This window comes from Panthera onca, chromosome B1, assembly GCF_046562875.1.
Source record: "Panthera onca isolate mPanOnc1 chromosome B1, mPanOnc1 haplotype 2, whole genome shotgun sequence".
NCBI lineage: Eukaryota > Metazoa > Chordata > Mammalia > Carnivora > Felidae > Panthera > Panthera onca.
Window position 1 is genome coordinate 89,808,843 of NC_138342.1, and position 243,793 is coordinate 90,052,635.

The window sequence follows — 243,793 nt, forward strand, 5'->3', positions numbered from 1 at the left end:
CACCTAATAAAAGGTAGAAAGAAGAAAGGAGAAATGGGCCAGAAAAGTTTTGGACTACAATATAGTCCTAGGCAAGTTGCCCACTGGAAGAATCCCACATCTTTCCAGAATGATCCTGCCTTAGTACTTTTGCCATGCTCAGTCATTGACTGAGAACAATCTGAAAGAATCACAGTCCTGATGCCAATGTGGTAGTGAACCCAGAAGAGCAGTAGCTGGAGCCCCACAGCAGAAGATATGAGTGGTGCATCTCAATGATACAGAAGAGACACAAACTAATATCACAATATTGGAAAGAAAAGAGGAAGAGAAAGAGAAGTACAGTTGCTTTCTAAAATCTAAAATATCACTTAAAATCCTCTTGCAGCCCATTCCACCTTCCCCACCATGCTGCCCAAGGTGGGCAGAGAAGCAAGAGTCAGGGGTAGGAGGACTTGAAGTAGTAAGAGCATCAGGGCCATCACCACTTTGCTGCATCGTCTTCACTGACATCTCACCTGTGGGGGCTGCTTAGAAATCTCTTGCTTGATTGAGCAGGGGATACAGGCTGATTGCATTCTCATTCAAAGTCATCTTATTTCAAGAATTCTTTAAGGAAAAAAGAATGGAAATGAAGGGAATGAAGAAAAACTTGATTTGATTGAGGAAATCATAAGACAAAAAGGGAAATGGGGAGAAATACCAAGATGTCTTTGAATAATTATTGAGCTTATTTCAGGAAGCATGAGACTGTCTTTTATTTTACAAGACAGAAATAAACCACGTATATAGGAAGCTGAACATGACTATCAACAACATTTCAATTTGGAAGGTGCTTACATTTATTCCCTGGAATTTTTCAAAAGCATTATCAAATAAAGCTTTAGACCCAGTGCACCAGCCTGCCCTAGAAGAATACTGAACAAAGGGCCAGCAGTTTCAAAGAAGAAGAAAGATCAAAGTAGATGAATTATATGAGACCAGAGAATCTATCAGTTGATTGTGCTCTCAGGAGAGACTAAAGGACCTTCCTTTCACCGAGGCATTATTCAGAAACCAGAGAGGCTGTTTTCCGTGGACCAAGAGTGATAGTAGAATGTGATTCTATGGTACCATGGAACTTCCATGGGACTCTCTAATGTCAATGTGGAAGATATGATCTCAGAATAGCAAAGGCCATGTTTCAGCACTCAGTAATTAGAAACAACATGGATATAATTTTGTAATAGGCAGCAAGACAAGAGTGACAGTCAGGGATCCTTGACCAAGGGAATCTGTGGCAATGGCTAATAGACCATCCTGTTCCTGGAAGCAAGATAGATGGGCAGCCAATGATAATGGTGCTCAATCTATATAAACATAAGAGATCAAAAGCTGGTGAGCAAAGGCCAATGGCAACTACCTTATTGGAAAATCATGATTCCTTACACAGCTCTGTTTCTGAACCAATTTTCAGAAACAGAGCCTGTCAACTGAAAGGAGGTCAGGTCCCCTTGAAAAAGGACCCTACAATGCCAAAAAAAGAATGTATACTGGTATTACATTATGCCTTAAAGGGATCAACAGCCATTTTCCAGAGTAACTGCATTGGAGAAAAGGGAATACCCAAATCTTCTGAAAATTATTGGATATAGAATCAGAGCTGACACTGATAGTAGAGGACACAAAATGCCATAATGATGCTTCTATTAGACTATGATTATTTCAAAGAATATATGGTCCACTCCTGGTATTTCCCCAGTCCCTGAGTATATGTTCAGAATAGATATATTTTGCATCTGTCAGAACCCTCACGTTATTTCTCTGACTTGTGGAGTAACCACCATGAGAGTGGGAAGGGTCAAGTGAAGACTCTGATACTGTCCCCAATAGCCAATATAGTAAATCAAAAGCTATACCACATCCTGTTTGGAATTTCAGGTATTACTGCTATCCTCGGAGTCAAAAGATGCAGGGATGTTGCTCCCACAATTGTCTCGATTAAGAAAACCAGTATAGCCCTTACTAAAGACATGGAAAAAATAGATCCTTGTAGACATATAGAGGATTAAAGACAAGGATGTCTGAGGGAGAGGCATGTACACAGACCTATGGAAGTGGGGAAACACTGTGCAGCTCTTTGCCTCATCTTCATGGCCACCAGAGAGCATCTATAGCAAGGAGACACTGAAGACCCTGAGGAACAAGCTAATTTATCCGGTGGAGACAAATCACTTAGCCACCCTAAAATCTTGCACAATGGGTTCATAAACAGAGTGGCCATGGTGCCTGGGATGGAGACAACACATGGGTCCGTAACCTTGAGACTAGCTTCAGCAGTGGGGACAGCAGCTTATTCCACTAACATTCCCATTGAAAGGGTTTTGGTGGGGATCTTTTTCTTTTAAGTTTTTATTTTAATCTACTTACTTAACATACAGTGTTATGTTAGTTTCAAGTGTGCAGTATAGTAATTTAACATTCCCATAAATCACCCTGTGCTCATCACAAGTGTACTCCTTAATCCCCATCCCTATTTGAAACCATCCCCTACCCATCTTCCCTCTGGTATTTTTGGTGGAGATTTTTTATCTTTATTTGCTTTATTTTGTTTTTAAGGAATGATGGCCACTCACCATACTAAAACATTCATTAATAACAGAGTTGAAAATAACATGGGGCATGGATGTATCCAGGTAATGTGATGGGTACTCTAAAGGAGACACTGTTGATTCTCCAGTCCCTTTCCCCCCACCCCCCACCCCCAGCAGCAGCAATGGAAAAGAGAGTTTCCAGTATGATGATAGCTTGCCTTCCCAAGGGCCTAGTTCTTTTTTTCTTCTCTGCCTATGGGCTTTCTCTAGCATCTTGGAAGCTCACTTACCTACAACCAGGGGCAACCTGGAAGTATGGGAGAGTCAACATTCCAGGGGCAGTTCTCAGTTAGTGAAGGATGACTACTGGTGGCTAAATAGCCCAGGATCCCCATCACTAATAGAATGATTGCCAGATTTGTTCCACATGGTTTCTTTGTAGAACAGTGCTGAGACGTAGTTGCCTACCATAGTAACACATTCATTAATTTTTCTCCTTTGGTTTCTTACTTCTTATCATCCTTCCTGGGATCACCTCCCATATAGACAATCTGCTACCAAATTCTTATCTTAGGTCTACTTTTAAAAGAATACAAGCTAAGGCAATACTGATGGTTTAAAATAATAATGCCTTGTGTAGATTAAAATATGGACAGAAATAAAATACATAGAAACAATAGCATAAACTTCAGTGGATTAACAAAGGAAATATTCTATGATTTTTTACTTTGTCTAAGACAAGGGTAAAATGGCCAACTAACATTAGACTTTGATAAGTCAAGGATGTATATTATGCTTTCTAAAATGATCACTAAAATTTTAATAAAAGAATGTATATCTTCCAAACTAAAATATTATAAAATATAATCCAATAAGAAAACAAAAGAAACATAAAATGACCAACAATAATAGCAAAAGAATGTGTGAATTGTTAGATTTAAATCTAAATAGGGGCGCCTGGGTGGCGCAGTCGGTTAAGCGTCCAACTTCAGCCAGGTCACGATCTCACGGTCCGTGAGTTCGAGCCCCGCGTCAGGCTCTGGGCTGATGGCTCGGAGCCTGGAGCCTGTTTCCGATTCTGTGTCTCCCTCTCTCTCTGCCCCTCCCCCGTTCATGCTCTGTCTCTCTCTGTCCCAAAAATAAAATAAAAAACGTTGGAAAAAAAAAAAAAAAAAAAAAAGTAAATCTAAATATATCAGTAATTACTTTAAGTGTAAAAGGACTAAACATCAATTAAAAGACAAAGACAATTGGGGCACCTGGGTGGCTCAGCCAGTTAAGCATGCGACTTCAGCTCAGGTCATGATCTCATAGCTCATGAGTTCTAGCCCCACATCGGGCTCTGTGCTGACAGCTAGGAGACTGGAGCCTGCTTCAGATTCTGTGTCTCCCTCACTCTCTGCCCCTCCCCCACTCATACTCTATATCTCTGTCTCTGTCTCTCTCTCTCTCTCAAAAATAAACATTAAAAAAAATTTTTTTAAAGACAGAGACAATCATACTAGAAAGAAAAATACACTGTATTCTCAGCACCAAACACATTGTCTTTGCCTGATTTACCCAGAAGATAGAGCTAAGTCAAAAACTTACGCACAATTCCAGTGCACTAGAATAAAAGACAAGAGGAGTGATTCAAAGGAAGGAAAATAATAAAGCACTTAGAATATAGGAATATAACTTCATGATCTCAAGGAAGGAAAAGGTTGGTAATGAAAAAAAGACCTAACTTAACAAATTCTGTGGATTTAATGTGCAGCATGATGATTATAGTTAATAATATTATATTATATAGTTGAATGTTGCTAAAAGAGTAAAAAGAAATGGTAATCATGTGATGATATGAAGTTATTAGCTAATGCTATAGTGGTAATCATTTTGCAATATAAAATGTATCAAATCAACACAGTGTAGACTTTACCTTATACATTGTAATATATCAGCTATGTGTCAATAAAGCTAGAAAAATTAAAAAGATGAATAAATTTTTTAATTAAAGAGCACTAATTATAAAGGTAAATATTAACAAATGAGCTGATACTAACATTAAAATTAGGAAATGTTTATTAAAATACCAACCTAAGGAGTTAAAGGGCAAACCACAGGATGAGAAAAAAATATTTCTAACGTCTACAATAGTCAAAGGGTTCTTAGCGTATAAGGAACTTTTTGAAATCAGTCAGAATAAGACAAAGACAGACAACCCAATAGAAAAACAGGCAAAAGAATTGAACAGATATTTTTGGAAACAGGATATCAAATAACCTAAATAGTCAGTAAAACTCTAAACAGGTGCACATCTTCATTATAATAAGGGAAATGAAAACTCAGATTATATGAACTATCAGTGCACAATGTCCACAGGCTAAAATTTAGATGACTGACAATTCCATTCTTTGGTAAGCATGTGCACCAACAGGAATGTTTTTATGGTGCCTTCAGGAGCGTGGTTCAGCCTCCTTGGAAAATCATATTATCTACTATAAATGAAAGTATTCATTTTCCATGACCCAATTTCATCCCTACCCAACAGAAATGCATTGCATATGTGATCCAAGGGACATATACAAGAATCATAGCACTATGTCCATTAACTATAGAATAAACAAAAAATTGTGATATATTTATAAATGGATTACTGTAATAATGAAATGAACAACCTAAAACTACACTCAGCAATGTGGAGTAATCTTAAAAATATAATGTTTAGTGAAAGAAGCCAGATACAAAATAATATGTAATGTATAATTCAATTTACATAAACTTCAAAGAAGTGAAAATTAACTATTTTGTTTAGAGATGCATTATTAGATGACACTCTATAAAGAAAATCAAAGAGATGATTCCCATAAAAGTTAGGAGAGTGGTTCCCTTTGGGGCAGGGACAGGGTAGTAACTGAGTGGAGGAAGAACTTTTAAGATTCTGACAATATTCTATTCCTTGTCCAGAAGGATGGTTACACAAGTTTATACTCTGTGAAAATTAACTGAGCTATGCATTTATTTTTTGTGTACTTTTCTATACCTGTGTTACATTTCATGAAGAAAAGGTTTTTAAAGGAAAGCAGCTGTACAGAACAATCCAACAAACCATCCACGAGAGAAATAAGGGACTACTTCTCTTTAACAGATATTCTCGGGTTCACTCTCTAGTAATAAATCGTAAGTGCATGAATCATTTATACAGAATGAAAAATCTATTTCCTTGTTGTGTGATAAAATTTGACAGACAAATCATATGTAAGTCCCATTCCCCCACCTTTTAATACGTATCATCAATATATCATTAACCGCAACCCTGCTAGTAAACATTTAAATTCTCTTTATCACTAAATTTGCATCAACATCTGCCTGGAAGGGACTTCTTCTTGCAGAGTCTAATTATTGTTTTTGCAAGGCTCTGAGACATGTTTTGTGAAGCTTCTTTGCAAAATTCCCTAATAACCTAATAGCTGTTTTATTCATTCTCAGACCAGTGACACTCTCCTTATACTGCTCTCTTAAATGTCATGATATCCAGTGACTCTAAATCCAATTGCTCTTATTTTGTATTTTTCATATTCAATCTCGCTGCTTGAGGCAATACTTTTTTCATGTCCAATTTTCAAAGCACAAATCAAATTATGCCTCTATTATACTTAAACTCTAATAGCTTCCCTGCAAAACAAAGGAAAAATGTCCTAAGAATGTACTCCAGGCTGTCTAGAATACAAGTTCCAATCTTTCTCTCAAACTCATTTTCTAAGAAAACTATACTTTCTCTCATAAAACCACTACCCCTAGAAAGACAGATGTACATACAAACATTATTCCCCAATAAACACTTCACTCAGCTTCCATAGACCTGTGTTCAAGTATATTTTGTCTATAATATATGCAATAAAACCAGCAGCAAAAATGAAAATTAAGTCAAATTTCATTTATAAACTTCGACGGAAATAATAAATATAATACTAACCAATTTGAAAGAATAATACATCTTGAAAAAGTTTTAATCCAAGAAAACGGAACATTCACTGAAAAATCTATTCATGTAATTCACAATTACCACAAAAGGAAAGGACTCTCAACTTTGAAAGAATATTCATCAACAACGTATAACATTTCCATGAAGATAGAAAAAAAGGAAGGATGCTCATAATAACACTAACATTTAAGTCCATATTAAATATATTACCAATGAATAAAACCAAAACAATAAAGTTATAAATAAGTGAACTGAAAACTGCAAATTATTTATAAATAACAAATTTGCCTATCAAAGACAAGAGTCAACTGAAAATTTTGAACTAACTAGCAAGTCAGTAAGATGGCTAGTGAGATGCCAAACATACTCGAGAGACACTGCAGGAATAAAATAAAATTCAGTATTCAGAATGTAAGCCATAAAAAGAATCCAAGGATATACAAGAATTAGATATAACAAACCTCACATTTCAAGCTCAAAACTTAAACTTTAAAAAAAAATGATGCTGGGGGAGGAGCCAAGATGGTGGAACAGCATGGAAGTTTTTTTGTGTCTCACGTCCATGAAATACAGCTAAATCAACACTAAACTATCCTGCACACCTAGAAAACTGATTTGAAGATTAACACAACAATCTGCACAACCTGAACCACAGAATTCAGCAGGTACACGGAGTGGAGAGGTGAACTGGGGGAGAGAGAAGGCACAGAGGGCAGGCAACTGTTTTTGCTTGTGGAGAGAGGATGGAGATGGGGGGGGTGTGGAGAATATGGGAAAAGCACCCTCCCCGAAAGGCAGCTGCAGAGAAAGTGGAAAAGTGGAAACAGCCGCAGGGACTGAACTAAGAAGGGAGAAAGGGGAGAGTTTAAATTCCATTAAGATTCTATAAACAGGGGGAGCACAGAGTCTGAGGCTCTGCAGCTCAATACCTGGCAGTGCTCTGGTGAGAAGGCTGAATCCCCAGGAGAGAATGAAGTCCAGGGGTCTTCGGGACACACAGGGAGAGGCAGTTCCCATACTGGGAGGACATCTGGTGGAGGCTGTGTGTCTCCCCCAAAGGCAAAATCCCAGTGGACATGGGAGAACAACCACATTTGCTGGTGCTGAAACAAGGTCATTAGGAGTGAAGCCTGGTGCCAGATGCGTGTGGTGATTTGCCATAATCCCTTAGACCCTGCTGCTGCACAATCGTGTGAACTTTTTCTGGGGCGGGCTGACACCCAGCTGCAGTCTCTGGGCATGGGCAGCAGCACAGTCCCACAAACCTTCCTGAGTGTGGCGAGCACCCAACCATTCTTCAGTGGGACCCTCCCATAGAGGGGCAGAACGGGTCAGAGCCGCAGTCCCTCAGAAGTAGGGGGTCGGGAAACATAACTGCACCTGAGATAAAATTCAGGAGGAAGGTGCTGCCTGGAGCTTGGTCACAGACAGTGTAAAAGTGGGGAGCAGATGGAGCCAAAGACAAAGGATGGGTGCACGACTGCTGATTGGGAAGAACAGAGTTCTAATAGTAGAGAATGGGTAGCTGGGTGATGCCATTTTCACTGCTCCCGTGCATACGAATACATACCTACAAGCACCACAACAATCCACCCCAGGAAGCTAAGCAGCACCATGTAGTAGAGAATGGAGCCATTACACTGAGCACCAACCCAACCAACTGGGTCAACATCATTTATCAGGAACACAGGTCTCTCCATCTCCTTAGTTTACAACTATAAAGTGCTTCATAGTTTGACTTCTAGGGGAAAACGAAGTAATTTCAAACATGTTACAGTCTGTTTGCTGGTCCATCTATTTAATTTTCTTTTTTTTCTTCATTTCTTTTCTTTTCTTGAATACAGAAAAAGATTTATTTTTGTTTTCAATTTTTATTAAAAATATTTTTCTTTAATTTTTTTCTACTATATTTTTTATTTTTGTATAAATTTTTCCAAATTCTATTTTACTTCCATAATTTCATGTCATTCTATTCAAGTGCATTCATTTTTCCAAATTTTAAAATGACTTTTTTTTTCCTTTCCACTTTTTTTTTTAATTTATCAAGCCCCTTTCAACACCCAGACCAAAACACACCTAGGATCTAGCATCATTTATTTGATTTGTGTGTGTGTTGTTTTTAATTTTTTAATTTTAATTTTTTTCAATTTTAATTTTTTACCTCATTAATTCTTTTTCTTCCTTCAAAATGATGAAATGAAGGAATTCACCCCAAAAGAAAGAGCAGGAAGAAATGACAGCCAGGGACTTAACTAACACAAATACAAAGCATGAGGTCTGAACAAGAATTTAGAATCACAAAAATAAGAATATTAGCTGGAGCAGAAAATACATTAGAACCCCTTTCTGCGGAGATCATAGAGGTAGAAGCTGGTCAGGACAAAATAAAAAAATGTTATAACTGAGCTGCAATCTTGAATGGATGCCACAGCAGCAAGGATGGATGAGGCAGAGCAGAAAATCAGCGATATAAAGGACAAACTTATGGATAATAATGAAGCAGAAAAAAAGAGGGAGTCAAGGTAAAAGAGCAAAATTTAAGAATTACGGAAATTAGTGACTAATTAAAAATGAACATCAGAATCATAGAGGTCCCAGAAGATGAAGAAAGAGAATAAGGGGTAGAAGGTTTATGTGAGCATATCATAGCAGAAAACTTTCCTAACCTGGGGAAAGACACAGACACCAGAATCTAGGAAGTACAGAGGACTCCCATTAGATTCAACAAAAACCAACAATCAACAAGGCATATCATAGACAAATTCACAAAATACTCAGGCAAGGAAAGAATCATGAAAGCGGCAAGGGAAAAAAAGTCCTTAACCTACAAGGGAAGACAGATCAGTTTTGCAGCAGACCTATCCACAGAAACTTGGAAGGTAAGAAAGGAGTGGCAGGATATATTCAATGTGATGAATCAGAAAAATACACAGCCAAGAATTCTTTATCCAGCAAAGCTGTCATTCAAAATAGAAGGAGAGATTAAAAGTTTCCCAGACAAACAAAAATTAAGGGAGTTTGTGACCACTAAACCAGCCCTGCAATAACTTTTAAGGGGGACTCTCTGAGGGAACAAGAAACGAAAAGAAAAGAAAAGAAAAGAAAAGAAAAGAAAAGAAAAGAAAAGAAAAGAAAGAAGGATGGAGGAAGAAAGAAAGAAAGAAAGAAAGAAAGAAAGAAAGAAAGAAAGAAAGACAGACAGACCAAAATCAACATGGACTAGAAAGGACCAGAGAACACCACCAGAAACTCCAACTCTACAGGAAACACAATGGCAATAAATTCATATATTTCACTACTCACACTAAACATCAATGAACTAAATGCCCCAATCAAAAGACATAGGGTAACAGAATGGATAAGAAAACAAGATCCATCTATATGCTGTTTATAAGAGGCCCAGTTTAGACCTAAGGACACCTTCAGATTGAAAGTAAGGGATGGAGAACCATCTATCATGCTAATGGTCAACAAAAGAAACCTGGACTAGTCATACTTGTATCAGACAATCTAGACTTTAAAATAAAGACTGTAACAAGAGATGAAGAAGGTCATTATATCATAAGTAAGGGACATATCCACCAAGAAGACCTAACAATTGTAAACACTTATACTCCAAATGTGAGAGCACCCAAATATATAAATCAATTAATCACTAACATAAAGAAACTCATTGATAATAATACCATACTGGCAGGGGACTCAACACCCCACTTACAACAATGGAAAGACCATCTACTCGGAAAATCAACAACGAAACAATGGCTTTGAATGACACACTGGACCAGATGGACTTAACAGATATATTCAGAACATTTCATCCTAAAGCAGCAGAATATACATTCTTCTCCAGTGCACATGGAACATTCTCCAGAATAGACCACATACTGGGACACATATCAGCCCTCAACAAGTACAAAAAGATTGAGATCATACCGTGCATATTTTCAGACCACAACACTACAAAACTCAAAATCAACTGCAAGAAAAATTTGGAAAGGTAACAAATACTTGGAGACTAAAGAACATCCTACTAAAGAATGAATGGGATAACCAAGAAGTTAAAGAGGAAATTAAAAAGTACACGGAAGCCAGTGAAAATGATAACACCACAACCCAAAACCTCTGGGACGCAGCAAAGGTGATCATAAGAGGAAAGTATATAGCAATCCAGGCCTTCCTAAAGAGGGAAGAAAGGTCTCAGATACACAACCTAACATTACACCTTAAAGAGCTGGAAAAAGAACAGCAAATAAAACCCAAACAAGAAGAAGACAGAAAATAATAAAGATTAGAGCAGAAATCAATGCTATCAAATCCAAAAAACCAGTAGAACAGATCAATGAAACCAAAAGCTGGTTCTTTGAAGGAATTAACAAAATTGATAAACCTCTAGACAGTAGGATCAAAAAAAAAAAAAAAAAAAAAAAAAGGAAAGGACCCAAATAGATAAAATCAAGAATGAAGTGGAGAGATCAAAACCAACACAGCAAAAATAAAAACAATAATGAGAATATTATGAGCAATTATATGCCAATAAAATGGGAAATCTGGAAGAAATGGACAAATCCCTAGAGACATATACACTACCAAAACTGAAACAGGAAGAAACAGAAAATTTGAACAGACCCATAACCACTAATGATATCAAATTAGTAATCAAGCATCTCACAAAACACAAGAGTCCAGGGCCACATGGCTTTCCAGGGGAAGTCTACCAAACATTTAAAGAAGAGTTAACACCTATTCTCTTGAAGCTGTTCCAAAAAATAGAAATGGATGGAAAACTTCCAAACTCATTCTAGGAAGCCAGCATTACCTTGATTCCAAAACAAGACAAAGACCCCACTACAAAAGAGAACTATAGACCAATTTCCCTGATCAACATGGATGCAAAAATCCTCAACAAGATATTAGCCAACCAGATCCAACAATACATAAAGAAAATTATTCACCACGACCAAGTGGGATTTATACCGGGGAGGCAGGTCTGGTTCAATATCCACAAAACAAACAATGTGATTCATCACATCAATAAAAGAAAGGGCAAGAACCATATGATCCTCTCAATAGATGCAGAGACAACATTTGACAAAATACAGCATCATTTCTTGTTAAAAGCCCTCAAGAAAGTAGGGATAGAAGGATCATACCTTGAGATCATAAAAGCCATATACAAAAGACCCACCATTAATACCATCCTCAATGGGGAAAACCTGAGAGCTTTCCCCCTAAGCTCAGGAATAAGACAGGGATGTCCACCCTGACCAGTGCTATTCAACATAGTCTTAGCCTCAGCAATCAGACAACACAAAGAAATAAAAGGCATCCCAATAGGTCAGGAGGAGGTCAAACTTTCAATCTTCACAGATGACATAATACTCTATATGAAAAGCCTAAAGATTCCACAAAAAAAACTGCTAGAACTGATTCTTGAATTCAGCCAAGTTGCAGGATATAAAATCATTGCACAGAAACCGGTTGCATTCGTATTCACCAACAATGAAGCAACAGAAAAAGAAATCAAGGAATCGATCCCATTTACAATTACACCAAAACCCATAATATACCTAGGAATAAATCTAACCAAAGAGGTGAAAAATTTATATACTGAAAACAATAGAAAGCTTATGAAAGAAATTGAAGAAGACACAAAAAAAATGGAAAAATATTCCATGTTCCTGGATAGGAAGAACAAATTTTGTTAAAATGTCAATACTACCCAAAGCAATCTATATATTCAATGAAATACCTGTCAAAATAACACCAGCATTCTTCACAGACCTGGAACAAACAATTCTAAAATTTGTATGGAACCAGAAAAGACCCCGAATAGCCAAAGCAATCTTGAAAAGGAAAACCAAAGCTGGAGGCATCACAATCCTGGACTACAAGCTGTATTACAAAGTTGTAATCATCAAGACAGTATGGTACTGGCACAAAAACAGACACTCAGATCAATGGAACAGAATAGAGAACCTAGAAACTGACCCACAAATGTATGGCCAACTAATCTTTCAGAAAGCAGGAAAGAATATCCAATGGAATAAAGACAGTCTCTTCAGCAAGTGGTGCTGGGAAAACTGGACAGCGACATGCAGAAAAATGAACTTGGACCACTTTCTTACACCATACACAAAAATAAACTCAAAATGGAAGAAAGACCTGCATGTAATACCGGAAGCCATCAAAATCCTTGAGAAGAAAGCAGGCAAAAACCTCTTTGACCTCAGCCACAACAACTTCTTACTCAACAGGTCTCTGGAGGCAAGGGAAACAAAAGCAAAAATGAACTATTGAGACCTCATCAAAATAAAAATCTTCTGCACAGCGAAGGAAACAATCAGCAAAACTAAAAGGCAACCAACAGAATGGGAGAAGGTATTTATGAGATAAAGGGTTAGTATCCAAAATCTATAAAGAATTTATCAAACTCAACACACAAAAAACAAATCAGTGAAGAAATGAGCAAGAGATGTGAATAGACATTTCTCCAAAGAAGACATCCGGATGGCCAACCGACACATGAAAAAATGCTCAACATCACTCATCATCAGGGAAATACAAATCAAAACCACAATGAGATACCACCTCACACCTGTCAGAATGGCTAACATTAACAACTCAGGCAACAACAGATCTTGGCGAGGATGCAAAGAAAGAGGATTTCTTTTGCACTGCTGGTGGGAATGCAAACTGGTGCAGCCACTCTGGAAAACAGTGTGAAGGTTCCTCAAAAAATTAAAAATAAAACTACCTTATGACCCAGCAATTGCACTACTAGGCATTTATCCGAGGGATACAGGAATGCTGTTTCAAAGAGGCACATGCATCCCCATATTTATAGCAGTGCTATCAACAACAGCCAAAGTATGGAAAGAGCCCAAATGTCCACCGATGGATGAATGGATAAAGAAGTGGTATATATATACAATGGATTATTATTCAGCAATCAAAAAGAATGAAATCTTGACATTTGCAACTACGTGTATGGAACTAGAGGGCATTATGCTAAGCGAAATTAGTCAGACAAAGGCAAATATCATATGACTTCACTCATATAAGGACTTTAAGACATAGAACAGATGAACATAAGGGAAGGGAAGCAAAAATAATATAAAAACAGGGAGGGGAACAAAACATAAGAGACTCTTAAATATGGAGAACTGATGGTTACTGGAGGTGTTGTGGGAGGGGGGATGGGCTAAATGGGTAAGGGGCATTCAGGAATCTACCCCTGAAATCATTGTTGCACTATATGCTAACTAACTTGGATATAAATTTTAAAAATAATAATAATAATAAATAAAGAAAAAAATTATGCTGAGGTGCACCTGGGTGGCCTAGTCAATTGGGCATCTGACTTTGGCTCAGGTCATGATTTCACAGTTCATGAGTTCAAGCCCGGCATCAGGCTCTGTGCTGACAACTCAGAGCCTGGAGTCTGCTTCTGATTCTGTCTGCCTCACTCTTTGCCCTTCTCTCACTCACGCTTGCTCTCTCTCTCTCTCTCTCTCTCTCTCTCAAAAATAAAATTAAAAAAACTTACAAAATGATGCTGAAAGAACTGAATACCTATATGGAAAAATGTAACATTATACCATGCATAAAACACTCTAGATGAAATAAAGAACTAAATATGAAGAAAAACCTATAAAATAAGTAGAAGAAAATATAGAAAACTATCTCTTTGTACTCATAGAACAAAGAGGACTTTTAAAAAAAAAAGCATAAAGGAAAAGATAGATTTGACTATCTTAAAGTTTTCCAAAAAAAAGTCACCCATAAACAGAACTGAATGGGTAGAAACTGACAGAGAAAATCATTACAAGACAGATACAAAGAATCAACTATCCATATTGTTTTTAATATTTTTATGTTTATTTATTTTTGAGAGAGAGAGAGAGAGTGAGAGAGTGCACAAGCAGGGGAGGGGCAGAGAAAGAGAGCCAGAGACAGAATCTGAAGCAGGCTCCAGGTTCTGAGCTGTCAGCACAGAACCCGATGCAGGGCTCAAACCCACAAGCCATGAGATCATGACCTGAGACAATATTGGGCACCCAACCTACTGAACCACCTAGGTGCCTTTCAACTATCCATATTTTTCAAAGCTCCCCAAATCTATAAAAAAAGACTAGCAAATTTTAAAATGGGCAAATGACCTGAACAGGCAATTAAAACTTTTAAAATAGAAGATGGATAATTAAAGCAATGAAAAACTCTTTCAAAAGCTGTCAGAGTTATAACACAGAAAGTTATTTCAAAACTTTTGAGCTATTATTGAGACCAAAGCTTTAAGAAATTTGTTATTTGGGAAAACTAAAAGCAATAAAGTTTGATACTTTGTTAGGTATATATTTAAATTTTAACCATAAAAATATAAATGTTAAAATGAGGAATGAACAGTTAATATCCATATAATCCTGTAGGTAAAATTTTTTACCTATTGAAAACCAGAAGATATATTTGTCAAGATACACGATCCTTTAAATAAAATCAACAACAAAAATGCCTGATTTAATTTTAAGTGAAAAATTGGCTGTGATTAATAAACTAACAAATATAGTAACCAAAGTTCAAGGAAAGATTCTCAAAGATGAGACACCCTTTGCACATCAATGAATAAACATTTTTAGCAGGAAAGGAGGCAGAGTCACAGACTCTCTCACTAAAATATGTTAGATCTAATCAATAAATCCAATTAATAAATCAACTGAAGTTGCAGTATACAAAATTAACATACAAAATCAGTAGTGCCTCCATATACTAACAATGAGTTTTCTGAAAAATAAAGAAACCTATCCCATTTACAATAGCATCAAAAATAGTAAAATACTTAGGAATAAAATTAGGATATAAAAGATCTCTGAAAAATAAGCTACTAATGAAAAAAATTGAAGATGACACAAAGATATTCCATGTTTGTGGACTGGAAAAATTAATATTATTAAAATGTCAATACTACCAAATGCCATCTATAGATTCAATGCAGTCCCTCTCAAGAGTCCAATGGCATTTTTCACACAAGTAGAAAAACTCTCCTAAAATTTATGTGGAACCACAAAAGACCCCAAACAACCAAAGAAATCCTGAGAAAGAAGGACAAAGCAGGAGTCATCATCACTACCCATAGCTGATTTCAAGCTATGGTCATCAAAACAGTATGGTTAGTATCCAAAATCTATAAAGAACTTACCAAACTCAACACCCAAAAAACAAATAATGCAGTGAAGAAATGGGCAAAAGACATGAATAGACACTTTTCCAAAGAAGACATCCAGATGGCCAACAGACACATGAAACAATGCTCAAAATCACTCATCATCAAGGAAATACAAATCAAAAGCACAATGAGATACCACCTCACACCTGTCTGAATGGCTAACATTAACAACTCAGGCAACAACAGATGTTGGCGAGGATGTGGAGAAATGGGAACCCTCTTGCACTGTTGGTGGGAATGCAAACTCGTTCAGCCACTCTGGAAAACAGTGTGGAGGTTCCTCAAAAAATTAAAAAGAATTACCCTACAACCCAGCAATAGCACTACTAGGAATTATCCAAAGGATACAGGAGTTTTGATGCATAGGGGCACATGTACCCTAATGTTTATAGCAGTGCTATCAACAATAGCCAAATTATGGAAAGAGCCCAAATGTCCATCAACTGATGAATACATAAAGAAGAAGTGGTTTGTGTATACAATGTAATACTATTTGGCAGTGAGAAAGAATGAAATCTTGCCATTTGCAACAACGTAGATGGAACTGGAGGGTATTATGCTAAGTGAAATAAGTCAGGCAGAGAAAAACAGATATCATATGGTTCACTCATATGTGTAATTGGAGAATCTTAACAGAAGACCATGGGGGAAGGGAAGGGGAAAAAATAGTTTCAACAGAGAGGGAGGCAAACCATAAGAGACTCTTAAATACAGAGAAAAAACTGACAGTTGATGGGGGGGGGGGTGCGGGAGGAGGGGAAAATGGGTGATGGGCACTGAGGAAGGCACTTTTTAGGACGAGCACTGGGTGTTGTATGTAAGCAATGAATCATGGGAATCTACTCCCAAAGCTAAGAGCACACTGCATACACCATATGTTAGCTAACTTGAGAATAAATAATTAAAACAAAAAAAAACAGCATGGTACTGGCATAAAAACAGACAAATAGACCAATGGAGGAGATCAAGACCCCTGAAATAAACCCAAGTATATATGAGCAACTCACGTTCGACAAGGAAACCAAGAGTACCCAATGGAGAAAAGATAGGCTCTTCAATAAAGAGTGCTGAGATCACTGGATATTCACATGTAAAAGAATGAAATGGACTCATATCTTATACCATTCATAAAAAGGATTAAAGACTTAAATGTAAGACCTGAAACCAAGAAACTCCTAGAAGAAAACATAGGAACAAAGATCCTTGACATGGTCTTGGTAATGATTTTTTAGATAGGACACCTAAAAGCACAAGCAAAAAATAAAAAATAAACAAGTGTGAGTATATCAAACTAAAGAGCTTCTGCACAGCAAAAGAAGCCATAAATGAAAGACAACCTTCGGAATGGGAAAAAAAAAATTTGCAAAGCATATAACTGATAAGGGGTTAATATCAAAAGTATAAAAAGAACTCATACAACTTAATAGCAAAAACAAAACAAAAGAATTAAAAATGGGCAAAGGATGTGAACAGACATATCTTCAAAAAAGATATGCAAAAGGCCAAAAGATGCTCAACATCACTATTCATTAGAGAAATGCAAGTTAAAAGCACAATGAGACAGCACTTCATACCTGCTACAATCACCATTATCAAAAAGACAAAAGATACCAAATGGTGGCATGCACATGGAGAAAAGGAAACCCTTGTGCACTGTTGGTGAGATCGTGAACTGGTGCAGCCACTGTGGAAAACTATATAAAGCATTCACAAAAAATTAAAAATAAAACTACCGTAAGATCCAGCAATTCCACTTCTAGAATATATACCCCCCAAAAATGAAAACACGAACTCAAAAATATATCAGCAACCCCATATTCATAGCAGCATTATTTACAATAGCCAAGATGTGGAAATAATCTAAGTGTCCATTGACGGACGAATGGATAAAGAAGTTGTGGTATATATATACACATGGAATATTAGTCATCATCAAAAAACAAGAAGATCCTACCATTTGCAACAACATGGGTGGAACTTGAGAGCATTAGACTAAGTGAATATAAATAAGAGAAAGACAAATACTATATTGGTCTCATTTATATATGGGACCTTAATTTTTTTTTAAACTCCTAGTGAAAGAGATCAAACTTGTGGTTACCAGAAGTGGGGAGTTGGGGAGGGGAAACCGGAGGAAGGTGGTCAAGAGGTACAAAGTTCCAGTTGTAAGATAAATAAATACCAGTTTGCAATGAATACCATGATGACTATGGCTAACACTGTGCCGTATGCTACATATGAAAGTTGTTAAGAGAGTAAACCCTAAGAGTTCTCATCAGAAGAACGTTTTTTCCTTTTTTATTTTTCTTTTCTCCTTTCTTTTTGTTGTATCTGTATGAGAAGATGGATGTTAGCTGAACGTACTGTGTTAATCATTTCACAATATATGTAAATCAAACCGTCATGCTGTACGCCTTAAACTTATACAGTGATGTGTGTCAATTATTTCTCAATAAAACTAGAAAACAACCAAAATGACACAAAATATACCAATTCTCACAAAATATACTTCTGGAAAATAACACGTTTTTACATTCTTATCTGATTTCCATAGAAAATCAACTTTCCGAACATAAAAATATTATAAAGATTTCAGGAAATGTTTGATCAAAAGGTCTTATCAAAACACTTAGAGTCTTTCACAGTTATAAGCAAAAATCATGTTATTTTACAATCCAAAATCCTAATGAAATAATTTAAATGATTAGAGGTGGAAAAAATTCCAAGCACTTTAACATTTCAAGTTTCATGGGAATTATAATTCTGGTCACTAATATACTATAATTTTTTAAGGGACATTTACTGAAAAGACGAAGCATGAAATGTGTGTGTACTTTGAGCCACTGTGTTTCTCAGCCAGCTACATCTTACCTTTTTACCTTATAAAATTTATAGGGTAAATTTGTCCCAAAGACAAAACGCTTTTAGGGAATCTTGTACATAAACTTCCTAGGTTTGTGCCAGCTATTTCTAGTAACTAACTTTAACAAAAGAAGTATTTAAATGGAGATCTAGGAAAGAAGTACAGTTGACCCTTGAACAACATAGGTTTGAACTGTGCAGGTCCACTTATACATGGAGTCTTTTTTGATAAATACGGTACTGTAAATGTATTTTCTCTTCCCTATGATTTTTAATAAGATTTTCTTTTCTCTAGCTTACCTTATTGTAAGAATATAGTATATAACACATAGAACATAGAAAATACATGTTAATGAGCTGTGTATGTTATTGATAAGCCTTCCAGTCAAGAGTAGGCTATTAGTAGTTAAGTTTTTGGGGAATCAAAATTTATATATGAATGTTTAACTGTGCAAGGGGTTGAAACCCCTAACCCTTGCATTGTTCAAGGGTCAACTGTACCTGAGAAGCTGGAGCAGAAAAAGAAACAATCAATTACTCTCCCTACAACCAATATTTATTGAATGTGTTCTATATGCCCAGAACTATGTGAGAGAGAAACTATGTGAGTTTCAGCTTTTCTTTTTGTTTTTGTTTTTTTTTTTCTATTGACTTGGCAGGCTCCTTGATGAATCAGTCACATCATTTTCATTAAATTTTTACTAAATACTTACTACACATCTGGTATTATTGCTAGTTACAGGAGAGACAATGGTGATAAGATCACAAAGTCCTTGTTAATATGAAACTTATATTTTATAGGGGACTCAGACCAAATAAACAAGTAAACAAAAACTAAAATAAAATAAAAGCAAGAATGTACACATCAGATAGTTCAGTAGAAAACCTATAAAACTTCTAGGGCAGATCCTAAAATAAACACTTTTAAAAATTGGCTTTTTTCTTTTTAAAGTTTTCTTCTTAATATTAAGTAGTGAACAAACCCTTTGCAGGCATATTAAAATGGTGTTATTTGAAAGTCTACAGAACTTCCTGCTGCAAGGGAAGGAAACAGTGTGCATTTGCATTTTGTAACCAGAACTCTCCTAAATGCATCCTTTAAAGGAGCTCATCTACTTTGTGCTAATATCCTCAGATACCGCCAGTATCCTCCACAATGGCATACAAGCAGATGATAGGTAAGAAATGTTTCTTCAATTGAATCAAACAATTACTTGAACTCAAGGTCCAAGTCTGAGTTAGCTGTCCTGGCATGAAAAAAAGTAATGGCAAGACTAGCTGGTTAAAGAGAAGACATTAGAACAGGCTTGTCTGCTGATGGAAATGATTCAGTGGACAGAGAAAAACTGATGATACGGCAAAATGGAAGATAACCAAAGAAGTGAACAATGCCAAAGAATATATACTTGTCCAATATTTTAATCTATCAGCCTCACCCCAATTCTTCTAGTGTAACTTTACCCATGGTCTCTGAATCCAATATCCTTATCCAGATGACCATGTCTCTTTAGAGTCACTGAGGAATCTGAACACAGTTGAATCAATCCAGCTCTTCCCCTGCAATTTTGGAATTGAGGTGCTGACAAGACTGAGCCAGCAAGCTGTGGGGAGCCGAGCTAAAAGATCAGGGAAAGTCAGAGCCAAAATTAGCACCACCACAGGCAAAAGCCCCATTCAAACTGGAATAATGGAGAGGAAGCCTCCAGGAAAAAGTGTGTCCATTCAGCAGAGGGTGGAGCAGGTGTTCAGAGAGAAGCAGACCATGAAAGATCCAATAAAGAGAGAGAGTGTGCAATGCCTGTATCCCTGACATTTTCTCATTTTGCTTGTTCTCATAAGACCTGAATATGATTCATTCTTTTACGTCCATGTTTTCTCAACAAACCCATATTTCGGTATGACAAAATGTGAGTGGTTTCTGTTCCTTACAACCCAAAAATTCTGACCAAAAAATAATTCAGTGATAAGTTGTTTTAGACTCTGGGTGCTCGAGGACAACATCATCCAGTGGAACTATAATGGAAGCCGCATATGTAATTTTCCATTTTCTAGTAGCCATATTGCAAAAAGAAGAAACAGGTGGAATTAATTTAAGAATATATATTATTTAAGCCCATAAATTCAAAATATTCATTTCAACATGAAATCAATAAAAAAATAATTGTCTTGCATTCTTTTTCTTTTTTTTTTTTTTTTTTGTACTACATCTTGAAAATCCAGTGTGTGTTTACACTTATAGCATTCCTCACTGTGGACGTGCCGTATTTTAAATACTCATTAAACACACGTGGCCAGTGGCTGCTATACTGGGCAACATGGTTCCAGGAGCTCAGGGAGGGGACAGACCAATGTGCGCATGTAGTAAAAGGGTCATGGAGAGGAAGTGGGCTTTGGGCGTCCTGCGGAGGCACTGTGAGGAGATACAAGAGAAGAGCTCGGTAGGGCATCCCAAGTGAGACAGGCCAGAAAGTGGAAAGACAGAGACTAAAATCAAGATAAACAAATGAGAAGATTGAGTTATTCTGCCAACATCATGAAAACCTTCAGTCATTATCCCAGAAAATGGGACTAGATCATCTTGAGTGTGGGCATGCTTTTTTCCCTGAAATGAATTTCAGTTTGAAAGACGGAATGAACCTTCTATTTGTCATCTTCGGTGAATCTGGAGTCTCTCCAATCTGTCATTTTGCTATTTGGTGGAGTGTGGAGGGGCTCTTGCGACCTTTCTAATTCAGAGGCCAGGGATCACTCTCGCACGGACTTAAGAACCCCCAGAAAAAGGGAATAGAATGCTTCCCAATGTCACCATCTTTCTGAAAGGAGTTTGGCTACGTCTCAAAATCAGAAGCCTCTAATTAACGGTCTTCCCCTCACCCGACTGCTACACCTAAATCCTCAGAAAATTTGTGAGCTCTGAAACTGTTTTTCAGAAACTGATGGCTTTACTGAGCCAACACCGATAAGGCCTTACTTTCTCATGAAGTATAGAATCTACTGCTGTAGTGGCAGCACATAGAAAACCCGCAGCACCTGAGGAAGAGTCACTGCTGGAACCTGGGGGGAAAATCTGTGAGCCCATCCAGATTGCATCCATTTCCAGGTTGCGAGTGCAACCTCCACATGATCGACTGGCCTCATCCGACACTATCTAGTGGGGCAGCAACACTGGCTAGAAGGCTGGGATGGGAATGTGTCTTCGCTGTCTTTTGTCTTCGTGACACCAGACTTAGTGCCTTCACTTATTAAGTGATTTAAAACAGTGAAAGAAATGAATGAATGAATGAATGAATGAATTTATAAAGCTCTGCCCCTAGAAAAAGTACAAGCTACAATTCGGTAGAAGTTTGTTATGGTCCCTTCCTGTGTGATGCTCAGTTCTTGTGGACAGTTATGGGATAAAAGCACACATCTGAAAAAAAAAAAAAAAAAAGTCACTATTCCTAACAGACCTATTAGCCCCAAGGGCACTTGAGAAAGTTCACAAAGCTGTTAGAGCTCCCTGACCTCCGTCCCAGATAAAGGTGGGTGGACAGAGAACTCTGGCACCCACTGTCTCTTCTGCCTGCCAAATTGACTCCAACACCTACGTGCCCATTCAGATTTGGGCACACTGTTGCCCTCTTTTTCTCCAGTAACCCCCAAATCACTCTTTTGGCTGTTTGTTTTTGAGATTGGTCCTCTAAGATCAGGCAGCTGAGGGATCTTTGAATCAGAGTAATTTAATGCAGCTTTGCATTCTACCCAAATCATAGGCTGTTCTGCTTAACCTTTCTACTACTAGTTCCTTGACACACCTGTTATTACATTGCTGTCGCTGCTTCTTTGCAATCCGCTCCCCACTTGTACTCTTGGAAACTGCAACTAAAGAGACCAAGGAAATCACGGATTTGAAGAGCCTTTTCTTTGGCACGAGTCATCACTCCCTAGAGGCCTGATTATGAAAGAATGACAGAGAAGCACAAAGAAGCTATACACCTCTTTATGGTGGCAGACTTTAGGCAGATGTTAGGAGAGGGGACCCAGAAAGTAAATACTATGTTTAATTGTCAACACTGTTTCTGTTCCTATGAAACAGGTTGAACCAAAGTCCCATGATCTCTGTCCAGTGTTTGCCCCCTGTGCATGAGTTCAAAATAAACAATCTGTGACCTCTGTTTAAACTTAGCATGAAACTGCAAAATATGTAAGATGTTGCTATCTGCTGTGCCTAAGAACATTGGTTTTATTTAGGGTGGATTTTTCCTTTGCTGTTTGCATTCTAAAACAGACCTATTGCATGTTTCATGGGCTCTGTTTCCAGCATTACTTGCAGTTCTTGGTGTGGTAGTGATTTGGGGCTTTCCTAGCACAGTTGTTGAAATAAAGGCTGCTGCCCGGTTTTGTTTCTCCTTTTGTACTGACTAAAGGCATGTTGACCACTACTTATTAGCTCTTTGATCTTTTTTATTTTTGAACATATGGTCAGGACCTCGCCGGTGCCCAGAATGGCAGACTGAAATTCTAGTAGCCTCAAGTCCATGTCATAAACTACTCTGTTCTGGAAAAAAGGGGGTGCCATACAAAGACTGATATGTATTAAACATCCCCTGCCAGCAGGGGAGAACTTGCTTTCCTGAGCGTCTGTTAAACACAGGACTGCTGCCTCTCTATCCACAGAGAGTCCTCCATTTAGATTCATTTTCTATTAGAGAACTGGATGTTCCAAATGTTGCCAAATACAGTAGAATTTAAAAGCTGTATTGATTTAATGGACTCTATTTCACAAGTAAAAATGGATTTAATTGAACCTGCTCTTGTTTCTTTTTTCCATTTTTTTTTTGCCTCTTGCTTTTTCTAAACAATATCCAAATGAAACTTTACTCCATTAGCAATTAAGTCCACTATGTACCCCCCCTTACATTTCAATAAGCTCAGTTTTCTCTTAATGGCATTTAATGACCATAATATGTACTTTTGAAAAAAACTCATCAAGTACTTTTGTTGAGCAAGAATATTGTTTGTTGAATTTTCAATATGACTTTATTCAAAACTTTGCAGTGCTAATTTAACAAATCTCAGTCATTCGGTCATCTAAGCATAGAATAAGGTTCATGGCACCAATGTCCAAAGCAGCTCTGAAAACAGGTCTAACCTTTGGGCAACAATAAAGAATAATGTGGTGCTTGATAGTCACCAGGACTCTGGCATACAGCAGGGTAGCCAGACAGACTGAATCTGGGTCTCATCCTGCCACTTGTTGACCTTAAATAAGTCACCTCCAGTTCTCTGAACCTCATTTCTTTGTCTGTAAAATAGAAATAATGGTAAATCTATGTCATGGGATTTTTGTGAGAATTAAAGAAGAATATGTGGGAATGCATGGTTAATTATGCAATGAAGTTCAAATAGCACATTTAATCTAATAGAAAAAAAAAACATGAGGGAGGTGGTATTTTGTACCCTTATTCCCTACTTGCTTTGCAGTAACCCTTTATCAATTGTCCCTCTTGGGTTCTATCAAGAGATTTTCAAGATTTTGAGATTTTCTCAAAAGTTAGGATATATTTTCACAAGCATGAGAATAAAGAACCTTGACTCTTATAACTTATTTCTACAACATAAGCCTCGGGTTTACTTTGCTTGCCCTGACCATGTAAACAATCCAGAGGCTATGAGCTCAGCCTTGTGAAGCAGATTTGCAGACATTGCCTCACCCTCACGCGGCTCCTCCCCCATCACAGCCATCACTGCCACCACCAGCCATCACCACGGCTGCTCCTGAAATACTTCCTGGTCGAAATGTCTTCACCACTACACTCTCCTACAACAGCCCTCTTCCTACACCCCTACCCTCCATCTCCTCTTGTGTAGAAGCAACTTAGAGAACAGAAAAATGAGCCTTCCATCTAAAGCTTTTCCCTTCTCAGACTTTCTTCATTCTCAGTCACCATGGTCCACATCATTGCTCCCCACCTTGGGTGATGTGTATTTTTTCTCCAGCAATTTACGTTTATATCACTATCCTTCTCAAAGACTGAGGGATAACCTAAATTCTCATCTTGATCGTTTATTTCACGTCTGATAGAAATGCCGTATTCAGAAGTCTGACCATTACCCAAACAGTATCTTAAGCTACAGTTATAAAGAGATTGGTAGGTAGGTTTTTTGCAGGGTGATGGGGCAGAGGGTGGGGAACAGGATGGTGTGATGCTGGAGAATTGAAAGAATGCTTACTCTTAAAATTTTGGTTGGAGCCCAAATTTCAAGCTTAAACATTTTTTGCAGTACCATGCAAAGTACATAAGCTCTATATATTTTTTAATATTTTTTAAGCTTATATATGTTTTGAGAGAGCAAGCAAGAGAGTATGTGTGAGCAAGGGAGGAGCAGAGAGAGAGAGAGAATCACAAGGGTCAAGGTTCTGTGGTGACAGTGCAGAGCCTGACATGGGGCTCAATCTCATGAACCAGTGAGATCATGACCTGAGCTGAAACCAAAAATTGGTTACCTAACCAACTGAGCCACCCAGATGCCATTACTTAACCCATGAGCCACCCAGGAACCCAGATGATTCTATTTATTTAATGATGTGTTGGTGTGAGGATTAATGTGTTGACATTTTCAAGGTCCATTGGAATCTCTGATTTAAAGATGATATTGCTTTATCAGCTTCTACATATAGGCAAATCCTAACTGTGTGGATGCCCCCTCCATTCTCCCCAGTGCTCAGGTCACTAGAGAAGGGACGTGAGCATGTAAGGAAGGTATTTTTACCATGGTAGATGAGATTCTATCTCAACCCTGTTGAATCTAAATTTGGCCTCTAGAAAAATCCCCTGAGATTCGTTTGCTATGAGATTACCAAAACAAAAACAAAAGAAGGAGGGGGGTGGAATTCACCTGAAGGACCTTGAAACATTTGGAATAGTATTCAAGGAAATTAGTATCACTTTTCAGTTCACTAAATCGCAGATTTTGTGTTGCTGCATTTTATATCAAGAATGAAAGCCAGTGGCAGTTGGCTCTTTCTCCAGCCAGAGACAGTTTTCCATATGCCAAGTTCCCACCAGCATTAAGTGCAGTCACCTCTACCTCTCATTGAGCAACTTAATGTGAAAATAACGGAGAGAGGAAGATTAAGGGCATCTTTAGCATTTCACAGAAAATATAGATGAGGTTCCCTCCCTCCCCCTCTTCCCTCTCCCCCTAGTCTCAAGTCATTTCAGTCTCTAGGACTGAACTGTATTGCAAGCCCATCTCACCTGAGTATGTGAGTGTTTCTATTGTAGTCACATCGCACCGTGAGACAGTAATAAATGCAGGTTGCTAAGAAGATTTGAAAGGAAAAGATTTCCAAAGCAGATTTTAAGGACATTCCTGGTTTCTTAAATCACCATGATGGGATAGCATATTTAGCAGATGGAAGAATCTTTTCATTGGCACTAACCTTTCACTGGTCTTCAGTTCTATTCCTTCAGTGCAGCAGCTTGATCTGTGTCCAAAGGTCCTCTTCCTTAGGGTAATTCTTCCAGGGAAATAAATCTAGTGTCCTTATCTAAATATATTTATGTCAAGTGACTACTTTCCACTTTTGTAACATAGATGTCAGAGTGAAGCAAAAGGAAGTGAAAATATCAGTTCTGAATGGAGAGAAGGTACCCTGTTCTTGTTCATCTTATTTGGATGCTTCTGATTTCAATGCAGATCTGAGGAAGATTCGAGGTTACACTATTGTTTCCTTAAAATGAATAACGTTGTGACTTTTAAGACATAAGTAACATCATGTGGAATCACCAAGATTTCCTGTTCAAGAATTTCCTATAATGAGGTGGACCTTTCATTACTTTACTGAGGTTGCTTTTGTTTGGTGGTTTAAGTCCACAAGAGAGGACACTGATGAAAGAAAAGAGACTTTGAATGCCTTTGGCCCACTGCTCAGATGTCCTCATGAAAGGCAACAAGCTCAAGTCCAAAAGGAAAAGGACATCACCTAGAGATCAGTACTTGTTAGTTCCAAAGTGCTGCTCTGAATTTTCATTTGCAATCTGACTTCCCAGGAAAAAAGTTCACCGTGTGTAACACAAACAAAGCGGGCTTGGTTCATGGGCCTGGTCAACACCTGTGTGTCTGCTTTCATGCACTGTTTTAGATCTCCAATGTGAAGACAGGTCTGTGCAGTGTTTCAGAGAGTCAAAGCAATCCTTCCATGGACTCTGGCCACTTCTGAGTCTCACTCAAATGTCCTTTCTTTTTCACCTAGAGAGATCATATCAAATTAGAAGCCAAACTATTTTTCTATGCAAGGAGCATTTGCCTTTGATGATGAACAGTTTTTAAAACCATGAATTCCCGTTAAATATTTTGATGTGATTCATAAATCAAATATACTCAAAAAGCATGAAATTTTAAATCTCTACAACCGAATCACATATTCAAAGTCAGCGTAAGTGGATCCCTTGCGTGTGCACACATACACACATACTTGCACACGTATACCCATTTGCCTTTGGAGAATAACATTAACGATTATGGTTCTTTTCCGCTTGTTTTCCAAACAGGTCTTCTGCAAGGTGGGTGATTGTGAGATCTCTCCCATATATGTTGTTAAATTCCCAAAGAAAGAAAAGAAACTACCTTCAAAACTACTTTCTTCTGTCTGATTATATAGTTCCTGACCACCTGAGAAAGGAGTGGAAGATGCGTGCTGGTGTCAGGCTGGGCCTCAATTGTTGTGACCATACAGAGCGCTCAGCCATTAGCACAACCATTCAAGAAGCAAAAATTAATGAGGTTGAGTCTGAGATCTGGATGCTAATTTTCAATTGGCTGGGGAGCAAAGCTCACCAAATGTTACTCTGATGTGAGGAACAGCTCTATGTTCAGTCAATGCTGCCTGTATGCCCCTCATGGTCACGTTATCATCACTGTTCCTCTGTCACCACATCGCTGTTTAATCCTTAATGACTCAATAAAAAAAAAGTGAGTAGAATATATTTCAAAGCTTTTCTTAATGAGATTTTCCATGCTTCCCTCACTTCCTCTATTTCTTGTATATCTGAGGGCAATTTCCTTTGTCTCCAGTCAGCTTACCTAACAAAATATCTCATTTGGCAGTAATTGCAGCAAAAGAGTAACTTTTCCCATTTGCTTCAAACAAAATCTGGTGATTTTTTTTAACCCTAACAGTGTCTTAGTCTGCACAGATTGCCATAACAAAATCCCGTAAACTGGGTGGCTTAAACAACAGAAATTTATTTTCTCATGGTTCTTGAGGCAGGATCGAATGCCAACAGGCTTTATTTCTGGTGACAGTGCTCTTCCTGTCTTGTAGACAGTTGCCCTCTTGCTGCAGCCTTCAAATAGCCTTTCCTTTAAGTACTGACATGGGGAGGTAGGCAGGAGGAAGCTCCTTGGTGTCTCTTCTTATAAGGACACTAATCTGATAAAGTAAGAGCCCTCCCATGATGACCCCATTTAACCTTAATTACTTTCTTACTCCAAATACAGCACACTGGGGGGTTAACACTTCAGCATATGAATTTGGGGGTGATACATATTTAGTCCATAACAAAGGTGCTCAGAAAAACTCTCTAATAGGAAATTTCTTTTCTTGGTATGCAGCTAGAATCTTCACTTATCGATATGATGCCTTCCTACTCTTCTAGTCTAACATAACATAGCTCTCAGGTGTACAAATAGTTGTATCAAATGAAAGGCACACAATGAGAGCCACCACCCTAGATAAATCTTCTGTAAGCTGTGACCCATGTAATATGAATAGGGGTTGCTCAGAAAAATGGTTCTTGGGTCAAGTAAACTAGAGAAATGGAACATATTAACCTATGCTATTCACAATGCACATTAAAACTTGAAAGATTCTGAGCAGGCCTACAGTAAAGAAACCTACTTCATTATATAGAACACAATATTTCCCAATTTTTTTTTCAACAAAGAACCCCCAGAACATAGTTAGGAAAATGTTGTCCTAAATCAATCCAATTAACAGAATTTGGGGTGGCGGAGAGAGAGGGAGTTTGCAAAGTTTTCTCACTAAAAATCTCTTAAAGGATTATCTCCTTAATGTTTTATAACCAACAATCTGTGGCACTGAGCTAGCTCTTCTGTAGTAAAGGAAAACAACATGGACCTAGAAATGAAGCACAAACTGAAGAATATGAAGCTCTGACTTCTATTCCTGGTTCTGCTACCTACTTGTTCCCTTTTCTCAGTTTTTTCTCTTTTCTGCAGCTTTCTATCACCAGTAGGCTTATTTTGTGCTATGGTTGTTAAACATATCAAAAATATAAAAGCCCCATACGTAGGATAAATCAAAACAGAGACGTCCATGATCAGGATCACTTAAGTCATCCTTTTTCGCTTGCAAGGATATCAAAGAAGGGGGGTGGGGAAACACCTATTCTTAGTAAGATAACCTTTGTATTCAGAAAGCAAGCATTTCTGACATTAGTGCTATTCCTGTGTCTCATATGTAATAGAATACAACTCCAAGATTCTGCAAGGACACAATCACACAGGTGCACACTGTGCACACAGGTGAGTGCACAGGTGAGTGCACACTCATATACATGTGTGCATGTAACGAAGTGAGTTAAAATGAAGAAGTTCGGTTTTGAGAGCTGTCAAATCATCCAAATTGATTACATAAGCTAATTGATCTGTGCATACAAAAAGATTACAAGAAGGCCATTACACATCTTAATAAATCGGCAAAATATTTACTTCACATTAGATACAATTGCAAACACTATGCAATGCTGGAAACTATCAAATTTTAACTTTTATTGGTTTGTTATAACACAAGATATTATTTACAACTTTCACATTCAAATCACCTGTCATTCATCACTGTTCTTGGCCTGAGACAATAGCAAAAAAGGGACTGGGTCAATGATATTTTTTGAGTCACACCCGTGAATAAAAGTAGTCAAAAGTTTTCACACTTCCGGTGAAAATAACACAAAAGCTGCTTTAAAATGATATAAAATGAATCCCACTTTTAGATCTGGATACAAATCAGATTAAAAGAAGCACAGGAGGAGCACCTGGGTGGCTCAGTCGGTTAAGCATCTGACTCTTGGTTTCCGCTCAGGTCATGATCTCAGGGTTTGTGAGTTCAAGCCCTACATGGGGCTCAGCGCTAATAGCATGGAGCTTCCTTAGAATTCTCCCTCTCTCTGTCTTTCCTGCACTCACTCTGTCTCTCTCTCAAAACAAATAAACTTAAAAAAAAAAGCAGCACAGGAAAATAAGCAGTGCTTTTGTCAGCTTCTTTATCCTGGTCTGGTTTGTGTGAACATGGAAAGCAGGAAAGTGTGGGCTCAAGCAAGGTGGGAGACATGGGGCCCAGAGACCCTGTTGGCTTCATTTCACTGGGATTATGATTACAGAATGCTTCTTTTAAAAGGGAACACTCATAAATATACAGAGACATGTTGAATTTCTGTACAGTAATAATGAGCTACCAAAAAGAGAAATTAAGAAAACAACCCATCTTACAATTGCATCAAAAACATACCTAGGAATAAATACAACCAAGAATTTTACTAATTTATTTTTAAACTTATTTAAAAATTTATTGACTAGAAATTTATTTTCTCCTGGTTATGGAACCAGGATCGCATGCAATCAGGCTTTATTTCTGGTGGCAGCTCTCTTCCTGTCTTATAGACAGTGGCCTTCTTGCTTTAGCCTTCAAATGGCCTTTCCTCTAAGCACTGACACGGAGAGGTAGGCACAAGCCCACTTCGGGTAAAAACATGAGGTGAGCCCTGCTTTGGTTGAGCCCGGCTTCTCTCTGTCACTCTCTCTCTCTTGCTCTCTTTCTGCCCCTCATGGGATTCTCTCTCTCTCCCTCTCTCTCTCTGCCCCTTACTCACTTGTGCCCTCTCTCTCTCTCCTCAAAAAAAAAAAAAAAAAAAAAAGCAATGGGCACAGGGGGGTGCCCAGATGGCTCAGTCGGTTGAGCACCCAACTCTTGATTTTGTTCAGGTCATGATCTCCCAGTTGTGAGTTCGAGCTTAGCACTGGACTCTGTACTGACAGTGTAGAGCCTGCTTAGGATTCTTTCTCTCTCTCTCTCTCTCTGCCCCTCCCCTGCTCGCTCTCTCTCTCTCTCTCTCAAAATAAGTAAATAAAAACTTTTTAAAAAGTATTTAAGATAAAATAAAATGGGCAGGGGATCTAAATAGAGATTTTTCCAACAAAGGCATATGCATGGCCAATAGGTACATAAAAAGACGTTCAACATCACTAATCATCAAGAACAAGCAAACAAACCACAATATCACCTCAAACCTGTTAAACTCAAAAAGACAAGAAATAGCAAGTGTTGGCAAGGATGTGAAGAAAAGGAAACCCTTATGCACTGTTGATGGGAATGCAAATTGGTGCGGCCACCATGAAAAATAGCATAGAGTTCCTCAAAAAATTAAAAATAGAACTACCATATGATCCAGTAATTCCACTTCTGGGTATTTATCTGAAGAAAATGAAAACACTAATTTGAAAAGATATATGCCTTCCACCATGCTTATTGCAACATTGTTTACAATAGCCAAGATATGAAATAAGATAAATGTCCATCCATAGAAGAATGGGTAAAGAAATTGTGGGGCATATAAATATATGCACGCACACGTGTGCGCCCATACACACACACACACACACACACACACACACACACACACACACAGGAATTTTATTCAGCCATAAAAAAGAATGAAATCTTGCCATTTGCAACAACATGGACAGACCTTAAGGGCATTATGCTAAGAGAAATAAGTCAGAAATAAATACATATTCCCCATGATCTCATTTATATGCAGAATCTTAAAAACAAACAAGCACTTAGATACAAAGAACAGATTGGTGGTTTCTTGGCGGGGAGGATAGGTGAAGAGTCAAGAGTCAAAAGGTATGAACCTCCAGTTTTAAAAGAAGTAAGTCATGGATATGTAATGTATAGCATGACAACTTTAGTTAAAAATACTGTACTGCATATGTGAAAGTTGCTAAGAGTAAATCTTTAAAGTTCTCACTTAAAAAAAGTTCCATAATTATCTATGGTAACTGACATTAACTAGACTTGCTGTATTGATAATTTTGAGCATACACAAACATTGAATCATTATGTTGTATACCTGAAACATAGTATTGTATATCCATTATACCTCAATAAAATAAATAAAATGTTAAAGCACTCTCAGAGCTCCTTAAATTCTTCTTTTACAACTTCTTTATTATCTGCATTGCTTCATAGACTATAAATCCTTTGAGGGGCAAAGATTGGGTCTGTTTTGATGACTGTTCCATGCCTTAGCACAGTGCCTAGAATGTAGTGTATGCTCAATAATTATTTTTAATTGAAATAAGGACAAACTGAGCTTTGGAACATTTTAGAGGAGGAACTTTCTTTTTCTGACTAAGAAAGACTAAGAAAGTTTTAAGGACAGAAAAGACAGTATGAAAAAATTCCAACACTGTTATCATATTACCACATTTACTGATAATTAATCAATGTCTTATTTTAAATGGGCAAAAATCTAAAATTGATGTTACATGCAGAGAATGAAACTGCTGCAGAAAGACAGACTCTAATAGCAGAAACAGCAGTGAGATTTACTAGGAAAGAAAACACACCTATCTTGAAGTTTATCTAGTCATACATTATTACCTTCAGCATGAGAAACTCCCAAAGAACTCCACGAATGGAATCTCTTTCTAAAAAGTAAGATTTGGCAATTTACTAGAGTTGGGGCTTTTTCTTTTCTTTTTTTTTTTTTTTTTTTTTTAAAGTAGGCACTATGCCCAACGTGGGGCTTGAACTCATGACCCTGAGATCAAGAGTTACATGCTCTACCAACCGAGCCAGCCAAGCACCTTAGCAATTTACTAGATTTGAACTAGGACAAACCGCAGTACTCAAAGAGGAAATTTCAAATGATTGTGTGTCTTAATATAGTGACTAGACAGAAGGAAAAAACAAACCCACATAAAGAAGGACCCGGGAATACAATAGATCGAATCTTCAAAACATGTAGAAGTGAAAACACTCATTGCTTCAGCCTGGTAGTACTCAGTAATCCTGCAGGGGTCTCTTTACCAGACTCCCAGGCACTCATGTTTGCTGTCCAGGTACTGCAACAAGAAATCCTGACAAAGAACTGTATGAAATGTATGCTTGCTCGTAGGTCAGAAAAGGAAAATTTTCAGAAAGAAAAATGCATGTGGGGAAAATGTAAATTCAAAATTCTGAGGTATTAATATTAAGTTACTTATTTTTTTAAAGCTATTTTGAAGTTTAAGGCTTAATGCTCAAAAATATAAACAAAGAGGAAATATATTGTAAAATACCAACAGGATTTTTTTAAATGCATACATATGCATGTTTATTTGTAAAGTATGTACATGGGTTACCATTCCCTATATGAAATAGTAGATTCGTAAAACTTAATTTCTTTCTTAATTTTTTACATAAAAACACATAAAAATTCTACTCCTTTCTTCCTATAACTCAATTAATTATTGTGTGCTCTCCTAAAGCTCTGTGCTCATAGTGGACCATTGCCCTGGGAGCTTGAAAATTTGTAAATAAATCCTCAAGGTCATACAATATACCCTAGAATAAGTGGCAGGATATTTGAGACAGAAAAGAACATTGGAGGAATAGGCTGATTTTCCCTCCATAAGGACATAATCAGAAACTCATTCTCGCACTATTAATTAAAACTGAGAAAAGGGGGGCTGCCTGGCTGGCTCAGTCAGTGGAACATGCAACTCTTGATACTGGGGTTCTGAGTTCAAGTCCCACATTGGTTGTAGAGATTACTTAAAAATAAATATTAAAAAAAACTTCAAAAAAGTCATGTCATTATTGGGATGATTATTTTTTTAGCAATCGAGGATGGATTTCTTAAACTGTATATAATGTATATTAAAATTTATATTTTTTAATATTAAATTCCAAACCTGGAAAAAGTACTTGTTGGGACAATTTGACTGTTAATATAAATGTCAAAATGGAAAAAAGTCTGGATGCCCCCATGTCTAGACAGAGGTGAGAAAAATGGGGAGAGGGGAATGATGATTATAAAAGACAAAAAGAAAAATAGGGAATCTAGATGGCATAAACAGAACCTGAAGATGTAGAGATACCATTATCTCAGTCATTTTGAAGGGACATAAATTAAACAGGAGAAACCTATTTTATTTGTATACAGATGAGAACATTCACATGGCCAGAATATACCTCCATTTCTGTATAAATCCCTATTACCTTTAATAGTATCCTTACTATTTGACTTCAGCTGCCTGAGTTTGATCATAAATTCACCAAAAGAAATATCCAGTGACAGGAAGAGATAGATTTACAATTTTCCCTTGGGATCCCAGACATAAATTCAGTTTTTTCTTAACGCCCAAAGTTGCAGGTGCTTTCCATTTTTACAAATACATTTTCATATGACTTGTCTACTACGGCATGTTATAAATAAATTTCAGTTATTTCATTTTTCATAAAAGGCTGTGCATTAAAATCCCATTTCAACGACTAAGGCTTAGAACAAAAGGAATGCTATTCCAATTACTACTGGGCTCCTCATCAGCACACTGAGTGTTTTATTCATCAAGGTCTTCCTGTGGCACTAAAGTTCTATTTCTAACCTATTCGGTGTGTTCTTTCCCTTTCAGAATATTTTTTACTCCATGATTTCTCCTTTTTCTCTAAGAGTCCTTTCACTTAAGCAATACTGGCTCATTTTTCAGCAAAATTTTTATCCTCACTCGGCAAAAAAAAAAAAAAAAAAAAAAAAATCACTGTAGTTGCCACCTGTTGGACATTTTCAATTTCCACAATTTCCTGTCAATAAAATGCTGACCAGAATTACAGTAATTCTGAAACTGTTCTCACTAGCTCTTTATTTAACGCTGGAATAACTTACCACTGATGTGCTATTTCTTTTGATAGTCATACATTCTAAGGCTGCATTTTACTACTGCCAAATCGAATGCAGATGGTTTCAATGTAGAAGCCACAATCTAGCCTCGGTCTCTTTCCTGATCAGTATTCTTCGTGGGGCTTCCACTTCAAACTGTTGATCCCAGGAGTCTCTGGCCTTGTCTTTATGACTTATCAATTTTCTACACAAACCACCTTCCCCTCTCAAAGGGTGAAACACTGAGATTATTACAAAATGGCCCCCTTTATACCATCATAACCACTATTCTTTTGCATTTGTCATCACTCAAATCACTATGTTTCAAATACCCATCCCTAATATATCATGCAGACATCATCAGGTTGAGTGTAACATTACTTCTTGAGCACTTACTTAACTTCCTCTCTCCTCCCACCGGTTTTCAACATTCACTGTACTTTTCCCATCTGTACATGAAATGCTGATTTGCTTTTCCCCATCTATCCTAAATTAGACCAAAACACAAACCAGGCCCTCCACCTTCTCAGCTACGAAGACTTCATAAACTCTGTGTACAGTGGTGTCGTGAGAAAAACTAGTCAACAGAAAGATAATCCCATGATAAATGTTGGAAATTTCCATTAAGTCATTGCAGCAGGTTAATGGTGGCCCTCTAAAAGATATGTCCACATCCCAGAAAGTGTGAATTTGATCTCATTTTGGAAAAGCAGCTTTGCAGATGTAGTCAAGTTAAGGATTTTGAGGTTAAATCATCCAAGATTTTTCAGGTGGACCCTAAATCCAGTGGCAAGTGTCTTCATAAGAGATACAAGGGGAGACACACAGAGAAGGCCATGTGAAGAGGGGAGCAGAGATTGGAGTGATACAGCCACAAGCCAAGAAACACCTGGAACCACCAGAAGCTGGAGAAGGCAAGGAAGGATTCTCACCCAGTGCCTCCAGAGGGAGCGTGTCCCTGAGAACACCTCGTTTGGGGACTTATGGCTTCCAGGCTGTGTGAGAATAAATTTCTGTTGTTTTAAGCCATCCAGTCTGTGGCAATGTGTTACAGCAGCCCCAGAAACTAATAAACCCATTGTGATTACATACAGCTTATTTAGGAAGAAACATTCAAGTTAGGACTCCTGAATGCAAAACTTGTTAGGATCAAAAAAATTTGGTCACCTAGTAGTTCATTCATCCAGTAAGTATTGAACACCTATTGTTTGCCAGGTCCTGTGCTAATTATTGGGAATACACAGGAAAGTGGGGGGCGGGTGGGGGGCGAGTGCTGTTCCTGCCTGCATAGAGCTGACATGGTTAATGTTTCCAGTCCAAAATGAAACCAAAGGCAACTCCAATTTCTAAAGGAAAATAAATCTTGGAAATGTTTTTTAACTCTAAGTCCTTAATTATGTATAAAATAATTAATAACATGTGAGTAAGTTTTCTTCCAAGTACCCAGCTTCAAAAAAGAAGTAAAAAAAAAAATTGGTCAAATATATTTGTGACTTTCCTGAGTTTAAGTCTTTGGGACAATGGTTAGGAGTGCACAACGAACTCCTAAATGACAACGGTGATAAAAATGAATATACCATCATTTGGAAGCGTTGTTTGTTTGCTTGTTTGTTTTGCTTTTGTTTTTGTTTTTCCCGGACGAGCTCAACACACTTCTTGTATGTTGCGTAAACTTTTTTTCTTCACTGTAGCCTGGACAAATTCAGGAAATCCATGAGGTGGAATGAAGCATGGAGATCACCTGCTTAACCATACCCACATCTACTGAGAACAACAACTATCATTTATGGTGACAATTATTTTCCAGGCACTTTGCCTAATGGTTTCCACACATTTGATCTAAAAACATCCCTAAGAGGGAGGTACCAATGACCCACTTTCTTTGAAATCAGCTATTTACCTGCATTCATGAAAACCTCATACCCCTTCCCAGATAAATGACCAGGGATTTTGAAGTTTCTGTAACTCCTCTCTTACTGTTCCTCTCTACCTTTGCCTAGTTTTCTTCCCTTGCAGTTAACCACTGAAATGACCATGACTGTCTTAGAAATATGACCCAAAGTGATCATGGGTCTCCAAGAGTCTCCGTTTCTCATTAGGTAGAGCTGAGGGTAGAAACAGCTCCAGGCTTGAAGGGACTTTTTTTCTTACAGCCTGGGAATGACCACCATCTGCTCTAACCTCCCATGTTACATTCAGACATAATACACACTTTCCAACATACTGTCATTGAGATTCTCCTCACCCTCCCCTCTCCTCTATTACTTCCCTTCTGCTTCATCCTTCCTGTGGTCCAAAGCAGTAGCAATGCCAAATGGAATCTATGGTGGAATTAGCACAGAATTTGCAGATTGTCTGATGCCTAATGGCCCGTGGTAAAAATCTAAAAGATGGGGCTTTAGAGCCACAGGGAATCTGTCATTACAAAACTGTATCTTAGGGGCGCCTGGGTGGCTCAGTGGGTTAAGCATTTGACTTTGGCTCAGGTCGTGATCTTGTGGTTCGCGAGTTTGAGCCCTGCGTCAGGCTCTGTGCTGACAGCGCAAAGCCTGGAGCCTGCTTCAGATTCTGTTTCCCTCTCTTGTTGCCCGTCCCCCACTAGTACTCTGGTCTCTCTCTGGTCTCTCTCTCTCTCTCTCTCTCTCTCTCTCTCTCTCTCTCAAAAATAAATAAAAACATTAAAAATTTTTTTAAGTTGTATCTTAAAAGGTACAACTGGTACCTAAAAGGTGCAAGACCACCAGTTTCAGAATCTCCTACAGTGTTAGAAAGTCAGCTTCTCAGACTTCATCTCCCCCAAGCTTACTGAATCAAGAACACAGGCTTGAGACCTGGGAATCTGCACTATTAAGATTCCAAGTTGTTTTTAATATGCCCTAAAGAGTAGAAACCATAAGACAAGGAAATTCTCCTAAGCAGTGATCACTCGGTGGATTTATGCTGGTGTAGGTATAAAGGAGCAAGGAGGCAAGGAAAGAGGACAGAATTACCTCAAAAGATGAGCACCAAACCATATGACAACTGCTGGGTCTAGTGAAAAGGATACTGGATGGGGACCCCAAAGACCTGGGTTGTATGCTCAACTCTGCTGCTCATTCATTCAAAATGTGTGTATTAACTATCTACTCTGTAGCAAACACTGAAGGAGGCTCTGGGGATACAGCAGTAGGCAAATCCCTGACTTCAAGGAGCTCATAAGAGAGACAATAACAAGTATGCAGTATATATTGTTTAGTAATATATGAGTGCTCTGAAGAAAAACAGAGTTGGGGATACAGAGTGATGGAGGTGATGCTATTTTAGAGAGGGCAATCAGATCTGGGAAGTAGAGGAAATGAGGTAGCAATCCATCCTCGTATCTAAGGAGAGAGAATTCAGCTGGAATGAAATTTGTATTAGGATGGAATAGCTAGTGGGAAGCTTTGAGGAAAGGAGTGTGTTTGTTGTATACAAGGAAGAGAAGGAAGCTAGTGTGTCTAGAGCAATGTGAGTGTCTTATGGACTAACTCTCTTCATTCCAGAAGCTTTATTTCCTCAATATGCATTTGTAGGTTAAAGTTAATTTCCTGTGTTTTGACCCATCGTGGGCATGGTCTGTGAAATTCTGATTTAATTTTCTAAGTACAAGGGTGACTTGAGAAAGGTCCAAGTTTGTGCATCAACAAATTAATCAGCCAGCCAACTACATAATCCCTGCTGCCATGGTTTTACAACCTTTCCCTGACATCTCTATCTATAAAGTCATCCTACCGAGCAAGTCAAAAAAGTTCATTGTATCTCAGTAGCTACTATTTCTAGTAACTTATTCTCTTGAATGCACAGAGAACCCTGGAGTTCAAGTTCCTAGCCATGAACATACAAGCATAGATTTGTTTGTCAGATTAGCTGAGGGTCAACGATCTGGATACCTACTCAGGCACAGAAGGGTTTGGGAGTGGAGATGGGGTGAGGAGGAGTAGCTACAATAAAACTTCATTCCTATAGGGAAAAGGACAGAAAGAAGAAAGCAGAGAGATGTCTTCCTATGACCAGGACTCATCATGGGATCCCCACCAAATCCTGGGCAGCGTAGAAGGCAGTATGAGGACAGCATGAGGACTCTAAGTGTGCACACAGCAGGCTCCAAGTGATGGAACCCCTTGAGTGGACCTTGAGATAAAAACACAGAGGAAAATGGGTTCCTGGGTGGCTCAGTCAGTTAAGCATCTGACTTTGGCTCGGGTCATGATCTCGCGGTTTGTGAGTTCAAGCCCTGCGTCAAGCTCTGTGCTGACAGTTCAGAGCCTGGAGCCTGCCTCAGATTCTGTGTCTCCCCCTCTCTGCCCTTCCTGTGCTCATGCTCTGTCTCTCTCTGTCAATAATAAATAAACGTTAAAAAATAAAGAAAGAAAAAATACAGAGGAAAAAAACTAGAGACAAAAATTCAAAAATAAATTTCAAGATTGAAAGAATCTTTTTTTTTTTTTTTGCTATACATGAAGTAAACCCCATTTCCAATTTAACTTACATTAGTGAACCTTTCTAATTCACCACTCAGCTGCCTCTCCTAGGTCTCTTCTGTCTACCTCTCTTCTTCTGTGGGACCCAGCAGTCTGCCTAATTTCTAGTCACACAGAGTCCTATTGCCCAGCATCATAGCACCTTTAAATAAAACAGCAGACCTCTATAGTTCCTTCTGGTGTATTTGTTTGTATTTAGGCCATAGTTTTTTTACTTGGGAAAAAGAAAAGGTAACCTCTCAAAGATAAATCTGGCTGGAGATGATCTTCTTGGTTTGAAAATGAAGACAGCTAGAATGGGCGATCAGGGAGAAGGAGATGAGAAACGGTCTTAAGAATAGATATTTCCATGTAAAGTACTAAATTGAACAGACACCAATAACAATAGCAGCAAAACAACAACTGCAAAAATATGATCGAATCTCTTTGGATCTGGTAGAGAATCCATCCAGGTATTCAAGATCTATCAAGTAACTATACTCTAGGCCACCGAGCTCAAAACCATACTCCATGAGATTCATCAATTCAGAATTTGAATTTATCAATAGGGACACTTTTAGAACCAATAATAATCGGCACCATAGTTGCCCTTGTGTTTGTATTACTACCAAAAATAAAAAATTCATCTCAAAATTATGTTACTGCTGGACTCCACTGAGTGAAACCAGGTGCTTTCATAGGACTGTTAGCATGTTTCTCAAGCCAGATTCTAAACATCCAATCTCCTATCCACCTGAAATATGCAGTTATAAATGCAGGATAGAAAACAACATATTTTCATGATTCTACACCCCTCTGTCCTTTTGACATTGATTTGCTTCAGAGTTCAGTCCTTTGCCTACTCTTTTTTCATTCTACATACGTGTCTCTGGGCAGTTTCATCCACTTCCATAGCCAGAACTACCATTTAAATGTTGGTTAATTGCAGATCGATCTCCAGCCCAGACTCACATGTCTGAAGTCTACCAGGCATCTACAGATATTCCATGGGGAAAAGAAACAGGAGAAAAGAATGAACTAACATTTGTTGAACATCTACAGAGCTCCAGCACCTCAGACTTGGCTCAGTATCATTTATTACCCCCAAGCTCTGCCTCCTCTTGCATATACTTCATGCCTTCATGGTTCACTTTTTACCCAACCACTGAGACCAGAAACTGAAGAGAAGTCAACTTAGACTCCTTGTTCTCACCTGACAACACATTTCACTAGTAAGAAGACTTGCTAGATTCTGCCTTAAAAATGTTTTTAATATAATCCTTTTTCTATCCCCACTGCCCCTGCCAGCTCCTATTCCTTTTCACGGGGATTTATGTAGCCACATCAGCTCTTCTTTCTCTCTCTCATCTTGACTTCAGCAAATTTATCAAGATTGTAAATATAATCATGTCCTTCTCTTGCTTAAAATCTTTCTTTTTTTATATGAAGTTTATTTATCTATTTTGAGAGAGAGAGAAAGAGAGAGAACATGAGCAGGGGAAGGCAGAGAGAAAGAGAAAGAGAGAGAATGCCAAGCAGGCTTCATGTTATCAGCATAGAGCCCAGTGGGAGACTTGAACTCATGAACCGTAAGATCATGACCTGAGCCAAAAACAAGAGTCGGATGCTTAACCTACTGAACCACCCAGGCGCTCCTTCCTTAAAATCTTTCTATGACTATCGATTATCCTCACACAAAGTCCAAACTCATCTGCTGCCGGTCCCTCTTACACAGCGCCAACACTGACCTGCACGCATTTTCCCAAGTATGCAACATTCATAGTACAGTGCTTTTGTGCATTCTTTTTTGATGCCTCCAGAAAACTCTCCCTGTCTTCTCTTTCTCCTCACCTACTCAAGTGTCCCTTCTCTGTACCAGCATGGTTATATGATAACATTTACCATGCATGCTCTTTTCCTTAGAGTGATCTTTCTGAACTTTTACATTGTGAACTCCTTGAAATCAGACACTATGTCTATCAACCATATGTCCCCAGCATGTAGTGCAGTGCCTGGAACCTAACAGGCTCTCCAAAGAATTTGAACAAACAAGTTAATATGTCCCAAGTTCCTTTACCCACCTGTGGCACATGTGAGATAGGAAGCTATGACATGTTGAATAGATCATAAGACTCACGGAGCAAAGTATCAATGGCTAAAAAAAAAAAAAAAAAAATGTATCAATGGCTAAGTGATACCATGACTATTGCACATTCCTAATTGAAGTTCCAACAGTAGCTCAGTTACACACTTTTTTTTTTTTTTAAGTTTGTTTATTTATTTTGAGGTGGGGAGGGAATCCCAAGCAGGCCCCACACTGTCAGTGTGGAGCCTAATGCAGGGCTGGAATTCACAAACCGTGTGATCATGACCTGAGCCAAAACCAAGAGTCAGGCGCTTAACCAACAGAGCCACCCAGGCGCCCCTTCAGTTACACACAGTTAAGGGATTTTTCTCTCATCTCTTATATAAGCATATTTCTAATTAAAAGACAAAACTAGTTAATCAGAATAGATGAATTTTACATAAAATAAAAGGGTGCCTTTGTGACTTAGAACAGGAAATGACAAATGGAGACTCAAAAACAATGAAAAGTTTGGAGGCAATCTTATAGAAAAGTTAGTGGCAAAGCTAGAAGGAGGAGTGTTCTATTCTCTACACCATACTGCCTCCCTGTGGGAGGTTTTCTGGACAAGGACGTGCCTAAAGAAAAGCAAATCCAATTTTACCAATTGTAAAGTGGTTGTTGCTAGATTTTATGTCCATTTATACCAAAAATCCACTCCCAAATACTAGGCTGTGAATGGTGCCAGGGGGGTGATGTGTTTTCTGAAAGACCGATGCCCACTTTTATGGATTTGGAATAGAAACATTTTGTAAATTTAAAAACAAGTAGCCCTGGGGATGATTTTTACAAATGTCAAGACCAAGAAATGAAATAACCACAGTCTAATTGTTTTGTTTTTACTACTTTGAATAATTATACTTTAAAGGTCTTAATCATTTAATTTACTTATGAGAATATATAATCCTAAAATCAATGTCCCTAAAAGTCAAAAATTGCAAAAGGAAGACCTTCCATTTGCTATGTACCAAACACAACATTTTTAACTTAGTTTTTAAATTATTTAATTACAATGATCAAAAAATCAATATAGTCATTGAATGTTTCCTCCCTGCCTGGGAGCTCTCCTGAAGTAGAGCTTGACAAACCTAAAAAACATCAGATGTACTTCTGCAAAAAATGGTACAACCAATGTGAGAAACACTACAAAAGTCAATTTTCATTAACCTGGTAGAAAAAGTAATTCATGGAATGCAACTTTTCAAAAGAAAAAAATCTTATGTTTGAGGCACAAAATACGTTTTTCCTGATTTCAGGACTTGCTTATTCAAGCATGCCCCAAGTTTCTAACAATATACAGGCATCATTCAAAGTCTTCTGCCTTCCACAGAAGTCTTTGAGCAATTTCCAGAAATGAAATAATTGCTCATGATCTACCTTAATGCAAATATCTGAAAGGCTCTGCTTTTGAATTTCCGGAATCTCGAAAGTATTTAAATTCATGACTTGTCTATTTCCTGACCAGTTCTCTTTGAAGTGGTTCTGAATCCATGCTATTATTTGAAAAGTCTGGCTGCCAGTAAATAGTTGCTATTTCCTTGATGTCTGTGAAGCTGCTTTCTTTCCTGTGACCTTTACCTGTGGTACCTCTCGCAGAGACCACGTGTGCACGTATAGGTCTGTGTGCTCTGGTCCCTACATGCGGTCCTTGTTAGCTGCTTTTACTGCTTTTATCTCAATGGGAAGGGAAGCACAGCCACAACATCGACTCAGCTGAATTCTTCTTCTATTTTCCCCATAGGTCAACTTCCTTTACTTAATGCACACATACAAATAAAAGCTGGAGTAACATTTTCTTTTTAATGATAGGCAACAAAAGTACACATGCCATGCACATGACCAGCACATGAATTCTGCGTTTCTGTACTAGTATTATTAAATACCTCAGAGATTAATAAAGACAACAGTGTGCATAATGTTTTCTTTTGAGCAATCAGAGGCATTAATTCAAGACATGGCAGGAGAAAGAGTTAGCCTGAGGGGAAGATTAAGAGAAAAGAGAGAGGAGAGCTAAGGGAATCTGCCGGGCACTCTCTCAGAAAACAAAGGCAGATACTTAAACATATTGCAAATTTAAGCCAAAGGGAAAAATGGATTGCTGGCAAGAGGAAAAATGCGGAACAAGAAGGAAAGCAAGAATATTTTCCATTTTCTCTCCTTTATACAACTGGGCTTGAAAGAGAGACTCTTCTTCTGAGTCAAACCACCTGGACTTCATCTGGAATTTGTCACTAATTAACTGTATGACCTTGGCCAAGTCAACCTCTCTGGAACAAAGTTCCTTTGTATTTGAAGTGAAATAATAATTAGATAATTATTAGATAATTAGGGCCGTTTGGGTTCTAAAAATCAAAAGCACATTCAAGGACAACTGAAGAAGGCCATTCAAGGATAATTCAAGGAGGTGGGATTGAATTACTATTCTCACTTTTTTTAATCAGATACTGAACACAATCTTCTCTTTAAGAAAACTCCACACGCCCCTAGATAAAACTTCACTGCTCCTCATTAGGAATGAAGGGAGGAGATGGGAAGGAAAGAGAAATAGAAGCAAAAGAACGAGCTCAGAATAGAAATAATCTGTGGGAGAGGGAAAAGAGGAGGGAGAGAGCACCAGCTGGACAACAGAGAGAGAAGGAGGGAGACCCAGGAAAAGGGAACACTTTGAGACATATAGATATAGATTTTCATGGCATATGCAGGGAGCAATATGCCATTTGGTACTGATAAATCTGACATGTAAGGAGCTAGAGACCAAGGCTTTCTGTGCTAAGGAACACTGATTTTATCCTGTCACGAATAGGACTTACCGCAGGGTTTTAAGCAGATTAGCAAAGTGGGTAAGAGCATGGCCTCGAAGGCCAGACTGCCCAGACCAAATCTTGTCTCTGTCACTTGATGTTTGGGTCATTTGGGGGAAATACTTTACCATTCTGTGCCTCAGTTTCCTCATCTGTAGAGTGAGGATAACAATAGCACCTGTCAGTGCCTGGCACAAAGAAATCATTCAATAGATAAGGACTATGACTAGTACAATCAGATTTTCAATTTATCAAGGTAATTCTATGGGATAATTAATAATTTTAATTAATGTGGAAGATTGAGACAGAAATATGGGACAGATGTTGGACTAAGCATAAGAATTTTCTATTAAAAAAAAAAGAATTTTCTAAAGAATGTCATATCTTTTCTCCCTGTCAATGAACAAACCAAAGTCACAATGACCTGTTGAGACTCACAGAGGAAATATGTTTGGGATTGAAAATATACAATGGATTAGAAATTATTGTACTGGTCAACATGACCTAGCCAGGGAAATGTTTTTTATTATATAATTCATCACTAATGTTATCTCCTTTAATCAAATTAATCACTGGAGATGAAAACAACTATCCCCTAATTTGTCCGTGTGGGTTCTGGGGTAAATAAACCAATGAAAATGAAGACACTGTCTTATAACTTCCAGCTGCAGAGGATGTGGTTGAGTAAGAAGCTGGTGTTGGATGCTAGGATGGAGCTAAAACTGGGGAGCCATCTCTAAGAACTGGGTCCTGTGAGCACGGGACTCCCTGTGAATACTATATTGCCAACTTGTCGGGGTGATGACGGCCCAGTAACCAAACCCACTCCTCTTGCTTTTTCCTGGCCAGTAAATATGGGAACCTGTACAATGAAGCCATGAACTGGAAGGAGATTTTAAGCCCATCCCTACCTGAAACAATTCTATTGGGAAGAATGCATATACCCTAGAAGATTCTTAACCTGGGACCACAAAAGAAAGAATGGGAGTGTAGAGTGAGATGATGATTAATATCAACTTAATGTTTTCCTATGTATGTTTTTCTGAATCCAACAAATAGGTCCCTTTTACATCTTTCAATGCCTGGAGTAAAGAGGGCTAGACTTGGTCAAGTCATGCATGTGGGTTAGGGGAATTGGAATCAGCTCTTTCTCAATTATTTGAGTCACCCAGGAATAACTCCAATAGTATAAAGGCTCACAGCTCTGATAGAAGCTCTATTGAAGGCAGGAAGAGTAATTGGCAAATTATCACAATAGCCCAGGCAGGAGGTAATGAGGGGTTGAACAATGGAAGTTACCAAGGCAGATGTAGGAGTCAGCCTGGAGAAGAGGGGCAGCTGCTGCGTGCGGGGCAGCGTGGTATAGCAGTCGAGATTGTGCACTCTGGAGCCAGACGGGACAGATTCCAAATGTCAGCTCTGTCACATACCAGCTGTGTGAGTTTGGACAAATTATTTCACTCTTCTGTTCCTTAGTTTCCTTATCTAGAAAAGAGATATAGGGAAAAGCAGGCCAGGTCTAGGAGAGAGCAAGGGAAGCCCGCACTTGCATAACCCTGAGAGGGTGGGCTTCCTTAAATTTTACTCACTGGGTGCCTCACTTGACCCACCCTAGTTCCAGCCCTGGTAAAGAATGCCTACTTCATAAGGTAATCATAGAGATTAAGTAAGTTAACATATGCAAAGTATTAAAGGGTACTCTTTATATGTTTAAGAGCACATAAGAAATGCAAGATAGTAGACACTATTATTGATTAGGTTTGAAGGGTTAATGAGAGGAAATAAAATTTTAAGTGGACTCCCATTTTTTGACTTAGGTGATGTGATGAATGTTATTGTCACATGCCAAGAGAGCAAGACAGGAAAAAGAACAAGCTGAGGCAAGGGGTGAAATTGACGGTTGGATTTGAGGTTATGCACAGGGCAAATGGGTGCAGCTAACCAGTAGCAGTTAAATAACCACCTCAAGGTACCTTACTGGCACCCAAAAGTGACGATTAGACATATACTCTCAAAGAGAATGAAAGCTGCATTGGTGGCAGCAACAATGGAAGTGGATTACGTCACCCAGGAAGCCAAAGTGGGTAGCTAGTTTTGTTTCTGGGAGACAGACCCCTTATACCTTATTACCAAAATAGCCATGAAGACACAGAAAGAGACAACACTTCTCAGTACCCTGACACAGGCCAAGTTAGCAACCTAATTCCAGACTCTAGGAAGTATATCTACTTAAAACCAAGCTGAACACACAAAATAGACCACCAGTGCTAGACCTCCCTTTGCTTGCCCAAAAGTCAGTAGGGAGCCTTTTCATCCTTTTCTACCACTGTACAAAAAAACATGGAAAGCCAGCTCTGACTGCTGCTTTTTTTTTTTTTAAATATTTCTTTATTTTTGAGAGAGAGATTGAGCGATAGAGCACAAGCGGGGGAGGGACAAAGAGAGAGGGAGACACACAACCCAAAGCAGGCTCCAGGCTCTGAGCTGTCAGCACAGAGCCAAATGCGGGGCTGGAACTCACGGACTACAAGATCATGACCTGAGCTGAAGTCGGAGGCTTAACGGACTCAGCCACCCACGTGCTCCCAACTATTGCTTTTTAAAAAACACCAGACAACTGATCTCTTGCTACCTCTGTCAATTCCTCACTCTTCTACAATCCAATGAGAAACTAACTTCCAGGAATCTACTGAGAACGAGTGAATGTGCAGCGGTTGGAGGGGGGAGTGTTAAGAAGAGAATGGGGTGAGTGGTATGATGCCTTCTGGGAGTCAAGAAAGGTCTTAGTTGCAGTGCATGCATGGAATTGTGTTTGTTTCCCCTGTCCTACTTCTTTACTAGTACTTGAGTTTAAGTGGTAAATGAATCTATTTCAGGAGAGCCAGCATGGCTCAGTCAGTTAAGCATCAATAAGCTTCTGAGTCTTGATTTCAGTTCAGGTCATGTTATCAGGGTTGGTAGGATCGAGCCCCTGTATCTCTGCCCCTCCCCCACCCGTACTCACTTTCTCTCAAAATAAATAAACTTTAAAAAAAAAAAAAGAGTCTATTTCAGCAAGACCAACTGGAGTCAACCAAAGGCTATAAAGCCATGGGAAATTAGCTGGCTGTGCATGCTATTGGCCTTAAGCACATTGGAGGAGATTCTTCTAAAGCCACTAGGTAGAGAGAATAGGGCCAAGGGCAACCCACACATCTTGTGTTGTGAAACACCAAGTATGGATAGGTTTGTCTTTTGAGAAAGCAGAAAAAATACAGAGCTCTATAAGGAAAACTCTTTATAGGAAATGAAACTTTTTAATGAAGACTCAGAGGAACCATACTGCAGGAGGCTGGAAACATTTTAGATATTTTGGTATCCTTAGCAAAATACAAGGGTACATTATTTCTAATAGACAAGAGGAGAAAATAAATAAGGAGTTGAGACTGAAAGACAACAAAATAAGATAAAATATATGTGAATAAGGAAGGATGGAAAGAAATTAAAATTCAATAATATAATTTATATTCTTATAGAAGGCAGTAATATATTATTGAAATTGTGAAAAATCCAATCAGTGTGATAAAAGAAAAATTTGAAAAGACAAACAGATAGTGATAAAAGAGAGAATAGCATACTCAGGGAAAAGAAAACGAAGATTTAAAGTAAGAATTTTAGGATCCTAAACAAAAAGATCATTATAACTGGATCCCACACAATAATTAAAACCTTAATTGAAGAAAACTTTGTTGGCTTGAAAATAAAACACCAGATTTCTCATATGATGAGATACCATGTTCTAGTAAACTCAATAAGAGGATTTAGCTAAAATCACTTGGCAAATACATGAATGGCAAAGAAAAATACAAAAGGTATACAAGGACAGGGAGGATACTTTTCCAAAAGAATAAAACTCACTTGGGGGCACCTGGGTGGCTCAGTCGGTTAAGTGTCCGACTTCGGCTCAGGTCATGATCTCAGGGTCCGTGAGCTCGAGCCCCGCGTCTGGCTCTGTGCTGACAGCTCAGAGCCTGGAGCCCGCTTCAGATTCTGTGTCCCCCTCTCTCTCTGCCCCTCCCCCGCTCATGCTCTGACTCTGTCTCAAAAATAAACATTAAAAAAAATGAAAAAAAAAGAATAAAGCTCATTTGGCCATTATATTTACCAAATAAAACACTGAATGGCAAAAGAAAAAGGAAAAAGATTGTGCAACAAAATTTTATACTCAGCTACTGTGTAGAGGCAACAAAATATATTCTCAGTGACACAAGGGCTAAGAAACACACTATTCAAAGATCTTCTTGGAAAATCTTACTTAGAAATTTCTTCCAGCAAATATAAATTAACCACTGTTTAGGAGACTTCTGTGTTCTGACTCAGAAATATAGTCGGATGACGCAAGATCAGGTGGATTCTGCAGACTGGAGAGGAAACCTTGACTCTGTTTCCCCAAGTTTCTACCTGCTGCTTCCTCTCCTTCCCCAGATCAGGAAATTGACCTCATGCCACCCTTTATCCCACACTTCTCATGGAACCTACTGCCATCTTTGATAGTTCATAAAACAATAACTGATCCTATTCTGTTACCTCCTTGCAAATAATGAAGGAACTATTTAAATGGTTAGATATTGTGCTGAAAGAATAAATAAAATCTTTTTACTTACCTTCCAAGCAAGAACTGCCTAAGGAAACATAATGATTATTTCCATTCTAAAGGAACTTGAGTGATGATTTTCTGTAACATGAAAACCCATATTGGCCAGACAAAATTGTTGAGATTTTTTCCTTTGGAAAAGATTAATAGAACTCTTGCTGCAGATGTGAACTTGCCAAGCACCTCTTAATGCAATCTCACAACAGTAAGAAAATGCACAAATGCTAATTATAGCTATCTCTGGGGGGATAAAATTAGTGGGAGTTATCAGTGTGGATGATGACTAGTTATGATGTCAAGGAAGTCAAGGGGGAAGATGTAATCAGATTATCAGATACTACAAAGGCCAAGTATACCAAGGCTTAAAGGCCTCTTGGAATTGGCAAGGCAAGAGCTGTTTCAGTAGAATGGTGGAGGCAGAAATCAAATGGAATAGTTTGAAGAGTGAAAGTAAAGAAGAGAGGTAGGGAGCGTGAAAAATATCAGAGGTTGAGTGCTGAAGGTAGCTGTCATGGGGCAAAGGCAGAGTTCTCATCCAAAACATCTAAAGCACTATACTGTTGGTTTCCTGTGCAACTACCATTCTCTTGCCTCTGAAAAATCATCCTCAGTATTCTTTGGAAATCCACGTGGTTCCAATAAATCTTACTCTATTTTTCTACAGGAGTGGCTCCCATGGCCCTTGACTAAGCCAGTTAAGGGATTCTATTCCCCTGACACAGTGACTGGTTCACGGGCAGATGTGGGGCCTACTCTGGTCCAAACACAGGGATAATTGAGATTTTTGTCAGGAATTCTGGGCACGGATGTCAGTGCTGTCCATGTCGTCCCTCTGAGAGAAGTATTATATTTCATGTGAATTGTGCCCCCTGGAGTGGCATGACATAGGGGCCCTCAGAGATGTTCTCTCGTGCTCTAGAAAAAACGTCCTGTGAGGATATAACATCTAGAAGCTAAGGCTATCTTGTGACCATGAAGAAAGTGAGGAGAAGGACAAAGCCAATATGTAAACAAGCTGAGTGACTTGAGAACAAAACTGAGTAAATCACAAAGAAACAAGCAAGAACACAGACCAAACTTCCGCTATAGTCTGTCCTATCTCTGGATGTTTTCCTTAACATGACCCCATAAATTGTATTTATTAACACAGTTAGAGCTTTTTCTATTGCGTACAACAAACGTTATTCATATGATACAATACTCTGCTTCCTTGTTTGTTCTTACTGCCAAACATTCTGCGCAAAGGCTTGAGTTCCTTTTTTTTTTTTTTTTTTTTTTTTTTTTTTTTACACAAGCAGGCACAGCCACCTACATTCTCCAGAAGAATAAAGGTAAAAATTTAGTAGGACATTTCAGGAATTTACCCATGCCTGGGCCAAGAAGGAAGACAAGGCAAGCCTTTGAAGCCCACCTTTTTTTTTTTTTTTTTAATTTTTTTTTTTTAACGTTTATTTATTTTTGAGACAGAGAGAGACAGAGCATGAATGGGGGAGGGTCAGAGAGAGGGAGACACAGAATCCAAAATAGGCTCCGGGCTCTGAGCTGTCAGCACAGGGGCCCGATGCGGGGCTCGAACTCACGGACCGCGAGATCGTGACCTGAGCCGAAGTCGGCGCTCAACCGACTGAGCCACCCAGGCGCCCCTGAAGCCCACCTTATTATAAAGTCAGATTTGAGGCATACCCGGTGTACCATCATTTTTCTTCTACTTCCCTTAATGTTCCCAGTGCCCAGGGAGACAGCCTGCTGTGAGGACCCTGAAGTTCCTGTTCTCCACATTTCCTCCAGAGTAAGCCCATGTTCATGCCTCACTCAATGCATTGCTTAGCCTACCATTAGTAAACTTCCCATTTTCTCCTGCATGTGTATTATTTCTGCATGTTATTCTATCAGTCCATGAAAGTGGAAAATCCTTTAGGTTAATTCTGAAAACAGACATCCAGCTCAGGTTTCTTTCCATTACACCACCATACACAAATGAGTGTCTTTTCCACTGGTCAAAATTTACTAAGTAGGTCTCAATTTAAAGAATTAAAAAGAAAGGAAAATGCATGTTAAACCAAAAAGAATTTAAGAAAAAAGGCAACCCTCAAACCCAAAAAATAAGACTTGCTGTGCCCCACTCTGGAGGGCATTAGCATAATCCTCTATACTCCATGTTTGCCTTTAATCATACTTTGTCTAATGGGGGGGTTTCTCTCCTCATGTGAAAGTTGTTAAGTACGTACAAGGTAAAAGCAGCCCATATCTCCTTGATCCTAATACTTCCCAATAGTCTAATTTTCAGACACACAAGGCCATGTTCAACATGAAGTACAGCATAATGATTCCCTCCCCTCTGAGAAGACAAAATTACTTCAAAGTGCTACTCAGAGAGGGGGAAAACTTCAGCTTGACTTCTTGCTATATGGTCATTTACTTACACCATACTCCCCTCCCAAACACACACACACACACACACACACACACACACACACACACACAATAATGCACATCCAAGAAATTTTCATCTGGACCCAGGAAAATAACACCTTAAAGACATAGGGGATAAATAAGTACGGAAAATAATGTGTCATCCATGTATTAATATCCAGAGGAAATTCCACTACTAAATCTGTTCTGTCATTACCAGCTGAAGAGATTATATTCTATGGCCCTCAGAAATGCAGTTACCAGCTGGACTGCTAAGTAGTCTACTGGATAGAAGGTAGGTCTCTGGAGAATGACCTAGTTCTATAAAAACACACGGTGAAGAATTTTTAAATTGCTATTGTTGAAAAGACACAAAAATGATCACTTGCTCATATTAACTTCAACATCACTTTCTAGATTACAAATAACCCTTAGAGTATTTTAACTTTTTTTTATCACACTATTTTAATCACATAATATATTTAGCGATTTGACTCCTGATGTCCATTTTGCAAAGACACTGTCCTACAGAAACCTTGGGTACTACATAAATCCGGTCCATTTCATTTAAAATGTGATACTAGACTTCTGAATTAATTACTCTGAATTCTATAAAATAAACTGATTCAAGATTAGCAATAAAATAAAGGAAAATATACTTACTGGATTTACAAATATATCTCCAGTTTAAGACCAACTATTTAAAAGGTTTTAAAGTGTTTTTTTCTATATTTGTATTAACCCAGGGACTCACTAACTTTCATAATACCAACAGCTAAGAAGAAATTATGAACAAATACTTTAGAAAAGCAAACCATTGGAGAGCCAATTAAGTTATCCAAAGAAATAAAGCCCTCATTGTTTATTAACTTTAACATCAGATGTTGCTTAATGACTATTTTTTTTTTTAAGGAGGCTCCATGCCCAGCATGGAGCCCAATGCAGGGCTTAAACTCACAACCCTAAGATCAAGACCTGAAGTGAGATCAAGAGGCATATGCTTAATGGACTGAGCCACCCAGGTGCCCCAATGACTGTTTCTTTGCAGACTTTTTCTTTACATGTAACCTATGCTCTTAAAAAAATTATATTACGGGACTCAAACATGAAATTCTGTTGGACTCTGCAAAAGACATTTTCTTTCCCTTTCTTTCTTTCCCAGGAAAACACTTTTGAAAATCTTTTTTATTTTCTATTATATTTTTTTCAAGATTTTATTTTTAAGTAATCTCCACACCCAGTGCGAGGCTTGAACTTACAACCCTGAGATCAAGAGTTGCATGCTCCACCAACTGAGCCAGACAGAGGTCCCAAAAGTCTTTTTTGATAGCTAGTAATCTCCACAATATTTAAAGGGGAAAAAAAAAAACCTTCACTGCCTCTGTATGGTACTATTGGGCATCTCCACACTCAACTATCCAAAATTAATCTTAATGGCCCATCAGTGAATACATTCCATCCTAGTTGGAATCTTAGTCAGAATTTTATGGATTATATTTTAATGCATAATTTGTTCTTAACTGAAAATCTTAAAATCACTATCTACTTATTTCAACTGGCAATTACAAATTTTACTGATGCTCTGCAGAAGAACTCGAATACATTATTAAAAAGATAAAACGCGAAGTTGACACTTTGTGAAAACCACAGCCAACAAATGATGCCGGTATTTGTTGACTTTAACTGGCCTTGCTTATAGAATAGCCTAGAAGTTTCCAGTTCCATAGAAAGAGAATTAACGTCAAAGTATGTCTTGTGCCCATGGTTTGGAGATGTTTTTATAGGAAAGCTAAACTATGCAAATCTTGCATAGTCTTCCTGTCGAATTGGAAAGATAATAAGAGAAGCAATAAAACTGATAAACACAGGCCTAATGTGTGCATGCAGGCTAAGTTTCTTAAAGCTACCTACTTTAATCTATTTGTCTGAAATAAAATTTGAATCCCAAACTAATAAGCTAAAAGATGCGTCTGATTAGAAATGGCATTTATGGCAACTTGCAAGGCCAGCACTTTGGGAAGAAAGTTTGGAAAAACATATGCTCAAGATGATTCACTGCAGCATTGTTTTTTAACAGAAAAAGACATGTATTTGTTAAGTAGTTATAGGTATTGATTTTTGTCATATGCCTTCTTATCATTCATGGGAATAATCACATGATTTGTTCCTTTTTAGTTTTATATAGTGCATTATGTTGGTAAATTTTTAAAACTGGAAAATTACTACATTATGGAAATACTGCATTTTGTAGAGATGTGTTATTTGTTGTGAAGAGGAATTTCACTGATAATTTAATGGTGTTATACTCAGGTGAGTAACAAATATTTATTTTCTTTAAATAGACTTAATTTTTACACCCTGTCCTCATCCACAGTTGCACTACCCTCCCCTAAGTAGTGTAAAGGGCTTGGAGTCTTACTGACTGAGGACCGAAGATTGGAGAAGGGCTGCCTAAGCCTCCACTATCACTCTCTACCATTACCCCAAGGCTCCCTGGTCTGCCCCACAAAGTCCCTGCAGGTCCAGCAGTGGTTCAGCTGCTCCTCTGCCACACTGAGTGAAGAGAACAATGGTAAGACCAGCAGTGCCTAGATGGCTCAGGTGGTTAACGTATCTTACTCTTGGATTTCCACTTAGGTCATGATCTCCCAGTTGGTGAGTTTGAGCCCCGCCTCCCTCCAAACTGAGAGCACAGAGCCCGCTTGGGATTCTCTCTCTCTCTCTCTCTCTGCTCCTCCCCCACATGTGCTCTCTGTCTCTCTCAAAATAAGTCAGTAAACTTTTTTAAAAAAGGAATAATGGTAAGACCAGTCTGATCACAGGTGCTCCCCAGGACCAGCAGTAAGTGCAGACCTTGGACTAGGTGGAGCCCACAGAGCTTCATTTCCCCTCCCAAGCCCTAACATTCCTTTAATGGTAGTCTGAGGGAACATCCTCCCATTTCCGAGTTCTTCTCAGAGGCCTTCCCTTTCACCTCTCCCTCCAAGACCCCTAACATACCTCCTCAATAGGCCTAGCTTTTAGAAGCCAGACCTGAGAAGAAAGTGACTCGAAGTCAATTCATTGCAGCATTATTCACAATAGCTAAGATGTGGAAGCAACCTAAATGTTCATTGGTGAATGAATAAAGAAAACGTGGTATATATAAACAATGGAATATTATTAAACCTTTAAAAAGAAGGAAATCCTGTCATATCCAATATGGACGGACTTTGAGGGCATTATGATAAATGAAATGAGCCAATCACAAAAGGAAAAATACTGCCTGATTCCATTTATATATGATACCTAAAGTAATCAACCTCATAGAAACCGAAAGTAGAATAGTGGTTGGCAGGGGGTGGGGGTTTAGGGAATAGCAATGGTTATTCAATGGGTGTAGGATATCAGCCATAAAAGATGAAAAATTCCTAGAAATATATTGTACATGTGCATATAGTCAATACTACTATACCCTACACTTAAAAACAGTTAAGATGGTAAATTCATGTTGTGTGTTTTTTGCCACATTAAAAAAAAAAAATGCTGGGGCGCCTGGGTGGCTCAGTCGGTTAAGCGTCCGACTTCAGCTCAGATCACGATCTCACGGTCCGTGAGTTCGAGCCCCGCGTCAGGCTCTGGGCTGATGGCTCAGAGCCTGGAGCCTGCTTCCGATTCTGTGTCTCCCTCTCTCTCTGCCCCTCCCCCGTTCATGCTCTGTCTCTCTCTGTCCCAAAAATAAATAAACGTTAAAAAAAAAAAATTAAAAAAAATACTATCTACTAAGATAAATACCATATGATTTCACTCATTTGTGGAATCTAAAAAACCAAACACATGAATAAACACGCAAACAAACAAAAAAGCAGAATTAGACTCATAGAGAATAAACAGATGGTTGCCAGAGGGGAAGGAGATGGGGAGCAGGTAAAATGGGTGAAGGGGAGTGGGAGACACAAGCTTCCAGTAATTGAATTAATAAATCACAGAATAAAAGGCGCAGCATAGGGAATATAGTCAGTGAAATTGCAATGGTGATGTATGGTAACAGATGGTAGCAACACTTGTGGTGAGCAGAGCATAATATACACTGAAGTTGAAGTACTACATTGTACACATGAAATTAATGTGACATTACTCTACTCAAAAAAAAAGCTATACTCAGCTATACTCAAAAAAAATTGTAATGCTATCTAGTGACCTTCTAAGGAAAGTTCACCAATTTTTTGTATTTGTTTTTGTGTCACTGTGCCTTTTTTTTTTTCCAGTTGTAAAGACGTTGATACTAACATTTCTGAATTCTCTCACCAATCGGTGCTTCTCTGTAGAATAGATTTGGAATAGAATTCTTCTAACCACAATTCAAACAATAAAAGTGAAAGGACACCTTTTCATAAAACAGCAAACTTGGGGTTCAAAGGGCCTTGAAGAGAGTGGTTTCTCAAGAAGTCTTCTCTGAAATGAGTGGAAGCATGGGTTTTGCGAGGTTATATAAATTACAGGCTTTGCCCAAGCAGTTTAATCCTTAATCTAGACCAGTAGTTCTAAACCTTGACTAAATATTAGAATCACCTGGGGAACATTAAAACTCTTGCTCCTTAAGGCAGGACTCAGACCAATTAAATTAGAATCTCTGGGGCTGAGACCCAGGCATCAGTGTTTTGTTTTTTTTTTTAATTTCCCCAACGGGCAAAGTTGAGAACACCAATACAGGCTCATCTGATGTACAAGCCATCAAAAATGAGAAAGTTTATTCAACTGAAGCACATTCATCAATTTTATATACCAACCAGAATAACTATTAAGTTCTCAGTGAGAACTTTCACTGAGTTAGGTGCCAGTCAAAAATTCTAGAATATTTCGTATGACATGAATGTGCTATAAAGAGCTCCAAGCATAAGGGATATGCAAGCAAATTTTCCATTTTCCTGTACATGATATGAAATAGCTCCTTTCCATGGCTGTATTTTAGTTGAAGATAAATATGACTGGTCACGGTAAAGTTGTAGAATTTGCAAAGGACTTCCAGTCTTTCCTGTTTCTACCTTTCTCCAAATCAAGTCAGATGCCACCTTCCCACCTCACTCTACCCCAGCCCCATTGCCTAAGATGACCCTCTGTAAGGGAATGGGCAGAATGCTGAATTTTGTTTCTTTTCCTTCTGTGCGTCATTCATACTGATGTGCTACCTACCCTGCATTTTAGGCTTCTCTTTTTAATTTTATAACTACAGGCTCTCACCCAACATGTTTACAAATGGAATCTGTGTTGGCATCAGGTCGCATGGATGGGGGGTGGGGGGGTGTGGTGAAACTCAGTTTGTGCCTCCATCAAGGTCTCCAGTCCCTGTTCTAGAAGGTTTGGAGAAATGCCTGGAGGGGCTGAAGTTGATGGTCTCGGATTTCCCAGAGTTAGAAGTTTGTTTCTTCCCAACTGTCCTATATCAACTGGGGACAAGGAGTGTGGAAGACCCTGGACCTCTCTATTAATCTCCCAAGAACACTGCCCTGTGGCAATCAGATCATTCCAAGACAAACCCAGGATAAAGACTGAGAGCTACCAAATGTAGGGAAACGTACCCAGGAAGCCTCAACTCAAGGCCATTAATGAGAGAGGCAGGGCTGCAGGGACCTTCAGGTTTGGTGGATTAGGTGGCCCCTAGGGCTGAGTACTAACCCTGGACTGACTGTTTTATCTGCTTACAAGTTTAATCCTCCCCACAGTGCCGGGTGGCAAATATTATTATTCCCATTTTGAAGATGGGGAGATTGATCCTCAAGAGGTTAAGTGGCTCACCCCAGATCACACAGTTATTAAGTACCTATGCAGCTTTGTGTACATTCAAAAATTGAGAAGTAACGCTGCATGTAAACCTCCAAATTCCATCATAAGTATCTAAATCATGGCCAAGGCCAATCTTCAAAAAGTTGGGACATAACAATTAAGTGTCATCTGACCCCTTTCACTCCGACTTTGGAAGATTAAAATGTAGTGCACTCATTTCTATTTTATAATGTAAAGCATTAAAGAAAAGCAATAGAGATTTTAAAATTCATCAGATTGCACATGGTAGGGGAAGGGTGGTTACTGGTTATTGAATTTATGGTTACATCCAAATTTAAACTTTTTTTTTTAATCTGGTATAGGCATTTGCTCTCATCTCCTAAATTAATAAAGGGATTCTTTTTTAAGCAAAGCTAATTTTTGAGATTTCCATATTACATTTTAAATATTACAACCATAAAAGCCCAGAAACACAGACTGTGGCCTGGGATATCCCAGGTGGATGGAGTCCCAAAAGTGATAATATGATTTATTCTGAACAGTAATGTATCCAGTGTGCATCAAATTTTTATCCTTATACTTTAGACACTTGTCTACCAGGCATATGTTATAAAATATACATAGATGTATTCCTGCGGAGAAAAGAAATATATAGATAGGTATGGTTTGTCCAAAATAGTGTAGAAAAAAATATGTGCATACATGTCATTTCTGACAAGGCTGTTTTGACACAGCTGTGCACTGATGCAGCTGTTTCCATGCAGGGGATTTTTAAATACTGCCCAAAAAACAAACCATTAAACCTTCAGCTGTTTCTATTAACAAGTAATGTGTGAAACAGACATATACTTCCCATTCTAAAATCTCTCCACAGCCTTGCACCTCACCCTTCTGTAGATCCCCACCCCCTGGGGTAGAACACAAGGATTAAGTGGGGATCTGGAATGAGGTGGGGTCAGAGATGGGTTGAGGATGAGGGATGGAGTGAGGTTAGGCATTGTCTGGCAGACAAATTATATGTGACCAGAAGTTATATGTTTACCACACTTACTCATCTCAGAGAAGGCCATCCATCATTCTTAGCAAAGTGCTTGTGCGTTCTCTGAGAATTCACTTATATCTTAAACAGTGTGCTAAATTTACAATGGGCATACTCCTTTACAGTCATGAATAAACAGACATCGTGTAAATATGCTACTTCATCTGTTTTACATTTGAATATTTAGAGAACATTGTGGATACCTCTGAGTTTGGAGATTTCCTAATTATGCACACTTGATTTGATTGGATGTGTACCACACAGTGAGATGGGAAAGGATCTTGGAACTACCATGATTCCCACACAAAAAAAACTTCAATCTATTTTCTAGCAGTTCTCTCAATTCTTAATGAATTTTTTTCTATTTACAAAAGTAATGCATACTTAAAGAATTTCTGGGAGTAGATAAAATAAAGAGAATGGAGAAAAGATCAAGGATAGTCAGGGGTATCCACTGCACCCATTACACAATAACAAGTGATTTAACATTCTAAAAGAGAAATGTTGGGGCGCCTGGGTGGCTCAGTCGATTAAGCGTCTGACTTCAGCTCAGGTCACGATCTCGCGGTCTGCGATTTCGAGCCCCGCGTCGGGCTCTGGGCTGATGGCTCAGAGCCTGGAGCCTGCTTCTGATTCTGTCTCCCTCTCTCTCTGCCCCTCCCCCGTCCATGCTCTGTCTCTCTCTGTCTCAAACGTTAAAAAAAAAAAAAATTTTAAGAGAAATGTTACTACTACCAAGTCAAAGGGATAAGTCCAAAGAACTATCTGAAACTAGCTATTTTAGAAAGGCTGCAGCAACATGTCTGATTTGGAGAAATGCCTACAGATGGTCACACCTAAATCCTCTTTTCTAACATATTGAAGACATGTCTTTCTCTCGTATACTCTTTTTGCATTTTTCATTCAATTGCTTTACTAAAGTCTCCATGGAGTGAAATCAATAAACGTTTTATGTCCTTGCTCCAAGCAAAGCTCTGACGATTGACTTTGGCTATCTTACTAGAAAGAAATATATACAAGTTGCCCACTATATTACAAAAGACTACCTACTAAATTAGTTAGGACTGCATTGTACGGTATTACTAATTAAACAGATAGTCCTGATTTGGTTGTCTAATTGAAAACACTATTAGTGGGTGAGTGTGTTCCTAGCTATAATTTAGAACAGCAAAATCTATCTTTGGGCTACTGTGGAAGCCAATGTGTATATCCATTGTTCAGTATGGAAACTATTTCTCCTGAAAGAAGGATTTGGCGTTTTACCTTTGGGGAGTTCTTTGTATGTCATCTGGTTTCAATTTCTTCATGGGCTTCATGCCCCAGTGAGTGTGTGTATATGTGCTTGGGTAAAACATAAGTAAGCCAAACATATCACTGTTGATTCATATATGTATGAATATACATCCACATTGTTTCAAAGTAAAACTGTTACACTAAAGTACATACATACAAGAATGGGAGGAAATTGAAACCTGAAGACACAATGTATAAAGTTGTAAAATCAGGATTGAGCTTACAAATTCCCTATATTAGGTCTACAGCACCACTGCACAACTAACAAAGTAAAAATAAGAAAATCAAGTGTGGCTAATCTGTATAAAGCTAATTATTAAAACACTGCCATTTCACATGGAGCTGCTTACCACATAAATATATTACTTTATTAAATTTCTTTGAGCCCTTCCTGAATGCTAGGCACTGGTTAGTCATTAGGGATATAGTCAGGCACAAGATGAACTAGTCCCTGATCTCAAGAAGCTTACAATCTGGCAGGGTAGACAGACAAAACAGGTAAACAAATAATTATATATAATTTCAGATCACGATAATTTCCTTAAATAGAAATAAAGCAAGGTGGGGGACTTCCGAATGACTCTAAATCAAGGGACAGAGTAATGATATTTGAGCAGAGACATGAATGAAATGAGAATTAGCCACGCAGATGTAGGAGGGAAACATGTCAGATGGAGGGGAAAGCAAGTAAAGAAGATTTAAGACAAAAAACATGGTGTGTCCAAGAATCAGCAAGGCCAGTGTGGTTGGAAGAGAGTGGGAAAAGAGAGAGAGGAAAATTAGGCAAGAACTGGAAGAGGTCCTCTCAGACAGAGGAGGAAGTAGTCGCAAAGGAGCAGGAGGGGCCAGCAAGGTAGGAGTGTGTGTGGCATCATGGAAGCCAAGAGAAAAAAAGGCTTCCGGAAGGAAGAAGTGATATACTGCATCAAATGATGCCATGAGACCTAGTAAAATGAGACCTGAGAATTAATCATAAGATATGGCAAACCACAGTTGTTTCAGTGGAGAAGAGATCCTTTCCAAGAGTTTTTCAAGCAGGGAAATGGAGTCCTGGCTTTAGTGGAACATGGGATTGAGAGGTGTTTCTTCTGAGAGACACTATGACAGAATAAATGGCCAATGTAAAGTTCAACAACAGTAACAAAGATAAATCTTGCACTATTTCTTGCATGGCATTAGTGTGCAAATATCACGCACACACACTCCCACATTGAAATTCCGAAACACTGACTTGTTTAGTAATGCTGTCAGATCTTTAACTTCCTGTCTGTAGTTCTCTTCACCCTGTACCCTAACCGACAGAGATAATTTGCTTCCCAGGGATCCTGAATGTATTAACAATATAACTTACTGTAAAAATCCTCAAAAATGCCATCTTGAGGAACACACCGAAGTAAGTCAAAAATGATCATTTCTGGCACAAAGAGCATATGATTGTTCACCTTTTGAGATCCAATCAGAATGTAATCAACGTTAGTATAACTTTTTTATTCTGAACACGATTTTGGAAGAAATGTGTGTCTCCTCCAAACACATACAAACTGATCTGAAGGACACTGGCAGAATATGTAAATCAGCACATATATAAAGACCAGTGGGTTTATGGAAAGAGTACAGGTGAGAAACCAGACAAACAAGATGGCATCCCGGCTCTGCCAGGTACTAGCATTTTACCTCAGCCTCCCTGAGCCTCAATATCCCCCTTTGTACAGAGGACATAACGATGTCCAGCTCGGAGCAATGTTATAGGAAATAAATGAGTAAAAAATGTAGGCAGACTGTCTGACACATATACAGTGTGGTCAATAATTGATTTTTATTATCAATTCAATTAGGTATGTTTTAATTTATATTACTATAATATTTTTATCCTCCTCCAATGTTCTTTCATTGCATAAAGGTGCAATGATGTACAGTAGTAAGGCATTAAATTCTTAGAATTAGTTCCCCACAGTCGGTTGAAGCTGATAGACTGTAAGAAAGCTGTTATCTCTTCAGTGATAACTACTAATTCCTTTAGAAGGAGGAGGAGGAGGAGGGGGAGGAGAAAGAGAAGGAGAAGAAGGAGAAGGAAAAGGAGAAGAAGAAGAAAAGGAAAGGTACATCGAGCTTTCTATTGGAAAGAAAATCTGTTTGGGAAATGATCGTATAGGAAATTTATCCTTGTAAGAGAAAACGTACTAGAGCAGTAGTATGTAGTTGTTGTTGTTTATTTATTATTGTTTATTTTGAGAGAGGGAGAGAGAGCACAAGCAGGGGAGGAGCAGAGAGAGAGAGAGGGAAGAGAGAGAGTATCCCAAGCAGGTTCCACACTGTCAGCACAGAACCTGATGCAGGGCTCAAACCCACAAACCATGAGACCATGACCTGAGCCAAAATCAAGAGTCAGATGCTTAACTGACTGAGCCACCCAGGCCTTAGAGCAGTTGTTTTTAAACTGGTTCCCAGACCTAGGGGTTCCTCGGAGGTGTCTTAAAGGCCACAGTGGGGGTAGGACTGGAGAGGAGATGTTCCGTAGGGGGTGGGGGTTCACTCTGCCTCGACCAGAGCACTTCCACTGACATCTGTGTAGACTTTGGACTCTACATCAGATTTCATTTGAAGAAACACTCTTAAGCTAAAAGGACATTTGAAATCCTTGCCTTAAGAGGCCACAGTGATTCACTACTCACTCAAGTCCTTTCACTGCCATTCTGAGTCAACAAATGTGATTTAAGTAATCACTAAAACCAGACATAAAATTAAATTACAAACACAGTGCCTAATTCAAGTTGGAAGTGAGGCTTAAAATTGAGTGGCATTAAAGAGAGAGTTGCTAGATATCTCAAATGGTTCATTCATGAGGTACCACGTCATTGAAGACACAAGGAAAAACTTGCTTAGCTTTACTTCTTGTACACTGTCCCATACAGTCAGTAATAGGATTTTCTCCTCTTCAACAGTCCCCAGTGTAATGGTGAGTTGGAAAATTAACTCTAAATTTCCTCTTTTCAAATGCTCATAACTCATCTAACCCTTGAGGGAGAAATTCTCACACACTTTCTCAGGGTGAGGGCCATGTGATTCCCATTGTCTTAATGGAAATCACACTTCTCAAACCCTACAAAAGACTTTAGCAATTTAGGTATCCACATTTCCATAGCCAAAGCTGTTGCTTTTAATTTCCTCTGGGTGTTCTTTCCCTCCATTAAAACTGTTGTTAGATATTTATGATGCGTATCCAGACACAAGATACTTGTAGAGCCTCTCTTTCCTCCTCCCATGGTGTCTGTCCATAATACCACAGTTTCTTTACCCCAATAATCTTCTACTTGGTACAAGAATTATGTACTAGTCAATTAATTCATAATAGGCATAGTCCCACTTATCATAGAGACTATGAACTCATATAACTATTATGCCCAAAACTTTACAAATGTGAAACCTCTTTTAACTTCAAATATCTTAATGGATTTCCTCTTAAGAGTAATTGCACTGTTGGCATCTGAACATTAGAAAACACACCATGGCAAGAACACACTATGGATTATAAACTCCTAATAATGAACCTATACTTGCTTAATTTTAAAGTAGGTTTATGTATGTTAATCACAGCATACATAGGACATATGTATGAAATAGGACATATGTGTGAAATATATCATGTATCCAATCTACAGACAAGCTTAGCACAACCATGGATTTGTAAAGCCTTCATACCAACTCTGGGTCCTCCAGAAATCCTCACACTACATGTTGCAAACTTCTTGTAGAGGAGAAAGTACATGGTCTCTGGAGCCAGAAAATCCCGGCTTAAATCATAGGTGTGCCTCTTCACAGCTACATGAATTTATCCTGATTCCCAGCTTGCTTATCTGATAATTTTAACTTCAGGATAAGGGCTGTGTACATTAAAATACATATAGCATTTAATATGCAATAGTAATAATGGCTACTATTTGTTCCATGTTTACTATGCATGACATATTGGGCTGACCCAATTTGCATATCTATACGTTTTTAAGACATACACTTATAGACAACAGTCTTATGAAGTAGATTGTCATGGTCAAGAGAACCCACATCAGAGTCTAAGCATCTGGATTCAAATCCAGGCTCCAGGTATCTAAAATCTACTAGCAACATGACTGAGGACAAGTTATTTAACTTCCCCAATATTTTCTTCCTCATTTGTAAAAGGAGATAACATAGTGCTTACTCTACAGTAATAATATTAAGCAAGTGCTTAACATAGTGCCTGGACATAGTAAGAGTAAGTATTAGATGGGATTATTATTATTATTATTATCATTTTATAGGTGAGGCAACTGAGTTTGGTGGACTAACTTGCCCAAGGTCACATAGATAATAAAAGGCAGAACTGGGACTCTAGTATGATTTCTTTAATACACATTTAATAGGTGTTAGCTTCTTTTAAACATATGCTTACTCTTCCTCCTACCAGTCCTACATAGGTTCACCTCTCCTGGCTAATTGCAAGGGAAAGTCAACTCAATCTAAACAATAAGCAGCTGCAATGGCTCCAGTCACAGGCCAATTTATGCAGACCACCAGGAGAATGAACTCTGTTTTCCCACATGACCCCTTCCAGGGAACAATTAAGACAGAACCAGTGAAGCAACAAAGACTTAAAAATCCTTGGGGCACCTGGGTGGTTCAGCCAGTTGAGCTTTGGACACTTGATTTCGGCTCAGGTCATGATCCCACAGTCATGGGATTGTGCCCTGCCTCAGGCTCTGAGCTGAGTGTGGAACCTGCTTAAGATTCTCTCTCTCTCTCTCTCTCTCTCTCTCTCTCTCTCTCTCTCACACACACACACACACACACACACAAGAAAAAAGAAAAGAAAAGAAAAGAATAGAAAAGAAAAGAAAAGAAAAGAACAAGAAGAAAGGAAAGGAAAGGAAAAGGAAAAGGAAAGAAAAGAGAAAAAGAAGTCTTGCAAATCCTTGACTCATTGTATTGGTTCAACCCAGCTGCAGGTTAGACAAGCAGCAGGCACAGTTTCCAGAAGCACTTCAAGCACACAGACCCAATAAATCCATGAACACACAACCCAGGTCTATGCTCCATGATTTCTCATCTTTCTCCTCTACATAAGCCTCTCTAAGATGCCTTTGCCAAGCTTCCCTCAACATGACATTAACCGAATCAGGTTTTCACATCTTTCCTGAATATTAATGCGTTGATTTACATAAGAATATTCTCTTCATAATATATTTACAGAAGGAAAATGCCCTCACACCAAGCCAATTCAGAGTGGTGCATGCCCAGTTAATTCTTTTCAGAAAACTGTACTCAACTTAGTGAAACCCCAAATACCCACTCACCCTACTCGTAGGGTCAAGTATCCAGATACCAGAGGCAGAAACCTTCCTCTAGATCTCATTGGCCAGATTTATCTTATTGCTAATGATATTTCCACACAAAATCCCCAGCCCTAGACACTTTATTATTATTAATTCAACATAAATTAATTAACAATTAAGAGTTCAGACACAATGTCTTTCATAAGACCTTCTACCGCATGCAAGTGTGACTTATAATCCTTAAGTTATATTTCTATTTTAATATATCTCAGTCCCACCCAGTAGCCTTGATACAATCTCTCCTCTCTATCAGTACAATGGCATCCACTTCTCATTCATACCACATGGGACTTGCTGTTTAAACTTGACATCAGAAGTATCTGAAAAATTCCAAAGGATTGGAGGCGTAATGAAGTTCTCAATACTAGCTTTGAACATCTGCGTGATGCAAAGCCTGAACTTTGATAACATGACCTCAAAGTCCTTCACCGTCTGCTTTCTCTCTGCATACCCCTGAGAACTAAATTTTTTTGAGTCCTTTCTTCTCAAAGTTATTCAAAGATTCAAATTTGGGGTTTGGTCTCAAGTTTACATACACTCCCAAAGAACCCTCATTTCTGAGCAATATTCTAAGGGACCATGCTTTGTGATCAGTAGTACAGCCTCTCTACCGTGTGCCTCCATTAGACAAAATTGTCACTGAAATACAAGCAAAGTGGATTAACATGCCCTCAGCAGAAACAGATAAACACTGTACTGAAAGCTTGGTCTCCATTACTGCTGAGATTGTTAATAGAGCCTTTTAAAAGATTATAATTAAAATTTCCATTAGAAGCATGCAAAGCCTTCTTTGCCAAATTGAAAAGGACAAAACTAGTACAAAGAGAATTTCCAAGTTTTTGAAAGGTCATTATGAACACTAGGGTTTGGTTTTTTTTTTAACTATTTAAAAAAAACTTTTGGCACCACCTCTTGAAACAAGTTGAAAGACAAAATAAGCTAAAATGTGAAGCCTGTAACGAGGGTGCTCAGTCAGCCAGTTCCTTGCCAAAATAGTCCCAGAATCATAATTCTGTCGCATTACTCTCGCCTTTCATGTCTGAAGAACTTTCCTTTGATGAACTCCCCTTGCACTGTGGCACTCCGCAGCATTCTGAAGGCGAACTGGGAACTTGGGACCACTGTGGCAGGGCGCTTCCCCACAGGGCAGGCCTTCAGGAGGAAGACAGACAGATTCGCCCAATTTAGGGCTCTCAAGAAGCCCTGAGGATCTAACAATCCAAAAATTGGGCTAAAAAGCAACAATAAGCCTCAATCTGGAAGACGCCCAGCCAAAGCTGTTTTCTTCTCCCAAAACAAACTCACAACAGTTGTATTACTTTTTTATTTTAACTCTGATAAACTCTCTGAACTTTCTGCTTTATATACATGACCAAATTTAACCACTAATTCAAACAGATGGTTGGCAATTAAGTCAATTACTATTATTGGCTGCATAATAATAATCACAGGAGTTTAGAAGTCACCTCCATCCAGCTGGAGCTCAAAGGGTCAAGAAGCCTTAGGCAGGCATCTATAAAAAAGCTGAGGGAAGAAACTTTTTTGTAATCTTGTGAGGCATCAGGTTTCCAGGGCGATGAGCTGGCCTGCAGTCTCATTAATAATCCTTCTGAGAGGGTAAGGAAATAGAGTATGAAGACTGAGAATTTATTTCAGGAGCTATACTAGGCATTGCACAGTTTAAAGGAAACAGAAACAAGTGCCATGGCCTAAAGGAATCTGGGGATTTTGAGCAAAATGGCTTCCTGGCAAATCCTGGCAAATCCCTTTCCAAGCCAAACCTGTTTCTCTTTTTAAAGTAGCAAAGGCAGGGTGGGTGATGGGTATTGAGGAGGGCACCTTTTGGGATGAGCACTGGGTGTTGTATGGAAACCAATTTGACAGTAAATTTCATATATTAAAAAATAAAAAAAAAAAAATAATAAAGTAGCGAATAATCAGCACCATTCGTACCCACCCCTCCCCCCGCCCCCCCTACACACGTTTTCTCAGGCAATCAGCTCTCCTCTATTCTTCCAAATAATCACTATCATATAATGAGCACCAAGCTAAATGCTTCCCATCTTTTATCTCATTTAAACCTCACAACACTCCAAAAGGTAAATATGTTTCCCTTCCTGCATAGATGAGGAACATGGAAACAAAATTTTAGAGAGGTTAAGCAACTCGCCCAAGTTTGCAGGTGGTAAATAGTCAAAGTGAGATTTGGACCCAGTGAGATTTGGACGCAAGTGTTTCTAGTTCCACAGCCACCTCTAACAACCACTCGGTCTAGCAGGAGGAACAAATATCTAGTAAACCCTACAACATTACACTTCACTTTTTATAATTCCTTATGTTAATATTCCATTATTTAAAAAGGTGTGAGGCAGAAAATAGCATCATTTAAAATGCTCAGAATACTCACAGTAACATGAATTAGTATCCACAAACCATGAGCTGTGGGTCCTAATTTACCACAAAATCTTGCAACTCCTAATTTCTTCCTTTCTTTCTTTCTTTCTTTTGAGAGAGAGAGAGAGAGAGCAAGGGCACCAAGTGAGCGAGGGGCAGAGAGAGAGAGAGAGAGAGAATCCCACAAGGGGCAGAGAGAGAGAGAGACAGAGACAGAGAGAGACAGAGAAACAGGGCTCACCTGAAGCAAGGCTCATGCTCACACAAGCCAGGGCTTGAGCTCACCCCATGTGGTGTTCGAACTCATGAACCGTGACATCATGATCTGAGCCGAAGTCAGATGCTTAACTGACTGAGCCACCCAGGCACCCCATATAATTCCTAATCTCTTGCCCCCCAAATTTTGAAGGGTGTTTCTGATTTTAAGGCAAGAGATACCATTTCAAGTAGCTGAGTTTCAGAGGCAGTGGAAAGATTATCTTTCCTTTTTCCAAAACAAAAACTTCCTCTTCGTGATACTTAAGATTTCTTTAATCCTTAATATAACAGCAAAACAGGTAACATATGTATAAAATTCAAACTAAGATGGGAATGACCAAATTCATGACCATTCCTGAAATCACATTTGAATGGAAGAGTGAAGCAGGGCCCTAATACAGTCGTTCTCAAACTTGGTATCAATCAGAATGACGCAGAGAGAGTACTAAACAGACTGCTGGGCTCTGTCCCCCATTATTGATTCAGTACATCCGCCATGGGACTAAATAGATTCTCATGTAGTAATTTGAAAAATACAATTTCCTCATCTCAAAACACTTCATGCTGCACTTCACCATTAGTGAATGGGAGGTAAGGGATGGCTCATTTAGTCAAGAATGAAAAAGAATTAAAATTCAGAAGCTTAGATTTCTCTGGGCATGAGTGTGTTTTGGTTTGTGCTGTGTTTACTCTTAGAAAAATGTGGCATCCCGTTTTTATTCTCAAAGGGCTTTAAATGCTTATTTTAAAATGTCCTTTGAAATCAAATAGCTCTTTAAAGGCTGTATTTTGATGATCTGATTGTAAATGAATGAAAAGCATATGGATTAAGTCACACATGGTTTTAAAGAGTTACAAAAGTGTCTAACGAGACACATTGAGAGTTTACCAAATTTAAATGTTTGGAAGAAAAAGCCACAGGATAGAAGAAAACAAGCTGACTCTACTCTATTTGAAAGGCTAAGATAGCTGTATGTAAATATCTATACATTAAGAATTTGAGCATCACCATTGGGTATCTGTATTTGTCATTTCTGCCAAGGGTCTAATATGTTCTCTTATAGTATTCCAGCTTAAGAAAACCATCCCAGTACACAAATATAAAACAGAAATTCTTTCCTGAAGTAGGAGTTTCAGATGAGATAAATACTATTTTGCTTTCTGACCATGCCTAAAATTCAGTACCTAATTGTTATAACCATGGTAATTGTTATTACCATTAGGGAATTATATACATATACAACAAATGTGTATTTAAAATGTATTTTAAATATTTAATATTTTTTCTTTTAGAGATTTACTTTTTCTCCTCCAAGACCACACTCTAGAATAATGTTACCCTGTGCTTATTGCACAGAGTGAAGGGATAAGGCACAGCAGAAAAGGGAGCAAAGCAGAAAAGATTCAAAGGGAGGATCTACTTGGATTTGTATTCCGAAGCCAATGAATTTAAGTCAACTGAGAGAAAAGAAAAAAGGTTTTGTTAGCGGGTTTGAACAGGTGGGTTTCTATGTCTGTGGGGAAAGAAGTGGAAGCTTTGTATTAGTGGGGAGAGTGGCCAGACTAAGAGGCTGGGCCCAGAAGACCCAGAGACAGAAGTGCAACACCTATTATGAAAGCAAAGTCAGCATCTGGGCTGCACTTGAGTGAATGTTAAACATGACTTCTGCTCTGTTACCACATCATCATCATTTTCTGTAGCAGTTAGAGCTCTTTGGTTGGAGATAATCTTACATTACTGATTTATTCCTTATGCTTATTTTTCATGGTCAGTCTGTCCAGAAACATGTCTATGTTATTAAAGTTATCATGCTACTAAAGTTTTCAAGGAACCACATTTCAGTTTTGATGATCATCTCTGTTGTTTTTTATTTTGTCTGCAGACTTGGTTGCTTTTTACATCATTTTTGTTATTCCTTTTCTTCTGCTGTTTTTGTGTTTCTTCTGTATTCTTTTCCTATCTTTATAAATTGAATGCTTAATAGTTTCATGTCAATTTTTTAAAGAAATACATTGCAGGCTATAACTCTCCCTCTGAGTGCTGCTATAGCTGTATCTCACTAATTTTTATATGCACTGGTTTTATTATCATTTATTATAATTATTTCAAAATTCCAATTTATATTTCCTCTCTATCCCCTAGTTTAGTTACCATTATGTTTTCTAGGTTCCAAGTGTATAAGAATTTTTAAAATATTTTATTATTAATTTATAATCAAAGGGTATTTTGGGTGGGAAATATGGTCTTTATGAAATCAATTAATTGAGCCATTTTTACACTTTCCATGATGTTCCTGGAAGAAAAATGTGTGTTCTCTAGTTTTGGAGCTTAGTGGTATCTAAATCAAGCTTTTAAACCATATCATTAAAATTTTCTATATAGTTATTAAATTTTGCCTTACTGATCTATTATTTGTGACACTCTCACACACCTGTATATAAGCAATTTTATTAATTTGTGCCTCATCTCTCCTATATTTCTTTTTGTGTACACAAGCTGTACACATGTTTTATTTTGCCTTCTCTTACACAAAAGATAACATACTATATATACTTTTCTGTGTGTTGATTTTTTTCATTTAAAAATATATCAGAAAAATCCCCTCAATAGCCAAAACAATCTTCAGAAAGAACAAGGATGAAAGTATCACATTCTCAGATTTCAAACTATACTACAATGCTTTGATAATCAAAACTGTAAGGTAGGGGTGCCTGGGTGGCTCAGTCAGTTAAGCATCTGACATCAGCTTAGGTCATGACCTCACGGTTTGTGAATTTGAGACCCACATCAGGCTCTCTGCTGTCAACACAGAGCCCACTTCAATATTTATTTATTTTTGAGATAGAGAAAGACACAGAGTGTGAGTGGGGGAGGGTCAAAGAGAGAGGGAGACACAAAATCCGAAGCAGGCTGCAGGTTCTGAGCTGTCAGCACAGAGCCCAACGCAGGGCTCAAACTCACAAACTGTGAGATCAAGACCTGAGCCGAAGTCAGCCACCCAACCAACTGAGCCACCCAGGCACCCTGCACAGAGCCCACTTCAGATCCTCTGTCCCCCTCTCTCTCTGCCCCTCCCCTTCTCACATGCTCTCTCTCCCTCTGTCTCAAAAATAGACATTTAAAAACAAATTTTTTTTAAACTAAGTTAAGGCACAAAAGCAGACACATAGAATCAATGGAACAGAATAGAGAGGCCAGAAATAAATCCACATTTATGTGATCAATTAATCTACAACAAAGGAGGCAAGAATATACAATGGGAAAAGGACAGTCTCCTCAATAAATGGTGTGGTGAAAACTGGACAGCTACATGCAAAAAAATTAAACTTGACCATCTCCATACACCATACATAAACATAAACTCAAAATGTCTTAAAGACTTAAGCATAAGACTTGAAACCATAAAACCGTTAGAAAAAACACAGGCAGTAAGCTCTTTAACATTGGTTCTCGTGATATTTTTTTTGATCTGTCTCCTCAAGCAAGGACAACAAAAGCTAAAATAAACAAATGAGACCACATCAAACTAAAAAGCTTTTGCACAGGAAAGGAAACTATCAACAAAACCAAAGGGCAACCTACAGAATGGGAGAAGATATTCACAAATGTTATATCAGCAAGGGGTTAACATCCAAAATATATAAAGAACTCATACAATTCAATAGCAAAAAAAAAAAATCTGACTTAAAAATGGGCAGAGCACCTGAAGAGACATTTTTCCAAAGAAAATCTATAGATGTTCAACAGGAAAAGATGTTCAATATCACTAATCATTAGAGAAAAGCAAATCAAAACCACAATGAGATATCACCTCACACAAGTCAGAATGGCTAACATCAAGAAGACAAGAAATAGCAAGTGTTGGCGAGGATGTAGAGAAAAGGGAACCCTCGTGCTCTGTTGGTGGGGATATAAATTGGTGTAGCCACTATTCCTCAAAAATTAAAAATATGACTACAATATGATCTAGCAATTCCACTTCTAGGCATTTATCCAAAGGAAACAAAAACACTAATTCTAAAAGACATTTGCATCCATATGTTCATTGCAGCACTGTTTACAATAGTCAAGATTTAGAAGCAACCTAATGTCCGTCAGTAGATAAATGGATAAAGAAAACATGGTGTGTGTGTGTGTGTGTGTGTGTGTGTGTGTGTGTGTGTGTGTAGGTATATTTAATGATAATGGAATATATATAGATGTAAGTATATACTGGAATATAAATATATGTATGTGTACAATGAAATATATGTGTATATATGTAATGGAAAGTTACTCAGCCACAAAAAGGAATGAAATATTGCCATTTGCAACAAAATGGATAGACCTAGAGGGTATTATTATAAATGGAATAAGACAGAGAAACAAATACCATATGATTTCATTCACATGTGGAATCAAAACAAACAAAACAAATAAACAAAACAAATAAATAAAACAAAATAGAAACAGATTCAGATACAGAGAACAAACTGATGGTTGAGGTTGAGGAGAGAGGGGTAGGGAAATGGGTGAAATAGGTAAAGGGGAGAGGCACCTGAGTGGCTCAGTCGGTTAAGCAACTGACTTCAGCTCAGTTCATGATCTCCTGGTTCGTGGGTTCAAGCCCTGTTGCAGGGTCTGTACCGACAGCTCAGAGCCTGGAGCTTGCTTCAGATTCTGTGTCTCCCTCTCTCTCTGTTCCTCCCCTGCTCATTCTCTGTTGCTCAAAAATAAATAAATGTTAAAAAAAAAAAATTTTTTAAGAAATAGGTAAAGGGGATTAAGAGATACAATCTTCCAGTTACTAAATACATAAATAAGACATGGGTATGTAATGCCCAGCATAGGGAATATAGTCAATAATACTGTAACAACTCTGTATGGTGACAGATGATAACTGGACTTATTATGGTGATCATTTTGTAATGTATACAAATATCAAATCACTATGTTATACACAAAAACCAATAAAATATTGTATGTCAGTTATTCTTCAATTAAAAAAAAGCACTCTACATGTATTAATAGGTTTGCTCCTTATCCTTTTCTATGGCTATCTAGTACTCCATTGTGTAAATGTACCATAATTTAATCATAATGTACCAGTGTATAATGTATGAGCATTTAGGTTGACTACAATATCTTGTATTTACAGATAATGCTTCAATGAATAATTTTTTTACATATATTTTTGTATTTTGGGAGGTATATCTTTATGGCAAATTCCTAAAGGGGCGTTCTTGGGTCAAAGGGGAAATGCATATGTAGTTTTATTAGATGTTGCCAAATTCCTCTCCATAGAGGATGTAACATTTTGGCAGTCCCATCTGCAGTGAATGAGAGTTCAGCCTGGCACTTCCTCACAGTCTGGCCACCAGAGTATGTTGTTAAACTTTAAAATTTTTGCCAACCTAATAGGTGAGAAATATTACCTCAGTATACAATTGATTTGCATTTCTCTTATTATGAGTAAAGTTGAACATATTTTCATGTTTGAGATCCATTTTATATCACTTTTGTGAATTGTCAGTTCATGTCTCTTGCTCATCTATCAATTGAATATTTGGCCTTTTCTCCTCAAATGTTAATTTTTTTAATATACATGAGATATAAGCACTTTATAATACATATTGCAGATCTTTTTTTCATAGCTTGTCACTTGGTGCTTTTTTTTTTCCACGAAAAAGGTTTGTTTTGTGTTTTTTTTGTTGTTGTTTTTTTGTAAAATGGATCAGTCTTTTCTTTTATTGCATCAAGACTTAGATCATCAACCCATATACATGGGTTATAGAGGAATTCACCAATGTTTTCTTCTACTTTCATTTTTTACATTTAGATCTCTCATCTGTTTGATGCTTATTCTTATGTGAGGAATAGATCTAACATTTTTTTTTCCAAATAACTATCCAGTTGTCCCAAAACCATTTATTTAAAATTCCATCTTGGGGCACCTGCGTGGTTCAGTTGGTTTAGCATCCAACTCTTGACTTCAGCTAGGTCATGATCTCAAGATTCATGAGGTCAAGCCTCACAATGGGCTCTGCACTAACAGTGCAGAGCCTTTTGGGATTCTCTCTCTGCCTTTGTCTGTCTGTCTGTCTCTCTCTCTCTCTGTCTTTCTCTCTCCCTCTCTGCCCTCAAAATAAATAAATAAAATTTTAAAAATAAAATAAAATAAAATTCCATCTTTGTCCCAACAATTTTAGACACTACCTTTGTCCTATGATAAATTTCTGTATCTACTTGAATCTATTTTGAACTTTCTATCCTATTTCATTGATCTGAATGTATATGCACCAGTACCTCACTGTTTTCGTTACTGATTACCTTAATTATTGAAAATCTTTTTTTACACAGAGCCATAGTAGTCCCTCCCCTCCACCACCAACCCAAGGTGCTTCCTTTTGAGTGTTTATTAGCTATGTTTATGTGTTTCTTTTTTCATACAAATTTTATTACCAATTTGATTTCCTCCAGGTAAAAGGCTTGATTGTATGTTTGTTGGGATCACTAATGTACAAATTAACTTCAAGAGAATGATATTAAGATGCCTTATCCAAGACCAAGGATGTTCCGTTTGTAGTATTTAGGAGTACTTTATAATTTCCACATAAGTTGAACACATTCCTTAAGTTATTCCTAAGCTTTTATCTTTGGAGGTGGGAGGGTAATAACTGTAAATGGGTTTTCCCTCCACTGTAACTCCTAAATAATTATTTGTGCATAAGAAAGCTATTTCTTTTAGCCTATTAATTTTATATCTTGCTACTCTGTTAAATTCTTTTAATGTTTAAGTTACTTTTATCATTGATTCTCTGAGGTTTTTTTCAGGTACCTATCTGCAAATAGTTGTTCCTGTTTTGCAATTATTACGTCCCTACTTGTTTTCCTTTATCTAATTATACTGGCTTATACTTCAAAAAAAAAATGTTAAGGAGTAGTGAAGATGGTAGACTTACTTGTCATGGTCCTGGCCTCTGTGAGAATGTGATTTTAGGATTTAAGTATAATTTTTATGATATTAAGGAAGTATCCATTTATTCCTATTTTCTACAGTTTTTATTAGAATGGAATTTCATCAAAGTCTTTTTCAGCAGCTATGAAAGTATTCATATGATTTTTTCTCTCCTGAGATTTATTATATAGTGAACCATATCAACAGATTTTCTAATATTGAATCATCTTTGCCTTATTGATATAAATCCCACTTGGTCATGGTTTATTGTTTCCTTGATGTGGTGATAGGGTCTATTCACTAATATTTCACTAAAGATTTTGCATCAAGGGCACCTGGGTGGCTCACTCAGTTGAGCAACTAACTGACTCTTGATTTTGGCTCAGGTCATGATCTCACAGTTCATGGGATTGAGCCCCATATTGGGCTCTGCACTGACAGCATGGAGCCTCCTTGGGATTCTCTCTCTCCCTCTTTCCCTGCCCCTACCTCTCTTTCTCTTTCTCTCTCAAAACAAATAAATAAACTTAAAAAATTTTTGCATCCATATTCACAAATGACACAGTGTTGCTATCTTTATCAGGCCTGGATATCAATGTTATACTCACTTCATTTTAAGAATTTGGATATTTTTTTCTCATTTTCCTCTTTTTTCATACTCTAAAACAATTTATATAGCATTGGGTTTATCTAACCCTTAAGTTTTAATACATTTACCTTATGAAAACTTCTGGGCTTAGTAGTTCCATGATAACTTTCTCTATTTCTCCTTGAATATTGGTCTATTTAAATAAAAATTTCTACTGGGGTCAATTTTAGTAAATTTGATTATTCTCTATTATCAATGTTTAATGTTAATATATATCCAATAGATCTGCCTCGTTGATTATGTTCATTAGCTCTTCTATATTCTTATATTTTTTTGTCTACATTGACTATCTTGTATTGTGAGTGGTATATTGAAGTGTCTATTATTTTTTTGTCTTGGCATTTGTAGTGGGTTGAACTGTGTCCCCCCCAAAAAAGATATACTCAAGTGTTATACCTGTTAATATACCCTAATTTGGAAATAAGGTCTTTGCAGATGTAATTAGCCAAAAATCTCCAGATGAAATCATCCTAGATTTAGGGTGGGCTCTAAATCCAACAACTAGTGTCTTTATAAGAGAAAGAAGAAAGACATGTGGACACAACAAACACAAACAGAAGGAAGAAGGTCAGGTGAAGACAGGCAGAGACTGAAGTGATTTAACTACAAACCAAGGAATGCAAAGAGCGTAAGAAGCTAAGAAGAGGCAGGAAGGACCCCTCTCTAGAAACTTCAAAAATAGCATGGTCTGCGAACACATTGATTTCAAACCTTCAGAACTATGAGAGAATAAAATTCTGTTATTTTAAGCCAACAAGTTGCAGTAATTTGTTAAGGTATCCATATGAAACCAATACAGCACTTAAGATATAACTCAGCAGATAGAAAATACTTGTCTTTTATATTCTTTTCTTGAGTTTCTTGAAAATGCTTCCCAACTATATAATTTGTTTTGATAAATTTAATGCTAATTTAATTTCTTATATTTATTAATAAATGTAAAGACTTTTAATTTGTCTTTACAGTCTTATAATTTTATTAGAATAACTCACAGAGTTCATTGTTTTAAGTCGATTTTCCCAGAATTACCATGAGCTTTTTCAATAGTTAGATTTAGGTTTTCTCTCATTTCCATAAAGTTTTCTTGGATTATAGTTTTGAATATTAGTTCTGTTTCATTGTTATGTTTTATTTTATCTTTTCCAGTGACTCCAATTGTACTTGGTTTGGATTTTCATCATCTTTTAATTTAATCATCTTTGCTGGCCCTTTTACTTCCCTCTTTATATTATTTTTCTCTTGACTATTTTTCTATCTTTTAAAAATGCCTTTTACTAAATTATCATTTAAGTCTATTCTCCATTGGGCACCTTGTAATTTAATCTTCATTGCTGAGATTATTTTTTCCTTCAGTATCTTTCCCAATTTCAATCAATCCTCAATACATTTCTTACACTTTTTAGTATTTCTGTTCTTAATACTTGACTTTTTTATTCTCACTTGATTTTTTAATAGCTCCAAATGCTTGCCTGATATCAAATTCAGTGTGGAGTATTGCACTGTAACTTTCTTCTACTCATTGATTGATTCCCTGGGGGAAATTTTCATCAGTTGAAATATTTTTATTTTCACTTTTATTTTCTTCTTCCAGTACCTTCCAACTGAGTCTGATTTTATCTGTTATGCGTTAGGATTTCTAGTTCAAGATCACCCTCTTCTGTCAGTAGAGTGAAGTGCAGTTTCTTTAAATGAATTACATTGTTGGCAGGGTGAAAAGGAGGAGTGGATGTGTTTTCTTTTTCTTTTAATTTCTGGATGTTTCTTAATTCTTCTTTATTACTTCCTTCTTTTCCTTCTCTGCCATTCTTCAGGGAAAATCCCTTTTCTCTATTTGCTTGGAAGTGTTAAGAGTTTTAAAAGGTTATATACGGTGCTTCAACAGTTCCTGGTACCCGGTGGGTACACATTAAATGTCAGCTATGATTATATATTTAGAATACTGAAGTCTAGATCTCATTCCCAATAGGGCCTTCAACCTAGACTTCTCCTTCTCAAAATCCCTAGAATCAGCCAGGTGGACCTTTATCTACTTTATCTATTTTCCATAACTCCATCATCCAATTTGATTTCAGCATCCACATACCACTCTCACTTTCTGAAACCTCTTTTGGATTCTGGCTTCGTTGTGTGTTCAAAGTTCCCTTATTGCATTTCATAAAAACAGTAATAAAAAAAACTAAAACATTTATAGGACTCTTCATAGCTTCCATTCGAAAACCAAGATAACTTTCCATCCACAACTGTTAAGAAAATTCCCTGCAACAACACTGAGGACGTAGGCTGAAGGCTGCCTGTTGGAATTTATATCTGTCCAAGCACTAAGAATGTGTATGATTCCTGTCTTTCCTGTCCATTTTGGATAATCTCATTGCAATAAGCTAGAACAGTCTATGTTCCAAAGAAGAAGGTAAAGCCCTTGACAGCCAGCTGCATGGGGAGAATGGGAGAACAGTCCCACACCCCTATGTGTATAGAAACAGCTCAGGTACTTTGAGTATAATTGCTTTACACTATAACCTTTGCCAACTATACAAAATCAAAAGCTTCACACCCGAATTCCCTCTAGGGAATTTATTTTATTATTTCTGAAAACTGAAAACAAAGCATCCAAGGCAAATAATTTTTTTTTTAATGGCAGGAAATAGGAGATGGGGGAGGAAAGACAGCATAGGGAAAGGAGAAGACACCAACTCCAACATATTCTAGTGTAAGGCTTAGAGAAAGTTTTATTGTATCTATCGTTGGCCAATATCATTTTCTGTAAAAACTCTTTTTTAAGCCTATAGGTCAAAGTCAGCCAGGTTTCCTGTTAAAAAAGGCACCCTGCTGTGGATAATGTAGAGGAGAAAAAAGTAGAGTCAGAGGACTGAGTACAGACTGGGTAAAGGATAAAGGACAAGATAGAGCTAGAGGCCAGGGCTCTGAAGGAAACACTTGAGCTATATCCATCAGGTTGTTGCAAAGTGAAATGCAAAATAATATGAAAACTACCAAAAACTGGCAAAAAGTATGCTTGGATTTTTTTTTTTTGTAATCTGGTAAAAGGACTGAGTTTTGCATCAAAGTTTGTATGAAGCTGGAACGGATCCCAGGCAGATGACGAAATTCCTACATCTAGGTTATGATAGGAATGGAGTCTCCTAAAAGGTTATAGTAGGAATTATGTCTCAATGCAATAAAAATTTTAATGTATACAGTGGGAGGAAATAAATATGTTTTCTGTATGGAAAGATGGAAAATGTAGAGAAATAACACTACAAAATGTTGTTGTTTAATACCAAGGTCTCTTTTCATAGCTCCCTCAGTGGCTTCGGTTAAGGACATTGGCTCTGAAATACTTATGATAAGTATTCAAGGTATGGGTCCCATCTCCCAGGACCACCATCAGTAGGAATAGAATTAATACCTGCTAATCAGCCCATCATTGTATTGCCTCAAGCAGTACAGGTGGCCACATCCAGATGAAATGCAGAAATCACACATCCCTTCTATTCCTGTGTGTTCTTGCCTAGTGATCTGTAATTCTCCTGGCTATAAACTATTCTTTCCTAGCAACAACATACCATGATTTCACTTATTCATTAATACCAGCTGCTTAGCAGTGCCTGAAGGTATCAGAAGAAATATGTGTCGATGTTTTTACCATATGGTTTTTTAAAAGCTGATGAAGCCCTTTCATGTAAAGCTGGGGTTGGCCACGCACAATGTGCACACAGCAAAGTCCAGCAAACCTAAATGGGGATCAAGGCTCCCCATAAAAGGAGAGTTCTATTGTCTTCATCACTTTTGGCTTATGACCTTCTTTGTACTTAGGTACTAAGATTATCTAAAAATATCTCAGGCAGTGTCACCACTATGAATTTATAAACTGTGTTCCAAAGAGTGTTCCTTGTTTCAAGAATTAAACCCAAAGGCAGGGGGTATGATAACTCTTTGGGTAATAATGAAATCTCTTGTCACAAAGCTGTTTCTGGCTGACAGTTATTTGCATTATAATTTCTTATTTCAGAGCCATGCTGAACAATAATACTTTATCAGAGATGTTTCTATTATGTGGAATATACTGTTTTTCAGTAACTAAATGCCTATTCTGGTCCAGGCATATTTTGTGCTGAGGACATGATGTGAGTAAGTTAGACACTGTCTCTATCTGCACAAAACTATCTATAGGAGAAAACAGATGCAGCATCAATGATGTGAGTGCACTGAGTGTGACGAGTTGGAGAAAAGGGTGTATACAACAGGTAAGCCAAATCTAGTCTGTGAAGCTAGAGAAGATGATGTCCTAAAGAAAGTGATATTTCAACTAAGACTTACTGGGGACAGAAGTGTTGGAGTTAGCTAAACAGTCGGAAGAAGGATTTTACTGGAAGAGGGCACGTGGAACAGGGGCAAAAGAGAGCATGCCTGAGTGGCAAAGTTCAAGCTACTTACAGATGTTTGATATGGCTGAGCTAAATAAGCCTGTGAGAGATGGGGAGAGGTAAGTCAGGACATGTGGACACTGTTCCAATCATGATAAGTATATTCAACTTTATGTCAAACGCAACAGAAAGTAATGAGAGCAGGGGACAGGCTTGATCAGATACACATTTGCAAACGATCACTCTGGCAGTTGCTGGGCAGGGGAGGAAGCGGATGAGTTGCTGATGGTCTGTACTAGACAGTAGTTGTGAGGATGGAAAGAAGTTGCAATCCCCTGAGGTATGGGAGTGGCAAATTGCATTTCAGTTCCCAGGCACTGGTTTCCCCATTCTGCCAAACATCTCCAACCCCAAAACCATGTACATTTTTTTGTCCATTCTCTCTGTGCTAAGAAGGCCCTGCCAGGTACCATAAGCCATGGCTGTTGATAATAAATACGACCAGAACTTTAGCTATAGCTGCCAGACAAATGGAACTAAACAGACCAATGCAGGGCCCGCAGGGATAGGGTTTTGAGACTTACTGTGGGATCAGAATGGAGGTGACAGCGAGAGAGAGAAAAGGAGTGGATGGAAAAAGGAATCACCAGTTACCCCTTCATCTGTCTTCCAAACAGTCATGAGAAAAGCACTCTTTTGATAAATGTGGGGGTGTGCACCAAGGAAGCCCGACACAGCCAGATTTCCTTCTGCAAGATAGATCTTAAAGCCTTGCTGAATTTGATTACCTAAGAAACACTCTTGGCATGAAGATTTAAGAGCAGAAAACCAAATGAAATCAATACCAGAAGATGCTTTTTGGAGGCCATTTCATACTGTGGCAGCTAGATATGCGTGAGATCCCAAGACTAATCCAAAGGCCTTCCACTTGATGGAATGGCTTACCGTCTGTTATGACTCAGAGACCTACACCCAGGCCATCACATGGTGTCGTGTGAACATTATTGATCAACACTGATTGGCAGGTCAAAATTATTCACATCTTGGCATTCAGTCAGCCTTCAAGGAGAGAGGCAATGTTCACCTGAGTGTAATTTTTTTGGACAAGACAGGTGGTAGCTGACTGACAACAGGATATCCAGGCAGATGTTTTAAAGTTGAAGAAAGTTGACACTAAACTGAAGAGATGTTATGAATGTATAATGAAATATAAATCAAATGAGCAAACATATCTGTAGAGCAACACAAGACATCCAAAGATAACACCAAGCTTATGTACCTACAGAAGCTGATGAGTTTTTTAATTAACTTTTTTAAATAAAAGATTAACTTGACACTGAATGTGATAGAAAAAAAAAACTTAATAAAAAGACCACCCAACCACTGAAGCTGCATCAAGAAAACAAAAAATTTAAGCAATCATTACATATTCATAGATTTAAAAAAAAATTTTTTTTAATGTTCATTTATTTTTGAGACAGAGAGAGACAGAGCATGAATGGGGGAGGGGCAGAGAGAGAGGGAGATACAGAATCGGAAGCAGGCTTCAGGCTCTGAGCCATCAGCCCAGAGCCTGACGCGGGGCTCGAACTCACGGACCGCGAGATCGTGACCTGAGCTGAAGTTGGACGCTTAACCGACTGCGCCACCCAGGCGCCCCTCATAGATTTTTTAAAAACAGCACTTACATGCATGCAGAGTCAAGAGAACTTTTGACCAGTATCTAGTGTTCTCAATCATTTCAGAATCATAAATATGACCTCAGCCAATGGTGTTTGCTCCTCACATGAAGCTGAATCCTGGGTTAAAATAAAAACACTAAGTTTCTTCTCAATTCAGTTTGGACATCATCAAAAGCCCCAACAAAAGCACAAAGTTCCTTGCTCTTGTCATTTCTTGGCCTCAAGATAAGCAATTGAAATTACTTTATCGGTCAGGTAAAGAAGAAAGGAAAGGCATTTGCCTTCACATTTTTATATCAGTTGAACTTAGGAGAATTTGCTACTCTAAAGAATAGCTCTGGAGAACCAAAACTGGCTACATTTTTTTTTTACCTCCTTCCCACCAAGAGGTAGAATCTAAGACACCTCCACTTAAATCCCGGACAGCCTCTGTGATTACTCTGACCAATAGATTATAGGAGAAGGAATGGTGGGGCAGTTTCCATGCCAGAATATGGTAGCTGCTACTTCCTGTCACTTCCAACACTCAGCCTGGGAGAACCAGATGCAGTGTAAAAATTCAACTATGAGACTGCCATACTGTGAGAAAACCCAGTCTTGCCACTGGGAGAGGCTTCATGGAGAGACAGGTGCCTGGCCAGTCTCGACCTGTTCCAGACAAACCAGTCTAGGTGTCCAGGCACGGAGTGAGAGGTCATCTTGGACTTTAGTCCAGTTGAGCCTTCAGATGGCTCCAGCCCCATGTGACATCTGACTGTAACCACATGAGAAACAAACAAACAAAGAAACAAACAAACAAAATTGCTGTTTAAGGTACTAAGTTTGGCGTGGTTTGTTAGAGGAATAGCCTTTTGTCAAAATCTTGGTGCAATGTTCAATAGTTAAATTCTACAGACTTGTGTCGTGAGAGTAGCTCCTAGCCATAGGTAGCTGTTTAAATTTGAATTTATCAAATTTAATATTTAAAATCCAGTTTCTTAGTCACACTAGCCATATTTCCAATGCTTAACAGCCACAAGTGGCTGATGGTCCTCTTATTGCATACAGCAGATTATAGAACATTTCCATTATCACAGAAAATCCTACCAAACAGCACTATTACAGAACAACCCAGAGCAGTACTCATGCTGCTCTGTAGAAGGATGAGGCTGAGAAGGAACATTTTGACAATGCATTCTGTGCACTTACACCCAAAACTAATTCGAAGCATCATTCTAAGACCTAGAACTAACTGAACTGAGGAAAGAAATTAAAAACTAGATTCAAATATAGACGAAGGTTGATAACACTTGTCCAGGTTTAATTTTTCATAGCACGAATCCAAAACCAAAACCAAAACCAAAAACAAAAACGAAAAACAAACCTACTTGTTAATGGCATTCTTCCAGCAGTAACTGGTCTCATTTTGTCACTGAACATGGGAGAGATTCTTAGAGGAAAAAATTATCTCAAGCTTAGCCTTGCAAAGCCGAGGCAAGCATGTTGCTGTAATTGAATAGGACATTATGCAGAATTCATAAAGGCTTTTGCTTGACAGAGAATCATTAAGATAAATCAACTGGAAAAGAACAAGGATCCGGTACCTTGGCACGGATCCATAAAAAATGTTGCTTTTCATTATGAGATTCCCTTTGTTCCTTGTGGAAAATTCTGAATCTACGTGGATGTATATGTATATGTCTACATGGGAGAGGTACAGAGAGAGAATAGACAGTTAGGCACGCAAACCAGTTATGCATATGTACATGCACGGGTATGTCTCTAGAAAGAGGATACTAAACATGTCATCATTTTAAAAGCCTTTGGGGCAATTTGATGTTCTTTTATAGGTAAAGATCAAGCTACACAATTTCAAAAGTGATGGCTTTCTAATGACATTTAAGATGGGAATAAAGTTTGGAGCACCTGGATGGCTCAGTTGGTTAAGCGTCCAACTTCGGCTCAGGTGATGATCTCACAGTCCATGAGTTCAATCCCTGTATCGGGCTCTGGGCTGACAGCCTGGAGCCTTCTTCAGATTCTGTGTCTTCCTCTCTCTCTGTCCCTCTTCTGCTAGCATTCTGTCTCACTCTCTTAAAAATAAACATTAAAAAAATTAAAAAAAAAAAAAACAAGATGAGAATAAAGTTTAAATCAAGTGTGAGGTGAAGATTCAAGACTCATGAGAATGTAAGATACGGGGTATTTCATTTTATCTTGTGTGGGTCCAGAAGAAATTCCTGCCTGTGCTCCTCCTCTTTTCTATGTCCTCAAGAACGCTTGTTTATCTTCATACACCAATAAGCCTCAACCACCACCATCTACACGGGCTGCATACTCATTATTTTTGGATGAGGTGCGAAGGTGTATTTACAGCTCCATTTGTAGACATCCTAGGACAAAAATAATGTCTGCAGAATAGCTCCAAGTTTGGCAACGGTGACTACCAAAACTAAAACTAAAGAGACATCTTTTTCAATATAAATACCTAATGATCCATACTTTCCATGAGAAGCCACTTTTGATTTCCTAAATTACATATCTGCTACGTGGAGCAGAGAATGGGGGTAAAGAATATGATAGAGGCTTGAACTCCCATCCCAAGAGCCTCTGAGACAAGGCGTTGTATGCAATCCATCACAGTTATCGGCTAACCACACATATTAAAATGCCATGGGAATCTAATCTAAGGATCTTTGTATCCACTGTTTCCATATAGAGGAATAGTTCCTGCAAGGACAAAACATACCAGATAACAGTGAGCCTGCTCCAGTTACTTCAGGAAATGAGCTGAGTGAAATGATTTTAGGTCTAGGCTATAAAGGCTTTTTTATGGTTCTAGCTGAACACACCAATACCATACCCATATACTATAACCTTTCCTTTTTCCCCCCTTCTTGCCCCCATTGAAACAAGAAGGGGTATATATGATAGCCAAAGGAATAGCCCTGCAACTTAAAAAAAATAATTTTTTTAAATACCTTTGAGCTTAAACCAGGCATGGAAAATTTCAACCCAAAAGATTAAATTTGGAGAAAGTTACTAGCAGATGAGGAATAAAGTTATAATGGAAACCACATTGCAGACACTATTATATATGAGTCATTACTAAAAATGTTGCTTTGTATATACAGTAAGCTATATATATACTGTATGCTACAAATTTATTGAGATCAGATCTAGGCATTATCTTGAAAATGTCCATTAATGTTTGCAAAGCATTATAACCTTTATAAAAGAAAGATACTATCCTTTCCTTTAAAGGATATTCAATACAAATTTGTGGCATTGAATTAAATTTGGATTGCATTATTTTCGATTTTGTGATAACCTCATCCGTGCTAGAATTAAGGTTATCTTTTGTAACTACAAAGAAAAGCTCTGATTTCCTGAAATAGTGCCAGCAAGATGCTAGAGATGAAAGTAGACAAATTTAATTGGAAACCAATTTTTAAAATTTAATAAGTTATCTGTGTGCAAATACATGTTACCAATAGCAAATAACTTTAAACTACCAAAACAGATGAACTTTCAGAGAAGTTAGCCCTAAATTTTCTGTGCTTCGAAATTTATACCCTCCTCCCCCATATTCAATAAGGGGGTGGGATACAGCCAGATGGGAAGATGGGATGGATAAGAATAAGACTGATCATCAAAAAGCTTCCTTCCGTTGGTAGTCCATCCTGAATGACTAAAAAAACCATTTGCATCTAATACAGGGACTCTGTTAATACAAATCAAACATAGGGGTGCCTGGGAGGCTCAGTCAGTTGAGTGTCCAAGTTTGGCTCAGGTCATGATCTCACGGTTCGTGGGCTCAAGCCCCTCATTGGGTTGCTCGCTGGTGTCAGTGCAAAGCCTACTTTGGATCGTTTATCTCCCTCTTTCTCTGCCCCTCCCCTGCTCACATGCACACTCTCTCTCTCTGTCAAAAATAAATAAATATTGTAAACACACACACACACACACACACACACACACACACATAAACCAAACATAGGAAGAAGTCATAATGTTCCCTAGCATATAAGCGCCATGAACACAGGGACAATCGTCAATTCACTGCTATGTCCTTATCAACTATAATAGTGACTAGCACATAATGGTTGCTTGATAAATATTTATTGAAGTCTTCCATGAACAACTAAATGACACCAGCTTTATCATTTCACAAGGAACAGGATTGAGGTTATTTTAACAGAAGGAATTTCCTTTCCTCTTGTGCTGTCTAGGGTAGAATTAATCATGACCTTAGAGATGTGTTTGGTCCTTGGTAACTAGCAAGGAAGCAGCAACAACTCCAACTGATGGGGAAACTGAGCTGGAATTGGAATCCACATTCCAGGCAGGACCTCCCTTAATATGTGCAGGATCCAGAGCAGGAGTATTGGCAAAGTCCTCCAGCCAAAGATCACCAGGGAGGCCTCTGTACTGCGATGGGAATTTGGGGGGAATGTTTATCATGGGGAATGTGGGACTTCTTATTAAGAGAGTACTGGAAGGTGGGGTGCCTGGCTAGCTCCACTGGTTAAGCGTCCAACTCTTGGTTTCAGCTCAGGTCATGATCTCACGGTTCATGAGTTCGAGCCCATATTGGGCTCTGCACTGACAGTGTGGAGCCTGCTTAGGATTCTCTCTCTCCCTCTCTCTCTGCTCCTCCCATGCTTGCACTCTCTCTCTCAAAATAAATAAATAAAAATTTTTAAAAAGTTACCAGGTTACTGGAAAGAACATTCAGGATTTGGGCTTGTGTTAGGTGACTTTGAGGAGAGTTTAAGACAGTGAGACTTTGCTCAGGATTACATGCCGGCAGGAAACGGGTATAATTTTATATTTGAGGATCTTAATATTCTTATCTACAAAATGAGAAGAGAGTGGAAAAGAAGTGCTGGTAAAGAGTAGCAGTCTCTCATAATAGCTAGAAGAAGGAGATGTTTGCTCATTTTTCAGTTTGAAAAATATTCTTTTTTTTTTTTTTTATTGAAATATAATTGACACTGGAAAATATTCTTGTACCCAGAACATGGTTCCAGAGTGGTCCCGTTTCTGTCTTGCTCCATCACCGGCACAGGGTGACCTGGTCTGATGTCAGCATCCTGTGAAACCGTCTCTGTCCCATCGACATGACAGCCTGGCTGCAACCAGGTCAGCGCCTAGCCACCCGATCTCAGATGTCCAGAGCTGTTTTTCTCCTTCCCAGCAAAGATGCAGGCCATATATCATTTATCTAAGTATTTAAGCGTTAAATCTCAACCAAACCATTGAAAGAAGTATGTTTAATCCTCCTACCTTGACAAATACATTCATAACAACAAAATTGAAAAGATTGTATGAAGCTGTGGTTTCACATGACTTAGAGCTGGCAAAATTTTTTTAAATGACAGAATTTAATCACTATATTGCATATATGAATGTTCTGTTGATGAGTCAGTGACATTTTGTGTGACTAATAAAATACCTGTGTTTTTTGTAAATTATTATGTATTTGTTTCATAAAATTTTCTTAGCTACATTTCAGAAAAATCATTAAATATGTTGTTACAGTGACCATTTTTACATAATGTGTGTTCTACCACCAATAATAATCTAATAAATTTAAAATAAAATATAATGATATTTAAAATATATAAAATTTGAAAATACAAATTTAAAAATTAATTGAAATACATAAAATTTGGCAATACCGTCATCAAAAATAAGAAATAAAATAAAAATTTTAACTTAAAATCTTCTGTATATTTTTTCAAAAACAATTCTTTTCTTCCAATATATTCAAAATTACTTCAGAAATCAAAAGGCAAAATAACAATTATTATTATGGAATATCAAAATATCAAATAAAAGTATGTAAATCAATATAAATATTAATACTTTAAAATATAAGTAAATCTTCTTAAATACATTTATAAAAGTCTAATTATTTGTGATTCTAGCATTCAATATCCCTCCAATTGCCAATGTAAAGAATTGCTATCATTCTTCACCAATATAGTACATATAATCCAACATGTATTAAAATGTAAGTGAGGAATTGTAATGTTGAAAAGTGATCTTAACAGTGAAGAAATGGGCAGAAAACATGAATAGACACTTCTCTAAAGAAGACATCCAGATGGCCAACAGGCACATGAAAAGATGCTCAACATCGCTCCTCATCAGGGAAATACAAATCAAAACCACACTCAGATATCACCTCACACCAGTCAGAGTGGCCAAAATGAACAAATCAGGAGACTATAGATGCTGGAGAGGATGTGGAGAAACGGGAACCCTCTTGCACTATTGGTGGGAATGCAAATTGGTGCAGCCACTCTGGAAAACAGTGTGGAGGTTCCTCAGAAAATTAAAAATAGACCTACCCTATGACCCAGCAATAGCACTGCTAGGAATTTTCCCAAGGGATACAGGAGTACTGATGCATAGGGGCACTTGTACCCCAATGTTTACAGCAACACTCTCGACAATAGCCAAATTATGGAAAGAGCCTAAATGTCCATCAACTGATGAATGGATAAAGAAATTGTGGTTTATATACACAATGGAGTACTATGTGGCAATGAGAAAGAAATATGGCCCTTAGTAGCAACGTGGATGGAACTGGAGAGTGTGATGCTAAGTGAAATAAGCCATACAGAGAAAGACCGATACCATATGTTTTCACTCTTATGTGGATCCTGAGAAACTTAACAGAAACCCATGGGGGAGGGGAAGGAAAAAAAATAAAAGAAGAGGTTAGAGTGGAAGAGAGCCAAAGCATAAGAGACTCTTAAAAACTGAGAACAAACTGAGGGTTGATGGGGGTGGGAGGGAGGAGAGGGTGGGTGATGGGTATTGAGGAGGGCACCTTTTGGGATGAGCACTGGGTGTTGTATGGAAACCAATTTGACAATAAACTTCACATATTGAAAAAAAAAAAGAAAAGAGAAAAATCAAAAAAAAAAAAAAAAGAAAGAAAGAAAAGTGATCTTAAGCAATCATGTACAAACTGTTGGAAGTGGCTCACTAATTTCTTATGTATCTCTGGACCCAGAAATTGGAGCATAAAGAGAAGAAAATGGGCTCTCAGCACTGATGGGAAATGATACTTCACTCTGCAAGAAGCTGTTGCATTTATTCCATCTGAAAAGCTGACTTTGAGGAAGAAGAGTTTGTGAGTTCATTAATTCGTCTTTTCTCTTACCTAGACATCTTTGCCGTTCAGATCCTTCCTGCATGCTGAAGTAGTTTCTATCTCTGATAATGACAGCAGCACAACCCATGTGGCATACAGACATGGCCACCTTTTGCTTCAAGGACAGAGGGCAAGAGATGAAGAAGGCATTTCACAGGCCCTGGACCCTGAGTCATGCTGTAACTGCACTGAGCTCCAGAACTCGGGGGGCAGAGGTGCCCAGCCACTTTTAAATAAATCTACTTTGTGTGTGTGCATTTATGATAAACAGGGTCTTCCAGAGCATGAGGTTTAGTCCAGCGTCCCCTTTTGCTCTCATCCCCTACATGTTCCTCTTCTCTTTCAACTCAGTCAAGTTTGGCCAGAGGACAGTGCTCATGAGTAAATACCAAAGCCATTGGAGTTTGCAGAACACTTGTAAAAATCAGAGAAATTTCCCAGAGCAAAGAAAACATATCGGGATTTGAGGGCTGAAACTAGAAGTCTGCAGAAAGAGGAACAGGGATGAGATAGACAGAGAGAGAGCAAGGGGGTGGAGAGGGGTGCTCAAAGGGGTTACTCTTCTACTGAATGCCTAAATCTGTAGGCCTTGGTGGCACAGGGGTGATCAATAAGTTATAGGCTTGCCTCACTCTTCTCTCCACCACTGTTTTTGAGGTACAGCTGACCTGTCAGTAAAATCACTATGCTCACATCAGTCAAATAGAGATTTGCTCCTGAAAACCTGCAAGAAATGCTGTTCAGTGCCAGTTCTTCACTTCATCCTTGGTCCTTATAGTTACATGCTCAGTTCTCCCTACATACTCACAGGTGGGTACAAGTAACAAAATCTCAGGATGCACTATTCTTATTCTGGGCTAGGCTGGAGGACCCTGGACATTAGGGAAAACAGAAATAGAAATGGAACTCACACCCTTATGAAATAGCACCTGCAGGTCTGCAAGGTAAAATGGCTATTCCTATAGACCTCTCAATGATAGTAAACATTCAAAGGTCAGAACATAACTGATTAATAACTCTGCAATTAAGGGGGCGCCTGGCTGGCTCAGTCAGTTAAGCATCCGACTTCAGCTCAGGTGATAATCTTGCAGTCCGTGAGTTTGAGCCCCGTATGGGGCTCTGTGCTAACAGCTCAGAGCCTGGAGCCTGCTTCAGATTCTGTGTCTCCCTTTCTCTCTGCCCCTCCCCCACTCACTCTCTGTCTCTCTCACTCTCAAAACTGTTTTAAAAAAAATTTTTTTAAATAGAGTCTTGTACAGTCATACGCCACAGAACATCTCCCTAGCTAATGTTTTACGGTGGAACGTCTTTTGGTTCTCAGTGCGTAACTTCATGGAACACATATATATACCTCTCAGCACAACTTATTTTGGCTGGTGTTTACATAAAAAAGATTTATATTTGTATCTCTAAAACTAATTGTATTGGGGTTCTTCATAGAAAGAGAACCAATAGGATATATATAGATACACATAAGAGGAAATTTATTCTCAGATTGGCTCATAAGATTATGGCAGGCCAGAAATCAGCTGATCTGCTGGCTGCCTGCTGGAGGCCCAGGAAAGCTGATGGTGTCCAGTCTGAGTCTGGAGCCCAAGAACCAGGGAAACCAATGGTGTAAGTCCCAGTCCAAAGACTCAAGAATCAGGATCGCTGATGTCAGAGGGAAGGAGAAGATGGATGTCTCAGCTCAAACAGCAAATTTGCCCTTCCTCTGCCTTTTTGTTTTATTCAGGCCCTCAAGGGATTGGACGACGCCCAGTTGCATTGGTGGGGTCGATCTTCTTTACTCAGTCCACCAACTCAAATGCTAATTTCTTCCAGAAATGTGCTCACAGGCACACCCAGAAATAATGTTTTGCCAGCTATCTGGGCATCCCTTAGCCCAGTCAAGTTGACACATAAAATTAACCATCACATTCATTACAACATATTAAACAAAATGATGTATAGGAAAATTCTGCAATTCCAAATACAACTAACTGTTAAAATGTCAGACTCCATACAAATGTTTTTAAAAGGTGAAGAATACTCACACAGGGGAAACTCGACATGTTGCAGCATGCAAAGCGATTATTTATCCACAACTATTTTTGTTGTTTGGTGATGAGGACACAATACGGTAAGCATTTATTACTTATACACGTAAGTAATATATATAATTACTGGTTTAGTTCCACTTAAGGAAATTGGTGGAGAGGGAGTGGTATATCATACTTATATTTCCTATTTAAAGTGATAAGAAGTGAGCTCCAAGTCAGCATTTGTTGTACAGAATATCAGAGTTTCAAAAATAATTTTCTGATTTTAACATCAGCTTTTTTAAACAAAAGTTACATTTCATTTTATTTCAGTAACTCGGGTGGCAAGGAGGATTCATTGGTCACCCTGTCTTAGGGGAACATAAAGTACCCATGTCCATTCTTTTTTTTTCTAAGTTTTAGTTATTATTTATTTTGAGAGAAAGGGAGCATGCACGAACAAGCATGAACAGGTGAGGAGCAGAGAGAGAGGAAGAGAGAGAATCCCAAGAAGCCTCCATGCTGTCAGCACAGAACCCGACACGGGACTCAAACCCACAAACTGTAAGATCATGACCTGAGCCGACATCAAGAGTCGGAGGCTTAACTCACTGAGCCACTGGGGCACCCCACCATGTCCATTCTTACACCCTGAGAAATTAGCAAGCTTTAACTGCTTCTCATTTTGGGACGTGTTCATTGGATAAACAAGGTCAGAAGATTGCTTTTCCTCTCCATGTCAGCAAATACCATGGTGGCAAGAAGGCCTTTGTAATGTTGCAAAAGCTATCAAAGGTTGTGGATGCTGTAACAAATGCTGTTTGCACAGACGCTGGCTACCAGAATTCAGTAGCCTAGAGTAACAACATCCAAATATTTCCTGAGGGCTCTCCATGTACTGAGATTATGTTAATTGTTTAAACACAGGTAACAAACAGAAAGTCCCAATTCGTCTTCCCTTGGAGTCAAAAATGAACACACGAAAGTGCTAAGGCAGTTTTTCACAAGTGGACGCGGTACCCGATGAAGAGCCTGCAAGACCTTTGTTTCACTACAAAAGGCATATCCACGACTCCGTGACTGAGTAAGTTCACTTTGGTGAACCGTGAGCTGAAAATGTGCTCAGAGTTGCTGGGACCTCGTGTTGTGACCCCTCCGATTTAGACCTTAATGCTGTCAAAGATACAAAAAATCATTCTTCATAAATAATGCGAGAATGATAACAGAGGTGCTGTTGTTTCTGAAACTCCATCGTGTCTTCAGTTGCAAACGTATGAGCCGAAGTTCTATTTTTAAACGAATCAGTATATAAAGATGGGTCTGCTCAAGGTACAAGGAGGTCATCTGCTTCAAAAATCTCTGTACTTTATAAATGTGAAAGTTCTGTGTGTCTCTGTTTTTAACTCAAATATATACAATTGGATGAATTTTATCAAGGAAAGATCATAACTTTTGGTCTAAGCTTGTAACAAAGCAAATTCCTATTAATACTACAAGTATATTGGGACGCCTGGGTGGCTCAGTCGGTTGAGCGTCCAACTTCAGCTCAGGTCATGATCTCGCGGTTCGTGGGTTCAAGCCCTGTGTCGGGCTCTGTGCTGACAGCTCAGAGCCTGGAGCCTGCTTCGGATTCTGTGTCTCCCTCTGTCTCTGCCCCTCCCCTGCTCATGCTCTGTCTGTCTCTGTCTCTCAACAATAAATAAATCCTAAAAAAAAAAAAAAAAAAAACTACAAGTATATTAAGGTATCTAAATACAGAAATATCATCACACTTTCAAAAGGGGCTGACAATCAACTTCTGAAAAAAAAGATTTTTTTCTTTCCACGCACAAAAAAGAGGTTTTCTCTTTTTTTAAGTTTATTTATATATTTCGAGAGAGAGAATGCATGCATCAAGTGGGGGAGGGGCAGAGAGAGAGAGAGAGAGAGAGAGAGAGGAGAGAGAGAGAATCCCAAGCAGTCTCCACACTGTCCATGTAGAGCCCAATGTGGGGCTCAAACTTATGAATCACGAGATTATGACTTGCACCAAAGTCGGTCGGATGCTTAACTGACTGAGCCACCCAAGTGCCCCCAAAAAAGAGGTTTTCATAGACACTCAAGTAAATGCACACACACATGCATGTATGATTTTGTGTTTTCAAACTAAGGAGCAAGTATTTGGATCCGAGATTATCTTTCACATGTTGTATATTAGTTATGTCCCTTATTGAACACTCCCCAAATAAAAACTGAAGCGCAAATACATAACATTCGCTCTCTTCTCCCACAAACATTCAGATTTATGGTGTCTAACCTAAAGTAGATACTCAAATTTTTGTTTTCTTTCCTTTCTTTATAAAGACATACAAAAATATGAAATCGCTTCAGGTATTGTAATGGGATGAGGGTAGACGACAGCTCATAATTGTGACCCAGACTGGGAGACTTTATGGCAATGAAAATAAATAACTTACCAGCTACAGGTAAAAACCAGAATGAATTTCACAAACACAAAAGCAAGCATTCGACTCCAGACAAAAGAAGGCATACCATATGACAGCATATATATAAAGTTTTTAAAAAGTAGGCAAAGCAAACTCTGATACTTAGGGATGATAAAACTACAAATAAAAGCAAGGAAGTGACCTCCCAAAAAAGAATGTGGTTTGCTTTGTGAAGGAAGGAGAAATAATGACTGGAAGGGGGCCTTCAGGGCATTTCTGGAGCAATGGCAACATAAGTTTCAGGGAGTTCATGAAATCTATGAAGCCTATCCATGTACCCCTGGTTTTAAACATGAACATGAATTCCAGAGGGTAACAGTATCTGAGTATCTGACTGGCAGGAAAACATACAGCTTAATTACACAAAAAGGAGCCAGAACAAATTTTTTTCTCCTCAAGCTTCAATAAAACTCTATAATGTAGACGGTAGAAATTGCACCATTGATCGTCCACTACGAAATTTTCAAGTATAGCAGCTCTTACTTTTTCTTTTTTTTTCTCTCTTATTCTTTCTCATATCCAGAAAAATGGCAGTCTTATGAAGAACTCCTCAAGACTAATGCATAATCCTGACTTCTCCTCTAAATTGTTAAAAGAGAAGCTAAAGGCTTTCTTTGCAATTACTTCTTCCCTGTGTATAGTCCTGACCCAGATGGATGAAAATAGAAATGTAGTAAAGCAAAGCTGATGAGACAGCTCCAGGCATGGGACCAACCTCTCTCGCTCAGATCTTCCCTGGCAAATGGATCTGAGACACTTGAACAAGAAAGAGAACAAAGAAGACCCTCAGAGCTCTGACATGCTCCATGCTGTGCTTGCCAGGAAGCCCCCACCACATCACACTGAACCAGATCATCATTCATAGATATATGGCCATATTCTCTCATCCTAGCTCCTCATCCCAAAATATACTCATCGGATTATAACTATAAGCCTATTTATGCCGCCCCCTAACCCACCATTCTTTCCCCTACTCCCACAAGACTGAAAGGCTCAGTTAAAACTTGATGATGTTTAAGGTTATAAATACAAATATCTGGAATCCCACATGTCACAAAACAAGCTGGCTACTACGTGCTGTAGCACAGAGTTGGAGGAGCAGGTTTGAGTACTTAAACTGGTGTTTGTTCCCTCTGCCTCCATGGTCTACATCCTCATTGCCCACCCAAGTGCCACATCAGAGAGGGAGGCAGGCTCTGCCTAGAAAATATGGGAAGACCAAAATAAGATACAGAATGAAAATTTATGAATCTCTTATTGTGTGCCAAGAGCTTTGAGTTGGCCACTTTCAAATATTTTAGCTTATCAACCCCAAAATTCCTGTGAGATTTTCATGTTATAGGTGAGAAAACTGAGGCTCAGAGAAGTGAAGTAACTTCCCCAAAGACATACTTGGCTTTGACTCTTGTCAGAGAAAGAAAACATTTGGCTCAGAGTCCTATTGAAATAACTGTTTAACCATAGCCAACCGTGAGCTACAGTCAAGGACACTGTCAGTTTATGAGCTTAAAATCAAGATCCCTCAACAATACTTTGCTAAGGATCCCTTCCAGGGCCACCTTCAATCTGTCTTGAGAACTTAAACATTGTGACAATTCCTTGCATGACAATCTTACCTAAGGCTTCTATGCTTCCATTTTATATAAAATGGGGAAGTTGCAATAACGGACTCTTTCCTACTTCCTAGGCAAATATCAAGAGCCAAAACAGGTTCTGTGGGTGGGGCTAATTAAACAGAATTTCCATTTTAATGCCTTGTTTTGCTCAGGCACAGAGACCTTGATCTGGAGTATGAATTCTAAGCAGGTACAATGAAGGACGGAGAAGCAACTTTGGTTGTATGATAAATAAGGAAAAGGAATTCAAGCTCATAAAATATAAATGCCAGTACAAGATATCTCTCACTTTCATTTTCTCATTGTGCTAATTTTCTCACTCAGTTATTATTTTATCATGTTTTCCCATATGAATACTCATCATATATCTTAAGTATTTTTAGAAAAAAATCAAGAAAAAAATTTAATGTCCATCCATACTACCCAAAGCAATCTACAAATTCAATGCACTCCCTATCAAAATATCAATAGCACTTCTCACAGAACTAGGACAAATAATACTAAAATTTGTATGGAATCACAAAATACCCCAAATCCTCAAAGAAATCTTTAAAAAGAAGAACAAAGCTGGAGGTGTCACAATCCCAAATTTCAAGATCTGCTACCAAGCTGTAGTAATCAAAGCAGTATGCTACTGGCAGAAAAACATACACATAGATCAATGGAACAGAATAGAAAGCCCAGAAATAAGTCCACTTTTATACAGTCAGTTAATCTATGACAGAGGAGGCAGGAATTATACAACGGGAGAAAATAGTCTCTTCCATAAATGGCGCTGGGAAAACTGGACAGCTACGTGCAAAAGAATGACAATAGACCACTTTCTCACACTACATACAATTATAAACTCAAAATGAATTCAAGATCTAAATGTGAGATCTGAAACCATAAAACTCCTAGAAGAAAACATAGACAATAATTTTTTGATATTGGCCGTAGCAACATTTTTCTAGATATGTCTCATAAGGCAAGAGAAACAAAAGCAAAACCAAACTCTTAGGACTATATCAAAATAAAAAGTTTTGCACAGCAAAACAAAATAAATCAACAAAATGAAAAGGCAACCTACTCAATGAGAAAAGATGTTTGCAAATGATATATCTAATAAGGGGTTAATATCGAAAATATATAAAGAATTTCTACAACTCAACACCAAAAAAATAATAATAGTAATAATTTGATTAAAAAATGAGCATAGGACCTCAATAGACATTTTTCCAAAGAAGACACACAGATGGCCAACAGACACATGAAAAGACGTTCAGCATCACTAATCATCAGAGAAATGCAAATCAAAACCACAGTGAAATATCACATTACACCTGTCAGAATGGCTAGAATCAAAAAGACAAGAAACAAGTGTTGACAAGGATGTAGAGAAAAAGGAACGCTTGCGCACCATTGGTGGGAATGGAAATTGGTATAACCACTGTATAAAACAGTATAAAATCTCCTCAAAATATTAAAAATAGAAGTATCATATGATCCAGTAATTCCACTACTGGGTATTTACCCGCAGGTAATGAAACACTAATTTAAAAAGATATGTGCCCCCTGTGTTTATTGTAGCATTATTTACAATAGCTACAAGTGTCCATCAATAAATAAATGGATAAACAAGATGTGGTATATATATACAATGGAATATTACTCAGCCATAAAAATGAGATCTTGCCATTTGCAACAATGGATGAACCTAGACAGTATTATGTTAAGTGAAATAAGTCAGACAGAGAAAGACAAATACCGTATCATTTCACTTATACGTGGAATCTAAAAAACAAAACAAATGAACAAAAAGCAGAATCTGACACATAAATACAGAGGACACACTGATGGTTGCCAGAGGGAAGGGTATAGGGGATGGCTACAATGGGTGAAGGAGAGTAGGAGACACAGGCTTCCAGTTATGGAATGAATAAGTCACAGGAATAAAAGGCACATCATTAGGAATATCATCAATGGTATTGTGATAATGTTACATGGTGACAGATGGTAGCTACACTTACGGTGAACATAGAATAATGTATAGACTTATCAAATCACTACGTTATACACCTGAAAGCTAACGTAACACTGTGTGTCAACTATGCTTCAAAAGAAAAAAGAGAGAGAGAAGTTTTTTTAAGTTGTGACAGATACTAGTTAAATGCTCAATAATCTCTTTAATTATGCCCAGGAATTCAGGGAAAATACATTCCCCAGACTTCCATGCCCTTAAATTTGGAATGACGTGACCAATCCTGAACAGTAGAATGTAGAAAGGAAGCCATAAAGACCCCTTTCAGGCCTGGCCCTAAAACCTTTGCACGATCATCTCTGCTCTGCTCTTCCACAGTGACCAAGGAAATCACAAATTGAAAGCAACAGTGTCAAAAAATATAATGATATACACGTTACCTGCAGACTGTGGTAAGTGCAAGCAAGAAACTGTTTTTGTATTAAGTACCAAGATTTTGAGATTGATATACCAGTTAGTATTGCTTATTGTGATTATGTGTTAAGTAAGCTCCTATTGTTCTACCTTTTAATCCTGGCAAAACAAAAGGTAGAAAAAAATAATTTTTGAAGCCCTAGCAAAGAATTATACAAACTTATAGATCATTGAAGCTCCAGGATCTATTTCAGGTTCTAGCAGAATTCCTGACATGACCCTCTGTTACTCATTTCTTGTTCCATACATTTGGCTCTTTCTTTTCAGAAGCTGCCACATCATGTTAATATCTTGAGATTTTTAGTTGGTTGAATGGGACATATTTCTCACCCCACACCCCAAAAAAGGCATGGTCACAACCTATTCCCCAGAGACTCTGAATGTGAACTTACTCAGAAAAGGGGTCTTTGCAGATATCATTAAATTAAGGATCTTGGGATAAGATTTCCCTGGATTACCCAAGAGGATCCTAAATCCAATGGCAAGGATCCTTATGAAGTGTAAAAGACACAAACACACAGGAGAAGGCCATGTGAAGTGGGAGGTAGAGATTGGAGTTGTGCATCTGTAAACCAAGGAACACCTGGAGCCACCAGAAACAGGAGGAGGCACGGAAGGATTGTCTGCTGGAGACTGCAGCAGGAGCATGGTCCTACCAGCACCTTGATTTCAGACTTCTGGCCTCCACGATTATGAAAGGACAATATTTTGCTGTTTTAATTTTTTTTTAATGTTTATTTATTTTTGGCAGAGAGAGAGAAAGAGAGACAGAGCATGAGCCGGGGAGGGGCAGAGAGAGAGGGAGACACAGAATCTGAAACAGGCTCCAGGCTCCGAACTGTCAGCACAGAGCCCGACGCGGGTCTCAAACTCACAGACCGCAAGATCATGACCTGAGCCGAAGTCAGATGCTCAAGCGACTGAGCCACCCAGGTGCCCCAATATTTTGCTGTTTTAAAGCACCATTTGTAGTAATTTGTGATGGCAGCCTTAGAAAATGAATACAGGCTTCACCTTCCCTACAGATTGACCAAAGAGTATGATGCAGGGTCCCCACTTGCCCCAACCTTCTTCTAAGGAAAATATCATGGGTTCCTTTGTCCAAATGGATTTTTACGGTTCATTACTATTGGAAATAAGCCAGCGATGACCAAAAGTAGTAACTTGGAGAAATTACAAAGAAATCTTTAAAAAGCTTTTTTGGTGACTATTCAACTCTGTGCTCTTGACATCCCTGATTGTATGACACCCAGAAGCCAGGGTGAACCTCTGCTCTCTACATTTATTTATAAGAGTCAAGCTCACCAAACAGCCCCTTCCCTCAGTGATCTCCAATTTCTTTTTTTTTTTTTAATCATACGTTTGTACTTACTGGTAGTTTTTGAACACACACACCCATAAATGTGTATCTTTTTTATATTTTTGTGATGAAACACACATAACATAAATTTTACCATCTTAACTATCTTTAAGTGTACAATGGGGTGACATTAAGTACATTCACAATGTTGTGCAACAACTTCCAGAATGTTCTCATCATCCCTAAGGGAAATTCTATAGCTATTAAGCAATAACTCCCCATTCTCTGTTCCACTCAGCCTCTGGTAACTTCTATTATACTTTCTGCCTCTGCATTTGTCTGTTCTAGGTACCGCATATAGGTAGGGTCATACAATATTTGTCCTTTTGTATCTGGCATATTACTCAGCATGTTTTCCAGGTTCATCCCTATCGTAGCATGTTTTTGAGGAACCATCATGCTATTTTCCACCACTATGGTATCATTTTACCTTCCCACCAGCCTTGCACAGTTTGCCGTTTCTCTACAACCTCACCAACACTTATTTTCTGCTTTTTGGATAACAGCCAACCTAATGGATGTGGTCATTTATTTTTAATGCATGTATCTATTTTACTATAAGTCTTTGTTATTTATGAAATATAAAACTAGAAAATCTGAATTTTAAACTTGAAAAAGATAAATATAATCTATATTTTTAAACAAATTTAAATTTTATTTATTAATGCTTCTTAGAACATTGTTCATACTTCAAACTTAACATTCATATTAATGATTTTATTGTACACAGGTGATTAAATATAACTTGTTCTATTTTTTAGACCTCAGTTCAACATTTTGTGATATCACTGAGTTTTAATGGCTATCATCTGAAAAAAAGCCCCCTATGCAGATATTTATACCCACATGTTTCGAAAAACTATATAATTGGTTATAAACCCAGAAGTTTAATTTTCAATGTTTTCCTGTTAAAATGCCACTGATATTAGTCTGTTTCTTTGTAAATGAATCTGAAAATATTGCATTTTCTTATTATTATCAAATAGTTTCAAAACTCGCTAACACTCTATTTTGAAGGATGTTTTTCAACAGAAAAATTGGATTCCAATTTTCTAAGTTTGAGAGAAGAAAATTTGTATGTGACACATTTACATTGTTTTTGACAATAAAATCACATAACAGTGGGAACATTTCCAAACATCCAATTTCAATATGCTTTGTTCATAGCAGGAGTTTCTTTTGAAAAGCAATTACTTTCTTTTTCATTGTTAAAACATCACTTTAAACTTGGAGGATAGATTAAGTATGTTTATATTTTCAAAAAACGTCTGCTGGGTAGCATACTATTGACCACCACTTGTCAGCATAGAAAAGGACAGCAAATTTAGAACACTTGTCTTTTTGTTTAAAAAAAAATGCAAAATTCATCTTTAAGTCAAACAACTCTTTAGTGTTTTGCCATGAGAAATGTAGTACAACTGTTAGGATACAAAAGGATTTCCACAGCCTCTCTCCATCTCATTACAAAAGCCACTATTTTATTTTGTTTCTGTAAAACTAAGTGTACCAGTATTCTCTGTATCATGGAAAAGGCAGTACTTCAGGACAGGGTTATTGCAAATGAAAGAGTGAGGGGGCCAAGTCAAGCTCACTACTTGGTGGGATTTGTGCTTAATAGTCCAAAACTATCTCCCTCCTAGCCCCATAATGTGGCCTTGCAATTTAACTTTGCAGCTCCTTCCATCAAGAGACAGAGACTACAAGGGTGCCTGGGTGGCTCAGTAGGTTGGGCGACCGACTTCAGCTCAGTTCTTGATCTCACAGCTCCTGAGTTCAAGCCCCACGTCAGGGTCTATGCTGACAGCTCCGAGCCTGGAGCCTGCTTCGGATTCTGTGTCTCCCTCTCTCTGTCACACACTGTCTCTCTCTGTCTCTCTCAAAAATAAATATATATATACATATATATGTATATATAAAGAGATAGAGACTACAGGGGACCCTCAAACAACATGGAGGTTAGGCATGCCCCCCCACCCCCTGCCCACCAGCCAAAACTCCACCTACAACTTTGGACTCACCCAGAACTTAACCAGTAATAGCCTTGCTGTTGACTAGAAGCCTTACTGATAACATAAAGAGATGATTAACACATATGTTGTATATGTATTATATACTGTATTCTTAAAACAAAGTAAGCTAGGGAGAAAATGTTATTAAGAAAATCATTAGGAAGAAGGGTGCCTGAGTGGCTCAGTCAATTGAGCATCCGATTTAGGCTCAGGTCATGATTTCACAGTTCGTGAGTTTGAGCCCCACGTTGTGTTCTGTGCTGATAGCTTGGAGCCTGGAGCCTGCTTCAGATGCTGTGTCTCCATCTCTCTCTGCCCCTCCCCCACTCGTGCTCTCTCACTTTCTCTCTCAAAACTAAATACACACTTAAAAATTTAAAAAAAGAAAAAATCATAAGGAAGAGAAAATACATTTATGGTACTTTAGTGTATTTATCAAAAAAAAAAAAAAACTTGCATAGCTCAAACCCATGTTGTTCAAGTGTCAACTGTATTTCCCCTCCCCTTGGATCTGGGCATCCTTGTGACTTGTTTTGGCCAATGGACTATGGCAGGAACACCAGAGGGCAAGTTTCAAGTATGGGTCCCTAGACACCGAGTGCTTCTGCTCTTGCTCTTGGAATTCAGCTACCAGGTGATCAAGTAGAGGCTTCTTAGAAATGCAAACCTCTCAGCCTTTTCCCTCAGAGATTCTGCTTCAGTGGGTCTAAGGATACACATTTAAAAAATTTTTTTTTAATGTTTATTTATTTTTGAGAGAGAGACAGAGCATGAACAGGGGAGGGGAAGAGAGAAAGGGAGACACAGAATCCGAAGTAGGCTCCAGGCTCTGAGCTGCCAGCACAGAACCCCATGCGGGGCTTGAACCCACCAACCCTGAGATCATGACCTGAGCTGAAGTCGGACGTTCAACCAACTGAGCCACCCAGACGCCCCTAAGGGTACACATTTTTATCAAGCATCAGAAGCAATTCTGATTCAGGAAGTCTTCAGATAACACTTCAGAAAACCTGTGGATCTTGATTATGGAACTGAAGTCTAAGCATATTATAAGAACCAGAAAATACATAAGAACTCATAAGGCTCACTTAGAGCCTAAAATGTGTGCCAACTTTGCAAAATTCTTGAGCTGGAATCTAGTCCTGACTTTGCATTTTACTATCTCCCTGATCTTCAATAATTTCCCTAACCTCTTTAAGCTTCAGTTTTCCTAAATATAAAATGGGAATTTTATTGAGCTCTTAAGTCTATTGCAAGAATGAAATGAGATAAGCACTCAACACATAACCTGGTGCACAGATGTTTAACTATTTATTATTCTTGTCTCATTCTTATATTGCTACCTTTAAATAGCTACTCCTCAGGGTGCCTGGGTGGCTCAGTCGGTTAAGCATCCAACTTCAGCTCAGATTATGATCTCACAGTTCATGGGTTCAAGCCCCACATCAGGCTCTGTGCTGACAGCTCAGGACCTGAAGCCTACTTCAGATTCTGTCTCTGCACTTCCCCCACTCATGCTCTGCCTCTCTCTCCTTCAAAGATAAATAAACATCAAAAGAAATTTTAAAATATAAATAAATAAATAAATAAATAAATAAATAAATGGCTAGCTTCTCCTCTCAAAGGGCTAATTTGCATTTCTAGACACCTTCAAACCCTCAACAGAAACCCTGTGTCACACAAAGTTAGGCTCTGGAATCAGTCATACCCTGGTTCCTGTTCCAAACTCCACATCTATTAGCATGTGACGACTTAACCCAAGTGTCAGTTTTTGCATCTGTGAAACGGGAACAAGGGGGTATGACCTTATACCACAGGGTTGTAAAGATTAGAAGAGTTAATGTATGAAAAGCCCTTCTTCACCCAATGCTTAGCACGTTGTAAACCAGAGCAAATATTGCCTATTAGCTTTATTTCCTCAAGGCTCATCCTCACACACCCTGAAATTTCAATCAAGAAAAGAACACCTGCAGTTTTCCAAGAAACAACCTAGAAATTCAATGGTAAGGCTGCATCACAAGTGTTCTTAGAATTTGGTGGGATTATCCTGTCACATGATAGTGTTAATAGAACAATTAGAGGCAGGACCACTGGAGGAAAGGAAAAAGAGGACCCTTCCCTAGAGGTTTTGCTGAGGCACCAACTCTCAAAGCAGACACATCTAGTATTTGGAGCTGCACCAAAAGGAACAAACTTAGTTTTGCTGGCCTTGCATTGCCCAAAGCTCACCTGTGAGAACACTGAATGCAAAGCATTTGTGGCCACCACAGACCAGGTCAGAGCTGCGAGGCCCAGGGAGTTATTTGGGTTAATGGTAGAGGCATCCTCTCTTCTCCATGACTTCTTTCAAACCTAAGCCAGGCCCTCCAAGCCTGCCATCTGAAAAAGCTCTTTACCTGGTCCTTCTGCCCCTTGTTCTTCAGTCCCTCCTCTCCACTCAGCTCAGCGTGGCACAGTTATTTACCAAACCCTGCTTGCCTGCTTTTACACTTGTGGAGTGTAAAAACCTATAGTGGCTGCTCCTATTGGGTCCGATATAAATGTCTCATTCTTACTGCAGTAAGCTTTATCCCTCCACATGTATGAAATTCCTCTCAGACATGTTCATAACAACATCAGCAATTCCCCGACTACCAGAGGTGTGTGAAGGTGGTGTTCTCTCGAACATGCAGGTGGCCCAAGTAGACGACTTGGAGTCCAGCAAAATTTCCCCATACCCTGACACCTGACATCTTATCTCATTGCATTCTAGCCAGAAGATAACAAGATCCTTTAGGTTGTTTTAATATGCATTAATAATAAATCTAGCATATCCAATCATTTTCCAATTTTTTGGTTTTCTCACTGCTTACATTTTATTACTTTTTGTGGCAAGATATTCTCTCTCTCCCTTTCTCTCTCTCTCTCTCTCTCTCTCTCTCTCTCTCTATATATATATATATATATATATATGTATTTAATGTTTATTTATTTTTGAGAGAGAGAGGAAGACAGAGTGTGAGTGGGGGAGGGGCAGAGAGAGAAGGAGACAGAGATCCCAAAGCAGACTCCAAGTTCTGAGCTGTCAGCACAGAGCCTGATGCATGGGATCCAACCCATGAACCGTGAGATCATGACTTGAGCCAAAGTCGGACACTTAACCAACTGAGCCACCCAATTTTCTCTCTTTTAAATCAATTTCAGCTTTTAAGTATGTTCCCCTGGTTATTGCAAAAAGTCACTTGCTTGGATAGATTCTCCCATAATCATGTCCTGTGTCTTACTTCAGGATTATAGGGTGGGAATCCTCCACAAGTGATCCTTGGCAGTGAGCTGTCTCTAGTGGTAAGGGGATGCCCAGGCTCCATGAAGTGTGACAAAGTCGCCTTGCATTTCTCAGAGCATGAAGAAAACTCATAACAACAACAGCAACAAACAAACAAATAACAACAACAACAAAACTAAAAAGACATAACTATAAACACTGAAAAGCTTGCCTACTGGCCTTTGGTGCTGAGTATTTTTCTGAGAATTATTTACGGGAAAGCAAATATGTTTTAACCTTTTAGCAAAGGAGAAAGACTTCTCAAAGCCTTGGTTCAGGAGAGGATCCAGGTTCCACCTCTGGCTCTAGCTGAAAATATGAAAGTTTCTTTCTTTTTTTTTAATGTTTATTTTATTTTGGAGAGAGAGAGAGACAGCATAAGCAGGGGAGGGGCAGAGAGAGAGGAAGACACAGAATCTGAAGCAGGCTCCAGGCTCTGAGCTGTCAGGACAAAGGCTGATGCAGGGCTTGAACTCACAAGCTGTGAGATCAGGACCTGAGCCTAACTAGCATGCTCAACCAACTGAGCCACCCAGGTGCCCTGTAAGTTTCTTTCAACTCAAATATTTCTCAACGTGTTCAAAGAGCCAGGGTTTTATTCTGTGATTCTAAACAATATTTTCTCCACAAACCACACTTCTGAAGCTGATAATCAATTCCAACGCTTAATAAAGCCTTTCATTAGAATACATACCCAAGTCAAAATATATAACCTTTTAAACAAACCAATTCAAAAGAACTATCTTCCTCAGCTTATTGGATCCAGATATCAAAGTGTAGGGTACACAAGAATGACACAAAACACATATTCAAAATCCACTTTCTGGGGCACCTGAGTGACTCAGTTGGTTAAGCATCCAACTCTTAATTTCAGCTCTGGTCATGATCTCATGGTCATTGAGTTTAAGCCCCATGCAAGGCTCTGTGCTGACAGTGTGGAGACTCTCTTTCTCTCTCTCTTTCTCTCCCTCTCTCTCCCTCTCTGCCCCTCCCCTGCTCATACTCTCTTGCTCTCACTCTCACTCTCTCTCTCTCAAAATAAATAAACATTATAAAATAAAATAAAAATAAAATGTGTTTTTCCAGCTTCAAACCAGAAATATCAACCTAGGTGACTTTAATACAGATGAGTCAAGGCTACAATTTGAAAAACATTTCTTTAGACGTTAGACAACTGAACAGAAATTGCTAAATACCATCCATTCTATCTTGTTATGGAGCTTGCCAAGGAAGCTTTCCTGTCTGCTTACCAGACAGGAAAAAAAAAAAAAAAGAAATTTTGTGTGGCTGGCTGTGTCCTCTCTCTTATGAGGCAAGCAAAGCCCCCACCCCAGCAGAACTTCTCTTATGGCTCCTTGGCCCAAATTTGGTCCTTGTGGCAATGATAGCTACAAGGGAGTCTAAGAAGCCTAGCAACAAGACTGTCAATGATCATTCTAGGTGCTTCATGACCCATCCTCTAGGGCTTAGCACATTGCCACCCTCAATACAATCAGAACCCTGTCTGAAAAGAAGATGGAATGAAGATTAAACAACTCATAGTGTCTACCTCAAAAGGGGAGGAAGCAAACATGTTGAATACCTACTACATGGAAAGTTCTGGAATAAGTACTTAGACTTTTTAAAAAAAATATCATTGAGGAGGGGCTGGGATGGCAGAACAGCATGAAAGTTTCTTTTTGCATCTCTCATCCCTGAAATGTAGCCAGATCAACATTAAACCATCTTGCACACCTAGAAAACTGATTTGAGGATTAACACAACAACCTGCACAATCTGAACCAGAGAACTCGGCAGGCACATGGCATGGAAAGGTGAACTGGGAGAGACAGGGTAGAGAGCTGTTTTTGCTTGTGGAGAGAGGATGGAGATGGAGGGAGAGTACAGGAAAGCACCCCCCACACACAAAGCAGCTAGAGAGAAAAGAAGGAGTAAGCAAGAAACTGAAAAAAAAGGGAGAAAGGAGAAAGAAGAGAGTTTAAATTCCATTAAGACTCTATAACATGGGGAGCACAGAGTCTGAAACTCCACAGCTCGATACCTGGCAGTGCTGTGGTGGGAAGGGCAAATCCCCAGGAGCAGAGAGTGAGGTCCAAGGGGTCCTCCGGCCACACGGGGAGAGGTGGTTCCCCTGCTGGAAGGACATTTGGTATAGGCTGTGCGGCCCCCCGCCCCCCTTCCACAGGCAAAGGTCCCAGCAGACCCTAAAGAACAACCACATTTGCTGGTGTTGGAACAAGGACGTTAAGGTGGAACTGATACCAGACGTTTGTTGAGATCTTCCATAATCCCTGAAATGCTGCTGCTTTACAATCACATGAACTTTTTCTGGGGCAAGCTGGCACCCAGCCGCAGTCTCTGGGCAACGGCAACAACACGGTCCCACGAACATTCCTGGGTGCAGCCAGCACCTGGACATGGCTTGGTGAGACCCTCTCCCAGAAAGTCTGAGCGGGACAAAGCACAGTCTGTCAGAAGTGAGGGGTCGGGAAACAGCCGCATCTCAGATAAAACTTAGGAGGGACGTGCCACTTGGCAACTTGTCGGCTTGGTCATGGACAGAGTAAAAGTGGGAAGTGGATGGAAGCCGGAGACAAAGGAGGGGTGCTTGTTGCCATTCAGGGAGAGCACAGAGTTCTGATACTAAGACTGGGTAGCTGGGTGACACCATTTTCACCCCTCCCATGCATGTGCATACATGCCTACAGGTGCCACAGCAATCCATGCAAGTAAGCTAAGCAACACCACCTAGTGGAGAACAAAGCCATTCCACTGAGCCCTGCCCAACTGGGCCAACCTTGTGGTTCAGGAACACCACAAGTCTCTCCGCCTGCTTAGTTTATGGACTATAAAGCACTTCATAGTGTGACTTCTAAGGGAAACCAATGTAATTTCAATTGTATTAAAGTCTCTTCTCTCGTTCATCTTTTCAATTTTTTTTCTTTTCTTATTCTTGAATACAGAAAGAGAAAAACCATTTTTTTATTCTCTATTTTTACCAAAAATATTTTTCATTACTTTTTTCTACTATATCTTTTACTTTTTTGTAAAAATTTTAAATTGTATTTTACTTCCATCCTTTCATCTTATTTGATTTTATTGTATTCATTTTTTCAAATTTTCAAAAGTTTTCCTTATTTTTTCTTTTTTCTTTTCTTGTCTTTCCATTTTTTCCCCTAATCTATCAAGCTCCTTTCAACAACCAGACCAAACACACCTAAGATCTAGTATATTTTATTTGAATTTTGTGGTGTTTTTAATTTTTTAATTTTAATTTTTTACCTTAATAATCCCTTTTCTTCCTTCAAAATGACAAAATGAAGGAATTCACCCCAAAAGAAAAAGCAGGAAGAAATGACAGCCAGGGACCTACTCAACACACATGCAAGCAAGATGTCCGAACCAGAATTTAGAATCATGATAATAAGAATACTAGCTGGGGTTGAAGATAGAAGAATCACTCTCTGCAGAGATAAAGGAAGTAAAAGCTAGTCAGGATGAAATGAAAAATGCTATAACTGAGATGCAATCTCAAATGGATGCCACAGCGGCAAGGATGGATGATGCAAAGCAGCAGAATCAGTGATATAGAGGAAAAACTTACAGAGAACAGTGAAGCAGAAAAAAAGAGGGAAACTAAGGCAAAAGAGCATGATTTAAGAATTAGAGAAATCAGTGACTCATTAAAAAGGAACAACATTAAAATCATAGAGGAGTCTCAGAAGATGAAGAGAGAGAAAAAGAGGTAGAAGGTTTATGTGAGCAAATCATAGCAGAAAACTTTCTTAACCTAGGGAAAGACAGACATCAAAATCCAGAAGCACATAGGACTCCCATTAGATTCAACAAAAACCAACCATCAACAAGGCATATCATAGTCAAATTCGCAAAATACTCAGGCAAGGAAAGAATCATGAAAGCAGCAACGGAAAAGAAGTCCTTAACCTACAAGGGAAGACAGATCAGGTTTGCAGCAGACCTATACACAGAAACATGGCAGGCTAGAAAGGAGTGGCAGGATATATTCAATGTACTGAATTGGCAAAATATGCAGCCAAGAATTCTTTATCCATCAAGGCTGCCACTCAAAATAGAAGGAGAGATTAAAAGTTTCCCAGAAAAACAAAATTAAAGGAGTTCATAACCACTAAACCAGTCCTGCAAGAAATTTAAAGGGGGACTCTCTGAAGGGAGAAAAGATGAGAAAAAACAAATAAACAAAAAAGACCAAAAGCAACAAAGACTAGAAAGGACCAGAGAACACCACCAGAAACTCCAACTTTACAGGCAACATAATGGCAATAAATTCATATCTTTCAGTACTCATGCTAAATGTCAATGGACTAAATGCTCTAATCAAAAGACATAAGGTAACAGAATGGATAAGAAAACAAGATCCATCTATATGCTGTTTACAAGAGACCCAGTTTAGATGTAAAGACACCTTCAGATTGAAAGTAAGGGGATGGAAAACCATCTATCATGCTAATGGTCAACAAAAGAAAGCCAGAGTAGCCATACTTATATCAGACAATCCAGACTTTAAAATAAAGACTGTAACAAGAGATGAAGATGGGCATTATGTCATAATTGACGGGTCCATCTGCCAAGAAGATCTAACAATTGTAAACATTTATGCTCCAAATGTGAGAGTACCCAAATATATAAATCAATTAATCACAAACATAAAGAAACTCATTGATAATAATACCATAATAGTAGGGGACTTCAACACCCCACTCACAGCAATGGACAGATCATCTAAACAGGAATCAACAAGGAAACAATGGCTTTGAATGACACACTGGGCTGGATGGACTTAACAGATGTATTCAGAACATTTCATCCTAAAGCAGCAGAATACACATTCTTCTCCAGTCCACCTGGAACATTCTCCACAACAGATTACATACTGGGACACAAATCAGCCCTCAGTAAGTACAAAAAGATCAAGATTATACCATGCATACTTTCAGACCACAACGGTATGAAACATGAAATCAACCACAAGAAAAAAAAAAGTTAAAGAGGAAAGTAAAAAGTACAAGGAAGCCAATGAAAATGATAACACCACAGCGCAAAACCTCTGGGACGCAGCAAAGGTGGTCATAGGAGGGAAATACATAGCAATCCAGGCCTTCCTAAAGAAGGAAGAAAGGTCTCAGATACACAACCTAATCTTACACCTTAAAGACCTGGAAAAAGAACAGCAAATAAAACCCAAAAACAGCAGAAGACAGAAATTAATAACTATTAGAGCAGAAATCAATGCTATCAAAACCAAAACCAAACCAAAACAAAACAACAAAACAGAACAGATCAATGACACCAGAAGCTGGTTCTTTGAAGGAATTAACAAAACTCATAAACCCCTCGACAGTTTGATCAAAAAGAAAAAGGAAAGGACCCAAATAAATAAAATCAAGAATGAAAGAGGAGAGGTCACAACCAGCACAGCAGAAATACAAACAATAATAAGAGAATATTATAAGCAATTATACGCCAGTAAAATGGGCAATCTGGAAGAAATGGACAAATCCCTAGAGACATATACACTACCAAAACTGAAACAGGAAGAAATAGAAAATTTGAACAGACCCATAACCACTAAAGAAATCAAATTAGTAATCAAGCATCTCACAAAAAACAAGAGTCCAGGGCCAGATGGCTTTCTGGGGGAATTCTACCAAACATTTAAAGAAGAATTAACACCTATTCCTTTGAAGCTGTTCCAAAATATAGAAATAGAAGGAAAACTTCCAAACTCTTTCTATGAAGCCAGTATTAACTTGATTCCAAAACAAGACAAAGACCCCACTAAAAAGGAGAACTACAGACCAATTTCCCTGATGAACATGGATGTAATAATCCTCAACAAGATATTAGCCAACCGGATCCAACAATACATTAAGAAAATTATTCACCATGACCAAGTGGGATCTATACCAGGGAGGCAGGGCTGGTTCAATATCCACGAAACAAACAATGTGATTCATCACATCAATAAAAGAAAGGACAAGAACGATATGATCCTCTCAGTAGATGCAGAGACAACATTTGACAAAATACAGTATCATTTCTTGATAAAAGCCCGCAAGAAAGTAAGGATAGAAGGATCATACCTTGAGATCATAAAAGCCATATACAAAAGACCCACCATTAATACCATCCTCAATGGGGAAAACCTGAGAGCTTTCCCCCTAAGGTCAGGAACAAGACAGGGATGTCCACTCTCACCACTGCTATTCAACATAGTATTGGAAGTCTTAGCCTCAGCAATCAAACAACACAAAGAAATAAAAGGCATCCCAATTGGTCATGAGGAAGTCAAACTTTCACTCTTAGTAGATGACATGATACTCTATATGGAAAACCCAAAAGATTCCATGAAAAAGCTGCTAGAACTGAATCATGAATTCAGCAAAGTTGCAGGATATAAAATCAATGCACAGAAATCGGCTGCATTCCTATACACCAACAATGAAGCAACAGAAAAAGAAATCAAAGAATCAATCCCATTTACAATTGCACCAAAACCCATAAAATACCTCGGAATAAATCTAACCAAAGAGGTGGAAAATCTATACACTGAAAACTGCAGAAAGCTTATGAAAGAAATTGAAGAAGACACAAAAAAATGGAAAAATATTCCAAGCTCCTGGATAGGAAGAACAAATTTTGTTAAAATGTCAATATTACCCAAAGCAATCTATATATTCAACGCAATACCTGTCAAAATAACACCAGCATTCTTCACAGAGCTAGAACAAACAATCCTAAAATTTGTATGGAACCAGAAAAGACCCCGAATAGCCAAAGCAATCTTGAAAAAGAAAACCAAAGCTGGAGGCATCACAATCCCGGACTTCAAACTGTATTACAAAGCTGTGATCATCAAGACAGCATGGTACTGGCACAAAAACAGACAGATCAATGGAACAGAGAACCCAGAAATGGACCCACAAACGTATGGCCAAGTAATCTTTCAGAAAGCAGTAAAGAATATCCAATGGAATAAAGACAGTCTCTTCAGCAAATGGTGCTGGGAAAACTGGACAGTGACATGCAGAAAAATGAACCTGGACCACTTTCTTACACCATACACAAAAATGAACTCAAAATGGATGAAAGACCTAAACATAAGACAGGAAGGTTTCAAAATCCCAGAGGAGAAAGCAGGCAAAAACCTCTTTGACCTTGGCTGCAACAACTTCTTACTCAACACATCTCCAGAGGCAAGGGAAACAAAAGCAAAAATGAACTATTGGGACCTCATCAAAATAAAAATCTTCTGCACAGCGAAGGAAACAATCAGCAAAACTAAAAGGCAACCAACAGAATGGGAGAAGGTAGTTGCAAATGATATATTAGATAAAGGGTTAATATCCAAAATCTATAAAGATCTCATCAAACTCAACACCCAAAAAACAAATAATCCACTGAAGAAATGGGCAAAAGACATGAATAGACACTTCTCCAAAGAAGACATCCAGATGGCCAACTGACACATGAAAAAATGCTCAACATCACTCATCATCAGGGAAATACAAATCAAAACCACAATGAAATACCACCTTACACCTGTCAGAATGGCTAACATTAACAACTCAGGCAACAACAGATGTTGGCAAGGATGCGGAGAAAGAGGATCTCTTTTGCATTGTTGGTGGCAATGCAAGCTGGGGCAGCCACTTTGGAAAACAGTATGGAGGTTCCTCAAAAAATTAAGAATAGAACTACCCTACAACCCAGCAACTGCACTACTAGGTATTATCCAAGGAATACAGGTATGCTGTTTCAAAGGGACACATGTACCCCAATGTTTATAGCAATGCTATTGACAATAGCCAAAGTATGGAAAGAGCCCAAATTTCCATCATTGGATGAATGGATAAAGAAGATCTGGTACATATACACAATGGAGTATTACTTGGCAATCAAAAAGAATGAAATCTTGCCATTTGCAACTACATGGATGGAACTGGAGGGTATTATGCTGAGCAAAATTACAGAAAAACAAGTATCATATGATGCTACTCAAATGAGGAATTTAAGATACAGAACAGGTGAACATAAGGGAAGAGAAGCAAAAATGATATAAAAACAGGGAGGGGGACAAAACAAGAGATTCTTAAATATAGAGAACAAACAAGGTTGCTAGAGGTGTTGTGGGAGGGGGAATGGGCTGAATGGGTAAGGGGCATCAAGTAATCTACTCCTGAAATCATTGTTGCACTATATGCTAACTTGGATGTAAATTAAAAAAATAATAAATTATAAAAAAAATCTCATTTAACGTAATACCCCCAACTCCCCTATAAATGAAGCTCTTTGCTTTTACCATATCACCTCTGCTCTCTTTCAGAGTTACCCAAGTATAAGTCCTCACTCTAGAGCCCTTTCTAAAAAGATTGCCTTTTAAAACTTTCCATTTAATATAATGTTAATCAGTCAAAATGGAGTTTTCAAGTTTGTCTCTAAGCTATATTTTCTTTTATTGAAGTTCTTTGTTCTCTTTTATTTATCTCTGGTAGTAATAGAAAACTTTTCATGAAAACCTTGAGCGCAATATTTTTAATCCATTAGAGATATGAATAAAAGGAACAAAATCCCTTCCCTATTGTTCCAAAGATTTAAAAATATAAAGAACTTAAGACCCCCAGTACAGCCATTATTCACTATATGGTGACTGCCTTGAGAGATTGGGACATTAAAATTTTTCTTTTGTTCTCATTTTTTATAAGGAAACTAAATGCAAAGAAAAGTGTTAATACAATGCACAGGATACAGATTAAAACATCAAAGTCAGGAAATGCAGAGGTGAATGATTTCATAGGAAACTTAGCTCGTGTCCACTGACCACAGGCATAATAATCATGTGTCAGCCCTACTAGCATCTGGTGTTTCTGCTGCTAAGTTGACCTTCTGGCCACCAACCTTTATGAATCTGTATTTTCCTGGGCAGTTGTTATAAGTACAGAAGTGAACAAACTACTATTGGAATTATTGCTTATTAAAATTCATATTTATTTTTACTCTCTGCAATTTATCTACTTTAAAAATATAATTATTTGTAATCACAAATTTTTAGTTTCTATGACCAGAAGAAATGTTGCTGAATCAACAAGATGCTAAAAACTCTGGTCTATTCAGTAAACAGTTCAGTTAACATAGCCCTGAACTGAGTCAGATTGAATGTCTGACAGTTGAATTATTTGGACATTTAAGTGTCATAAACAACCAATCTCACTCCCGTAATAGGAAACAATTGAACATACATCACCCTGATTTATTTGACTTTGTGGGGTTAAATCTGCTGAAGGTCTTGGATGCCCTCCCCTTAGCCATCTCCCCCTACCTTCCTACTCCCCTCCAAGTCAGAGAAGGGAATGGAAAGGTGAGAGATAGAGACTAAATACGGTGTGGATTGCTCCATTTCCCAAGCCTGTCCCCTCCTCTAGTAGAAACTCTGCCATCAGAACCCCATCAGTCTAGAGCAGAGGTTGGCAAACTCCTTCCAAAGAAGGGCCAGCAAATATATTCAGCGTTTCAAGCCAAAAGGTATCTGATTCAACTACTTCAACTCTGCTTTTAGAGCCCAAGAGCAGCCACAGACAATAAACAAACACGTGTAGCTATGTTCCAACACAACTTTATTTGCAAACACAGGCAGTGAGCCAGGTCATAGTTTGCCATCTCCTGATCTGGGGAACTAAGCTTATCTGTTTCGTTTTGGTGTTTTTTTCATATTTTATCAAGACTATGGTCCATTTTATAGCTCGGTAACTCTTTTTTTTTTTTTTTTTTTTTTTTTTTTTACTATATATACACTGTTGCCTAATTCTATTTTATATCTTGTCACCACTATTCAAATTGATTCTATCATTTATCCTCATCATAAAGTTTCTAACCCCTAGTCCAGATGCCTTTATTTCTCTTTACCTTTAACCACAACTCCAATTTCCCCAGCCATTGTCCACTGGGGAGTACAATTGAGTCAGGATACTTGAGCTGTAATACTTGTATTAATCAGTGATTTCTGGAGGTGTCTGGGTGTCTCAGTCAGTTGAGTTTCAGATTCTTGGTTTTCGCCTCAGGTCATGATCTCATGGTTCGTGGAGTAGGCTCTGCCTAGGATACTCTCTCTCTTCCTCCCCCTCTACCCCTGCCCACTCTCACACACACTCACTCTGTCCCAAAATAAATAAACATTTTTTAAAAATTAGTGATTGCTATTTAACAAAGCACCCCAAAACTCAGTGGCTTAAAACAATCACTTACTATTTTTCATGAGTCTCTGGGTGAGCTGCTAAGTTACGTCTACCCTCACTTCTCATAATTTTCTCACTTATTCCTGGTATTATTCCAAATGAACTGATAAAACTATTTCATCTAACTCACCCCTCAAAAATTCATTGAGGTTTTAATTGCCTCACTTAATTTTGAGAAGACTGACATTTCTACGATATTGTCTTTTCACCTAGTACCACAGTATACCGCTGCAATTTTTTAAGGTCCTGCTTCATAGCTTTTCATAACATTTTATAGTTTTATTCAACTAGACCGGTTTCTTTTCTTTTTAATTTTGTTGCCAAGTATTTTACAGGTTATGTGGCTGCCATCTGGGACAGGTTATGTGGCTATCATCTGGGGCTGGGACATTTTGGGTTCACAAACTTGAGAATTTCCCTGTGAAATGTGAAACCGGCCCCCATATCCGGAGGGCAAGGAGAGAGGGAAGAAAGAGACTAGGCACTCTACATTGGGAGGTGGCAAGCTTAAGAAGCAAGGGAACTTACCTAGGAAGCTTCTCTTCGGCAGCGGGAGGGCGAGATCTCCCCATCAGCCCACCGAAATTTTAAAAGATTACATAACAGCCTTAACAGGATTCATTCACACATACTGTCCAGGTGGTCCCCCTAACACACAGCTCTCTCAGGTCCGCAACCGTGGAAACGCGCAGCGCAGGGGAGGGGTGAGGAGCCTCCAGCTGCCGGCCCGCCCACGGTCAGTTCCTGGGTCATTTGGCGGTCACGCTCACCCGATGACCTCCTCCAACAGACATTTTCATTTGTAGTCAAGTATTATTAATACAGAAATTTTTGGTTTTGCACATTTTGGGTGATTTTGGCTTTTGCACATTTATCTTACACCCAACCTCTTTACCAAAGTTAACTTTTAAATTCTCGTCTAGCAAAATCATGTTATACTCAATTTTTATTTCAATTCTCATTTTTTAACTTTTGTTTTCCCCTTCTCCTTTCTTAATATTCTTTACTATGTCAGTTACTGTTATAAGCATTAAACAAAATAATACATGTAAAGCACTTAGCAGTTTCTTGAAAATAAAATAGTAAGTACTCAGGGGTGTCTGGGTGGTTCAATTGGTTAAGCGTCCGACTCCGGCTCAGGTCGTGATCTCGGTTTGTGGATTTCAGCCGTGCTTCAGGCTCTGTGCTGACAGCTGAGAGTTCTGGAGCCTGCTTCAGATTCTGTGTCTCCCTCTCTCTCTGCACCTCCCCTGCTAGTGCACTCTCTCTCTCTCAAAATAAGTAAAAATATTTAAAAAAAAAAAAATAGTAAGCACTCAGTAAACATTAGCTATTAAGATTTCAATGATGCTTATTGAAGATAAATTTACATTTTTTGCTATTCTTTATTCATCACCCTACTCTTAGCTCTGAGATCTTTTGACTATGAGCAGGAAAAGAATCCCTATGTGGAAAAGTCTGGGCAACAGTATATAATTTTGTACCTCATACCATAATACCTGTTTATCCCCAGGAGATGCAAATAATTAGCTAGTAAATGATGCACCACTTATATAGTTCAATTCTAAAAGTCAAATATATTTAAGATTTTATGCTTTAATCAAAGGTGTCAAACAAGCTGAACTCAGCTTTTATCTGAAGTGTAATGCTTGTAAAATGCAGCTTTAACATAACTGATGTTAATTAAAGCAGACCTTCCTCATTAAACTTAATGTTGAGAATAAACTTTCTTTCTAATCCTGATCTACCACTCCTCATATTTTAAAATATATTTCATTGATCTCATTTTTCAAAGTGCCACCATTTTTTCAATGATTCCTTTCTTTTGCATTTGAATTAGTCTATGTGTGTTTTAGACAAATGTATTTTTCTGCATTTTCCCCTTGCAAAAATGTACTTGTTTTCTTAATCTAGAAAACACAGAAGTTAGACACAAGGAAAATGCAAGGGAAAAAAGCATGACTGAACCAGGAACAGTGTTTGGATAGTCTTAGATTTGTTGGTTGCTTTTTTTTTTTTAACGGTTATTTATTTCTGAGAGAGACAGACAGGCGGAGAGACAGGGAGACAGAGGAACTAAAGCAGGCTCTGAGCTGACAGCACTGAGCCCAGTGTGGGGCTTGCACTCACAAACCTTGATATCATGACCTAAGGTGAAATTGGACCCTTAACCAACTGAGCTACCCAGGTGCCCCTTAGATTTGTTATCTAACATGTATCTGTATTTAGTCACTTTGTGAAGTGGGCTAGAGAACAGTGTTACTATGCACATATTACAAGGTCTTGTCTCAAAGATATTGGTATCACTGTATTTCTTGGCCAAAAGACTACATCTTTAAATATGATGATAAAGGATTACTTTACACACACTGCCTCATAATTCCTGACTATGACCTTCACAGGTAAGGAAACAGGCTTCATGAAGCTGCAGGTCACAACCAACAAGGAATTGGTCAAATTTTATTTCCAAGGCTGAATTCTTAAATCACAAAACTGTATTCTCTCTTAAGCTTGTTCCTTGGCTTAAGCCAAAACATATAAATATCTAAGCTTTTAACTTTTTTCTTACTCAAATTTCTGTAACGGCTGTATGAGTAGCTCATTGGAATTAGCCCACAACATGTCGAAAATCAAATTTCTATTTCTGCACCTATGTAGAACACTTATATATACATGCCCCTAGATCACACAAGATAACACTAACCACACTGAAGATGAAAGTCTTGTAGGGCAAACTCTGGGCAGCCAGGCAGTGAATCCAGACATGTTGACATTAACTCCTCTTGCTTGAAGCGGCTGGTTTTTCTTGGGGAACTGATTGCACAGCAAGGCCCCAGTATGCTTACTTTTAACAGATGCCTATGTTCTTTTAGGCAATTGGAGTGGTTGTGCTGCTGGGGAGAACAAACACTTTTCAAAGAGGATAAGCCAGAGCTGTTGTGAGGAATGCAGTGAGGGAGCTCATATTCTAATTCATTTCAGTGCAGAGAAGACAGATAATTACAGATGCTCAGTGCTGGTGCAGGTCTGGGAGATAGAGGTCCGTGATGAAATTTTCCATGTTTCATATTTCCTCAAATCTAGGCCCTCAATTCTGGTGCCATTTTCCTTGGGAACTTGGGGAAGCAGGAAGTCAGGATAAGAAGGAGGCTTCAATCTTAACACACCCCTGCTTAGTCACTCCTCAAGTACATATCTTTAGGGAAGCCAGCTTTTACCTCAGTCCAGAAAACACTCGCTCGGAGTTAAGTGGGCAGGATGTTCCTTGTGCCATTTTTATATAATTATATTCAAGACAATAATGTGTGGATCAGGGAATGGAATCCAGCAGAAATATAACCCAAGAGGTTTGCAGGCCCTCCAAGAAATATACCACACACAGAAAAGGGGCCCAGTGGCCAAATACTTCCTTACTTTGTGAGCCAACCAACCCCTGGATACATATGTCCTAATAAAAATAGACCATGTGTAAGAACCATGACTTCCGAATTTTTCTTGATAAAGTATCTGAATGCTGACTTCCAAGAGACAGACATAATTGCTCCCCTCTTAGATGAAAATAAAACTCAAATATGTGGTCTGGATTACCAGAGTAGAACAGAGAATTGACAGATTTAAAACATTATTTTTGCCAAGATGATTGCACTTTCTTTTCCTCCTTTCTTTAAAAAGGAGTATTTTTCCATTCTCTTTTCCAGCTGATGGATAGATAAAAAAAAAATGGCACTGAGATTTCCAAGACCACTTGGCAGGAGAGGTTGAATGTAAAAAGGTTGAATGTTTTAAAGATTGGTTTGGGCTCATTTTTATGGACTGGGAAGAGGAAAAATTAAATTTGTGTGTATCAGATTTTTTGATTAAAGATACACAAACCAACATGTGAACTAGTGGAAATCATTGGGTGCTTCTATTTTCTTCCCCATTTCTCTGCAACACACAAGTGGGTGGCCAATCCCAAGGGCCCAGGGGCATAGAATTACGTTTTCATCATGTCTCTCTTTGGCAGGCTGGAGGCCAGGGGGTACAGTGGGGACCAGATTCAGGAAAGGACAATTACAGATAGAATAGAAATCTACTTTTTAGAACACATTTCATCCTAATGCTATTCATCGTAACTTCTTTTCTTCATGATCTCATCTTGATTTTAGGAGTATAAAGGACAAGTTTCCTAAGTGCCAAGTTTTTAAAGATGTTTTTCTTCTGTATTTTTAACTCTTAAATACACAGCTGACAGTAAAAATCATCTTGAAATTTAGCAGTATCAAGATTTTTATATGAAATACACATTTTCCTCACATGCTTATGTTATGATCAGGGAGCTTGATCGCAAACAAGAGAAACTCCAGATAATTTTGGTAGCAAAGAAATTTATAGGAAGACTATTGGGTATCTTAGAGAATTGATGGAAAATGCAAGAGAATGAGGCTCAGAAAATGGTATGGAATGAAATGAAGCTGATGTGGAGGACTGACCCAAGGTCACACCACTGGAATGTTGTAGACGGGATACTACTTCTGCACAGGAGACCCCATCCCCACGGGCTCCACTTCCACTTGACATCACAGTCCCCAGAATCTCAACTCTACCGCTGCCACCATGAATCCGTGATTCGTTTTGTCTCTATATCTTTGCATCACTTCCTACACATTTTCAACACTTTAGGTAGGAGTTTCTAAATTAGCTGAGGTGCTATGTTATACCTTAGCTGTTTGCAGTTGGAGAGGGAAAATCTATGGTGTCCTTCAACCTATGTAGACTTATATAAAGGAGTTCTCCCTTAAAAAAGAGATCTAGAAAATGTGGCACCAAAATAATACCAACCGTCACTTCTAATTGTTCCCGTAAACATATCCATCCATATAACTCTCTACGTCACCTAATGAATATTTTTATTCAGTATTCACGAGTGAATAAATCTATCCACTAGAAAATATCTACTCATAGCCTCCATTTTTTTCTATTTACCAACTTTCTCACTGATTCCCTCCATAATCCAATTTTACTATTTTTGCATTTTTCCTTCTATCTCTTTGCCTAGTGATATTTTATTCTCATTTACCTTAATGACAATACACTATCTCCATGTATACTCTGCCATCTCATTTTAATGCTAAATTTTTAAAGAGTAGATCATGATTATTTCACAGAAAGTATGCTTGCAAATCAAAAATGCTGGCATCTCAACCAAAATTGTATATCCAGCTCCTAAATAAACATCTCCACTTGAATAGTCTACTTGAGGATATCCTACAAAAGCAAACTGGATACGATGCCCCCTCCCCAAATGGACCATCATCTCCCTAGCTCTATGGCTAGTACCACCACCTTAGGGTGTTTAAGAATATTAGAGATATTTGGGGAATCTGGTTGAATTCTTGGACAGGATGCATTATCATTTTTCCATTTAAAAATTCACTATGAAAAACAGGAGCTAATTATTAGATTCAAGGAATGGAAAGATGCCTGTATTTTCCCTCCTCCATCAGAAACTTTTCACAAGAAGGAAAGGTTAAGTGTAAACAAAACAAAAAATATCATATAAATAAGAAGCCAAAAAGTTTAATGTTATTGAATAGATCGAAAGTTCATTCAGGGCTTACACAGATCATAAGAATAGATTATAACAGCTAAGAGATCAATAGCTTCCTGGAAGGAAGGAAGGAAGCAGTTTATATTTTTCAATGTAGAAAAAGAAAACCTAATTGCTACAGATGTCTTGTAAAATTCCCCAAACGAAGTCTAGCCAAGTTTATTGTTTAGTGGACTTTTTCCAAGGGATGAAAAATGAGATTCAATGTGTATACTATTGGTTACAACTAATGTAACAGCTTGAAAAAATCATAAGACAGAAGCATAAATATAATATAAAAAGACAAGATTTTAAAATTGCACTGTAAGAATATTAACTATAATAAGTGGAAAAGATACATTAAAACCAGCAATGTATTACACTAGTTCAAAACAAAACTCGTAAGGCAGACCAAAACTGACGCTAGTTAAGGAAAGTGGTCTGTGTTGAGGAAGTGTGTCCAGACAGACACCACCACAAAGAAATGCCAACAGGAACTACGTGGTCCCCTCGTTACTCAGTTAAGTGTCAAAGGTAGAGTGACAGGGTCAACAGCTTAAGCTTTCTCCAAGGATTTGTAGTATTCCATCAGCACAGTCCAGGCTTTGGGAGCCATAAAGCCTTCCGGAGGTTTCTGGCCTTCTCGGGCAAGTTTGCGCATTCGTGTTCCTGAGATAAATTCAAAGTCTTCATGGCTGAAACAGAAAAAAAAAAAAAAAGAAAGAAAGAAAGAAATTACATCCCATTTCTAGAATCTTAGGGATAGTGAAACTTAAAAATTTTTTTTTCATGTTTATTTAATTTTTTTGAGAGTGAGGGAGACAGTGTAAGCAGGGGAAGAGCAGAGAGAGAGAGAGAATCCAAAGCAGGCTCCAGTCTCTGAGCTGTCAGCGCAGAGCCCAATACAGGGCTTGAACCCACAAACCTCAAGAATGACCTGAGCCAAAAAGTCAGACTCTCAACTGATGAACCACCCAGGCGCCCCAGTAACAGTGCAATTTTAAAAAGCATTTCTTCTTCTGTTCATGGTAGATAAGCTTAATGGAAACAAAAAGATCTGGATAAAACACAGTACTGTACTTGTAAATGAATGCTCAATCTGATTTCAAATCTGTCATTGAACAAAAACCACCATACTATCAAAATACCCATTTTTAGAACTAGGAAACAAATTTTAATTGAAATATCTACTGAGATCACTGTAGATTCACATGTAATTGTAAGATATAATACAGCAAGCTCTCATCTATCCTTTATCCAGTTTTCCCCAATGGTAGCATCTTGCCAAACTATAGCATAATATCACAATCAGGTTATCAGTATGAATACAATTTACCAATCTTATTCAGATTTCCCCAGTTTTACTTGTACTCAATTCTCTGTGTATTTAGTTCTGTACAATTAAAAAAATTTTTTTTAATGTTTTTATTTATTTTTGAGAGAGAGACAGACAGAGCATGAGCAGGGGAGGGGCAGAGAGAGGGGGAGACACAGAATCCGAAGCAAGCTCCAGGCTCCAAGCTGTCAGCACAGAGCCTGACACGGAGCTTGAACTCATGGACTGTGAGATCATGACTTGAGCCAAAGTCGGATGCTCAACCAACTGAGGCACCCAGGCACCCCTAGTTCTGTACAATTTTATCATATATGTAGGTTCACGTATCCACCACAGTCAACATGCATTAACAGTTCCAAAACCTTGAAGATCCCTTGGGGTGTCCTTTTATAGCCATACCCATCTCCCTCCCTCACTTCCTCTTCCTCAGCCCATGGGAACTACTAATTTAGAACTAGAAATTAAAAACAAACAAACAGGGGCACCCGGGTGGTTCAGTCGGTTGAACGTCCGACTTCGGCCCAGGTCATGATCTCACAGTTCGTGAGTTTGAGCCCCGCGTCGGGCTCTGTGCTGACAGCTCGGAGCCGGGAGCCTGCTTCAGATTCTGTGTCTTCCTCTCTCTCTGCCCCATCCCCACTCGTGCTCTATCTCTCTCTGTCTTAAAAATAAATAAAACATTAAAAAAAAATGAAAAACAAACAAACAAAAAAACCCATTAAATCCAATTTAGTTATGCAGGCAGAAAACTCTTTAGGAAGTCTGACTCTGAAAGGTTAAATGTATACTGGAACATTAAAAGAAAACTAATTTTTTAATAGCAAAAACAGGTAAGTAGCAATAAATGATACTCTTCCACGGATACCACCAAAGTATTGTTGGTTTTTCTCATCTTCTTATATTCAAAAACACACAAAGGCCCTTAAACCATTAAGCACTGAGCATGTATGGCTATGGCACAGACTGTCCACTAGTAATTTTATCCTCTTCCCCCAAACAAAAAGAACCAACCTAGATAGCAGACCAGGACCCAGCAAGAGCTCTGGATCACTCGGGCCACCAGATCACAGGCTATGTTTGCTCCTAGCTAACAGCTGTATGTTCCCTCCCACTTCATTATTTGTGGAACATAAATCATAAACTGCCACGTGCTTCTAGAGAGATGCCAAGTATATTTTCTAACTAATAATTACACTTCTAGGAACCTATGTTAAGGAAAAAATCAGATGCACACAACATCTATGCACAACATCTTTATGTTATGCATAAAGATAGCTAAGTGGAAGTTGTTTTAGGATAGTAAAATACTGTAAATGACCTGAAGGTTAAAGTTTCTAAATAAATTATGGTTTAGCCCTGAGTAAAAGAATCAGGACACAAAACTTTCTATGCAATACAACTACAATTCTGTTAAAAATACAGAGGGTGTGGAGAGAAGGCTATTAACAAATATACCCAAGGGGCGCCTGGGTGGCTCCGTAAGCTGTCCAACTGTTGATTTCAGCTCAGGTCATGATCTTAGCTGTGAGCTTGAGTCCTGTGTTTGGCTCTGCACTGAGTGTGGAGGCTGCTTCCGATTCTCTTTCTCCCTCTTCCTCTGCCCCTTCCCCACTCAAGCTCTTGCTCTCTCTCTCAAAAGGGGGAAGGGGGGAAGGAGGGAAGGAACAAAGGAACAAAGGAACAAAGGAACAAAGGAACAAAGGAACAAAGGAAGGAGAAATATATGCAAACTGTTTTGTTTTGGAGAGAGAGACAGAGAAAGAGAGCTCCAGCAGAGGAGTGGAGCAGAGGGGAAGGGGGGAAGACAGAGGGAGGGAGAGCGAGGGAGGGAGAGCGAGAGAGGGAGGGAAGGAGGGAGAGAATATCTTAAGTAGGTTCCATGCTCAGTGCAGAGCCCAACGCAGAACTTAATCCCATGACCCTGGGATCACGACCTGAACTGAAATCAAGAGTCGAAAGTTCAACCAACTGAACCACCCAGGCGCCCCTACCCAAATGTTACAGTGGTTATCTCCATACAGTATTACCACAGTGCTATTAATTTTGCTCATGTTTTCTGTAGTTTTCTAAAAATGATTTTTATCAATTATCAAAATCAAAAAAATATCAAGTATCAATAATTTTATAATGAGTTAAAAGTTTATATAAAATAATCTCCAGCCATTTGATTTTAAGTAATTTTTAAAAATTTAACCTTAAATTAACCTGAAACCTCAAATACTGCCCCTGATGAAAGCAGATAAATAAGGTCCTGCTATACCATTATGCTTCCTATACTGGTCTCAAAGTAGTTACAATGGCTATTAACTCACTTATGTACCAGGCATTATCAGTAAAGAGTGTATCTGGATGGTGCTAGCTACACAGAACACGTTCAAAACTATTTCTAATTAGGAACTCAATAAATATTTGGTGAAATATAAAAGAATGCAAAAGTGTATGCATAGAAAAATTTTACTGGTTCAATATAGAACGGTGCATATCTGGTCTTAAATGAGTCACTACTCTTCATCTTCTGGCAAAAAAAAGGGAAATGTGGGATTTCTGATTGCTGTGGTTAATTTAAGCTACTTGTATATTCCCTTTTATCTAGTTGTTCCCACTAGAAATTTCTCCATAACTTTCACAACGATCTCTTCCATAATCATCTGCACATCTACCTTCTCTCTGACCTTGCTCACCTCCACTTCAGGCAGGGGAACCCACATACACCTTCCTATCCTGGCTCACTGTCTACCTATGAGCCCTCAGATTGTGGACTCCAGACCAAGAAAGAAATACTGTGATTTCCTCATGATCCAAGCTGTGCATTGGTTTCTGGTCTCTCCTGCTTTTCTGATTCTGTCTGCGTGCTCAATGACCCCACTGCCCACTGGGCTTCTAAACCTTGGAACTGGTTTTATCACCACCAGGCTCTGTGCACCTCTTTCATTTGGCCTGGCTCTATGCCTGATCACAATTGTTAGTTCCTAAGATCAACATGACTCTTGGTCCTGAATCTAGTTTTACCTCTTAGGATTTGCTGCTGGCCCCAGTTCTGGCCTTTCCAACTCCAGAGTGAGATACTCAGACTTTAGTGATTGCCCCAACCCCCTTTGAAACATATCTAAGAATTTTATTGTGGAATATTATACATATAGGACATCAATACAAAATAGTATGACTCAGGCATCTGGGTGGCTCAGTCGGTTGAGTGTCTGACTTTGGCTCAGGTCATGATCTCGCGGTCCGTGAGTTTGAGCCCTGCATCGTGCTCTGTGCTGACAGCCCAGAGCCTGGAGCCTGCTTCGGATTCTGTATCTCCTTCTCTACCTCTTGCCCAATCACATTCTCTCTCTCTCTCTCACTCTCAAAAATAAACATTAAAAAAAAAAAAACAAAAAAACAACCATTCAAAATAGTGTGACTCATTTCATCAGTCATAGGAAAAGCATCTCTAACTATTAGGCAGAAAGGCACTACTTGAATTCAGGCATGCAACATCTTCCCCTAGTCACCCTGTGTGCTCTACCTATTCCCTCAACTACAAGAAAGACAGGAAGATATACCTATGCATTCAACTCAATATATAAACAGCTCTCATCTGCTTAGGTAAAGCATATTTTAAATGTCTATATAAATTTTCAGAGATGATCAATAAAAATGAAAGGCTAACAGACATTGCTTAAAAGATGGATTCAAACTAGTTTAAACTTAGGGGTCTCTCTCACTTCTATCATCTGTTCAATGTGTCAGACAAGTCAGATCTACTATAATAAACTGGCCCATGCAGATGGGCTGGTTACCACAGGGAAATAAGCCAACCCCTTTCTCTCATACACATGACAACCTGAGGGGAGAAAAGAAATTGACTGCATGTGAGATGGGCCTAGACAAGAAGCAAGACTGGGAGAAAAGATTCCAAAAAATTCAGTAAGGTTGGAGTTAGAAACATAATTTGTAAATTTACCAACACTAAAATGAAGACTGTGTTAGAGAAAACAGGTAAGTTCTCCAAAAAAAGATGACTCAGCAAAAGGAAAAGCATTTGTCAAAGGAGTAGGAAGAAAAGCAAGATGATCTGGAGGTCACAGGAGAAGAGAAATCCTAATGTGTTAAGGCCACAGAGAGGCTGAGAAAAGGACCATGAGGGGAAAAAAATAACTACTGGATTTACAAATTGGAATTTAAATCTTCTTAACTGAAGAGTTTTAGTAGATGGCGAAGGAAAGAGATGTGGTGGTAAACTGGCAGAGATACAGAGTGGAAAAAGAGATGAGATTTTTTTTTTTGTTTAAAGGAAATGGGAGGTTTCAGCAAGTGTATAGGTGGAAGAAAATAAACGGCAAGACTGAGAAAAGGAAGGAAGATGAAAGCCAGGAGAAAAATGAAACATGAAGAAGAAAAGTCTGACATGAAGAACACAGAAGTGGGGCTTTGACACGGAGGAGCAGCAGGAGTGAAGGAAGGTAGAAACAGGGATGGTTTGGGGTGAGAAAAAGACGAGGCAGTTAATGCAGCACACTCCCAACCTTCTCAATAAAGACGTTGAGACTGCCCTCAAGGAGAACAAGAAGCTGTGTGGGAATGGATTAATAATAGAATCCATCAACACTACGGACTTTCTCTCCAGGCCAGCCAGGTTCCACCTGAGGTCAGAGAGGAAGCCAAGAGGGTGGAGGGGTCCAGAGAGCTTTCCAATTGTATCTAAACATCCTCACTCCAATCTGATGTAAAATCAGTTAGTTTAGCTAGAATCTACCCAACAAAACACTGGTTGAATGTTGCAGGTCCTCAGAAGGTTCACTGATCAGCTCCCTATATAAGCTCACTAAGGAAAATTATGACCCTGGAAATTTATGGCCATGTAAATCTTAAACTTTGATTTCAACAAAGGAAAGCTTGTGTCCCATGCATAAAGTGCTTGCTCGTGATGGCAATGAGAACGAAGTGAGAGCACAGCTTTCTGGATGACTGTCTTGACTATTTGATTAAAGGAAAAACGCCAGACCAATTACAGCCCTTTCTTTCCCCTAGAATGCCAAACTGTCTGGAATCCAGAAGTCTGCTTGCATTCTTTCTGAAATTGCATTTTAAAACCAAGGTCCCTGGGTACCTCTTTTCCTGACTCTATTTCACACTCCATCTGCCCCGCATGCCACAAGCATTTCTTCATCACATGAAATGGGAGTTTCTGTTCCCACATGGTGGCGGTTCCACTCCACCCTGGCTACAGAAAACACATTTATTTTCCTCTGCCTCATACTTGTACTGTCACATAAGGATTTTACTTTTTATAAGAAGTCAGGTGCAAGGACTTCGTACAAGAGTCACATTATCTAGAATCAAATCATATTTTTCACAATTCATCTTTAATTAGACATGATCTTACAGAAATAACTGAGTCAAGTAAAAACTCAGGCATTTGGGGAATAATCTAAATTTAGCTCTCAACTTTACCTGGGAGTAATCAGGAATCTGCCACAACAGAAAGGCTACCAAATAAATGACCCTGAGGGCTTTCACTCAAAGCAATTCTAATAAGCCATCTAATTACACTAGTTAACCAATCTCCCATGGTGCCTGGAAAAACAACAACAACAACAACAACACCACACACACACACACACACACACACACACACACAACTATGTTTGATTTTTTTTTTCCTTCTCAAAACCACTTGGTCATAGCTTCTTACAGTCCACATCTCTTAAAGAAAGAAAAGGGATGGAATGGCAGGGAGAAGGAAAAACACGCCATCTAGCAAGCTATGCGGGACCCTGTGGACCAGCATCCTGTCCCACGTGGGATATACTAACTACATGTGGCCAGCATCTTGACTAACTCCGAAGTACAATGACTCTTGGCCACTTGTTGAAGATTTTAAATCTTTACAACCATCTGCTGTCTCTTAGTCCACATATGTGGTCATCAGAGCCACCAGCAGCATGAGTTGTTCAAATGGACAAGAGCTGGGGTCAACAGATCAAGTGTACCTTTTGAGGGTTCGTTATTCAATTAGCATGGGCTTTGTAAAAAAAAGGTAACTAGATGATAAGCAAGCAGAGGAGCAAAGGGGAATTTCTTCTCTGATAGAACTAAAAATCATAGTGGTAACTTCTAAGTGAATCAAATGAACTATTTGGGGTCTAACTTTTCATCCAACTTGAAAGAAGCTCATATATGACACTATGTAGATCAAAACTAAAAATTCTTAGGCGTGAGGTCAAAAAGTCATCTCTCCAAAACCAGATAAACAGTTATTTATGGATTTCTTTCTCAGAACCAAAAAAACTACTGGCTGGCAATGTACATGACAAATTTAACAATGTTTAGTTTCAAACCAAAGACCAACTGAAATACACAAAAAATTCAACTATCTAGAACCTACCTAACCAAAATCCTTAATTCATCATACTTCCCTCCCAACACCCCAATCTTTTAAGTAAAAGCTAGAGAACAGTTCCTATCAAACACTCAGACAGGTAACAAATTTCTAGGGGTGCCTGGGTGGCTCAGTTGGTTAAGCATCTTGACATGGGCTCAGGTCATGATCTCACAGCTATGAGTTCAAGCCCTGTGTCAGGTTCTCCCTCTCAGCACAGAGCTCACTTCAGATCCTCTGTCTCCCTCCCTCTCTGTCCTTCCCCCACTCTCGTACACGCTTTCTCTCAAAAATAAACATTAAAAAAAACCAACAAATTTCAAGGACCGTCCTGAAGTGCACTGCAGTCAATTTTCTTTACCAAAAAGGGTCATGAAGACTATAATCTACCACAGTGTAGACAAACAGAGGTTTTGAACTGAGTGCCAATGGACAGGTTTCAAAAGGATCCATAAATACCTTAATGGCCAAAATGGGGCTTCTGTACTGGGAAAGAGCATATCAACTTTCACCTGGTTCTGAAAGAAGCCTCTGATTACTCAAGAGTGGATGGTGGATCTCAATTTTTTGAAAGCTAAACTCAGAAGCTCTCAGGTGCCCATCATCCAAATAAAATTGTCTGGTATGAGGTACATGGCTGAAATCCCATTGTATGAAAACTTCCTCTCAGCAGACTGTAGTGACCTCTTCTGAGCACACGCTGATGTCCCTGAGTGCTGCTCTCTGTATACAGCCTGTTTAGTTGCAGTAGGTTATAGAGACCGAAATAATACATTTTCAAAGGGTTTTCAAAATTAGTAACTCAAGCAGCTTAAGCATCCATGAGTTAACCAGAAAATTAGGTAAACCCAGGACACTGCTAGATGGCAAGGACACTGCTTTGACTACATTAAATAATTTCCTTTATATCTTTCACCAGGATTTCTTCATCTTGTTATTTGCTTTCTACTTTTAAGAAACATGTGAGTATCCTCATTTACTTAGAAACCAGGATATCTGTTACTCTCAAAACATCTAGATCAGCTCCAAATACAAAAGTAAAAAGAAGTCTCTGGAGTAAAAAACAAAAACAAAAACAAACCCATATTTTTGACTTGTGACTAATGACAAAATAATTAAAAAGAAAATAAGTACCTAAACATGCCAATATTGTTACAAACCTGTGATTCTCAAGACAGGTGATTTTGCAACCTCACTTCCTCCTCCCCAGGGCACACATTCTAGAATGCCCCGGATGGCATCCCCTTCCCAACCAATTATCTGGTCCCAATGTCAATAATGCCAAGGTTGAGAAAGCCTGTCTGCTAAATGGCACGTTGTTAAGAAAGAAATTGATTTGACATTGTTATACTAAGTAAATCCCAGTCGTACCCCAAAAGGGCGGAAAGCATAAGAAAAATGAGGAGACCCCAAAAGTCACGGGAAAAAAGCAAAGCAGAGAGAAAACAAAAAATCAAGACATCAGACATGATGATTTGTGGCTCTTTCCTCCTGGAACTCTTTGCAGTAAGACCAGTGACAACACGGCACAGCTCCACAGTCTGAGGGGAGATCACGACCAGGTCTCAGTAGAGCAGCATTTGAAAGTACAGATATGGAAAAACTCTGCTCCATGTGTGCGAGACAACGGGGTAGAAGGGGTGGGACCAGATATGACAAGCAGATGCTACCTGCCTTCGGTGATACCTAAGGACACAAGTTGTGTGAGGAAGCCTCTCAGCCAGTCTTGTTCCGCAGCACGGAGGGAACCTTCCCAAGCTTCCTCACTCGGCCCTATGCTGCACACACACCATTGGGACTTGTGGCACAGTACGGTATCAGAACGAACAATAGAATGTATACAGAGAGCTTACAATAAATACATGCTTACATGAGCTTAACATGGAAAGATGCTCATGAAAAGTAAATAATTAAAAGCAGGGTAAAAAAAAAACTATTATAAACTCAACTATGTTAAATCAATGTACAGAAAAAGAATAAAACTCAAAGCACACACATAAAATAGGTGACTGCCTGAGTGTTATTTTTCTTTTAAATGTTTCCATAATGATTTTATTGGTTGACCACTGGGAGAATGCATCCTATTCATCTGTTACCCCAAATTGCATCAAAATCAGGGTACCCCACTCACCCAGAAAGAAGGAACTTTCTAGGAACAAAGGTGTATGACTAAGGCCTATTTTCCTTCCACCAGGCTGGAGTGTTAAGATCACCTTGGATTGCTCTCTGGGGAGACCCAGATTATTCTCCCCTAAGCTCTGTGGGAACTCTTTCCCAAGAACTGTCTCATTTGCTCTTTCTACTTTTCCCCTATCACATATGTCCGTTTATCTCATACGAGTAGTCAAAACTGGTCAGGGCTCTGAGGTGGAGGGAAGGAGCAGATCTTTGGCCTTCTTTGGTTCAACACTTCTTTGGCGTCCTTGGCATTAAAAAAATAAGTCTTCCATATAGTCTATTCCAGCACAATAGAGTTGTGATTGGGACCTTTATATTGGTTACCCTCCCCCCACCAATGTCTTCTCTCTTTCAGATGTTGTAACTGATTTAACAAGGCAGGACAGGAGTACTACTGGGTTTTATAATGAAAATACCACAACATCTCCTTAGGATGTCCTATCTATTATTCCTAATATTAACCTCCAGAGAAAAAAGTTACTTTTATTTTACTTCTAGAAAACTTGACTTTCTCACTTCTCTAGAATGTCTGCAAAAGAGGGGTCTATGAAAGAATGAAGACAAATAATGTTACTACCACTATAGGTCATTTGTATGGCAAAATAGTGAAATTACCTGGGTCTAACCTAAATTATTGGAGCCCTTTAAAAGCAAAGACTTTTCTCAAATAATAGAAGGGAAAGTCAGGGAGATTTGGAGTGGGAGAAGGATTCACCATGAAGGAGATTCTGTTGGTGGGATGGAGGTGTCTAGAAGAAAGGATCTAAAATGGCTTCTAGGATCAGAGAGCAATCCTTAGCCAACAGCCAGCAAGAAAATGGGGACCTCAGCCCCACAACTGCAAGGAACTGAATTCTGCCAACAAGGGTCACCTTGGAAATGGATTCTTTCCAGAACTTTCAAATGAGAGCCCAGCCTGGGCAGAGAATCCAATGCAGTCCACCCAGACTTCCGACCCAAAAAACTGTGAGACAGTAAGGATTGTTTTAAGCCACTAAATTTGTAGTCATGTGTTAGCACTAGAAAACTAACACAATTAGCAACTTGGAAATAATGAAGTATAGCTTTAAAAGTCATTGCACAGAAACCACTAGAAAAGATGAGCTTTCCTGTGGAAAGCACATAAAAGAAGGGAAAGCTATACGAAAAAGTGTCTATAATTAGAATATTTTTTAAATGACACTAACAGTATGTGAATTAATATCAACTTCAACATTAAAGCTATGAAAGCACTCTACTGATAATGTGGAAATAACCAGACTGGAACATTTTCATCCACCTGTCCCTTCATATACCCATTTCCACAAGGCACTCTCACTCATGTATGCTCTTTTTGTTAAGTTGCCATTTCAATAATCTGAACCATAACTTTGAATTTTTTTAGCCAAATACTAAGAAGATCTGCATAAAGGAGAAAACATTACAAATAACTGAGAATTCTAAAAGTTTGTAATATCTGAAAGAACGGAGTTCAGTCTTGTAGTCCTAAAACTAAATTTCCTTGAGTCACTATTATAGCAAATACGAGCCTACTTGAGCTTCCTAAGTATAAACAGATGATTTTTATCATAATTCCTATCAATATCTTACTTGAAATCTTCATAAAGTTTGTTTTTGTTCTCCCTAAGCCTTGTCTTACACTAGTATTTAATTAAATCAAAAGCTGCAAAATCATTAATTACATAAAAGCTGGCATTGAATAACATCCATTAATCAAACATAAGACAACCTCATATGTGCATAATTAATAACTGTGTTTTCTCACTACATCAAAGACTATCGCCTTTCCACAAAATTTTAATCACTTTCCAACATGTTCCCATCAACTTAATTATATGTGAACACAAATATAAAAAATCAGAAAACTAAGGCAGTTTTAAGGCTTCCCAAGTTACAATTTATTAAGATTTGGTAAACTCAAAAAAATTCCAAGAAAATGAGCCACTCATGCAACTAATATAGAATTCATCACTGGAAAATCTTATGAGAACTGATGTAATTATTTAGCTTTTGAATGATTAAAAGAGAGACTTAAAGCAATACTACACAGATTTAACAAAATGTGAAAGTTATCAAGGGCTTCCCCCAGCACGTCTGTCAACTACATACAGATGGGTTCTAGGTCCTGCGGGTGATTAAATCACCTGATCATGCATGCAAAGAAACCACAGTAATGAAACATCAGTAAAGGAGAAGTGAAAAAGAAAAGCCCAACTCTATTTAGTTTTGTTTCCTTAACTCACGGACATGGAAACTCACCTAAGTTTTAACCATGTGGCCACGGGCAGAACGATTCTATTTCTCTCTCCTCACTCTGTAAGTGACTGTTAACTTTCAGAACAAGATTATGTTCATAACATCTTGTACACAAACTAAACAAACAACTGCATGCTGGATCAGAAGTAAAGGGTTTCCCAGCCCAGCATTCTGTCTCTGACACTGTATGTTTTACAAATATGTAGAAAGCAATGCTACCCTCCATGAGTCACACTGAAGGGTCTGCAGCTGGGGAGCTTACAAAAGAACTGCTGGGGTGTAGGCCTCTCCCCGAAATAAGTAAATTAGAATCTCTAATGGAGGCACTAGATAATTTTAACCACAAAAAGACAGGACTGTATTGGAAACTTTTTACTTTCCTTAACATTTAATTTATATTTTCAGTTTCAATCACCTTTTGTGGCAATATAGTTCAAGGTTTACTCAAATTGTTTTAATTTTTTTAATTCTTTTTTTAAGTTTTTTTGCCAGCACAGAGCCTGATGTGGGGCTAGAACCCACAAACCATGAGATCATGACCTGAGCCAAAATCAAGAGTTGAATGCTTAACCGACTCAGCCACCCAGGTGCCCCTTTACTTAAAATTCTCTTGTTAAAGCTTCTGAGGCATCCCTTTGGAAGAGAAGGGCCCATTTGCAACTCTCAGCACACCCCTCTTATAGATGCCCTGTTTGTGAGACAGTGACATTGCTCTGTGTGCACATACATTATGTAAGTGTATGTACACATGCATACATATATAAATAGACATACAAACAACATACACAGGCCTATATATTTTTAGGCCAAAACAAAACATGCCACGATTTAAAACTATTTCTATGTGTTGGCAAATCCTGATCTTTTATAAAAGTAAAAATGGTCTGGATTATTGCAAATTCTTCTCTTGGTTTGGTTCAGAAGTATACTAGAATCTGGACCACATTTCAGATTTTCAGAATAATAGTCTAGAATAGCTCCTGTCTTGAATTCCACACCTAGGCCCCAAAGTGTACTTAGGAGTTCTTTTACACTTGCCTGTATCAGTTATATAAGCCCTTTCTGTTCACTGACTCATAAAATTTTCCTGCATTTTAGCTCCAGTTCATCACTCAGAAAAGCCTATCATCTAAAATTATGCATTTTTTTCTCCAGCAGTATTCATGCCTTAAGTGAAAAGCCAATAAATCTCTCAAACTCTACTGTAAATAGCAGTATTTCTTTACCCAATTTACCATTTATCACAAAGAAATTAAATGACACCAAACTTCATGTCACTTTTAGAGACAAGAGAATGTTTTGATCTTTAAAAGGTTTCTTTTTCTTTCTTGTCCATCCCCATTATTACAAAATGGGCTACACCAAATGAGGACACAGGGTGAGGATCAGGGTTCTCTGTTCCTGAACACAGAATTAACTATAAAGTATCATGGAAAAAAGGATGAGCACTCTCAGATTAAAGGTTATTAGACCATGAACAATTTTCAATTAGTACCTATCAGTAGAGATAAATGTAAGAAAACAAATAAAAAAGTACTTCTCCATTCTACTTGCTGCACATGAATTGTAATTTGTACTAAAAAAGCATCAATCAACAAAACAAGTATCTGCTAAAAATGTAAAAATAACTAGATGCTACAGATCATGGAAAGAACTACAGATTTTGAACTAAGATGGAATCAACTCATCTACCGCCATCACTTTAGAGATGAAGAAACAAGGCTAGTCACACAGCAAAGAAAGAGCTAGAACCCATAACTTCCTATTCTAGAGCCCTAACGTGTCACTCTAAATTTAGAATGTACTAACAATTGGGGCGCCTGGGTGACTCCGTCAGTTCAGCATCCGACTTCGGCTCAGGTCATGATCTCATGGTTTGTGGGTTCGAGCCCCATGTCAGGGTCTATGCTGACAGTTCAGAGCCTGCAGCCTGCTTTGAATTCTGTGTCTCCCTCTCTCTCTGTCCCTCCCTCACTTGTGCTCTCTGTCTCTCAAAAATAAATAAATGTTTAAAAATAAATTTAGAATGTACTAACAATTGTTATTATATATAAATAAAAATTAATACAATTTTTCATTGAAGGGACACAGATACATGTTCAACACTACCAATAATTTGTACTAAAAGCTTGTTAGTGTTTTGCTCCTCCTAAGATCTTTGAAGAAAGAAGTTACACTCTTCGTGGTCAAGAGCAAAGGCTCTGTAGTCACACTGCTTGGGTTCAACTGCTGGGCTGCCATTTACTGCTCTGGGCCTTATAAAAGTTATTCGAACTTTGTATGCCTCAGCTTACTACTAATTTATAAAATCGGGATAATAGCACCATAGGATTGTTGTAGGGATTAGTTTAATGCCTATAAAGCAATTAGGACAGTGCCTATCACATAAGTGATTGCATAGTTATTAAATTCTCTCAATGCTAAGATTTTTGGGGCTTACCAGAGTAATCATCTCTACTACATGCTCCATAACATACAGTAGATATGGCAGAAATAGTCATGTCAATACTGACCTTATGCACTCTACAACAAAAAAACTGAACCACTACATGCCATTTATATATGAACCAGGAAGCATGAAACCAGATTCAATTTTTACTTCTACTTCTAACTGCTGGAATACTGAGAAATTAGTTTCCTTGGTTTGGCCTTTCTCTGAAATGTGTACAACAAAGTTTGTACAACAAAGTGAAGTTATTATAAAACTGAGACAATACTTTAAAGCCCTGGGAGCAGCTTAGAGCACAAGGCGTTTCATAGATTTGTGACAATAAAACTTACTGTTCAGAGTCATAGTAGTCCATACGCTTCTTTTTCTTGTTGTAGGCTGCAACTCGAAAGGGAACTATTTCCAAGGTGATGAGCCCAGGGGCCATTGTCAGCACTTTGGCACCATGAGTTGGCTCATAAAGATCCTTCCCTGTTTCTGGATGAGGCATGCCAGCGGGGTCTCGTCCGACAATGTAAAAATTGGCTCCTGCAACCATCCGTGCTCTGCAATGCCACTGGACCTAGAATAAAAGTTTTCATACTTGAAACTATGCTTTTATGCCCATACTTAGAAGGAGTAAATGGGTAATAAATGTGTGCATACAGATGGTCCCAAACTTACAGTCCCTGACTTTATGATGGTTCAAAAGTAATATGCATGCAGTAGAAACCACACCTTTAACTTTGAATTCTGATCTTTCCCCAGGCTGGCGATAGGCAGTAGGATCATCTCTCAGGATGCTGGGCTCACCAGCCACCAGTAGGCCATGCAATCAACCCACACACTTACCTGTACCCATAGAACCATTCTGTTTTTCACTTTCAGTACAGCATTCAATAAATTATATGAGAGAGTCAACACTTCATTATAAAATAGGCTCTGTGTTAGATGATTTTGCCCAACTGTGCTCATGTAAGTGTTCTGAGCACATTTAAAGTAGGATGGGCTAACCTAGGATGTTCAGTAGGTTAGGTGTATTAATTGCATTTTTGACTTAATGGTATTTTCAACTTATGGGTTTATCAGGACATAACACCATCGTAAGTTGGGGAGGACTTGGACTACTTATACAATCAATAACAGCAGGAAACTCAACAAATTTAAATATTGTCATCTTGGGAAGCCAGAAACAAAATTGGCAAGCCCTCCCCGCAAAATCTCAAAGCATGAATGTGTACAGACGTTTATGTACATGTATTTATAAATATTTTTGACTTAAGAAACAAGTAAATGTATATGCATATATATGTACGATTTTAAAAACCACTACCTGCCATTTATATATAGTTTAAAACCTAATCTATTGCAAGTCAGGGTAGCGGTTGAACCTTCGAGGGAAGAAACTGGAAGGGGCTTCTGGGATAATGATAATTTTTTTCCCCAGTTTTACTGAGTATAATTGACAAATAAAATGGTATATATTTAAAGCATTCAACATGATTTGATATACATATATACTGCCAAATACTGACCACAACCAAGTTAATGGACACATCTATCACCTCGGAGTGTGTGTGTGATGAAAACAATTAAGATATACTCTCATCAAATTTCATATATACAGTATAGTATTATCAACTATAGTCACTGAGCTGTATATTCCAAATTCAGAGCTTGTAAGGTACACACTCTTCTTTGTTACACTTGAATAGGTTTTTAAAAAGCTACTGGATTTCAATTACATGAATACATACTTACATAAACTGGTACTGAGAAACCCTACAGCCAAGTGACTACTACCGAAGATGCTAGGTAAGAATAATAGCAAGGGTTGGTTGTGACCACACAGCCATGCTGCATCCAAAACCAGCTCCGAAGCTCTGATGCATTCACAGTAGTGCTTGTTTAAAAACAAAATTAGTTTAACACCCAGAAACATGGAACTTTAGAAGCTAAAGTAATTTTAAAAACCATTTTAGCCATGTAAGAGATCATCAGTCTCACTAACATTTGAAGAAATGAGCGCCCAAAGGTTAAGTGACTTATCAAGAAAGTGCAGAGGAAACCCAGTCTAGAAATCTGTTCTCAGCTCCTGGGCACTTGAGTGGCTCAGCTGGTTGAGTGTCTGACTCCTGGTTTTGGCTCAGGTCACGATCTCACAGTTGTGGATTGATCAAGACCTGCGTCGAGCTCCATGCTGGGTGTGGAGGTGCTTGGGATTCTTTCTGCCCCCTCCCTCTGCCTGTCTCCCACATGCACACGCACACACACACGCACACACTCTCTCATAAACAAACAAACAAACAAACAAACAAGAAAAAGAAAAAGAAAAAGGGAAAGAAAAAAGAAATCTGGCCTCGGCTCCCTTTCAGTGTTAGGCTCCACTACTTAAAGATTTACAAAACCATTTCTGCTCTATCTGAAAATAAGATAAAAATGATGACCACCCACACATCATTGTCCTTTGATCTCTAAATACTTTGATACCAAGACATATTTTTATTGAAACAGTTTAGAGAGTGCAATAGCACAAGGACAATCCCAGACCCCGTACCTGAAATGATCACCCTGAGGAGTTCCAGCTTTTTAAGCTTACTGATATTTACCTCTGTGTTTCTAAGGTTTCATTTTTAAGTAATCTCTACACCCAACACTGGGCTCTAACTCCTAACCCCGAGATCAAGAGTTGCATGCTCCAAGCCAGCCAGGAGCCCCTACCTCTGTGTTTCTAAATGGCATGTGTATACTGCTGATCTATTTAATTTTAGATATTATATTACTTCTATGTTATTTCTATTTCCTACTGTGATGATGCTTGACTCACTCCATTGTCCTTATTCCCTACCCCATTTATCCAATAAATATGGTGATATCATCACTGTTGGTGAAATTCATTTGTAAAATGGTAATTAGAACTGTATTTATCTCAGACTTTTTAAGAAAAGTAATATGGGGAAATGTAAAAACTTAGAATAGTACCTGGTATAAAGTACACAGTAAATGTCACCCATTATCATCTTTATTTCATCCCCCTCCTTGTACAACTGTTTGTTTTTCCTATAGTAAAAACTGTCTTGATTTTTTTTCACTCACTTATTTTCCCAACTACCTGTATTTCTATGTACCTTATACTATCCTTCCTGAGCACACAGTTTAAAATAACCCTCAGTATATCTTGCAGTGTGGCCATGTGGCAGAGATTTGGTCCAAAAAATAAGAGCCAGGGTACCTGGGTGGCTCAGTCGGTTAAGCGTCTGGCTCTTGATTTCAGCTCAGGTCATGATCTCATAGTTCTTGAGTTCAAGACCTACATCGGGCTCTGCGCTGAGAATGCAGAGCTTACTTGGGATTCTCTCTCCCTCTCTCTCTCTCTCAAAAGATATAAACTTAAAAAAAAAAACAACAACAACAACCAAGAGACCCAGAGTGATGTGTACCACTTCCAAACAAGGGCCATTGAAAAGCTGCCTGCGCACTATTCTAGTTCTCTTTCCCCATATGCTAACTAAATAAAGAGGACCCCAAGGTCCTATATCTCTTCTACTATTCAGCATTACTACTGTTTGCAACAAGCTGCAATAGTTCTGTACGAACAAGATGACAAAACACAACAATAAAAGACTTGTGTTCCTCATAGACACCACCTCTTCCTCCAACCACCCTGATTCAGTCCTTCATGAAAATACCGCTCACTCCTCTCTGCCCCTTCACTGTAGACGCGACTAGTTCAGACTCAGAATTTTTATCAAAGGGTCAGTCAGAATCAAATCATCAATGAACCATTTTGCAACTTCAGTTAAATGGAAAATCATTTCAGCCTCATGCAAATTAGCTACTGCTTACAGAGTTAAATTAAAAGACCAATCTACATTCTCTGAATTTAGGTGAACTTACTTTGCTCATTAAATGTTTATGTCTAGATACTTGAATCATTCAGGTACCAAATGGTTTATGAACAAGGAATGTATAGCTTAATTTTAATATGTAAGGAAGCTCAGATCATTTAATCCAACCCCCTCTGCCCTTTTAAAAGGAGAGGAAACCAAACCCAGAAAAATCAGTACCTTACTGAATCACAAAGCATATTGGTGGCAGTGGCCAGTTCTAATTTTGTCTTATAAAATAACCAGAAAATTGAATTGCCTCTTCGAGTTCTTCTAGAGGTTAAATGAGTAAATTAAATGTAAATACAACAAGAATGGACAGAGTCAACACTGTCCTGCAAATAACCTGAATGATTTCAACTTATATTCTAGTGAATGGTTTCCCAATGAGAATACTTTTAGCATTATAACAACCAGGAATGAGCAAATCACATGTAACACTTCCAAGAATGACTGGTGTGAATCAATTTACAACCCACCGAAAAGGTACAATATTTTTCAGTCAAGAGAATCCAAGTCCGCCCACAGCCATCCTATATCCGGTTTAGGAACACAGGCTTTAGAATCAGGCTGTCCTAGATTTAAACCATAGTTTTGCCTCTTAACGATGCAATGTCCTTAGTTGATTTCCTAATAGAAGCCTCAATTTCCATTTATAAAAATGAGAGGGTCGCTGGGGGACTCAGTTAGTTAAGCGTCTGACTTGGGCTCAGGTCACGATCTCACTCATGAGTGAAAGCCCCGCACTGGCCCCTGTGCTGACAGCTCAGAGCCTGGAGCCTGCTTCAGATTCTGTGTCTCCCTCACCCTCTCTGACCCTTCCCCATTCACGCTATCTCAAAAAAAAAAAAAAAAAAAAAAAAAAGTATAAAAATGGGAAAGATAATGTTTAACACATAAATTGATGGGAGATTTGAAAGCACTCAAGATAGCACCTGACCCTCAACAAAGGACAATTGCAAACACCGCTGCTGCTAACTATTACTCTGTGAAACAGTCCATGACAATCCCAGTTGCATTTAATTGCTTCCTAGCCAGTTTCTAAAGAAAATTCATTTGCTCTCTGACAAAGAGGACATGCTGCCTAGAAGGTGGTCACTAAAACCCAGTGAGAGCTGCCTCGGTCTCTCTCCAGCACACCGAGGTCAAAGTGTATTATTGTGTTCTTATGCTCAGTGGCAAGCATGTTTGGAATACTGAATGCATACCGAAGAAGGAATATAAGATGAGGTCTACAGGTTTCCTACAGAGCCTTCTAAGGATCCATAAATGGCCAACCTAACAGCAAATGACTTATTTTCTGCTTTACTTGCATCTGTGTGCCAAACACAGATTGGCTTTTTTCCTGATTACAAAAGTAATTTAACTCCCATGTGGCAAATAGTGCTGGTTGCCTATACAATAACTGATTTCTCTTTGCCCTTATCTATTTCTTGATGACAAAAACCTCACTCTAGAAGATGAAAACGCCAGGCCCTTCCTTGCCATACAGCGTGGGCATCTGAGCATATAATGCAACCTCTGGGGAAGTCTGCTGGAAGACTTCTGAAAAACTTTTTCCAAATAAAATCCTCAACTCTTACCTGAAAATATCTTTACTTCATCTTTATTTTTGTTTGAATACAGAATCCTATAGATTAACAGGCTTTCTGTTTTTCTCTTAAAGACGTCACTGCATTGTTTCTACTTTGTATTGCTCCTGAGAAGTCAGACCTCTTTGCCCCAATCACTTTGCTTTTAAGGCTCCTCTTTATATCATTAATTTTCAGCAGGTTGACTGCTTGTGCCTAAGTGTGGTTTTCTTTGGATTTATCCTTTCTAAGATTTATTAGGCTTCTTGAATTTGTAGGCTGATGTTTTCCATCAATTTTGGAAAACTTTTAACCATTTTTTCAAAAACCTTTTCTGCCACAGGCACCCAGGTGGCTCAGTCGGTTAAGCATCTGGACTCTTGATCTCGGCTAGGTCTTGATCTCAGAGTGAGGTCCAGCCCAGCAGTGGGCATGAAGCCTACTTTAAACAACAACAACAACAACAACAACAACACGAAAAAACCTCACACCTTTTCTGCCACATTTTTTTTCTCTCTCTCCTCTTTTCAGAACTCCAGTTACACATTTGTAAGATGGCTGGATACTGCCCACAAGTCACAGAGGCTCTGCTCATTTTTTTTCCCCATCTAATTCCCTTTTTCTTTTCTCAGGTAACTTTGAGTGACTTCTAGCTCATTGACCTTTTATTCTGCCACCTCTAGTCTGCATTTAACTCCATACAACAAATGTTTTCATTTCATATCTACTTCAGTCTTTGAATTTCCATTTGATTCTTTTTTTTTATAGTTTCCTTTTTTTTTTTTTTTGAGATTTCTTGTCCATTAGACCATATTTGCTTTAAGAAGTTTTAATGCTCTTAACTGCTAATTCTTACATCAGCATCATCTCAAGGTATGTTTCTAGTGATAGTTTTATTCTGAATTATAGATCACCCCTTTCTGCTTCTTCATATTTTAAACAATTTGTTACTGCAAGCTGGACTAGCACATGATTTCTTCTAAGGAGTCTGAATTGTGTGGTTTTCCTTTAAAGTGTCAATAGCTCCATTCTAGCCCACAGGTAATTTACTGGCACTTCTCATTTTTTTGAGGCTTTTTTTTAACGTTCATTTATTTTGAGAGCGTGAAAGAGAGTGCACAAGCTGGGGAGGGACAGACAGAGAGGGGGAGAAAGAGAATCCTCAGCAGGGTCTCACTGTCAGTGCAGAGTCCGATGCAGGACTTGGATCCCATGAATTGTGAGATCATGACTGGAGCTGGAATTAAGAGTCGGATGCTTAACCAACTGAGCCACCCAGGCGCCCCTTCTGAAGTTTGTTTTTAATGTTTTTGGGCATGTCACTCTAGCTTTTTGTGCCAATTATCAATCAGTTGTCTCTCAACTCCAAATTCACCCTTCAGTACTTGTTCTGAGACAACAGATTGAACTCTTTTAACACTATGCTCACTGTAAAGAAGAAATGCTTAGTTTTATCAGTAGAGGGTATCAGAGATACCCTCTATTGTAGTAGGAAGGGGTTGTCCAAGCGGCCTGTATATGGAGGATACGGGTGGCACTCGGGCCCATGGGCAAGCCCAAAGTACACAAGCCTTCAACGACCTCAAGCCCTAGCCTGAGGCCAATGACCACCTCATTGCTGCCCTCCTAGTGCAGACACTGGTGCATTCCAAGCCTCTCAGCAGCGGTAGCTTTCTGAGTCCTGCCATTCACCCACCCACCAGCCTGTGCTCACCCGTGCCCCAGAAGGTTATTTCCTGCATCCACCTCAACACAGCTATCACACTCTGTGCACTGCTCTGGCAGCAAGAGGGCTCCCTCCCAAAGTCCTGACCCACTCAGCACTGGTCTGTCAGCCTCAGCTAGCCTGTTCATCAGAGGGTTGTTTCCTGCTTTCTGGTTTCTGTGAACCAGTTATGGTCCAGACAGTCCACTGAATTTCTCCACCATGTGGTGGGATGAAACCATGCTTTCTCTTTACTTATTTATGGGGGCTGGGGGGCAGAGAGAGAGGGATAGAGAATCCCAAGCAGGCTCTGTGCTGTCAGTGTGGATCCCAACGCGGGGCTCAATCCCACGAACCAGGAGATCATGACCTGTGCCAAAACCACAAGTTGGACACTCAACCAACTGAGCCACCCAGGCACCCCTAAACCATGCCTTTTTCAATGAGGTCTGAAGCCCAGCTTTAGGGAGGGGGATTTCTTTTCTAAGTTTATCTCTACTTTTGTAATCTCCCTCAACCCTAGGGTACCCTTCAGAGTTCACTTTACATTTTTATAATTACTCTTCTATTGAAGTCTAGTAATTCTTTAAACTTCCCCTGTTCAAATTCTACCTAATATTGAGGTCCAACAATTATCTCACTTCACTTTCAAATAAGGTTTGAGAAGTGTCTTATCAAAATTTTACACAGACTATGGACTACTTAGAGTCAATAACTGTAGGTAAAATAGATATCTGCTTAGAATTTCCTCCCAAAGTACATTGTGCGGGCTAAGGTTTATTCAAATCTTTAATTTCTATATTGTAATCCAAGTCAGAATTAATTAAGTTTTGCTGTTCAATAGTGTGAATAGGGAAGTAGTTCATAATTCAATTATAATTGACTCAAATTACATTTATCTATGCAAATATTAATCCTATAATGCCTGCTCCTTGCCACCCTCATAGATTTACTAAGATATCGTGTGACTAATGAACCAAAAGATTATTGATGGACACAAACCCAAATTATACATCTCCATACATACTATTTATATTTAGGCAGACGTGGGTGGAATCTAAGTGATCAGCAGGACGCGGTGAGCCCAGAGTCCTCGTACTCCGCCATCTTCTCTCTCTCCCCACACACAATATTTATAATGTAAGTACCTTGGAATTGCTCTTGTCCCATACTGCTCATCCCAATATGTCCATCTTTCCCAGAAAAGTGTCACATATCCATTTATTTTTCTCTTACCCATTTTTAATTGACATCCCTTTTGACAAACATAAAGTCCATTTGTTCCCTGACTCCATTAGAAAAATAGCAGCCATCACCTATCCCCCTACTCTCAAACCTGGCAAAGATTTTGGTAAATTTTATTTTCAGGAGTTTCTGAAACAAAAAATGAACAAACTTTCCAAATTTAAAATTATATTATCGGGGTGCCTGAATGGCCCTGTCGGTTGAGCGTCCAGCTTCAGCTCAGATCATGATCTCATGGCTCGTGGGTTTGGGCCCCACATCGGGCTCTGCGCTGACAGCTCTGCTTTGGATTCTGAGTCTCCCTCTCTCTCTCTCTGTCCCTCCCCTGCTCGCTCACTCTTGCTCTCTCTCAAAAATAAACATTTAAAAAATAAAAAATAATAAAAAAATAAAATTACATTATAAAAATATGTAACTAAAAATACCACCTCTTATAATACCACAACTCCTACCTACACCATCCTCTCCTGCCCTAGTTGAGAAATCCTACTATCCCAGAAGCCTAGCAGATTAAGTATATATGTCCAACTTTTCTTATTAAGAATATTGAGAATAATAAGTAGAACAATATATGGCCAACTTAAGTGACCTATTTCTTTATATATTTATACCATTTGCTTTTAGAGAAGTGTAATAAATTTTATCAAAGTCAACATTCCATATAGCAAAACTCAAATACTCAACTGGTTTATAAAAGAACATTAGGCACAGAAATGATTTTCTTACATAAATGTGCAAATTTTCTTTTCCAGACTATCAAAAACGTACTTATTTTAATAGTACACAAAAATTCTTTAGAAAGTCAAATCCATGATCTACTTTTGTTGGGTAAAAAGACTACCTTCATTCATCTCATGAATTGCATGTTAAAATACCCCTCTCTTCTTTGTACGTTAATCACTCAAATATTAATCTATTTTCTTGAAACTCCCAAATCATAGTGGCTTGCCTCCTGATTTCTCAGCAGTAGGCATCATTTTAAACTCTTCAAGTGACTGGAAAATCTAGAGAGACAAATGAAAAAGGAGGTTCATCCTTCCCATCATTAGATTCTGGTTCTAATGGCTTTCTATCTTAATGGTGCAACTAGTACTCTAAATGCTTCTACCAATATCTATTACTCTGTATGGTATTGAGTCCTGACAAGAGTCACATTTCTGATGTACAATGCAAAAATTACAAATTCTACTTAGATGTTTCATTCTCCAACTTGTAATTATACACAACTTAGAATTACTCTCACACAGTCCTCAGAGTTGAAAGGGAGTTTTGACTGTGGAATCCAAATCCTTCCTTCTGCAAATCAAGAAACTGAGAACTGACATTCAAATTACAAGTTTTTCCAAAGGTCCCCTTTTTCACAAGGAATCTCAGCTGAGTCTTCGAACTAATACAATTCAAATGTAAGAGATGTATTTGTTCAGAACCATAAGCAACCAAACTAATTTTATTTATAAATAATGCTGTCCTGGTTGAGCCCAGCCTTGCGGAGTGGGAGGATTGGGGAGGGGAAACTCTCCCATGGTGGGTGGGAGTAAATCCACCATGGCCCAGATTGCCCCTCTTGCTCCTGCCTGTCAAGCCCGGGGTCCCAAAATTTGCTTTTAAAAAGAGACCAAAGAGCTTGATTTGCTTCTGCCTCTCCACTCTCTCAGCGAGTATTATTTTAAGGAACCAAAGGTGGTAAGGCACTGGAAAACATTTCATGAAGTCCTTTACCAGGTCAGAGAAGATCAAAACAGGTACCAATTACTGAGCTCTTCCTAATATGCTAGTCACTGCACAAAGTGTTTTATAAATATTATCCCATTTTATATATACAGCACATTGATCAGTTACTATTCCTGTTTTATAAATAAGTACACTGGTAACTTAGAGAGTTTTAGTAACATGTCCAAGGCTGCAAAATGAACAACTCAGAGATCAAGTATTATTCCTGGGCATCTCCAGCCCCCAAATCCATGCATACCTATTCTTACTGAGCCCTTATACCGTGTCAGGCCCTACAGTAAGATGGAACGCCAGCAGAAAAAAATTCTAATTAGCACTGTATTTAGGAAAGAAACAGCGTAGATTACATAATTGCAGGAAACCTCGGAAAACCAGACTAACAGACAATATTAGAACATGATGCTGCTTTAGTAAGAAACCAGAACAGATGCTGAGCAGAGAATCTATAGAAAAATCAGGAGAAAAAAGGGATTATTTTCCACCATGAAAAGCATCCTAAAACACTTATAAAATTTAATGTCTCTGAATTAAATTAGTAACTTCAGTTATCAAGAAACTAAATATAAGCTAAAAATATATAAAATATCAGACTATACAGATCCTCAAAATTATTATTATTTTTTTAGGTTTATTTACTTTTGAGGGAGAGAGAGCGCACACAAGCAGGGAAGGAGCAGAGGGTGGGGGGTGGGGGGGGTGGGGGGCAGAAGATCCAAAGCAGACTCTGCGGTGACAACAGCAAACTGAATGTGGGACTTGAACTCATGAACCACGAGATCATGACCTGACCCAAAATCACATGCCCAACCAACTGAACCACCCAGATGCCCCTCAAAATTACTTTCAAAATAAAAATACATCAACAGATTCTAAATGTTTTTGTGCAACAGACCCCACATCTACTTATCCAAAAACCTGAAATCCAATTTTTCCCAGCTTTATTAAGATATAATTAGGGGCGAGTCAGTTGGGCGGCCGACTTCGGCTCAGGTCATGATCTCGCGGTCCCTGAGTTCGAGCCCCGTGTCAGGCTCTGTGCTGACAGCTCAGAGCCTGGAGCCTGTTTCAGATTCTGTGTCTCCCTCTCGCTGACCCTCCCCTGTTCATGCTCTGTCTCTCTCTGTCTCAAAAATAAATAAAACGTTAAAAAAAATTAAAAAAAAAAAAGATATAATTGACATACGACACTGTGTGAGTTTAAGGTATACAACAGGATATATGTACATTCTGTGAAATTACAATTAGGTAACACATCCCTGTGAAAAATCAAAAACCCCAAACGCCGAGCTTTTAAAACTAATTTAGTCGTAAAACCCGATCAAAACTGACATGAAATTAGTTACGGGCTCTACTGATCCCACTCGGTGTGAAGAGTCATTCACTACAGAAATATTAATGTGCTTTATATCCCAGGAGAATTAGGTAATACATGACCCCAAAGATTCTGGATAAGAGACTGTAAGCCTGTGTTGCACTACTCTAGAAACGTGAATAATATAAATGAGAAGACAAAATTATCAGAGACCCCAGAGAGGATCAAAGTTTATAATTAAAATTTGGGAGTCTATGGCTCCTATAATTAGGCTCAGATCTCAAGAAGTAATGTCCCTTTAGGTTGCTGGAACTCTTGGAAGTGCTTACAGGGAGAACAGATGTATATCCTAACAGACATCCTACTTACACTGCAGATCCTGGTGCGAAGCACAAACTAATTAAATAAACACACTGGCATCCAGGTGGCAATATGCTCCTACTGTCCCCCACGTAGGGCATCTGCTCATTTACACAGAAACAGTTTCTATTAAGGAGTCATTTACTCATGCATGGATAACTTCCACAGCAAAGAGAAATCGCTACCTCCAACTGTATGTTTCCTCCGAAATTCGACTGGTTAACCTCATCCAAATGTCTTAAACCAAGGATGTAGCTACTAGCTGCACACATTCACATTCCATAATACATGGGACTTTCAGCACTCTCATGCATTTATTTATCCTTCACAAAAATGGATTTAGTATTTTGTGAGATAGGACAACCACAATTTCCTACAGTCAATGGATACCTCACAAAAATGAAAATGCACGCACATAACACCTTTTCAGCATTAGAAAAGTAACTCTCGCTCCACATGCCTCCCCCACCCACCCAATTCCTAAAATGGAATTTAGGAATCAAGCCATTAAATCTTTACAGACTGGAAAATCAGGGACATCCTGTTGATAACCAAACAGGCTTAACAGCTGCTCATTGCTCTAAAAAGCATTTGTGCTAGGGAAACAAATCTGGTACCAATGCCTTCTAAATGACCTACAGAAAATGAATAAAGGAAGAGTCATTGTTTTTATTTTTTTATTATTATTAGTTGGCAAATAAGCATTACTGGCAGACTTTTTCCTGATGTCACTGGAAAAGCTACAAAAAAATGAGTGTTTTTTTAATTACAGAAAAATTTTTCACTTAAGGCTGTAAATAAGCCAAATAAGTCAAACACTCAAGGTGGGGGGGGGGGGGGGTGCACTTGCACTTGAGAAAAAGAAATAGTTTTCTTAAGTCACTCAATCTAACAGTTTACACCCTGCCAGGTTGTAAACAGTAAAACATTTAAGGGGTTTAAAATACAAAGGTGTTTACTAGAACTTCTAGTTTGTTCTTTAAAAAGTTCAGAAGTTAAAAACTGCCCCTTGCTCAGGTACCAGATCAGTGCTTCCTGACAAGAGCCACACCCCTTAGCTTATAACTAATACTCCAGATAGAGATCTACAAGGCAGATACAACTTTAAGGTGCTTTTATACTCTTCTAGAAAACGTGAGAGCTCTGTGCAGGCACCTGACTTCTTTGCCCTCCCACCCACTGGCAAAGCACAGGCCCCTTAGGGACTTCCGGGCAGCAAGGAGCTCTGGAGAAGAGAACAGCAGGCCATGGAATCAGGCCACAGTTTCAGCACCACTCTGCAGTCATGCTGGTGAAAGATCTGACTCACTTTTTGACCTAACTCTAGAGAGGCTCCTCTAAGCCCTCAGTGTCCTTCCATGTACAGCTCATGTGACCCAGCTTTAGCAAAATTCTTGCCAAGTCAGGTTAGCCAAAACTCTCCATCCTCGACATGTGATCAAATTCTTCTTCCTCACCTGCACCCCCCAACCAAGTGATACTGGATCAGGTGGCCTACTTTCAGCAAGAATCCTGCGACGTCTGCTTAACTGAAATCATCCCTTGCTCATAACTTCTGATGTTTCCTCTTGGTAATTTTCTATCCACTGACCAGCCCCCTCCAACCACCTCCCCACCCTTTCCCCACTACCACCCACTCTGCCCTTTGGCTGTCAATCCCCACTTTAGCAGTATTCAGAAGTGAGCATAGTTTTATACTGGACTCTTTTCCCTATCGCAATAGTTCCTGAATAAAATCTGCTTTTACCACTTTACTGTCCCACTCTTGATGTTCTCTGATGGACCACCATTGCTACTTGGCCTCTCTGAGCTTCAGTAACCTCATCTGTAAAATGAGAACAAAGCTGTCTCATTGAGTTGTTGTGGGGATGAGGTTATACAATGTAGGCAAAGAATCTATTCAGTGTGACAGACACACACCCAGGCACTCAAAAAGTGGTTATTTTCATTCTTTTTATTATTTATTTTCATGTTATTTATATATTATCTCAAACACCAAAGGACATTCCAAACCAAAGGACATGAAGTCTGTTCCAGAGGAGGTCACCCCTCCAAAGCTGAAATTCTAGGACTTCACACAGATTGACAAGTGCCCTGAGGTATAGGCAGTTCCCATGATGTGGGGACAGAATCCTAGGGGTGTTGAGAACTTGCAGCAAAGCAGTTTGTTATTGTTTTTAGTAAAGACGGTTGATATTATTATCATGTGCTGTCACCAACCAGGCTATGTATTAAATGATTTACATCATCCTATCCACTCCTAACAACAACAACAACAACAACAACAACAACAACAACAAAAAGATAGGCAGATATTACTAATACCATGAGGCAGGTATCATAAGAATACAAAGAGCAAGAATACAGATGGACAAAAATATCTCACAACCCACAATTCTAGGCTGTGATGAACAAAAAATAAGTTTGAAAGCCACTGTGTACAAGTTCCTCTTCCAGTGAACACCAGACAGGGCCATCTGACCTCACTGTTTTGGGACTCTTATAGGATGATTTAAGAATTTATTTCCAAACTCTTTTTCAAAACATATGTGGCCACTTATTTCAAAACATATTTTGGGGTGCCTAGGTGGCTCAGTCAGTTAAGCATCCGATTCTTGGTTTCAGCTCAAGTCATAATCTCATGGTTCATGAGCTCGAGCCCTCCACGGAGCCTGCTTGGGATTTCCTCTCTTTCTTTCTCAAAGTAAATATTTAAAAATATATATTTTAACAATATACCACAAAATTAAAAAAAAAAAATTTGTGGAAGTTATAGTACATGGCCCTGGACCCAGACTATCTATAGACTACTCTGTGATCTAGAAAAGTTTATTAACAGCTCTACCTCAGTTTCCTCATCTGTAAACTGAGAATAATCATACCTACCCTCTTAGTGTTACTAGAAAGAATAAGTTAGCTACTACACATAAAATCCCTGAAATGTTGCCAGGCAAATACAGTAAAAACTCAGTGAAAATGAGCTATTATTATATTCCATTTCTCAATCATTGTATACAACTCATTTCCCACTTCTCCATTTCCTCTCCAGTAAAACTGGCTCAATAAAAACATTTTTGAGGTTGGCTAAGAAGTAGTAAAGTATTATAAAATGTGAGGCTAAATAGGCTAAAGGAACAAACAGGCTAAAATGGAAGAGAAGAGATAATCATGTATAGTGAGGACATAACTTATTTTCTCACTTGGAAGAGTAGAATGGTACAACCACAAGGGAAAACTGATGCACAGCATGTGCTGAAGCTGAACAAATGCATACCCTATGACCCACCAATGCTAGCCTTAGGAATATACCAACACAAATGTCCATGAAAAGACATGCACTTAAAATCCTCATACTAGCACTATTTTTTTTTTATGTTTGTTTATTTTTGAGAGAGAGCCAGGGGGAGGGGCAGAAAGAGAGGAGGACAGAGAATCTCAAGCAGGCTCCACACCATCAGGGCTTGAACTCACAATCTGTGAGATCATGACCTAAGCCAAAATCAAGAGTTGGATGCTTAATCAACTGAGCCACCTCCAGGATTATTCTTTTTTTTTTTTTTTTTTTTATGAAATTTATTGTCAAATTGGTTTCCATACAACACCCAATTTTTTTTCCAGCATTATTCTTAATAGCAAAGCACTGGTGACTGCCCAAATGCCCACCAACAGAATTGGGTGTAGTCACACACAAGTACGGTAGTACTTAGTGACTGTACTAAGAATAACCACACACGATGTGAGTTTCAGAAACACAATGTAAAATGAAAGAAACCAGACACAAAAAAAGTATATACTGTATGATTTCAGTTATAAAAAGGCTGGACTGGATGTTGTGATGCAACACTTGGGTCCCCCCAGGAAAAGAGGACTCTTTCCTAGCTTCTGGGAGAGGGGCCAACACACACCCAGCAGCTGTCAGCCTTCTTCAGAAACTGCCTCTGCAGAAAAGAGCAACAGTGGCCAAGGGCATGCCCCTTCCCTGGGCAGCCAATCACTGGTCAACACAGGGGCGTCAGTGACTATTTCTTCTGCAACATGGAACATCTCTGAGGGCCTTTCCATGACTCCATAGGGTCAAATCAGGCTTCCGCTAAGACTGAATCACAGCTCAACTTTTCCCTCTACCCAACCCCACTCCCTTCCTCTCTCTCTCCTCTTCCATGAGCGTTGATCCCAAGGGCTCTCCCTAATACATTTCCTGAACTCTAACCTTGCTCTCAGAGTCTGCTTCCCAGGGTATCCACACTTTGGCACAAGCAAATTGGACCCACGATGTAAGAAGTGAGGATAGCAATGACCACCTGGGGGAAAACAGGGAGGGAACAGAAGGACAGGAAGGACAGCATGTAGGGTGCAGATTAATAGTCTTTGTTTTTTAAAGTCTGGATGCTGGCCGTATAACTGTTCAAATGGGAGAAATTCATTGAACCATACATCTGTAAAACGTGCGCTGCTTCCTACGTATGCTACACTTAAATATGAGGTTCAAATAAAATAAGACAAACTAGAAAACGACCTGGAACAGACCCTTTAAAGAACATTTAGTCCGACCTCCCTGTGCACCAGTTAAATAATCATTTATTGTGCATTTAAATGTACCCAGAGAAGTCCAAAGAAGCCTAACCTGAGATTACAAACCAACCAGTGGCAAACCACAACCATGCCCGGACCCCCCGACAGCAGGCTTGTAGTGTCTTCACCAGACAATGCCCCGACGGGTAGCCACAGGAGTCAAATCTGAGGCCAAGGAAGGGCCTGCTGCAGCCAGCTCACCAACAAGTCAGCTATGCTTGCCAAAAACTCAACCCTTAGATAAGCCAAAATGCTAGCTTGCACCCCAAATGTACCTTTACATACCTTCATCTTTGAATCTTCCATAAGAAACAGCCCAGGTTCTGAAATCAGAAGATGTAAAAACCTTTCCGATGTAGACAAAACAGCATGCTTCCATCCTCTATTGTGTTCTCTCAAGAAAGCATAATCTGTTTTTACTATAGCTGGCTGTTTTTACTATTTATCCTCTCAGCCTCACCTTTTTAAAAGCAATTTTTGGTTTATTTAAAATGTCATCTCTCTTCCCCTTTTACATAAGGACAAAGAAACGAAACACAAAGAGGACAAAATATATCCTGGATTGGGATGGTAAAGCCCTTCCCTTTCCTAGGTAGCCTATTCCTGACGCTGGTCGCTTGGGTCACTCCCATTTTCAAAACCACTCATCCAAACTCCGCAGAATTTCAGACCAAATGATTCCTTTAAAATGATAATGAAGACAGCACCAAAGGAAAGGGTGTGGAACTACTGGAACAAAATTCGTTATTTTCTCAAAAACAAAACTCTTTGAGATATAAGAACTAAAGGTCGCAGTGGTCTCTAGGAAACTTAAAGGGCGATCACTGCCCCATTTTCACGAACGTTTGATACCAACAAAGAGAGAAGAATATGAGGAGTTTTATCTACTGAAGTTCCAATGCATTATTTACATTGGATCTAAGAAGAGAATCAAATACATTTTAATCTTTCAGCTTTTTTGTTATGATTGTTTTATCTTTGTTGGTTTTTCTTGGATAAAGAGTAAGAGTGTACAACCCCACAACTAAGTTCCAATGAAAATTTTTAGGCTTGAGCCTAAACAGCCAAACACGCTTGGATTTCCTAAATGTTTTTGGAGGAAGACATCACAGAATATACACAAATTATTTAGATCTTTTTTAAAAGGGTTTGCCTCCCAAGTAAATATAAATAAATTGATAATGTGCACTTCATCTTGAAAATTCAACAAAAAGCTGGCTAGGAATTTGCCACATACTGTTTCTTAGGTCATTCATTGATTTTTTCATCCATTCAACAAAATTTTTTTTTGAATGCCTATTCTGCCTTGAAGCAAAAACCTGATTAAGTGCTCTTCTATATGTATGCTCATAAAAAGATCTCAAAACATTCTTTTTGCCCACTAAAGAGAACTCCAGAACCCTTCTCCCACCAAATATCAAGAAGTAATTTTGGGGCACCTGGATAGCTCAGTCAGTTAAGTGTCTGACTCTTGCTTTGGCTCAGGTCATGATCTCACAGTTTAGGAGTTCAAGCCCTGCATCAGGCTCTGCGCTGTCAGTGCAGAGCCTGGTTTGGATTCTGTCTCTCCCTCTCTCTCTGCCCCTCCCTGGCTCATTCTCTCTCTCTCCCTCAAAATAAATAAATAAACTTAAAATAATTTAAAAAAAAAAAAATAATTTACTTCCTGACTCTATTCTGCTCCAGTCTTTTATAAACAGATGAAGAATGTGTTCTGAGAATTTTTTAAAAGGTACCATGCTTACCTTCCCACTAAAATACCTGTGGCCCTTCCAAAATTTAGAAGCTACAAAAATCAGACCAAATCTGTTTCCAGGGAAGAATGACACTACTTTGTTAAAGGACTAAGATGGGTATTATCAGAGCCCAGTCTGTAACCTAGCCAACAGTTTTAAGGGGTACCTCTGTCACACCTTCCCAAGCTCACTGAGCCATCTGTCTGCAGGGAATGTTCCCTCCTTCACAAAACTGGGACCAAAAGCCACAATAAGAGCAAGAGAAGTCTCTGTCTTCTTGTCCACAAGAAGGCTGCTTTTCTGGGACCACCTCTAAAGAACATTCCCAACAGAGCATGAGAGTACTCCAGGCAATGACTGGAGCAGACCAACAGATCAGAGAAATATCCACTCTAGCTGTATTAGTAAATGTGATTTCAACTGTGCTGCAGTTCAAATCTTAAAAGCAGTCTACCTCAGTTGGCCCAGCGTACATCATGGGAGATGGGAAGATGGCCACCACTGTTGTTTCTGGATTCAGGACTCCTTCTTCCAGTACTGCAGCATGCTGCTTCATACGCCACATCAAAGGGACATCATCATCCTTGGTCCAACCCCCAAGAGGGTGAAGGAGAAGGACAGGGCGCCGATAGCCCCTCTCTAGAAGTTGTTTATGGGTATCCTGCATTAACAGAGCATGTCCATTGTGCACTGGGTTGCGTAATTGAAATGCAAAGACAGCATCTGAAAAGAGAATTTCCAGAGTCAAGAATAGTACTTTTCTAACAGATTACCTTCCAAAGGATAAGCAATTCTTCCTAAAGCTTGATGCTTAGGATTAAACAAACATACATGCCCACAATCAGAGACTAGTGAAAAACATATACTGCTTTGACCTTTTACTCCAAGGCAACTTGACCTCTACTTCTGCTATGTTTTTACTTTACAAATTTTACATGCCTGAGGATGTGTAATAGAATGGTCATGGATTTACAACAACTGCTTTCTGCATTCACGGGGAACGAGAATAATCACCAGACTTTCTGGTCCCAACATCCTGGTTCAGCTGCTCACAATGGATATAATTTCTTGGCCTATGCCGTAATTACCCACCAGGTCAATCCCTCCATAGTACCTAAGACACTGCATTATTAAAAGGAGACAGGAAGGTAGAAAAATTTATAGTTTAAAGAAGTTACTTACTACCCAAATGTGCTCATATACACTGATTAACTTTGCTTGACTAGAACCCTATGTTGTTTTGTGATGCCAGGTCTAGATTTTGTATTACAGTTTTTAGCAACAACACTATCCCTCACAAGAGCCATTGCTATCACCCAAGCAATGAAAACTCCTAGACTAATTCTGCTTACAACCCTGGCTTTACTCCCACATGGAGCTTGCTAACAGGCTATGTTCTTAGAAAGCATGGTTCTTTGGAGTCATAGAGAAATTTCACAGAACAGAGTGGTGAACCCAGTTAGAAGAGCTGTGTGTTTTACTGCCCTCACAACATGTGGTAGAGCATCAAGCCATGTTGGTCCAAGCCTGACTCAGAAGAATATCTTCCCCTCTTCTAACAACTGTAAGTCAAATCATACAATGTCTTCCCCAATCTGTTCTGAATTCTGTCTTCTATCATGATGACAAAAGGCCACAGGAGGAAATTTGTGGCACCTTACTTGACCAGCAGTTTGGGGTTTTTTGAGCGCGGGGGGGGGGGGGGGGGCGGTGCACACATCCTGTGATATTCCAAGATTTACAGCATTATTGTTATGCTTTGAAGTTGTTAGGTTACCTTTTATACATGAACAAGGCTGGTTTTCACCCATGAAATAGCTGATACAAGGTACAAAGAATAAGGAAGTCTTGATACAAATATATGAGCATTTAAAACTATTCTGCCTTAAGGAGATGGGAAGAGGGTACACACCTGAAAGTTTTTCTATCCTGAATTCACTTCAAATTTTGTTTTATATATGGATATAAAAAGATCCCCAAACATCCCTTTGACCATTAAGTAAAACTCCATAATTCCTCCTACTCTGGGAGCAAGAAGCAATTTTACCTCCTGACTCTATTGCATATACTCTAGTCCTTCATAAAAGGACAAATGAAGAATGTATATATTTCCCCACTTAGGAGATTACTTACTGCCTGACCTTACCCACTCTGATTCTGGCCTAAGTCTGGTCACTCACCTCTCTCCTCTCTTCCCTTCACTTTATGCTGCCCATTCTTTATAAACAGCCTGATCTCAACAAACACACTTAGTAAGCATCAGTGAATCCTCCTCCTGGGCCAATGGGAGTCACTGCACTGATAGGGAGTGGGGGGGAGACTCCAGACTCACACCTCAGGGAGTGGGGAGGACTCTGGGCCAGCACAAGTCTGCAGCACCACGGCCCAGGAGACCACCTGTTTGGGAGACTGCTTACGTACAGCAAGGGAGAGCAAATACATAAATATAGTAAGGATAATGAGAGCCAGGATTCTCAACAGTAGGAGATGGTGGCGCCTGGGTGGCTCAGTTGGTTGAGAGTATGACTTTGGCTCAGATCATGATCTCACGGTTTGTGGGTTCAAGCCTGCATCAGACTCGCTGCTGTCAGCCCAGAGCCTGCTTCAGAACTTCTGTCTCCCTCCCTCTCTCTGCCCCTCCCCGACTATTAAAAACATTAAAACAAAAAACTGTCGGAGATGGAAGGCATAAATACGGAAAGGAGAAAGGCTAGAATAGACTATGTGGTACTGAATTAGGACTGAAAGTATCGGCATGAGCTCATGGTCTTCACCTATAAATGTGTGGGGTTGTGTGTGTGTGTGTGTGTGCATATACATATACACACCTCTTAGTTCTGTCCACTGAAAGGTCCTGCAAGCAACCACTACCCAAGGACAATGAGCAAAACAAAAGCACAAATTTTCTATTCTAAATACCACTGGCAAAATGGCTGATTCTAGGGCTAGGGCAAGGCAAGTACAACATGAGCTGGAACATCTTGTGTGTCATAAAGAAAGGAAGTGCTCAGAAAATGAGTGGGTAGAGCAACCAGTATGACCCAATGACTAACCCCAATGGCCAACCCAGGACAAGTTAAACACCAACGTAAATAATAATGCTAATAATAGTAATGAATTGTAACCTACTGAGTAAAACAGGAATATGTGAGTCCATAAAGAATAAAATAAACAAGGGGCACCGGGTGGCTCAGTCAGTTAAGCATCCGACTTCGGCTCAGGTCATGATCTCACGGTCTGTGAGTTCGAGCCCTGCATCAGGCTCTGTGCTGACAACTTAGAGCCTGGAGCCTGCTTCAGATTCTGAGTCTCCCTCTCTTTCTACCGCTCCCCCGCTCATCCTCCCTCTCTCAAAAATAAATAAACATTAAAAAAAAGTTAAGAATAAAATAAATGAATAAACCAATGGGAGAGAATGGAATACTCCACCTTATGGCAGAAGGTCAACAAACAAATGTAGGAAGAATAACAATTAGAAAACTCACCGTTTGGCAGTACCTGGTTTTTGTTTGTTTTGTTACTTTCTATAATTTATTTATTTTTTTATAATTTACATCCAAATTAGTTAGCACATGGTGCAACAATGATTTCAAGAGTAGATTCCTTAAGCCCCTTACCCATTTAGCCCATCCTCCCCCCCCCCACAACCCCTCCAGCAACCCTCTGTTTATTCTCTGTATTTAAGAGTCTCTTAATGTTTTATGCCCCTCCATGCTTTTATATTATTTTTGCTTCCCTTAAAACTAGTGGGTAAAAGTTTGATAATAGGATATTTATAGTTTCAAAATCTCTCTCCAAAAATACTTCTTAGTAAGTACAAAATTTGTTAACTTTACAGCAGGAAAACCTGGCAAACAATCTTAAACAAGAGAGAAATGTAAATTTTTTTTAAAAGTTAATCTTAAAAAAAAAAGTTTAGGACCAATCAAAATTGTGAGCCACCAAATATGATGCACTGAGAACTCACAAATGCTTCCAGTAGGATCTCTGACAAAATTGTATAACCTGAATCTAATTGTGAGGAAACAGCAGATAAATCCAAACGACAGACATTCCACAAAATAAATGATAGGTACTCTTAAAAAATGTCAAGATCATAAAAGACACAATTCCAGACTGAAGTAGACTAAAGAGACATGACTGAGTCCTGAACCAGAAAGGAAAGGTGGCAAAGAAAAAATATGATTGCTGTTGTTGGTTTTGCTCTAAAGGACCTTCTTAAGACAATGGCAGCATTTGAACAGAGTATATGGGCTTGACAGTGTTACATCAATATTCTTTGCCAGACTTTGACAAGCATGCTATGGTTAGGCAGGAGACTGGAATTTTTAGGAAAGGCATGTAGACATACTAAGGGGTAATTAGGCATCCCCTCATGTCTACAACTTTCAGGGAAAGTGAGAACAACAAAGCAAATAAAGTATAATGTTAGTAGCTGTGGATTCTGGCTGAATGTACAGGAATTCCTGATATTATTTTTGTAATTTTTCTATACATCTAAAATTATTTCAAAACAAAAAGTTAAAAAATGTAAAAAATTATGACAAGAGACATATGAAGCAAATACAATGTGTGGACCTTATTTACATTCCGATTCAAACAAACTATTAAAAAAAGTGACTACAAGGAGGGGCACTGGGTGACTCCATCAGTTAAACACTAGACTCTTTTGGGGGGGGGGGGCATTTTATTTATTTTGAGAGAGACAGATACAACGCAAGTAGGGGAGGAGCAGAGAGAGGCAGAGAGAGGGAATCCCAAGCAGGTCCTGACCTGGGGCTCATACTCACAAAACTGTGAGACCATGACCTGAGCCAAAACCAAGAGTAAGACGCTTAACTGACTAAGCCACCCAGGTGCCCTAAACATCTGACTCTGGATTTCAGCTCAGGTCATGATCTCACAGTTTGTGAGATCAAGCCCCACTCTGGGTGCAGTGCATAGCCCCAGAGCCTGCTTGGGATTCTCTCTGCCCCTCCCCCACCTGCACGCGCGCGCGCGCGCGCACACACACACACACACACACACACACACACACTCTTTGTCTCTCAAAATAAATGAACTTTAAAAAAAATTTCAAATTTGGGGTGCCTGAGTGGCTCAGTCGGTTGAGCGTCCAACTTCAGCTCAGGTCGTGATCTCACAGCATGAGTTCGAGTCCCACGTCGGGCTCTGTGCTGACAGCTCAGAGCCTGAAGCCTGCTTCAGATTCTGTCTCCGTCTCTCTTTGCCCCTCCCCTGCTTGCGCTTGCTCTCTCTCTCTAATATAAATAAACATTAAAAAAAAAAAAAAAAAAAAAACCTTTGGGGGCACCTGGGTGGCTTAATCGGTTAAGTGTCTGATTTCAGCTCAGGTCATGATCTCATGGTTTGTGAGTTCGAGTCCTGCGTCAGACTTTGTGCTGTCAGTTCAGAGCCTGGAGCCTGCTTCGGATTCTGTGTCTCCCTGTGTCTCTCTGCCCCTCCCCCGTTCACACTGTCTCTGTCTCTCAAAAAATGAATAAACGTTAAAAAAAAATGTTTTTAATTAAAAAAAAAAACCTTTTAATTAAAAAATTTAAATAAATAAATAAATAAATATTCCTGGCAAGAAACTAAACCCACTGTTCTACTGGTGGTTCAAGGTCCACACCAACATAAACTCACACTGTCAGATGGTGTTTGCAAGATGAGGGTGCGTTAGCACTGTGCTCATTAGCTTCTGTCCTCCTTAATCAGGAACAGGCATCTATCTTTGAATAGGGCCCCTGGGTGATATATCTCAGGTATGACCACTACATGCCTAGACTTCAATCAGATAAAATCTGATTTTGTAAAATCACCATTTGGCAGGATTATTTATACGACAGGATGTGCAAAAGGAAACATATAGAATAAACGGTCTCAAAGACACATATTTCACAGATCCTTATAATTTATTATCTGTGTAGGCTTTCTTTCCAAAAAGAATTAATCTAGCTCCACACTGAACATTTAACAGATAAAGTTAAGACAGATGACTCAGTAAAAATGCGTTAGCAGCATATGAAGGACTTTACTGCCAACATTTCTTCCAGGTAGAATTATTTCCTTACTATCTGCTCCTCAGAAATCCAATGACCGACCATTTGATCTGTCTGCCCATTTTTTCTTGCCAATATTACCAGGTCTCTCCTAAACTTCTAGTCAATCTCTTCTAACTATTTATCAATGAATTACACAAATGGTTTGAGCTGTTAGTTGCAGGCTGTATTTTCATCCTTACCATCATCTGGTTTGTCCACTAGAGAACTTACCTGGATGAACAATATAATAGGAATACCTGATCCATTGGAAGCTGACACCCCAGGATATTGTCCCAACTAACACAACCCCATGCATCACTATTAAATTTTCCTCCATCAATTTTCCATCAAGGATGGAAAAAAAATTATGAGCCACTATGGACCTGGGGCCACTAATACTTATAGCAACTGTCATTATTGCCTCACATCCTCATCCTCATTTTCTAAAGGACAATGATTTTCCTAACTGTCACACACAATGAGTGTCAAATATTTGCCTTTCTACTTGTAATTCTTTACAGCTTAGTTTAAGACTATTTTAACTGTGTTTGAAAATGGGAGATGATCTACAAGATGGCTCAAATTTAATATTTATACTTCTGATTTCCATCTCTTTCTAGACCTCTGTCTCCATGTTCCTGGAAAAAGACCAGGAATTCTATAATCTTGACTTCTAGAAAGTACACTGTGAAGCTGCTGACACCACGCATAAAAGCAAACTTTTTCTGTAAAAAGCCAGAGTGAATCGTTTAGGCTTCACAGGCCATGGGGGACTCTGCTGTAACTATGCCAACCCTGCCAAAGTGGTGCAAAAACAGCCACAGACGATGGATAACCAGTGAGTATGGCTGTTTTCCAATAAAACTTTATTTACAAAAACTGGCAGCAGGCCAGATTTGGCCCGCAGACTGCTGTTGACTGACCTCCGATAGACAAATGCAATGTGGCTGAGAAGTCTACAGAGCACCGCAACCAAGCTGACTGGTGTGAGCCAAAGTGTTAAGAGAGGAAAGCAGAGACGTGTCTGGGGAACAGAGAAGCATTCACTTTGCCAAAGGTGGATATAAAACCTGGCATAAGATTATTACGTAGAATTTCGAATGCCAGGTTAGGAAGGATGCAGCATACTCAACAGGGGCTGTGACTCAATCAGTCATGTTTTATAGAAAAGGGGTCTCCACAGGACTGTGCGGGATTGACGTCGGAGAAGGTACAGCAAGAAGAGAGACCACAGAATTAGAAGACTGCTGCTGAGGAGCATGTTCCCACACTTCCATGTAAAATAAAACTTCCACCAACTCTTCCTCACGCTTCATTTATTCCTCCCCCAGGATTCTGACAGGCTCGTCTGACAGACACAACCTACGCGCTGGGGAATGGAGTCACACTGTGGCAACAGTGAAGACAGGCGAACCCCTTCCCTCAGACCTCTCCCCATCCCGCACCCCCCATGCTTGAGGTCACCGAGCGCTCCATGTCAGTGGCTCCTGAATCTCCATCCTCTGACTACAACTCTCCCCTGAGCTCCAGATGGTCTCCCCGGCTGCCTCCTAGCACTCCACAGGCACCTGAGTCTCCACTCCTGCCGACCTCCCTGCAGGCTCTGTTCCCGCCCTCCTACACCACGTGCAGTCAATCAGTGATCACGCTGTCCCCAGATCTCAGCTCCACTTGCTCCATTACAGCTGCACACATCAGCCTTCACTGCCCCTTCACCAGACGCGCCTACGAACTGGTCCCCCCCCCCCATCCAGACTCTGCACCTGCCAGGGCAGCGAGAGGCAGGGAAGAAACCAGTTTGGGGACAGGACAGAAATTCTGTTTTAGAGATGCCTTCCTGAGGTAACAATGGTGAAACTGGTCCTACCCCCAGGAGCTTACAATCTAGTCAGGGGAGGAGAAGCAAACATTCACTAATCAGAGGAGAAGTGTATGATAAAAGGAATATAGGTCCTTCAACTCCAAAAGGACATGATTATATCTTTGTCTTCAGAAGATACGCCTGGTGACAGTGTGAAAGATCAAGCGATGGTAGAAAAGAATGGGACTGGATTCATTTACTTAACCAATTCTTTCCCGTTGTTACTTAGTGAATACGAAACTCCTGCCAAATCCAATAGACACTTTCTTGTTTTAAAGGGTCCTGATCTGGGGTGCCTAGGTGGCTCAGTGGGTTCGGCTCAGGTCATGCTCTCACATTCATGAGTTTGAGCCCCGTGTCAGGCTCTGTGCTGACATCTCAGAGCCTGGAGCCTGCTTCAGAGTGTGTGTGTGTGTGTGTGTGTGTGTGTCTCTCTCTCTCTCTCTCTCTCTGCCCCTCCCTTGCTCATGGTCTGTCTGTCTCTCTCTCAAAAATAAACATTAAATTTTTTTAATAAATAAATAAATAATAAAGTGTCCCAACCTCTCCACTGCTTCTGACAAAAAACACCGACCCCACGGCCTTCACAGTCTCAGGGCCTGCCAACCATGGCACCAACCTTTTCTACTTCATCTTCCCCTTGACCCTTTTAAGTAAAAACCATGAAACACTAAGGACATTTGGGGGGGAAAACTGCCTACAAATGCACTATCCTAACGTAGCTGTTTTTGGTTGTTTTGCACAATCCCCTAGTTTTCTCTCTATACATACATTTTTTTTTTTTTTACAAAGTTGTAATCAGATGTATATGTTTTATATTCTGTGTGGCCATTTCGGGCTGATCACTTGTTTCTGACATCCTGTAGTCCTCTCAGAGCAATAGGTTCATTGCTGTGTCCTATGAAGTGCTTTCTTTGCATACTCATTCGGGAAACTCACCCCTTCGCCTGGATTCAATTACTGTGTGCACACAGATGGCTTCTGTTAGCTGCATCTCTAATTCTGACCATCCAATTCATCAGTTATAGAGACTTATTACTGAAAGCATTTCAATACATAATGTTCACTGCTGTCCCCTCTCCTGTCAATCCTTCCACCTTCACTATTACTCAAGCCAAACACAGGTCTGGCCCCCAAAACCTATTCCTTCTTATTTGATGTCTACATAAAGGGACAACCCAGTAAAGCAAGTTCTCTCCCCTTCCCTCTAGTCCAGGAGCCAACACACTAGGAAACAAGTACAGTCTGATCCCTTTCCTTCCAGCAGGTGGGAGGGGAGGAACACAGGAAAAGGTTCTCCTCAGCACGTGCTGACTTGAGACAGGGAAAGGAAATGGCAACCACTAGCTCCTCCTGGTGGTGGGAAGAACATGAGCACTGACCCCCGGATTCATGTAGGAGGACGCGGGGTTGCAAATGCCACTGGGCGCAAAGAACCTGGCTCCGACCCTGCTCTGTGGCTTCTTAGCCCAGTGCCCACAGACAACTTCAGTTCTGGCAGCAAGGCTGTTCCGAGCAACAGATGAGGTGAGGAGCGTGAAGTGCTCTTGACTCCCAGTCACCCTTCCCCCAGATATCTCCAAACAGTGTTCGCTGCCCAGCCCACAGTCAGAGCCTTGGTATGCATCCCAACCACTAAACCCAGAATTACAACATCTTCCTGCTTCCCTCCTTTCAACTTCTTCTCTGTAAAACTGTCCTACATGCAGCACTAATTAATAAGTCTCTCCCAGTCCCACTCGAGCTTTATTATCGGCCACTTCACCCCAAAGCTCTAATAATAGGCATTTCTGATTTTCCCTAAGTCAATATAGCAGCTGAACAAGAGTACAGACAGTAGTTCTAGAGTTATTAGGGAAGGTTGTGTGTTTAATGTTTGTTTTTGTGGGAGCTTTTTTGAAGAGAGTTGCAAGTAAGAAAGAGTTTGGTTTTTCTTCCTTCCTCTGGACCATCATAAATTACTGATCTTTCTTTCACTTAAACTGCTTAGAAGGGGGAAAAGGAATCAATAAGACAGGGCACTTGAGTAAACATGAACATATTAGTTAGCATTTTTCATCAAGTGATACTCTTATACCCCAAAGTATGGCAGCAATAAATTGTTTTCCATTCTCAAGCCTAGAAATGCTTTCAAATTATAGTAAAAAAAAAAAAATTTGAATGTATTGCCAATTGGGCTCTGTCCTACTTGTTCTCCATTCTCCTTCCTGCCTAGTCTGTTGTGTGTCCGTGTGTGTATCTGTGTGTCAGGCCATGGGGGCTGTACTCCTGCCTCCATGATGTGGGAGACATTAACAGACAACCAGAGAACAGAGAAAGTTTGTGGGGGGCTCCTGTCCCAGCACCATTCTGCCTCAGCACTGTGATTCTGGCCTCCGTCCCCCTACAACTGGGGGGTGAGTAAGGGGATTCTGGTGACAGCCCCTCCTCACAGCTCAGTTCCTTTCACCCAGCTTCAGAAACACAGTCTCCTTCCAGCGGCCTCAGGAGGGGTAACACTACACCAAGCTGCTAATCACTGAAGGCCTCAAGATTCCTCCTGGGTTCCCTTAACCCTGACCACCCTTCTTCAAATACTCACTTTGTTAAATTATGTTGACAGCCTCATCTGAGTGTGCCTTGACCTGACTGACAGAGGCTCCCTGCACCCAACATTGAATTATGGTATCTCCAGTTCGCTGTCATTTATGGTCCAGAAAGTCTAGTGCCTTCACACTATCTGCTTCTGCCTCAGCCTTCTCATGTATTGTTCCCAGTTTTGTGTAAAATATCCACCTGCCGTCTCCATCCATTCATTTAAAATATAGTTTGTAGTTCAACAACTCTACAAAGCTTTCCCAGATTTCTTCAACACTGTGATACTATACTAGCCTGGAAGGAGTTATGTCAACTTTTTCTTATTGGTAATCCAATAAGAGAACAATATTCTGTGTGTAATAAATACTAACTGGCTCTCACTTAGGTTAAGTGAAATCCATTCTTCCTTTCCAAGACAGTGATCAACCATCAGTGACTCAAAGAACCTGCCCTCTGGGACTGTGTCACCTTGCAATCACTGATGTGGTTATTAAAGACTTCTCAATCCTTCCAAGCTACAGAACAGTCTCAAAGAAGCAGAAGTGATAACAATAATGAGCACAAGACAACACCCCACCATCAGGTAATCAAAATTCTTCTTCTAAGATGCAGAAAGGAGAAAGAGGGAGAGGTAGGAAAACAAACCCCAAGTAGAAGAAAAAATAAAGATTGCGTTTTCTCTCCTTGAACTATGTAGGAGATACAGGCACATCACCAGAGGACTTGTTAATGGCCTCCTAAAAGAGGGAACAAGAATTACGAAAGAAACTCCTGGTCTGTTGCTTGTCTTAGTCTAAAATGGAAAAGTAAACAAAATAATACTCCACAATCTTTGTTGTCTGATGTAAGGATAATTGGCTCTCAGCTACTTTAAACAAAGTTGCAATCACTCATTATGCAACAAATTCTCTAAATGACCTAAAATGTTTGGCTCAAAAAGAAGAGCATAAAACAGATGTAATATTAAAGACTCCAATTATGAATAATTCCTTGATAAGACCCCTCATCAGTGCCAGCAATTAATTTACTAACATGAATTACAGTTATGAATTCAAATTTTGGCAAAAAATTAAAGTAAATATGGTGTGGTCTCAGCACGCTTTCCATTAAACATGTTCTTATTTACCAGGAAAAAAAGCAAAGGCCTATATGTCTTAAACCATCAGATGATTATGGCTGCATATGAAATAAGATCCAATTCGAAGTGTCTTAAATAATTCACGCATTCAGTCTTTGAATAAGAAATCTGGATATAAAGGACTCTCTCTTACATTTCAATGCCAGAACGGACTTACACAAGGACCCTTAAATTGCTGACTAAAGAGAATGAGGTGCCATCACTGACCTACAGCAATCACGACACATTCCCCTATGACTGGCCCAAAGCATGTTAGCAAAAAAGAAAATATATTATCGTACAGGCAGGCACCAAGTGTAGCATCCAGAAAAACATCTGCACACATAGTTTCAGTCATGCTTCAAATTCAGAGATGAGTGAAGTTAAGGAGGGGTGGGGGCAGGGGCCCTAGGCTCAGATACCCTACATGGGCCAAGCAGAAACTGTGAACAAATGAGGCAGGCTGGGTGGGAACTGCACAGTTCTGAACAGTGTGTGGCCTCCAGTTCTCCACTTATTTTACACTCTTACCTCAAATATCAGTGAAGTACAGTAGAGTTTAAGAATAAACAGATATTCGGGGCACCTGGGTGGCTCAGTCAGTTGAGCATCAGACTTCGGCTCAGGTCATGTCGTCATTCTCACAGTTCGTGAGTTCAAGCCCCGCATAGGGCTCTCTGTGGTCAGTACAGAGCCCACTTCAGATCTTCTGTCTCCCTCTCTCTCTGCCCCCCTCCAGTGCATGCACGCATTATCTATCTCTCTCAAAAACAAACATTTAAGAAAAAAAGAATAAAAAGATATTCTTTCTCTAACCTTTACACAAATAGGTAAGACTAGCTTCAGACTCAGAAATTATGACACATTAACCTGTTACCATGTACCCTTTACAGTGCCATAAGCAACTTATTTCACTTTTTAAAATAAAATGTTATGTGTTAGGTATCACCTGCCCTCATTTTTACAAGTGAGGGAAGTGAGCCTTAGAGAGGAAAGTAATTTCTCAAAAACCACATGACTTCTGGGTGGTGAAGCAGGGAACAGCACGACTACCAGGACCTGGAGCTCACTGAAGCTAAATACGACTCATGAAACGAGTGCTCTTGCCCAGGTTCTGTAGTCACTTGAGAAGGAGGCTCCTGGTTAACAAATATGGCTCAGTGACCAGCTAGTTCCTTACAAAGCAACCATTTTCACCGGACTTTTCTCAGCCGTGTCCACTCCATTTCTACACAGGAAATATTTTAAAAGGCAGCAGCAATGCTTAGGGCTTAACCACTTCGGTAGTGGGTGAGAATTCATTGGTAGCATGATTGCAGGAATCTTCAGATCTTAAAAATGCCTCCCAAACTCTACAGTGAATGCTGGTCCCTGACATGGAAGCTTGAATTTGTGAGTGTGGGTGCACCAGTATAAACACATCATTTACCTACCTCTGTGTGAAAGACCTACTATTCACAAACTGTCAGATAAGAAAATCCCTGCCCCAGATAAGATAGGGTCATAAGGAGCAACGGGGCGCGCCTGGGTGGCTCAGTCGGTTAAGTGTCCGACTTTGGCTCAGGTCATGATCTTGCGGTTCACAGGTTTGAGCCCCACATCAGGCCCTGTGCTGACAGCTCAGAGCCTGGAGCCTGCTTCGGATTCTGTGTCTCCCTCTCTCACTGCCCCCTCCCACTCGCACTCGGTCTTTCTCTCCCAAAAATAAACATTAAAAATAATAATAATAAAGAGCAGCATCTATGGAGTCTACTCATACTAGTCCATTTCATCCTAATCCAGAAATCTGAAACCATTATTAACCTACTCTTCAACAACTTTTCCTGTTATCTCCTTTACATCTCTCTCTTATACACCATACGCTCCAGTCTTATTTATTAACGGATCCTCAGCACTTGGCACCTGGTATGAAGGTGCACAATAAACATTTGTTGAATGAACAGCAAACATGATATTGTTTATGCAGTGATATGTTAGACTCATAAGATATTCCAATATATAAAGCACATTGATAAGAGCGAATTACTCAATTTCTCTTCCACAGCTGTACTCAGCTTTAGCATATGAGTTTTATAAGACAAATAAAAGGTCAATCTGTAATTGGCAAAAGCATCTTCCAAATTACACCAATCTAACAGAACTACGTAGGTTGGATTAGATCAACTACCTCTCCCAACACATTCCATTCTACATTTACTCATCATTCTCTTCCACACTTCAGTAAGTGTTGGAAAAAAATAGAACATTCCCATCAAGCAGAAACTCCAGGCTAAGTATCATGTTAGATAATCAGATCCATGTCTTACCAGCATTCATATCTTTAAACTTCTGCTTTAGCTCAGTAGGAGTGAAACGATACTGATCAAGACCATCATTCCAGCGAATTCGGTCCAAGACTTGAAGATCTCCTCCAATCAGCCAATCTCCTTGTTCCATAACCATCTAATGGGAAGAAAAAAAATTTTTTTTAAAGAAAACAAGATCAAAATAAGGAAGAACATTTCCCTCACATGAGCTACATATAGTTGTAAACTAATCTTAAGGCCAATGATAAACATGTTTGGCTTCTCAACTGAACGGGGATTAGAGACACATTAAAATTAGAATGTATTTGGGGCACCTGGATGGCTCAGTCAGTTGAGCGTCTGACTCTTGATTTCAGCTCAGGTCGTGATCTCATCATTATGAGACTAAGCCCCACATCGGGCTCCATGCTGAGCATGGACCCTTCTTGGGATTCTCTCATTCTCGCTCTCTCTCTCTCTCTCTCTCTCTCCCTCCCTCCCTCCCTCACTCTTCCCCGCTCATGCTCACTCACTCTCTCAAATAAAATTAAAAAACAAAACAAACAAAAATTAGAATATATTTTATAATTTCTCAGAGGTCTTGTGACACAACTAGGATATTTACATAGGAAAGGCAAACAACATCAAAGTAATTATGACTTGTTATGTAACAAAACATTGTCTTCATTGTTGTTGTACGCTGTTGTAAAGAAACCTTTGTAACCCTGAGTGAGCCCACCCCTCCTCTGTGTTCTCCAATCCTAAACTTTTGACTATTTAAGCAATGCTGATGGAGCTGGACGCAAATTCATACCTTCTGATCTCCACATCACCTCTAATTTCTCACAACTTCACTCATGTTCCTTCCCTGCATCTGAGAGTAGGGATGTGACCTCTGGGACCTGTCCACTTCCACAGCACAGCTGAAACTCACCCTTCCCTCCCTGGCTTCAGCTTAGGTACTAATAATATACCCAGACCACTGTAGTCCCTTCCTACGGGGTCTATAAAGTCCCTCCCCATCCATCAAACCCTTCATTCGATAAATATTTACCAAGTAACTGGTACACGCCAGGGCCTTTGCTGGGCACCGGGAAATGCAGCAGAAAATGGGAGAAAGATCTAAGAGACCTTACGTTCTAGTGGGACACTGAACAGAAACCAGACAGGTAGTGGCTAGTGACGAGTGTCACAGAGAAAATAACTGGGGCAATGGAACACAGTGCCCAGGGAGCAGAGTGAATGACATGTAAGAGCAAGGGGTCAGTAAAGGTCTCTCTGAGGAGGGTGGCACTGAACCCGAGATGACTAAAAGGAACCAGCCACGGAGGTAAAGTATTTCAGGCAAAGGAAGAACAAGTAAAAAGTGCTGGAGCAGAAACAAAAGCCTGGAGCATCTGTCCTTGAGAAGCAGCCCAGGGCCAGGAAAGTCAGAGCAGGGATAGGAGCAGAGGTAGAGAGAGAGAGAGAGAGAGAGAGAGAGAGAGAGAGAGACACAGACAGACCATGAGTTAGAAGGTCAGGGCCGGACCTCGTCGGGACTTGGGTTTTATTCTATTTACAACAAGCAGTCCCTGGAGAGTTTCAGAGGATAGAGTGCTATGCTCAGATTTATATTTTTGAAGGCTCACTCCGGCTGCTCCAAGAACAGAAAGGCAGTGGGCATAAGGAAGCGGGATTCCAGCCAGAGCACAGCAGATGGTGTAGGCTGGAGACCTGGAGAGCTCGGACAGTACCAGTGCAAGTGGTGGTGGGATGGGGATACCCTGCACAAGACCCCCAAGCCAAGCTTCTTAAAGTGCCACTTTGTTTGTGACTATCTCATGCTCCCAGGCTGCCTGTGACCTCCACTCCTAGCAAGGCAGAGCAGCACAAAAGACCCACGACAGACTCTAATCCTGACTCCTAACTGGTGCCTCTGCAGGTCTGGGCAAGCCAAACCCAAAAGAAGACCCCTCAAGTTAAAGAAAACTGGTCTACCTCCAAGGATCATTGTAAGGACCAAACGACAGAAAAGCAGTTTGAAAAGCATAAAGCATAAATATATGTAAACCATGTGATGACTGAACATTTTAACATCTCAGGGTAGAATGCTAAGCCTTCTCTCTTCCCAAGGTCCTCTCTCCCGCTTAATAACCAGCCATTTCTCAAACACATGGAGTCTTTGCTCCTCCTGATCCCTAAAACTGGAATTGTGTTTCTCACCGTTCCTTATCAAAATCCTGCCGGTTCCTCAAGGTTGCATCCTAACAAGTTGTGCAGATTACTCTAAATAGAAGTGGCATATACATCAGTAATTACTCTCTGCTATAGATTATGGAAGATGGCTCTGAAGCCCCAAAGTCCTTAATTCATTTTTTTTTTTAATTTTTAATGTTTACTTTTATTTTTGACAGAGGGGGGGGGAGGGAGAGAGAGAGGGGGAGGGAGAGAGAGAGGGGGAGGGAGAGAACGTGAGTGGGGGAAGGGCAAAAGAGAGGGAGACACAGAATCTGAAGCAGGCTCCAGGCTCTGAGCTGTCAGCACAGAGCCTAATTCAGAGCTTGAACTCACGAACCAAGAGATCACGACCTGAAGTTGGACACTTAACCGACTGAGCCACCCAGGCCCCCCGCAAAGTCTTTAATTCAAATCAGACCCTCATTCCACTTATTAGCTCTATAATTTTGGTCAAGACATCTATCCCCTGTAGGTCTCAATTTCTCCCTGTGTAGGATAGAAATGCCACCCATCCTATAGGTTTGCTATGCGGTTTGAAGAATTTACATAAGCATGTTTTGTAAACCATTAATAACTGTAGAATTATGGAGTACCTGAGTGGCTCAGTCAGTTGAGCATCTGACTTCGGCTCAGGTCATGATCTCACAGCTCCTCAGTTTGAGCCCCGTGTCAGGCTCTGTGCTGACAGCTCAGAGCCTGGAGCCTGCTTCGGATTCTGTGTCTCCCTCTCTCTCTGCCCCTCCCTCACTTAGAGCCTGGAGTCTCTCTCTCTCTCTCTCTCTGCCCCCACCCCAACCCTGTTCATGCACTGTCTCTCTCTCTCTCTCTCTCAAATAAACATTAAAAAAAATTTTTTTAATAACGGCAGAATTTTAACTTTGAAGAAACATCTGACACCATCACTAGTTCAAATTCCTTATTTTCTAAAACAATATATCTCCCTATTTTAAAAAGTTTATCACTTCTTATCCTTCATGGGATGAGATTTAGGACATTGTCAGGATCTAAACAGACGTCATAAAAAACTTTCTAGATAAAGCTACTAAAATTTCACTTAATTTCTTTTAAAGCTCATAGTGTACTTTAAAACAACTGACAGCAATTTTACTTCAATAACATTTCACACATAATACATAAAATACACAAGGCCCTCTGGAAAGACTAAGTGGATTTCACTATTTTCATATCGGAAACAACGTTCGACTGGAAGTCCAGACTAGATAAAATCACCCTGCCACGGGCTCCCATAGCACCCTGTCTTCAGAGCCGACCTGTAAGCACATGATGTCTGCTCCACCACCAGCCAGTAAGCTCCAAGCCTATAAAGAACGTGCGTGCTGTGTACATCAGCCATATATCCCCAGAACTGGCACCAAGCTCAGTGCCTGATGCAAAAAAGATTTACTGAACAATTATTTATCTGCATCAAAATGACAAGATCATGGTTCATCACACTAATCTAAGATCCAGTGTCCTTTCTGCAAAATAATTTTTTTTTGAGAGAGAGAGCACCCGCATGCACAAACAGGGGAGGAGCAGAGGGAGAAGGTGAGAGAATCTGAGGCAGTCTCCACACCCAGCGTGGATTTGATCTCACAACTGTGAGATCGTGACCTGAGCCGAAATCAAGAATCAGACGCTTAATTGACTAAGCCATCCAGGCGCCCCCCCATTCTGCAATATATGAACAATTCCAACAGAAGAGTAAACATACGGGTGATGCCCGCACTGCAGCACAAACACTATTGGCAAATCAAGATACAAGGCAGCAAGGTTTGCTCAGGACCTTGATGTAGGGATGGTTCTTGCACGTTGTTCCCCACTGTCTGGCACAGCGCTCCTCCTTCCTGTGCTCAAAAAACTCTGGGTTGCGAAGAATAGCCACACGGCAGCCCTCATACATCAGAGCAAATGCAGTGCAGCCATCCAGCCTCTCTCTGTCTTCACGAGTAGCCGGCAGAACTATAGGTACTGACAAGTTAATGACACCCCCTGCAGGACACAAGAGAACATGAAGCACACAGCTTGGATTACTCAACAGGCCATATATCCACCTTCCACTTCAGGGGATGCTCTTCAAATAATACAAGATTTATGGGTCAGTGACAGTACCTGGCACAGAAAATCAGGAGATAGAACAACACCCCCACCGCAAACAGGTTAAAAAAAAAAAAAACCAGCAAAACATTAAGAGTGTCAACACCATGTAGCAATGTACTTCCCACACTTCCCACAACAATTCATGAAACTGTCTTTGGGAAGAAAAAAAGTGGTATAAAATCACAGACATAGAAGAAACAGTTTAACAAGGAAGAGTCAACTGGTTAAGCCTGGTGTCATCAAAATATACTGAGCACCTCCAATACATGAATAAGACAAAAAAATGTTTTCAGGGCCTTTCTAGGAAAATGTAAATCCGTTCTGATAACTATACTTTGAGTGGCAAGTATACTTGAGTCTGCTGGGGATACTTGGCTTTCCTTGAGAGAGGAAGACAAAAACACCCAAAAGGTTTTTTGATTTCTTTGTTTTTAATCAGAATTAGACCAATATTAGTGATTACTGGCCAAGAAACAAAGGAAGCAAGTGTGTCTATTTCAATCCAAATATGTTGTCTGTGAGACAATAAGCACATCCTCAGTTTCCAACCTTTCAAGTTCTAAAAGTTTTTTTTTTTTTTTTTTTTTCCTACTCATCATGCCCAGGTTAGAAAAATAAAATGCACTCTCAAATTCATATGTGGATCTTATTTACATACCAGATAAAAGCATACTTTCTTGGAAATCATGGCTTGCCTTCCTTGGACAAAAGAGGTCAACAAAAATCAGTGATAACTGCTTGGCTGATTTAAAGTTACCACCACTAGGTACAGTTTAAAGGGGAAAATTAATAGGTAGATTTGCAGCAAACACAAGGCTAAATCATTCCGAAGGAGGCAGTCCACAAAGATTCTGCCATTGGTTCCAAAGAAGAAAAATCAAAAAGCAATATTTAACACTTACATTTTTGTGATACAAGTTTCTTGAGAAGAATGACTAGGAGTTACAATTTCTGGTATCAATTTCATTCCTTAGTTAAAAGTCGTAACACAGAAAAACGTGCTGGCTATTTTATAGGCTTAGTGACATTTAAAAATATTTTATTTAATGTAACAAATTAATCTTACCAACAGTATACAAAGTTCTGGGTAGCTGAATTGTCAGTAAAATATATTAAACATCAATGCCTTTGACAATTTTTTTTTTTTTTTAGTGCTTTAAAAGAAGAAGAAGAACCATCACTTTAACCATCTATTTCAGGACTTCTTTGTTTTGTTTTTAAGATTTTATTTTAAGGAAACTCTACACCCAACTTGGGGCTCAAACTCACAACCCTGAGATTAAGAGTTACATGCTCCACCAACTGAGAGGCAGCCAGGTGCCCCTATTTCAGGACTCCTTAACTTGGCCTTGCTGATTCCTTATTAGAACACTCAAGCAAGCAGGGGCACCCAGGTGGCTCCATCGGATGGGCTTCCGACTTCAGCCCAGGTCATGATCTAACGGTTCATGGGTTCAAGCCCCACGTCGGGCTGTGTGCTGACAGCTCAGAGCCTGGAGCCTGCTTTGAATTGTGTCTCCCTCTCTCTCTCTGCCCCTTCCCTACTCACACTCTGTCTCTCTCTGTCTCTCAAAAATAAATAAACATTGAAAAAAAATTTAAAAAAAAAACACGCAAGCATGGATTTCAGGACAGCAAAATTCAGGATATATGTGCACTTTTTCAGAGAAAGGCCTTCCATGATGATCAGGTGGATACAGCAGAGGGAAATTCTATTTGTTTCTTAAATCCATTTTCAGCCCTTATGCCCAGGGAAACCTGCATATATAAACCTGCATTATCTCCCTCTGCAATAAATCACAATCCAGAAAACAAAACAAAACAAAAAGATCTCACAGTTCACTTCAAACATTCAGTACCGCTATAACTTGGTCTTAAAATACTATCTTCCAGGGCGCTTAGGTGGCTCAGTTGGTTAAGCATCCGACTTCACCTCAGGTCATGATCTCATGGTTCGTGGGTTCAAGCCCCGGGATGGGCTCTGTGCTGACAGCTCAGAGCCTGGAGCCTGCTTTGGATTCTGTGTCTCCCTCTCTCTCTGCCCCTCCCCCACTTGCGCTCGCTCTCAAAAATAAATAAAACACTTAAAATGCTACCTCCATTAAAGACATCACCACTACTTTTTAGAGGCAGTGATGAATTGCTGCCCCTGTGTAATTTCTCTTCCATACTCAATGTACAATTGAACGCAGAAGCTCTTACCATCCAGAAGACAATCAAAATGAAGGCACTGCAAGTACTCCCTCTCTCTCATAAAGCCATTCAGGGGGGTTGCCCAACCTTCTGCCAGAACCTGTACCCACTGCATATCCACCTAGTAAATGAGACAGTAAAGGAAAATGCTCTACTTCATATACTTATGAACAAAAGCAGTAATAACCTTTAAGAGTTTAATTTGGAAAGCAATGGAAAGAAACACCTCAAGAATGATTATAGATTATACAAATCTAATAAAGATTAAGGGCACTAGGAAAATGTGCATCTCTCCTAATAAATGTGCATAACATTAGTCTTCAAAGCATTTCTAATAAGGATGGCATCTCCTACACTAGTGGCTCTCAAACTTTAATATGCTAGAAGAAACCCTGGGAAGGCCTTTATTAAAACAGAGATTGTTCCACCTCCACAGATTCTACTTCAATCGCTTTGCTGTGGGGCCCAAGAATTTGTATTTTTAATAGGTTCCCAGAAAATGCTAAATGATAGTCTGCAAGTTATACTGTGACAACTAATGCCTTAAACTAAAACAAACTTTACATAAAAATACTTACCAGAACAAGTGCCTGACCAATGACAGGGCGCCCTTTATTTTATAAAGATTATGTTACGTCTTGACTTTTAAGATTTCTAACCTATCCTACCAGAACGTTAAGGAATTGATGGACTACATACCATTAACAGAAGCTGGATATGCTCATTTTTTAACTGTGCGTGTGTGCAGCAGTGGCTCTCAAATGAGAAAAGATAAAGCACCTGGCCAACTGGGTGCAGTAAAATGTAGCTTACCATTTATTCCCAAAGTATGTGGGCCAATGTATTCCCCTCCTGTAAGTCACAGGAAAAATTATATACACAGACCAAATTGTTTCACTTACTTTCAAGTTTTCCTCTTACCAATTATTTCTAAACGTTGGACAGTGGCCACTATTTGTCTCTACTGGAATTCAATTCTAGATGTTATGTGTTATGGACTGAATGTCTGTGTCCCCCCTCAAATTCATATGTTGAAGCCCCAATCCCCAATGTGACTGTATTTGGAGATGTGGCCTATGAGGAGGTGACAAGGTTAAATGAGGTCATAAGGGTGGGACCCTAATCCAACAGGTCTGGTCCCCTCACAGGAAGAGGGACACCAGAGCTCACAGCTATCAGCAAGCCAGAAAGAGTCTCACCAAGAACCAAATCAGCCAGCACCTTGATCTTACACTTTTCAATCTCCAGATCCACAAGAGGGGCAATTTTTGCTGTTTAATCCATCTAGTCTACGGTATTTGCTCTGGCCCCCCAAGTTAATACACTATCCGACTTAAGATGGATTTTTTAGTTAATTACTTTTCATAACTGCCGTGCAAAGAACAAGCCACTACATTAAAAGAGCTACTGTGTTGTAGAGCTCTGCTGACCTGGATTCACAATCATTCATCCTCATTCTGTGTGTATATATGTATGTTCACTCCATGCAAAGTATGTCAATGACAACATCTGTTCCTTTGCAACGGCCACCTTCCTACGTGGCTCTGTTCTCCGGCTCTCCCTCTCTGCTCCCTCAGAATGTCCTGGCTTCTGGTCAGAGACCCAATCCCATAAAGCACATCAAATAATCTACTGCTAATCAGGGATTTGAATAATTACTTAAAGAGGCCTTCTCTAAGCCCAGAAATTTGTTGGTGCTTAAAGATTTGGTGCTTCCCTGGGTGTTCTGGATTTTTAGTAACTAAATGAAAGGCTGGGAAATTCAACTTCTGGTCCAGCTTCTTATTCATCTCTCAATTTTAAAAGTACATCTAAAGGATATAATTTAAAATTCTCTAATATTTGAAAATGATAAATTATAGTTTCCAATGTTGTTGTATCTAGTTTACCTCAGTAGGTTTTTTTTGGCGGGGAGAACACTTAATGAGAGCTAAAACATGCACATAATGACTCTTACCAAAATAAGAGATTCAAGGTTTTGGCAGAGGATTATGAAACATGTTTGGAGGGAAAAACTGTTCATTTTAATTACTATACAGTACTTTGAAGCTTTAAGAACTCATTCCTTCTGATAAACCTAAAACTTTTACACAATCTTTGATCTTTGCTATTTCAAAATAGATAAATCTTATGACATTAAATACATTAAATACATTTCCAAATCCTGGAAATTGTGACATAAACTACAACTAACCCCCAGCCACCAGTACCCATGTCCTCAAACATAGCTAAAAAACAAAGTATACAGATAGTGAGTATATATTAAGGCTAAATCACTAGGTACGAAGACCAACAAAGCACTTACTTTATTAATTTTCAATGCTGGCAATGTTTCTGCATCTGTTTTTGCCAGATGGAGTTTGTTTTCTGGCACATACAGTTCTTTTACTTCGTAAGAGGCATCCACAGGTACGATATCCTATACAACAACAAAAGTACAATTAAATGTTTGCCTCAACAATTTAAAGTTCTCCAAAGGGTGTCTTGAGGAAGTACACTAACATTTCAAAGTGAGACTTTATAAAAAAAAGCATAAAAGAGGGCTCTGACTGCGGTGCCCCCTCCCCAGTCAATTTTCCTCATGTCAGCTCTCTCAACAGAGAATATCCCACATACAAGAAGTCACTGAGTATCAAGTCCCATTGCCTAGTGAAAAGAATGAATTCCGAGAATGTGCCACATATGTAAAACCCAGCAACTGCAAAGAAGAGGTGACCTCAACTAAGAGGTAACAATAGAAAGAACTTGGAAGTAAATACAGTCACTCTGAATACAATCGTTATTATCTTTAACATGTCACCAAACCATTTTATTCCAGCTTTTGTATGCATCTTTATCACTAGCGATCACCTTCTCAGTCCTGCCACATGAAACCCAAGAGTATGTCAGCTTTACTCCCACTCTGGCAGTTTGGGGAACAGCACTTTTTGGTCCCATATGAAATGCAGTCTGGAAATTTTATCTGAACTCCAAGTATGCATTTACACAACACTGGGGCAATGCTTGTCTCTCAGAATATACAAGAATGTATTTGTGATTACCACAACATAGCTCTTGAGCTGATCTTTACAAGGCTTGTTCGCAACACTTATCATACCCCAAGGAGTAATTACTAAATGTGTTTAATTACTTCAACTTTCTTTTAAGCCAAATCTATTAGGTAACCTTTATAAGCATACAAAATTGTCAATGATTAAGGACTTTTCATACATGTATTTTGTCCAAGCAATACTTTGTTATTCAAAATAGAGTAATACTCAAGAGAATGAGAAGATAAGCCACAGACTGAGAAAAAATATTTGCAAAAAGCATATCTGAAAAAGGACTCTTATCTAAGATACACAAAGAACACTTAACATTCAACAATAAGAGGGGCGACTGGGTGGCTCAGTGGGTTGAGCGTCCAACTTCGGCTCAGGTCATGACCTCACAGTTCGTTGAGTTTGAGCCCCATATTGGGGTTCTGTGGTGACAGCCCAGAGCCTGGCTTCAGATTCTGTGTCTATCTCTGCTCCTCCCCTGCTCATGCTCTGTCTCTCTCTCTCAAAAGTAAATAAACATTTAAAAAAAAGTTTTTTTTTAATTCAACAATAGAAAAACAAACAGCCCAATATTTAAAAAATGGGCCAGAGATCTGAACAGAAACCTTACCAGAGAAGATCTACAAATGACCAAGAAACAAATGAAATGATACCTTACAACACGTCAGCAGGGAAAGGCAAATTAAAACAAACAAGAAACCACCACACAGCTATGAGAATGGCCAATATCCAAAATACTGACAAAAACCAAACGCAGGTGAGGATGTGGAGTAACAGGAATTCTCATGCACTGCTGGTAGCAATGCAAATGGTATAGACATTTTGGAAGACAGGTTGGCAGTTTCTTACGAAACTAAACACACTCGGAGCGCCTGGGTGCCTCCATCAGTTGAGTGTCCGACTTTGGCTCAGGTCATGACCTTGTGGTTTGTCAGTTGGAGCCCTGCATCAGGCTCTGTGCTGACAGCTCAGAGCCTGGAGCCTGCTTTGGATTCTGTGTGTCTCTCTCTCTGCCCCTCCGCCCCCCTCTCAAAAATAAACAAACATTAAAAAAAAAAAACCTAAACACACTCAATTGTGCTCCTTGGTATCTACCCAAATGAGTTGAAAACCTATGTCCACACAAAAACCTGCACAGATGTTTCCATCAGCTTTACTCATAATTGCAGGACTTGGAAATAATCATAATGTCCCTCAGAAGACAAATGGATAAACTGGGACATCCAGACAACGAGTGCAGTAGAAGAAACAAACTATCAAGCTACGAAAAAGACACTACAGAACTTTATACTACATATTACTAAGTAAAAGGAGCCAATCTGAAAAGGCTCCATACTGTAAGATACCAACTATATGACATTCTGGAAAAGTCAAAACTATGGAGACACTAAAAACATCAGTGTTGCCAGGAGTTATGGGCCAAGGGGTGGGGGTAAGCAGATGAAGAACCAGAGAAGAGGGCATTTTTAGGGCAATGAAATGATACTACCACAGTAGATAGTGTCATTATACATTTGTCAAAACCCACAGAATTTACAACCCTAGTGTAAACTATGAATTTTGGATGACGATGTTACACTAGGTATATCAATTATAACAAATGTACTACTCTGGTGAAGGGTATTGAAAGGATAGGCTTATGGGGGAAGAGAGCAGGGGGTATATGGGAACTCACTGTACTTTCCACTCAGTTTTGCTATCAACCTAAAACTGCTCTTAAAAATAGTCAATGGGGGTGGGGAGGGGTTGGCACCTGGGTAGCTCATTTGGTTGAGCATCTAACTCTTGATTTCAGCTCAGGTCATGATCCCAGGGTTGTGGGATCAAGCCCCTTGTCAGGCTCCAAGTGGAGCACAAAGCCTGCTTCAGATTCTCTCTCTCCCTCAGCCCCTCTCCCACAAATGCTCTCTAAAACAAAAGTTAAAATAATAAAAATTAGTCCATTAAAAAATGCAGAACAACAAAAGTAATTCAAAGTATCAATGGTGAGGGCCCCTGGGTGGCTCAGTCAATTAAGTATCCAACTTCGGCTCAGGTCATGTAAGTTGGAGCCCTGTGTCCAGCTCTGTGCTGACAGCTTGGACCCTGGAGCCTGCTTCAGATTCTGTGTCTCTCTCCCTCTCTGCCCCTCCCTTGCTCAGGCTCTGTCTTTCTCTCTCTCTAATAAAATAAACATTAAAATAGTTACTTTAATTTAAAAAAATAAATAATAAAATAAATATCAATAGAAGAACAAGATTTTTGAAGACATACTCTATTTTCCTGAGGAGTAAGTGTGGGAAGAAACTTCCAACTTATATTTGGACTTATATTAATATCTTCAGTAGAGGAAAAAAGCAATCAGATATGTATATCAAAGCTAGCTGATCTCATAGAAGACCTAGTGCTACTATTCAAGTAGCCCCTATGGATTCTGAAAATCTAGAAAGATTTATTCCCAGGGCGCCTGGGTGGCTCAGTCGGTTAAGTGTCTGTCTTTGGCTCAGGTCATGATCTCACAGTTCGAGTTCATGGGTTCGAGCCCTGTGTCAGGCTCTGTGCTGACAGCTCAGAGCCTGGAGCCTGCTTCAGATTGTGTCTCCCTCTCTCTCTCTCTCTCTGCCCCTCCCCACCCCCTCAAAACTCAATAAAAACATTAGAAAGATTTACTCTCCCACATTTCTCCTCAAAGATGGAACAAAAGAGACAGTTTGGCATCAGCTAAATCGTATGCCAAAATCAGTCTCCTCCTACTGGTAAATTCAAGTCCTCTGATCTTTCTCATGATAAAACCAAGGATAAAGAGAGTAAACATGAAGGAAAAGAGAAAATAAGTAATAAAATTTCAACACAGGAAAGAAATTTAAAAAAAACACCACTTGCTACAATACCAAGTTTAGCTAATTGCTCTGGTGTGCAGACATGAAAGGAATTTTTGTCCCTTGAGCATCCCACTGCTCAGAGGAGGAGGCGGCAAGTGGAAAAGTGAGTGTATAAAACATAAACCATGCACACAGCCCAGGGCACTTCATATACCTTCCAGGCCTTCTGCAATGAAGCAGCCAGCAGGCATCCACAGCTGCAGGCTATTCATTGTGTTTACATGGCTAATACTACGTGAGGACATTAAAGACAACGGTGAAGGAAGAATGACAGCTTCCACCACCTGCCTCTATTTTCTCTTCTCTTTGTAGGTTTCAATACTATACAACCTGTATTAATGAGGCAGATAGTTTTTTTGTTTGTTTGTTTGTTTTTTTATTTTGAGAGAGAGAGAACACGTGAGAAGGGAAGGGGCAGAAAGAAAGGGGGGAAGAAAATCCCAACCAGGCTCTGTCAGCACAGAGCCCAATGTGGGGCTCAAACTCATGAACTGTGAGATCATAACCTGAGCCAAAATCAAGAGCTGGACATTCAACTGACTCAGCCACTCAGGTGCCCCAAGACAAATTATTTCTAATGATGCCAAGCAAAAGAGGGCATGTCTTAAAGTTTGCCATTGGGGTCTAAGTGGTAAGTATACATTCACAATTTATATATAATACTTGATTTCACTGTGTACCTGAAGAGGAAATCACATATAGCAAAGTCTCTTGTTTTTTTGGTATGTCAATTATATCTCAATAAAACCGAATGAAAGATGACTCTTCTTATAATCTAGCAAAAGAAATAACTTATGGTCGTCCATTCTGTGCATTATAATTCCAGGAATTACTGTTAGTATATTTATTTTAAATTATAAAAGAGCAGTAAAGAGAATTTGGAATTGAGAAAACAAACCCCACATACAGTTATCGTTGTCATTTTTGTATATTCCCTTCCCATTACAGGGCACTGGTAGTTTCAGGAGTCTGTACAAAACCTATTATTTCATCAACTAAAAAATAGAAATTCAGGATCAACTTTTCCTGCACAAACAACATGACATGCATTAGGAGAACTGCACACACCCTACCATGTTCAATTAGCTTCTAAGAAATGCAAAAGCTCTCAGAGGTCTTGAGACACACCCATTTTTCCAGCTGCAAGATAAAGACCAGAAATCCTCCACACTAGGAACAAATGCTAAAATGACATTACACAAAAAGTCAGGCATTCATTAACAGGAAGACCATGATAAAAGTTCACAAAACAGACTTAAAACCAGAAACAATAGAGACACAGTATCTTCAAAACCAAAGATGTTAGCATCTGTGAACCTGTCTCCTCCTCAACTGTTTAAAATAGATATATATGCATATATGGTACAGGCCTGTTGTGAAATTCAGTAATTTTAAATCTCTGAAGTGCAGTGGCGCCTGGGTGGCTCAGGCAGTTTAAGCATCGGACTTCGGTCAATGATCTCTCGGTCTGTGAGTTTGAGCCCCGCCCGCATCAGGCTCTGTGCTGACAGCCCAGAGCCTGGAGCCTGCTTCGGATTCTGTGTCTCTGTCTCTCTCTCTGCCCCTCCCCAGCTCATGCTCTCTCTCTCCCAAAAATAAACAAACATTAAAAAAATGTTTTTAATAAAAGTAAAAATAAAATACCTGAAGTACAGGGACTAACATTAATGCCCACTACCATTCCAGCATTGTCCTAAGGGCATATGAATGAATCCACTTAATCTGCATGCAATCCTACCTATGAAGATAGAAACATTCTCCTTTAACAGATTTGGAAATTGAGGCTCAGAAGAGGTTAATAACTGGCCCCCAGTCCCTGCCATACTATCTGCCAATGCACTTAACACACAAAAAATATTCAATAAATATAATGTGCTTGCTACGTTCCAGGAGCTGCTCTAAGCACTCTGCATATACTAACTCATATAGACTCCTCGGTACAATTCTAAGACAGGTATGGTAATTCTCATTGAACAGACAAGGGAATTGAAGCCACAGAAATTAGGTATTTTATGTAGTTAATTGATAAATATTACAACTGGGATTCCAACTAAGGTTCAAATATTATCCCCCCTCCCCCCCAAAAAAACCAACAACAACAAACCTTTACTGTCTCTCTCATGAAAACTAAGTTATGAGACATTCTGTCACACAAATTGTTTTTAGTTTATCTTCTTAGTTCATAATTTCCCAGGAATTCTGGTCTGCATGTGATCTTCACAAAGATAAAGTTCTAGACAAAAACTGAAAATACTCAACATTTCAATTAGTCCTCATCACTTCCATGAAGGTTAAGTGAGGGATTTTCAACCAACTTTTTTCAAAACCTAGAATCCACAGTTGGGCAACAACTAACATAGGGAACCCAGGGAAGAGAAGAATTTCACGGACACAAACAACTCTACATAAAGTCTTCTTTGCCATTTCTGAAAGTTACATTATTGTAAGAGTGGGAGATCTTTTTTACGTTGTAGGCGTTGACTATTCTGCTCTGCCACCGCATTTACCGCTGAAAACTGTCAACAGTTTGGGAGGGCCAGAGGACAGCATCCAACAGACTAATCTTTTTTACCCTTGTTGGATGCAACAGGGCATGCTGAGCTGGTTCCCAAGGCCGGCATCACTAGATTCGGCTCACAAATAGTGACAAACAGCAGCGGCACGCACTGTCCACCGTGATGCTCCAGGCACGTGGCTGGGCGCACGCACCTTGCTTCCACCCTGGAAACACCCCTCTCCAGAACCACACTGGACACTGGGGAATGTGAACCCACTCCCGCTGAAGAGACGCTCAAAGTAAGAACTGAGAACAAATATTTCTATGTATCACATCTTCCTTCCAACCACACCCTAGGTTAAGAGAACAAATATACAAATAATTTGTGAGAAAATCTAAGTGTCTCCAAGGAACTTGTTTGAACATCAAAGAGTAGTATCAATACTATGAGCTCAAATTATTTTTTTAATGTTTTGTGTACTCATGCAGCCATGAGCACATTTGGGATGAATACATTTTTAGTAACTTGCTACATTATATGCATGGACACGGAGGCTATATATGCATGGACATGGAGGCTATAATAATCACTTTCTTTCAAGAAAGGGGAATTTTTTTTCATTTTGAATCAAAATCATTTTTTTCATTACAAGCATTACCCATAACTGTTCCCTTTTCAAAATTCACGTCCAGCAATATTTTTAAATGAATTTAGCCTCCCAACTTAAGTACAGAATTCTTCCAATGCTTAACTAAAGTCAAAAAAAATTCAAGAGGTTGCTACCGTTTTTCCCTTCCAAAATAAAAAAAAAATACATCAAGTGAATATTTTTTGAATCAGCACAAACATAACAGCACGAATCAAAAGAAACATGGAACATTTGCTCAAAGAATGCAAGTTCTATATAGATTCTATGTGTAGAGAGAAGAGAACACTCTACGAGGAATACAAAAAGAATTTTTTAAATGTCGACACAGCCAGTTTCTAGCACATTCTACTGACAAATCTTTTCAGTTTCCAAAACCACTGCCAAACATCTAAAAGGAGCAAAACCACCTCAAAGTGAGACAAGATATCTGGACAACATAACGTGAAGTCCCAGCCACATGAGCTATCCATTCTATTTGGGATTCATTAGGATTTCCAGAAACACAGTCAGCTGTTAGGAAACAATGTGTTCTTCTTCGCCTCGTACACAGAAAACTTTTTATTTCAGGGAATTTCCTCTAAAACAAAAATAGACCACAAGCCAGGCCACGAGCAAGAGTTTATATACCTAAACCCCTCGCGTCCAGTCTTAAGAGCACCACAGTCACCCAGCTTTTAAGGATAAAGGGAATACAGGGGAAGCTCTTCAGTAGGGGGTCATTAATTCACATGCTACCAGGAATCACCTAGATCTAGAAATATTGAAATATTATTAATGTTTAAATATTAACTTAATTCTAAACTGTTACATGGGTATTCAAGTGTTTTTTTTTTTTTTTTTTTTTTCTTGACTAAACACAATCTAAGAGCTAACACACTGTATCTGTAACCTTTGTTCAAAAGAACAATTGTTTGCTTTTATCTGGAAACTGGCAGACAGAACATTCACTACCTGAAAATAGTAGTAATCTTGCCTTGTCTTTTTAATCTTCCTAAAGAACTGTGAACACGTTAATAAACGTTGTGATTCCACATTCTAAGTTTTGCCTTTAAGTATTTTCTGCACTTTTTTCTTTAGCCAAATCTGCTCAACAGATTTGAACACTACAGCTCATTCATATTTTATGTAACTATTAAATTTCTATTATCTAAACTACATGCATCCAAAGCATGAACACCAAACAACATTCTGGCAACACTTTAAAACTGAGCTGTGAAGTTAGGTTTTTATGTGCAGTATAAAATCCATTTAGAGCACTAAACCACCATTTCATAAAAAGACAAACCTTTAAATAATTTATAGCAGTAGTAAATCTAGAGTTCCTAGCAGATTTAAAAACAGTATTTAAAATATCACTTTAGATTAAAACCAGCAGCAAGAATCCTACTTCCTTATGTCATAACACACCAAGTTAAATGCAATCCCAGCAGGCCATCTAGTGACCATTCAAGGGTTTGGGGAAAAAACTTAAATCCAAAATCCTCAGCATTTTTCAGTGCCTTCTACTTTCTTGAATAAAATGTGAAGATACACCAACACAAGCACATTAAGAAAATAAAGATGCTCTGACCAAACACTTGAGAAATGAAGTATTTATATAAATGAACACATTTCCTTATTCCAATTATAGTACAAAGACCAGACAGAAAGAGAAATAAGACAATCCAGGGACGACTGAGAATATACAACATTATGCTGATCAAAATACCCATCATCCTAAAATACCCCTTGTACAGAACATTAAAAACAAATTTTTCTTGGACAGCGAAACCAGTGCCATATCTCAAAGAACGTTAAAGAAACAATACCTGGTAGAATTCATTTCGGGAGAGTCTCTCCAAAGCAATACCAAGCATCAGATAGAAAAATTCCTTTGCTAGGTATCATGGAGACAGCACTTCTCAAACAGCTGGATCGTCTAGAAAGCCGCAATCATGCTATCCCTCTCTGCTCCAATAAAAAGTCTGCCATGGGGGCGCGTGGGTGGCTCAGTCACTTGAGCATCCGACTTTGGCTCAAGTCATGGTCATGATCTCACAGTCCGTGAGTTCAAGCCCCGTGTCGAGCTCTGTGCTGACAGCTCAGAGCCTGAAACCTGCTTTAGATTCCGTGTCTCTCTCTCTCTCTCTGCACCTCCCCCACTCATGCTCTGTCTTCCCCTCTCTCTCAAAAAATAAACATTAAAAAAAAAAAAGTCTGCCATATATTACAATGGGAACTAGATATTTGGTCTTTGTCCCTGGTTCCTGGCACAGAGTCCTTAAAACCCATGGAATCTCCTAACTGGAAAGTGTGTTTGATATGATAATGTGATGATTCCAGGCTAAGGGGGTCCTCAAAAAAGACCACACCATACTTAGATTAGAGCGTTGGAACTTTCAATTCTGTCCCCAGAACTCTGGGCTGGGGAAGAGGCTGGAAACTGAGTTCAGTCACCAGTGGCCAAAGACTTAATCACGGTTATGTGATGGAACCTCCATAAAAGCCCTAACGGTTAGATTCAGAGAGGTTCTGAGTTGGTGACAACACGCCCACAAAGGGCATGGAAGCACCACGGCTCTCCCTGCCCCATACCCTGCCCTATACATCTCTTCCATTTGGCTCTTCCTGAGTTGTATCCTTTATAATAAACTGGTAATGGTAAGTAAAGTGCTTTCCTAAGTTCTGTGAGCTGAATTATTCAACCAGGGGATAGGGGGTCTGGGTAACCCCTGAATGTACAGTCAGTCAGGCAGAAATGTAGGTGTCTGTTTGCAGCTGGCATCTGAAGCGAAGACAGTCTTGTGAGACGGAGCCCTTCACCTGCAGTGTCCAAACTAACTCTGGACAGTTAGTGTGAGAACAGAATCGAATTGCTAGACACCCAGTTGGTGTCAGAGAATTCGACAATTAGTTGGTAAGAGAATAAGACAAACCAACCTCAAAAATCTAACAAACTGGGGAACCCGAAAAAGAAACAAAATGTACTTAGCTTTATTATTTTAGAAATAAGATTTTCTTCTATGGCTTAATAACCCAAGCCACTCATTTACTATTTAGATTTAGGTGTCAGTACATAAGTAAATTGTAATTCATCTGGCACAATGTGCCCCAGCTTTGCAAGTTAAATTAGGTAACTGACAATCACTTGTTATTTCACACTACATAGAATACACATTTCACACTAATCAGAGACAGGCACAAGCAATTTACTTCTTTACAAGGTCAACATTCCTTCCAATTTAGACAGTGCTGCCTCTGATCTGCTCTGAAGTACTCCGAAAGTAGGCTAAAAAATATGAACTCCTTCTAAGACCCAATACTCTCAAGTTCTCATTCCCAACTATGCTTAGGAAAAAAAAAATGGTCAATGAATGTGAAAAAGACCCACAGAAAAGACTGATACTTCAGACACAAACGAGAAATGGAAAGAATCTAGATAAAAGGCAAGGCAGTTGGGAGAAGAATGGGCTCTTGGATCGCAGAATGCAACACACTGTGTTCAAATCTGATTCCACTCCCCGCCCCGCGCTCCCCACCCCCCTCCACCCCCCATCCCCCCACCCCCCCCCACCCCCGTCCTGGGACAAACAGCTTCATTTCTCTGACTTGTTTCTGCATCAGTAAAATGAGGATAATTATAACTTACTTCTCAGAGTTTTGATATAACATTACACGTATTTTTTTTTAATTTTATTTATTTTGAGAGAGGAAGAGACAGCATGAGTGGGGGGAGGAACAGAGAGAAGGGGAGAGAGAGAATCCCAAGTAGGCTCCATGCTGCCAGCTGGAAGCCAATGCAGGGGCTCGAACCCAAGAACTGTGAGATCATGACCTTAGCCAAAACCAAGAGTCAGATGCTTAAGTGACTGAGCCACCCAGGCACCCCCAACATCAAATGTATTAATGCTACCAGAACAACCACTGAAGGCCTTGTCTGTGTGGGAGTTCTCTTGGACTTCCATCTTTGCCTGCCACTTTCCCTTCTAGCGCACACAATTCCATTCATACGCATAATGCTGGTTACTGCACAACCTCTAACTTTATATCCTCACTCCTTGCTCTCAGCACTGCACTCGACATCGTCATCCCCTTCACTTCCCAGTCTAGATTTGTGCAACCAGCTCTACCCTGACCTCCCATGAGCCACCTCTGGAAAACCCTACAAATGCCTCTGTGATGACAATGAGGTTGTGCTGCATGTGCCACCCTGGACCACCAGGGAGGATCTGCTTCAGAAGGTGCAGACCACACGGAGTTCCCTTGCCATCAGGGTGCAGCAGGCAAATGGACTCCTTGCATCACCAACCATCAACTCCAAGCTGAACGTCAGGTGCTTACTGGTTTACCCATGTGCCCTAATGTTTGTCTGAGGTTCAACTTTGTGAAAAAAAAGAAAAAAACAATCAAAGGAGAATAAATGTCAGAACAGAAGTAGTAATGTACGGGTGTGTATTTCTTCCCTCAACTACATTCATAAATTCTACATCATGCTAATAAAAGAAAAAACGAATTTATACGTTCTAGTCTACAACTATAAATAAAGGTAATTGAAACCAAAAATTAAGATCCATGAGGCAGAATTTTTACCGTTTAATACAATGCCACATCCCCAGTGCTTTACAACAGTACCCACTATGTAAGACACTAAGTATATGTTAAATTAACTAACAGGATCGGGGTGCCTGGGTGGCTCCATCAGTTAAGCATCTGACTCTTGATTTCAGGTCAGGTCATGATCTTGTGGTTTGTGAGTTCAAGCCCCATAAGGAAGGACAGTGCAGAGCCTGCTTGGGATACTTTCTCTCCCTCTCTCTGTCCCTCCCCCATGTGTGCTGTCTCTCAAAAAGAAACAAACATTAAAAAAATTTTAAATTAACTAACAGGTTCAACCAAGTAAAACACAGAAATACATACTTTTAATGAGAAGTGAAGTCCCATCTTTTCCCCAAATGAGGGTGATACCAAAAGAAAGCAATTGCATCAAGAAGCCATTTGCGTTTCTTCTGTCACCACTGAGCTTTAGGATAAAAATAAAAATTTTTTCATGGGGCACCTGGGTGGCTCAGTCAGTTGGGCATCTGACTTTTGATTTCAGCTCAGGTCATGATCCCAGGGTCATGGGATCAAACCCTGCATTGAGCCCTACACTGAGCATGGAGCCTGCTTGGGATTCTCTCTCCCTCTCTCTCTCTCTCCCCTCCCCATCCTTGGCCCCTCCCCCTACTTGCATGCTCCCTTCTCTCTTTAAAAAATAACAAACAAATAAATAATTTTTCAAGAGAAAATTTCCCCATCTTAAAGTAATATAACCAGAACACCTTTCTGGTTATAGATTTAATTACATTGCACTTTAGGTATGATGAGAACACTGTTGAAAGTAAAAGCCAGAGGCAAATGGATTAAATGAATCCTAGGAATTCATACACCCAGAATCCTAGGTATAAAATACAATATGTCCATAAGCGAATTACTTAGTATCTCTAAAACACCTCAGGGGTTTACTGTATTGAATAAAACCAGAGTACTTACACAAAATACTCAGCACAAAGACCACTTGGGAAACTGTCACATCACACTCAAGTGAGAAGTAGCTGAAAGCTAAACTAGGAGAAAGGTCACTTCCACCCAGATTCTAACAATCAAAACAAATATTTTAAAAGATACAAAGCAGGGTGCCTGGGTGGCTCAGTAGGTCAAGCTTCTGACTTCAGCTCAGGTCATGATCTCATGGTTCGTGAGTTATAGCCCCAAATAGGGCTCTCTGCTGTCAGCACAAAGCCCGCTTCAGATCCTCTGTCCCCTCTCTCTGCCCCTCCCCTGCATGAAAGCGTGTGTGCACTAATATAAACATTTAAATATATTAATAAATAAAATACACAAAGTCCCACACATATGACCCTTAGATACTCAGTAAATGTTAGTTTTTTTATCTAGACAGAATGAAACTGTCCAATCATCGACTGTCTAGCAGGTACAACATAGACTAACTACCATCTATAAAGAAGAACAATTAGTATAATTATTGATTAGGGGCAAACACATTGGAAGAAAGGCTTTAATTAAAGCCACAGACACTAAAGCAAGCAACAGCACCAAGAAAAAAAAACAGTAATAATACTGTGGCAGAATAAATACATAAGGACAATAATAAGAAAATACATAGCTTGGAACCAAACTGTGGAGAACCTTGAACACAGATCACCTTAATTCTATAAACCATGGGAAAATCAGTAAATTCTTTAGAGTAAAAAAAACAAAACAAAACCTAGACTACACTTTAGAAAGATGACTCTGTGAATGATACAGGATGGAAGAGAAGGCATATTAGGGGCGCCTGGGTGGCTCAGTTGGTTGGGCGTCTGACTTCAGCGGTCATGATCTCGCAGTTCATGAGTTCAAGACCCGCATCAGGCTCCCTACTGTCTGTTCAGAGCCTGCTTCGGATCCTCTGTTGCCCTCTCTCTGCCCCTACCCCACTCACACAAGCTCACTCTCTCTCTCTCAAAAATAAACATTAGAAAAAAAATTTTTTTTAATCTTTAAAAGGCATATCAAACTGGACATGGGGGTGACCAGTTAAGGAAATATCAGGTAGTACAAGCTGAAAATCATACGGGGGCAGTTTACCCTCAATTTTTAACCACTGGGGACAGGGGGAACTGCAAAAGTCCTGGGCATGACAGGCACTACCTGAAGTCTGTGTTTTCATTTCACAGAATCATGGTTAAAACCCAATTTAACACTAAACACAGGGTGAGATCCTGGATCAAATCCTAGTACAGGACAGGACCTTAGTGGAAAAACCTGTGAAATACAAGTAAATTTGTCATGTAGTTTACAGTATCTCACCAGGGTCAATTTCTTAGTTTTGAGAAATGTTCTATAGTCATGTAAGGTATTAAAATAATAGGAAGCTGAGTGAAGGATATAAGGAACTCTCTGTACTCTTTTACATTTACAGAAAAATTTTCTCAAAATAGTTTTAAAAAACAACAAAATCACCCGCTCACTACAAAAGAAGAAAAAAAAAAAAGCCTCTATGTAGGTGAAGGGTCAAACCCAAAGGATGCTATTCTATGTAGGGCCTCAAAGAAGTGGTTAGGAATGAAAGTAAAGACAGAAGGGAGATGACACAGCACCCATCACACGCTAAGTTTAATAGCCCCATATATGTATCTGAACTACCTGGTTTTAACTGGAGTCCCTAAAATGGCTTCAGAGATTCATGAGCCCCCTACATTATATATGAGAGTATCAATGTGTATTTCCCTGAGGTTCTATAAAACAATTCAGAATCACTGACTAGAGGGACACCTCGGTGGCTCTGTCTGTTAAGCATCTGACACTTGATTTCAGCTCAGGTTATGACCTCACAGTTCACGGGATCAAGCTCTGCTCTGTGCTGAGCATAGAGCCTGCTTAAGATTCTCTCTCTCCCTCTGCCCCTCTCCCCCACTCGTTTGCTCTAAAATAAAAAAATTTAAAAAGAGCCAAATTATGATATAATTTCTGTAATGATTATAGAAGTTTAATAATTCTAAGTGTCAATATACTGGATACAACAGAGGAATGACTAAACTTGAAAATAAGAGAGTAAAAATTATTAAAGCTGACAAATTAACATAAAAAGAATGAAAGCACAGAGCACATAAACGCTGTGGGACAGTATTACATTGCCTAACATATGTCTAACTGGAATCCCAGGAAAAAGAGAAAGAATAGGGCAAAAGAAATATTTGAAGAGATAGTGGCCAAAAAGAGTTTTCAGAAAGTAATAAAAGAACAAGTCAAAGAGCTCGAAACTGAAAGAAAAAAAACCTAAAAATATTGAAAGACCCAGACACACCATACTCAAACTGCTAAAAACGAAGGAGTAAGAGAAAATCTTGAATTCAGGCAGAAATAAAAGGAAACATTACAAGGAGAGGAGCCAAGAAATGAACTTCTCATTGGAAGCAATGCAGGGGACCACAGAACATAGAACATCATCTTTAAAGTACTAAAAGGGACAAAACCCGTCAACTCAGAATACTATGCCCAGTGAAAATATCTTTTATTTTTTTTAATGTTTATTTTTGAGAGAGAGAGCGTGAGCAGGAGAGAGAGAGGCAGAGAGGGAAGGAGACAGAGGATCCGAAGCAGGCTCTGTGCTGACAGCAGTGAGCCTGATGAAGGGCTCAAATTCACAAACCATGAGACCATGACCTGAGCCGAAGTTGGGTGCTCAACCAACTGAGCCACCCAGGCACCCAAAAAAATCTTTTAAAAACAAACAGGTGAGAAAGATCTGGAATAAAGCCTTTCCAAACTCATGCTTCTGTGCCTCCCAGAATGCTCTGTGCACACCGAAACCATGTTTCTAACACATCTCTAGCAGCTGCACCCTCTTATCCCCCCTTCCATCACCGACAGTGTAAATCCCTCAAGGACAGAGACATGGCTGATTAATCTTTGTATTGCCAGTGCTTAGGACTGTGACAAAATAAGTAGTGAGCTTCTGACAGACGTCTGACTGCTGACGATGAAAAATGGATAATGAAGAGGGAAGCCAGAGGCACAGCAGCAGGACCAGCAGCAGAGCTCAGAAGCAATTAACAGGAAACCCAGACAGCACAAAGACGAAGCACAGAAAACCTCCCAGGATGGGGTCTCGTGAGCCTGCAGACTGTACACCAACACGTACGGAGAAAAACATCGGAGCGGTGCCATTACACATTCACATTGTTTCTACTCATTTGGTGAAAACGTTTAGGGAAATACATTCGGGAGTTCCAGGTAAATTATCTGGCAGATATTTTATAATGTGAAAACAATTCTAAGGCCAAACATCTATAATATATCCAGACACAGGTAATGTTTTTAAGTTGATGTCTAATACATCCAGTAAGAAATACTAGATGACAGAGGATTATGGTAGTAAGATTTTAAACATCAAGAGGGGGTTCAGATGCCCTAGGCCACAGTTAAAACAGAATGGGGCACAATGATGCATTGTTATCTGTGTACCACTAAACAGGAGTTCCTGCACAGCACTAGGCAGCAAAGGTGGGGACACCGTGACTAGGAGAAAGAGTAACAACTGACGCTCACCCAAAGGCCAGGTCCTCCCTAACTGAGTTAAGTGCATGACCCTCCACTGGGCCCATGGAAGTGTGAAGAAAGGAGCAGGGAAAGAAAGAAAAAGAATTTCTAGGGGGCACCTGGTTGGCTCAGTCAGTTGAGCATCTGACTCTTAGTTTCAACTCAGGTCATGATCTTACCATTTCATGGGTTCAAGCCCACCATCGGGCTCTGCTCTGGCAGCGCAGAACCTGTCTGGGATTCCCTCTCTCTCTCTGTCTTTCCCTCCCCCACTTACTCTGTCTCTGTCTCTCTCAAATAAATTAAAATAAAAAAAGAATTACAAAAAAAAAGAATTAAAAAAAAAGAATTTCTAAACATGGAGACTGGACTAAACTCTGAGAGAATCATGTATCTAATAAATGGCTTGAGTCCTTGGGAAAATAGCCAGCCTCTTTATGTTTCTACATGCTCCGGAACCAGAGAAAGATCTTTATGTCCTGGAACCTTTCCCTTCCTAAAACTCAACCATAAGAATATCATCATATTGCACAGGCTAAGATCTGGGCACTCTCTAAATGTCTAGGAAAAGTTACCTGCATTATGTACAATAATGTTGGGGCGCCTGAGTGGCTCAGTCAGTTGTGCACCCAACTTCAGCTCAGGTCATGATCTCATGGTTTGTGGGTTCGAGCCCCACATCAGGCTCTGTGCTGATAGCTCAGAGCCTAGAGCCTGCTTCGGATTCTGTGCCTCCCTCTCTCTGCCCCTCCCCCACTCACACGTTGTCTCTGTCTCTCAAAAACGAATAAACATTAAAAAAAAAAAAAAAAATACAATAATACCAAGTTGTAGAGCTAAATAATCAAGGCTGAATATTCTCTATTAGGTATTTGTGTGGTAAAACTACTGGTAAAATAAAAGATTTTCTGGCTCCTAAGCCTCCTATGGTTCACGTTGACCAACATATTTCATACTATATACACTGGGGCCCCCACAACACCTAACACAGGGACGTACACTCTCAGAAAACTGTCAGCACCATATACTACATATTAGCATCACCTGTTTGTTTTTGGCGGGGGAAGATCACGAGATGAATATTATTTATTCTGATGATTCTCTCTTTGACCTTCCCTTACCCGTTCCTGTAGAAGTTCCACAACCTGCTGGACACAGTCGTTCACATCACAGGAGTCTGTTTTCAGCACCAATTCTGGAGCCTCTGGTTTTTCATACTCAGAATCAATTCCAGTGAAACCTACAAAAGGTACCAGAGCATTGAAGGGGGTAGAAGTTAAAACAGGCTTGTTTCTTTGGTGCAAGTCTCTGCTATGGTGAAGTTCATATTTACACTAACCCTTCTGAGTTACAAGGTTATATAGTATTGAAACTTCTTCCTTGGGAGAAGACTTCTGATTAAACTTTTGTTTCTCCTTTAAACATGTACAGGTAATTCTCACTCACAGTTCAACTAAGTTGCCACGGACACTAAGTGAGTGACTACTGAAGCCACTGGCCCCTAGGGGAAACATGGGGTCAGCTTCCTGCAAGGCTCAGTCATCACCAGATTCTTTTTGACACTTCTTTGCAGTATGAAAGCTAAAACAGGAAGGCTGGGTGTCACTTTGTTCAACTTCAGCTGGGAACGTGTACTCGGGTGGGAGGACTAAAATTTTTGCCACTTTGTGTGTGTCCACAAGTGACTGCCTAAGCACCATGAGTACTCATGTGGGGGGTTAAAAATTTTAGCGGGTAGGAAAACTTGCAAATATGGAATCCTCAAATAATGAGGATTGACTATAACTTCTTCTGTCACCTTTTTTCTTTTAACTAAATGCCCAAACTGCCTATGAATAAATAGGAATAAATACCAAGTGATCCAGGGCATCTCAATGTCTCCACAGGAAGACAGAATACAGTACTTAAACCCTAGTCATAAACCAAACTAGATGAGGTTTTTTTTCCTCTCAATGCAAACACTGACACCAAGTTAATCTGTTCATTATATTCACAAGGATTATCTACAGCCAAAATGAAGCTCTGAAGGCTGCTTCTGCTACCAGGATTAAGTGTTCAAGACAAAGTAACCACCATTAGCTTAAGCAAAACATAACTAAGGGAGCTAATCCTGTCACATCACAAAATACATTCTACAATCAAACATAATCAGTTTATGTGTCAACCACTATTTAGATTTCCCCTTTAAATATGTTACCATGTAATTGCCAAAGAGAAAGAATGCAGGATGATTCCCAAGAATGGGCTACCTGAGCTGAAGATATGTTGTTCCTATCTTACACCCTTGACATGACCCCCTACAGAAGTCATTTAAGGCTTGTCTGCCTTGAAGTGCTTAGGTCAACCTTGGGGTTAAAATGGTAAACATTACTTCAAAATCATTACTATTGGGGCACCTGGGTGGCTCAGTCGGTTGAGCATCCGACTTTGGCTCAGGTCATGATCTCACAGCTCGTGAGTTTGAGCCTCGCGTCAGGTTCTGTACTGACTGCTCAGAGCCTGGAGCCTGCTTCGGATTCTGTGTCTCCCTCTCTCTCTGCCCCTCCCCCGTTCATGCTCTGTCTCTCTCTCACAAAAATAAACATTAAAAAAAAAAAAAGTTAAAATCATTACTATTGACAGCCTCTTCTCTGCTGTCATGCCAACCACCCCATTGCGGCATATTCAATAAACCTCTATCTCCTTAAAAAAAAATAACTAAAATAAAATATAATAAAGTAAAATAAAACAAAACAAAACAAAACAAAATAAAATAAATTACTATTAAGAGGTGCAGTCACCAAAAGAGTTCTAAAATGTAATAGACAAGTCCACAGCCCACTTGTTTTCTTCTATTTCATGTTTCCAAGTATCACATGAAGACCTAAATCCAAGAAGAGATTTCTGCATTACCAATATTCCTAATAGTATTTAGTGGTGAGTCACAATAGAATAGCTAGGGAAAAATAATTCTGGTTAAAACACTAGTTCTTAAGCTCTAATTCTCAAATGCAGCTAAACAATGCAATCGCCAGGTCCCACCTGCATTAGATTCTGATTTGGCCTTGGCACAGGATTTTTAAAAGTTCACTCAAATAATGCTATTGTGCAGCAAAGCCTGAAAACCACTGTGTTAGAAGATATGGCTTATTTTAAAAGCCCAGGAATTCTCTTTCTAGCTAATTTATCCCATAAATGATTATAATAAATGTATGCTTAAGCAAAACATTTATATTTAAGTAAATAACAACTACTTGAGCAGTAATCATGAAAATAATCATTAGAATGGCTGACACAGGGATAGTTATAGTGTCACAAAAAACCCTCTAAAAGCCTGAGGTCTGCTGAATGTATACAATCTCTTCTGTCCTTGAACATTTACCATCACAGCTCTGAAACAGCATTTACCATTCTGACAATGAGTAAATGGTTTTTAATTTTTTTTTTTTTAACGTTTATTTATTTTTGAGACAGAGAGAGACAGAGCATGAACGGGGCAGGGTCAGAGAGAGGGAGACACAGAATCTGAAACAGGCTCCAGGCTCTGAGCTGTCAGCACAGAGCCTGACACGGGGCTCGAACTCACGAACTGTGAGATCGTGACCTGAGCCGAAGTCGGACGCTTAACCGACTGAGCCACCCAGGCGCCCCGGTACACGGTTTTTAAATACTAACAACTCCAGGGGTGCCCGGGTGGCTTGGTTGGTTGATCATCCACCTCTTGATTTCAGCTCAGGTCATGATCTCAGAGTCACAGGATGGAGCCCCATGTCAGGCTCCATGCCGAGCATGGAGGCTGAGATTCTCTCTCTCTCTCTCTCTCCCCCTCTCCCCCACTCATGCGTGGGGCTCTAAATAAATACATACATACATGTGTACATACATACAACTCTACAATCGGGGACTCTAACACATATATTTTAATCTAAGGAACATTTTATTAATGTCTACCCAGAGGATAGACAGAAAACAGTCAAGAAAGTAAATAAGTAACACAGAGAAAACTAAGCTACTACAAACACACTCCCAAATATAGAATGCAAATTACAAATAACTCAAGGTATTTTGCATGTGGTCTTACTCATCTTTGCATCTCAGCAGCAAACACACAGCTTGCAAACAGGAAGCATTGAGCAATGTGTGTTGAACATCCAATTTCCGCTCCATCTTCTAATCTATCCAATAAGCATTTACTATGTGTGTAACTCTAATGATACAAAAATATTCAAGATGTTATCCCTGTTCAAAAGTAGTTTACTCCAGCCAGAGACAAATCTACCTCCCTCACCAATCCATCCTTGCAAAAACAAAGCCAACTAAAATTAAAATAAGATTTAAATTTCAAGATCCCAGACACATCATTTTGCTTCTCTTTGCCAAATCTGTATTTTGAGAAACTGAAAAGTGGCCATCGACAGAGACAGGCGGACACAGATGATGAAGAGCTGAACTGGTTTCCCTCCTAATGTCGTCAGTTATTCAGGTCAGGCAACCTGTTCTCTTTGAGTCAAGAAAGCACAGGCTTCATGGGTGAAACTGAGTTTCCCTGGTGGCACAACTGAATGCCAGCCTTGCCTAAGGAATCAGGTTTCACCACAGCAGGTGGAACTTGCCCCACACTTGTCCCAACTGGTTAAGCATCCCCAGGTCCAAATGTAGAAGAGCCCAGAATAACAGCATAGTCCTTCCTGTTCCACCTTTTGCTATGCAGAACCAGAAGCTGAGTAACAAAATCTTGAATTCACAGAGCTCCTGTGATAGTCCCAGGCTATTATACTCCCTATTGGGAAGGCAGCAGTTACCTGCATGAATCACTGATCCCTACACAGCGCTGAGTAATCAATCCCTGGCACGTCCTCTGTTGTTAACAATAATAGAACAGAACTAATGTTAAACGATACCTAGAAGATTAATATAATTGGTATCAAAGGTCACATCAGACAGGTTCTAAATGTCTCCTATGTCCAAATGTTCATCGTAGCTGTAACTCTAGGAGCAAAGCATAAAAATTTTTAAAATCAAGGTATCTTCATCTTGATGGAATCAGAGATATATTAATTCAACCTAATTCAACAAATGTACACCGAATGAATAAGGGACCATTCCACACCATGATATAAATAAGAGCAAGGCACTGGTTTTGCTTTCAAAATGTTTACAATTCCCATGATCTATGGAATTTCCTTCATTTTCACCGAACAAAAAGCAGAAGTGGCAGCAGCTAGCAATTGCTATGCAGTCTAATGCACCTAACTATACCAAGTAGGTTTCCAACAGCTCCAGAAGTCCCAACCTTCTAAAACTCTGTCTTGGGAGAAGGATTCCAACCTGACCAACCATTCCCACTGAGTAGTACACACAGTGCCAGGTACTACTGGTAGGCTTCAGAGACACAAGAGCGTAGTATTAAGACCCGCTTCTTCTCAAGGAGCTCCAAGTTGTTTGAATATTCCCAATCTCTTAGCAAAGACGATCAGTCTCAGATATGGCAAGATAAAGTATGCAAAGGGGCGCCTGGCTGGCTCAGTCAGTAGAACATGCAGTCCTTGATCTCGGGGTTGCATTTGAACCCCACACTGGGTGTAGAGATTATTTAAAAATAAAGTCTTAAAAAAAATGCAAGCAAAGGGAAACTTACCTTTAATTTCTCCAGCCCGTGCTTTTTTGTAGAGTCCTTTAACATCCCTCTGTTCACAAACATGCAGAGGAGCATCAACAAATACTTCAAAAAACGGTAAACTTGCACCCTCATGAATTTGCCTTGCATTGTTGCGATCCTTAGAAAAAAGATGTAGAGAAACATAATAAAAGGTGCTCATATGAATCAAAGGTACTATAAATGATCAAGGATGAATAAAAGTGCTTTATCAGCTGAGGCAGTGGAAAATTAAATATTAGACAAAACTTAATTTATATTTTTAAATATAAACAAAAAAAATTTAACCCAAGAAACTATTTCTTCGTAACAATTTTAAAATTTGATATTCTAAAAATCCAAGATATTGGGGAGTTCCAGGAGGGAAAACAACGGATGCCCTGTAAAAACTTTCACCTAAGTTTTACGGAGAACCACAGTCAAAGCCCAGCCTGAATGCAGGTGCCATCAGGCCTCTCATAACATGTTCAATCTTAGCCTGAGTCTGAGTCCATTCAGAGTCCTCAAGGTGGTTTATCTCCTTGCCAAATACAAGGTCCTGCGACCACTTCTCATCTCTAGCACTCCCAAACCTTTACTTTTCTGTCCTGCCCCGAACCCCCCAACTCTCTGGTAATCACCTTCATTGCTCCACCCTGTCCTCCGGAACGGTTTCCTTTCTAAGTCAACCTCTTCTTTCTGTCTAAGCTAAACTGTTTCCCCCTTAAGATCCGCTCATCTTTCCATACTCAAGGCCAACTCCACGTTCCTATTCTGGACACAAGCAGTGCCAACATTTCCAAAGTCAGCCCTGCAACTCCCGCCACCCTATCCCCACACAGCTCATTTTACCATTCACATTTCTTATGGCCCCTACTTCCACTGTCACTACTCTCCTCTTCCGCATTTCAAAATGAAGATCCGCAGGCATGAATGCTCTCAATCTCCTCTCAGCCATATAAATGTATCCACATGCCCAGCAACCTTTGTCTCCCTCACTCCTGCTACTCCTTCCTCCCTTTGAATTCCAGAGCCACCCCTCTAATGGACCTTCCTCAATCCATTTCCCCCCTCCGTCTGAAATCCTCGTCTTCCTTCTCTGCCAGCTTTTTCCCCTGGCAACAAGTCACTTATCCATTAAAAACAAGTGAACTGCGGGGGCATTTGGGTGGCATAGTCGGTTGAGCGTCCAACTTCGGCTCAGGTCATGATCTCACAGTTGGGTGTTCAAGCCCCACACCCGGCTTGCTGCTGTTAGCAGGGAGCCTGCTTCAGATCCTCTCTCCTCCTCCTCTCTCTTTCTCTGCCCCTTCCCTGCTTGGGCTCTCTCGTGCGCGTGCGCGCACGCTCTCTCTCATATAAACGTTTAAAAAAAAAAGTGAACTAGGGCGCCTGGGTGGCTCAGTAGGTTGAGTGTTTGACTCTTGATTTCAGCTCAGGTCATGAGCTCACAGTTTGTGGGATCAAGCCCCGCATCCAGCTCTGTGCTGACAGCCAGAAACCTGCTTAAGAATCTCTCTCTGCCCCTCCCCCACTCTTGAACACGCTTATACTCTTTCAAAATACATCAACATTAAAAAAAAAAGTGAACTAACAAATCACACAAAAATCCCTTAATCATAAGTACTCTTCAGCCTTTGAATTACAGGACTTTCTGCTGCTTTTCACACTACTAACTCTATATATTCCAATGACGCTATTTCCTAATCATTCCTATGCAGGCTCCCATGGCTCCTCCTACTTTCCATCCCTTCGACAATGGTGTTGCCCACAGCCCATTAGGAGCCCACTGCTCACACGAAGTCAGTCCTTGATCACTTTCTTCAGCAGCCTTCACGGTGTCGACTACAACATATACACTAATGCTTCAGCCTGAGCCCTACCCTCTCACCTGGAAGTAAACACACCTTTCCAACCTCCTCCTAAATATACCCACCTGGAGATCTCACGGGCACCTCAAACTTAGTATGTCCATAATGGCATCCACCCTCTTTTCTCCCCAGCTGGCATCTCTGCCTATACTGCCCAAATCAAGGATGACAGCACTACTCACCCAGAATCCCAAGAGTTGTTCTGGTTCCTTCCCTTCGTTCCACACCCCACCCCCTCTGCCTTCTGCCACAAAGTCCTTCAGATTTTGCCTCTATTACACCAACCCAGTCTGCACGTCTTCCCTACTCCCGAGTTCAACCTCATTCCTGGTCAACTGCAACAACATGCTTTTAATCAGTCTGCTGGCTTTCAGCTTTGATCTGCTCAAAGCCATACCCTAACACTGTCCCTAGAATAGCAGAGGATGCAAATTCAACCATGTGGCTAACTTTTCAGAGATTCCCTACCACCATCAGGGTAAAACCCAGGCTTCTCAGGGAGAGGCATCAGGTGTTCTATACCTGGCCCCACCCTTCTCAGTCTTACACTTGATATTCTATTAATAATTAACACCTGGCTGTTACCAGGTGTTTGGACCTTAGGTCTTAGCCACCCTCCCTGCTCAAAACCCTCCACCCCTCTCTTCTGGCTAAAGCACGTTCTCCTCATAGCACAGTTCTGTGCTGACATCCTCCAGGAAGCCCACCCTGCATGCCCAGGCTGATGGAGGGCCCTTGCTTCCTCTGGCTTCTCAGAATACCTGCTATATACCTATCATAGATCTTATTCTGATATATCTTTCATTAGCTATAATAACCACAGCATGTGGTAGAATGATTAAGGTGTGACCTTAACTGATCCCAACTGTCCTTTTATATGAATGTATTTCCAAGTTTCTGTCCACGGCTCTCTTCTCATTCTATACAACTCTTCTATATACTCTATATATACTCAACTTTGACTGGGTTTTAATTAACAAAGTTAGTGATTCCTAAATCTATCTCAATTCTACACAGCTTTTCTGAGAACCAATTTTCCAATGACCTGCTTACTCTACTAGGATTTCAAACCTAACCCACCTAAAATGAAATAGTCATCTCCTCCCTTCCCCTCCTATATTTCCTAACTCAATCATACCATCTTCTATTCAGAAAGAACCATCATTCGTGCTCACTCCAAATTCAACAATCAAGCAGGCACCAAGTCCTACCGATGCTACAGGCTTAAGAGCCCTCAAATAGGCCCCATCTTTTCCATTCCCATTGTTGCTGTTTGAATTCACTCTGAAAGCCTCCTCACCAGTCTCCTATCTCCAGACCACCCTCATTCCAAGCTTCAAAGGTGACCTTACTAAAATGCAAACCCAGAGACAGCGTTCCTTAGTACAATCTCAAACTGTCAAGTTTTGCCCTATGGGGCAAAGTCCTGAGCAGTCAAGGTTCATCATTGAACCTCTGTGAATAGCTCTAGCTTCATCTCCCCTCACATTCACCCTGCACGGCAGTCGTAACAAAGTACCTACAGTTCCCCAAAAGACCAGACTCCCTCACATTTCCGTGCTGCTGCAAACACTGTACTATGTCCTCTGTTAAAATAGTTTTCTCCCTCTGGTCTCAATAGTATGCTCTGATTCATCCTCCATCACTCATTTCAGGCATCATCTCCTCTGCGATTCTTCCACAGCACGTCTCATATACATTTACCTAATCACCTGCTTCAACATATTGTAACTGTTCACATCTCTATGATCCCACCAGACTGGCTAGGAACTATCAGGTTTATTTTCAGAACCAAGATGCCCAAGTTCAATGGTGACATAGAATAATACACATATCCTGTATCATATGGTTTGATGCAAATATCACAGATTTTGACATGACCTAAGCACAGTCCAAACCTCACTCTCTGTGCTTTTAGAAGTGAGAGCAACAAATTTCGCTCCGTACTATGGAAACAAGGGGGCCAAAAAGCAGATCAGTACATACTTTTAGAAATCCAGCTGACAGCTCTCCAAATCACGTTACTTTCTCCTCTTCTAAGAGTTGCAAAGATTTCCAGAATGTGCAAGAATATCAGTTGTTACATTACGATGACACTGTTTATATCAAGGATTCAAGAACTCAAACAACTATCATTCTCTTACACACTTCATGATCCAGTATACTTTAAACGGATGTATTGATGCTGATCCCAATGTTTCAGGCAAATGAAAAGTACTTAGTCCTCACAGGACCCTTTAGGACTCCTGCCATGGTTCAGTTAAGTGAATCTTTAAAATTAACACTCCATCTGATATTTACCTGTAACTCTTACAGTTCATGTTTTATTTTGGCTTTAAAAAAAAAGTCTATGTAACCATCCAAATTCATGATACAACACTAGAATTGTGCTATTATTTATTATATTTACTCAATACTTAGTACACACCAGGCACCATGCTGAAAGCTTTGAACGCACGATTTACCTAATCCTCAGAACAACACTGGGAGGTAGGCATTATCTGAGCTTAGGAAGGTCAACTCAACCGGCCAAGGTCATAACAGGCAGAGGTGAGATTCCAACCCATTGTTTCTGGCTCCAAAGTCCCTGCTTTTAACCACATAGTAATTCACCTGCTCTTTCACATCTGTACTATGCTGTCATTTAACAAACACTAAATATCTACTATATTCCAGAAGCTGGGCTTGGCATCAAGATTATAAAGATAAATAAGATGTAGTTTCAGCCTTCAAGGAACCAGTGGGGGTTAGAGGCAATAAAGCATGGTAACAATATGGATTCCAATGACATTGTCTGGGTGCCTTGCTCTACCATGTACAGCGACCCTGGGTAATTTATACCTTTTTCCTCATCTCTGCCTTCTTCATTGGGTGATAAGAACTACATGAGTTCATTCATGGTATACAGCTGGTGTTTAATAAATGTTAGCTATTATTTTCATTACTACTCTGTCTTCTTCATTGGGTGATAAGAACTACATGAGTTCATTCATGGTATACAGCTGGCGTTTAATAAATGTTAGCTGCTATTATTTTCATTACTACCACCACCACCACCACCATCACCACTACAATTACTGCCACTGTTAGCACCACCAACCAATGAACTGGCATTTGTAATAAAACAAAGGGTTAGGGCACAATAAGGGCACCAAAGGCTGAGGGAGAAAGGGAAGGCACTCAGGAGGAGGAGATGCCTAACCTGAGCCTGAAAGCATGAACAGGAGTCAACTGATGGCGAGAAGAGAAGGACTGATCGAAGGAGAAGAGTGCCTTCCAGGTGGGGAAACAAAAATCTCACGTGAGAAATGACATGATTTTTTAAGAGAACTACAAAACAGTGAATTAGTGCTAAAATAAGAGGAGGAATGTGATGAAAGAGGAGAGTGCTTCTGTCTGTGAGCAAAGAAGCCACGGTCAGGCACATGTTAAGAAACTTAAGACTTTCCCTGGGTGTCTGACACACATTGAGTATTCATTATACATTTATTGAGTTGAAAAGTCAAGCTTGAAATAATGTGGCCACTGGCTTGAGGTCAACAAGTTTGGTTATACTTTGGGAGGCAGGGGCAGTCATAACAGGTTTTATTAAAAAGGAATTTACTCAGAAAGTCCCAGCACAAAAGTGTTGTAGGTTGATTATTTTAATTTGAATTTAGCTTCGAAGCATACGTGAGCGTTTCAATTACTTGTTTTGCCTGAGGCCTTCTCACTCGATGATGTCAGAACAGCAATGGTACAAAAGCCACATACCTGAGTATAAGGGGATATAAAACTTGTGATGCACACTAAGCCAGCATCTGCAAACAGCTTAGCAACTTCTGCAATGCGTCGAACATTCTCTTCTCTGTCTTCAGGACTAAAGCCAAGATTTTTATTGAGGCCTTGACGGATGTTGTCACCATCCAAAGTGTAGCATGGGATACCGTGGCAAACCAAGTACTCCTCCAGAGCCATGCTCACTGTGGTCTTTCCTGCTCCAGACAAGCCTAAAATCGAATAGTCCAAGCACATTTCATATGCAATGTTAGGAGACCACTTAGTAACAAAGAATTTAAATCACTGGCTTCATAACACTCATTACACATAGCAATCCCTCAGTAACATTTATCCCACATTTCTCTACAAGATTTAGATCTTAGCTAGAAAAACATCTATAGTTTAAAGTAAGCATTTATATTTTTTAAATAAATACATTCACGTAAAGTAGTACATTTGCAGTTCAAATAGTTCTAAATTGTACACTTCAGCTTTACCCAACTTCTTTGTTTTTTGGGTTTTTTTTTTTTTAACTTTTTTTAATGCTTTATTTATTCTTGAGAGACAGGGACAAAGCGTGAGCAGGGGAAGGTCAGAGAGAGAGGGAGACTCAGAATCTGAAGCAGGCTCCAAGCTCCGAACTGTCAGCACAGAGCCTGACATGGGGTTCGAACTCACGAACTACAAGACCATGACCTGAGCTGAAGTCAGACACTTAACCGACTGAGCCACCTAGGTGCCCCTGGTTTATCCAACTTCTAAAAAAATGTTTCAGGGCAGCTACAACCACCAACTTAAACTCCGCGATTATTTCTTTGCCCATTCGTCTCTTTTCTTTCCCAAATAACTTCTTTCAGATATGGTGCAAAGTAAAATTTATCCTGCTCATATTTTGTCCACTGCTCTTTAGGCAAGATACGCAGCCTTATGGTCAGGTCCACTGCTCTCTGAATGCCAAACAAGCTGTCATTATACAGGTTCTCAGGAAGCTTTATGGCCTCTTTCACATCATCATGTTCATAAATGGTAACACTTCGCATTAACCCCAGTTTATTGAACCCTGCAGCATTGTAACACCATTTTCAAATACCCTCTGGCCACCGGCCTGACGCGCAACAGCAGGCCTGCTGACCATTTTACCCAAGACTGCAACGCTGTATACTCAAGTATTTGTTTTTAATAATTCCTGTCTGTGCCCAAAGGCATCCTAGAAATCACTCCATTTCAGATATGCACTTTGTCCTCCTGTTAACACTACTCCAGAGCTGCATGCCAACTTAAAAACTGAGTTACATGCCCAAATTATTTCTGGTGAGGGAAGAAAAAGGACAAATGAAGCTATCTCTATATCCTAGGATCAATACCTCTCATAGACAACCATAGATAAAAGTATCTGGGAGTCCAATTTAAATTAACCTTGAAAGAATATCCTCATTTCAACTCACCTTCCTATACCAATGATGTTTATTCACTAAACAACAAGAAGGAAAAGGAAAGCATACATTCATGCAGAAACACATGCCATCTTGCTGAGTATGTAATTACAGAATTCATAACTAAGGTGGTTACGAGGCAAGAGATAATCATGAATGGATTCCCCTGAAAGACATTATGAAGGTACAATTGATATGTTAAGAGAATCAATGGTGTTGAGGCACCTGGGTGGCTCAGACGGTTAAGTGTCTGACTTCAGCTCAGGTCATGATTTCACGGTTCATGAGTCAGGCTCTGTGCTGACAGCTCAGAGCCTGGACCCTGCCTGGGATTCTTTCTTTGCCCTTCTCTCACATGTGCGCCCATGCATGTGGTCTCTCTCTCTCTCAAAATAAATAAATAAACTAAAAAAAAAAAAAAAAAAGGATTAATAGCATTAGTTGCTTTATACATTAAAAACCTGTATTAGTTTTATATTAAAAAATTGTATTAAATAAAATAAATAATATTAAATATTAAAATTAAATATTAAAAATTAAATATTATTAAATAAATAAAATTAAATTAAAATTGTATTAATGAGCATAGCAGATATTTTCCAAAGATGCCCACAACAGCATTTCCGACCCTGCAAACTATCTGACAATGTGATATTGCCACAGTCACGTCAATAGGCAGAGTCTAACTCTCTACTCTTGACTCTGGGCTGGCCTTAGGACTCACCTGTTGCCAAAAGGATGTAGTGAAAACGACAATGTGTGACTTCTGAGGCTGGGTCAGAAAATGCTACCTGGACACTCCATTGGAGAGAAGCCCACTATTAATACCCTGAGGCGACCATGCTCAAGAGATCACTAGCAAATGTTTCAGCCAGCTAAGCTCCCGGCTGACAAGCGGCTTCAAGTGAGTTCGTGATCACGGACGCCAGCCAGGTAAGCCTTCAGAGAACTGCAACCAAGCCAGACATCAGGGCAAACCGCCCAGCTGAGCCCTCCGGAAGTCCTTACCCACAAAATGGGAAGTGAATTAAAATGGTTGTTTTACACCACTAGATCTTGGCTAATCTCTTACACAGAGACAATAACTAGAAAAAAGAGATGGAGACGGGGAGGAACAGGAAAAACAGTTTTCTGTTTTTTATTGTTTTTAACCACCAGTTGGACACTAAGCATCAGAAAGAAAAAAAAAACCCTGAAACCGGAAATCTTAGACTTTCTACACAAAACAACCTAAATCATAATAAAAGTACCTATTTATACACACATATGTATATTTATTATATGTATATATATATATACACACACACATACATACACATAGTTTGAAACAAAGTAAGAAAAGACTACTGAAAATTTTAGTTACTGACACAGGAAGTTTCGTTGAGATTACAGTGAACACAGACAAAAAGACAAAAAGCTAAAGCAGTTAGAGAAAATTAGCAGATAATTACAAGACAGATAATCCAAAACTTAGATAAGGAAAATGTGTATACCCGAAGAAAAGAAACCAAATGTACAAGATTGAATAATCCCTCACCTCCAATTCATACACATCTGGAACCTCAGAATGGGACCTTAGTGGTAAATAGGGTTTTTGTGGATGTAATTAAATTAAAACGAGGTCATACAGTACCAGGATGGGAACTAAATCCAGCGACTGGTGTCACTGTGACAGGGCCATGTGAAGACGAAAGCAGGAGACAGAGCACTGCATCTACAAACCAAAGAAGGCCAAGGACTGCCAGCAACCTCCGGCAGCTAGGAGAGAGGCCTGCAGCAGACTCTCCCTCAGGGTCTCCAGAAGGAACCAACCCTACCAAAACATTCATCTCAGATTCCCAGCCTCCAGAATGGTGAGAGAATAAATTTCCGCTGTTGGAAGCCTCCCTGTTGTTTTGATGTGATCTGTTAGAATTAGGATGGAGAGAATTAGAGCTAAGACCCCTCCTAGGTTATTGGAGATGGATCCGAGAATTCCGTATGCGAACAGGAAACATCACTCAGGCTTAACGTGTGGTGGAGTACTTAGGAGGTTGGCAGAGGTGTAGTTGTCTGGGTCTCCTAGTACACCAGCCCTGGTAAACTAGTACACCTACCAACGTAGAAATATAAAAGAAAGTTTATCTGGAGTACAATCTGAGAAAAAGCAAACTATGTTCCAGGAAAATGACAACCCACTCAATACCCCAACAGATCCTGATTAAGCTACTGAATTGTGAGAAGAAAGAAATCTTTACTTCCGGGGCACCTGGGTGGCTCAGTCGGTTTTAGCAGCCAACTTTGGCTCAGGTCATGATCTTGGGGTTCTTGAGTTCGAGCCCCACACTGGGCTCACTGCTATCAGCACAGTGCCGCTTCAAATCCCGTCCCCCTCTCTATCTGCCCCTCCCCCGCTGTGCACTTTCTCAAAAAGAAAAAAAAAACAGAAAAAGAAATCTTTACTTCCATTTCCAAAAATATTGTCAAAAAAAAAAAAAAAAAAAAAACAGCAAAGGCTATAGAAGATTTGACAACGTAATTAACAAGCTTGATCTAATGAGCATATCTAAAAACATTGCACGTATCGGGGGAATAGATGTTCTTTTCAAAAAAAATTTTTTTAAGTTTACTTATTTTTGAGAGACAGGGAAAGACAGGGCATGAGCAGAGGAGGAGCAGAGAGAGAGGGAGGCACAGAATCTGAAGCAGGCTCCAGGCTCTGAGCTGTCAGCACAGAGCCTGACATGGGGCTCAAACTCAGACTGTGAGATCACGACCTGAGCCGAAGTTGGACACTTAACCAACTTAGCCACACAGGCACCCTGATGTTCTCTTCAAATATATATTTATGAAAACTGATTACATACTAGACCATAAAGCAAGCACCAAAAAATCTGATAAACAGTATTTATAAGCATCATTAGTGGTAAGATAAAGGGAATGTACCACACTCAAGAAAAGGATTACCCAATATTCTAAAGATCAATTTTCCCCAAATTGACTTTTAGATACAATGGAATCCCAAACTAAATCCCTATCAAATTTTAGAGTTAAACCATCACAAAGTTTATACAATAAAGCAAAGAGCCCCCCTGCCCCACCACCAAAAAACAGTCAAGACAGTCCTGATGAAGAATAAGGTAAGAGGACTTATTCCACTGGATTTCAAGACTTATAAATATATAGTAAGATAGTGTGGCAATCACAGAGGAACAGACCAGAAGAATAGATCAGAGAGCCCAGAAACAAATTCAAACCTAGGTGGAAACCTGACATAACACAGTTGGCACTGAGGGGGAAAAAAAAAAAAGGATGCCCCTTCATCAATGTATGCTGTTGAGACAACTGATTATCCGCATGGAAAAAAAAGAAAATAGACCCCTCCCTCACATACACACAAAAAATCAACTACAGATGGATAAAGGGCCTAAATGAGAAAGGCAAAACTGCTAAAAGAAAATATAGGAAAAGAAACAATTTTTCAGGCTTCCAGATGAAAAAGGAAACCTCCTAAAAAGAAAAAAAAAAAAAAAAATCAAATTAGTCTCGCACTTCTTCACATCATTTAATACCAGATTAAAATGGAGTAATGCTTTAAGAATTCCAAAACACAGTATGAACCAAATATATATTTTATCTAGCCAAATCATCGTAAAAGACAGGCAGACATTCTCAAACATAAGAAGTCAGGAAATTCAGGGCTGCCTGGGTGGCTCAGTCAGTTAAGCGTCTGACTTCAACTCAGGTCATGATCTCACGGTTCCAGAATTTGAGCCCAATGTCCAGCTCTGCACTGACAGCTCGGAGCCTGCTTCAGATTGTCTCTCTCCCTCTCTCTGCCCCTCCCCCACTCACACATGTGCGCACACTCTCTCCTCCTCTCTCAAAAATAAACATTAAAAAAAAAAAAGAAATCTCAGGGAATTCAAAATCCAATGGAGGACTATCTTACAGAAACAACAACAGAACACAAACACTTAAAACTAGACCCAAACAGGGGCACCTGGGTGGCTCAGTCGGTTAAGCGGCCGACTTCGGCTCAGGTCATGATCTTGCGGTCCGTGAGTTCGAGCCCCGCGTCAGGCTCTGTGCTGACAGCTCAGAGCCTGGAGACTATTTCAGATTCTGTGTCTCCCTCTCTCTGACCCTCCCCCATTCATGCTCTGTCTCTCTCTGTCTCAAAAATAAATAAACGTTAAAAAAAAAAAAATTAAAAAAAAAAAAAAAAAAACTAGACCCAAAGAGAGACCTCATGAGTGGACACACCATAATAAAAGGACTGATGATGAACTGGTGGATATAGAATCAACTTACTTACAGAGCTCAAACAAAAAACAATCATGAAAATTTAAGATTTGAGAACAGAATGTGTTATGAACGTAGACAATGGAAAAGTAACAATTTAACAACCTGAACTTAAGAATGAGGAGATGAGAAGAATGTGAGGACAGGGTCTTCTTTCCTACAGAAAGAATTAGACTTGTCTACAATTGAAGCATATAATTAAAAACACACGGGGGCGCCTGGGTGGCGCAGTCGGTTAAGCGTCCGACTTCAGCCAGGTCACGATCTCGCGGTCCGTGAGTTCGAGCCCCGCGTCAGGCTCTGGGCTGATGGCTCGGAGCCTGGAGCCTGTTTCCGATTCTGTGTCTCCCTCTCTCTCTGCCCCTCCCCCGTTCATGCTCTGTCTCTATCCCAAAAATAAATAAAAAATGTTGAAAAAAAAAAAAAAAATTAAAAAAAAAAAAAAAAAAAAAAAAAACACACACACAGGGGGCGCCTGGGTGGCTCAGTAGGTTGAGCATCCCACTTCGGCTCAGGTCATGATCTCGCGGTTCGTGGGTTCGAGCCCCACATCGGGCTCTGTGCTCAGAGCCTGGAGCCTGGTTCAGATTCTGTGTCTCCCTCTCTCTCTGCCCCTCCCCTGCTCATGCACTCACACTCTCTCTCTCTCTCTCTCTCAAAAATAAATAAACATGAAAAAAAATTTTTAAAAAACGTATACACACAGAATTTCACCCATCAGCAAAAATTTTAAGGATTGGTAATATCCATGTTGATGAAAAGACACTTGGAAATGGACCCTCTCCCACACTGTTGGTAGGGGAGTAAATAGGTATAAAATTTTGGTGGTTAATTTTAAATACAATTAAATATTTTTAAATTAAATTTAATTTACAATTAAATACAAAATTTTAAATACAATTACTAGAAGTGAAAGAATCCGTCATTCTTATATGTTTATTTTTGAGATAGCACAAGTAGGGGAGGAGCAGAGAGAAAGCGACAGAGGATCTGAAGGAGGCTCAGTGCTGACAGCAGTGAGCCCAATGTGGGGCTTGAACTCACGAACCACAAGATCATGACCCGAGCCTAAGTCAGGTGCTCAACCGACTGAGCCACCCAGGTGCCCCAAGAATCCATCATTCGTAAAGCCACCTCCAAAATCTAGATCAACTGACCCTCTCACCAGCCCGCGCTGGCTAACCCGAAGGGAGACTCTGGGAGAACCAATGAAAAAACCAATCGAGGCCAAAGCAAAAATTCTTTTTTGTGAAAGTCTTTATCACTGTTTCTCTTCATATCGTTTACATCATTAGCTTCTTGAAGGCAGAATCCAGGTCTTGGTGCATACAAAAATGTATAGAATATAACATAGCTATTAAGTAGTTTTAAGATGCATTCTGGTTTCCCCCTTTACTCCAATAGCAATTCTGTAAAGAACAAGAGGAATTACCAAAAGGAAATAGGTTATAATTAAGCAACGCTGCCAGGTACATGCAGTGATGTTCCAGACACACAAATAGCTCAAAATTTAAATAAATACCCTTAATCCTTGTTCAAGACTGTCTATAAACACTGCTTTTGAAATTAACTGGTTTATTTCTCTTGATCTTACCTGTCAGCCAAACTGTGCAGCCACGAAAACCACCTCTGGTCCCCACGACCTGACCTCTCTTGTTCCTGCTGACATGGTGAGCTTGATAGGTGACATTAGTTGCTCTCTGCATCCCCTGGAAAAAATTAAAAAAAAAAAAAAAAAAAAAAGAATTCTGATTTACCTCAGTCCTTTAAAAAGTAAATACACATATTCCTTGCTGTCACTATTCTATGTAACATGCCAAAAGCAAGGAAAAAGATTAAAACTAACAGTTTTCGTTATAGTACCTAAGCATGGTGTTCAGTGTTTTGCCAATTAATTTAATTAATAATTTAATCAACTCAGCTAGTTTAATATTTGATTTAATTAATTTAACCCTCTGAGCCACCCAGGAACGCAAAAACTCTTACTCCTGTGTTTTTACAAATGAAGATGTTAAACCTGAGAAAAGCTAAACAACTTGCCCAAGTGCCAGTTAACAAGGGAGCAGTGGACTCCATAACCCAGTCTTCCACTCACTTAGGCCCTACTAGTATACCATGTGAACTAAACAGGGTCCCTACCCTCACTGAGCTTACATCACACTGGGGGAGACAAAGCAGTATAACTTGGTCGTATCAGAGCATGACAAGTGCGACTGTAAGAAATAAAACATGGTAAGCTGAAAAGAGACATCAGGGATGAGTACCTCTCTAGACAGGACGATCAAGAAAGGCCTCTGAGAAGGTAGCATAGAAGCAGACTCCTAAACAAAGTGTGGAAGGAATGTCTGTAGGCATCATGAAATGCACAGTAGTAAGAGCTTTTGCGTTCCTGGGTGGCTCAGAGGGTTAAATTAATTAAATCAAATATTTAACTAGCTGGATTAAGTTATTAATTAAATTAACTGGCAAAACATGAAATTCATTGCTTATTTGTAGTTATTCCACACACACACAAAAAAAGGAATGCAATCATTTTCCCAAATATTCTTCAACAAAAATGGCATAAATTTATACAGGTCTCAAAGTATCCAAATGGACATTTCTCCAAGCAAAAAATACAAATGACAAAAAAAGCAGATTAAAAGATGTTCGACATCATTAGCCACCAGAAAAATGCACAGCAAATCAAAACCACAAAGAGATACGTATATGATCCACCAGGAGGGCTATAATCAAAAAGACAGTAACAAGTGCTAGTGAGAATACAGAGAAATTAGAATCCTCATACATTTGTGGTGAAAATGTAAAATACTACAGCCACTTTGGCAAACAGCAGTTCCGAAAATGTTAAATAGTTACCACGTGACCAAATAAACTCCCAGATACTCACAAGAAAACATATCCACACAAAACATACATACCTAAGTTCATAGCAGCTTTATTGATAAAAGCCAAAAAGTGGAAACCCAATTGTCCACCAGTTGATAATTAGATAAAATATTTTAAAGTTTACACGATATACCCACTCAATGGATTATCGGGCAACAAAAAGGAATGAAGTACTCAAACACGTTACAACTTGGATGAACCTCAAAAACATTAGGCTAAGAAGCCAGTCACAAACACCCATGTATGGTATAATTCCATTTATTGAACTGTCCAACATGAGAAAAGCTAGAGAGACAGAAAGCAGATTAGTGACTGCCTCAGGCTGGGAGACTGGAGGGCAGGGAGAGTGACTGGTAATGCATAGAGGGATCTTTTGGGATTATTAAAATGCTCTAAAATTGATTGTGATCATGGCTGCAAAACTGAAAAATATTAAAAGCCATTTATGCATTTTAAACAGATAAATTGAATGGTATGCAAATTATATCAATAATGTTGTTTTCTATACAAAACAAAATGAATTAGAGTCTCTATTTTCTCTCCCTATGGAGCAAAACCGTAATTAAGGTTCTTTTTAATAGCATGTCTTTACAAAATAGGTACGTAACAGCATCCTTTTTTGATAGGGTGTTTGTATTTGATACTGCTTGTAAGCTCTTACTTTTTAAGGCAGTTTTATTCATCATTCATTCAAAACTATTTACTGAATACATACTACACGCTTGACATTCCTCTAGGAATGAAACAGTTTACAGTACCAATAAAAAATCTCTGTCCTCTTGGGACTTTTATCTGGTCCTCACTCCTAGTGCACCGGTTCTCAAAGTGTGGCCCCAGAAGAGCAGAATCAGCATATCCTGGGAACTGTTAGAAATGCTGTTAGAAATTATTAGATCCTGCCTCCAGGCCAACTGAATCAGAAACTCTGGGGCAGGGCCCAACAGTCTGTATTTTAAAGCCCTCCAGGTGATGATGACACAAGTTAGTGTCTGAAAGCCACTGGACTAGGGACGCCTAGGTGGCTCCTGTCCATAGAGTACCAGACTCTTGATCTGGGCTCAGGTCATGATTCCAGGGTCATTGGATGGAGCCCTGCAATGTTGAGCCTAGAGCCTCCTTAAGATTCTCTCTCTCTGCCCTCTCCCAGCCCCCCTGCCACTCCCCCACTCAAGATTCTTTTCCCCTTCCCCTGCATATTCTCTTTAAAAAAAAAAAAAAAAAAGTCACTGGTCACTGGAAGAGACAACAGGGGGAATAAAGACTAAAATGATTAATTATATAAGTTATGCAGGAATAAATATCAGAAAGGAGAAAAGTAAATAAAGCAAAATTGTGAAGAAATACCAGAAGTGATGTTCAGACAGAGTGGCTTCACCAAAAAGAGAACACTTAAGACCTGTGATGAGCTGGGGCGGTGGGGGGGAGGTGAAGCACCTCCAGACAGAAGGAAGAGTGAGAACACAGAAAAGTGAAAACGTGGACCAGGGAAATCTAGAGTGGATGGCAGGCAGTCTGAACAACTCCTGTGAAGCCAACACTCATAAATTCAAAGCAATACCAGTCACTAGGACAGTGTTTTCCACAGCCACATCAGGGACACAGGTTGAGGCATGAAACAGTCAGAGTAGATCCAACCAGGGCTGTGGTTTGGCCCAGAGGTCTTCAAAATGGGGAACAAACACCCTTGTAGGCATAGAAGCATGACCTTTGTAAAGGAGTGCATTTCTATCCAGATCTTCAACTTCCAGATGTACTCTCTTCTAAAAACGGTCTGCCCAAGGCGCCAGGTCTCTCTTCCCACTTCCCCGCCAACGATGCAGGTACTCCTAGTGCACCAGAGAAAGGCATCTCTGCCCTTCTGGGTCCTACCATCACTCATTGTGGAAAATCCTCTGAGGCCAAAGGGACAATCTGCCAATTCTTTTTAATAAGTACACCACAAGAGTCACACCCCTCGCCCACTAATCGTCTCATTAACAGATGGATTTCCAATAAAATTATATTATAAATGTTCAATAATCACTTATGAAAAATTATAGTATGGGTCACCCGACTTATTTCTCTTCAATAAACTAATGAAGGAAACATAACTTTCCAGCTCCACATCTCCAAGATCTTAAACAAAAACAAGGTTCCCCACACAGATATCCTCATCTCTTGAGGAGAGACACCTCTACCCAGAGGTCACTAGTTTCAGCCCCCAGCCAGGCTGCCTGGGGAGAAGGGGGTGGGGGGGGGGGGGTGCTACATAAGTCAGCTGCAAAACCTGTTTGACTCAGGTCATTTTGCTTTGGGATTTGTTCCAAGTTATTTCGCTTTGGGGCAAGAAGAAACATGTATCTAATGAATTTTAATTCATTCTGGCCCTGTAAAATACCTCCTGCTTTCTTTTTAAATTGAGTAGAATGTATAAAATTACCTGAGAAGCTATAAACCAACCACTGAGGATGTGGCTGGGAGAAAATATAGGATAAGCAGAGATTGTCTGTTTTAATCACTAGAAAAGAATGCTACCTCAGGGTTTCTTGCCTCCCACATTTAAAAAAATTCTGGCAGCAGGGATGGCAGTCTAAGGACGCTTATTGTTTATAGATGTTTGATCTTTCTCATATTACAAAACAATCTTAAAAAGAAAAAAAAGATCTGCCACAATCTCCTACCTCCCAGTTTCTCAGAGTAAATTAAAGAACACTTTTCTTAAACTACTGGAAGAGCAAGGAGGTGGAATTATGCCTGAACTTTACTAAGAACCTAAAGGCCACTCCCACATGCAATCTCCTAGTTCCCCTTCCCTTCTTTTCCACCCTCCCGCTGGCCAAATCCTTCCCCCAATTACACCCACAAGAAATGACATTAGTGACTCACTAAGGGCCAAGGGTGAGTTGTTTCCTTCTGATTCTACATTCCTGCTCAGTCTTCAAGGGCCTAGCTTCTATCCACAGGACAGAAAAATCAGGTTTATGGTTTCCTTCCTAATCGTCTGGGTGGTTTGTAGAAATATTTATGTGGCCTGGTGTGTGCACCCAGGCAGTCCCTGTAACATTTACCGCCTATATGGTTTGACTGTTCTTGAGGGACCGTTTTCTACTTTCAGGTATCTTTCTATGTACATATGTTTTGACTTCCTTGGGTGGGTAGGTCAAGCGCAGGGAGCTGCAGTTCTTTGTATTTTCCCCAACGTTCCAACTCTTCTCTTGTGCCTAGTCAGTGCTCAGTAAAAGTTAGATATAAGGCACTTATTTTAAGGTATGATTTGTTTTCCCTGCCTAACGTGCCAATGAAGACCAACATTCAGCAATCTTAAGTCTAGCAGAACTGGGATGATTCATTTCAACAGAATTTATTCACTTTCAACACATAGGGCTAAACAACTCTCAGTCCTGTTACCAGGCTAACTTCACATGGCCTCTGACAATTGTGGTGCACACTTTCTACACATTTGACACACTTCTGTCATGATGCACACAAGTGGCCCAGGGTGCCTTTTTGGACCGTCCTTAATTTCCACATGGGCGGTTTTATTATTTTGTCCACTTCCCTATGGGACAAATGAACTTCTCCTATGATGCCATTTAGAGAATTTTATGCCTTATGAGTTTATCATGACTTTATGAACAACTCTGCCTTTTTAAGTGGAATGTGTAAAAGCAATGAGCATATACCAAATAACAAGTATAATTCTGGACTCGACATCTATCATCCATCCCACCACCCACCTTAAGCTGACTGCTGAACAGTGTATTCCTGAAAGGGTGTTACGGAAACTGGTCTGGATCACCTGGCAGAAGAACCAAGCAGCACTCGGAGATCTTGGAAGGCAGGAGGTTTATTTTAGACCAGTGGGCTCAGAGATCACCCTCCAGAGGTCTGAGCCCAGATCAACAGAAGGGACAATTTATAGTCTGTTACTTCTGCATTCCTCATTAGTAGTAATTTGGTGTCAGTGGCAGCAAGCAGGGTGGGAAGAAGAACCCGGAAGGGGAGTCTTCAGGCTGGAGGGACTGGAGTTCCCCTATCAGTCCTGTCGGCCATCTTATAACAGATTTTTCCCTGTCAAGGGAATCTCTGAAACAGTAACAGTCATGTTTCTTTCATGTCTCAAGACATACTATGGAGAGATGGTAGCGTAACATGTGAATAAAGTGAAGACATGGCAGAGTACATACAAAAAAGAAGAAACCTTGGGGCGCCGTGTGGCTTGGTGGGTTAAGCGTCCAACTTACACTCAGGTCATGATCTCACGGTTCGTGGGTTTGAGCCCCATATCGGGCTCTGTGCTGGCAGCTCAGAGCCTAGAGCCTACTTCGGATTCTGTGTCTCCCTCTCTCTCTGCCCCTCCCTCACTCATGCTCATGGTCTGTCTCTCCCTGTCTCTCAAAAATAAATGAACATTGAAAAATAATTTTAAAAAAAAAGAAGAAACCTTTAGTTCACAGTCACTGATAACTTAGTTACCCACAAGTGGAATTAATCTTCTGAACATTAACAAGCCAAAGGCAAACAGCAAAAGTGAAGATCATACATTGCTGGAGGCTGAGAAAACTTGAAAATACTATACTTAACACCCTGAGATTCCCAAACATGCTGCACAGCAACACTGGAATGATGTTGCTCATCAGGAAGCGAATCTCAGGCTCTCCCCCAGACCTCCTGAATCAAAACTAAGTCCCTACGAGGCTTATCTGATTGCCATCAACTATACCATGCATGCACTCTGCATATACATCATAGGTACCCAACTAGTCTGTTTTAAAGATTAAGCAACACTTATATATTGAATCAAAATTTCAAAATGTCGGTAACTTTAATGGAAGGGCCCTAGGATGACCTCCAGGTAGAAAGCCCAGCTCTAAGATTCCTAGAAGTCAGAAACGAATCTAAGACTATTTTAGTCATTGATCCCTTCTAGATACTGAGGATAAGATAACATTTCAGGTAAGGAGACAAACTATAAATAAAGAAATCATTACACCATGACAGACCCCTGCATCTCCCACCATAGTGACAGTGGGGGACTCCCCATACATACGAAGGGAGTTCAGAAGCTGGACAGACAAAAATACACTAACGTCTACCTCAGATGTTGATATTAACTACTAAAACCATGCGAGATTACACAAAAAACATGGACACAAATGTTCACAACAGCATCACCCATAAAAGCCAAAGAACAGAAACTCAAATGTCCATCACCTGATGAATGGATAAACCAAATGTAATATATATCCATAAAATGGAACATGATTCGACCACCTAAAGGAATGAAGTACTGATAACATGCTACAACATGGATGAACCTTGGAAACATTATACTAAGTTAAAGAAGCCAGATGCAGTAAGCCATATGTTGTAGGATTCCATTTATAGGAAAATTGGGAATAGGAAAATCCAGAGACAGAAAACATTATGGACTGTCAGGAGCTAGAGAGAAAGGAAGAGGTAGGAAGGGGAATGACTGCTCGTGGGTACAGGATTTCTTTTTGAGGTGAAAAAATGTTCTAAAATTAGACACTGGTGATGATTGTACAACTCTGAATATACTAAAAAAAAAACCTAAACATAGTTGTACAACTCTGAATATACTAAAAAAAACTTAAACATACGAGAGATAAAGACACAGAGAAAGGATGCAAACATCAAGGAAACTAGAAAGAAGACACAGAACAATGGCTACATCATCTAAATTGAAACTGAACTTCTATACATAATGTCTAACATTCCCACTATTTTTATTGGTTAAAAACTCACTCGGTAAGGAATTATATCCTTAGAAAAGGACATGTCACAGAAATAATTACCACTTAGGTAAATACCAAAAAAGAAAAAAAGTTATTCTCTTCATTTACATTACTTAGTAACTTGCTTTCAAAACAATTCAGAGTTGGGAGTTTTAAGCGTCCGACTTCAGCTCAGGTCATGATCTCATGGTGAGTTCGAGCCCCATGCGGGGGCTCTGTGCTGACAGCTCAGAGCCTGGAACCTGCTTCGGAATCTGTGTCTCCCTCTCCCTCTGCCCTTCCCCCACTGGTGTGCGTGCACACGTGTGTGCTCTCTCAAAAATAAACATAAAAAAAAAAAAAAAAAGAGCAAAAATGGTAACTTCCAAGCTGGTGAATAAGAAAATGTTATTATCAACTGGATCTTACTTTAAATTCCTAATTTTGCATATCAGAGCTATGCAATTTCCTCTCCCTTTTTCTTACCCAAAACAAAGCGGAGAAACAGGGTCTCTCAGCTTCAGCAATAACGACTCCTTGAACCAGATAATTCTTTGTTGTGGGAGCCATTCTGTGCACTGTCAGATGTTTAGTAGCATCTCTGGCCTCTATCCAACAGATGCCAGAAGCACCCCCAGCACAGGCACACGCTAACAATCAAAAATGTCTCCAGATACTGCCAAACACCCCCTTGGGAGTGGCAAAATCTTATCTGGTTGAGAGCCACCAGAGTAGAGAACTACTTCTCAAAATTCAATGTAACAGAGCTCAGGCTGGGAAAGTTTATTTCACAATTCACATGTAGAGACACAAGTATGCTGAGGGGGAAGCTAATACTGCCAGGTATCATGCCAGAAGCCAGGGCTACAGAATCACCCAGAACTAGGATTCCAAAGTAGCCACTAGCTCTCAAAATTTCTTGCCCTGGAAAGAGAGTAAAAATGAATACATGAATACATAAATACACAGAGAGTAGAAGAAATGCTGGCAGCCACCCCAAAGTTACTATCTAGACATGCCCTGTCAATACAACTTTCTGAGATGATGAAAATCTTCTATACTGTACTGTCCGATACACTGGCCACTAGGCAGTGGAGTGCCTGAAATGTGGCTAGTGCAGCTAAGGAAAAGAATTTCTTACTTTACTAATTTTAACTAAATTTAAGTTGCCACAGGTGGCTAGCAGCTATCAGATTCGACAACACAGATCCAGACCTTGTTATCGTTCTTGTTATTGTTAGTCAACATTCGTAAGAGTACATTCTTGGTGGAAATCCAGCTTTCCTTCTTCTTTAGGCAATTTTTCCAGCAGCAGATCAATACCTGCCCCTGACCATGGCCAGGCCAATGCTCTGAAGAATGAAAATACTGGCCTCTGCCTCGGTCTTTCATAAGCTGGGTGTTCTGCATGCGTGTTTCTTTTCTGTTCCACCTCAGTCTCCTCCAAAATCCAGAATGAGCTACTGGCCTTCTGTGAAAGGCATCTAACAGTGTATGGGACAAACTGCTCAAAAAAGGTAGAACTGGTAAAAGGGAGAATTATCTCATTCATTTATGTGTTTGCTTTTTAATTAACTCTTTCCCAGGTAGAATACAATACCTTCTCTGTCTTTTTACTACTGCATCCCTAGCACCTAGAACAAAGGCACACACAGAGTAGGTGTTAAATATTTGATGAATAAATAATAACAAGGGGCACCTGGGTGGCTCAGTCAGTTAAGCACCTGACTCTTGATTTCGGCTCAGGTCATGATCTCACGGTTGCGAGATCAAGCCCCACATGGGACTCCATACTGGGCGTGGAACCTGCTTAAGATTTTCTCTCTCTCTCTCTCTCTCTCTCTCTCTCTCTCTCTCTCTGTCCCTCCTCCCCCCACCTCAAAAAATAAAAATTAATAATAAAAAATAAGAACAACACCTTAAATATTGTTCATGTGCCAGGTATCACCATAGTATTTCAAATATACTTACTTAAACCTCACTATAGCAGCACCTGGGTGGCCCAGTTGGTTAGGCATCCAACTCTTGATCTTGGCTCAGGTTGCAATCTCACGGTTTGTTACATGGAGCTACCCCCACTCCCACCCCTACGGGGCTCTGTGCTGACAGCACAGACCCTGCTTAGGGTTCCCTCTCTGCCTCTCCCTCACTCATGTGTGCATGTGCACACTCTCTCAAAATAAATAAACTTTAAAAAAAATTTTTTTATAATGTTTATTATTATTTTTGAAAGAGAGACAGAGAGCAAGCAGGGGAGGGGCAGAGAGAGAGGGAAACACAGAATCGGAAGTAGGCTCCAGGCTCTGAGCTGTCAGCACAGAGCTCGACGCAGGACTCAAACCCACAGACCGCAAGATCATGACCTGAGCTGAAGTCAGCCGCTTAACCGACTGAGACATCCAGGCACCCCTTCAAAATAAATAAACTTAAAAAAATAAACCCCACTATAACCCTAGGAGATATGCACTATCTCCTAGTGGAGATATAGGTCCACCATAAGCTGTATCTTATTATTCACATCATTACCTTTGAGGATAATGAGGCACAGACATATTATGGTAATATGCCCAAGATCACACAGGTGGTAAGTGACAAACTATAATTTGAATCCTACCACATATGAAGCATATTCTCTAAAGCTGTGCAGAGATATTAATGTTATCTAAGGATTTTAATGTCTGAAGCACCCAAGCTTACTATGTACCATATTCCTTATCCCCATCTTGTTATGTGAGAAGCTCAGTGTAGACACAAAACATCTGTAATGAAATATCGCTACATAATACGTGATAGTGGCAGCATGCAACATAATACATAATACATAATACATAATACAGGGGTGCATACCCAATTCAGCAATGTGTAAGAGTGTGCGCACACAGGAGGGAGGGCCACTGTATGATAAACAAGCCCACAGCTCTGCGAAGATTCTAGGAAGTGACAAAGGTTAACATGCAGCCCAGGCACAAGGAAAGGCTTGTGTAAAACCATGAGGATGAAAGGTACAGAAGAAAAGTTGGGGCTGGAGATATGGAGCTATGGAAATTTGGGGAGTAGCAGGAGATAGGGGTATGGAAAGGCAAACCAGAATGAGACTACAGGTTGCTTCTGAATGTCAGACCACTCTGTGGGCTGGAGGCTCCAACTCCCCAGTAAGGCAGGTCCAAGCAAGGAATTCAACCCAACATGATTCTACCAAATGGGTGAGTAACCCCTAGACCTAAACTGAGTGCCCCACATCTCCCTCAGCCCAACTCACACACTCCTAAGGGCAGATAAAAGCTAGTCCCACATCGGGGCGTCTGGGTGGCTCAATCGGTTAAGTGTCCTCTTGGTTTCGGCTCAGGTCATGATCTCACAGTTACACGAATTCCAGCCCCATGTCAGACTCTGCACTGAGCGTGGAGCCTGCGTGGGATTCTCTCTCCCTCCCTCTGCCCCTCCCCCACTCACACTGTCTGTGTCTCTCTCAAAATAAACAAACCTAAAAAAAGAAAAAAAAAGAAAAAAGCTGGTCTCAGTATAGAAAGGTTCAGTCAGATGGAGAATGAAATGCATTACATCTGATCCTTTGTCAGACTGAGGTATGAGGAAGCTAATGAAGCAAGTTTATTCCTGATTTCTCTTTAACCATTCTTGTAGATGTATGGAGACATCTCCCTCTAATACTAAATAATGCTCCCCAATGCCAGAACATTATATTTTCCTAGGTCTTTCCTAGCTCTCATGAAGCCCATTCTCTTACCTGTTCCTTCACAGGAGATACTACCCAAAGCTTAGGACTTAGTCTCTCATTTTTCTCTTCATTCTCTAACTCAAATTTAATCATCAAATCTTTATTTCCAATCTTAACCCACCTCAGTCTCTATCATGTTGTCCACGTGTCCCTACTGAGTATTCGAAATGAGGCTAGTCTGAACTGAGATGTGTAAGTGTAAAATACGCCCTTAAGTAATATATCTTAGTAATTTTATGTTATGATAGTATTGAAGTTACATTTATGTTGAAATGACTGTTTTAAATATGTTGGGTTAAATAAAAGACATTAATCAAATTTATTTCAATCTGTTTTTTTTCTTCAATGGACCCTCTAGAAAGTTTTCAACTACATTATGTGGCTCTCACTATATTCCTATGGAGAGCGTATCTACTAAAAGCTGTCTCGCGTGTGCAGCATGCTTAAAATTGGATCCACCACTAAGAAACTCTATGACATCGCTGTGCCTCAGTTTCTTCATCTATAATATGGAAATACTACTTGTAATAAATAGGATAACTGTGAAAATAAGAACTATACACAACATTTACTATATGCCAGGCACTGTAAGCATTTCTCATATATTAGCTCCTTTAAATCTTCACAACATCCCAGTGAGACCAACGCTTCCATTTTACAGGTGAGCACAGGGAAATCAAGTGACTAGCCAAAGGTTATGTGGTTAGTAAAGAACAGAGCCCAGATTTGAGCCCAGGCAGCTTTAAATGACTCTCTCTCATGATATCCACTTCAGAAATGTTGCAAAAATTCAGTAAGTTAACTTAAGTAAGACATTTAAAACGGTATTGGGCACACAGTAAATTCTCCTTCAGTGTTTAACTTTTATCAGCATTACCCCAGCCTCCAGCCTACTTCCCAATTTCCCAGCACGGCACAACTTTTCTCCCCATTTCTCAAGATTAAAACCTCAGGATCCAACTTTTAACACGCCTCCCTCTTTCATTCCCTAATTCTAGTTAGTCAGTCAGCTCCTTCTTACTCTTCCTTGTGTGTCTTTTTTTTTTTTTTATAAATTTTTTTTTTTACATTCATTTATTTTTGAGACAGAGAGAGACAGAGCATGAACGGGGGAGGGTGAAAGAGAGGGAGACACAGAATCTGAAACAGGCTCCAGGCTCTGAGCTGTCAGCACAGAGCCCAACTCAGGGCTCGAACTCACGGACCACAAGATCGTGACCTGAGCCGAAGTCAGCCACTTAACCGACTGAGCCACCCAGGGTGCCCCTCTTTTTTTTTTTTTTTTTTTTTTATAAATTTTTTTTTTTACATTTATTTATTTTTGAGACAGAGAGAGACAGAGCATGAACGGGGGAGGGTCAGAGAGTTCCTTGTGTGTTTTTAATGCACCTATTCTGCTATTCCCACAGGTGCTTTAACCCGGCCCTTTGCACCCTCGCATCGGATAAATCAATACCAAGAACAACTTAAACAGTGTTCATGTACCAGCATGCTCTAAATCTATTAGTTCATTTAGACCTCACTATAACCCTATGTTTTCTAAGACTTCCACATCTAGGCTCTAACAGTATCTAATTTCCTCAGTAGCCCAACCTTCCTGGAAATCCAATTTCATCATGTGATGGAAATTTTAAAGGAGTATGGGTTCTTCACACTTGTGTGTATCAGCTGACTTCAGTATGTGAAAGGAAAATATGACGGATGTTCTCTATTGGGGCAAAAAAAGACTTATAAGGCCCAGAAAATTAAAAATTCTAGCCTCACCAAAAATCTCCCAAGGAATCAAGTCTTAACTGAGCTAACATTAACAACTGCATAACCTAGCCCCACCCTAACCCATTCAAACTTCTCTCCACTCCTCTGTAAAAATTCTCCAGAGTGGTTAAACAAGGTTTCCTTGTTTCTATAAAAAATAGTATTATTATTAATTCTTATTTCCAGCCTTTATTCATACAGTTCCTCTCTGCCTCACAAATCTGGGCACATTTCTCCTCCATAAACTTTCCCCAAACATTTAGGATAAACTAATCTCCCTTCTAAACTGCGATAAAACATGTCTTGCACTAGTCACTGTGGTCTGAGATACTCATCACCTGGCAAATGCCACTTCCAGCCCCAACCAGGCCATGAGCAACTGGCCGGAAAGCATGGAGTCCTCATTTTTCATCTTCTCCATCAGTGGCAAAGGTCTCTACAAAGAATGAACACCTATTTGGCAGTTAAAAAATAAATTATGGACGGTGTAAATGAAATCATCTGTAAATACCCTAATTTAGCCAACCTTATTTCACCAACTAAAAAATACCATGAGGTACAAGAGCCACACCAAGTTACATGGTAGTGGTTTCACTGAACTTTAAAATTCATTATCTTCTTTGCTCCTTGAAACAACCTAGAGAAGTGCACACTATTACACCCTTGTTAAGACAGCTAAGGGTTAAAGAAATAGAATGTTTTTCCTCAAGTTCACTCAGCTACTAAATGGCAAAGCTGGAACCAGAGACCAGGCCAGTAGTCCAGTGCTCTTTCCAATGTTCTAATTCACCTTTTATTCCTTTCCCTCCTTATCACAGAAGATTAAATAATTAAAAGAAGAAAGGAATCAGGTGAGAATCTTAAGTAACAACAGATACGATAAACTCACATCAAATGAGTATTTGCCTGAAATGGCTTTTTTTTTAACTCATCAAGGTTAATGATGATTTACGAGGTTGCATTTAAAATTAAGCCTCATGATCGGATTGTGCTGTGAAATAAAAACCCATCTAAACTTAAAACCAGCGCCTTTCCTGACTCCAAAGTTGGACACCACCTCCCCCTCCCCCACCTCAATCTGCTCTATACTTACAATATCTTAAGGCTGTTTCTCATCAAAGAAATAAGGAAGGAAACAACCTCCTGAGGAGACAGCACTTAACCATCAAATCCAATTGGCAGTCCTTGCTAAACGTTATAAACCATTAGTCTACCCATACCTTACTGTCTCCAGGAATCGAGTCCTTAAAACTCCATGTTATTTGTCAAACATTCCGATTTAATACTGAGCCACAAAGAACCTCAGTTCAGAGCAGTCTCAACTCATGAATGGCCACATTGTTGGGTACTCTCCCTTCACACTGAAACTCGCAAATGGAAAGACGTGGCGATGGATCCAAACCTGGGATAAATGCACTGGCAGAGCCAAGGAAAACCACGAACGCAATGAAAATGCGCCCGCCTTCGCCTCCTCTGCAGACCTTCTGGCCACTCCAAGAGATGCGGGAAGCATCCCCTGTCGGGGGTGCACGCTTCCGTAGCCGTCAGCTCATTCCCGAAAGATTTTCTTCGAGGTCTCATCTGAGGCGAGGAGCACGGTAAGGGAGCATTCTTCCCACGAAGGGTGGGTCGGACCGCACACAGCGCCCAGCCCGAGACCCCCCCCGCGCCAGCCCGTCTGGCACCCCCCACCGCCCCAGCTGGAAGGCGCCGCGGGCCTCGGGTACCATCCCCCGAGCTCCAGGGAGGATGCAGAGGAGGCGGGAGGGAAGGAGCGGCTCCGGAACGAGCTGCAACCAGAGCCTCCCAGAGCCTCCTTCGCTTCTCTGCCCCGACTCACCCAGTTCTGCGCATTATTGCTCAGCTTGACTTTCTTGCACAGGCTCCCAGGTACCTCCATAGCTGCAGAGCGCGCGCGGGTGCCGGGATCCTAAAAGCCAGGAGAGTAGCCGGAGGAGAGGCCGACGGGGGCGGGGCGGGACGAAAAGGCGGGGCCTCCTTGCGCCCTAGTCGGCGCGCGCTTACGTACGCACGCGCTCGTGCTCGTGCCTCCTACTGCGTGGCGCGTTGGTTGCGCCTCCGAAATGGATCTGGAGCAGAGGTATGTGGGGAGGGGCGAAGCGGCGGGCCAGAACCTTAGGCAGGAGCTGGGGGTGGGGTTTTGGCGCTTGCAACGGTGCGAGCGCGCACGATGCTCCTCCCTCTTGATTCTGAGGAAGGGGCGGGGCCTGGGAAGGTAGTCGTGGAAGTTTCCTAGCGTCTCCCGGGCTTGACGCCTTGTGCTGCGCAGGCGCTGAGGCTGGAGCCAAGTCCCAGGCGCGGGCCACCCACACGGAAGGGCAAGGGAGGTTCCGGGCTCCCTGCAGCTGATGCTGGCTGGGAAGAGACATTGATGGAGTCTCTTGCCCCTCTGACTTTTCCTCCATAAGCGCGGCCACCAGTCTTCTGTCTGCCCATTCTGTATCCTTGCCACCCTGGCCACATTTAAAAAGGGATTTTCCAGCCTCGCAAAGGGAAGAAATGATTTACTGAACAGCTTATTCTCCACACGTTCCGCTTGGTGGCTTTAAAATTCTGCTCAACGCGTAACTTCAAGAAACAGTCAATGCCCCTTCCTTGGTCATCAGTAATTAATATCTCGACTGGGATTAGCGGTCATCTGCAAGGTGCTTTCTTCCCCACTTGGCGACCTCGCTTCATATCAGGAGATTTCTGTCCAGTAATTCTCAACCGCTAGGCCAAAAGGGCCCCTATATTATTAGTTTTTCCGAGAAGTCTTAGAGGACTGAAATCCAGGCTTAGGGAGGGCTGCTGGTTACCAAAGGGTAGACTGCCCACCTGTGCAGGACATTCTCAAATTCACCTAATTAATATAGGACCAGTTCATAGGAAAATGGGGGTGGGGGGGAGGACTTCCTCCACGAGTTACTCCCCCCACCCCTCCATTCTAAGGACTTTTCCAAAGCTTGCCGCGGGCACAGAAATAGTACTCTGCACCTGCCCCCTCCCACACGCCCCCCACCACATCATCTTCAATCACTGAGACCTGAGGGTACTGCTTCTCAATAACTAGCAAATCAGTCTATTTCCCTCACAGTTACTGTCGTTTGTTAGGCCTTCTCCCTATCCAAGATGAATAACAACTAATCCCCTTAACTGAGCACCCTCCACCTGTGCGGCTGCTGCTCACACGCATGTTACTCCATTTTTGAATTGCTGTCAGAGTGGTCCTTCTAAAATTTTAAATCCAACCTTGTTTACTTGACCATGTAAAATGTCAATTCAGTGGTTCCCTGTAGCTTTTTCTAAGGGGTGTTTAATTTGAAGTCTGTATATAGAATTGAATTTCGATATAATTCTCAACTCTCAAAGAGCGGGGCAGGGACAGAGAAAGAAAATCTTAAAGCAGCCTCTGGGCTCACAGCGCATGGGGTACTCCAAATCCCTAAGCCATGAGGTCATGATCTGAGACTAAGCCACCGAGGCGCCCCAGCCATTTCTTCAAGGAGTCCTAGGAAATGGTATTTAAAGGGAAATGGTATAAAGATATCACAGTCTGGGCTTTTAGTTGTACTCCTTGCTTCTCAGTCCATATTTGTGAGCTTTTCCCAACGAAAGACATTTTTAGGGTTAAAATACATCATGACTTTATATTGATACTCTCAGTTCAAATTCATGATTCCAGACATCAGTCATGCAAATGAGCCTGCAACATCTTGTCAAACCAGAAACAAGGAAATCATCAAAAAACACTAGGATTGAACAGACAACAAAAAAATCCCACTAGAATTATGTCAAAAGGACTCAGAAGCCAACTTTAAGAAGTTTTCTCCTGTCAAAGATGGTACAATTAGATTAGAGCACTAAAGGGATAATAACTATAAGGTATTGAAATAAACCAAATATGTTTAAATGTCCGTGTTCATAATGATTATAATTAAAGACAACTCATTGCCACCCTTGGAGGATGCTAGTGAGCCAACTCATTATTTTGAAACTGATAAATAAAAGGAAAGAATTTACCCTGCCTTCTCTGCACTAACTGTAAGTAAGGTAACGAAAAAAGTTGATGAGAGGAAGTTCTCTTTGTAGAAATACAGCTAATAGATGAAGGAAAGATGGAATTATAATATCACCATTTTGTACCTTCTAATGAAATAATGTATAAAGACAATGCTGCTCATGGCTGCTAACATCATGACAATAAAGGACATCAGAACTTTTTTGCCTCCTGATGACACTTTGCCTCCTGTGGTATTAATGCCCCTTACATTCAACCCTGATTCTAATCAAGCCTTCAGATCTGATTACCGGTTTACAGTTAATGCAGAGGAAAGATGTAAAATCACCATAAATGCAAGCAGCCAAATCCAAACTGTGGAAATCTCTACATAAGGACCTGATTCTTCAATAATTAAATTAAAAGGAGAAGGAAAAAAAAAAAAAAAACAAATGAAGAACTGAAGATTAAAAGAAAACTTAAGAGAGGTATTAAGCAATTGAACCATATGAAACTTATTTCACGACTGACTCACATAGAGAAGAATTTTTAATGTATACAGCAATAGAGGAAATTTGAAGGGTACCTGGATTCTTGATAGTAAGGACTTACATTTTTTGGTGATAATAACATTGTTATATTTTTTAAAGGAGTAATTTTAGAGTTACATATTGAAGGATTTATCAGTGAAATGGCAATGCCACAAGTATTCAGAATTAAAATGAGGCTCTTGCAAATTAAAAACAAGATAACAGAAATGGAAGAAAAGGTGAAGATAGCTTCCAGAATGCAGAGCAAAATCCCCAAAAAATAGAAATAGAATTTTTAAAAGAATAGTCCAGGAAATCCAACATCCACATATTAGAAATTCCAGAAAGAGAAAAATCATAGGAGGAAATAACTAAGTAAACCATTAAACAAAATTTCCTAGAAGTGAAGGACTGGAGTCTTTCCCTGAATGTCCAGCTCAAAAGATAGAAATTGAATGTACAATGCATAGTACTGTTGCCTGGAAATCCTACAAACTTCGAAGGAGAAGGACAGTTCAAAAACAAAGAATCAGGAGTGAAAATGAATTGAAGGTACTAAGAAAAACACTGAGAGTTAGAAGATAAATAGAACAATACCTTCAGAGTTCCAAAAGAAAGGCATTTCCCACCTAGAATTTGGAATTATCATACACCCTTTCTCAAGGAAATATTGGAGGATGTGCTCCAGCTAATGGAAAGAGGGCATTCAGAAAATAGACGTTTCCACACAGGAAACAGTCAAAAGGAATTCCCAGATTTATGGTGAAGGAAGATCTGAGAATGACTGCCATGTACCAGGTCTAGAGGATAATTAGAAGGCTCTCCAAGAAGTCAGAAGGCCCTTGGAGAGCCTAGTTTAGGAAGATAAAATTAATATAGCATCTGATGGGAATGACCATACTGAAAATGATTCAGACAACTGACAAGGAGTTTGTGGTTGTATTAGTGATAACTACTTAGAAAAGTAAGTCATCAGGGCGCCTGGGTGGCTCAGTCGGCTAAGCGTCTGACTTCAGCTCAGGTCACGATCTCACTGTCCGTGGGTTCAAGCCCCGCGACGGGCTCTGCGCTGACGCCTCAGAACCTGGAGCCTGTTTCAGATTCTGTGTCTCCCTCTCTCTGACCCTCCCCCGTTCATGCTCTGTCTCTCTCTGTCTCAAAAATAAATAAACGTTAAAAAAAAAAAATTTTTTAATAAAAAAAAAAAAAGAAAAGTAAGTCATCAAAAAGGACAAATTTATCACAGCCTTTCTGTACAAACTGTATTTCAGAGTAATCAAATAGCTGATGAGGAAAGGTTCATACTGATAGAATTCTAGTTAATAAATGCAGAAAGAATGTTGGCATTTAAAAATCACCATTTTAAGCACCTGATGAGGCAATTAACATAGGCAATAATCATTAGTGTCTGCTAAAAGTATTAGGTGGAAGACAGTGTGATGGTTTATTTTGTGTGTCAACCTGAATGGGTTCACAGCGTGCCCAGATATTTGGTTAAACATTATTCTGGGTGACTCTGTGAGGGTACTGCTGGATGAGATTAACATTTGAATCAGTAGACTAAGTAGATTGCTTTCCATAATGTGGGTGGGCCTCATCTAATCAGTTGAAGGCCTGATTACACTAAACAGATGACTCTTCTGCAAGTAAGAGGGAACTCCTGCCTTACTTCCTTGATTAAGACATTGGTCTTTTCCTGCCTTCAGATTCGAACTGAAACATTGGCTCTTGGGTCTCAAGCCTGCTATCCTTCAGACTGGAACTTATTCCATCAGCTCTTCTGATTCTCAGGCTTTGGGATTTGGAGTGGAACTATACCATCAGTTCTCCTGGATCTCCAGCTTGCTAACTGCAGATCTTGAGACTTCTCATCCTCCATGATCACGTGAGTCAATTCCTTATAGTAAATCTCTATCTATCTATACTGTTGGTTCTGCTTGTCTGGAAAAACCTGACTAATACAGGCAGGAAAGGGAATTTTATGATGGAGGGATCAGGCTGGTACCATCTGCACCCACTTATCAATATTAGCATCTTCTAAAACTGGGACACCAGACATCATGTACCTTAAAATGTGATATAACAAGAAATACTCAGCACTCATTATCTTAGTTTGTGTTGTTTAAGAAGCAGGACATGGAAAGAAGGATTTGAGTACAAATTATTTATTTGGGAGGTGAGTCCAAGAAACACCATTGGTAGAGTGGGAACATGATACATGAAGGAAGTCAATAAAGCAGCCATTATGAGTAACTCAGTTTAATCCCACTGAGTAACTCTAAGAAACAGTGTTGAACACATGCTTCAAAATATATTACCTGAGAGGAGAGAGCTGGGGAGTCGTTATTCAAGGATGCCGCCTAGGGAGAAGAGTGTTCATCCCTTGGAATTTTGGATTGCAATGCCCATAGGTAGAGAGGGCACTGGTCCCAAAGAAAGCCTTCATGCAAAGAAATGGAGGTATATTCACATGTGGAAGTCAAGATGATATCTTCTACAATAGCAAGGGCTGAGGGAATATGCATGCAGCACCAAAAGTATTTGCTATAACCATTTAATGAAGTATTCCTTAAAAAAAAAAAAAAAAGCATGGGTGCATTTCTCTACTTTTTCTTTTTCACATAAGAGGCTACTTATTTTTAAGAAGAGAAAAAAAAATAAAGAACTCTACAAAGAAAGCCACACACACACACACACACGAAGAAAGAGAAAAAAAGAAACTATCTCCAGAGTACTACTATCATGGTGGAAAGGAAGAATGGTAATAGTTTTACTACTTGGCTAAGCTTTAAATCACACATACTTGGTCATAATAATATAAACTATGAATAAAACCTTAACAAAATTGCAGTATCACCACATGGAGTGGTTAAGGGGATGAAAGAAGTGTGTGTGTGTGTGTGTGTGTGTGTGTGTGTGTGTGTGCACGTGCGCATGTGTGCCAGAAGAAAGAGGGATAGATAAATCTTCATTTTCTATGGTGTGAAACCAATAGATACTGCCTAAAACATAAAGACCAAGAATAGCAATACACCTATTATTTCAAGATATGGAGATACGTACCAAGAGATTTACCTGAAAGATTTAAGAGTCTCTAGGGCAGGAAAATTGGGGGAAGAGAGGAAGATGACCAGGGGTTTGCTCTTTGTCTTAAAATTCCTTATAGAATTATTTGGCTGTAAACTATTTGGATATATAATTTTGACATAGACATACAAAAAAATTTTTAAGACTAAATTAGAGGTCAAATGAAGTGAGCATGTAGGAACAGCCCTTAAGATGTTTGGCTTAGGGGCACCTGGGTGGCTCAGTCAGTTAAGCCTCTGACTCTTGATTTCAGCTCAGGTCAAGATCTCATGGTTGGTGAGTTTGAGCCCTGCATCAGGCTCTGCACTGATAGCATGGAGCCTGCTTAGGATTCTCTCTCCACCCCACCCCCTTCTGTCTCTGCCTCTTCTCTCTCTCTTTCTCTCAAAATAAATTTTTTAAAAATGTTTGGCTTAAAAAAGAAGAAGAGAAATGAGACATAGCTGAAAGACAATACAGAATCAAGGTAGGATATTTAAAAAAAAAAGGCTAACCCAGAGCAAATTGTATGCTGATGAGAATGACCCAACAAAGAGCAAAGGTGACTGATGGATGGAAGCCCTTGAGGGTTGGAATCCAGGGCACAAGTGAAGATGGACCTTTGACAGGGAGTAGGTAATTCCTGCAAAATACAGTAAAGGGAGAAGATAGGCACAGATGCCAACCCATTGTATAGGAGGTGGAAGATGAGGGACTTTCCACTGAGGGACTTTATTCTCTAAGGTAAATATGAGGCAAAGCCATTAGCAAGAGAGGACCCATACTCTGAGGACTACTGCTCTAAATAATGAATGTGCATTCCTAGATATCTGAGATACTATCCCTCGTAACCTTGAATATTCCAAAAGTCATTCAAAACTGAGAAGAGCAAATCAAATATTTTAATCTAAACCAAAGAGCTATAAAAATTGGGAAACCCAGAGCAAAGTGTACTTTAACCCTTTCAGGTACTCCCAGTAAAAGGGTAATAGTTACATAAGCTTGGTAATACCATCACTTACCTCACTAGTATTGGAGCATCAGTCTCAGAAGGTCATCTGGGATAAACAGAATTTAAAAGTTGCTGCACAAGTGGGGCACCTGGGTGGCTCAGTCGGTTAAACATCCAACTCTTGATTTTGGCTCAGGTCATGATCTCACGGTTTGTAGTTCAAGCCCCATGTCAGGCTCTGTGCTGACAGCTCAGAGCCTGGGGCCTGCTTCAGATTCTATGTCTCCCTCTCTCTCTCTGTCCCTCCCTGCCTTGTGCTCACTCTCTTTCTCTCAAAATGTAGGTAAATAAATATTTAAAAAATGTTTTTTAAGTTGCTGCACAAGCCAAAGGCAATGTGCAGTAGGATCTTATTCACCCTCCACGCTTCCTATTGTTAGTTAAATCCCCACCAGTTTCTCAGCAATTTGGAAGCAGGCCAGGATATTTTATTTCCGTCTGGAAGGAATCACTGCAGATTCTGGAAAATTCTCTTCCTCCTACTTACTACAAGTCTCTGGGGCTTGCCAAGAGATCAGTTTGTAGAGAAATTACCTCTCTAGTCGAGGCAGTTCCATTTCTTCACATTTTGCGTTATGTGGGGAAGATACATGAAGGTATGTAAGGCATATCTTCTCCACCAGGGGGATTTGATTGAATAAAGAACAAGATAAGAGGGGTGCCTGGGTGACTCAGTCGATTAAGCATCTGACTTTGGCTCAGGTCACGATCTTGTGGTTCATGAGTTTGAGCCCTGCATAGGGCTCTGTGCTGACATCTCAGAGCCTGAAACCTGCTTTGGATTCTGTGTCTCCTTGTCTCTCTGCCCCTCCCCTACTTGTACTCTGTCTCTCTCTCTCTCTCTCAAATATAAACATTAAAAAAAATTTAAAAAGAACAAGGTAAGAGAAATAGGGCTGAAAAAAATCCCTAAAACTTCACTGATCAATTTCATCTAAAGCATTTCCTTGTGATTATTGTCATTTGTTTCTTTAGGAAAAAAGCCCCCAAATAATAAATTTCATAAGACCAGCTACTAAAAATTGTTATATTTTAGAATTATGGTTTGTTCATAATTCAGAGGAGATCTTTTTCACAGGGAGTGGAAACAACTTGCTAAAATTCTAGGCTTTCTAATTAGACAGGTAAATCATGTAACTTCTGGGGTGGAGACAGGGGTGGGGAGTCAATTGGATAAATTCATCTTAAGGAATTCTTCCGGTTCTAAAATTATTCTGGGTTCTTGGGGCACCTGGGCGGCTCAGTTGGTTAAGCATCTGACTCTTGATTACGGCTCAGGTCATGATCTGACATTCATGAGATTGAGCCCCTTGTCAGGCTCCTTGCTGAGCATGGAGCCTGCTTAGGATTGTCTCCCTCTGCCCTTCCCCACCTTGTGCACACTTGCTCTCTCTGTCTCACTGAAAAAAATAAAAATAAAATGATTCTATGTTCTTAATTTAGGTGTCATTTGAACCTGAGAACAATTTAATAAAAATCACAAGTTATCTTCAAGCACTTCACTATATGTGAAACTTTGTGTTAATAATTTCTGTGAAAGTAGCTGAGTAATAAGTAATGGGAAGCAGCACCAAATGCAGCATATATTCTTTTCCCTAGATTCTTACAGCATAATCATGATGAAACTCATCCATGTTGTTGCGTGTATCAATGGTTTATTCCATTTTATTGATGAGAAGTATTCCATTGTACCGTGTTATGATTTCATTAAATTAACATTTGTTAAGCAGAGCACAGGGTGCTGGATGGTGAGCTGTGGCTCAACAACAGAATACAAACGACAGTGAAGTAAAGAAGTTTATTACTCATAGGTCCTTGAGGAAATACATGGCTCACTTGGAAGGGCCATGCTAGGCAGGGTGCAGGCAGAGAAAGAGGCAAGACTCGGTGGGGCAAGTGCCTCTGTTAGGATCCCCAGGTGGAATGCTCTGGGGTTCCCAGGCTAAGCCCAAACTGATCCATTCAAATCAAAGAGAGCAGGGTTTGGGTAAGCTCTGTTGGGGTGGGGGGGGGGTCATCTAAGTGACACATAGGGGAAAGTGCTGGGAGGTCGGGGAGACTATTGATCACAAGGGCAGTTAGGGAAGTCATATCAGGAACTTACTTTTGCTTGTGACTCTGCAGGCTATTGTCTAGGGTATATGCTTGCATGAAGGACTAGTGTCAGTTTAAGGTCCCTGCAGGTCCCTTGGGAAAACAAAATAGGTGCCAAGGCAGAATATCACGGAGTAGCTTAGCTAAACTCACAACATGTATATACCATGATTTGTTTATTCATCTGTTGAAGGTAATTTCAGTTTGAGGCTATTGCAAATAAAATTGCCATGAACACTCATAGACAAGTCTTTGTGTGGACATCTGCTTTCTTTCCCCCTGGGTAAATACCTAGGCATATCAGTATCAGAAGGATGGCTGGCGTATGTTTAATTTTTTTTGAAAAACAGCCAAAACCATGTTCTAAAGTGGTTGTACAATTTTATATTCCTGTCAGCAGTGCATGAGAATTTTAGTTGCTCCACATTCTTGCCAACAGGTTGGTCTTTTTAAATTTAGTCATTGTAGGGGCGCCTGGGTGGCTCAGTCGGTGAAGCGTCTGACTTCGGCTCAGGTCATGATCTCATGGTTCGTGAGTTTGAGCCCCGCATCAGGCTGTGTGCTGACAGCTCAGAGCCTGGAGCCTGCTTCAGATTCTGTGTCTCCCTCTCTCTCTGCCCCTCCCCCACTCATGCTCTGTCTCTCTCTGTCTCAAAAATAAATAAACATTAAAAAAATTAAAAAAAAATAAAAGGAACTGCACATAATCACTGTACTAGTTGGTAAAGTCATTCCCCATCAGGGGACAGGTTAACAATTCTGATGCTGCTGTACATGTGCAAGGGAATTAAACAAGTGGATGGCACAAAGTAGGAGCCAAGTTTCTCACCGTTGGAGTGAGATTCATATAAACAAGAGGTGGGGGTTGGATGGGAGGAGGTAATGGATTTGGTAATGGATTTGAATGGAGACGTTGTAATAACTCAGGTTTAGTTTAATACAGATGTAGATGATTACATATAGAAATATTTATAGATATGGGCATATACATAAGTGATGTACATATGTTACTTTGCTCTGGAAGCTGAGAGGGCTCAAAAGAAACAATATCCCAGTAGCAGTGAGTATACCTAATGCCCAGATCTTGGTTTCTAATACCATTTCCAGTAAAAGGAACCAGAGTTTCTTGGAGAAATGGCTGATTCTAGGACAAGCAAAGAAACACGTAAGATGAGCCTGGAACATCTCGGAGTGTCAGAGTGCTTTTTGTTTGTTTTTGTTTTTTGAAGTCTATTTATTTATTTTGAGAGGAGGGGGGAGAGAGCGAGCAAGCAGGGGAGGGGCAGAGAGAGAGGGAGGGAGAGAGAGAATCCCACGTAGGCTCCGCACTGTCAGGGCAGAGCCTGACACAGGGGTTTAACTGACTGAGTCACCCAGGAGCCCCCAGAGTGTTTTTGAAGTACAAAAACAAAAACAAAAAACAGCAGAATACCATATTTATGCAGGTCTGTCAAAGGAGCACAGGAGCCAAATGAAAGATCTCCCAACAGCCAAAGCTGGAAAAATTTGAGGAACAAAATAAATAAAGTAATATAGGATTATCAAAGGATAAAATAAACATCTCTGAGTCCAAACTGACAAATAAATGATTGAATATATGAATGAGTGGGGAAAGGAGACAAATCTCCCATGCAGAAGAATTCCAAATACTTTATGTAGATACTCAAATATCAAGGAGAGGGAGCATAAATTTCTACTCCTTAAATACGGGCTGTACCCCCTTCTTCTACATTATGGAAATAGAAAGCAAATGGGTAACTTCACAGTGAAGAAAACTGACAAATACTACCTCAGCCAGGTAAGCAAGATCAACATCAGCAGTGATAAATCATGTTGACGGGGTGCAGTCTTGGTATGAAGTGATGCAAATGACACTTTACCCCTGTGATCTTCCTCTGGAAACCCAAAATCCCAGTCGAATCATGAGGAAAAACATCAGGCAAATTCCATTAGACAGACAACCTACAACATACCTCACCAGTACTTCTCAAAATTGCCCAAGTCATCAAAAACAAGGCAAGTCTGAGAAACTGTAACAGCCATGAGGAACCTAAGAAGACATGAAACAACTAAATGTAATGTGTCCTGGAGAGGGGCCCAGAACAGAAAAAGAAATCAGGGAAAAACCTAAAAACTAAGGAAATCCAAATAAACCATGGACTTTAGTTAATAACAATGCATCAGTATTGATTCATTAAGTGTAACAATGTCTCATACAAAGATAAATGCTAAACAATGGGGAAAGCTGAGTGTGGGGATATATGGGAACTCTGTACCACCTGTTTCATTTACCTGTAAATATAAAGCTATTTTTAAAAAATAAAGACTATTGTGCTTGCTTCAGAAGCACATATACTAAAAAATAGAGTATTTATCAAAAAACAAAAAAGAATCTTGACACCCCAAAGCAAACATGTTTCTCTCTTTTGATAAATCCCCAAATGCTGGGCATCCACTGAGCTTGTCTGGACAACAGCAGGCAAGTTCTGTTTATTCCTGGCATCTCAACTTACTTCTGCCTCATGAGAATTGTGGCCATGCCCACTGAGTAACTTGCTGTTTGGATCTCCTGTCAGTATCCTACATCATCTCACTGATGTTCTAGACATGCATTTCTGTGGACATAAACTGAGTTTTCTGGATGCTGTTCCCCACTCCTCTCCTAGTACCGTAGGGAGTGGTTGCATTTTGACTGCAACATAGCCTTAGACTAGTGGCCAGCAAACCTTTCTCCTCGTTTTCCACTGTTCCCTAGAAGAACCCTGCTTTAGAAATTAGTGAAATCTGCACAATTCCAGCTTCCCTGGTGTCCATGTGCTCTTTCCTTCCACCTGCACCTTCCTCCTATAATTAATTTTCTCATTTTCCTTTCTGGTAGTCAATGGGGAAAAATAACATGTCCAGACTAGAATTTTCACCATATATTTCTGAGATTCTTTAAAGAAAAATCCTCACCTGTAGCCAGCTTCCTCTGCAGCTGTTGATCAAAGAGTTTCCTACAACATTTGAAAACACTGAGCAGGTCCTTTGCCAGCTGACTCTGTCCTACCTGTCGTTGGCCCCACTGGTGGGAGCTCCTGCTGTGTTTGCATGCTTGCAAAAGGCCATGTCATACTGGCGCTTCTCCCCTGACTGTGCAATAGAACACACTGTTTTCTTATTCTGAATAAGAATATATAGGTCTCACTCCCTGACATGATGTACTAATTAGGCTCTTTCAGATAGTAGGAAATGGAGACATAGGTGACTACCCTAGTTAACAGGGCTTTATCCTAAAGATGGGGGAAGAAAGGGAAAGAAGAGGAGCTTTCAGCAGCCACACAAATAGGATAAGAAAAAAATATAGCACCCTAGTGCTCTGTAGAATGGAAACTTATTTATTCTCTACTCCTGCTTCTACTACTTCCACCTCTACCAACTAACTGATTTTCTCACAAACTATCCAAGTGACAGGGATCTAATTGGATCTCCTTATCACAATCCAATTTAGGCTATTCCTACTGGTAAAAGCTCCCATGCCAGGATATCTTTTAAGTTGCTGGCCAGCCTGCAGACAGGTGCCTCTAGGTCAGGTGTCTATCTGGAGTCTAATTGCCTGCAACCAGGAGGTGGGGTTCTGTAGTCTAAGATACAACAATTAATTCATTAGAAAGCAGCTAGATGGGGGTTGTAGGTCTGGAAGAAACTCAGAATCATGTACCCTTCTCTTACATAATAGACCTATTTTCCCAAAGTTCCTTCTGTTGGAAACATTAATTCTTTGTAACCATCAACATGTGTTTTGTGGAAAAGGGTCCTATGATAAATCTGATTCAACAAATATTTATAAGTGATTACTAAATGCCAGGCACAGTTCAATGCACTTAAATGTGTGGGAAATGTGGGTTAAACTAAGTTTTTATACGGGAAAATCCGAACTGGTTTTAGCATGCCATTATAAGCTCAAGAGAAGGACTATTGTTTGCACTGTCTTTCAAGTTTTTTAAACCAGGTTCTCTTTTCTGAAAAGCATTTCTTAAGCCTCAGATTACATGAAAGATACACCCTGAGAAATACTCAATTTTACAACGGAATTTCCAGAAAATGATGTTGTCAAGGGACACATGTGCTGTAGTATCTAGTCTCCACAAAGTACCTCCTCTCCCCTGAGGAACACCTGTCCTGGTATTCACCTCCTTGTGTGCTCTTCTTCCACCCTGAATCTAGGCTGACGCTATGACTCACTTTAGCTAATAGAATGTAGCAGAAGTGACTGGGTCAATTCCAGGCTTGAGCCTGACAATTTAAGAAATCTGGCTACCTTGCCCAAAGTCCTACAGTATGAAGAGGTCACATGGAGAAAGAGAGGCTCTGATACTACATGGAAAAGACCAAGGAATCTGACCAACAGGGAGAACCAAAGCCCCAAATATCTGACCACAATGGAAATATATGAGGCAAACCTCATCATTTAATCCATCCTAGCTAAAATGGCAGACATGTGAGTTGAAGAAATCAACCTGGACATTCTAGTCCTAGTAGTGAAAGCCATAGCCAAATCCCAATCCACAGAATTGTGAGGCATAATAAATGGTGGTTGTTTTAAGCCGCTGTTTGAAGTAGTTTGTTAGATAGGTAAACAAAAATATATAAATAATTTGAGGGCCTCTAGGGTGGTTCAGTCGGTTTTGCATCCAACTTTGGATCAGGTCACAATCTCACGGTTCATGACCTCGAGCCCCACATCAGGCTCTATGCTGACAGCTCAGAGCTGGAGTCTACTTTGGATTCTGTGTCTCCCTCTCTCTCTGCCCCTCCCCCATTTGTGCACATGCGTGCTCTCTCTCTCTTTCTCAAAAATAAATTTTTAAATGTATATATAAATAATTTGAAAAATTATTGCATGAAGTGCAATATTGTGACTAAATTGTATTTATAAATATAGGTATCTTTCAGAAATGACCCATTTTAAAGAAAATACAGGTATTTATTTATAAATACTTAAAGAATTTTACTGTTTACTATAATCACTTGCCTTCTTTTAATTTTGGAAATCACCATTTTCTCAGTAAAAATTAAAAATCAAATAAAAGAAGTTTTGAAATATTTAATCACAGAAATGCCAATTTAACTGTGCATATACTTCTTGCGGTAAACAAAATTAGAATACTTTCATACAATAAGGAACTAAGAAAAAATTGAATTGAATTTGAGGCATCCATTTGTTTATAATTGGCAAATCTAATTTAAAAGCACATCTGCTCCAGTTAGCCTGCAAATATCAATAGCAATTAGGAAATTATAAATTCCTAATATTAAAACAAGATCCTAATGTCAGTCAGGGAATATTATCCTTATTTACAAGCTTGGGGACACTAATTATTTACAAAAGATAAAATGTTCAACACAATTCTCTTTCTCTCCTCCTTTTCTCTTTCCTTCTTCTCTGCCACCCCCCTCATCCCCAATTCTTTTCTCCCTGGGTGTCCAGAATACTGAGTTGGCCACACTGGTTTGAGTGTTTGTGAGGTAAGATTCCAAGAAACCCATGCATTCATTTCAAACAAGCCAATCAGAAGCCCAAACCTTGTGTTATTATGTTGTAATAGCAAGAAATCACCCCCACCTTAGTATCCGTCCCTTTCTAGGTTGAGCAGGCTAGCAACGTAAGATGCATAGGATCCTAAAATCAGAGCTCTTCACTTCTTACATAGCAGTTGTATTCTCGGTTGACTTTATTGGACACAACTTCCAGATAGTCACGTGAAAATCATTCCATACAGATATTTTAGTAAATGAAATTCATAAAAGCAGAGTTGTAGAATAAGAATTTAAATATTTAGGAGTAAGTTTTTGTTTTGGAATTATGAGAACACATTTCAAGATGATATGAAAAGACACACTATGTCAGTATGTCCAATGACAGTATGTCCAATAAAACACAGAGTTAATGTTGTTAAAGGAAAAACTGGAATAAAAGAAGGCACTGTGGAGTATCAGGGACAAATCTCTTCCCACTAATGTGTCCTAGTGCTTGCTATGTTTGTGTCCTCCCAAAATTCACATGTTGAATCCTAATCTCCAAAGGTGATGGTGTTAGGAGGTGGGGCCCTAAGGGATTGAGGTTGTGAGGGTGGAGCCCTCATGAATGGGATTAGTGTCTTATAAAAAAGACCCCACAGAGATCGCTAGCCCCTTCCACCACGTGAGTGCACAACAAACAGGCACTAGCTATGAACCAGGCAAATGGCCCTCACTGAAAGGCAGCTATGCTGTAGCCTTGACCTTAAGACTTACAGCCTCCAGAACTGTGAGAGATAAATGTCTGTTGTTTATACCCCCAGTCTGTGATATTTTGTAATAACAACCCAAACAGACTAAGACAGTGCTTATTTCTATTGTTTCTCTAGGGCCCCTATTTATGTCTCGGTTTGTAATTTAGGCAGAAACGCAACTGGAGAACCAGAGTCCATAAATATTCAGGCATAGTACCTTTAATGAAATATTTCCTCCAAAGATATAAACTGGTGACAGTGGTCTCTTTCCTTCAATATAACAGTTGCTCTTAAGATTAGTATAGCAGGATCTGATTTCTGATTGGAAGACAAAGGACAGTTAAAACCAGGCATTGCAAGCTAAAAGATGAAACAAAGTAGAGCAGAGTACTATTGTTACTTGATAGAACTCACAAATTCTTATAGAAGACCCAGAGATGAAAGTGTAATACTCCTCTGTCAAATATGTATATACGCTCCAGCATTTACCTTGGAATAATCAGATGTAGGGAAGGACTAAAAGGCCAAACCTAAAGAGAATGAAGCCACACATGTTAAAAAGAAACAAAATAAATGCAGTTAACATTATGCTGACATCCAAACACTGGGTTGCAAGAAAGAGAAAAATAATTCTCTATTACATTCAAGAGTTAATCTGGACAAAGCAAAGATACAACAAAATATGTGCAAGTATGTTTTATCTCTCATCAAATCCTACAAAGGTCATTTTCTCTAAAGAGAGGAACCCAAGATGAATAAAATCTTTGATATATTTACTCTATTTTCCCTTACTCTGTGTGTGTGTGTGTGTGTGTGTGTGTGTGTATGTGTGTGTGTATGTCTGGGGAGGGGGGAAATGGGGTGGGTATACACAGTTTGTATAAAAACAAGGCCAAGTTTTTTTCATTTGGACATTGAGTAGGAGGTACTACAAATGTTTGTTAAAGCAGAATTTTCAGGGAAAAATCTATGCTTACCAATTAACTTTTTTTTTTTTAATGTTTATTTTTGAGAGAGAGACAGAACACAAGTGGGGGAGGGGCAGAGAGAGAGTCACAGAATCTGAAGCAGGCTCCAGGCCCTAAGCTGTCAGTACAGAGCCCGAAGTGGGACTTGAACTCACAAACTGCGAGATCCTGACCTGAGCCAAAGTTGAATGCTTAACTGACTGAGACACCCAGGCGCCCCACCAATTAACTTTTTTTAAATGTTTATTTATTTACTTTGAGAGAGAGAAAGTGAGAGAGAGGGAGAGAAAGCATGAGTGGGGAAGGGGCAGAGAGAGAGAGAAAAATCTTAAGCAGAGCTTGACTGGGGGCTCGATCCCATGAACCGTGGGATCACGACCTGAGTCACGAGTCAAATAGGTGCTCAGCCGACTGAGCCACCCAGGTGCCCCAGCAATTAACTATTTTATTTAACTAACAAAATTAGTCAAGTCTTTTGTTTGAAAGCTACTGAAATCATTTAAATGGATTTAAGCTGAAAATGATTATTGGCACAGCTGGTTCTAGGTGTTCAAGGGATACTTGGACCGTTCCTATCTATTCCTTGGCTCTATTTTCCTCTGTGTCATCTTTACACTCAGGAAAGTTTTTATCAAGAAACATCAGTTTGGTCAGCAGCAACTCCAAGGCTTATGTCCTAGCCTAGCAACCACAGAAGAGAAGAACCAAAAAAAAGCCCTAGGAAGTGACCTGGGACTGAGTCTCATTAGTCTGTCCCAGACACTGTGCCTACCTATTCTAAACTAATCACAGGGCTGGGGAGGAGGGACAGTATGTGGTATGTTCTGTGGCCAAACTGAACCATAAGTCTTCTGGAACTTAGGCAGGAGTAGCAGAGTAGGGATGTTATCCCCACAAAACCACAGAGAAAGACAGGGGGAAGGAATGACTCACTGAGGAAAGCTGGGGATTCTTGTACCAATATAAGGTGGTATAAATGAACATTTGGCAACCAACATCTTCATATTAACCTACCTATTTTTTTTTTTTATTTCTTACAAAAGAGTACACGGTAAGTGGGGTGAGGGGGCCAGCTATTTGCGCTTAATAGTTCAATTCTAGACCAGGGAGAGTCTTATCCAGTGAAAATAAAAACAGATTCAAGAAAAGGTTAAGGACTATGGAAATAACTAGGTCTCAGAGAAATGTACTACCTGAGCAGCTAGTCAAAGAATCATACTACTGAGGTTTTGAAGTTGATTCCCTTTGTGTGCCTTTTCCGGTATACCACCACCTCTCAAGAACCCTTTCTCTGGGCATTTTCCTGCCTTTTGATCCACTTGCACAAGGCGGAAGTCAGAATACTCACTCTCCCACACTCAACTCACAGCTGGGTTGCAGGCATGGAGTAGAGGCTTCTCCAATCACACACACCCCAGTGAGACATCAAACCAGAAACGAGCTACATGACTAGACAAGGACTGCAAGAAATCCTTTTTTGTTTGTTTGTTTTTGCCAAGGTGACAGCTTAAATGTTAACTTTCATTGAAAGAGGACTTTAACTGCCTTCATTTTGACCTCTGTACTTTTTAAGTGATTAAGTTCTTTCCAGCTTAACTTTTAACTCAGTCAAAGGACCTGTTGGGCAAAGTGTCTCTGATGGGAACCCAAACCACCCCTCGAGCAATAACTGACCTCAAGGCAATGATCTACCTGACCTTTACTGCCACCTGCATATACCCACCAAACTTTTCCTTATGTAAATTTAGAAGTATTTGAAGACAGTCTTTGAGACATTATTAATCCCCTGTCTTCCCCACATTGGCCTCACCGAAGTAAATTCCTTTCTTCTTTCACTATTACTCATCTCTCCGCCTTTGGATTTTGTCAGCAGCAAGGAGCCTAACCTGGTTTGTTTCGGATCCCTGGAGCCAGGCGCTCTTGCACCCGTGGGCCCCAGTTACATCATGATCAGAAGATAGAAGTTCTGGCATCTCAGGTGGAGAGTGAGTGGCCTGCACTACAGCATCTGGTTTCATCAGAGCTGTTACCGGCACAATCTCACAGCATGGCTCAGGCGTTGTTCTGAAGCGCATAGCCTCCCAATCTGGCTCTCTAGTCCTCTAACGATTCTCTGAGCTATCTACTTTTCTTTGAGAAATGTCTCTTTTCTTTTTAATTTTTTTAAGTTTATTTATTTATTTTGAGACAGACAGACACACACAGACACACACATACACACACACATGCAACTAGTGGAGGAGGGGCAGAGGGAGAGGTAGAGAGAATTCTTAGCAGGCTCCGAGCTAACACAGTGCAGAGCCTGATGCGGGGCTCAAACTCATGAACTGTGACATCATGACCTGAGCGGAAATCTAGAGTCAGATGCTTAACCAATTGAACCACCCAAGCACCCCTCTCTTTTCTTTCTAAACTAGCAAGGGTGTTTGTATTTTGTCAAACTAAGACCCGATTAATACAGTGACTCTATTAGTTGGCCAGTATTGCCATAATAAACTGCCATACCTCCACAGATTGGGTGGCTTAAACAACACAAGTTTATTTTTCTCACAGTTCTGGAAGCTAGAGTCTGAGACCAAGGTGTTGGCAGGGGCAGCTTCTTCTGAGGCCTCTGTCTCCTCAGCCTACAGATAGCGGCATAGATAGCTGTCTCTGTGCATTCACACGGTCTTGCCTCTGTAACCATCTGTGTCCAAATTTCCTCTTAAAAGGACACCAGTCATACTGGATTAGGGCTACCATAATGACCTCAATTAAATTAATTACCTCTTTAAAGACCTTATCTGTAAATATAAGGCTGAGGTACTGGGGGTTAGGACTCCAACATACGAATCGGGGGTGAGACACAGTTCAACTCATAATAGTGACCAAAATTGGGTTGGTGATCAGAAAGAGGATCGAGTGGAGGAGACAAAGTTGACCACTACTACTAAAGAAGTCAATAAACATACTTTACAAATAAGACTAGAGTACTGTAATATTTGTATATATACTGAAGTTTGACAAGAGTATAGCATAGATGTAAAAGGGAAAACCAAGCACTTGTTGGATGAGTTTATTGGTGCTAACACCAGCTCCAGATAATAAAAATAATAAAACTAAACTTTCTGGCTAATGTTATATAGTGACTTCAGTCTAAATTCTGTACTCATTTTATTTTTTTAAAGTTTATTTGTTTTTGAAGGAAACAGAGAAAGTGCAAGCAGGGGAGGGGCAGAGAGAGGAGAGAGAGAATCCCAAGCAGCCTCTGGCTCTGCACTGTCAGGACAGATCCCAGTGCGGAACTCAAACCCATGAACCATGAGATCGTGACCTGAGCCGAAATCAAACGTTGGTGGTTTAACCGACTGAGCCACCCAGGCACCCCTGTACTTATTTTAGAAAGAGCAGGGGCACCTGATGGCTGTCAGTTAAGTTCCCTACTTCAGCTAGGGTCATCGTCTCATGGTTTGTGAGTGCGAGCCTCATGTTAGGCTCTCTGCTGTCAGTGCAGAGCCTACTTTGAATCCTGTATCCCTCTCTCTCTGTCCCTCCCGTTCTGTGTTCTCCCTCTCTCTCAAAAATAAATAAACATTAAAAACATTTTTTTTAAAGAAAGAAAGGGGAATAACACATGGATTAAGAACATGGACATTGGAGCCAGCCCTTTGGGTTTAGACAAATCACAGTTTGTACCTCAATTTTTCATCTTTAAATGGGAGATACTAACAGAGTAATTATAGAAGTCAAACATGTATTACATGAAAAGCACTTAGAATCTCTGGCACTCACTAAACACTCAAGTGGTAGCTTTTATTATCTAAAAAAATCCCTCAACAGTTGTAAACACAAAATACATTTTATTTTTTTAAGTTCACATACAATACATTTCAATTACCAGTTGCTCTGTTCTCCTACCTCTTCAAAGATTTTACCCTCAACCTTTTCCTCACATTTTTATTCTCCCTAAAGGATCCTGTGTATTCGCCTTTTTCTCGTTCCATTGTCTATTCTCATTCATTTGCTGTCCTCACATGTATATACACACACATCTTTAGTAAACTCCTTCTTTCTTAATTAAAAAAAAATTCTGATTTACCTAAGGAAACTCTCTCTTGATCTCTGGCTCCAATTTCAAGAGTCACAAGATCTTAACTACGTTCTAAAATAATCTGTTTAGATTACATTAATTTTATGGGGCCAATTCTAAAGGTGAACACTAGATGGCAACATTCCTAAATTGTGCTGTTTTCCTAAGGCTTGGTTTCTGAAGTCTCAAAATGGGAGTGTCTAATTCTTGAATTTCTTAAACATTTTGGTTTTGTTTTAAAAATTGAATAATCCTTTGGATAGCTCCATAAAGGAACTCTCTAGGGACTCATTCTTGAAAATTAGTTATTCCTGTTTATACCTTGTATGACCACTAACTTTTACCTTTAAAAAAAAAAAATGTATGAATCTTGCTGGATTTTTTTCCTTAAAATAATGCAATATAAGTTGTGTCTATTTATTAATTATGTCATATTCTGTTTGTGGCATTTTAGGTAAATTTAGTCCTTTTACATAAGTAATAAGTTTTTATTTCATTTCACAGGGATCCAGAAATGATATTTTACATGATAGACATAACAGATTTTTTACATAACACATTTTTCCCTTTTTCTATGTTTGTCTTATGGAACTTTGAG

The 243,793-nt window shown here is 39.6% G+C and overlaps 1 protein-coding gene, 1 long non-coding RNA gene and 1 pseudogene across 3 annotated transcripts; 1 reads left to right on the plus strand and 2 right to left on the minus strand.

Moving 5' to 3' along the window:
• Window positions 1-118,921: 118,921 nt before the first annotated feature.
• PAPSS1 (3'-phosphoadenosine 5'-phosphosulfate synthase 1) lies at window positions 118,922-223,277 on the minus strand. 2 transcript variants are annotated; one of them, XM_060654485.3, is made up of 12 exons: window positions 223,043-223,277; window positions 208,700-208,814; window positions 201,383-201,618; window positions 195,762-195,900; window positions 191,266-191,384; window positions 174,338-174,451; window positions 172,042-172,153; window positions 169,526-169,731; window positions 165,541-165,676; window positions 152,090-152,358; window positions 133,870-134,099; window positions 118,922-119,646 (listed from the first exon to the last, which is right to left on the minus strand). In XM_060654485.3, the coding sequence occupies exons 1-12, from the start codon at window positions 223,100-223,102 to the stop codon at window positions 119,508-119,510; spliced, it is 1,875 nt and encodes a 624-aa protein (XP_060510468.1). In that variant the 5' UTR covers window positions 223,103-223,277; the 3' UTR covers window positions 118,922-119,507. The 2 variants fall into 2 exon arrangements, with proteins under 2 accessions (XP_060510468.1, XP_078301959.1); XM_078445833.2 differs by lacking the exon at window positions 223,043-223,277 and adding an exon at window positions 222,423-222,445.
• Window positions 202,196-202,738, minus strand: LOC132692223 (cytochrome b-c1 complex subunit 7 pseudogene; annotated as a pseudogene).
• LOC132692227 (uncharacterized) lies at window positions 223,245-243,521 on the plus strand. Its single transcript, XR_009616242.3, has 3 exons — window positions 223,245-223,303; window positions 227,439-227,617; window positions 241,000-243,521. It is a non-coding gene; the product is annotated as an uncharacterized LOC132692227 (long non-coding RNA).
• Window positions 243,522-243,793: the final 272 nt, after the last annotated feature.

Bases quoted from the DNA above. Each gene is read 5' to 3' on its own strand.
- PAPSS1 (XM_060654485.3), bottom strand. From the start codon at position 223,102: ATGGAGGTACCTGGGAGCCTGTGCAAGAAAGTCAAGCTGAGCAATAAT. The intron at 191,385-195,761 runs GTAAGTTTCCCT...TACCTTTTGTAG, and splicing joins ACGGGCTGGAGAAATTAAAG to GTTTCACTGGAATTGATTCT. The intron at 172,154-174,337 runs GTAAGTGCTTTG...CTCATTTACTAG, and splicing joins CAGCATTGAAAATTAATAAA to GTGGATATGCAGTGGGTACA.